The sequence below is a fragment of the Apteryx mantelli genome, chromosome 22 (genome assembly GCF_036417845.1).
Source record: "Apteryx mantelli isolate bAptMan1 chromosome 22, bAptMan1.hap1, whole genome shotgun sequence".
Classification (NCBI taxonomy): domain Eukaryota; kingdom Metazoa; phylum Chordata; class Aves; order Apterygiformes; family Apterygidae; genus Apteryx; species Apteryx mantelli.
The window spans coordinates 6192676-6473407 of record NC_089999.1 but is presented as its reverse complement, the minus strand read 5'-3'; the positions used below and the strand labels follow the sequence as shown (position 1 = coordinate 6473407).

At 50.5% G+C, this 280732-nt stretch overlaps 10 protein-coding genes across 18 annotated transcripts in view; 3 read left to right on the top strand and 7 right to left on the bottom strand.

The window, feature by feature from the left end:
* RABEP1 (rabaptin, RAB GTPase binding effector protein 1) overlaps window positions 1-36044 on the top strand; it is a 48760-nt gene extending 12716 nt beyond the window's left edge. For 2 of the 4 annotated variants that reach the window (XM_067309433.1, XM_067309430.1), the window contains 17 exons: window positions 4801-4929; window positions 7161-7364; window positions 8644-8804; window positions 15356-15475; window positions 18446-18581; window positions 19348-19526; window positions 20452-20577; window positions 23635-24102; window positions 25999-26103; window positions 26876-26992; window positions 28647-28745; window positions 30480-30620; window positions 31357-31546; window positions 31843-31898; window positions 32226-32324; window positions 33156-33272; window positions 35403-36044. In XM_067309433.1, coding sequence (XP_067165534.1) covers window positions 7232-7364; window positions 8644-8804; window positions 15356-15475; window positions 18446-18581; window positions 19348-19526; window positions 20452-20577; window positions 23635-24102; window positions 25999-26103; window positions 26876-26992; window positions 28647-28745; window positions 30480-30620; window positions 31357-31546; window positions 31843-31898; window positions 32226-32324; window positions 33156-33272; window positions 35403-35504 — 2349 coding nt within the window. In that variant the 5' untranslated portion in view covers window positions 4801-4929; window positions 7161-7231 and the 3' untranslated portion in view covers window positions 35505-36044. The remainder of the gene's footprint in view (window positions 1-4800; window positions 4930-7160; window positions 7365-8643; window positions 8805-15355; window positions 15476-18445; window positions 18582-19347; window positions 19527-20451; window positions 20578-23634; window positions 24103-25998; window positions 26104-26875; window positions 26993-28646; window positions 28746-30479; window positions 30621-31356; window positions 31547-31842; window positions 31899-32225; window positions 32325-33155; window positions 33273-35402) is intronic. The other 2 variants (XM_067309431.1, XM_067309432.1) reach the window with 2 other exon arrangements.
* A 3774-nt stretch (window positions 36045-39818) lies between these two features.
* Window positions 39819-52285, bottom strand: NUP88 (nucleoporin 88). Its single transcript, XM_067309585.1, has 17 exons — window positions 52037-52285; window positions 50898-51067; window positions 50293-50418; window positions 49992-50078; window positions 49201-49377; window positions 47937-48120; window positions 47334-47484; window positions 46180-46278; window positions 45925-46015; window positions 44821-44922; window positions 43550-43708; window positions 42970-43095; window positions 42513-42578; window positions 42197-42277; window positions 41722-41848; window positions 41083-41201; window positions 39819-40035 (listed from the first exon to the last, which is right to left on the bottom strand). Exons 1-17 carry the CDS (start codon window positions 52283-52285, stop codon window positions 39972-39974), a joined length of 2178 nt encoding a protein of 725 aa, XP_067165686.1. The 3' UTR covers window positions 39819-39971.
* A 150-nt stretch (window positions 52286-52435) lies between these two features.
* RPAIN (RPA interacting protein) lies at window positions 52436-55954 on the top strand. Its single transcript, XM_067309718.1, has 7 exons — window positions 52436-52558; window positions 52794-52976; window positions 53554-53617; window positions 54150-54264; window positions 54844-54907; window positions 55045-55179; window positions 55745-55954. Exons 1-7 carry the CDS (start codon window positions 52478-52480, stop codon window positions 55772-55774), a joined length of 672 nt encoding a protein of 223 aa, XP_067165819.1. The 5' UTR covers window positions 52436-52477; the 3' UTR covers window positions 55775-55954.
* Window positions 55955-57622: 1668 nt separating this feature from the next.
* On the bottom strand, window positions 57623-63248 carry C1QBP (complement C1q binding protein). The gene is made up of 6 exons (XM_067309873.1): window positions 62986-63248; window positions 62342-62492; window positions 61715-61808; window positions 60586-60681; window positions 59589-59711; window positions 57623-58053 (listed from the first exon to the last, which is right to left on the bottom strand). Exons 1-6 carry the CDS (start codon window positions 63227-63229, stop codon window positions 57904-57906), a joined length of 858 nt encoding a protein of 285 aa, XP_067165974.1. The 5' UTR covers window positions 63230-63248; the 3' UTR covers window positions 57623-57903.
* Window positions 63249-64773: 1525 nt separating this feature from the next.
* On the bottom strand, window positions 64774-78330 carry DHX33 (DEAH-box helicase 33). The gene is made up of 12 exons (XM_067309872.1): window positions 78129-78330; window positions 76123-76283; window positions 75276-75503; window positions 74293-74463; window positions 72685-72870; window positions 71823-71934; window positions 71275-71434; window positions 70824-70912; window positions 70142-70269; window positions 69388-69591; window positions 68516-68602; window positions 64774-67144 (listed from the first exon to the last, which is right to left on the bottom strand). Exons 1-12 carry the CDS (start codon window positions 78328-78330, stop codon window positions 66836-66838), a joined length of 2037 nt encoding a protein of 678 aa, XP_067165973.1. The 3' UTR covers window positions 64774-66835.
* A 1920-nt stretch (window positions 78331-80250) lies between these two features.
* Window positions 80251-86811, bottom strand: DERL2 (derlin 2). 2 transcript variants are annotated; one of them, XM_067309544.1, is made up of 7 exons: window positions 86702-86811; window positions 86161-86226; window positions 85814-85887; window positions 85297-85390; window positions 84582-84777; window positions 83930-84020; window positions 80251-81827 (listed from the first exon to the last, which is right to left on the bottom strand). In XM_067309544.1, the coding sequence occupies exons 1-7, from the start codon at window positions 86792-86794 to the stop codon at window positions 81722-81724; spliced, it is 720 nt and encodes a 239-aa protein (XP_067165645.1). In that variant the 5' UTR covers window positions 86795-86811; the 3' UTR covers window positions 80251-81721. The 2 variants fall into 2 exon arrangements, with proteins under 2 accessions (XP_067165645.1, XP_067165646.1); XM_067309545.1 differs by lacking the exon at window positions 80251-81827 and having other exon boundaries at window positions 83936-84200.
* A 251-nt stretch (window positions 86812-87062) lies between these two features.
* Window positions 87063-89125, top strand: MIS12 (MIS12 kinetochore complex component). Its single transcript, XM_013958231.2, has one exon. The coding sequence runs from the start codon at window positions 87403-87405 to the stop codon at window positions 88033-88035; it is 633 nt and encodes a 210-aa protein (XP_013813685.1). The 5' UTR covers window positions 87063-87402; the 3' UTR covers window positions 88036-89125.
* A 13254-nt stretch (window positions 89126-102379) lies between these two features.
* On the bottom strand, window positions 102380-191340 carry CAMKK1 (calcium/calmodulin dependent protein kinase kinase 1). The gene is made up of 16 exons (XM_067309427.1): window positions 191270-191340; window positions 152837-153387; window positions 144150-144197; window positions 143402-143455; window positions 138602-138653; window positions 137688-137821; window positions 136836-136872; window positions 134766-134787; window positions 133006-133094; window positions 120000-120199; window positions 119484-119537; window positions 117858-117931; window positions 113124-113211; window positions 110422-110550; window positions 109264-109367; window positions 102380-102548 (listed from the first exon to the last, which is right to left on the bottom strand). Exons 2-16 carry the CDS (start codon window positions 153284-153286, stop codon window positions 102476-102478), a joined length of 1608 nt encoding a protein of 535 aa, XP_067165528.1. The 5' UTR covers window positions 153287-153387; window positions 191270-191340; the 3' UTR covers window positions 102380-102475.
* A 6834-nt stretch (window positions 191341-198174) lies between these two features.
* Window positions 198175-207698, bottom strand: P2RX1 (purinergic receptor P2X 1). Of its 2 annotated transcripts, XM_067309511.1 has the most exons (13): window positions 207562-207698; window positions 206026-206173; window positions 205612-205683; window positions 205047-205116; window positions 204418-204514; window positions 203443-203523; window positions 202033-202174; window positions 200975-201105; window positions 200617-200707; window positions 200053-200118; window positions 199277-199369; window positions 198705-198752; window positions 198175-198582 (listed from the first exon to the last, which is right to left on the bottom strand). In XM_067309511.1, the coding sequence occupies exons 1-12, from the start codon at window positions 207696-207698 to the stop codon at window positions 198708-198710; spliced, it is 1173 nt and encodes a 390-aa protein (XP_067165612.1). In that variant the 3' UTR covers window positions 198175-198582; window positions 198705-198707. The 2 variants fall into 2 exon arrangements, with proteins under 2 accessions (XP_067165612.1, XP_067165613.1); XM_067309512.1 differs by lacking the exon at window positions 200053-200118 and having other exon boundaries at window positions 199277-199327; window positions 207562-207683.
* A 4878-nt stretch (window positions 207699-212576) lies between these two features.
* Window positions 212577-279641, bottom strand: ATP2A3 (ATPase sarcoplasmic/endoplasmic reticulum Ca2+ transporting 3). Of its 4 annotated transcripts, XM_067309977.1 has the most exons (22): window positions 279524-279641; window positions 265666-265683; window positions 265039-265121; window positions 257725-257829; window positions 256238-256376; window positions 250828-250908; window positions 249463-249548; window positions 247335-247799; window positions 240263-240351; window positions 236377-236479; window positions 235928-236059; window positions 233449-233574; window positions 231692-231910; window positions 230484-230819; window positions 230112-230332; window positions 229073-229275; window positions 228776-228861; window positions 227798-227931; window positions 227206-227323; window positions 226456-226573; window positions 224110-224185; window positions 212577-218472 (listed from the first exon to the last, which is right to left on the bottom strand). In XM_067309977.1, exons 1-22 carry the CDS (start codon window positions 279639-279641, stop codon window positions 218397-218399), a joined length of 3132 nt encoding a protein of 1043 aa, XP_067166078.1. In that variant the 3' UTR covers window positions 212577-218396. The 4 variants fall into 4 exon arrangements, with proteins under 4 accessions (XP_067166078.1, XP_067166076.1, XP_067166077.1 ...); XM_067309975.1 differs by lacking the exons at window positions 224110-224185; window positions 265039-265121; window positions 265666-265683; window positions 279524-279641 and adding an exon at window positions 219233-219306 and having other exon boundaries at window positions 218407-218472; window positions 257725-257823; XM_067309976.1 differs by lacking the exons at window positions 224110-224185; window positions 265039-265121; window positions 265666-265683; window positions 279524-279641 and having other exon boundaries at window positions 218407-218472; window positions 257725-257823.
* Between the last annotated feature and the right edge of the window lie 1091 nt (window positions 279642-280732).

Sequence of the window (280732 nt, the reverse complement as noted above, 5' to 3'; positions counted from 1 at the left end):
TGGCTGATTATTTTAGACTATTTTTTTCAGCAAAAGCAGTTATGTTTTTTGTTGAACTTTTTAAACAAAATTTGTATGGTAACATCAGTGTCTCTCCAATATGATGGCATGGCAGATGAAAATTGCTACTGTTAGGGAATAAGCATAAAGAACAGTGGCCAGCCATACGTTTTTATTCTTTTCATACCTGTGTCTCTAGCAATCATAACAGGAAAAGGAAGAGCTGGAAGATGACAGAAGCAATTCTTTTTTGTCTCTAAAATATTTCTCATACATATTTATAGTTTGTTTCTGATCTGTTTTTCAGCTTTTGGTTGTGTAGGACTGAACTCTTGATTTAAAGTGTGAAACATGACATATCAAGTGGAAAGCTTTGTGGCATTAATTTTATAAATAGACCTAGTATTCAAAAATAATCTTATTGATAATCGGCTTTGTCGGTCTTAGTTCTGGAATGGCCACTGTATGTTTGTGTAACTGGTAACTTTGGCATAGATAATATTTAGTCCTTTGGGGAGCTGATCTGTGAAACAGCTTTAAAGTAAGCAGTCAGTAAGGCATGTTTGTTGTTCTTGTGTTTTGCTTAAATTCAAATTTTGCTATGTTAGGGTTAAGGGAAAGTTTTATCTTTTTCACCAGAGTATTTATTTGTGTACTCAGTATTGTCTCTCAGTTTTCTTGAAAATTGATGACTACTCTTGAATGAATTTTGCTGCCCTTCTGTTGAGTCCCCTAATAGAGTTTGGTGTTCTTTGCTATAATGTTAAATAAGGAGACAGCACAGGCAACCCTGCTTCTGGTGTGGAAAGTGTCTATGCAAAATCATGTTGTTCATTAGAAACAAAGGTAGTAATTCAATTGGCATGTCTGTGTCGTCAGTAATCTGTTTGTCTCGGATACTCTGGAGCCTATATACAGCTAATAAATAGTTGGGCAAAGTTAGGTTCTTTGGTTTTGGTTTGTTTTTCAATTTGGCGTATCAAATTTAATTTAAATTCGTCGCAGTGCTATTTCAGGAGTTAAGAAATTGGGTCTTTTGGATTTTTGACTGTTTCTTTATGAATTAGGGCTCAAACTAGGGAACTGGGTCTTCCATACTACTGCTCATAAGAAATACAGCGTGTCCTGTGCCTGTGTCTGATCTCCTGTTTGGAATAGAAGATCCTCTTTCAGTCGGGCATAGTTCCCCAGGAGCTGACCGTCTCTCTGGCTTTGTTTACTATATACTTCATCTGTGTCGTTAAATATTGATGGCTGCATTTCCGTGCATGGAAGTGGGAACACAGCGTCAGCGACTGGCAAATGCACGAATATGATCCAAATGTATATATGTGTCTGCGTGGAGGGAGGGTGGGCGTATTTTTGGTTTGTTTTAAACTGATAGTCTTTGGCAAATACAGAGTTTTCATTTTCAGCTGTGCTATAGGGAGATGATTTAGACCTAAATTCAGACCTAGAATTCAGCTAAAAATGACAAAGGCCTAACTAAAAATCTACTGCTGCTCAGTTTCTTGCCATTGCCATTAGTGCATCTTCAGGCAGACTTAATCTGTATAATTCAGCCTGCAGTCAGTTACCTACATATGATGATTTCAGTTTGGGCTCACACTTTTATTTTGGAAAGTGGAGTGTATGTATCCATTTTTATCATACAAATCTTACCCATGTGTAAGAAAATCACTTTTGAGAAGATTTAGTATTTTATACTTCGTAGAAAAAATGTAGCTGTAATGATGTCTTAGAAAGTAAACCTTTTTTTATTTACTTTCTACGCACACACGTTTCGGGGGGGGGGGTTGACATCTTGCACAACTGTTACTGTTCTCAAGAGAACATCCTATATTACTGAAATGTGTGTACTGTTAGTGAAAAATTCTTCTTCCATTTTCAGAAAACTAAGATCTGTTAGGTCCCAAACAGTATACATAATGCATATGCTAAAAACACTTTAAACTTAATATTTGAGTAAAAAGAATAATGTTAATGCATAGTTGCCTGTGTTGGTGAGCTTTCGCTGTTCTTTGAATGCCGGTTGTTCATCGTGATAGCAGCCAGAGCTCTGTTTTATTTTGTTTTGTTTTTATTTTTACACTTAATTGTCAGGTTGTAGAGAAGGGGAATACTGTAAAAAGGTAAATATTTGAAGTTTTAGTTTCGTGCTTTGCTTTGTGGGGACTCCTGTGGTCCCTCTTTCCATTTGGGTGGGAGGATTTAAAAAGGCTGAATCTGTTGTTCTCCCAGCTTAAAGCACTTGCAGGGTCCTTTCTTCCTTCCATCCTCAGCAGCAGCAACTCTAATCTTCAAAAGAAATATAATTGTGCTGCTTTGCCCAACTCCTTCACACGAGAGGAGCAGGCACAGCTGCTGCTGCCTCTCTGCGGAGGAAAGGTGGGAAGGAGCATCAGTACACAAGCACCTGAGGCTTCTCTGAGGGAGGTTTGCTGCTGTCTGCGGCTCAAAACATCTTCATTTATAACTTTCAGAATTAGCAGTTGTGGAATTGATCAGTTGTTTGCGTGGTCTTCAAAATACCGTCTGTAAGGTGAGCAGCCTTCTGGTTTTGTTCCGAGCTCGTGCGCGTGTCTGCAGGCCCGAGCTGGGGGACGGAGGCCAAGCCGGGGACGGAGGCCAGCTCCTCCTTGGCTGAACGCCTCGCGTTTAGCTGCCTGCTCCGAACCACGGCGTAAAGCTCGAGCGAGTTGCAGTGCCTGTGGCAGTTTCCCCGCGAGAGCTGAAGCGGTGTCATCAACACCACCTCTCTGAAGCAGCGCGTCGCTTTTCCCTCCTGGAGGTAGGAGCTGCGGGTGGCAGAGGCTACGCGGGGCCACAGCCCCCTGCGCGTTCCTTCCGCGCCCGGGAGCACCCCGGAGCCGTTCTGCCTCGTGGCCGAGGGCGCCGACGTCCCCGCAGCACCCGCGGCTCGCAGGGGTCAGCGGGCAGCGGAAACACGGGCCAGCCCTTCCCCGCTGGAAGGCTTCAGCAAGAGGTCAAAGGCAACTCTTTCGCTTTTTTGCTGCCTGGGCCTGGCTCCACGGAAACTATTCCATTACCGTTTGTGGTCCAGCTGCTTTCCTAGCTCGTTTGAAGCCTTGCTCTCAGTGTCTGGTCTTTACTGCAGGTTTCTTTTTCTGGAGCGTACCCCTCTGCAGTTTGCTTCGCACAGTCCAGACAGGAGATGCTGGCCAGAAAAACAGATGTGTTGATTCTTAACATAATCAAAAAGCAAGATTATAATTTCTTCACTTCTGTATCCAGGTATACCTTTATATCTGATACTGAGTTGGAGAGATTAAGTACTGTATCTTCTATCACTGTAAGCCTTCATAATTGGCAATCAGTAAAATATAGCTGTGCTTTTAAAAATCCTTTTGTTCATGTCTGCTCTTACTCTGGTACTGCTCTTACATCTGGAACTAAAAGCAAATATAAGTCACAAAATCTGAACAGCACTGACTGACCAGAGTTTTGCTACTATAAGATCTAACTCTGATTCCACCTGTTTGCTAGTCTAAATGTTTGATGCTGCTGAAGTTGAGTAGCCTTTCTACTATGTTTTCAGCACTTGCTTTTGGTGGGAAGTGTGTTGGTTATGTGATATGTAAACACTTCTGATGGATCAATATTTTATGTATCTAGCTTGTGCTATATAGAGGCTATAACTGAAAAGAAGTGATTCAGCTTTTCTGCATGATGAAGTTGGAACATGTCCATAAAATGCTTTTGCAGAGCAGACCGTGAGTTGCTTAAAGGAACATTATCTTCTCAAGGCATTGTAGTATGGAAGGGGATTTTGTTCTAGCTCCTCTTTTATTTCTGTTTTGCATTTGAATTCTGAAGTGTGCAATATGAAACCTTCTGGCACCCAAACCAAACCTATACTACTTGAGACACAAAAAAGTCTATATTGCACATGAAGATCAATATTACAGGGTCAGTTGTGCGTCTTACTTGGTGATACTTGTGCTTACTTTATAGCTTCATTGGGTGTTATTACACCTTTTTCAGTAACGGGCACATTGTAGCAATCTTTCTGGGTCTTAACAACGTCCTACCATTCCCCCTGCTTGTCATACCAGCGGAGCAATTGCTTATGTGGTAAATAAATACTGGGAAATACTGATGTACGTGTTCCCTTCAGGATCTTCACCTGCTGGAAATGAGGAGGATTTGGTCTCATGGACTGTTAATGCTCCATAGATTGCGATCTCTGGCACGCTTGTCTGCATGTAGTCTGAGAGACTTTCTTTTAGTGAAAGCGCAGAACTGAAGACAGGAGAGAATATGGCATCTGGTTTTAGCTCGTAGTTTTTCGATACTTTCTTCTCCCATAGTTATTAGGTCAGTAGCTGTCAGTTTGTTTCTTTGCCCTCAGCCTTCGAGAACGTAGCGCTTTGGTGCTCGGCCTTCAGACGCAGGAGGGGAAGGTCCTGTGCCTGAAAACTGAATTCCCAGGGTTTTGGAAAGAAGCACCTAATAGAAATACTTTTGGCACTGCTCCTGGAATTTCTCCATTTTATGTACAAAATTATGTTTCTCTGTGGCAGTTTGATTGTTTTCCACAAAATCTCCCCCCCCCCCTTATTGCTGTGAAGATACCTATCAGATTTGGTGCTGCAGTCCAAGAAAGCCAATCAGTCTTTGTCGCTTAAAGGGCTCTCACTAGTTGCCCTGACTTATCTTGGGGCAACAGCTGAGCTAACGAATAAAGATATTTTAAAAGTATAATTCCCAAACCTTAAAGTTGCAGAATGGGATGCCTTAACTGCTAGTGATGTACCTTATCTTCTGTTTTGTTTTTAGTTGCTCTTCTACAACGGGTAGCAGAATTGGAAAAGGTCAATGCTGAATTCCTGCGCACAAAGCAGCAACTTGAGCAAGAATTTAATCAAAAGAGAGCAAAATTTAAGGAGTTATACTTAGCTAAGGAAGGTAAGTTCTAAATTCTCTGAATTATTCTAAAGTTTAATTAAACTTCAAATAATCCCTGTATAAATAATAACCTTTAATGCTAGCTACTACTCACCACTTGCCCATGCACACAACGTGCCTTCTTTTCCTATCTGATTGAGGATAATGAGGGTATAAAGGAATTTGCTTCTAGTGCTGGGATAGTCGACTGCATATCCAGTGTGATTTGTGAGACATAGCATTGTTGCTATTTCTCATTTGCTAAAAATGAAAAGGTGATAGTAGTCTCTTAAACAGAGATGTGGTAAGAACGTGAGGAACAGGCAAAAAGTAAAGGCCAATAGCTGGCTATTTAACTTCTTCGAATGAATTTTTAGAATGACTTTAAATATTTGCCTGTACAGATAGGAGTCAGCAGAGCAACTTGATATACACACAAAAACACCACCGCTGAGTTTTAATATTACTTCCTGCAGTAGATCTGTGCTCATTCTTTTTGAGCAGCAGCTGAAAGAGTAAGTGGAAAAAGACAGTCTTAATGATGTGCTGTTTGTACGTTGTGGCTAGCTATTTATGTAGTATTGATTTGTCTTAAATTTCAGTCTGAGCAAGAATGTAAGAAGACAAACATTGTAAAAGTTTTAATACCAGCCAAGGGCATTTATTTCTAAAACAATCTTTGTAGAAAAATTTGGACCATATGAGCTCAAATGTCCAATGAAGAATTGGAGAGAAGAGATGGCTTCTGTTCCGAGACCCAAATTGGTTTACTTCTAATCCTGATGATTTCCCCGTCCTTAACATATGAAAGCAAAGCCAAAAAATAATGTGTTAAGACTGCAGCTGGTTGTATAAGCTTATGAGAGCAGAAATACAACAGGCGTAATGAAGATCAGATCATACAGAAGGCTTATTTCTTTGTGTTTCTAGCAGCTGGATGAAAGGAACTTTAAGATACAAGGCACTGCTGATGAGATCAGCAATAATTCTCTTTTCAGACAAGAACTGTCAAAAGATAGAAAGTAAAAATAAATTGTGAAGAGAAAAAATTATCCAACTTGCACATGTACCAAAGTGAAAAGATACCAGAGAAGAATATACAAGCAATTACTTTTCTTTCCAGCCCTCTTTTTTTCTTCCTCTTTGAGAACCTCTCAAGAAACCCTTTCCTATATGTACATGGGAATTGTGGTGGCTCACCCTTAATGAGATAATTTGAGAACTAAGTAATATAAATGATAAAGGATCTTCAAGTTTTTTTCACAAGGATTGATATCCTTTTGAGTACTCAGCTCAGAGTTCCTTTTATAAAGCCGTAGATTTCTGTACAATCAGCTCAGTGACTGATCGATATCCTCTATCAAGTAGTGTAGGGTATTGTTTTGGGCAACTAGATTGATCAAGCCTTTTGGTTCAGAGGGAAATACATAGAGATAGCTTGGTGTATGTAGATAGCTTGGTATGCTGGCCAGATATTTCTGCTAAAAGTGTTTGCCATTGAAATAGGTCATGTGGACATAAAACTGTATTCTGCGTTAGTGCTTTTGAAATTAATTGTATAATATAAATCATTCGGAGCTTTTGCTTCAGGTTGCCTCAGTACTCAGGAGGATAATGTGAAATTAGTTTAATCTCTGTTTATAGTTGCAACAAATAGAGAAGTAGTGGAAATGTAGTGGGATATGTCCCTTTTTTTTGGTGGAAGCTTAGTTTCAGCACAGGTATGGTAAAGAGCAAATTAGGATGCATAGTTTTCTTAGGTGGACTCCAGGTAGTGTTCAGAGTGTTTCTGTTTCAGAAGCATAAACTGAAGCATAAATGTGAAGTGTTTTATCAAGTTCAGTACTAACCTAGTGCCAAAACTTGGTGAAGAACAGTCTTCCTGCCTGTTGGTCTGGTCTTTGAATTTCCAGATTCATTACCAGCATGAGTTAAATTATACTGAAATAATTAGAAGCGCATTTCACCTTCATTAGGCATATTGACACATAGCTTATATCTACAGTGTCTGTCTTGTGGCTGCATGAGTGAGAAGGTACTTTTTTAAATAAAAGGGAAGGGCAAAGGAATTCAAGAAATAATGTTCTCTAAAGACCTCTACTAATGTCTGTTCAGTTGTTATGGGTAGGCGTTTTAATACCAGTGCTTTCTTTGCCCGCTTGTTAGAGCACTGCTCTTTGTCATAGCAGCTATGGGTACTCTTCAGATTGAATTTGTTAATCAGGCTAAATGGAAATAATACTTCTTTTCAGAGGACCTGAAAAGACAAAATGCAGTGCTGCAAGCAGCCCAAGATGATCTGGGACAACTGCGGACACAGCTGATGGAAGCTCATGCTGAAATGGAGAACATCAAAGCTATAGCTACCGTATCTGAGAATACAAAGCAGGAAGCTATTGATGAGGTGAAGAGACAGTGGCAAGAAGAAGTAGCTTCGCTGCAAGCTGTTATGAAAGGTAACAACCAGACAAGCTGCTACCGCTAAGATCAGACACGTTTTTAGTGTGCATTAAGTGATTTGTGCCTGCTGTTGCACAGAATATGGATAGATACTTTTCATGCCTTGGCAAAACTGGGTTACAGAACTGATGTATCAAGCATAATTCCTAAGCTTGTCAAAAGGAGCTTGATTCTTTTTTTTTTTCTATTAATGTGGGGATGGAAGTAATAAGGAATCATGGCAATGGGAACTCCCACATACATGCAGAGCATTTTTGAGGGACCCAAGAATGTCATTCTTCATCCTTCACAAAGATAAGTATAATACATGTGACTTGACAAGTCTGAAAACAGCTTTAGGCTGACAATATGATTCTTTTCTCTCCTTCTGTGTAAACATAATTCTTCTGTCAGACAGTTAAACGTGCCTCCAGCACTAGCGCATAGACTTTTCCTCAGGCTTCTGACTGAATGTGCTGCTCTGTATCAGTCATACTGTTTTCTTCCCCCCCCCCTTTTTTTTTCTTGCCAGTTCCAAGCTATTCTGTGTTACATTTGCATGTTGCACAGCTGTTGGCATTTCTGAGCCAAGCTATGAACAAGGAACAAAATACAGGATGTAAACTGGGGGTAGACTGTTGTCGTAACTGGCTGTTTTCTTAAAGGTGCACAAACGGGTCACAGTATCCTGGGTCTACAGCCTGTTGGCTGTAGGCAGTTTTCCACATCACCTGATTATGCTTTTCCCCCAGGGAACACAGCTCTTCGTGTACATTGGTACACAAGTTTCATTTGGCTTGCTATAAATACAGTTTGTTCTGTTTATGATGTACGTAGATATGTGAGCCAACAACAAGGCTCTGTTGTGCCAGCTGCTGTACATATGCAAACAAAGATGGCTCCTTATCTTAAGGGGTAATGTTAAAAATACGGAAATGAAAGAGATGTGAGAAGGTTTAGTTGTTTCTTTGCATTTTGGAGGAAAGAAGGAGGGTTTGGGTAGTTTGTTTGGATGATGTGTTTTGAAATTAGGGGTTATACAGATAAATACACATATATAGTTGTTTTTTTTTTTTTTTAACATTGGTACAAATTGAAATGCAGTTCTTTTGGATCAGTTGCTTACATATCTGCTTTTTGGGGTGAGAGTCCAACGGAAGAGAGAGGAAAGGAGAGTTTGCTATAGTTCTAGTTTTGATCAACTATAATAAATCATTGACTGGTTGGAGATAGAGTTCCTAAACCTCCCTTGTGTAACTTATATTGAAATTAAGTTTTGGAAATGCTATTTTATAGAGACTGTTCGTGACTATGAGCTCCAGTATCATCACAGGTTGGAGCAAGAGCGAGCTCAATGGAATCAATATCGAGAAAACGTGGAACGGGAAATAGCAGAGTTAAGAAGGCGACTGTCTGAAGGTCAAGAGGAAGAAAATCTAGAAAACGAAATGAAAAAGGTACATTGAAATCTAGCTGTTTAATTTCTGTTTCAAGATCTACTTGTTTGTTATGCGTGAGTCTGTTTCTATACCCTGCTGATAATTCCTCAGAAATATGCATAGCCTAGTTCTGCAAACTTTTAGCTCTTTGTTCACAGAAGTCATCACGACTTGATCCTGCATTTGAATCCATAAAGGGGTTGTCTCTGATCATGTGGATTTGGTTAGAAGATTGGACCTGAAAAGTTGCTAAGGCTTGGCCTTAAGCTCTTAAAAGCAGGAGGCTTTGTAAAGTCTTCTGTCATGGTGTCTGATGATCTTAAGTAAAACTCCCATGAGGTTTTTCTGGAGTGGCTGCAGATTTATAAAACTTCCTTTATGCTTCTGTGCCTTTGTTCTTTGTCTCAGATCTTATAACTACTTTTGAGACTGTTAATGGGCTCTATTTCTAAAATATTTTTGGTCTTTGTTGTGAGGGGTCTTTGTTATTGTGCAACATAGTACTGTTGGCTTCCAGGAAATACAGAACCTTGTTGTCTTAAGACAACAGGCTTTAGATTATGGAAGATATTTGTCTTGAAGTTTGGAAGGGTTGTTGTTGTTTGGAGATATGTGACTTGGAACAGTTCATAGGAGTAAATTGAGGTGTCTTGTGTTGAGTTTGTATTTTTTTTTTGTTGAGTTTGAAGATTTGGGGGTATTTCTGCTTCTTCAAGCAGGAAGTAGATTGAACCTGTCATGACAGATCAGCAGTTTGGAGTCTTCGTATATGTATTGTAAGAACTCACGTTTGCGTGAATTTGTCAAATCCATAGGCATTAGTCTTCAAGGTACTCTAAGACTTTCTTAATGTCATAAATGACTCTCTATTAGATAAAGAAGAGACCAGACTAACATGAAATAATATGCCAGCTTACTGTATTTTCTTGTTTCTGCTTGCTCTCAGCAGGAGAAACAGAATATCAAATATCATAAGCATTCCACGTCATAAGTATTTTCCCTATTGTTACTATGTTGTGGCAAGCAATGTTACTATGTATGTGTGCAACTGGTACTGCAAAAACGGATTTTTTTTTTTTCCTGAGACATATAAAGAGACTTTTCTGAATATTGGTAGTTTTAGCTGCATGATTAGTGTTTGGTATTCAGTGAGACTGCTTTTCATGCAGTCCTGATTTATAAAGGTGGGAGTCTGAAAAAAGCCTATTTGCTGATGTTCTAACTACAGAAGTCCTGCTACTGTAATTTAAAAACATCAACCTTTTTTTTAGAGAAACTTCTAGCTCTACTAAGAGAACAAAGATTTTGTTTGAAGCTGGAAGGAAGGGTCAGGATTGGATCAGTGTGGTGAGTCCTGAATAAACAACGCAGAAGATGCAGAATTCATGGTATAAAAGTCCCACAATGTGTTACCAACCATCAATAAGTATTTTCAGAAAATAATCTCCCTCTACTGGAAAAGTCTTTGAAATACAGACTATCCAATATCTAAAATTTCAACACCATTTTCTTCATCTGAATGTACTGCTTATGTAACAGAGCTGGAGTAGTAAGTTGCTCAGATGCCAAAGCAGCTCACCTAAACTTAGTAGCTTTAACATGAGCCCATTAGCATCAGAAAGTTCAGGATAGCAGATAAATGGCACTATCACCTTCACTCCTTTAAATGGGAAATAAATATTTCTTGTGTTCCTAAAGGAAAAGGTAACTGATTTTAATTAATACTGTGATTAATTAACGTATGATTAATACCGTGATTAACATGAGCTTGGAAAGCTATCTAAAGAGCCGCTGAAGCAGAGCAACATGCACTTTATGTAATACGGGGGAAGGGGAAATCTGGTCTCGGGAGTGCTGCTTGAAATTACTGCTTTAACTGTCGGATTCGACACTCCTAGCACATTTGCATGTTTGGTTTTTTTAATCTTCCATGGTAAACCTTTGAGTTTTTTCCTTAAGAAGACCAAGAATTAAAGCAAAATTAGGAAAAGGACAGTCAATTTCACCAAAAAAAAACCCCAACATCCCAAACCCTCAAAAAACTGTGGTTGGCAAGCAAAAAAACGATCATTCATGCACCACCTGACAGTGTAAAAGGAAGAATTTGGTTTATTATTTGGACTCTGCTGTTTGAAGACTTGTGACCAATTCCTCATGAAAAATGATATTTCCAACAGAGGTGAATTCATCCTTCATCTTTATTTGTTCCATTATGAGGAAGGATTTATTTTATTTTAATGCATAAACTTAGGAAGAGTTTTAAAAAATACCTCTTGTTCTTGCCAGTTCTGTGGAAACTCCAAACATCTCAAAAGATTAAAAAAAAAAAGTAACTTTTTTCTCGGGGTTGTAAGTAGGTCCTGTACCAGCATATAAGATACAACATGCATTTAGTTATTAAAACTAGCATAAAACCATACCCTTGTCTAGCTTTTACTGTGCAGTTAGAAAAATGGATAGAGCAGAAACAAGATGACAAATAACTTGCTTCTGTCCAGGACACTGGCCTTCTTGGCTCTCTTGATTGAGTAATATCTCAGTTCAGTTGTGTTCTGTTTGGCTATAAAATAAATTTTAACAAAGAAAATCCATGAAATCCATGACTACTGGATCCACGTAATTGCTAAAGATTACGCTAGTCATCTACATTTTTTTTCCCCCGAAGACATGAAGGCTAATTAACAAATGCTGATCCAAATTCTGTAACCATCTCTCAAATGTAAACCTTACTTGTTTGGTTGAATGTTCAGTTTTGGTACGTTCAGGCTTGTAGTTGTGTGTTATTTTTCCTGGTTGGGGAGCAGTTGGAAGGGGTGGGTAATGTTTTGATAAGCATACTGTTTTGAGCTGTATTTCCTAGATTTTGACTACGTTGCAGGAGGTGCGCAAGCCTAGCCTGCAAATCCATAGGGTGGCGTTCTTGAATGGATTCTCGGCAGAAAGAGCACGTCGAGTGGAACACGCACAGTTGTCGGGAAACAGGTGTTTTGCTTTTCCCTGTAAATGTGTTTCAAGTTGCAGACTGCCAGATCCCTTTAGAAAACTTGTGGATTTTGTGATTTTTTTTTTTTTACTGTAAAGCAAGCATTTCTAGGAAATCCGTGTTGAAAACCTTGCACGCACTATTTAAATCTTTCTCCCAACTCAAAAATGGGAAATACCTTTTTCTAATGATGAGTGTGCTTGTCTAGTGATTGACCTTTCTGAAAATGTAATTTTTTTTTTAAGTCCATCTTCCTGCTGTTTTTTAATACCAGATAGGGGTTTTTTTTAGACTTATCGTAGATGCTGAAAGCAGTCCAGCCGTTGCAACATGTACCCCATATCAGTTCTCCACCCAGTAATGACTGGGCTCCTTCTGGAAGATGCCTTGGTGGGGGATGCACCTTGCACACTGGCAAAATTTGGCTAATCCAGTTTATCCGGACCTCATTTTCCATTCAGGAAGGTGGCTGACTGGCTGCTGGAGCTGTACTGAACCTAAAGGCTGCTCTTAGCATGGATGTGTCAAACTCTTGGCTAGCAGAAGTCTGCCGAACAGGTATTTTGGATATAGAGAGAGTAAAAAAGAGCAAACCTCTACTTACAAAGCATGTTTGATAGTTAGAATAAGGGGAGTTGGAAGGGGAGAGTAATCTGATTTCTGACAGTGCTGACTTTAAAATCTGAAGTCCAATAAGCGACTTTCATTGCTAATGATAAAGAACATTAAAAATTGATTAAAACCTATTCCAGTGTTTTACTTCTGCTCTAAAGAGAGAGTCTCAAATTTTAAGCGTGTGTGTGTGTGTGTACGTGCGTGTGTAGAAGTTGCTTGTTGTTTTGTTTGTTTGTTAGGAACAAATTCAGATTCGGTGTTTGTCTGAGAGTCCCCCGGCCAGGTTTTTGGCAGTTTTAATACCTTTGCGGACATCTTCTCTGGCAAATCCCTCCTTTCTTATAAGCAGCTTAGCCATTGATCCTACCTCAGGCGCTTCTGGCCTTGGCAGGGGCTTTTATTTATTTATTCTTGTTCGGTGGTGAATAAATAAAGGTGGTAATTGTGTAAAAGCTTGGTCTACTGCAGGCAAGGAAATTTGGCAAAAAGTTAGAAGGACACACACGTTTTCCTGCTCATACCTATGAGTAACTCCTTTTTATAGAGGAAATGTGATACTGTGACACTTCTTGCCACATGATGGCATGTGTTATGGGACTGGGATATTCAAAAAATATATATATATCTACCTGCTCCAAGTGGATTATATTTGGTAAGTGATGTAGAAGGAGGTGATAAGGACGTTTGTGTTATACGGAGAAAAAAGGGCATGCTGTATTTCTTTAAAACACACGGTGACGTTTTAATGCAGTTTTTCTATAGGATAGGCATTCTCATTTTATTAAAAGTTTGAGTAGGAACAGCCTCTGTTTGGGAGCCTCAGTACTCTGCCTCAGTTCGCGGGAGGCTGGAAGTAGACCCAGTGACCACGCTTCTTTTTTTAGCAGATGCAAGCTGTTCACAGTATTCAGCTCAACCTCATACTGACCTTTTATACGTATCCTATTCGCAAACCCTTGCAACAAAAGGGTCAAACTTCAGTTCCCTTCACAAAGAAGTGAAAGCTAGAGGGATTTTTCTATCAGGTGGAATTTGATACGTGCAGTTTTGTCTTGCCGGCTGGTCGCTGCTGAACAGTCTGGTTTCATCTTTGCAAACTTTCTGACAGTGTCTCTGAACTGGTTGGTTCCAGCCCGAAAGAATTTGTCGCTTTATCTTCAGCACTGAGCAATGTGCAGTCAGACGGCACTGAAATGTTCTTGCAGATGTCACGAATAATTAGGAAAAAGCTTATTCAACAGCCCCGAAAATGTTGGGCTCTCTAGTGCACGTGAGCCTGCTCCAGGTAGGCTGGAATGAGCAGCGCTGGTGCAAGGAGGGAGATGCTGAGCAACCCCTGAAGCTGAGCTCCTGCTCCCATCGGCTCGAAGGCTGGGGCTGCCGAGCGGCTGGCCGCCAGCGATGGCGTGTGTGCGTACGTGTGACACCGTCATGTGCCCCTGGCACCGAATTCACCGTGTCATGTGAGGCCCTTTACGTTTCCTCACAGATTTTATTTGTCCTCGTTGGACAAGCAAGCTAGCAGTGACAGAACGCACTCGAAGTGAACGAAACGTGAAGAAATTTAATTTTGCTTTGTCTGTAGATTGTTTGTTTGTTTGTTTGTTTGTTTTGTTTTTTAAGCTTTTTGGAGCCCAAGGGCCTGGTAGCACTCATATGCTTGCCAGGTATTGCAATATTATTTTCTTTTGTCTATTTATTTTAACTGATTTTTAAGCCGTTGAAGTTTTCCATTATCTCTTTTTCTTGCTGAAAGTCCTGTTCAGAATACAGCTGTCAGCAAGCTGACCGGAAAATGGAAATCTAGTGAGTAACCCCTGAAACCTCTATTCTAATGTAGATTTAAAACAAGGCATGAGTGTCACCTAGTGTAACAGTTGTCTTCGCTGGTAAGAATAGGAGAAGCGTCATCTCTGGAAACTTCAGTTTGGGGACACAGTTCTCATTTTTTCTTGCTGAATTCTGCCAGTAGAGGGTGGAGAGTAATTGAGCAGCCTCAACCTCCATATATAAACACAACAAAATTAGGTAGCTTAAGTTCTTTGTGGCTTAAGCAATTTTATTGTGGTGAATATTTGAGTCTGAATTTTCTTCTGAGTGTTGTGCTTGCTGTTGCGGAGTCGCTGGGAGCTGTTGCTTTCACTCGGGCAGGTTTTAGGACATATGTGAAGGAATGTCAGAGCCTATAGGGAATGGGGGTGTCGGGGCCGCCCTGTGCAATGCTGAATTTGAATATTGAATGTTATTTCTTGTTTTAATTCTTGCTATTTTTACCCCGTTCTTTCTCTGCTCTCTCGTATCAGTCTTCTCATTCTCTTATCCTGCTTTGATCTTTCCAGAACTGCTGTTTTGGAAATGTCATGGCTTTTGTGATAGCTTGACTATATATAATTTTGAAATATTTAGTACAGTAACACCAAAAACTGATGCTACATCAGTCGTAATTGAAAGTTTGAAAATGGATTCCAAAACAGAAGCAAGGTAGGCTGTGTGTTGCTGTGCAGATCCCTTTGCTCTTTAACTTCATGAGCAGGTAAATGAACAGTCAGTAACTCACCATGCCGTTCGTGTCATATACACTTTTTTGTGGTATGTGGCAGCAAGTTGCAGGACAGTTAGGCCTTTAATAACAGAAACGTGTGCACATTCTGAAATGCATGATTCATAAATTTTCTCCAAAGTGTTGAGAGTGATAGATTTACTGACAGTCTCTTTAAAAGCAGATATTCATGGCCCAATCCATGCATGGTTTTAAAATTCAGCTACCTTCAATGAATGCAATAAATTTGGCATGTTGTCATAGAGATGACTGCCGAACTAAATAAATAGTAATAAGACGAGCGTTCGAAGTGGAAGTTTAGTCAGCTGTTTTTATTGGCATAGGATTTTTTTCTGCAGATGTCTCCCATGATGGAAAATGTTGTAGTGAAAACTGTGATAATGTATTAGTGATTTATTGCATTAATTTCAGGCGCAAGAAGATGCGGAGAAGCTTCGTTCAGTTGTGATGCCTATGGAGAAGGAGATTGCAGCTCTAAAGGAAAAACTGACAGGAGCTGAAGAAAAAATAAAAGAGCTGGAAGCATCCAAGGTGAGGTGGAGTTTAATTGTGTCCCAATTTGTATCTTGCATCATGGTAGCTTGATGCAGGTAAGCGATGACAAACTTTCTAAAGAGAAAAAGTGGTAATACGAAGCTTCTCACGCACGATATATCTCTTCTCCTGTAGTGCAAAGAACGTATTTGGCCTACTTATGCTGTGTTTCTGTTTTTAGAGTTGGGTAACGTGTATATCATCTGTACTTAGCTTTAATTGCGTAAGTTCAGCTCTACTGGAAATAAAAGGGAAAGAGAAAAGCTCTAGAAAAATAGCTTTGTTTCACCTCTCCAACAGATTAATGTCAATTAATGTTTCATCTCTCCTTAGATTAATGTCATGCTTAAAGCCACAGAAAGATTTGCATTTGGCACAACTTTTTAATCTACTTCCCTCCAGCATCTGCTATATTTCATTTTCTAATCCTGGGCATAAAACTGAGGCAATATGACCAGAATTTTGTGCGTCTTTTATTGATTTCTTGGCAGCAACTTCCAGTATCCCTTTCTATGAATCTGAGCTTTCCTTAAAGTATAAGAGATTTACCCAGCATTTCTGTATCCTTCAGGTGTCTCAGAAACCCTGTTTAGCTTTCTTATCAGCTGTGGAAGGTAACTAATATCTGCGATTAGTGTAAGGTAGTTGCGTTTAATGTGCTGTTTTATACAGAAAGAAGGATAGCTTTTATAATGAATATTTTATCTTGAAAATCAAGTATGCTGAAATTACAAAATAACCTAGTATTTGGGTGTTTTTCCTTGTGGTCTTCTGGCTCACATTCTTTTAAAAGATAATCCTAATAGATGCTCATCACTTGCTCAAATTCTTTCTCTTGTTTTCCCTATTAGTTCCACTTGGAGGTCTGTCTGGGGTTTGAGGGAGGAGCGTAACAGTCTTGACAATTTTACTATATTGATTGACAGGCCGTGCTGGAGCTTTTTCCCTTCTTCTCGGTAGATTTGTTATGCTAATCCATTTTCATTGCAAGGCTGAATTTGGGCCAGGGGAGAAGATACGAATCCTTTCTTTTCTTGTGCTCAACTCTCTCCTCTTTTTTTCTTTTCTTTTTTTCTTCACAGCAGTCTGGAACTTTCCCATTAACTCTAGTTTTAACATCTTAAGTTGCTCTTATCTCCCTCTTCCATTATAGGCAAGAACTATCTGAGTAGAACTGACTGTTTCAGGGCCAGGAGTTTTGTTGGTGTCTGTCAGCCCTCTAAAATCTGAGCATGTCACTCAATGGGATGAGTAAAAGAAAAGCACAAGTCTCTTGAAAAAGAACAGATGTTTTATCCATTTTTTTGAGATTTTGTGTGTTTTCTTTCTGGGTTTGTTGTTGTTTGTTTGTTTGTTTGTTTTTTAAAAGGTCCACTTTGGACAGTGATTCTTACCAAAGAAAATAACTTCACACCCTTAATTGTTACTTGCAGTCAGTTCTATTTCATTATTGCTCTTGTCTAGAGTTCCCAGTAGTTCTATTTCTGTCGCCTTTTTAGCTGAATTGGAAAGAATTGCTATTTTTTATCTAGCAAGGAGATGCTGGTCCAGCTTTTCTGTGTATCCCTGCCCTCTTTTCTCTTTTTAAACACACAGGTAGTTGGGAAGTTGTTAAAGTGCTTTGATCAATGGCACTATAAAAATGCAAGGTATTATTTTGATTTGTATTATTAGACTGGTATGAGGACTGACAGGTTGTGCGGAATGAGAGATACCTTTGACTTTTCTGTTGATCGTGATGAAATCCCTCAGATCTGCTTTGAGTCGTGCTGTGTTGTTTTTCAGTGTCAGGTATTTAGCTGGATCTGTGAAACAATGCATTTCTTTTGTTTCCTGCAAGGCTGTTCCAGCCTTCCCAAGGGTGATTCTTTGAGTCTGATTTCTCCTTTCAAAGGCTACCAGGCTTGCAGGCAGAAGACTTAGGCTAACAGACTTGCAGACAGATACTATCCTAGGGCAGGGGAAGCTGTCCCCACCATTAATGCCAAATTAACACGGAAGGATTATCCTAGAATTCTGAATTAGCATCTGTGGCTTCAGGCGGTGTTGAGAAAGATGAAGAACAACTCTGTGGAGCCAGTCAGGAATTGCCTGAAGGCTTTCACTTCTTTTAAAATAAAAACTCATGTGATTCCTGACTCAGAAAATCATAAAACTCTGTAGGACCATAAAGAAATCCCTTGGCCAGTTCCATGCTCCAAGATGGGATCCATCTGTACATCCATCATGTTTGACAGACATTTATGTAGCCTTATCTTAAAAGATTTCCAGTGGAGATTCTCTAATCTCTGCAGGCCTGTTGTTCCAGTTCTTTGTTGGCTTTGCTGTTTAAAAAAACAAAGCAAAACCCAAAAGCTTCCTAATGTGTTTCCTCACTCTTCCTTACTGCAACTGCTTTTTATCCTGTCCTCCATGGACAGATTTTCCTTTCCTTTTGCAGCAATCTTCCATGGGTTTGAATGTTTTTTTTTTCTTGCCTGTCCTCCAGTTTTCTCTTGTCTTAGGCTACATCCCTGGTTTAGTTCTATCTTGCCTCATAGTCATGTTTTCTAACTATTGTCACACTGTTCTGAACTGTCTCCACATCCTCTTTGGAGGTGTAAAACCCCAAACCAGATACAGTAATTCAGCTGTTGCCTTATCGGTGCTGCTTAAAGGACTACTTCGTTGTCTGTTGTTCTTGGATAGTAGCCTCCTTACCACCTCTGTGCGTGGTGCTGTTGTTGTTGTGATCTAACTGCTGAAGCTCTCAACATACTTACATGTTTGATTTAGCAGAATTTTAATGAGTAGATAATTTAATACAAGTAGTACTTGCTCACTGGTCGTTGAATATTCGTGATTCCTAGAAATAAACTTGTGCGTGGCATCTGTATGTTACCCAAACAGGAGGCACTATAATTTGTAATAAAAAGGAAATGACTGAGAGTGCCCTCCACTGAGATGGTTTTTCCTCTCTTTATTCAGGTTAAAGAATTGAACCATTATTTGGAAGCTGAAAAGTCATGTAGGACAGACTTAGAGATGTATGTGGCCGTTCTCAATACTCAAAAATCAGTCCTGCAAGAAGATGCAGAGAAGTTACGGAAAGAACTGCATGAAGGTACCTATCTCATGATAATCCTTTTGACATTCCTACACTGAGGATGCAAGAAACAAGATAGCTGTTTATTCTCTTCTGATTTCTTCTCTGAGTTGGATTGAAAAATGTAGTGTGGAAAAAAAAAAAGAGTAATTTAAATGTAAAAGCTCTTGAAATGTTAATAGAATAATTGACTTTGGTGTCCTCTTATGAGAGAGAAAAATAAACAAATCCATTCCCTCCAAGGGTGATGTTGAGAATCAGAAATTCATGGTATTGCAAGCTTCATTCTTATTAAAGTGATTTTGCTGGTCTCCTTATTTATGTAGAATTATTAGCATTATTTCCATAAGACAGTCTAGCAAGGATTTGCTTCCAACTCTGGAATATGTCAATTGTGAATGCCTGGTGAGGGAATGGATGTGTCAATGTATTTGCATGCCAGTACAGCACAGAATCACTGTAGAGGAACGAAAAGCGGAACGTTCTGCTGAAATAAATAGGAACTTACAAGGCATCATTTTAAGAAGGACAATAAAAAACAGACTATTAGAATTTATGAACAAAGTTACAATGTTAGTCTGCTAATTGAAAAATCATAAGTTATAATATATCCCTATTCCCAAGCCAGGTTTGGGAATTACAGAAATGTCATATTTCATCCTAAATAGGCGTTGAACAAAGCCTGACTGTTTCTGATTAGAACAATAACTACTTTTATTCATGAGGATGCTTCTCTTTGGAAAAGAGGTTTAAAAAATGTTTGACTCTTTCTCTTCTTGAATAGTCTGCCATCTCTTAGAGCAAGAACGACAACAGCACAACCAGTTGAAACACACATGGCAAAAAGCCAACGACCAGTTCTTGGAGTCTCAGCGTTTGCTGATGAGGGACATGCAACGTATGGAAATAGTTCTGACCTCTGAGCAGCTCCGACAAGTTGAGGAACTGAAAAAAAAGGATCAGGTTACTTGCTGCTTTCCTCTCTCTTGTAGAAAAAGACTGTAGAGTTGTAATGGTCTGCCAGGTTCTGAAAGCACATGCTAGAGACGAGAGAACAGATCATAGTTTTAATTTTATTCTTAACTAGGTTAAGTGTTAATAGTTCCAAAAAATGACAGCTAATGATTTTAATAGAAACTGTCTATTTGTACAAATATTTCAATATTCATATATATAGTAACTAAAAAAGTAATGTTGCTAATATTGTTAAATGAAAGGTTAATAATATCCAGAATTTAAGCTTGGAAGAAGAAACGTTTTTCTGTGATGCAAAAGAACTGGGTTAAGGATATTAGGATGGCAAGTTTCACTTCTAGGTTTTTTTTCTATATGTACCTTGCTCAGGAATAAACTAAAAGAGTTTCATAGTAATTTCTCTTACACAAGTGATTGTGTACATGCTTTATGACTTACTATTCTTTGATGTCTTTCTTCTTGAGTCATTTTGTGTATCTTCTATTGCATTGCTTAGTGTGATCAAGGTACTTTTTCTTTTCACATTTGGTTTTAATGTTCATGCTGGTATAAGTGAGGTCATTAGTGGTGCAAGCATGTTAGGTGATATACAATAGCTAGTGTAACCAACTATTTTTATTGTTACCTATTTGGTAATTCCTTTAATGAGAATTTTGAACTAAATAAGTAGTATCTTTTTTTGAATAAAATTATTCTACAGCATGAATCAGCAACTAAAAGTGAAAAATAAGTTCTCCTTTAGATCAGCGTAGAGGCATACATGCCTTGTGAGATGAATACTAGCTTTTCAACCAAGTGAATCCTTCCCAGTGTCGTCTTTGAAGCTTAGCTTATCTTGAAAGCTAATGTCGTGGCTGCTAAGACAAAAATGAATCCTGCTTATATGCTTTGTCCATTGACCACTGACTTCTAGGAAGAAGATGATCAGCAGAGACTTAGCAAAAGAAAGGAGCAGAAGCAAAAGGATTCAGATGATGAAACGAAAGCTTCATGTTCTCTAACCCATGAGGAATCCCTTACTCAGTTTTCTAATGAAGAGGTAAAACAATTGAATAGTTCAAAGCAACTTTGAATAATTTTGCATTCTTCAGGGTGTTCATTATAAAGACAAATGGAAACTTAATGTCCTTTATTCTCTACAGTTTTTAATTCTTAATAAGCAATTAAATACTTTTTTTACACTTGAATACGTAAATTCTAATAAAGATTGGAAGACAATACTTTAATACCTTCTGAGAGGTCCAGTTAAAAATTATAACTTACCTTCTGCCTTGTGGATATTAATTGTTGTTAATGTCTGTTGGGATTTATAACCACTTCATAACACACCTGAACCTTCAGAATTAAATCTGTTAAATCTGAATGTTCAGCAAGTGTATTGCAGCTAATTGCTAATCTGCCTGTAGATATCTGTTTTGAATTTAGGCTGATTAGACTAGTCTGTGGTCACTGACTGCTAAGTTAGGTAGTTGCTTAGCATGTGTAAATTAGCACTATTTTGTGTGTGTGTGTGTGCACACACGTGTGCTAAGCTACAGCCAGCTGTGCAAGTTGAGGTTTTTGGCCATGTAAGTTCAGCAGCCAGAAATAAGCTGTTTTAGCCAAGCCAGAAGCCGGGGCTCAGCACCAAGTTTTTGCTGAAGCTGCTTGTGCTGTATTAGTAAACTCATTATAACAGCCAGGAAAATTGATACTGCTGGATGTCATTAGCAAGCCGTTTTTGTGTTGTAGAAAGTCATACACTTGGTCAAGATGAAACTGTATGTGAGAATTTGCCTTAGCTTTTCATTTGTGAAGAAACAAGTCCAGTGAGCCTGCAGCTTGGACCGTGGGAACAATGTCAAAACTGGCAGTTATTTCTCCTTTTCCAATGTGTTTTGCCTGTTTATCTGATCATCTGACAGGTTCCATTTTGGTTTTGTAGCTCCAAGTGGGGACAAATAAATAAAAACAAACTCAGTTTTGTGCTGTAGAGGTTCGTGTAAGCCTCAGGAGATCTGAGAAGCTGCAGTGTGAACTGAATGTTTGCCTATTTTGTTTATCCTTTTTAAAGGAAAATAATGTATATATTCCAGAATCTGGCCTCTATTGCTTATCAGTGATTTGTAGCAGGTTATGATGCTCTTTCAGAACTAGTGCAGAATGCAGAAAGAAGTTCAAAATTGTAACTTCTAAACATAGCTGAGATTTGTTTCTACCCTTTATCTTATAGCAAGGGGATACTACTTTCTTTCTCTGTTTCAAATACTGTGTTGAATACTAACAACACTTCTGCATCCAGATATGCGAACGAGAGCCTTTAATAGGGAACCAAAGGCTTGTCTTCCCACATTTGCTTTAATCTCAGTTCCTGGGACACGCTTTACTCTCTTAAGCACTACATTTATTTAATTCTAGGAAGTATACACAATGGAATATTTTACAGTTAGAGTTAGGGTATAATTTCCAGAGTGGCTTTGTCTTTGTCTGTGAATTTGTTTTTGGTTGCTATTTATGACCATTTTTAGCTGTACAGAATGTGTTTTACAGGAGGTAATAAATCGTATTATCAGTCATGTCTTACAGTTTGTCATACTTTGGCTTGTAAGCTGCTTTGAACATATAATTGGCTTTCCAGTTTGCAACTACAAACATGATTTAACTGTATCGTCAACCGTTGTTGTCCAAAGATGCAGTTGTCTGCAAGTTCCTATTGTTTTCACTTGTTTTTATGAACTACTTCAACATGTATATTTACATTTTAAAATACTTGTAATAATTCCATGCCTGAAAAAAGATGCTTAAAGTAAGGCATTTCCACAACAGTCATAATAATTGCATACTATATAATTATGAATTATAAATATATAAATATAAATATATAGAATAATACATCATTATAATGTTTAATCTGTCTGTTACATTCAAAGTTGGTGTTTAGTTTTTCAGTAATTCCTGTGAAAACTTGAGACAGAGTTAAAGCTCAGATCTGTAAGTGTGGGCATGCTATTAAATACAATTTGAAATCTGTGATTGAAGACAGAGTAACAAAGAATGGATTTTTTTTGTGTCTTATTCAGTAAAATAACTGCTGTTCTTTTGTATATCTGCACTGAACTTAAAAATTTGACTCAGATATTTTTCTTGCTATATTTCAAAATGCCCCCAAAACCAGACTCTTGTAGTTATAGGACAGAAAAAGATTCCTTATTTTAAACACCTGCATGGATGTGCTAGCCACCTGCTAGTCTGTGCTGGACCTACTTCTGAATGTAATATTTTTATATATTTAGACTTTGCATGTCTGATGGCAAAACAATCACACAAGAGGTTGGAAGGTGTTTTGAAAAGTGTCTTATACTTTTTAAATAAAGCATTACTATTCTGTTTTTCAGTGCAACAAGTAAATAAAAAAAATAGATTGAGACTTGTGTTCCTTACACAAGTCACGAGACAGTTAGTATAGCTTTTGGTATTCCCGCTGCCTAGTGTGCTTTTCTGTTTAAGCCCAACCTTTCCTCTTCCGTTTTCTTTTATGTAACAATGATCTTTTAAATGTCATAAGAAAATATTTCTTTCTCTTAGGATATTTTGTCAGATAATCATAACAGAAGAAAGAAATAGAAGAAGAATATTCACCTGTCAGTATAGAGCAAATACTAAATGCATCATTTTTCATTTATGATGGGTGTTATGGTCATCTTCTAAACACCCTTCTGGAAGTGGAATATTTGCCTTCTGCTGTGTAGATCATAGTTCTAAGAGTCATTTTGCAAATCTCTCCCTTCTTTAATGGAAGAAGTGCCTTGCTTTGAATATTGAAAGAGATGTAAGGTAACTGCTTCCTTGCCAAGTGAGCTGGCAGCAAAGCACGTTCTTACCAAAGCACTCTTAAAAGAAGACTTTTTTGTTTGTTTTTTTGGAAGTTGCAGCTGGTAGATTTCAGTTCTGTATCGTTTTCTCTGCCGTCTTAAGTTTAGTGATCAGATGTTCTTACCAAAGCCAATTTAGACTTGCAGTTATCATGTCTGATCCTTAGTGTCCAGCTATGTGTCCATTTATACTGCGCTTCTAGAACAGAGTATGTAAAGTTTTCTTCTGTGTTTTTCAATTCCAGGTGCATTTAAATAGCACCCATGGCTCAGTCCATTCATTGGATGCAGACTTGCTTCTGTCTTCTGGTGAGTCTTTCAATAAAACGGATAATGATATGTTTAAGGATGGACTACGGAGAGCACAGTCAACAGACAGTCTGGGGACATCTGGATCTTTACAGTCCAAAGCTTTAGGATACAACAACAAAGCAAAATCTGCTGGGAACCTGGATGAGTCAGATTTTGGACCACTCGTTGGAGCAGATTCAGTGTCTGAGAACTTTGATACGGCTTCGCTTGGGTCTCTGCAAATGCCAAGTGGGTTCATGTTAACCAAAGATCAGGAAAAAGCAATCAAAGCAATGACACCAGAGCAAGAAGAGACTGCTTCCCTTCTTTCCAGTGTTACGCAAGGGGTAGAAAGCGCTTACGTATCCCCTAGCGGTTACCGCTTGGTTAGCGAGACGGAGTGGAATCTACTGCAGAAAGAGGTGAGTGGGCAGCGCGTGTCCGCTGTGGTCACTGGCGGTGTTAGGCGAGGGCCTGGCAGGCGCAGCCTTCGGTCTTGCAAATCTGAGGTGAGGGGGGAAGAAGATGGGAGAAAACAAGGAGAAAAATGGGAATCTAGGAAAAAGAAATTGTAGTGCAACTGGGCTGGCTAGGAAAAGGTGCAGAGCTAGCAGTGCTGTTCTGTGCACCCCGTGTATTTACGGAGGATTATGCATGGAGTGCACTTGAGAAGTGAGCAACCAAGATATGCGTAACGTCAGGCTGCTACCGAGCAAGCTTCAGAAAATTGCCAGGGACTTGCTTCGTAAGAAACCAATTTTTGAGAGCAGCAGGCAGCAGGCTAGACTTAACGCTGTGCCAGCGTCAGTCCCTCTCTGTACGAGTGACCACGGAAACTTGCTTCTGAGTGTTCTGCCTGTCAGTTCTTCAGTAGCTTTATGTGATGCCAGTTCAAAACCTGCTTTTGGTCTTTTGCTGAAGAGAGAAGCATTATGTGGCTCCTGCACTTACTGTTTCAGAAGAAGAGAGGCCAAGGAGTAATAAAAAAAAGGTGGGGGGTGGCAGGGAGGAAGGTAACATTATCAGAAATGGGTGAAAGGGAAGAAAAGGTGAAAAAGAGGAATGTAGGGATGCAGGTGGGAAAGGAGGAGGGGTGGCAAGGGATGGATGGAGTGGAGAACTGAATATTGATGATATTTAACTTCTCAACTTCCCGGAATTCACCCTGTCTGCAAAGATCTCTCCAAACCTGTTGTAAAGTTGCTATTTTTTTGTGTTGCTACTAGTCTATAATGTCAAGAGAGGTAAGGGAGGTAAACTACAGTGTAGCGATCTCCGAGCGGAGTTAAATGCTCGACTCTTGAGTGCTTCCTTGCCCTGTTGACATTTGGATGCCGTTTCACTCCAGCCCTTTCTCAGAATCCGTGGAAGAAACACACTGCTTCCCACGTATTTCTGGAGGCAGGAGTACGGGCAGGGCATGCGAATGCCGCTCTGTGTGGGAGGAACATGGAGTGGCAAAAAGGGATTCCAGCTCGGACCCGACTCAGAGCTGTAGCTTCGGAAAAACTTCCGTTTGTTCCCTTAGCCAAAACTATTACGTTTGCAAAACGGCGGCTGGTTTCCTCTGCATTCTCTGTCGTCGTTGTCCCCCCAGCCGTTTTTGCTGCCTGTCTGTTGGGGTGGTTTTATTTTCTTTTGCCCGTCTCTATTCTTTCCCTTTTTCTCTTTTTCAGTGCAGATCAGACTGAGTCAGACCAACCGTTTTTCTAGCTGATTATTCAGTGTCTGATACTGAGCAATACTGGAAGAGGGTATTAAAAAAGTAAATAAAGCTTGATGGCGGCTGTAGCACAAAATTAGTAAATGTCATTGCAAAAATGTTCAAAGCTCAGTTATAGGGAGAAAAAGATTCTGAAGAAAGTCCTGACCTGGTGAACTGACTTTCTTTTTAATTGATTTGTGCTGATTAAAAAGCTCTGTGATACTGTATATAATTTGACTTGTAGTAGAATATAATTGCATGAAAAAATGCTACAGCTTGTTGAGATCTCTTCTCCAAGATGTCTATTTCTATACAGACAATTAAGTACTATATTTCAAAAGGACACACTGAATGGCTTGATAAACTCTTGCGTGTCATGGCTTATTGCTCTTGTGCTAGTAGTGGGATTTATGCCAGGAAAAGCTGATTTACAGCATCTGATTTACATTGCCCTTTAGTTTTAGAGTGACTTAATCTTACTGTTACGTGATTCTGCCACTGCCTTTTATCCATAATACTTTGTGCTCATACAACACACCTGAGAGTATATAGCACTCCTGCATTCCTTAGAAAGTTTGTGACCCTTATGGCAGGTGATGACTCTGTTCTCCAGGTGCAGAACGCGGGGAACAAGCTGGGCAGGCGCTGTGATATGTGCTCAAATTATGAGAAGCAGTTGCAAGGGATCCAGCTTCAGGAGGCCGAGACGAGAGACCAGGTGGGATTTCTCTTCCAGCTCTAGCAAGATTTTTACAGCTGTAGGAATTATTAAGGATGCAGCAATGAACCATCTGTTGTTTTATTCGTTGGTTCTAATTGAAGGATGTCAACATACATAAAATCTGGATAACTTATGTCATTTTACTGATGTAATCCGATTTGTCAGTGCTTGTTTATGATCATGGACTCTGCATATACATATTTCTTAAATATTTACCTCAGGGAGCGACTTTACATGATGCTATAAATTTTTGCGGTAGAGGCACTGTTTTGTAAAAAGTGTGCTCACGCAGAAGTCAGTATTCTTCATAATTTCTATTCTAAAATGCTTTTCATGCATTAAATTCTACTTTCTTTGATACTGCGAGAGTTATTAACAGCGAAGGAAAAACTAGAGGATCTCATCCTAGCAGCATAAAATGACCCTAAAGTATCGGAGGGTCTGTTCCCTACCATGTATTGAACCATCTTCAGAAGGGTAGGAAAGGCATGGGTCACATTCTGCTGCAAAGTCAGTGACTGGAGTCTTTACATGGTGATGGTCCGGTACAATTTGAGGTCCTGTGTTTCCTTACAGGTACAATCTGTGACGCAAGGTGTTTCTTTCAAAAGAAAAATAAAGGAGCTTTTGGGTTGCAAAGGGTTTGGAGGGATTTGTTTTGTTGTTTGGAGATGGGATATGGGGTGGGTTATATTTATGTTCAGGGAGTAAATATCCTCCCTCCCACCCCAAGAATGGAAAGTTAAATTGTTTTGTTGTAACACCACAGGTGAAAAAGCTGCAGGTGATGCTGCGGCAAGCTAATGAGCAGCTGGAAAAAACAATGAAAGACAAACAGGAATTGGAGGATTACATGAAACAAAGTGCTGAGGACTCCTCTAATCAGGTAAAAGCATTCTGTAATAACGTCACTTTTGAATAATGTTTCCTGATTCCTTGTATGTGACATGAACTGTCTGCCGTAGAGGCAACAAAAATGAGAATTAGTTGAGGGTTAGTTGTGCTCCATCTAAGTGGCAGTCTGCCACAGTTTCCAGATAAGTCTGGCATGTTTCTATTATCGTGTTACCCAGTTTTGGTCCTAAAGTTGCATCTCCTGACTCAGTTCTTTTGACTCGGTTGTGACTGTTTTTTCTGGATTGTTTCTTTCATTTTGAACCCTGTCAGTTTGATGTCCAAGCCATGTTTCTCAAATATAATGTCCGGAAGTCAGGTGTCACAATGGCAGAATAAATTTCTTTAGTAATTTACTAAATTTGTGATCCAAGCTGAAGGGTTGTATGGTGTTTTCTGTTTGTTTTATGCTCTTAGACAACCTCCTAGTTCTTCAGCAAGATACCTTTCTCTTAGCTTATTTTATAGCATGCTTAGGATATGGTCTGAGGCCCTTTCAGCTAGGGGTGCTGCTATGTCTCTAGCTTAAGGTTTTGGCAACTTAAAAGACCTGTTTTGCAGACACCTGGAATTGTGTTTGATCTAGAATGTGGTATGCTCTGTTAGATCTGAGACTCCTTTTCTGCTAAACTTGAAATCCATTATGGAGGTGATCATTGGAATTTGAGCAATGCGTGGAAGTAGCCCTGTGCTCTGGATCACTGCGTTGCTGTTCACGCCGCTTAATCACGTCAATATTTGCCGCACAGTTAATGGACTAATGGTGAAGACACTCAGTTAATGAGTATCTGAGTAGGCAGATGATCCAAAATATGCACTAGACTTATGATTGTTTAAAGTGATAGCCAGCTGCAAAGATTTTTTTCAGTCTGGGATGCATCCATAGTTCTCCTAGCACAGTGGAGCCAAACAGTATGTGTGGTAGTCGTAGCTGTAAAGAGGGAGAAAAAAAAAAAAAAAAAAAGTCAGCTTAAGCCTATTAAAGATCACAATATTGGGGAAATACTTTACACAAGACTTTCGATTTGCTTCTCTTGAGCTGGAAGACTTTCCTTTTTCTCTCTCATGCAGTATTTTGTCTTACCATTGAAGTAGCAGTCATTAGAGGAAGTCGGTCTCCAATGACATGGATGGGGTTTTCCCCTTGGCTGTAGTAGCATGCTCTTGTTAAGTAATGCTCAATCATGCTGTTAAGCATGCCTTGCTGTGGTATTAACTTAACTGTAAAGTTTCTGGATATCTGTGTTTTCAGTGAAAGGAGTAAAAAGTTACTTTTCTTAAAGAAAATGCTGAAAATTTAGGTAGCAGCTTTACTGTTTCCCTTCAGTGCCTCTGAACTGTCTTACATTTGAGTTTGATTAGAATTAACTGCTTCTTATTTAGGGTTTTCTAAATAGAAGGTTAATATATTATTGGTATAGAATTGTAGTATCTCTTTACTTCTTACTGACTGAGCTGCTTTACTGCTTTACCAAGTAAGCCATTAATGAAAGAAATTTTAGTGGATGAATTTGAAGTTTCAAAGTGTATGTTAGTGATGATAAGGGGGAACAGAACTTCAGTGTTTATCTGTTCTTCAAAATCTGTTTCATGGGCTGTATCTTTATCTGTGTGGATTTTTTTTTGTTTTGTTTTGGTTTTTTTAGATCTCTTCACTCATGGCTAAATGTCAAAAGTCGGAGAATTTCCTCAACGAACTGCAGCAGGCGTTTTCTCAAGCCAAGAGAAGTGTCCAGGAGCAAATGGTAAGACAGCTTAATCCCGAAGATCGCTTGCCAGTGCTGTTTGTCTAACCTTGGGAGCTCGCTGTGTTTGTTAAGGACCGTTTGCCTTGCAAAGCAGCCATGCCTGACCAGAGAGAGCTGTGCATTTTGACAGGTGAAGATACTAAACAAGTGAGCTCTGAGAGCAAGTGCAGAACCCAAAACAGCTCGTAGGCTCTATCTCTAACACTCTTTGCTCTACAGGCTTTGCACACACAGTTTCTTAAAATCTGTTGGTGCTCCTTTCTGCCATATTCCCAAGGAGCTGTTATGGTTCGGGCTCTGCGGGAGAAGTTCTGCCTTTGGAGTTTAGTCTGACATTCTGCCCAAGTCTTTAAACTTAGGGTGGCAAGTATCGCCTCCCGGGAATCACGAGCACCGTACTCTCCCTCGATGCATCCTTCCCATTAAAGCATGGGGCTTGGTCTCTGTAGCCCTCAGCCCGTGGGAGAGCAGCTTCATGACTGGGCAACATCCCTGGAGTAGTGAAGCTTATGTCTTCAGCGACAGCTGTGATCTACCGTGGAATATTTTGAATATATACTTAATGGGTATCGCTTTCGTATTGTGACTACTGGGTTAAAAAAAAAAATTTTGCAGAATCAAGCACTCAAAATGAAGGAATGCTAGAAACAAGCTTTTCTATTTAACCTTATTTTTCTGCATTATTATGCATGCAAGTCTGTTGTCTGGTGATTACAAGATTTGGTAGGGTGGCTTTTGTTTGTTTTATGCCGGGCTCCTTATGTCTGTATGCGTGTAGATTAGTTTGGAGCTCACTAGTCAACTAGTTTTTTCCTCATTTATTATGTACATGTTATGCCCCTTTAGTGTCTTATTTTACCCCAAATCTGAAGACAGAATAAGTTCTCTCAGGGCAGTTTTTTGTAGCATTCATCATTGCAGTATGAAAGAGCTTACAAATGCTAGTTAATATTTTCATCAGTTTGAGATTAATTCAAAGTGTTTTTACAAATCAGATTTCAGAATATCAGCCCTAACACCCAGCTAGAGATACATATGGGAAATTACTTGTTTTAAACTATTTAGAGTATCTTTTAGGAATTATGTCCAAGGACAGGAATAGAACCTCATTTTCTAGGGCAGAACCAAGTCTAACTTCCTGAGAGCAACTCATTCCCCTCTCTATTGGGATCAAGTTTCTTCTTTTTTCCCTCTCTTATGCCTTATGCAGCAGGGTGGGGAGTAAGAGCATTCATCAAGGGATCAACTGTTTTGACCGATGTTTTCCTCAAAATACAGTGAGAGGCAGATACCTGACACTGAGAATTTGAGATTGAATGTTTAAGGTTTTTCAATAAACTGATCTTACAGCTGAGTTGCTGGGTGATCTTAATAAATAGTACTGCCCGCTCCAGAAACCACATTTAATTTTTTTCCCTGCCTTCATGAGCGCAGCTAGCTAATGGATAGATATGGAAGAAAACTGGGAGATACAACAATGCCGTATTTATAGTTTTCTTTCTCTTGTCTGCCTGTACAGTTAAAATTCATCTTGATTTTTATTTCTGGTGCATAGACCAGGCTAAGGAGAGGCCAGATTGTGTTGATCCACAAAGCCATTTTGTTTCCCTTCTTTATAAAAAGTATTAATTCACCAGACTTCTGAAAGCTATGGCAGCAAATGTGATAAATGGGGCATGAAAAGATCTGACCTGAAGTGAGAATTTATGCATTTTTTTTTTTCCATTGAAGGCTGTCCTGACACAGTCAAGGGAGCAGGTTTCAGAAGAGCTGGTGAGACTACAAAAAGATAATGAAAGTCTTCAAGGAAAACACAGCTTGCATGTGTCTTTACAGCAAGCTGAAGATTTCATTCTGCCAGAAGCCACAGAGGTAAAACCTTTAAAAATCATTAACTATTAACACAATAAAGCATGTGACCAGGACTCACTGGAAGAAGCTTCTTTAACAAAAAGCTGACTCACAGTGAACAATAATCCAGATTTAACCCTGTAAGTCCGTGAGGTACAAAAGCAGCTGTCCGATCCCACCAGTGATTGCGAGCAGTGCCGTGAGCATGCTCCAGGGTATGGACAGATAATAAAACAAATGAGATATCATGGCCTGACAGCTGATCTCTTGTCAGCTAACTGCCGGCGTATCCCGGTTCAGCTAGTTTAAGCTGTATTTTGCAACTGGGCGCACAATTGTTCTCTCACTGCAGCTTCACTCTAAGTGTTGATTCAGTAAATTAAGTCCATGACCTTAATTTCTGTCCTGACCTTACAGTTAAGAACCATTAATAATCCTGAGTCCTGAATAATGGTAAGCCTTGTCATCCTTTCCATGCCCGCTCCCTTGCACTCAAGCACGTCAGGTGTAAAAGCGTGGAAGCAAGGGCAGGTCCTAAGCCTGTGGAGATACGGATCTTTACAAGCTCTTTGCTTACGATAGCCAAGCAAAACATTAGCAATTCTGTTTTAAAACCTTTCTGGATGCAAGATCTGGTATGCTAGGACAAACCTTGGGGTAATATAACTTTGTCTTTGTCTTGCACGTTGGAAAATACAGTATTGTATTTATCTGAAGATCCTGCAGTAACACAAACTCTTATTAATCATTGATTCAGGAGCTCCGTGAGCTGATTTTAAAATATCGAGAAGACATAATTAGCGTGCGGACAGCAGCAGATCACCTTGAGGAGAAACTTAAGGCGGAGATTTTATTCTTAAAAGAACAGATTCAAGCTGAACAATATTTGAAAGAAAATATAGAGGAAACTCTACAGCTGGAAATAGAGAACTGCAAAGAGGAAATAGGTGAGCAGGGGATAAAACAGTCTCAAAATAGGAATATTAGAAAGTAGTAAGATAATTGAAGATTTTAGTGATAGAATAAATAGCTTTATCTGCATTTATCAAAAATGTCCTTTTTTGTTAAAAGGTGCAGCCAGACTGTGCAGCTGAAAACAAAAGTACAATTATTTATTTCCCTTTGATGTACCTTTGATGTAGCATACATTTAATTCTCCTTTAAATATTAACAGAAATAAATAGGAGCTGTCCTGTTTATTATCCTTTTCTTGCATTCAAGCTTTAATATTTTTGTTTTTCAGCTTCCATTTCTAGTTTAAAAGCTGAATTAGAAAGAATAAAAGTGGAAAAGGAGCAGGTAAGGAGTCCTTTCACTGTGTTTTTGTGTGTGTGTTTAAACAAAGACAATAGGATTCTTTTTTTCTGTAATCTAATGTCCTTCTATAACCTAAATATTAGGTTACCTAATAATATACCTAATAATCTGTAACCTAAATATCACCTTTGGCCATTTCTCTCCAGCTTCAGAAAGAAAAAGCTGGAGAGAGAGACAGAGATTATTTGAATGTCTTTCTAAGTATTTTTAAGCCCTGGGAAAGATATTCAGGCTGGATGCTTCCTGTACAGGGGGACTGTGTGAAATTAAAGTGTCAGTTTTTTGTTTTTTTTTTTTTTAATTATGCAGTTGGAAAGTTCTTCACAGGAAAACCTACAGCAGCTGGAGAGTCTGCAGGAAACAAAAAACACTCTGGAAGAGCAGCTGAAGAAGGAGACAGCAGCAAAGGTAGCTGTGGTGTCTGGCTATTAAGTAGATATGCATCTTTGATGATCAAACTAGTGGTCAAAGAGTATTACTACATAGGAATGGAAAAGGAAGCTTTTGAATGTTAGCTAATATTCTGACAGTGCAATGGTCACCTGCAGTAGTCACCATGGGGTGCTGCCGAAATCTCTATCCCAGTCCCTGTGTATTTGGATTTGTAAAGCAGCAGATCTGAACTGTTGCTGCTTTGATTATCTGTTCTGGTTTGGAGACGTCTTCCAAAGTTAGGCTTCAGTAACATTTCTGCATATAAAAAGCTTCCTGATTAACCAAACTCTGCTTTGAATCCCTTGAGACTTTTGAATAAATGGTATTTTGCTTTTGCTGTAGGAAAGAGCCCTACTCAGGCAGTTGGATGAATTAATTGTGGTCTGATTTTCTCTCTCTCTCTCTCTCTCTCTCTCTGCTTCCCCCCCCCCCCAAGGCATTTTTTGACTAAAACTCAGACAGCAAGATAATTACATTTTCACCAGTAGATTACTTCCCTCCATCTACTGTCAGGCTCTGTTAAAACTCAGAAATCTGCTGGGGAGGGGGTTGAGGTCCTTAGAAGACAATGTACTTTTTCACGTTTTAACCAATTTAATCCTGACTTGTCTGCTGGGCAGTAGCCCCTATTTTGCAGTTAGGAAAACTGAGGCAGAGAGTGATTGCTTTAACTTCTTGCCAGGAGTCTTGAGTATAACCAGGCATCCTCATTTCTAATATCATGCTTTAATCAGTTTATACAAGCTTCTCTTCTCTTTTTTGTGTTCAGTATAAGTATAGCCTAAAGAATCTGTTTGTCTTCAGGCAAACCTTGAACAGCTGGTGTTTGAAGAGAAGAATAAAGCTCAGCGGTTGCAGACTGAATTGGATGTCAGTGAGCAAGTGCAGAGAGATTTTGTAAAGCTTTCTCAGACGCTTCAGGTAAGGGAAGCGCAATCAGTTTGTAAGGTGCTGCTTCTGTTCCTTTACTTCCTCCAGGGCTGTGTAAACAAGAAATAGGGTTGTAAATTGTTTTATGTCAGTATTTATGAACAATCTTTAGAGTTATTAGCATAATTAACTGATCAGGTATTCCTAGTATAAAATAGTATTAAAGCCTATTGGGCATTTTATTCTGTCTGATTACTTCATTCCAACTCATTCTCATCAGCAAAAATACACACTTACTGTACTAAACAGAATTGTAGAGAGCCATAAGTAACGGTGCCGTGAGACCCCAGCATTTCGCTGTCCATCTCATGATGTTCTTCCAGTATGTCACTTCTCGTAGCAATGCGTCATGGTGCAAATATTTGAGTACAAAGTTAGGAACTTGCCCTGTTTGCTCTGAATATATGAAGCTGCTTCTTCATTTTCTATTTACTGCTTTCTATTTAGAGTATCTAAAAGTCTTATCCTTGCCATTGTTGCTGTTGCTCTCCTTGTATTTCTTCTAAAAAGTAGGAACCTGTAGTTGGCATTGAGACACCATGAGGCAGAAGGAAGGAATTTGGGCAGGGGTAGTCATTGAGGCTAATTTCAGTTTGTCAGGTTAATCCCTCTTTCTGCTGACTATCGAGAGAGCCAAGGGAGAGGCAATCTTGGAAAGAGTGCGGGGTGACTCTCCTCAGGGAGCCAGGTTAGATTCAGCTCATGTTCAGTGTCTCTGTTTTTAAAATTTTCTGTCCCTATCCCCCCTATTTTGCATTAAAAATGCAAATTTTTATAGTCAAGTGTTTCAGATTTATCTGGAAAACAAAACCAGGAACACTGGAGATTGTTTACTAGACAAGAGTTTAGCTGGATGGACGAGAGAGAACTGTCCGCTTTTGTTCTGGCTGTTTCTGGAGAAGTAGGTAGTACAAAGGAGACTATTGAATAGTCCTGGCTAGTGAAATTGCTTCTTGTTTGTCCTTATCCTCTGTCCTTAAAGCACTGCATGGACGGTTAACCATGCAGCTCTTGGAGCAAAAACATGCACGCCGCTTTGAAGATGTGAGGTGCTCTCTTTCAAAATCTGCAAGTACGTTAGTAGACCTACAAGTAAGGGTGGTGTACCCCCGCGTTTTGTCTTTCCTGCTGCTGGGCGGTCACTACAGGTTAGTTTCTTAGGGGCTGGTGGTTTTGGTGCCCTGTGCTAAGACACGCTGAAAGACTAGCTGTTCTAACAAGCCATGGTTTAGGTGCTGTCTCCACTGAGGGTAGTACAAGACCTGCTGCATAATGCACGAGAGGAGAGATTACCATATATCAAATGAGGATTTTGGTTTCTTGATAGCCAGGAAGGGTGATTTCCTTTCCTGACCTTGTCAGTGGAGAGTCTGGGCCCATATCACTTGTGCATGAGGTGTCGACTGGCCAAGGTAGATATCAGCGATGGAGAGGAAGGGCTGAGTGTGGGTAGTGCAGCAGATGAAAATCAATTAACCACCAGTCTGAAATTGTCAACAGAAAGCCTGGATCCTAATGCAAAGAATGTGAAAGTTCAAATCCCCCCCCAGGTTGTGATCTCTTCACGTTCACGTGGTTCTGCTGGGCACTTTTTCAGTGTCTTGAACATAGACATTTATCAGAAAAGCAAGTAACAGGAGTGCGCCTGAAGATGGGACATTTAAAGCTTCCTCCAAAAGCATTTTAACTTTGGTCTCAAGACACCTGAAGGCCTGTGTCAGTTAGGTCTGTACTTGCCTTACGTCCATTCCCTGAAAGTTCACGATGGTTTACCCATCTCCTCCCCGTGCCCTGGGCAGTGTGCTGACAGTGGCTGGTTATTAAATGAAACATGAAACATTAAATAAAACAAATGAAACATTAAATAAGACAGCACCCAGAAATTTATTTTTTATTTTAAACACGCAACTGTCTTCTGTCCTCCTTTCCCCCCATTCTTGGTCTTAAATTTGTACCTCTTGAAGCCCTGCATTTCTCAGCTAATGATAATTTGATACTGCTTCTCCTTGCACAGGTACCAGGGGTTGGCTAACTTTGCCTGCCAGCTCAGGTCAGGTTACAGGTCTATGGTATTGCATCGGTACATTTTACTAGCTCATTGTGTCTTCTGGTTTTCTGTAGGTGCAGCTGGAGCGGATCCGGCAGGCAGATTCCCTGGAGAGAATCCGTGCAATCCTGAATGACACAAAACTGACGGACATTAATCAGCTTCCTGAAACATGACACCCTGATGAGCGAGCTCCAAGGCTGCATTTGGGGTTTTTAACTCATCTTTATAGCAACATTAATTATTATTTAACTCTAACCGAAAGAGCAGAAGACAACAGAGGGGAGCAATGACTAAGTTTTGTTTCTAGAGGGGAGAAGATTTCGTACTGGGCAGGAAGAGAGCACAAGGGTGACTTGCAGTATAGGAAGGAGAACTTTCTAATGGAAACACTAATGAGTGTGGTGTTTCGTGTTCCACTGAGTGGGATCAGTCCTTACGTTCTGAAAAACTTTCCCCTCTTTCAGCCAACTTCGTAACCTAATATAGATTTTTGGAACATTTACCCCTTGTCTTTCCCTCCTTCCTTTTCCCCCCCAGTACTGTGATCAAAGTAGCTGCTGGAAACCATATTGTCCCTCCAAAACATTGAAGAGCAAAGTGGTTGAAGTTTTTCTGTTTGAATAGTCAGTAACAGTATTCAGCTAGCAGAGAGAATGAGGTGTAGAGTATGCTGTATGAATATTTTATATTAAAATATGACTTTATTAGCAGGACACTGGATATTGATCTTATTTCAGTGCTTTTTTTACCATTGACTTTGTGTTGAAGAATCTGAGTGCTGCTGAGATGTGGTGGACATGAGTGAGCTGTGTGTCTCCTGAACAGATAAATGCTAATCCAAGAAAACATAAAAATGTACTGAGAACTTAGCTCCTGGAACTTCTTCCTTTTGAATTCTCATATTTAAAGAAAAGCACAAGAAATGCACTGTTTTTTAATCTCTTTTCACAAATTTAATTTAAAACATGGAATTACAACCGGTGCTTTCCCATCTCTAAAGCTGAGCAGTACCTGTAATCCCATCTTTGTGCAAAAACCCTACGTGTTGTCTGCGCGTTGGCCTGGGGTTTATGCAGGTCTGCTTTCCTGCGGTGGATGGCACCGGACCAGAACTGTCAAGGTAAGATTGTGAATGAAGGAAAGTCAGCTTGACCCACCTCCTTTGGGTCAGTTTAGTAGTACACAAACCAGTGATTGCATTCTCAATCATAGAGCACAAAATGCACTGGAGCTGCATTAATCTGCTGGTTCTAGTTTGAAAAGTACAGTGCATCTCTTACTTTAAAGTATGGTATCATGGTATTGCTCAGAGGTGACTCCTACACTGTCTCTTGTTTCTATAAATATACATTTAAGTTACACTATGTGACACAACAGCAGAGGGAAGAAATGCTTGTGATTGATCAGGTGCTAGGTTTGGGCTTCTTGTTATATAAATATACGGTGTTAACATGACCATTCCTCCTCCTTTTTTTCTGTTTCCTGGAGTTTGATGCACACAGTTGGATGGCAGTGGTTTCTGTCGGGTGGTGGTAATAGTGGTGGTGCAAAGCGAGTTCTTAAACTGGCCTCTCGTTATGACTCAGAAGAAAGGAAACTGAGGCAGCTGCTCAATACTGTCCAGGATTAATAACTTAGACTTGCCTCCGTTGTTTATTTTTCTTTACATACTTGGCTACAGATTTGAAGGTGGCAAAGAAAACCAGAAGCAACAGAAAATGCTCCAAACGGTAATGCATATGACTATTTTTTAGGTGCTTAAATCCTATTTTTAGCAGTGTCAATCCTGCTAATAACATAAAATTAGAACCAGTAGGTCTTGAAGAGGAATGCCTTAAACTGCCAAAAAAAAAAAAAAAAAAAAAGCGCATACGAGCTCAATTGCTTGTCATTTAATGCTAGAATTAAAGCATTTTATTCACCCTAGGAATTAATTCCTTTCATAGTTCTGACACCCGGAAGCCCTGTAATCCCATGTTACTAATGACCAGACTAATAGACGGCAGAGTTGTCATCTTTCAGATGGCACTTAATGTCACTTCAAAGTGAAATTCAGTTAAATGTGGCTTAGGTTCTTTATCAATCAGCTGTTACGGGAATTTTTTTTTAAAATCTTTCTCAATATTTGCTAAACTGTGAGGTGACAGCAGCTGCCTCCTGATGCAGAAAATGAAATACCAGATGTTTTGCATTTAGTTTGTGAATGGATAGGGTCCTATTTTTGTGGATATGCATGGGAAAAATTTAGCCCTTTATTAGGAGCTGTAGACTGAAAAAGCTTTTGCCTATATTCCCTTCCTTCCTGAAAACTAACTCTTAGCTGGTTACTGATACTTAACTTGCGCAGCAGTGTCTTAAAGCAGCCTGTTGTTTTACGGCGAAGCTACAACAAACATATAAATCTCTTCAGCAAGCTGAACACTTGAGGAAATGCACCTGAAGACCTGTGCGGAAAAAGAACTTTTAGCAGGGGCACAGGCTGTCCTGCCAGGGCAAGGGAGCAAGGAAAGCAGCCGTAGGGCATTTCTGCATCCTTTTTGGGTCTAGGTGTCAGTGCCCTTTCTCAGCAGCCCAAGCTTGCCACACGCAGACTTGAACAACCATGGCCTTAGCTGACCATTTCAGATTGTTTTGACCAGCATGGGGTTGGTGTGGTGTTTCCGTAGTGTATCTCTACAAACTGTGTACGTGGCTTTATATTGGTGTGGTACCGTCAGACTGCAAATGGTGGCTGCAAGGTCTCGTTCTGTAGTCCGTAGGGAAAACGGGCGAGTGGGCGATCAGGTTGGGATCATCATAAACGCCATAGCAGCTACAGCAATTGCAGGTTGGTGTTTTGCGTGTGTGTGTGTGTGTGTGTGTGCGTGCGTGCGTGCATGCTTGTGTATTTTCTCAGTGGAAGGAGATGGCCTGTTGGTCTAGTCTGAGGAGACTGGAGGCGTATGTGGTAGGGCATGAAGGGACTCGAGATCTGAACCTAGCTGGAAGGGGCTGTGCTGGCTGCTGTTTTCCTTGCTTTTAAACCAGGCACTGCATGGGGCAGTGGAGTAACTTCTTTTTTGATCTGGAGAGGAAGGGTATACAATTATGGTATGGTTGTTTTCCTTTTTACCACCTTAGTCCATCATACACCCTAACGTCTTTAGTTCTCTTTAAGTACTAGCTATGGCAGTTTTAGCATGGAACTGTAAGAGTGACCTTTTTCAACAACTCATGCACGTTAGGGTTGAGGGTTTGTTTTTGTTTGTGCTTAATTAATAACTAGAAACCTGACTGTTCACAGAAGTGGTGGGAGATGTGCTCACTACAAGCAGCTGTCCTGCTTACCCTGAGGGGCTCTCCCTCCTGGGGAAGGAGAGCACAGCTTCAAAAGCAGTAGCTCAAGCTTCTGCTGAACTCAGACATAAGACATTTGAAGTGGCCTTTAAAGAAGTGTGTGCCAAATTTGTAGAGCAAATTCAAAACAGTGTAAATTAAGTGAAGTGAAAGCTCTTGAAGTAGATCTTCACTGGATGGATTATGGTGGTATTGCTCACAAAATATCCGGGAAAAGCAATGATATCTCTCCAGCTTGTGTCATTCTGGGGCTTGATTTGAGTAGGGTGGTCGGTTCTCCTCACTTCTTAGAGAGTCTTAACAAGCACTACGTCTAACCTGTCATGTCGGCTACAATACACAGGGCAAGTGGATTAGAAAACTGGATTCTGTTCATGTAGACTGTAAAAGGGACAAGATCAAGTTCTGTATGCATTCCTATACTTGTATAGTCTTAATCTGTACAAAGGTGTTCTTGCAGCATGTCTGGTAACCTTGTTACCTAACCGGTAATAACAGCCTTCCTTTCCTTACAGCTTTATTTTGGCACCTCTTACTGTGCCACTTTTGTAGCAGTGCAGTACTACTTTTCAAAACTGAGCTTGACCATATCACCTTTTTTTTTTTTAAGGGGGGGGGGGAAGCAACAATAATTATTTATTGCCCACTAAAGTTTGTCTACAGCAGGGAAATAATTGGCCTTTTAATTTCAAGAGATATTCCAGAGCCATCTTTTGATAAAGGCAAACTGAGTGTTTGGAAGTTAATACTGCATTCCAGTGAACCAAGCCATTGGTGTCCTGTGCAATTGTGGATGTAGAATTCTGCTGTCTACAGAATTCAAGTGTAACCATTTGTTAACTGTATTGAAGGTGTGTCCTTAATGAAGAAAGTGTTCCAAATTAAAAAAAAAAAAAGCTGCTGAAGTGTGTGTGCTTCTCTGGTTTTTTGTACTCTGCCTTCTGCCACAGGCCTCCCCAGCAGTAACCATGCCATGGACCAGTGGTAGGTAACGCCTCCCAAAAGAACCCTAGGGAGCTTTCTGGAGGAAGTAATACCCTTCCACACTAACGGGCCAGCTGTAAGTATTGACTTATAACATACTTGTGTTTTAAAATACCTACTGCACAATCTCCTTCCAGGAAAAAAAAAAAACAAACAAAAAAACCACAGCATGTAAGGAGTCTTTATCAAAAGTATTTTATGTCATAGTCCATCTTTACAAAATAATATGAATAAGTAAAATGCCTATTATTCAACTTACAAATGTTAAATATGCAAGAGGAATACCAAGGAAAATTAAAGCTTATGCAGTCACGGACGTGTTAGAAGTTCACATGGCTTCTGATGTCATTGATCTGTTTTACCATTTCCCTTATGTGTTCTCCCCTGCAAGAAAATGTATTCAAGTCAAAGGCTGAAAGTCATTTTTGTTTGAGACCAATCAATCAGGAAGGAAAATACTTCTGTATCTTAGAAGCAGAGAATGGGAATGTTGTTGCAAGCCATTTCCTTAATGATGGGCTGGATACAGGCTGCTGAAGGATTCTCAGAGAAAAAGCAGACTTGAAGCAGATTTACTTTAATAGCAGCATTAAGGTGGCCACTGCTGCTGTCACAAGCTGGCTAATTTTATGCATCAAGACAAGCCCTACAAGCTCCAGCTGGCACATCAGTCAGCCCCCTCATGCAGCATAAGGGTTAAATTACACTGTAGAAATTTGAATAGGATTGCACAGCTGTAGCTAAATAAAACAAAGAAAGGGTACATACTGTCCTAGGTGGATTAAGTGGCATAAAACTGAACCGAAGTAGTTGTCTGAGGTCTCCCTTAAATTCTATGTCAGCATCAATGAGATTCACTCCTGAAAACTGGTGATATTTAAATCCCACAGCAGTGTTTCAGCAAAAGTACAGCTTGATAAAAATCTCTTGCCCTAACTTAGGAAAAACAAGCACTTTAATGAATTTGGTGTGTGGTTGTAGCACTTCATCTCTATTCCTTCCTACTATTGATGTCTGCGAGTTGTCCATTCTGAGAATAGTATAAGATTGATATTCTTCAGCATTTGATATTCGTTAATGTTTGACTTGAAACCACCTACGCCTGTACTGACAGACTGACTATACCAATTATGAATAGCATTGACTCAGTTTTGTGACTGTTTCCAAGCTGCAAAAAATTCATCGGGCAGAAAGGTTAGCTGTATTAACTGGACATGCATCCTTTCCCTAAGAACTGAGGGTACTTGTTTCAGTTTTGTATTTCAGATGTTGCAGATTTCTGAAGTCTGTGTAGCTATTTACCTGCATCCTTTTTTGGGGGGAAAAAAAGCCTCTTAGAAAAATACTAATGGACACCTATAGCCTGCTTGGAATTGGCTTACATCAGTGTCAGCACCTGAAGTCTATAGGAAGATCCAAGCTTTGACTTACTCTTCTTTCAGAACGGTTTGGATGCATTTGCTCTGGTAGGCACTGAGGGTGATGCTGGGTTTTCGTGGACTGGTCCCCTTTTCCATCTTTTTCTGCTGGTAATCCTTTTTCATTTTAACCTAGAAGTCATGCACAAAATGGAGACCCTGGTCAGTGTTGCTGCTTGCCTGAGTGAAAGCATTTTATAGCTACGAACTGGCGTGTCCTATTGCAATAAATATGGATAGGTAGCAAGTGATTACTATCCCATTGCTTAAAGTACCAGGATACTGTTGAGGGGCAAACCAACAAGACTTTACAAATTGATTTAGAGCTTGCATCCCTCTCTCCTAGGATTAAAAAATTAAAGTAGAAAATGCACTTAAAATCTGCTTCCTTTTTCATTCTGCCTCCCACAAAGAGATGAGAAAGCCAGTGCTGGGACTAAGTGACTTACTTTGTTAGGGTTTACACTGGGTTGCAGTAGCTTATATCTTATAATACTAAAAAGGTTCAGCAGTTACTTTAACATGCTGTTAATTTAGCAAAAGCACAAAATTGCTTTATCTGGAAGGACCATATTCTGCTAACTCAGTGTGATCATTAAATGCGAGCGAAGTGGTGTCAATAATCTACCACCCAGGTCTTTTGTTACCTCACCTGCCTGATAGCATTGCCCAAGTGCTGCAGCTGGTCATGTATTGTCTGCAATTCTTTCTTCATATCTTTTTCACTGTCTGATAAAACTGGAAGCTGAGAGTGGAAGCTGCGAAGCACTTTCTTCATCCTTCAGGTACAAAACAAGAAATGTTGCTGAATTAACACTAGTGGACCAGTTATGCCAAGACATCTACAGTCTTGCACATGCTCGTGAAGCATCTGACACTCTTTCCTCGCCTTCGGACTTTTCTCTTTCAGCTAGCCTCACCTAGCATTTCTGAGTAGCAAGCTGACTCAGTCTGGACCTGCAGTAGTACTGAAAAATAACTACGAAGCTCTACCAAAGAGAAGTTCAGAGGTTAGCCTTCTAACAAGCCAGTGTGGCACCTTCTGCTTACTCTGTTCTTCTACCACATCTGCAAATTTTAATATTACAGCAAGTGATCTGTGATGAAACAGGGCAGTTTGCACTCACCGGTTCATAATATCTTCTTGCTTCTCTTTGGCTTCTTCGTACTTGTCAGCCAAGCGCTCGGCCATTTCCCGCAAACTTTTCCTTTATGCAAGTAAAAAATGTTTATTCACTAAAGATTTACATGCAAGGCAGGCTGTACATGGAAACAGGATAAGGAGCCTGAAAAGGCTGGAGCAGGGAATGAACCTACATGCTTAATTCTAGCTGGTAAGACATTCACTTCATGGACAGCTCTTTCAGACAAGACTCTATTTCTGCACAAAGTTGCATGGTTTCTGGTATTTGACTTCATAAAACAGCCAGAGATTATACACACCTTTCCTCTCGACAGTAATTGAGATCTTCCAGTTGCTTCTTTTTCTGTCCCCATAGCAGCTTCACTCTTAAAAAATATATGAATAAAACAAAACCATACATAACAATCCAATTGAATCAGGATTTAGACTACACAGAAAGGATCACAGAAAGTGATTAATGCTCATGACTCCATTCACCCACATCAGAAGAGAAGTATTTTAGGTGCTTGTTTTCACTTTTTTCTTTCCCCCATCAGCTACAACAAGATATCACACTAGTCCCCCCTCCCCGCCCCCTGCTTTCTCTTGTAATTCTGTTTTCAACTTTAGTACTCCATTAGTCTTACAGGAGTAGGAGTCACAGAATAGATTTTGCTTATTTGTAACAGTTATTCCAGCAGAGGAGGTTTAATGCTGAGTACTTAGTGACATTGTTCCACAGAGACAGTGCACAGTACTTATGATTTTTTGTCTTACCTTTGCTGAATTTCCTCTTTTGCCAGATCTTGTTTCAGTATATATTCCTCTCGGAACACTTGTGTGGCTCTGCTGAGAAGCTGGAGGCATTCTTCAGGGGGAGGAGCAGCATCTTTATCCGCAGACCTTCATATATGAGACAGTTTTTTGCAATCCTACTTGTGCATGTTCCTTTGAAAGGATAAGCCATGTACACTATGTATGATAAGGACTTCAGCTCAGAGGTGGAAACGAGGAGCTATAAAGCAGTCTTCCTACTGAGGAAATCCCAAGATATTTTAAGATGCTCAAAACCCAATGGGATGAGGCCCTGAACAACTGAATCCAGCACTGAGGTTAGCCCTGCTTGGAGCAGGAGGCTGAACAAAGATACTTCCTGAGGTCCCTTCCCGTCAAAATTGCTACATGATGTTATGGCCCGCCTGTACAGACAGAGAGGCACGAGTTGGCTGCAGGAGCTTTGCCCCCTGGTACTAGCTATGCCCAAGCTAATATGCTGTTTGATCCGAAACCGATGAACACACAGTACTCCTAGGCATCTCCCCCTCTTCAGCTTCCCTAGGAAAAGGTTTTTACTTACTTCAGAACCAAGGGATTGGCAGAACTGCGCTGGAGGATGCTTCGGATATGCTTCTCAAATGAATGCTGTGATTCGGCCAGGATCCGGAGAGGGGAAACTGCAACATCGTTGTCCTCTCTAGTACACAGCAGAGGTGGGGATGCAGGATGGACTGTACTTCTGCCAAAGCACATCAACGGTAGAAAACTTTCATAGTGTTTAAACTAATGTTTAAACTGTGCTGTAGCTAAGGAACTCATCCATGTATTATAGCAGTAAGTCGGAAGTGTTCCAACAATTATTTCAATGATGCACTAAAGCCAGCTCTCAACAAGCTTGGTACAGCTTGCAGACCCACCTTCCTCTGCTTGGACAGAATGGAAAAGGGCAGGAATTGCAAGTATCTGTTTATTCACAGGGAAGTAAGTTCGGTAACAAGGCAAGCAGGATCTCACATGGCAGCATGATCAGCTTTTCCAAGCAGCCTGCCAGGTCCCTTTCCTGCCTATATAATTTGAGATAAGTGGGGTTTTAAGTAGCTGTAAGAAAAGCTATTTGAGCATACTGCAGAAAGAGGGTTTTTTTTGAAAAAAAAAAAAAAAAAAAAAATTTGCAAGAGAACCTGACTGTACATTAATGTAAGCCTTAGTTAGCGCTGCTGAAGGTACCTGCAGTGTTCTTAGTAACAAACACATGAAAATAGCTCCAAAGATGTAGTGTTTGTTCACTTACCTGTGCAAAAGCAAATTCACTGAACTCATCTATGTCCTTCCCCCACAACCCCAAACATAAAGGAAAGAAAGGTTGCTTTAGAAATGCACAATAAAATGCCATGACTTTAAAGCAACTGAAGACCCCCATTTTTTTTTTTCCTTCATGCAAACATAATCCTGCACTACTCTGTCTGTAAAGGAGTTCCAGATTTCCAGATAGATTGATTATAAAAATTAAAAGAAAAAAACAACCACCCAATAATAATGTCAAGAATGTCAAGAATCTTTTGATGCAACTCCTATGCTAATATGCATTAAGAGTGATACAAATTAATTACATTCCTCCCCACCCTACCCCCAACCACCTTATCAATATTAAATAACTAGTATAAGACCACTTCAGAGCTCAGCCAGGGAGTGTTCAGTAGAAAAACATCTGTGCATTATGAGAGGTACAGAAGTCTAAGAGGAAAAGGACAAAAAAAAATAAAAAAAATCCTGAGATCCATTTTGTAAGACAGTCACCTCTGCACAGCTCAGTTAAAACCATGGATTTCAATCCAATTAAGACCCACGTACAAGAGCGGCCTTGTAATACACTCATAGGTGTTTGTGATGCAGATCATTGTAGGCCCCAAGATGTCAGAGACGATCCAAAATCCTCTAATAGGAGCAGGCTGCCTGAGGGAAGAAAACACATGAATTACTGACTCAAACAGGTTCTTTGTGGCTGCAGTTATTGTGCACATTCACCATTTTGGAAATGTGCTTATCTACAGCAGTCACCTTAAAACAGACATGTTTCATTAAGGTAATTGCAAAATCATTGCAAAATAATTATTCTTATCTCATACGGTCTGACTGGAAGGGGAAGGAAAACACAAGGAAACCTCATCCATCCATCTATCCAGGGAGAGGGAGCACCCACACCACTTAACTGGGAAACAGAAGGGAATTTGCCTTGATCTATGCCTAGAGAAAAACCTTACTCCACTCTTCTATTGCAGAGCACATATACTTTCTCAGGCAAGACCACTTCTGCCTATACACTGATAATCTGCATACAGTTAGTGATCCTCAAATTTTGGCTCAAATGCCCTGTCCTCAGGTAACTACTAACACCATCAGAATCTGCCATCTGCACTGACTTAGGGAGCCCTTTAGAGGGTTAGCATCTATTAATAAACATACATTATATTTAATATGTAGCATTATATAGTAATGATTAGGCCTTATTAAAGCCAAAAAATACAGCAGATGATAGATAGATGGATAAACATTACAGAGTGCAGCAGATAATTGATCTTGAACCAGACTGGGGTACCTCAGGAGTTCAAAATCAGATGTTCTTTTAGGGCACTGTTTCATCTTTAACATCATACAAACAAAAGGAACATGTCAACGTTAAGACTCTTAAGAAAGCCAAATCAGGTCCCAGAGTTGCACTGGGGCGTTGAAAACAATTTCTGCTATTTCAACATGTTTTCAGACAGTAACTTAGGAATTTACCTAATGACCCTGACTGTGCATTACAAATCCTGATGCACATATTGATTATTTGAATTCTGTTAAGCTTACTTAGTTATTATTTTCAATAGAGAGAATGCAGCAGAAGGGGGCATATCAAATATTTTGCATAGGAACTCACTGATGTGGAATTAATAGAAAGGGTTTGTTTTTTACCTGCACGGCAACGGTTTTGTACAAAGAATATGTTCAACAAAGCACTTCTGTTCTGCTCCCAACTCTTGTAAACTGTCTTTGTCTTCTTCATCTACAAAGACGACAGATTTGTCAGAATGCATTAGATTCCCTTTGCAAGGTAAAATATACATATTCTAGGAATTAACCACATATTCACCAATTTGTTAATAGAAAAATGCAGAAGTCTAGATGGTAACCACTTCCCTCCACATGCAATGAAGTCTTGCCACTCACCTGACCCAAGGAATTTGTGAAGTTTATTGATCCACGTCAACCCAACACTGTGGACACCAGCTTCGTGTGTGCAGTGGTATCTAGAGGGGCATTTAGGATCTGAAATTTAAACAGTGAATGTATTAAGAAAAGACACCAAATTGAGAAAATCTCATCCCGCAAACCCAAATTGCTGAACGTGTGTATCTGCCCACCGTCCAGTCAGCATTAGCATCTTGTTCCAAGTATTAACTAATCCCTGTCCAAAAACCCAGCTAGATGAATTATACACATTATTACAGTTCTACGCATAGATAAATTAACTTAAAGTGCCTAAACTCTTTCATGAATTGTTTAGAACTACTTGTATCACACAATGCTGTCTGTAACAATCCGCTGGATTTTAAAGGGAAGATCAGTTAAAGCCAGCAGACCAGCATTCAGACAAGCTTCTTGTTCAGAAAGACCCAAACCATTTGTCCTGCCTCACAATTACATCAGTTACTCTAATAAAAAAATACTAACTCTTCCTACAGGATCACCATCCCACAGATATATCACTTACTTGCTTACATATGTAGATCATCACACATGCAACAACTTCTACTTTATAATCTGCAGCTGAAAGAGTTTGGTATTATGTGATCCTATATAATCTGCCCTTGAGTAAACATTACAGCATGTCCCAGGCTTGCTCTTTCTTTTAATGACCTGCAACCCTTGCCCCACTCCTCCAGACCCCATTTATGAAACAAGTCTTCCAACCGTCTCTTCATACATCTGTGGAAGTATGAACACCACCTTGTAGTTACATTTTACATCAGGAGATTTAAGCCAATTTCTGTTTTGAAGGAGGATAAAACACTACTCTGCTATTCCTTTTAATGGAGCAATTGGTTAAAAAAAAAAAAAAAAAAGACGGGGGAACAACAGATGGAGTGGAGATAACAGGCACTGCACGCTCACACCTACTTTGGGAGCAAGTTTCAGCACTCTCTAGATTGTCTTATGACAATTCCCCTTTTACTCAGCAGATTTCCCCCAGCTTTAATGAAGACATCAGCCAAATGCTTATTCTAATACCACTGCCTGAGGCCAGTGATAATCTGATCCTAAATTCATGAAATAATAAAGCATGTAAAAGCCAACAAGCACGTGCCTGAATCACAACCTACCTCGATGCAGTTTGATTGGGCAAGAGAAGTCAGACTCCAAAGGCTCTTCCTCATCTCCTGATGCCAGTTTCAGTGCAAGTTCCAGCTCAACACATTCAAACACGTACAGTGAAGGAATAAGATCAGATCTTGGGTCCCAAGATTTTTCTGACTGTAAAGGGCATTTGAATTCTTTAGTGAGACATCCTTTAAATAGAAATGCCAGCAAAAATAACATCAAGGAAAAGAGTTACATAACATAGGCAAGGATTGCCCAAGTATATATTGTTAAAGTACTTAAAGTCCCTTTATTCTTTTACTTTAAAAGAAGTTACATTTCTCTATGAACCATAATAAGTTTTTGTCTTAGACAACTGTCTCTAAAATAGCTCTTAATAAGTTTGATCAAAAACTGATATCCCTGCAGGTATACAGAATTGGCATTTAAAAGAAAAGCCCCAGTGATCACAGGGCATGGCCGGAATAGGAGGAAGGCTCACTACTTCCTTATAAAAGAATGCAGCTTTGACACTTGGCTTTCACTACCAGGCATCCTGCTATCTTGCAACCAGGAACTTTGACTGAAGAAACAAAGATATGTATAGAAAGAACAAGACAAGATACCTGTTCGTCATCCTCTTCTCCATCCAGTACCACGCAGTGATAAAGCATTCCCGATTCAGTGGCAATCACCAAGATGTTTGGAATACAAGGTAGGCAAAGGACAGCACAAGCATCATAGCCGTAATTATCTTCTGCAGCAGGATGCATGGGCAAAGGGCCTAGCAGCTTGCCGAGATTTCCAGCGCTGAAACAAAGAAGATGAATTCAGAGTTCTCCAGAGTTGCCTACAAGAGTTTGCTGGATAATAACTACAAAATAAGGATCATTAAAAAAAACAAAAAACAGGTTAGAGTTCGGTTTAATTTCCGTTAGGCAGTAGCAATCCAGCCTTCTGTAGCTTAAGAGCCTAAACTATCTGCTTCATGGAGATCTCAGAGAAAAAAATGGAACTCAGTAATAACATTTTATCCTTCAAAAGCAACCAAGCTACATTGCAACAAATTTGAGAGGAAATATTTTCATACAAGAATACATAAAGTACTTACAGAAACCTCAAAATAACTATCTTTATCAATCAGTTATTTTCTTGCTTAAGAAAGCACTTACAAGCAGTGTTCTTTGGCCTAGCATTTCTCTAGGCAGAACTTTTTGCAGGATTAAGCTCATTTCATTGCTTATGAGCAGGATCTCCTCAATTCTACACCAGTTCCCAAGCAGAGGCAAACAGTGCTGTTTCTAACTTAAATACCATCCACATTTTAATTCTGTTACACTACATCTAACTTGTAAGTTTTTCACTATCTTTTCAATTTTCTGAGGTATGAAATATATTCTTGTATTGTGCTCATATTCTTGATTCAAATTCTTGACCTTTCATTAAGGGATACACATGAGAACCTTCTATGCTCTTAAAATATTTCTGTTCCTAAAATGACACTGGCACTCATTCAGCTTCCTTTGAAGCTAAAAATGAACTGCTGTGAACCGAAGGCACCAAAACACATGTAACAGTGTGTCAGAGCTACCAACCTTTTAACAATCTTTTATTTCCATTACAGATTTCTGACAATAGCTAATTGACTGCTGGTTGTCAGCACTAGAAACTGCACCCTTCACCTCTGGATCAAAAAAGGAAGCCATGCTATTCCTGGATTTAAGTCTATTAGCACTGCCACAAGAGAAGATAAAACAGTTTGCAATACAATAAAAGTCAGCCCAGCATCCATTCCAGAATTCGAGCCAGGCTACGAGATGGCTCTGAAATCCAAGCACTGTACAAACATACGACCGCCACATGCAACGCGAGGATGAGTGTGAGGCCTACCTCTGTATCAGGCTGATATACGTGAGGAATGTCTCCCCATTTTCATACAAGATGTACAGAGGATAGGCCAACACTTCTTCACTCCCTCGCTGTCCAACTATGTTCTTTGGCACCGGCACCAGCGGGCCAAAGTCAAACGCCACTGCAGTTTCTCCGAGCGATGCTGTGTAGGCTCTCCTGGACATGTCAGGACAAAACCTGAGGTCAGCAATGACTGTGAGAACACAAGTATTTACCCAGGTCCATCAGCATGTGCTGTCAGACAAATTACTGCTAAAGAGCTGTCAGTCAGTTCTTTGATGTCCTATTTTCAGTAGCAAAAGCCTGCAGGTAACATCGTTCTTCCTGTGCCCCATTTCTGAAATACACTCACCAGCCAGTCCAGCTTCACAGGATACAAGGGGACATACTGGTATTTCCCGTGTAATATATCAGCCTATGGCTTGACCAGCAGAGTCCCTTATATTTCTCCTTTTCGATTAGGCCAAGGAGAAAAGAAAAGGATGATTATTTTCTGCATTCCTCTCTCAAAAAGCCCTTTTTATCCACATCTTAAGGATGATGTGTATTTTTCAAATGCCAGCAAACACTGGACTGTACAGTTTGTTCCTCCCTTTTTTTTTTTTTTTAGAAAGGTGGGGCAAAAAAAGTTGCAGCTAGTGTGCTAGGAAGGAGAAAAAAAAACAGTAAGTCATGAGAAGATTTTCTAGTGGATTTACTACTCATTCATCAAAAACACATTTGATAGTATTCTGTCAAAAGCATTTCAAAATACAAGAAGCCACACAAACCCTTTATTTATTATTAAAGTCTCCTCTTCAGCATCTGAAAGAGCAATCACTTTGATGGGTGTCTGAGGCACCTTCAGACTGTAAATCCTAGAGGAAAGAAACAGGAACAATGTTCATTCAGTTGTCAGTGTTGCACGTGTCCCTGCTGATGCAGAAACATCAGTAGTTACCAGCCTAAAATTTCTTCCACGCAAATTTTTTTTTGTAAACCTGGTAAGAATGGTAATGAGCAAATATCTAGTGAAAAATCAGACTGTCTACTACAAAAAAATATTGATGATCCACTATAAACAGGTTTTACCTTATAGTGTTATCTGAAGTCAACAGCACAACATGGGGCTCTAATGTCTCACAGGGATACCAGGCAGCATGTTTTAAAGTCAGAGATGTCGAACTTGTGAAGAACCTTTCCGCAATAGGAATAGTACTGTAATACAGAGCAGAAGCATGCAATGTTACCAAAAAATAACAACAACAAAAACCACTCCCCCATCCCCAAAACAAAAACAGAACGGGTTACTACTTCCAGAGGGAAGTAGGGGCAAGAAGAAGGGGAAACCCAGTTAAAATGCTTCAAAGGCATTGGCTGTATAATTCTTAAGGTTGAAGGGACAGCTTTAACTTGCAGCCTTTTGTCCTTTCCACCCCAAAATGTGCTTTTACCTGTCGGTGCTAAAATGCTTAGTGAAAAAAATACAGAAAAACACCTTGTTCCTCACCAATTGCAACAAGCTTAGATAGTCATTTACCAAAAGGCAAGCCCCTGAGCCAAAATAACCGCGTCTGTGATTGTCTCTACAACCCTGATACAACCAATGCCTTTCATATCCAGCCAGAATAGCACAGAGGCTGTCACAGAACAACCGGCAGGACAGGATATCATTAACCACCTCAGCTCTTACCCACCTACAGTTCACTGTTGATTTCCCACCTTCAAATTCAGAGTTCTTCCCCCAGCGTTTAGGCAGTTCCAGTACCATGAGCCCTTTAGTACCAATGAGAGCCACATGATGCTGCGTGGGGCTTAACAGTGTTTGATAGACCTCAAAGAGGGGGGGATTTATGCAGAGAAGAGTCTGAAAATAAAAGTGTTACAGTTAAACGCAAACCATCGTGCTCATGGAAGTACCGCATTCGGTATTTAGTAGCATATCCAGCTGGCACAGTGATGTACACACGGGCTATGCGGTGCTGAGCAATAAATAACGCTTGTTTCAAGCCACACCACCATCTGCCAAATCTATCGGTTTCGCTGAGCGAAGGCCCCACGTCGAAAAGCGTCCGGCAGCTGCGCGGCCACGGCGAAGCCGCCGCACCGGCACGGGCATGCTCCTCGCTGGTGGCTTTATCGCAAGCCCTGCACCAGGGAGCTGTGGCGGCTCGGTGACACGGGGCACCCGGGAGTAGGGGCGCGAAGCGGGGGCAGGGGAGACACCCAGGAGGCAGCAGGACCCTCTGCAGCCCCTCGCCGCTGAGCCCGGCCCCGGCTCCCCCCCGCCCGGCCCCCGCCGGTAACGATCCCCCTCCCCATCCCCGGCCTCTCCGGTAACGATCTCCACCTGTGTCCTCTGTCCCCCAACCCCCCGCTCCGGTCCCGGTCCAGCCCCTGCCGGTAACGACCCCCCATGTCCCGGTAACGATCTCCCTCCCCATCCTCTCCCTCGGTAACGATCCCCGTCCCCATCCCCGGCCTCTCCGGTAACGATCTCCACCTCCCCTCCTCTCCCCGCGTGCGGTCCCGGTCCGGCCCCTGTTACCGTTCCGGTAATGATCCCCGTGTCCCATTAACGATCTCCATCCCTATCCCCTCCCCCGGTCTCTCCCGGTAACGATCTCCATCTCTCCCCGCCCCGGTGCCGGTCCAGCCCCTGCCGGTAACGATCCCCTCCCGCCCCGGCCCCGGTTCTAGCCCCGCAGCGACCCCACATTCCCCCCCCCCCCCGATCTCGTCCCCACCCGGTAACGGCCCCTCCCGGTCACGACCCCACCCCATAACGGTCCCCCCTCCCCCCCCGCTAACGGCTCTCCTCCCCGCCCGCCCCCACCTGGTAGCGGCCCAGCCCCGCGGGCTCGGGGCCGCCGAGGCGGCGGAGGCCGATGGTGTGGAGGGCGCTGCTCTCGCCGTCCCAGAGGAAGAGGTCGCCGTCGAGGCCGAAGAGCAGGTTGCGGATGAGCGGCGGCCGCGGGGCGGCGGCGGCGGCGGCGGCGGCGCTGCGCTCGCGGAGGCGGCAGAGCACCGCGTGCTGCGGCAGCACCGCGCGCCACTGCTCCGCCGGGCCCCACTCGGTCGCCATCGCGCCGCGCCGCGCCGCGCCGCCCCCGCCGCGCGCAGCCGCCGGCCTCGCCGCCGCGCAGCCAATCAGCGGCGCCCGTCGGCCGGCGCCGGGACTACACCTCCCAGCGTGCCCCGGGGCGGGGGGCGGCCGCTCCCAGCATGCCCGCGGGGACGGAGGAGCGGCGCGGCGCGGCGCGGTGGCGGCGCGGCCATGGAGGCGCCGCGGCGGCGGCGGCACCGCGCCCTGTACAAGGGGCCGGCGGCGCCGCCCTGGAAGGAGACCTACCGCCGGGTGAGCGGGGCCGCCGCGGCGGGGGCCGCGCCGCTGGGTGGCCTCTGGGCGCGCAGCGCGGCGCGGCGGGAGCGGGGGCTGGGCCCGGGCGCCGTTACCGGGCGGGCGCCAACTGCCGTTACAACCGTTATTCGCCTCCCGCAGTGCTGTTACTGCTCTGCTCAGTCCCGTAACAGCCCTCCCCCCCCCCCCCTCACGCGTGTCGCTGACGGGCCCCTGTGCTGTCACCCCCCAGCGCTGCGTGGAGAGGCTGCGCAACAGCCGGGCGAAGCTGCTGGACCGGTACCGGCAGGCCGGGGAGCGCGTCGGCGCCGCGGCCGTGGGCGCGCTGCTGGTGCGGGAGGTGATGGAGCAGGAGTGGCAGGCGCTGCGCCCCGAGAGCCTGCCGTCCCTGCGGGGGGAGCAGCCCTTGGCACAGGTCAGTACTGCCGCGCCGCCGGCTCCTGCGGCCTTCAGAGCCCTTGCAGCAGGGTGTTACACGGGTCTCTGCACCTGTAAATGTTTCCTTTCCCGGGGAGCGCCGGCCTCTCGCTGCTTGGAGTTGGCACAACTCAGACCGTCTGGGTTTCGTGCTTCAGCAGCTAGTGCAGGATGTTGTGAAACAGCTGTGAAAGTGGTGGCCTTGGGCCTGGGAGTGGGGAACTTCCTGATTTCCTTCACAAGCTGCACCAGAGTTGCAGCAGAGGGGGATTTCCACAGCTGTGGTTTTCGGAGCGGTTGTGTCACTGACTGCTCTCACTCCCAAGAATGGGAATAAAACTCTAACTTTTTAAAAGGTAAGTTCTTGACCAGGCTGTGATCCCATCATTATTATTTTTGCACACATTACTATTGTATATGTTGCTTTCTACAGTGCATGTTTTGTCAAATACAGAGATTTGACAGACAGAAGCATAAGCAGTGAATTTATGTTACATTGACAGCTCAGTCAGGTGCTGGAAAATAAGTGAGAATGTAGCCAGAATGGGAGAATTACTGACTAATGCACCTTTCAGATGCTAGAGGATCCTGATGAACTAGCAGTACTGGAAGAAATCCAACAGGAACTGGTCTTGCAAGGTAACTTCTCAAAACACTTTTTCAGACTCCAATTTAAACCATAATATTTCTGACTTTCTAGTAATCCAGACTAGGTGAGACTGAACACCTTAGTTCCTGTAGACCATGGGAGTTTGAAGAAGAGCCTCCTTGAAAGTATCTGTAGCCTCTGTAATGCACTGAGAGCCTTTGTGACAGTTGTAAGTTTGAGTGGCATTTCAGGGTCTGTGAGAAATTAATAGAGGAGAACCAGGAGACAGCACTGTGATGTTTGGGACTGTAGGACCCTGTATAAATCAGTTCATAGTTTTTCTAGATTGTTGGTTGAAAAGTGTTACAGTCGTGAAGCTGAGACCAGCTAAAGATTGAGCCAAAGGAAAAAACTAGATTAACAGGAACCATTTCCTCAAGTGTAGAAATCTGACCTAAAGAAAGACAAGCTCAGAACTAGTGGCTGCCCCAGACTCTGTCCACTGAGCAACTTCATGCATGCTTCTGCAGTACCATGAGTTCATAACAGAGGCCCGAGGGTATTTTGTTCTTTTTATCGCAGAACAGTTGGTTATAGAAGAGTATGAGCGAAGTCTTCAGTTTGATGAAGAATGTCTCAATGCGATGCTTGATGGCTTGGATGCCAGTGACAAGATCATCTGCCCCGTGTGTAGAAAGTAAGAAAGCTCTTGGTGCTGGAACAAGATGCTTGACAAAAGCCTCACAGGGCTTCTCTGCTTCAGTCTTGCTGGTTTGAGCAGCACTCGGAGCCTGTGCTGCTCTAGATACTGTTCTCTTAATGAATGTTGGCTTCTTTCCTGTCATTCTGTGCGAGATATTTGGGTCTTCTCCCTGCTAGACAAGTGCAGCCACCTGTTTAGAGTGCTCTGAAGAGAGTTACAGCAAGATTACCGTGCAAGTTAAGGCTGGATCTCAGCTGCAAGGCAACAGCACAGAATTTCTCTTCTGAGCCATTCATGAAACAAAGTATTCTGTGAGGAACCTTGATGCTACAATCAACCTAGCTGTAATTAGCACAAAGAGGGATTGATTCTCCACTCTCCTACTACACATGAAAGTTTCGGCTTAGAAACAGGCACTAACAAAAGCAGTAGCCAAACACAGGCTCCTGTTTGTGTGTATTTCAATGAAATAGAAAAATGAGCAATGAGCTCCAAAATCTAAGAACTTTTGCTAAGATCTGCCTTTGTTGTTCTTGTTGTTGTGAAGATGCTCACTGTCTGCTGTCTTCCTAGGAATAACCTGACCGTGAGGAATCACTTGGTTTTTTGCCAGTGTGGATTATACATCACTACACAGGTAGGATGTCAGTTATACTTCACCCGCAACATAGCTTAAGTCTGCTGCAAGGTCAGCATCATTCTGAACAAGAAGAGGCAGCTTTAAGCTATGGAGCAACTTATGTCTAAGACTTCTTTTAACCCAATTTATCTCAGGATATGACAGAAGAGAAGCTCCGGTCACTTCTAGAAAACACTATAACAGAGCACAGTTACAGGTGCTTTCACAATCCAGAGTTTACTGTTACCAGTGGAATGGAGGAAGAAGCCAGTCTTCTCATGAGCTGTTCGGTGAGTCTGAATGTCAAGTTTCTGGAAAGGATCTCAGATTAGACCAACTTCTCAATTACCTGTGCAGCTACACACAGAAACCAGCAGTCCATGACCTCAGTGGTTTGGGTTGCTCTTTCTCTCAACCCTTTTTTGACTACCTGTAGCAATGAAAGGAGGAACAGTTTAATTACACCATTTACCTTAACTGCTAGATTAGGGAGTCTTTTAAGGACCTGTCAAATTTACCAACTTACCTTTCTCACACTTTAGCAAACAACTTTAAGTCTTGTGTAGAGCATCTATTTGGAGAAGTGTTTCTTGAAGAAAAGCTGTAAAAAATTTCAGTTTAGGCCTCCTCAAAAGGCTCAGCCCTCTTGGAGAAACCACATACTCTACCTTTGACTCAAACTAGAGCTAGCAGGGAGTTCTTAGCCTTGCTGCTTAAGTGAAACTGCTGGGCACTGATACGTGCACTTATCTGGTGGCTACAGTTCTAGGAACAGAGCATTTCAGTTTTGAATATTAATGTAGCCTTATATATGAATATAGTTTGTCTGTTTAACTTACCTTACTTCTTGTGAAGGTCTGTGACTCCTGGACGATTCTCCTGTAACTTGATTTGGCTGCTGTTTTTCACTGGAAGAACTTCTTGAGGTTAAAAATCTGCCCAGAGCTGCTAGTATTATGTATATACTTGTAACTGCTGTGTCAAAAGCATATTTGACAAGGCAGTAGTATTGCCTTAATTGCACTTTTGATGACACAGTGTTTTGAAATAAATATACCTAGTTTATTTCAGCCTCCGAGTCTTTTTTTTTTTTTTAATAACCAGTCCATCAGTGATTTCACAGCTCGCATTGGCTTTCATGCTTGTTTTCTGTTCACTGACAGCATCTTTGCTTTGCTGTATCCTTCTCCTCTGTTGTAAAGAATGGGTGACTCCTTGTAGGCTTAACCACAGTTGTGCACTTTACCTAGGACAAAAGCAAATTCCCTGGAAGAGCTTATGAAAAAAATGCAGTTTATGTGATATTTAATATGTTAGAAGTTAATCCTTCCCCTTAGGCGCACCTGGCTTTAGTACACGTGTCATTCCTCACCCATCAAGCTTCCCATTTGCGTTGTCCTTCACAAAGCATCAAAACCTAGTTCCTTTTTAGTACAGGTTCCTCCTAAAGGAATGGGACTGCAGTGGTACAAAAGCTTTGCTTTAGTATGAGACATCCCCTACTTGAGCAAGGTTTAATTAACTAGCAAACAGAAATACTGTTCTGATACACCTGTGTTAACAATGCATAGATGGGCAGAAGGACAGTGAAGAGGAACATAACTTGGGTGCATTGTGAGACAAAGCTGACTCTCAAAACACTATAGTGTAGGCTGGCTCGTGGGTGGAGATAGCAGGTGCTTGGATTTGGATTCCTGGCATCCAAGGCTTCAGAAGGATGGACAGAATCCTGTTCCTCCTATGTTCAACCCTGCCTCCGCAAACAGTCACGAGAAACATTTCTCATTCAGTCACAGAAACTGAAACCAGAGTAAAGCAGCTTAATTCCTAACCTCAGTACATGTATTTCCCTGAGCACCCTTGACAACAGCAAAGCTGATCATGGCTAACTGAATTGCAGAATTCCAGAATAAAAAGGTAGTCCTGGACAAAATTAACAAGATAAAAGAAATAATCCTTGCAGAAGTGCAAGACACAAGTGCTATTTAAATATGCTGTCTCATCTCAGCATTCTTCATGGATGCACTCAAACCAAATGAAGAAGCAGAGCTTTAATGTACTGCCAGCTGGCACACAGTTCCCAAACACAGCAGGAGCACATTCTGGATTTCTGCTCTGCCAGCAGGGCTTCTTATGACCTTGAGACAACAACTGGAGACACCAGATCACAGAGAAATCCACAGCTGCTGCCCTGCAGCAATGCCTTGGACGTGCACATCCACAACATTTGAATTACTCTGCTGAAACTGAAGTGCTCCAGTCTCCCTGGGGTATTTTCTAAAGCAGCTGCATTAATACTACTATAATATGTTATGGCAGCATGTTCCTATTTAAAACAGCTCCTCAAAGCCTATTTTTAAGAGTCTGTTTTCTACTCCATATCACACAGAAAGGCAGCCAAGACTTCAGTCATACCCTGATTACACTACAGCCTGCCACAATACTGACCTAGGACACCTAGAATGAATGAATCACATACATAATTAGCGCTGCTTGGCCAGCCAAATTCCTCCTCCAGACACAACTATACTGGCAGAAGGGCAGTTCTGTGTGTTTAAAGGTGCTGGAATAGTTCTGCCTGGAAAAAAAACCCTGCCAAAACAAGCTATTTCTGCACCAACAGTTCTTCAGGCAGTAACACTGGTTCAGGCACAGAAAAACCCTAAAATCATTTTATGGCAACGCTCGGTCAGCAATGGTACAGCAAGAAGAAAACACATCAGTTTGCAGTGATATGTTGAACAGATTTTTATTCTTCACGTTCATTCGTAATTGTACAAAAACGCCAAGTGGGGTGAGGCAATTCCAGACAATAATGTTATAGAACTTGATCTGGGCTGCGACATAAATACAAATCCCAGAATACATGCGAGAATCCTCATTTTCCCACAATTCTCATATCCTAATTCAAAGTTGCTTACTCTCAGTATCTGTTGTGAAGATATGTTTGGGTATTGCTGGCTGGAGCACTGCTGTGGAATACCCACATTTGAAAATTAGTTTCCTGTCTTAATCTACTGACATTTGACAAAGCTTTTAAGGTCTTCAAGGAATTTAATATACTCCTGGTGCTCCAGTGCGGTGCTGAGCTCAATTAACTCATCAGCGAATGTGTTGTCTACTCCTCGATCAGCCAGGAAATCCATTAAGTGATCATACAGAGCCTGGAAGGAATGAAGAGAAGATTTACTGAGCAGAACACACCTGGGTACAGGCTGATTTTAAAATGCCCCATGGCAGTGGGCTTTTCTTTCTCCGAGGCAGATCAGACCTTCCTCCTGCAGGAGACCAGACACCTCCCCGTGCCCTTCTTCAGCAGGCCTGGCCTTGGGTGTGACACTCGGAGGGAAGGGGACATGGAACAGGTCATTTAAACTTGCCGTTGTCAGTAAACTCAATAGCACGAATGAGCTGCACTCTGGAGGTCATCAACTGACTGTAGGACCCAACAGGAAAAGTCTGTCAAAGACTACACATACCAAGAAGCTTTGCCTGTCCCCTCTTTATAATGCTACGGCCTTGGGTGTAAACTGTTTTAGTAGCATCTAGAAAAGGTGGAAGCAGTTGGTATCTTATGTAAACACTTGTTTGAGAGACTAAATCTTTCACAGTTAGCAACACCTTTCTTCATGTTTTTAATCCTACATAACTACTGCAACTCCAACACACGTTACTGCTTGTGGGTTCCCTCTCTCTCCTGATTAGAACAAATTCATTGCTACTGCTTAGTGCAATAATGCTAATGCAAAAAGACTTCCCCGCATCCAGGCAATCGTTTCAGACTTTCTGCCTCACAATCTGTACTCCATGCAGTACTCAATAGCATCTGGGCTATTCCAATCTGCTAGTCATGTTTCTTGCCACAAGTCCTTTAGCAGGGCAGAAAGATTTGGAAATCCAATCTGAATTTTCAAGCTACTAACAGTGTTGAGACTATGGATATTGATGTGCATGGTTTTATTTTTTCTTACCAGTATTAGCGAGCAAATGATTCATTTTGGACTTCTGTAATCTGAGTAAGTCACAAATCATACACATTTTTTGTAATTAATTTTGTCTCAAGTCAGAACAGAAAAAAGCAGCATGAGATATTTTAGAGCATGCTACCAACACAATGGGAACACTTCCCAAAGAGAAATACTCTAAAGTTTTAATCACGTGATATACAGCTTCAAATTCAGAAGGCTCTAACCTTTTGAAAACCTGGCATTGACAACTTTTTTAAGTACATGCCAGATTCTTGAACAGAGTCCAGATTGGTTGGTTTGTTTCTTTCTTTTAATTTTATGTCACCACTAGGAAAACATACGTGGAAAACTTAAACAAAAATTAAACTACCTGTTACACTAAACATAGATTAAATGATACTTGAGCAAGTGTCAAAGCATCTCTAAAATGCAATACAGCTAGGAAAAAGCATCATAAACTTCTAAAGCCTGAAACAAAACTGGTTTTAACACGTAGGCTTCTCACTGCCACTAATGTCACCAGCACTGCACGACTGGTGGGACCACATAGCAATCCGCAGCCTGCAGTGGATCTGGGGCACAGAAGAGCACTGCCACATGGCAAGCCTGGGAATCCCTGGTCTCAGGCATCCAGAACAGGACTCATACAGAATTCAGGAGCAGAGAATGAGTCCAGAGGAGCTCAAGTGCCCTCTGCAGTCTAAGGCCTTGTTAGTTTTAGCAGCACTTACCCAGTCAAGGGAGTCTGTATTGAGGGTGTAGTTGGTTTCCTTCCAATCTGATTCTCCGGTGGGCTGAAAGCTGACCTCTCGAATTGTGAAAATATCGCTTTCGTCCTCTCCCTCCTGTCCAACCTGAAACAGGAAATGGATGCAAGACAAAGATTAGCCCTAACTACAGGGCGCCTTTAGCCGTTTCGTCCTGAAGCGAGGAACACGACACTGCAGGCAAAATCCCAAGCCCGCTAGTAAAGCCATTCCTCTCTCTCAGCGTGGGCCTCTGAAGATAAGCACGCACAAGCACCAGAACACAGGAAAGCCCAGAAGAGGTCAGTCTCACAGTTCATGCTGACAGAAGTGAATTGATGTAAGTCAATGACCTTATTTTTAAAAAGATGTAAAAATCTCTTCTGCATGGTTCTTAAACAATCTATCCTCAGAAGTCTGTCTAACCTTTGTCAACAGTGTCTGCATAAATGATCTGTTAAGATTTGCAAAATAAACCACAAAAATCACCCTGAAGCAAAGGTCTCAATCTAATCCCCCCCACCTTTTTTTTTCTAATCCCTACTACTCTTTGACCTTTGTGAAACCTCAGCACCAATGAGATTTGCAAGTTACTTATAGGTTGTATTAAATGCATCTTGTTTGGGCCATTCTTGTTTACCTGTCTCAATTTGCCATGCAGTTAAAGAACCCATACCTCGTTTCTCTAATTCCATAAGATAGTCTATAAGTAGCTGATTAGAAAAGCAAGGTCAAGACAGAAGAAATGCAATGGAACATCTCCCCAGAGTTTATTCTTGCAAGCTCTTAAAGCTTTTTTTTTAATGTTAAAAAAAGAGAGATAACAGGAGACTGCATATTCTGCAGATAAAGAAAACCAGCAGACTGTAAAGAACAGTTAGGTTCAAAAGTGGCACAATTACACTATGGTGAAGCAGGAGATGTGCAGTGAGCCACAGGCCAGAGTTAGCTACAGCTGATGCCTGAGCAGTTCAATACTCACCTCATCTTCAGGGTAATGGCAGTCAAGGACAAGGGTCTGTTTTGTATCATCTTTTATTACTTCAACAACAAAGTTTGGAGTCGATGTAATATCAGGCTATGTAAAAGGTAAGAAAAAAAGTTGCATCAGCATTGGAGCCTGAACAGGAGCCAAAGTGCCCAAGGGACAGCCCAGCAACACAACCCATCCAGCACTCAGGTTGTTCCCAGTCACCCTCTTTCTCGAGAGCCTCTTGGGTTGTCCTGGCCAAGGCATCCTCCTCCAACCGCACCCGCACCTCTTCAGCCCCTTCTCTGCTCTGCATCCGGTCACACGGGTATAACAGTAGCCGGAAACATCTGCCACCACCTAAACAACCCAGAGAGCCTGCAGCTCACCCGGATGCCTCTCCCTCTACACAACAGGAATCACGACTGGGCTGTCGAATTGCTTTGAGAGCAGGAGTTGCTCTTGCCTGCCCTCCTTCATGTGGGAAATTTGGCAGTGCACAAGACTTCCTATGCACACGCAGGGACCAAGTGCAGTGTGTTCTCAGCAGACATGGGCATGCCCAGGGCAAGGGGAGCAATGTACAGTCTTCCCAGCTGAGCACACTAAGCAGTAATGCGCTGAAATAAGTACTAACATTCAAAAAATGCATATTAACTGCTACGAACCACAGACATACAGTGCAGTTTCATTCCCTACTTGTTCAACCAATGTCACCGTAGATCAGGCATCTGCCTCAAATTATATTGCTTGTTTACAGTTCTACCAGTATTTTTACTAACAGTCTTACTAAAAAGGAGTGCAAGAGGCAGTTCTAATCAACAAAACCATGCAAGTGTCATGCGAGTAGTTTTGCATTTTGTGGGTAATACCAGTACTGTTAGTTCCACCAGCTAAGCAAAGTGCAAAATGCAGTATTTATTGTAGCAGGTTCCAGAGGCAGCCATGAAGTCCAATACCTCAGCTCCTTTCATTTCTACTTATACAGAACCCTCTCACACACTCTGTCTTTCCGCTGCAGAGAGAAGAGGGTCACAGCCAAATGACAGACAAAAAATGAGAGAAAAAGCATAAGGGCAAACCGCTAACTTTCCTGGGTGCTGTCATCCATAATGAAAGCGTACATAAAGACCAAGTTTACCTCCTGCTCATCAGGTTTCTGTTCTCCTTGTGTTTCTTCTTCTTCCTCAAGAGATGGTGGAATACTGTTATTGATGTTGAACGTAACCGTTATCCTTCAAAAGAACCACAAGCAATTACTTTAAACACCATAAAGAAAATACTTACTGCATCTCTCTTATTTGAAACTTCTGTAGTATAAATTCACTGGCTGCAATGCTGTCCCCACATCATGAACAAGATTCAAAATACTTTGCGTGTTCTGTTTAATTTGTCCTTCCCTCATATGGTACATGTTCCAGCTGAGAGTTTAAGATGCACGCTCTAGTAAAACTGACTTCCTCCAATCGCTCTCACAAGCGAGCATTTTCAAGTTTTATTAGACCAAATTCTTATTTTTAATGTAGGAAAACCTCATGAATCTTTGCAACACACAAGACAAAGCAAACTTGTAAGAAAAATGCCTTGTGCCCAAGGTGGTAAAATACCGAGCCTATGCAACGTCCACAGTTTGTGCAGCCTGGACAGACAGTGGTACAAGCAATGCGAACGCAAGGAAGAATTACTGATTATATTATGATCAGTCTTTCAAGTACGCGTGCTTGCTCAGATGAATCCTTATAAACAGCAAATACCTGTTTGCACTTACTTCTCTCCAGCTATTTTCTGGACCAGCTTGGCCTCTGTGCCGTGGACTTCTAGCTCCCACCCTCCAGATATCTTGGGCAGAGCTTTATGTTTCTGGATCTTCTTCTCCTCTTTTATTTCATCTGTCAGAAACTCTGCAAACGCTTTGTCTCCTTACGAGGCAGGAATAAAAAAAAGGAAGAAGGAAAAAGCAAGAAACACGTTGAGAGCAGGCAGGACCTGGAGATCCCCCAGCGATCCCCCGGGGCTGAGCGAGGTACAAGCGGAGGGAGGGAGGGAGGGAGGGAGGTGGCAGCACGGGGCGGCGCCGGGGGCCAAGGCCGCTCTCGCTGCATCCCCGCCTCCCCTCGCCACGTGCCGGCCGGGACACGCGCGACCACGCGGCCGCCTCGCGCCCCTCCCCCCTCACGGGGGGCCCCTCCCCCGCGCCTCGGCGGGGGAAACCGCTCCCCTCCGCCTCCCCTCACGGGGGGCTCCCTCCCCTTCGCTTCCCCTCGCGGGGGAAGGGGGGTCGCCGTCCTCCGTCTCCCCTCGTGACGAGGGGGTGGGTCGCTCCCCTCCGTTTCCCCTCACGGGGGGCTCCCTCCCCTCCGCCTCCCCTCGCGCCGGGAGCGGGGTGTCTCGCCCCCTCCCCGCCCGGCTCACCCTCGGTGTGGAGGCCGCCGCAGCCGCAGGAGACGCCGCCGGCCGAGTCCCGCCGCGGGCGCAGCAGCGCCGTCCGCCAGCCGCCGCCGCCCAACTGCCACAGGGAGCGCGCCAGCGCGGGCGCGGCGGCGGCGGCGGGCGGCGGCAGGAGGGCGCGGGGGAAGGGGGCGGCGGCGGACAGGAGGCGGCGGGGCGGCGGCGGGCGCAGGGCGGCGGCGGCGCGCAGGGCCCGGGCGAGCAGCATGGTGCGGGCGGCGAGGCGGGCCGGGAGCAGAGGACACCGCCTGGCCCGGAAGTGCCGCGAGTGCTTCCGGCGCAGCGCGCCCCTGCTCCCGTCCTGCCCCGCGGCAGCGCAACACAGCGCAACGCAGCGCAGCGGCGAGCGCGCCCCGCCCCGAGCCCGGCGGCGCGGGTTCGAGTCCCGTCCCCGGCAGCGCCCTAGAAACGCACCGTTTACCCGGATTAAAAGCGGTAGAGCAGGGCTCTCTCAAGCTTTAGCGGAGTTTGGATTTACCTCCAGTTCACAAGGATACGAACAACACAGCCGAAGTTATTTGCTTACAGCGGTTGCAGAAGGAGGCATTTCAATAGCGCAGCTCGCTACTGTTATGAGCTGAAAACAGCAACAATACACAACAGCAGCAAACACCACTCATAAAACATCGACATTCACCAGCTCTCCAGCCCCTGCGCTCGCAAGGCGAGGCTGTGGTTACTGTTTAAAGGGTCCCAGAAAAGCTTCAGAGATGGGGAAAAAACGCTGAAGCTTCAATATTGACTGCAACAAGAAAAAGCATCATTAAGTAGTGAAAGCTGTATTCTTGTACACCCCCCCTACTCTTTATTAGAAAAATAGTCACCTTTCTGGCAAGTCCTCAGAAAGAGGAAAAAAAACCTGATTTTTTTTGGCCTTTAGCAATACATATTCTAGAAGGAGGCGCAACCAAGGCAAACCGCCTCCTGGCTTAAAGCATTCGCTTTGTCTGCAAGTTGGCGCTGCAACCCGCTGTCGACTGGAGACACAAAAGACCAAGTAGTGCTGACAGCAAGGCTCTGGCTGGAGAGATCTGATACCGCAGCGGCAAAGCACCAGGGTTTCCACTCCCAGCTCCACGCTGGTGTTCGAGTCCTGCGCATGCAGTAACTGGGTCCATTCTGCACACGCAGCGCAGACTCACTGACCCCTGCTAACATTTTATCTTTAAAATCTAAAGTGCTTCAGCGACATTGAAACCCCAGACTGCTTAAAGCAAAGACACTCGCCACCCGAATTCAAAGTGCTGCTACTAAAGACTTGTACCTAAATGTCCTGGGGACCATTTCTTTTAGCTCTACAGCATTCCTGCCTCATAAAACACCACCTGGGACTTGGATTTTAGCCATCACTCTTTATTATGGGAAAAAAATGTACAAATTAGTTGCTTCTAAATCAGTTCCCCATCCCCACCCTTAAACAGTCTGCTTAATTAGACTGCCCAAACAAAATGTGCTTTTACTCCATTTTCCCCTACAGATGCAGTCTGCATAACCAAGGAATAGTTACATACAGTGCTCTGATAATTCCCTGCAGTTTGTGTGAGTTACAATTGAAATAACAGCATAATCTTGAAATACCAATCCAAAACTATAGCTGGTCATACATACAAAAGTGGCAACTGCTGCCTGTGCCCCGCGCACCGGTGTGGTTTTTACCGCTGAGGAACAATATCGCAACGAGGCACAACGTAGGGATGTGAGTCCATTTCCACCGGACCCCACAAACATTCAGTATCACCCTTTCCAGGAACAGGCTGAGACGAGACTGTTCTTGGTAAACTGGATTCCTGTTTACTCTCTTCGGAGACAGCAAGTTGCAGATCAGTACAAGTGAAATTCCACTTAAAAAAAAAAAAAAGCAGTATTTGCCCCAGTTTTTGAAGAGAGAACCAATATTGGGCGCCCAAAGAGAAGGCATATTACAATGCGCTGTGTAACCATGATGTGTGTAACCAGAAAGGACATTTTATTAAATGGGAAGTGCAGCTTGTTCCCACAGATCACACGAGCAAAGCCACCAGCTTATTTACTCCCCAGGCAAACGGAGTGAATAAGGACTTGCCAATACGACTGCATCCCTGAGCAGTCCCATTCAAACATCATGAGGGTTTTTTTTTTTTTTTTTAAGTTGATGCTTGAAGAATACAAGAAAGAACCGAACACCACTTTAGCCAAAGGGCGAAAAACCCATCACAGCCCATGTTAGCTAACCTCAGGATATTATATAATGACACTGCATTTACAGAACAGCTTCCTCTCCCACCCACTCGTATAACAAATCTGCTTTAGTTCAACTCATCCAAAAAATCTATATAAATTAATACACTGTGTCAACAGACTCTGTTGAAACTGGAAGTTACCTCTCCCAGAGAGGTTATTTTAGAAGTACTTAGGATATCATTTAAAAACAACTTAAGATTTTCCTCCACCCACACACAGTCATAATGGAACAAATCCATTTTCCTTCACACTAAAGAACAAGTTTTACCTTTGGAGTGGTTCTAGTTCCTTAATTCTAGTATTTAAAAAGAGGATTAAGGTTCTTATTGCCACTTCTCTCCAACAGGAAAAAAAAAAAAAGACAGCTAGATGCCAAGGGGATATGGAAAAACACAAATAAAAATGACTAATGGCGGATCTATGGTTCTCGACAAACAATGCTAAACTCCAAACTTCTAATGGCGAGCCAAAGTATAATTGGGGGCTGGAAGGGGGGGGGGGGGGGGGGAAGCACCGGTGCCAGAGCAGAAGAAACGTTTGATGATTCCAGGGCCTTTAAAGGAAGTCTAGACTCTAAACCACATCTTCATACTTGGTTTGCTGAGTTTGCCTCACATTAGCCTGACTAGCTGTTGTGGACGGTGGTGCCAACTCCAAAGCCAGAAGTGCCCAGGCACAGAGTGGGGAAGGACATAAGTGTTTGCTGCTAAAATGTTGGATCCTTTCCAGGAGCGAGTCCTTCCCCCTCTTTTAAGAAGTTTGGCTCTCTAGAGGAAGAAAACCACTCTAGACAGCGCAGACTGGCCCTGTAGTTCCAAGTGGCAAGATGCAGATATTGAGAATCTACGGCTGCCTCCTCCACATGCATCAGACGCTGAGGAATTACATGCCCTAACAGCAAAAGGGAGAACAAAGATGACATCAAATGCACAGGCGGCTGGACAGCCCCTCCGAGAAAATAATACCAGCCCCTGAGACATAGACACAGGCAATAAAGACCTGTCCAAGTAGGTGACCCCATTACTAGCTTTCAGATGGTCCCAAATGACGTGGTGAACATGACATGCAGGCAGGCAGATGTTTGATGAGGTAAAAGACAGTAGCACCTCCCTTCTAGAAATAGTTAAAAAAGGCATTTTTTTCCCTGTCTGTAGAGATTTAAAATTTTTTTCTCCTTTTTTGCCAATAAAACCTGCTAAGGATACAAGCACAATCATCAAAAAATACCAAGTCTGCTCAGAAGAGCTCTTAGGATTTCATTTCTTCATATACAAGCTCGTTAAACCTCAGTAAGTTAAAAACTGGAATCGGATACCAGCTCCCCTTCCCCCCCAGCACAGATTTATCACACACACACACACACACGCACAGAGTACTTGTTATGTTCCCCTTTTACAGATTAACTCTAGAAAGGTTGATTGTTCTAAGCCACGGAGACTTGTGAGGTCTGGCTCTCACAGAGAAGCCAGCTTCCTCTAAGGTTTTTACCTGATTTACAAGGCAAAGCGCTACCATTCCCATACATTCATTACAAAACAAAAAATAGTCGTACTAAGTGAGCCTAAAAATCCTGGACCTGGTGGTGACCCGCAGATCAGTTCTTGGCGGTTCTGAGCTTCCTGCGGAAATAGTCAGGGGCTGCATCATACAGCCAGTCCGCATCCACCACGCAGAGATCCCGCATGTAGCACTTGTTGGTGTGCAGCAGCCCGTTGTAAACCACGCAGGCCGGCTTGCAGTGGAAGAGTACGGAGGAGGGGTGGATAGCCACCAACTGGTGAGAGTCCACGGTGGTGTAAGTGCCGTCTGGCTGCAGCTCCGCAGCGTTCATGAAGAGGCTGTGAGCCAGGCAGCGGCGGATGTTGCCGGTGTCCGAGCGGGAAGACTCCATTGGCATTGACAGCTGGTTAGCAGCGAGAGAGACAAGGTGATAGGTAGCACCTTTAGTGAGCAGCCTGCAGCCCAAGCTCAGACACCCCTAACATCACACCTAAAAGAGTTAAACAGCAAGCTGGGGGCTCCAGCACGGCCTAGAAGGGCACATCACTTTCTGGCACTCATTCTGACAGCTGGGACCCCAAAAGAGAGGGGATCTTGACCTTACAAAGCTAGTTCAGGTGCTGTTCTAACTTCGCTTGCAGGCTCTCAGAGAAACCGTTGTGCCAGGAGAGAAGGCCACATGAAGAGGACAGCCTGTGGCTTCTGCTCCACCTGGGCTTTCATGCATGCTTTGCAGGGAAACATCAGCTTTGCCAAGGCCTCAGTACTCCTAATTCTCCAGAGCTATTGTGCCCATTCCACCCAGCTCCGAAATCCTGCCCTCCCTTGGATCCTGGGCAGCCTGGAGGAGAGCTGGAAGCCACAGCAGCAAGTGTGCTGCAGGGCACTTTGCAGTCGCACACCCTAAAGTGCAAGGAGCTGCTCGCTGCCAAATGTCATTAGCTTTTACTTCTCACACAGGTCTGTGTTTGTCCAGAGGGACTCCATTTGGGAGTTATTCTCACTTCTCGTGCCAAAAAGGAAGCAGGCGTGTATGTGCACCCTCATGGGGAAACGCAGCCCCATTTCAGCGGGCTTCTGAGACCAGGCAATACCACGCCAGAAAACCAGCTAGCCTGTGAACTACAAAAGGACCTCTGGGAATTCAGCTCAGACAGGGCTTTGCATTGAGGCATTAGGCTAGTCCAGACTAACAGCAGAGAGGAGAAGAGTCACAAAATGGATCCAGACTCCCCTTCCGGGAGTCAGCATCAGGCCAGCCAGCACTCACAGTGCGACAGGGGTGCTGTGCGGCTCCCACGTCACGTACGGAGCGCAAGCAATTCAGCACTGGCTCCCATGCTCTGCCTCAAGCTGGGCCACGGGCAGGAGTGGTGCTGATGTGAAAGTCGCTCCTAAACTGAATGCCCAACTATGGGAAGAAGCCAGCGAGTATGGGCTGCAGAGGCTGACAGCACCCAGGGGCACACAGCACAGTCTCACCTCACTACAGCAGCGAGATCCCTTAGGAAAAACTGCCCTCTGCCTGAGAAGCCTCCCCAGAGCTCCAGTTCTCTCTTCACCTCTCCTAGACACACTGAGCCCTGCAGCTCTCAGATTTTGAGATGCAATCTGCACAGTCAGGAATTTTACACAGCTGTTCATTACAAACTGAAAACATAACCAGATTTTCTTGCTCCTGGGACTTGGTGCACAGGGAAATCATTTTGAGGGCAAACAGAAAAGAAAAATGTGAACAGACAAAGCAAAGAAATACAGTACGGCAACAAGTTACCTTTATGCAAATGTCCCTGAGCTGAGCTCTGACGTCTGACACAAGCATCATGTTCCTGCTGTTGACAAAGTTCTCTTTGCACCATTCCTGCAGCAGAGGCACCAAGAGTTAGAAGGGGCTGCTTCTTCACCCAAGAAGCATGACAATCTCTGGATACCACGAAAAGCAGAATCCTCCAAAACACAGCATCTCTTAGAGAAAAGCTGCTAACCCATTCCCCTGTCAGATTTCTACCTCTGATTGCTCCCCTATGTCTACTTTGCTTCCCACAGTGTGAAGGAATTGCAGCGTGTTGTTTTCTTCCTGCTCTCAGTTGCTCTCAAGGTCACCGAGTGCTGTGAAACAGCACTCAGTATCCCACAGGTGGTGAAAGCAAACTGCACGAGAACAACAAGGATAAGAAAGATGCTGCAGAGAATGGGGCGCACTACTCCACAGACCTACAAATCAGAGTGAGGAGTTTATAGGGTAGAATAAATCAAAATCTGTCTGTAGATATGTTCAGTGTCTTTGCATCCTGACATACCAAAGAGCACACCTCGGTGTTAATCAGCAAGTCACAACACTCTCTCGCTCCCTCTTGTTTCCAGCTGGAACCAGGCAAGGAAGAGACCTGGCTCTGCGATTACAAAACTGGCCTTAGGGAACTCTGACAACCGGTCTGCTACAGCCCTCTGGGGGGGACCTTTTGCAACTACACAGCACTCTGATTACCTAACTGTAAAGCACAAACAAGCCCTCCCTTCTCAGAGGTGCTTTGGAAGGATGCATATTCTAATCAGCTGGGAAGGCTGCAGCTGTTACTCTGCTGCACGTCAGAAGAACTCACCACCACGTCCCCAGGCAGCAACAGCATCCCCACAGAATCCTACCTTGTTGCCACTGACATTTTTGAAGGCCCTGTACACGTTGAGCAAGGTAAGATGATCCCCTTCACTGGAGATGAATTTCCTCCTGACGGATTGCACTTCATCCCGCCGGGCTGGGGGATTGTAGAGGACACTGTCCACCGATAACAGCGATACGATGGTCAGAATCTCTTCTGTACAGTGGAACTTAGGGGACAGGAGGATGGTCTGCAAATCACAGGACAAACTGACTTTTGGTTGACCAAATCCACTCAAGGTGGGCAGGCTTTTCTGCTCACCGACAGCCCAAGAACTTTACTAAGCTTGTTTGGGACAACTCCAAAAACACTTTGGCCTAGAGACAACTGTAAATCCTCTTCCAGGGCCACCAGTCACCTTTAACAGCAACTATTGTGCGATTTCTTGAGATCGGCCAGTCCAGATACAGCATAAACATGGTGACTAAAATCCACTACAGTATCAGACACATGGTGAACCTGCCAATAATGCCAGCGATCCTGGAAACTGCAAGGGAATTAGACTAGTTTCAGCTTCAGAGGTGCTAGCCAAAACAAATCATCTTTTAATATCTCCCTTAAATGAACAGTAAATGACAGGTAAACGAGCACAGCTGCTCTAAAAAAAGCTATGCTTCATTCATATACCACAAATATACTACTACAGCTGTAGCCTCCCCAGATTCCAGACCTTGTTTAAGGAGTTTGAAATAGAAAATATATGGCAGATAAAAATAAGCTAATTGTTCCATAGTTTTTACTTTAGAGAACTTTGGTTCCAGTGGAAAGGCTGCCATCTTCCTTCCCAGGGGGGTTAGGACAAGCTGGTCTTCCTTTCGTTCCACAGCCCCCAGCAGGTCCAGCTCCTCAATGGCCGCTTGAACAGCATCTGTCAAAACAAGAAGGTTCAGGCAGGGAGGCCTCCTGGCTGGCACTGGCAGGGATGCCAAGGATCAGCTGGCACCCTCACTGCCACCTTCCCCCAGCTAGAGAGAGACAAGTATTTTCTGTTTAGCAGTTCAGAGAAACGGATGCCCCAAACTGGGATGTATCCCCCTCCACCCAGTAAAACAGTCACTATTTCCAATTTGAGTAGCAAAAACAGAGGCAAAACTAAAGCCGCCATCTCTAGTTTTGAGCAGAGGCCATGTGAGATTCTCTACAGCTTTCCTTAGCAAAACTGCTCTTTGCTCTGTTTGGAAGCCGGACTCGCCAGCTCTCTGCCATAACCATGCCTGCTCTGATGAGGCAGAGCACAAGTGAACAAATCTGAGACTTCAGAACCACCAGGAGAAGATACAGCAGAGAAAGATGGCTCTGCATTCACAGCCCTGGGCTTTCCACACTCCATCTTTTCAGGCTGGCCTGAAGACTCCATTTTTAAGCAGTTAAGCAGTGACTCATTTGTCCATTTCTCCCAAGGCTGCCTTTGTAACCACTTACCAGGAGATGGTTTGGACATGAAGTCAAAGGTGAGTACGTCGGGAATTCTCAGGGCCAGGAGCTGAAGCATCACGCTGGCCAGGTTACACCTGCATAAGCAGAAAAACAACTGAGATGTTTTTCTTTCTTTTTTTGCTTTTATCAGCCTATGAGCTGAGATACAGTCCTCAGATTTGTGCTACAGTTTAACAGAAACTAGCCTAAAGCTGGCTGGTGAAGTCTGACTTCCTAAACCAGGAAGGTTAAGCTGCAAGTTCAACTGTCCAGCCTAAGTAAACTCTGCCTAGTTTTTCTGTTTAGTTTCCACAGTTCAACTTTCTTTAAGTCAACCAGTCAAACCTTGGATCCAGTTTTGCTGTTCAGTTCTTTGCACAGCCCTCTGTGTAACAGGGCATAAAAAAGGTGCGGCAAGTAGTACGACAGCTTCAGGGAAAGCAGGTTCTGTTCTCACCTCTGTATCTCAGGTATTGTCATTTTGTCAAACTTCTCAAACTCATCCTCTGTGTAGAGCCGGTAACAGATCCCACTGTCCTCTCGTCCTGCTCTCCCTGTCCGTTGCCAAGCCTGGGCCTTCGACACACGCTGGACTGCCAACACTTCCAGACCAATTTCTAAATATGGAAAAGCATCACTTCAGCCTTTGAAAAAACATAACCTTGTGGAACAATGAGAAAAAAATTCCAGCAGCCTCCCATCCAAACACTGCTCAGACTTTGCCTGGTTCAGTACTCACACCCTGAAGCAAAATAAATTACCATGCACAATCCCATGAAGAGAAGATTCATATTTGACAGATTTTTACCCCCAAATGGCTGGTACTTAGTCCAGGATGAGGTGAGCACAGGGGAAGACCAAAAAAATACACATCTAAAACCTGGGACATCAATTTAGATAGTGCAGAGGATTATTTTAAATCAGCTGCCAGTGGGGCTAATTGCCTCAGATAACTTACATTAACCTGAAAACTATCTCTGCATCGTTCCTTAAAGAAGTACTCACCAGGGTTGTACTTCTTTGCTTTGACCATGCCTGTGTCCACAACATATTTTATTCCTGCAATGGTGATGGAGGTTTCTGCAATGTTTGTGGAGAGGATCACTTTGCGATAACCCTAGAAGGAAGAGCAAACTAAAGCCAGTCAAAAGCCATCTTAGATTAGCTGCAATGGTGGAACTGCTGCTATTTTTGGTGAGCATGGGCAAGGCTTCCATAGCATTACAGCATGCTGTGACCAAATACCAGGTTTGCTATGCCAGCTCTTGTAAATTAAGATAATCTGTACCCTTAATCAGTTTCTAAAACATGCACTTACACTTCTTGCAACAAAATACACCATTCAGGAGAGCTGTTATCGCTACGTCTTTAAAGCATTTTGGTTTCATTTCTGGCACAAGCACAGAATCCCTGGAAGACCTGAATTCCTATTTATCTGCTGAACAGATGCAGTGGGCCTGAGACAGCATAATTTCCTCTTATGGCCCTGCCAAATACACCTAGGTGTTTAGCTTTGTTAGAATTTGGCTGGCCCATTAACTGCAGTGCCTTTTTTGCGATGTGGACATGAAATCCGCACAAAATCGTTGTGAATTTCAATTCCTCTGCCCTTTTCACTCTCCTTAATCCTAACTTCTTTTCATGATTCCAGACAATTTATTGTCTATATCTGTTAATACCATCACAGCTGCATCATCTTATGTCACACTGAAACCATTGAAATCAGTGGACATTATCGAAATCAGTGGACAGTAGAGAATAACTATTACTTATTATCAGTACAGACTGCTTTATTCCATGTGTTTTTTCCAAACACCCATGCAAGCAGAAAGACAACTCATCCTGTTCACCCATCACATTGCCTCACCTTGGGGGCAGCCTGAAAGACTCGGAGCTGTTGAGAGTAGGGCAGAGAAGCATAAAGAGGCATCACCATCATCTGTGGGCAGCCATCAGGGAGATGCTTGGCAATGTCTCGACAGGTTTTAGTCATTGCTTCGATCTCTTCCTGACCGGTCAGAAATACCAGGATGTCATGAGAAAAAGTTGCTTCCTGGAGCCAGAGAAAAAAACAAGATGGACTGGATAGGGAAAGAGAACAGAGATTGTAATGACAGCAAATCTTCTGAGATGTTGTCCTGACAGCAAGACAGTGAAGCAGGTAAGGAAGAAAGAAAAGACTTGTGTTCTGTGCAAGAGATGGAAAAGCCTGAAATTCCCACTGGATTCACCAGAAGTGAAGGATAAACAGCATTTTGCAAGACTGAGTCTTAACAGGATGGAGGAATCACTCAAATTCACACATCTGTTTTGTTAAACAACCATCCAGGACATGCAAATGAGAAGGGCAGCAAGCATCCAGGTACAAGCCAGTAATCACAGAAAAAAAATCAAGTGACAAGAACATTTAAGTATTTAAGTACAAGCTGACATCAGAGAGCTTTGCTTAGCAGTCTCCTTTCAACTCCAGCCTCAATGTGGAAGTCCCAAAATCCTAGCAACAACAAGTGTCTTCAAAGCATTAGATGAAAGATAATAAACAGTTTAATTAAATGATTTAACTATCTGGCAGTTTCTCATTCAAATATTTAGTGCCAGTCAAAAAATGTTTATGAACTGTTATTTTAATAATTTCTACTTGCTCTGCAGTTACACTTTGCAAGTAAATTAGAAAGATCAGTTTCATGCCACTCTCAGTCTAAACCTGGACTTTTTGGAGTTGCCCCCCCAGCTCTTTACTGTTGACACAAAAGTACAAATTACGCTTTTTCCTGCATTCACACACGCACTTGCCAGGTTTTCTACTACTGCGAGTGCTCCTCTCCATACCCCACACCAGCTGTCTGATCGGGCACGCTGTCAAAGACCCTCGAGGCAGACTTCAAAACAGCCTCAGCACCACTGGCTCCCAGGAGAGCATGACCAACGCACAGGCTTACAACATGACTGCAGAGGTCTGTGACATGTCCCCGTAGCCATGTCCATCCACATGACTGTGAGGCCACAGAAGAGCAGAACGGCAGGCTGATACCACTACTTATTTAGAATGAGTCTGGGAAACACCCTCTGACCGGCGTCTCAGCATCAGCTGAGCCAACCTAACAGCTCACTGCCACTGAACACAGGAGGTAGAGTGCACCTCTTCTCGCTCTCATTTTTTCCTCTCCTCTCACTCTCGCTTCTAGTGTTCCCCCCACCTTTGGGATAACACTGGCATTTGTCAACTCCTTCCTTGAACCAATCCAACTCATTAACCCAGCACACTCACCAACTATTCACTTTCCTTTTCTTGGAGGATGCAGTGAATACCTGAGGGACATCTCCGATTCAGCAGCAGTGAGCTTGACCCACCCTAAGGACCTACACCTCAGTGCTTCTGCCACAGCAAGAAAAGCGGTGCTCGGGCAGCAGAGCCCACCCTGACCAACAACCCATGGCCCCAGGGAGGCAAAGTCGCTTGACAAAGTCGCTATACCTGATGGATCTGGAAGACTGACACCAGCGCTGCTTGGAGATAATCGCTCTGAGGCTGTTTGGTGTAAAAGATCTGAATGGGATGTTGCCTGCCTTCTAAATAGAGAACAGGAGCTCCATTGAAGTACTGGGAGAACTGGTCAACATCCATCGTAGCTGACATGATGACCACCTTCAATACGAGCATAAGATAGGGGTTAGTACTGCGATTCAGACCCACTAGAACACTTGCCAGTCAGGACTAAATGAAAGTCATCTTCCCGGGCCTGCGATATATGCTCAGAACAGCAAAAAGTGCAAAGAGTTTGGGACAGAAGAGAATGAGCTTTCCTTGTTAAAGTCATCAGCTTTGGTATCACACAAGTGTAACGTGTGATAAAATGAGGACATGTTAAAAATTTTTCTGACATTTAATAAAGGGAGCTGAGTTGCCCACAAAGCTGGGCTGCGCAACAGCCTGTTGAAAGGGACTGTGCTAGGACCCTATGCATCCCCTACACGTCTTCCCCATCAAAACCGTGCAACCCACAGGCACTCAAACACTTCATCGTGCAATCTCACACATGCCCATTGCAAAGTGTGCACGTTCTGAATCATGACGTGACACACGTGCGCAATCTCCTTTCTCACCGTGAAAATGTCACAGAGCTGTCACATCAGATAAAGAGCTCCTATAACCAGGGCCCTCTCAGGAACAGTACCAGAAACTGCCTGCACAATGTGCCTGGTCTATAGCTCACACCTGTGGGGATCTTAGGAAAAAAGGCAAAATGGAGAACAGACAGTTTGTTCTGAAGGGCCATATCATGCCCACAGGACATTAGTTGGTCACCCTGAACAATTTAGGTTTAAAGGGGCTTTTTAGAAATAGGAAGAGATTCAAGGCTGAAATTTTGAACACATTGGGAAACCCCAGCAGCAACTCACAGTGCTTGAAGTCCGAACCCCCTCCCTGCCCTTCTCCACCACTCCAGCTACACGTACTTTTAGTGGCAGTTTGCCCAATTCCTTTCGCTTCTTCTGTGCTGCTTTCACCACCCCAAAGAGCACATCAGTATGAATCGTCCTCTCATGGGCTTCATCCAGGATGACAATGCTGTACTTCCGCAGCATGGGGTCCCCGATAGCTTCACGGAGGAGCATTCCATCCGTTAGAAACTTGATTCTCGTTTCATCAGACGTAAGATCATCGAAGCGTACGGTGTAGCCAACCTAAGGAAGCCATCATCACAGAAAGTACAGGCACAAAGTTATTTACATTTCTCACTGCCATCATGTAAAGGACCACAGAGCACTCTGGCCATCACATCAGCCAGAGCCAGTTAGGGCTGTGGGGAGAGCTTTGGAAAGCATATTGTGTTTTTGCAGTCTGTGAGCAGTTAGCCTTGGGAATCTAATATTCCGGCCCAAAGGAAGCTCCCCACATTGTATCACAATTAGCCTTTTCCCAAACTAGAAGCTTATCACAGATGCTCCTGGCTTTCCTTGCCAGGACTTTGGATATAAGCAGCACTGGAAGAGAAGGTCTAGGAAGAGAGAACAACTCTTCTTCTTTTATTCATTAACCAGCTTTTTCTTTTTCTTTTTTTCAAATATAGGAACACTGATGATAACCAAGGGGTAAAATACCACAGAGAGAGTCAAACATGGCTTGCTCTGAGCTGCAGAAGCAAGCAAAGAGGCATCTTTTCCATCCAGGCGTATTATTAAACGAAGACTACATTTAACTGTGGTCCTAACTTTCTCTGTCTTACCCATTCAAACCATGATACAGTCCAGTCGGCACTGCAGTACTAAACCAAATCTCTAAAGACTTTGTAAAGCAACCTACCAGTTTCCCCAGCTCTGTCCTCTTCTCATCCGAGACTCTGGTGGCTAAAGATATAGCTGCTACTCTGCGAGGCTGGGTCACAGCAATGATGCCTTGGCGGCCAATTCCCGCTTCATAGAGGTACTGAGGGATCTGAGTGGTCTTTCCTGAGCCTGTTTCTCCTGAGGAACGTCAAGGGAATAGAGTTTTTCCCGTCTTTAGCATCTTCAAACAAAAGGTTCCAAGCCATTTTTTATGTAATTTTTTTAATCCTGTTTCAGCTTGGGGAGACTGAAGGCAGGAAGCATCTGGACAACTTGCCCAAAGTCACACAATAAAGCAGGGGTAGGCCAGGGACAGAACCCAGATTTCTCGCTCTAGCCGCCAGACCACTGCTCAACAAAACTCATTCCACCCAGGTTCTCTCTAGCTGGACTGTGGTTCAGAAACATATTTTCGTCTGCTTGGATATGAAATGTTTGATGTGTAACACAGCCAACATAAGGAGATGATTGTGCAAAGCAAGGTATAGACACAGTTATTTTTATGTATATATTCACACTACAGACTAGGACATTTCAAAGCAAAGTTATAAGCAAATTAAAGCAAAGTTTTTGTCACATCAGCAATTGGCAAGCTGAGAGTTGAGGCTCCCTTAGAGGAGCACTCAGGGCACCAGCAAGCTAGCAAGTCTTCCTCAATGCCTTCCTGAGGCCAGAGACAGCTCCTTCAGCCTCAGGTGAAGGCCTTCTCCATACACACAGCAGTGGCACACAATGGGATGAGCACTACCCAAATTTCCCCATGGCTATTTCCAGTACAAACTCTGCCCAGAGCACTCTGCTACAGGCAGCAGAAGTGCTAAGAGTATACAGCCAGCTACCATCACTACTGCTCACAGCATGGACAACAAGAAGAGCAACTCACTGGCGGCAGCACACACCAGAGTGCTCAGAGGCACTGCAGGGGAAACTATCTGAAAGTGCAACGCGCATGGCAGAACAGAGAATGTCTTCAACATAACCTCCATTTTTCTGCGCACTTTGTTACAGCTTAAAACACATCTGTATTTCAGATCAGATGCCTACTCCACTTTCAGCTGGCCCATTACAAGCATTGCTATCTCCAAAAAGCGTGAGGCTGCAGCAGCCAGAGGTCTGTACTCTCAATCCTTGCAAGACAGCACCAGCACAGTACACACAGCGGGAGCGAGGCGAGAACTTAGAAGAAAAGGAGGAGGAAGAACGAGACATTCAGAAGGATAACTGCCAAGCAGAGGAGAACTGGAAAGCCAAGCGCAATCACTGTGGCTGCAGGCTGGAAAAAGCAAGAACAGCTATTTAGCTGACTCCTCAGCTGCAAATTTTGAAGTGGCATCTTGCAGTGTATATTTAGCAAGCAGGATTATACAGAGGGAAGGATATAAACACAGTCCCATCTATTGGCCTAAAATATTACCATGACTGATTTTTCTGAAGTGCTCACTTACTGCGGGGATGAGATACAAAGCGTTTTGCATTTAATTCTAATAATAATAAGTTCTAATAAGTGCTGAGTGCAGATTTCCAGCTGAACCCACTGGGACCTGTACGCCTTTAGCTCCTTAAAGTCAGACACAAAGTGTATCACTTTGGACTCAAAAAATACATATAATAAAATGAGGAAACACCCCTGCAAATGTGGGTGAGCAGACAGTTATTCTTTTAACAGAGCAGGACTTTCCCATTTAGCTTTAAGTGGACGGTTTCTTCGGTGAAACGGAAAGGCAAAAATACACACTTTTCTGCCTTCCCCATAAAAACGCAGGCAGGAGATATCTTAACGGATAATGGTCTATACCGAATAGAAACATTAATAATGTACAAATGCGCGTGCAGCCCTTGAGACTCGCATCCGAACCACTTGTGCGCCGCTTCTCGCTGGTTCCGCTACGCCCTCTCCCCCCGCCCGGGAGCGCTGCGCGCCCGGGGGGCAGAGCTGCCCCTGGAGGGCAGAGCCGCCCCGGGGGCGGCGGGCCCCGCACTCACCGATGAGGACGGCGCTGCCGAGGCCGCGCAGCTGGCTCAGCAGCGGCCCCCGCGCCTGGAAGATGGGCAGGCCGCGGCGCTGCGAGTCGGCGGGCGGCGGGGGCCGCCGGGGCGCGGGGGAGCCCGGCAGCATGGCCGCGCGGGGCGGGGGGAGCGCCGCCTTGAGCCGCTTGGCCGGGGGCACCTCGCTGCCCTGCGGCATCGCCCCCCGGCGCCGCGCCGCCCGCCCCGGCCCGGCCCGCTCAGGCCCCGCCGCGCCGCCCGCGTGTCGCCCGGGCGACGGCCGCCGCCTCTCCTCGACGCACCGCCATGGCGTCATCGCGCCACCGCCACGTGACCCTCTGCGCCGGAGCGGGGCATTGTGGGGAATGTAGTTCCCTGCGCCCAGGGCAGCCAGCGCACGCACCCACGCACGCGATCATGCACTCCTGGAAGCAAGGACTACCGCGAGTGTCCACTCCCCGGAGCGTCCCCTCACGAACGCAAAAAAAGCACACACTCGCGCACGCACTGACTCGCACACTTGCCCATGTTGGTCTCTGCTCCTGGAGAAGAGGGGCGGAAGTCTTTGACCCAGGCTCCTAGTTGTGGAGCAAGACTCAAACCTCCTATCTTAACATAGATCCCCAGGAGTAAACACTTTGCACTTAGAGTTTAGATTGTCTGGAAAGATTTTGATGCCAATCCGATAGGCCACCTAAAAATTAAAGCTTGCTTCAGCCACTAGAAATTCCTAAAAAATGGCAAAACTCCAATCAAAAGCTGTTTAAAGAAACAGATCTCCAAGAATATAGAGCTTCCTCATACAAATGTTCCTAAGGATTAGGAAAGACTCAGTAACAGGGTGTTTCATTCTTTTATGAAAAAAGCTAAGATATAATCATCAACAAATTGATGATTATATCACACTTCCCTGATTTAGGGTTATAAACAGCAACTTCTTAGGGCTAAGTAAGTGAATTTCAGGAGAAGCACCAAGAGAAGTGCAGGAAACTGAAATAGCACCACTGCAGACTGCAAAGCAGGGAGGTTTCACATGCAACTCCAGGCCTAGAACAGGCCCACAGATGTCTCCTTATCTGGGCAAAGCTGTAGCCATGTCCAAGACTTCATTTCAGTATCTGCAAAAAGCATCCACCTGGAAGAAGGAGCTTGTTGAAACAGGTGGCTGATACTTATCTAGCCAAGTCCACCTGCACTTTGAACTAGCACAATGCAAGAGGGTGCTAAGAGGCCAGAGACAAAATCCTGAAGTAAAATTGACAGTATTTAAAATGCATTCTTCACACAAAGGCACAAGAAGTGCTCCCCAACCAAAGCAGTGGTTTTGACAGCAAACAATCCAACCTTCTGGAAGTATTAATCCATGCGAAGATCAGACACAAAGACAGGGCAGCATCCAAGGCACCTGTGTTGCAAGACAGGTATGTCATTCTAATTTATTATTTTTTGGCACCTCTGACATCACACATCTGTTGATACACTTTCCAAAGATGACTTTGGAATTTAAATATACTTCTTTAAGGGACAGAATGCCCAAAGAAGGCTTTCAAGGACTATTAAAGAACAGGTTAGACAATCTGCCACTAATAACATATATGGTCTCAATTTTGCCCTGGGGTACAATTAAGTAACATTTCCAAGTCCCTCCCAGACTTGGATACTATGGTATTATTTGGTAAAGGGAAGCATACAAACTTAAGCATTCCACCAGTGCGGTAGGAAGTGTGCAAGGCAAATAATTTTGGAAGAACAAGGAGGGACAAGCTATCTTGTCAATATATCACTTGCTAAGAACAGCAGGTCTTCCTCAGGAAGGCACACATCACGTTGCCCACTTCACAGCGGGGCTTTGGATTTACAGAAGGCTTTATCCTAGCTACAAGGCTGTCCTTCAGCTCCAGCCCCACTCACCAACATTCCACCAAGAAACTACTGAGAGGCTTTTAAATGCAGAACTAAAAACTGCTTTTAATTTCCTGTCTCAAAAAGCAATCCTTAAGCAGTATTGCCTACAACATTTTTAGAACTCCTAGAAAGTAAGATTTAAAAGGTGTTTTAGGGGGAAAAAAAAAATTCTTCCTCTCAAGTTTTTCATAACCCTTAAGAGATAAGACACAGATACAAATGTTTGCACTGTATTTGTTTAACACTTCCAATATACTGCTTGTGAGCAATGCATTATTCTGTAAGATCCTGACACATTAAATCTGGATTACAAACCAGTTAAAAACCTGTAGCAAGTTTAAGAACAAGAACAGCAAAACCTGAGACTAAACAACAAGACAGAACTGAATACAGATGTATGTAAGCCCAGCCTTCCTATGCTGTTCAGCAATATCTTATTGCTTCTATCTGTTATGACACAGTCAGCAGAGAGCTACTTGGTACCATCTACAGAGTCCAAAGAGCGATTCAGCTTTACCAGCTGAACTACACTCTAAACTGTTTACATGGCTCCTCTTACAGAAATTTTTCTCCATCTAATTTTAAGCTAAATCCCACTCAGTGTCACTGATTCTTCTTGGACAGACGTCCCTACCACTCAGTCCTCCTGCAACAAACTTCCTATGTAGACCAAAAATTGAGCACGCTGAATGAACAGTCCTTTTTCCTAGCAGCTGTGGGAGAGACATTTGTGGGAGAAGCCAGCACTAAAGCTGCCTCTTCAGGGACTTATTTTTTTTCCAGCCTCTGGATTTTTTTCCACCACCTGCCCCAAGACTGTAAGATTACACAAAAAGGTAACCAAAAAGGATCCACAAGACATTTTATTCAACTCATTGTCTGAGGTATTTGAGCAGTTCAGACTCCAGACAAACTCTTCTCTAGTTTTCAAAATAATTTAATTACTGCTAGGATTGGGTGTGTTGGGGAGGGTGTGTGGGGGGGTGGATTTTGTAAGAGTATCTATTTTAACAGTCCAGTAGCTCAAACCTTGTCATCTGAACACACACTTGTCATGGAAAAACCTATCAAAACACAGTCTCAGCCTGAAAGTCTATTCACACCAAGGCACATTCCAAAACCATACACAACTGGCAAAATAAAAAGCCTGCATTATGCTGAACGTTGTATTTCTTACAATTCAAACGGGACCAGAGACATTAGCAGCTCAGACTACAGACTTCTGCCATTGAAAGAGGGACTTACACTTTCAACTGTGTTGTAAGCTTGTTTATCTAAGAATAAAAAAAAGGAGTTAAAACCAAAAAGTTTTATTCTGTCCCCTGTAAAGTTTCCCATATAGTTTCCTGTATCAAATAACTTGAAAAAAATGCTTTAGAAATCACTTTAAACAAGTACTTGTGGTCTTATTAACCAAAGCTGACAGGAAATGGTTTCCAGTTTTAGTTTTTTGGCTCCACTAGATTGATATTTTCATTACCAGTGCAATACAACCCCCAACCAGGGAAGGCACTGGTAGCCTGGAAGCTTCTTGGATTAGACTATCATTTCATAAAGTGCTTGTATTCAGAACCATAGAGCTTTCAAAAAGTGTTCTTTCTGTGATGGAGAAATAGGAGAATCCCCAGTATGGTACTTCAGTTAAGTCTCTCCCAGCTGTTGCTGGGTTTTGGCACGGCCACCTATTAGCCTCCAAGGCGCTGACCTTCTCCCCATGCAAATCCTCCTGGTCGTTCTTCTGGCAAGGGATTGTAATTAGGATCCTCTTCTGGTGTATCAAATATTGCTTTCCTGGAAAACAGAAAAGGCTGTTTTGGTTTTTTTAGTAGACATTTCACAGTAATAACAAGACTGCTCAAATTCTTCATGCATACAGGGTCCCCCTCAGAAACAACCCGCGAATGAATCTCTGATTTATACCCAAGTCACATGTGTGCTCCGGCTAGGAGACATCTGGAAGAAGGGCAAGACTTTTGTGGCTGAATCAACTGAGACTGATGAGATTTAACTGAACATTAGAATTCTGTCTTTCACGTAAGGCAGAATTTCATTCATACAGTTTTCATATAGAATTTCATACAGGACAGGATAAGGGACCAAAATGAGAATGGAACATTAAATAGCTCTTCACATCTTGAGAGGTGGACAAATGTTATCAGTAAGAGTCAATTACGGTCAATATTATCTCAATTTTACAGACAGGATACAGGCATTGACAGGCAGACTTGAAGTCTGCAGAAGAGTCTGCGGCTGCATCCAGATTAGAGACTTGGAGTTTCCAATTTACAAAAATTACGCTTAATCTTGTAGGTTGTTCTGTCACTCTTAAAACTAGTTTTAGAGGTTCTATCTCTTCATAGATTTCTTGATCTAGGAATAAAGTGTATCAAATTATTTGAAACAGAAAATCATAGGCTGGATACAAACAACTATTATATCCAACATGTCCAAGAAGTAGGGAATGTTTAACAAGACAGTTCTTAGAATAGCTAAAGGGATTAATTCCCTTCACAAGAGTGACAGGACATTTCAGAAAAGTTTGCAGAAAGTGAAAAATGGAAAGTGCTAGGAGTATTACAGCTTACACAAAGAAAGTGAAAGCATCTGCGAAAAGATTAACAAATCTAGACCCAGACAAGAATCATAAGCAGCCTTCTGAACACAGACATGTAGGAGGACTTAATTGTTCTTGAGTGGATACAATGATCAGAGAACTTCAACCCTAAACCCCCAGAGATAAAGTCTTGGGGTAAAACAAACACACACACACACACTATCTACAGGCACCAAGACAAAGGGGAATTTTTCACTGGTTGATGTAGCACTCCAAACAGCAGCCTGAAGTCAGCCTGACACCTCCACAGAGAAAGAGATTTACTGAAGCAGCATGCGTTGCTCTAGCAGCCTTATGATGCCTCCTGCACACAGCTCAGTGCATATATCCTCCGAGAAAATGGGAAAGCTCAGATATAAATGCAAAGAGACAAATGAGTGCCCAACTACATATGTGCAATAAGGATATGCAAAGGCAGCCTGCACTGGGAACAGTCTTCGGGTGTTAAGGCTGGATTATATTAGTGCAGGCACACAAGAGTGACCAGCATAGATGTTCTAGGACAGGTATTCCTGTACAGATCACCAGGTACAGTTACTTGCTGAAGGCAAAGTGTGGAGGGAAGAAAAATGAAACATCAACGGAAGTATCTGGACAATCAAACAGCCATGACAAGTTAGTTTAACTAAGCATATATCTGAATATGACATTTAACTACCCAGGTGTCTGGAAACCAGTTCAAGCCAAAAAGAGAATCAGTTCAGCTCTACACAATTCTCAGAGACCTCAGCTTTCCATGTCTCAAACTGCCCTGTCATTTAGGCAAGCTGGTCTCATCCAAGCTGTTGTATGGCATTCCAGATGATTACAGCCCACTACATAAGAGGAAGCAAGGAGGAACAGCACCACTGAATACTATAAACACTGCAGTCCCCTGTCAAAATTTTGACATGAGTGAGGATCATTCCATTTCCCCCACCCTCCCCAAAAGCTAAATTAAATACCTCAGTCACTGTGTTCTTAAGCAGCAGGACTCTTGAGCCTCATCTCAGTAAGAGATTTATGCATCTTTTGCACCACCAACAAGCAAAACTCAGTTAAGCAAGGACTATCAAGGATCACAAAAACCCTTTAAAGAAGCTAGTTCCCACTTGCATATCTGTAAAACACCCCCCTCCCTTGTTTGGTAACAAATGAATTAATAAAATAGCAAGCACAGATTTACTGCAATCCTGTCTCAGGCTGCCTAACTTACCAGAGGTTGATTTAAATGAATTATAAACAGTTTTCCACACAAGCACATTTCAAAATCTATTCCAAATCAGAAACCAACACTTACAGGACAGATGGTGTTCTCAGAAGCCTCCCACCACCAGGCTGATTGGGAAAGACGTCTTCTAAGAAAAAATATATATGCCCAACTGCAATGCCTAGTACACAAAGAAACGTCAAATGGTAATTTTCAGTACTTCTCCTTTACAACTTACAAGGGCTCCACTAGAGTTTTCAGAAAACACACAAGTTGCTTCCCTTCACAGAAAATATGATGGGGAAGAAAAATATGAAAAACAATGAAGCAAGTTGGTATCGGATGAAATGTATAACATATGCTGCAAGACATTAACACAAAAGAAAACAACCTGTCATTATTAAACATGACAATATGGCTTTATAAGAACTAATAAAAATAGTAGTATATATAAACTATTTTATATCAGTAGCCTGATACCCATTATCAGATTATGTATCTGAGCTGTCTTCAAGCAAAAAAGAGCCAAAGCACCAGAAATTCTTTTCATCCCTGTTACAGCACTAAATACACTATAATGTTTAGAAACCAGGAAAGCCTCGTATAAATACACTATCATTATACCAGATAAACTAATACTAAGCCACAAGTAGGAGGCATTTGTCCGTTGGGTTTTTCCACATTTTCTCCCCATGTAGAACACTAGCATGAACAGATTCTTATGATTCTTGCAATTTCTTACCCAGGAGATCCACAATGATGGAGTTCCCCAAAAGCAGTGAAAAACCCATCAGTACCCAAGGTAGAAATGGGGCTTGAAAGATGAGAAGACCAAAAAAGTTCATACGGACATAGGGATTCCTGCGGCTCCATACATACACAAGCATTATTGTGAATGCCTGACCCAAGAAAACCAAGTTTACAAACAAGCCAAAAAGCTGGGATGGCTAGTTAAAGAAAACAGTTCACAGTTACGAGTCACTTAAAATAGCTGTTTTGAGATCAAACATGACAGGAATTTGACAACCTGACCTATTATCTTATGTTTTCCATACAGTTCCTCCCTCCACTTCCCCCAGATTCAAGTCAATCAAATCTATTGTCAATCAAATTCAACACTTATAGCAGGATTTAGGATACCCGCAGCATGAATATTCTCTTCACAGTATAATTTAGCATGAAATCACTTAAGTAATAGCATCTTGTCTGAGAATCTCATTTCCATAATCCTAAACCTAGCATTAAAAAGACTAAAAGATCAGCCCAATATCTGACAGAAATGACAGTCACAAAACATTCAAAACTACCTTAACATCACTATCCCTCATACTACAAGCAAAGTATCTCATCATCTAAGAACGAAGAGAAGCATAACAGCACAGTTTGAGTTCTCATTCACATATCTTTAGCTTTACTAATGCAGTTAGAAAGAAAAAAAAAGAAAAAAAAAAGGATACAGTCATTAAAAGTCCACCAAAAAGGAACATAAATACAAAATCTGCCGTCCGACCTCGAAAAGAGCCTTCTTCAAGCATTCGGCAGTAACGATATCTGAAGTCACAGGTCAGGAAAGTTTGATAGCAAATGAAATTAACAGAAAAATTCAAGCAGAAAAGGTTTCAATTATACACAAACTTGCATGTAAACTTTATACCAATTTACTTCATCAACTGGGTGCCTCAGCAGAGAAGCCAGACCCTGGACAACAGAATTACTCTTGGAACTTTCTCCCACATGCCAGGACCAGTCTGCTTGAAAATCCCGGAAGGATCAGGCTTGTAGACTCAAGTTCTAACACCATAGAAACAACTGGTAAAATTCTTGACAGCTTGAAGGAGTTCCCATCAGTGAAATCAGCATCACTAAGCTCCCAGTAACTTCACAGTGCAGCAGAACTGAACCTTTTCATAGCAACGTGCCTCTACACTGGAGCTTTGCTTTCCAAGTAGAGGAAACAAACTTGATGAAGGATACAAAAAGATCATGTTAAATAAAAAATTAAAGCCAACTGGTCCAAAAAATAAGTAGTTTGTGATTAACCTCCATACCTGGAAATAAAACAAACACAAGGAATTTAAACATGAAAAAAATTTTTTTAATTGTCTAAATAGAAAAGTTTGCAAGTAAATGAAATCAGTCTCCTTTACAGTCACAGAATCTAAGATTTGAGCTACGATACACAGATCTTCATTTCATCTTTATTACTAAATTGTAAAACTAATACAAAAAGTAATAGTCATTTATAAGTCAGTTCTGAAAACACAAGCGCTTAAAAGCTTAACAGCTTTTTTAAGAACTCCCACACTTTAGAAAACACTTACTTGAAAGTGTTTAAATATTAATTCAGGGTTGAAATATAGTTGAAAGGGCGTGATTAGTTCTAATTGCTGAAAAAGAAAAGAACATTTGATGACATTAATATACCAAGAAAGAGTTAGGCGGTACAAACCCGAACAGGTCACCCACTTTCTCTGTGCAAGACAGGCCCACGACGCCGGTCCGTGAGCACACGCAGCTTCTAGCTGAGCTCTCCCGGTTACCGCTCCGGCCCCGCAGGCGCTGTTTAGCACTTGTTGGCACTTTGCCCCTTTCCCGGCTCGGAGGCGGGCAGCGGGGCCGTGCCACCGCTCCTCCCGGGGTGGGGGCCCGCCGCTCCGGGGCCGCCGCCGCGGGGAAGAGCCCCGGCCCCGAGGAGAGCGGCCTGGCCGAGGCAGCCCCTTCCGCGCCCCCCGGCCGCGGGACGGCGTCAGGTCGCCTCGCCCAACCCCGCCCCGGAGGCTGCTCTCCTCTCCTCCTCCGCGCCCCAGCGGCTTCCCGGGGCTCCCCCGCGCCAGCCCCGCCCCCCGCGGCGGCCGCACTCACCACAGCGGCGGTGGTGAGGACGCAGGCCGTGGTGTAGGCCCGCGTCACGGGCGGCACCTGGAGGTACTCCTGCCGGAAGGTCTGGTACGCCATCTTAGCGCCCCCCGCGCAGCTTCCGCTTCCGCCGTGCGCCTGCGCGCGCCGTTCCTCCCCCTCCCCGCCAGTGCCCCGCGGAGCCAATGGGCGCCGGCCGCGCCCGAGCCGTCGCGCCGCGCTCTCATTGGCCGAGCCCGCGGGCGCCGCGGCTCCCCCCTCTTTCCCCGCCTCTCAAGCCGGAGCGCTCGGTGATTGGCCGGCGCGTAGTTTCTCGCGGCTCGCTTCTGCTCGCTGATTGGCTGGCGGTGAGGCCGGCCCGCCGGAGCGGGTTCGAGCGAGGCGGGAAGCGGTGGAAGCGCGGAGGCGGCCTGAGGGTGAGCGGAGGCCGGTCCGGTCCGGTCCGGTCCGGTCCGGTCCGGTCCCGCGAGGTTCCCTCCCCCGCGACGCGGCTCCGGGGGCCGTGAGGAGCCGCGGGCTCAGCCTGCGGTGCCGGTGCGAGCGAGGCCGCGGCTGAGAGAGGGGACAGGGCCCGGTGCCCCGGGAGGCGGCGGCTGGCCTGGGCCTCCCGTGGAAAGCGGCGCCGTCCTCGCGCTGCCCCTCCGCCTTCCCGGCGGCGCCACCCTCGCTGCCGTCTCCGCGCGGGCTTTCGAGGCTCCTTCGCCAAGATGTCGGTCAACCCCATGGCCTATGAGGCCCAGTTTTTCGGCTTCACGCCGCAGACATGCATGCTGCGCGTCTACATCGCGTTCCAGGACTACCTCTTCGAGATGATGCTGGTTGTTGAGAGTGTCATCCTGAAGAAACTGGATGGGTTTCCCAACGCTAAAATCAGCCCGTTCCAGATCCGGAAGAGCACGGAGAAATTTCTTCTCTTCATGAAGGAGCACTTTGATCAACTCTTCAGTAAAATGGAAGAAGTGCTTTTGCAGCTGGTGTTGAACATCCCCAAGAACGTGCTCCTTCCTGAGGACAAGGTCCACGAGCAGTACCCGTACACTAAAGAACAGTTCCAGGCACTCCAGGATGAGATCGATCAGCTACAGCAGCAGTACAGGGCCGAGGCATCTGCGAGCCAGGCACTTCTAGCAGAAATTGAAGAACAGAAGACTGTTCAGGCTGAACTTGAAAAGATTTTGCAGTGGTTTGATGGGCTTGAGAACATCTGTAGAGCACACGGGACCAGCAACTTCAAAGAAAGCTTTGCATTCCTGACACAAAACTCTAAGAAACTCCAAGACGTACTAAAAGATGTTGAAAAGAAAAGCAAAAAACTGCAGAGCAGTGATCAGTTAGCATAATGGAAATTCTGAAAAGGCAACAAAAAAGCCATTAAGACAGCTCACTTAAAATGATAAAGAGGCCTGCCTTTCCAGAAGCATCTCCTCTAACCCCTACTCCTCTAACCCTGCAAGGACTAGACTGAAAGCTGGTCAAGCTGTTGTACTGAATTTTGTTGAAGTGTCTTAGTTTGCCTCAACTTAACTAGGAAACAGGGAGAGGAAAAAACCTTCTTTTTCTAGGAAATGTATAAGGAAAATGGTGATCAGGAATAAAATTTGTGTTGATTAACCTGACTAAAGGTAGTTTCCTGACTTTATGAAAGTTGCCTTTTAACACAGAATATCATTTGTGTATCTTAAGGTTAAAAAAAAACCAAAAAAAACTGAAGAATGTCTAAATGAGATCGCAGACTGATGCCAGTTCAGGTAATGAAGTCTGTGCTTTTGTCAGTGATGACATCAACACTTTGTACTGATTTTCTGAAGCAGCTGTGTTAAAAAGGCTGTTTCTCAGAAAAGAATAAGATAGCAACACTTGTAAATCCTCTGATGAGAAATAGATCTGTTTGCATCAATATTAAATATCAGCTCTTTGAGCAGTTTCTGAGATTTAAAGGTTTATTACCACTTAACATATGTGTTTTGCAAAGAAGTAGATTGTGTTTTCATTGAGCAGGGATAGTGTGCTGCTCAAAAGATTTAAAATCGGAAAGCCACTGGAGAAAGTGAACAATTTGATCACTTCTCTTACTTTATCTTATATTGCTTTATTTTTGTTGACTAGTGTCCTTTTTCTACTAAATAACAAAGCTAATTTTGTTCATGTATAATCAGATTTTCCTGTATGAACGTTGTGAAGACTGACTGATGAGTTCTTTGAAGTCATTTAATTAAGTTTATTCTATCTGTACGTGAGTCAAGTTTTACACAGTCAGTGTAAATCTTTTCAGCGGCCTCGGGAGGCTTTGAATCTCCTGTACAGATTGTACTACTTTTTCATAAAGTGTTAATACTCGTTTGTACTTCAGTAAGCATAGATGTTTGAAATACATTAAACTTATGTGTAATTTAGGAGTTTTTGCAATAAAACTGTATTAAAAGCATAAAATACATCTTCAATTAATTCTTCCCAAATATCTGAAGAGTTCATATAGAATCAGTTTAGTAAAGCCAAGATTTTTAAACATATGTTGAATTTTTGATGTGCAATTGGAGAAAGATAAGACTCCATGGCCACTCTGAAAGCCTCACAGAGGAAAATAATTTCTAATGTTGAACTCTAGACCTGTTCAGTGAATGTTAGCCTATATGGAGGCTACAGTTCAACTTTAGAAGCTGAGAAAAAGAGAGGAGGAAGTAACAATTAGATTGCTTGCTTGCTTAAAAAACAGTTTAGTATGCGACTTAAACGTTATCTAATATTGTCCAAGCTGAAGTTTGAAGAGCAGACAGATTATAATCTCTGCTGTAGATAATCTTTTACTGAAAAAGTGCTCCTTCATTTTGTACTCTTGACATGAATTTTGTTGCAAAAATCAAGTAATCACTATTCTTTAAATTAAATGCAAATATGTAGAAACTGTTTCATTTCATGCTAAATTGTAGAGAATAGTATTTACAAAATCTACCACTGATTAACAAACTGAGATGATAACTTGAATCCAAAAACCCCGTGAACATTTAGCTAAGAGTAGAACTACAGGCAAGTAGTTGGCAAAGTGGGATGAAACAATCTCTTGCCACCCATTCTTCAGGACAAAGTAATGGCTGTATAAATCTCATAACCTCACGACATATTCATTGAAATCCTCCAAACTATTGGTAACTTGTACTAGAAATAAGGAATAGGAAAAAGTAGTGTGAAAAGATGGCACTAATATATTTTCACCTTTCACTTCCTATCTGCAGTCTTGCATAAAGGCATTAGTGTACACAGAGCCCCGGGGATTGGACCTGTGGTCAGAAATGCTAAGAATACAAAGGCCTTCATATACATTTATTAAACACTTTAGCATCTACAAGGCTCGAATATGCATCACTTTGTATGCATGCTATACTTCAGGATTTATGTACTGCTGCATTAAAGATTGATTTGTTGAATTTAATCTTCTGAGGTCTTTAATCCTGAAAAAGCTTTTTTTTTTTTTTTTTTTTTTGGTGTACAAATGATTCATTAAAATGAACAGGGAAAATAACCATTTACTAGCTAATGGGGGTTCTCAGGAGGAGATTCATTACAGTGAAAACTTTCTTTTCTTCTTTGTTTAGGCTTCTCTAGGTGAGAATAAATTATGGTTGACTGATGACAAAACCATTTAGCCAAAATGAATGGCATACAGGGAAAATTGTATCTGTGAAGCAAAAAAGGAGACTTGCCATAAGCCCTCTGGAGATACCAGCTACTTAAATTCACCTGCTATTAAGATTTCATAACCCGATTTCTCCCCTTCCTTTTTGTTCATAAAATCGATTCTAAGAGTATGAGTCTTTAACTGCAGGGGGGCAAATACTGTGTGAAAGCTGTTGCCAGATATAATCCCTTTCTGAAGGGTAATAAAAGGCCTCACCAGGAGATCCAGCATATTTTAGTAATATATGTGGTAACAATATAATGAAGAACAATCATTTTATGAGAGGGAACAATGCTTTTTTTTAAGTGGTTACCTATGAAATTCAAATGAGTTTTAAAAAAACTTTTTAATAACATTTTAAATAAAATATTTAATGAAATATATATCCATAGAGGTTTTAGTGGCGGGAGAGGAACATTCATTGTAGGTCAAGTTGCCTTATGCAAACGTTATGTTATGAATCTAAGAATACTTCCACAGGGTGAAATTAAATGCAAAAGCTTTAAAGAGAATCTGGCAATACTAATTATTTGCAGGATGTCATGCAAAGCCTCCATAAACTTATTTAAGAAGCATCTGAATGTTTTGCCATTCTAAAATATAATTACCAGTTCTCTGAAGATCAGACAAGCTTATATAATTCATATAACATTTCTAAATAATCACAATAGTGTTTTTCAGATTTTTTTTTTTTTTTAGCATATGCAGAATCAATTTACAGGGAGGCAAATAATGTCCTGTGCTTTGAGGTTTTTCTTGAAGAGCACACGTGGAAAATAACTGCTGCAGAGTGCATCCAGTTAGGCAGGGTGCACTCTCTATATTTATGAGCTAGGCACACTACAGAATGAGTGCCTGTAGCTGTCTTTATAATATTGAAGAAAGAGTATTTGCCCGGGGAAGACATTCTTTCACTCGTCAAAAGTGCCACAGGGACTTGGCGCCCACTACAAAAGCGGCTGCGAAAGGTGAGACTTTCTGACCTCATTTGGCAGTTGCCGCTTGCAGCGCCGCGATGCCCCAACGCCAGCTCCGCACCGCAGCGCCTCTCGTCAGTGACCCACGCCACGCGCGAACGCCGAGCTGCGTCCAGAGCGCAGCAGTAACAAGCAGCTGTTTTTGCTGTTCCGCCTTCTTGCAAAGCAGTTTTCCTCGCCTTCGCTTCGTCCCCTGCACCCTGGTGCCTCTGCTCGAGTGCCGCTTAGACTTAGCCCCGCTAATGGGTTCCCAGCGCAACGTGATGCCGCTCCTGCAGGCAGAACATAAATGAGCATTAGACATCATTGACTAGGTGAGGAGGGTTTAGGCGGCTTCGCTGTCTAAATCGCTCTGAGCGATCGCTCCAGTCAAAGGAAACACATGTAAACACATAAAATGAATGAAAAGGGAAGTTTTAGTTGTATGTTTCTACAATATCAATTACAGATCAGCGAAGAGCGTTTGGAGATGGGAGAAAATACCTGTCGCAAACTTTGAGGACACGGGTAGAATAAGATGAAAGTAACAAGTTAAAATTTTCAGTAGCTGTATCGTAGAGGAATTAATTTTCCTTTTCAGCTCAAACATCCACTTCTACATGTTTTTAGGCTACAATTTTTACCCATCATTTCAAAGGCAAATACAATAAGTGTTTTCAGAAATCACCTGTATTTTCCCCACGTGCTACAGGTTCTCTGGTTTGGTTTAAGAGCCAAAGATAACTGTCTTCGGCAAGCTGCTGTTTTAGCTAAAATAACAGCAATGAAGCAAAATCATTTAACGTTATCACCAAAAATCAGGTCAGGCTGCCAACCTATTAACTCCTAAAACCAATAAGCATGTCAAAATATCAAAATTGTGCTTTCTTGAGTGAAAAATTTGGACAGCAGAGGGCACCAGGAGATCGTCCCAAGGTTTCGGCTTGCGGAAAAGTCTGTTTCTTTTTGCTCCATACCTTTTGTATACACCAAGAATTGTTGAATGTCTCCTAAGGTAAATCAGTTGTTTTACCCTTAATGAGTAGGAGACAATATTCCTTTTATGTGGGAATTACGTGTCATGAGAGAACATACCTGTGTTTGCGGAAAGCTAGGTCAAAAAGTACAGTATTTATACATCCTAATGATGTATTTTCTCTTTTCATGATTAGTTATTCCAGTTTTCACTCATTTGTGCTCAAACATCTACACCTTTTTCCTCTTGCTTTTTTCCTCTCGACCAGATAGCTTGCACACTGCTGAGATATTATCCGGTACGTTTTTCGTGATCACTGCCGTGGGTGCCAGTTTTTGAAGGGGAGCCGTCACCCCGAAGGAAAGCGTAGACACAGGCACCTCAGAGCCTCCTCGCCTGCATGCAGTCGGGCAGAAACGGCTTGGTGCCTTCCTCCAACACGCCTCTGTCTCTTAATTCTTTTCAAAGGAGACTTCCTTCACGACACACACATCTCTTTTACCTTCTGAGAAAGTACGTTTCTGCACGAAATAAATGTCAAGAATTCACATTTACAAAACATCTTATAAAACATCTTACATCTCGCTCTGCGATCAAGTGTAATTCTCATGCTATGCATCACGTAACAAAACATCTGGATGATCTTACAGCTGTTGCTCTTCTCTCTTCTCCATCTGCAGCTCTCAGCTCCATCGGGGACCGAAATCTCACGTCCGTGAAGCATTTTCACTGCTATGAAGGGCTCTTTTCAGGGAGGGAGTCATTGGAAAGGCCTTGCCAGCCACCGCAGGTGCAGCGTTGACCCTCTCGGGTCGGAGGACCTGCCCTTTGGGATCTGCCAGCAACCCGCATCTGCTTCTGCTCGTTTCAGTTATTGCCAGATGTGCCCATAGTCCGCACGGTCTTTGCAGCTACTTGATTTAAATACTCTAAATCCTCCTGCAGATCCCCGATTCCCTGATTCCAGAGCTGGTGCCAGCGCCAGCTCCTCTCCGCTCCCATCCACGGGCTCCGCTATGGCTCGTCGGCCTCGAAGCCGGACCCGAAACTGCCTCGTCCAGGCAGAGCCAGCTCTGAGCAGAGAAGCCCCCGGGTTTCTGGAGGAGGATAACGCGCGTTCGGGGGAATGTCCCCAGCTCGGGGCCTTCGCGAGCTTCCCCTCCCAACCTCCTGCACTGCCGGCCCTCCTCAGCGCACTAAAATAAATCGGGCACGGAAAAGGCGCGTTCGGATTGCATTAGCACCAAAACGTCTGATTCTCTGGAGCAAAGAAACGCGGTCAGGGCTCTGTTGCTGGTCGGGTTCGCTGCTCGGCTTTGGGACCTCCCTAGAAATTGCTTTATGAAAGGAAATGATAAATGGCTTTTTCTCTTCTCCGTGTTACTCAAGTGCATTGAGGAAAAGAAAAGACAAATCCTTGAAACGTCTGGCAACGAAGGAAACATTTTCACACCTAAGAACGATTTTTTCCCCCTTAATTAAACAACAGGAAAAACAGCTTGGTGTTAGATAGCATTTGCTTGGGGCAAGCCTCGGAGGCAGCTGCCTTTTCCCGGGAGAGTCCGCCCAGGGCTCAAGGAAGGCAGCGCGCTGAGACACGCTTTTCTCACCCAGTGACTCTCCGTCCCCCCGCCCCGGCCTCCCCCAAGAAGCCCAGAGCACCTGGGCTTCCCTGCGGTGCCCGGGGCACAAACATTCCTGCTGAAGCCCCGGGAGGGCACGGTTTTGATCCCAAAAAATGCCGTGCTGCGCATCCGTAGCATCATCTCCTTGCTAAGTCCCCAGCAGCGGTTCCCAAGGCCAGATTTGCAATAGCAAAACGTGGCTCAAAATTCGGTTTAGGCCCAACTTTGGCCGTGACTAAGGATTCAGGGTTTGCCTTAAGATCACCGCGCGTTTGCAGGCAGCCCCTTCGTTGCGCCGCCGCCGCCGCCGCAGCCCTGTGCCTGGGCAGCCTTGGCTCACGCGCGGCTGGTTACGGGCGTTTTGCCGCCTCCCGTCCCTGCGCAGCGGAAATCCTCCTGCTCCGTCACCCAGCTTATCCCTTTCCGGCTCTTATTCCTCCTACTTAAACAATTCAGCGTATTATTCCCTTGTGTCACCTTGATCTCTAATAATTAGCATTCGGGATAGCGCTAGAGCAGAAGCCGGTTCTTAATGAATATTGTAATAAGCACTAAAGAACAATTTATTGCTGGCGAAACTCCTTTGGAAAGGCAGCCCGTTTCGGAGGAAACCGGGGGGGGGGGGGGCGGCTTTCAGGCCATTGAACTGCTCCGATCAAAACCAAGCTCGAGTGAAACATTAACAGGCACCTTCACGCCCTGCTGACGCGCGCGGGAGCAGGCTGGGATATTCCTCGCCCGGGGTGGGAACGGGCAACGTCACCAGCCCAGCGCGACCGCTTGGGTATTAATTAGGCGTCTCGATTTCTCTGGTTTTTATAACGCGCTGGCGTTCGGCGCTGTGCTGGGGCACCGCGGCCCGTCCGGGGCGTCGTTTCGGCTCTTATCTACCAACCACCCACCTGATAACGCAGCCAAACACCAGCGTAGGTTCGCGGCTCGCTGGGGCTCGACCTGGGCCGGCCCCAGGGCGACGGGCTCCCCACGCGGCGGATCGCGGCCCGAGCGATACGTCCCCAAAGCGGCGTTTGAGCTTTCCGGCCGCTAGCTTTGGAGCGTCAGAGCCAAGCTGGGAAATCGAACTGGAAAAAAAATCAGGATGAAAGTTTAAAGTCACGTTCAGCGGCTGCCTTGAACCTGCAGGAGGCAGCGATAAAGCAAATACCCCCCCTTGCCGATACCAGCATGTATGTCCCCCTTTTCCAACACAAACTAAATACGTCCCCCTTTTCCAAAGCTAAGTAAACGTGTCCCCCCCCCTTCCAACGCCAAGCGAAAATCCCCCTTCCGACACCACGCGCGCACGTCCCCCTTCGCAACGCCGAGCCACCTCGTGCCCTCGCAGCCCCCGAGCCATCGCCGCCGCGGCGCGGGCGCTTTCACCGACCTGCAAACCCGGGCTGAGCTGCCGCGAGGGGCTAAGGAGCCGCGGGCAGGGCTGCGAGGGGCGGCCGAGCACGGCTCAGCTCACTGCGCCGGTGTCCGAGCCCCCGAGAAGTGCTGGTCCGGCAGGGGAGGGTGTCCGGAGCCCCGGGGATCGGGGCAACGGTGGCGACCCGAGTAAAGCAAAATGCTTTGCGAAACGCAAGGAAGGCGAGAAAAAGACATTAGCGGGTTCTTCGGCTACGTGCACACCCGGAGACTTTGCCAAGCCGTCGAAACGGCAGAGCTCACCTAGAGACCTGGGTCTTGGGGCAGAGCCGAGCGTTCACAGCCTCCCTGGCCGCGTCTCCCAGCAGGACACCCCCGCGACCGGAAAAACCCACCTACGGATACCGAGCCTTCGCCTTTCTTCTTCCTCCTCCACGCAGCGATGTTGTCCGGCTGCTGCCGAGGACGCCGTCACTGCCCGGAGCCTGCAAACGCGGGCGGCAGCAGGGATCGGCACCGGCGCCCACGTTCCCGGGAACCTGCCGGCCTCAGCCGGCGCCTCCTCCGCGGGTGTTTTCCCCGGGAAGAGACCGTCCCTGGCCCAAACGGTTTGGGTCTCCCCGTTTCTGTCCCCTGGCTGTGAAGCCAGAGGAGAATCAGCTTGTGGAAAGGGGAAGCCAAGTCTTGTTTAACTGACGGGAATTTGTATGGACTGATGGGAATTTATACTGGGAAATATGAGTACCGAGGTATTCCAGGTAATGCATAACACCTCGTTTTTCTTGCGTTCAGATACGGGTTGCAAAAAGACTCGGTTACTCCCAGGCGGCAACAGAATAATTATTCTGCAAGAGGCTGCAAAGGTGTTAAGAAAATGGGCAAACCCTGGTGCGACGGACAGGCAGAGCCGCCAAAGGCTGCGGGAGCCAAGCCGCCGACACGGCTTTGTACCGCGGCGCCTCTTAAATCCGTGCTTGGAGGTGCTGAGACGTTACGTACCGGCGTGACGGGCTCCTGGGCAAGGTGACGTGCGTGTTCGGAACCGGAGCCGTAGGGCCATGCCCGACCGCCCGAGCCGGACCCGGATTGCCGGGCTGTGATTAAGAGACCGCTATAAGAAACCAAGTGCGCGCCTGGACTATTTAAAAACCCTAATCAATAAAGAGAAAAAAAACCCTGCAAAGCTTCCAGAAGAACAAATGTATTTTTCCTGCTTTCCGTGATTTGCCTCCCCAGCTTCGAATCCAGCCGGCAAGCAAGGGGAAAAGGTTTCAGGCAAAATAGCAGAGGCTTCGCCCCATTTTCCTATCGCCGGCTCAGCTTCTCCGTAGACGCCTCGTGCTCGTCTCTGTTCTCACACGACGTGTCTCTCCATAGCGACCCAGTCTAAAAACAGCGACGTTCCCCCCCCCCCGCCCCGGGAACCCGCTACAGCGGCTGGTGCAGGAGCAGCTGCTTCGGTGGCTGGGGACCGTCTGCTCCGTTCCAGCTCGGAGAAAAAGCCCCGTGGCCTTTCCGAGGACGGAAACGCACCCGCTCCAAACCCAGACGTGTCCCATCCTCCCACGGGAGATAAAACCCCCGGAAATGCCGAAGGGAGCCTGAACGTCAGCTGAGGGCTCAGGGAAAAGCCAAGGGAACCGTGTCCTGGCACACGCACCATTGCCGGTATGAACGACTGTGTCCTCTTCCCCTCCTCGAGTCCTCGCGGGGCGGCAGACGAGCCCTCCGCTGCCCGAAGCCTGGCTGGGCGTTAAAGCAAGCCGCTGCGGCCATCGGCGATGCGATATCCGAGCACGACAGGTCCTCGGCACCCCCGGGACGGGGAAAAGCCCAGCAAGGAAGGGCGAAATTGGGAAGGGAGCAGGGGAAATGCCGAGCACCTCTTGGAGGCAGGTAGCGGTGCGGAGGGGTCTCTAACAGCGGGGAGCGCGCGAGAGGCAGCAGCAGCAGCAGCGCGCGAACTGCCGCGGTAGGAACTCCGCTCACGCCAGGCCTCATTGCTGTGGACTTTATTGTCATTTGCTTTTCAGTTCTAGAGTACAAAAGCATGCAAAAAAATAGCCTCTCTATTAATGGTACATATTTACAGGGTAACAGCCGCATGCCTTTTACGATGCTGAGCGCATCCACATCATGCTCGAACCCTAGCAGAGTGCAGACAGGTTGATAGATTTAACAGCAAGTAGAACAGGACACTTAAATACCAACAGAACAGGCCTAGAAATCAGATACACAGCAGCAAAATTACGGCACGGCGCATCAGAATTATAACCTGCAAAGCTGCAGTTTGTTCTTCTTGAATTTACACCCTTTTTTTGGGGGGGGGGGGGGGGGGGGACATACTTTGAGTGCTGCCGAAGTCTTGCGGTTGTCATGCGAGGGACTGTGCCTCTGCTTGCAGCAGCTCGAAGCATAAATGACTTGTATTCGGGGAAGGGAAGGTTGACGCCTGCGGGAAAGGCAATGACCAACTCCCCGGCTCCTTCCTTTCCCTCACCCTGCAGAAAGCTGCGTTTAGCGTAACAGGGAACTATGAAGGTCACAGGATAATTCCGGTCGGAAGGGCTCTCCTGAGCTAGTGCAACGTCCTGCTCAAAGCACCGTCTGCTGGAGGACGCTCCGGGCAGAAAAGCAGTCCTTTCCCCTGCTTTGCTCAGCAAGCAATACCGCGGCAAGGCGACAACGTGCGCTGCATTTGGCCTGAAGCGCTCGCGGTGGCTGTACCCTCGAAGGATAACTTGCAATCACGCGACAAGCGGTTTCCGCACACGCACGATTTGCTGCAGATTTTGGCGGAGGATGGGGCTCGCCGCAGCCGCGGGGGAGCAGGGCGCCTGCGCCCCGCACGGAGACGGCGCCTGCGGCCGCTCTCGATGCCCTTGGACCAGGCGGGAGCGGGAAAGCACAGATTCCTGCGGCCGTGCACATGGGAAAGGCCCCGCCGGGAGCTGCCTCCACACACAAGGATTTGGCCCGTGCTCCTGGTGCCGCCTGGCTGCCGAGGCACAGCTACCCCAGCGGCGAGCCACCCTGCAGTCGCGCCTGCCTTTGCTGGTCTGCCACCTACCCTCTAGATGCGTTTTTGCAATTGTTTTTAATCTGAGAATCTCCTGATCTTAAAGAACACCAAAAAAAAAGCCATAATGAACCACCTGGTGAATACCCCCCACACACCTGTCCAGCCCCTCCTTGAAAGCTTGTGTGCTCCCTTTCCCCCCCGATTTGTTTGGAAGAGAACGAATACCTCTTTACGGTAACGTCAAACGCTTTTCACCGAGGTTTTGCAGACCAGCCCCTCATGCCTTTGCGATCACCAGCGGTTCACAGACCGCGCGACCCAAACACTGTGCTGCGGCTGAGGTCTAGATGCTCTTACGGGACCTGTTCCTGCTCCTTGAACTTTTGCAGTTGCAAAACATTGCAGTGAGCATTGCAACCGGCCAACAAAAACGGCAAATGTATTTGCAGCTCAGCCAGGCACAGCTGCGGCGCCTCCTTTCGCGACATGCGTTGCAACCAACGCGGCGCAGGCGTTTCACGCGTGCAAAGTGGGAGAAATCCCCCCGCTGTCTCCTTGCCCTCGTTTCTGCAGCTGTAGGCGCCTCCAGGACCCTGCGGCAGCGGCAACGGTGCCTCCGCGGAGAAGCGCTGAGCTGAGCTCGACCCTCGCGACGGCAACGCGGTGGGGACAGGACCGGGCCCCGGACACGGCTCTCCCTGCGGCTGCTCAGAGCCGCGAGCGAGCCAAATTTCTACGTGACCTTCATTTTTGAGACCCCCAAATTTCTCTAACCTGCAGCCTGCAAGATGCAATAAGTAAAACACCAGCTGGACCAGAGATGCTGATCGCAGACGTGCTCTAACGCCGGCTGGTTTGCGCGCAGTCTCTGCGGACGCGTTCCTGCTCGAAGGCCAAGCCATGCAAACGCGGCAGGGTCACCCGCGCTGCCGTCTCGCCCAGACACGTCGCTAGAGAGCCACCGCGCCACCGCAGATGGTATAAAAGCCATGAATTCCTACCCGTGCCTCCGCTCACGCACTTTAATGTATCACCAAATGCCTGGCAAACTCCTCTGTTTGCAAAGGCGACATCCACACTGAAGCATTCCTGCCCCAGATGTTAGACTCACACTACAGTATTACTTGGTACCAGACAGGAGATTTTAACACTGGGTAAAAATCCTGCTTAATTCCCAAACTGAAGACCTAGGTCTATTTATGTTAACTGAGAAAGAGAGAAATCTACCTCCTGGAGATTGAAAGACCCATGCTTTCTCCAAAAAAGAGGTTTCTTTCAAGTTTTCTCGAGCTGGGCACCCTCAGATCGGGGAGGACGGTGGGAGCCACCGGTGCTGTCGGGAGCCGGTGGCTGGGGCCGGAGAGCTCTTCCCACGCCACCGAGCCGAGCCGCGGCGCTGCAGAGCGCGTGGGTGTCTGCTGTCACGGCCGGCCCTGCCCGGAAACGGCACGGCCACACGAGGATTTGGGGGGGGGGAAATACAGGGGATGCACGAAGGCAGCAGGCACCGTCTCCGCCAGCACCCGGCGCTGCTCCGGGGAGCCCTGCAACCCGGATCCCATCGCCCGGCTAACGACGAGCGCCGAGGGCGACACGCGGGCATCCCGGCGAAGGGACCGGCTTTCCGGCTGCCTGGCCGGAGGTGAAAACCGACTTTGCATTTCTAAAGAAACGCTCCCGCTGTAGTCCCTTCCCGTCTTTGGCAGGAACGCAGCGCTGCTCCCAGCGCGCGTGAAAGCGAGCAGGAGTTTCCTTCCAGCAGAGCAGCTTTGGCAGCAGTCGCACCGAGCCTGGGCGCGAGGCTGAGCGTTTCTCTCGATGCCAGCGTGACTTCCACCTTTTCCAGCTGTGGACACGTTCGGATTGCTTTCTGCGACGCAGCTGGGATGGCTTCCCCACGCATAAAGGAACGAGGAGAAAGAAAAACCCAGCGCCAAGGCCGGCAGATTTGCTGGAGAAACGCGGTACGGCAAAATCTCTGCTGTACGATCCTTTTTGTTTTCTGGATCTGTGGAAACAGATCTGAAAGCTTTTCTTCTGGCATGGGGTGCAGTTTTTTTTCTAGGTAGATTTTGGAATAATGATACAAATAGCCCTTCTCCCTCCTCCACCCCCATGCAAAACTAAGGAATGCTCTAGCTGTCATTAGAAGCACATGACATAAAGCTAATTCTCCCTTGCAAATTAGCATTTGACTGGTTGCATTAATTGAAGTCACGATTTGCAAAGGCTCCCTAAAAGGAGGAGAGACTGAAACCCTGTTGAAAAGAAAAGTCCTTCGAGCAGGTTCATCCATAATTTCAGCTACCACCCAAGACACCTCCCTCCGCCGGCGCTGGGGTGACACGAGGCGGCTCCCGCCCGGCTCCGTGAACCCCGCGAAACACAACTACAGTAACCCCGATGCCGGGCTGGATTTGCAAAGTCTACTGCTCCCTCCCCAAGCCGTTCCAGCGCCGGCTCGCGAGCCGTGAGCCTCAGCGCCTATTTACTTGGGGGCGAGACGCAGGGCAGAGCCAGGCTGGAGACCTCGTCCAAGCCTCCGGCGCCGCCGCGGAGACGAAACGTCGGGAACCGAACTAGATTATAGCAGGGAAAACGGGGAAACAAGGATGCCCGTTGCCACCAACGCTCCTCTTGCACGTTCGCCCTTGCAACAGGGGCACGCAAAGGCGCCAGGCCTCCGGGTCAACCTCAAAGACGACAGCAAGATGGTTACCAAGTTTAATCACGTCCTTTATTTAAGTGCTATAAAATAAGGATTCAACCCCATTCCCTTTGGCTTCTTGGGGACATGCTCAGGCCCCATAAAGCTTAAGGGAAAATATAGACACATATTTTGACTGACTGATATCACTGATTTTTACTGAGTGCAAGAGTCGAATTCCCGATTACACATACAGTCATCAGCCATTGCAATGCTTGTATTTGCCCTTTAAGTGCAATCTCTCACCTGATGTGAAGATGTAGAGATGAAGCTTCTAATCCCAAGTTTAGAAGCAATTTACACATAAAATAGCAGCATCAGCAAACGCCAAAAAAAATTAGCATCTTAAAATTAAAAATCAAAAAGTATTAAAAAACAAAAGGTCAAGTTTTGATTCAACCTCATTCGTGTTCTGTAGTTTTCTGAAGTCTAAAAACCCTCCACCGACTCCCTCCGTACTAGGGCGCTCTCCCAGTTTGAGCCATTTTATCAGTAAATCGGGATTTCAAAGCATCAGGTACCTCCTTTTCAAGGGGCTAAGAGATGAGCGAGGGAAAGGAAATTATTTTCTAAATGCAACAACCCCCCGAACCTGCCACTTCTTTTCAGTGCAGAGTACAACAGCCATGTGCACGGGACCGTGCGCAGCTGATGGGGTCAAACCCCGGCTTTTTGGGAACACCACCTCTTGTGAGCAAACGTCCTCAGTGTGCTAAGCCCTTACGGGCAAGAGCAGAGCACACGGGTTCAGAGCTCGGGGACATCCAAAGGCTTGTTGCACGTTATGGCAATATCCCGTATCACTCAGATTTTTTGACACTGCCCTGAAAAAAGGCATCAGTTCCGGCAGGGTTCCCACTGAGCAAAACCGGTGATAAAAAGAGAAGGGGAAAAAAAAAAGAGGGAGAAAAGCATAGAGAGCGACAAAGTTAACTCCAAATGGGAGATCTCACCCTCGTTTAACTGGTGTCAGTGGAAAATCTGCCATCGACTCCGACAGGGACAGGACGGCATCCCGGCACACCGAAGCGCTTTACCTGGGCACTAACCACAACCGCTACGAGACCCGGCTCCGACGTAATTGTTTTCCTGATGCTTGAAACAGAGAATGCAAAAAGCAGGAAAAAAAACGTAAAAACAAAAAACCACCCCATCCGCGGGGCAAACGACCCCCGAGGCGGCGTCTTGCCGCGTTACAAATGCGAACGCGTCCGTGGGGGCGGACGGCCCGGTGCGAAGCAGCCAGGCGAGGCGCAGAGCGAGGGCAGCCGCGCCGCTTCCCCGCTTCCCCGCGGCTCGTCCTGTCCCTCCGCGCCGCTCCGCTCCGCTCCGCGCCGCTCCGGCCTGCCCGCTCGCTCCGGTCGCGTGGGCTTCGGCGGCGAGGGCGGCCGCGCGCCAGGCGCCACTGCGACCGTGCCGGGAGCGGCCGGCCGGGCAGGGCCCCGCGGCCTCAGGGGGCGGCTTCGTCCTCGCACACGTCCGGCAGCTCCGGGTCCCTGGCGCCGTCTCTGCTCCCTTGCTTTCTGCAGCAACGAACGGATGGAAACAAAGAGATTACGGGTGTGCACGGAGGCCGGAGGGGTCTCCGGGAAAGCCTTGCAGCGCAGCGGCAACGTTTCCCGATGATCTAGTTTGGGTTTGGGCAGTTCTGCTTTGCTTTTCTTTGTTTTTTTTTGTTTTTAAACACGCTTTAATGGCTCAATACCACGGCTGCTTCTCCAAAACCCAACTGCAAAAAGCAGTCGTCTGCTCTCGGCTGGATTTCCTTCGTGACCGCGTGTGTGTCTGCGCAGGACACGTGCCCCCGCCTCCGTGCTGACGGACAACTCCCGCTTTTATTTAAGCCCTCCCGAATATTTAGATTTTTGACCGAATCGCTCCATGGACTTTACTAGACCACTAGAAAGCAGCAGGAGCGAGGGGAGAAAAACGCCGCTTCCCTTTTGCAGGAAAACGTTTCCCCCATCTCGTCCCTGGTTTTAAAAACGTTCTCGATTACGCGCCGTTTTCGAACGTAAAGCTTATTCAACTGTATTGAGGCAAAACCGCCTGGGGTTCGCGCTGTCCCCAAATTAACAACATTTACGTTAACTTAAAACAAGAACTGAGCACTCTGCCAGAAGCCCCCATATTCCCCAAGGAGAAGCTCCGCGCGCGAGATGAGCCAGGACCTTCGGGCTTTCCTGCGCTCCCCGCCGAGCCGGCCGCTCCGGGAAGCCGGAGGCCGGCAGAGCGCGGGGCCGTGTGCCGCGACGGCCGCGTGCTTCCAGCCCAGCAGCAGGGTTTCGAGCCCCAGGGGTGAGCCGCTGCCTCGCGGCCACGCTAAAAGACCCAGCAGGTCTCTGCCGTTTTTCCGAGAGAACGGAAAGGATCCGAATCACGTCCTTTTCTGCCGTGATGAACCTCACCCGGAGCCCGCGCGGAGCCGAAGCACCGCGTTCCCACGCACACACGCTCTCCCGGGACCTGGTTCAGCCCCGAATTGCTCGCTGAATACCAAATAATACCCCAAACCTGCCCTTGCTCGGGCTCCTGCCGTCCCCTTCGCCGTGCCGGGAAGGCAGGGCGGAGGGATCGGCACGACCGGCAGCCCTGCGCCGAGCTGGGGGCCACGGCCGCTCCGCACTGCCTCCTCCGCGGCCGCACCAGCGGTTTCCCGGGCTCTTTCCTGCCCGGCCGTTTTAATCCCGTGTCATCAGAGCATGATTCTTCAGGCCGCCTTAGATGCAAAGGTCCCGCTGCCCGCAGCAGGGCTGTGTGTTCGCTCCCGAAATAGGCACTGGAAGAAGAAGGATGGAAATCCTCTCCGGAAAACTGAGGCGCAGCTGTACCACTGCCAGCAGCAGCGCCGCGGCCGCCGTCCTCCTCCTGCCTCTTTTGGAGGAGCCCTGCGAATCCCTCCTCCCCGCGAGCCGGGGCACCGGGCTCCTCCGTGCGCCCCGCGGGGCTAAAGCGGCTCCCGGCAAAGCCCGGCCTCCGGGGGAGCGGAGGGAGGGATCGAAAGATGCACGGCGAATTCCCAAGCTGTCACCCGCGACCAGATCTCCCCAAAGCCGGGCAGAAGACGGTCTCCGGATGAAGCAGTGGATGCAGGAACTTTACACCGAGATTTGTGAAGCAGTTTATAACGGTTCGTTATACGTTATTTTAGCATTTAGCGGAATTAATTGGACAGATTGCTCCCGAGGAAGATCTGTGCCACTTGCAACTGAACTGACACATGACCGTGGTTTGGAGAAGTCCTGGGTGAGGTGAGGTGGCCCTCAGAGGTCAGAAGAGCCGAGGAGCGGAGATGGCCCTAGCTCCAGCTGTTTCTTCTCCTTAACCGCTAAATACTAAAACAGCCCAAACTACCACGTTCAGGCTCGGACTTCCTCCAATCCTGCAGCTATTCCTCCGCGAACGTGGGGCTGAACAGCTTTCCCTGCCAAAACCCACCGGGCCCCCGTCACCCCTCCCTCCCGAAAGCAGGCTGGCCCAAAAGAGCGTTAAATAATACTAAAGTACACAAGCATCAGTGCCACACGCACACAGTTACTGCAGTAAAATCGCTCCTAGAGGAAGGAAGGAAGGAAGGGAGGATGGATGGATGGATGGATGGATGGACCTACTGCTCTCAGCAGCACACACATCCCGGAGGCCGAGGAGAGGACACACACTGCTGCAGCGCCCAGGGCGAACACAAACACTGAATTACCTTAAAGACGGATGCAAACATACGGATGCGTTTAAGAGGAACCTGTCCCTGAGAGCAAAACAACGAGACAAAGGAAGAAAGCGATGGTGAAGGTGATGGCGGCAGGCAAACGAGTCGTATTTCTGCTCCTAACGAGCCTCGCGAGCAGAAGGAAGGGCGGAGGGAGCGTCGGCCAAGGTCGCTCGCAGCCTGCGGGAGAGACGAGGCCGGGCACGGCCGCGCCGGCACAAACCCGCTCCCACGCCCACCGCTGCCGAAAGCTGCTGCTCGCTTCCAGCCCGCTGCCGACGGCCGTCAGGGCTTACCTGGGCCGGGCACCTCGGCACCTTGGTCGCCAGGTGGACGACGAGGGTGCTCACCCGCACCGTGGGCTCGTCCCACCGGACACCCACGCCTCCCTTTGCGACGGAAACGCGCGTGGCATTTGGTTGGGGGTGTCTCTCCGTCCCGGCAATATCTAAGTGCTACGTACCCGAAATCCTCCCGGGAGCGGAGATGGACACTGAGTGCTAGCAGCATCCAAGGGAGCATCTGGAGCGCAAACATCTGGCAAAGTTCAACCCTACCTGCAGCCGTTGCACGGATTTAAAGCCTTTGACCAAGTTGCCCTGACCAAGCAAACGACGTCCCCCTCCCTCCCCTCCCGGCTTGCTTGTGCCTCCCCTACGTGGAGAGGAAAGCCCTCAGGGCAGTGCCGGCTGCTCCGCTCTCTTTTGGGCAAGGGTGGGAGCAGGGGGAGGCTTTCGAAATACAGAGCGATCCCCCGAACAGGAGCTGACAACCACATTTCATCAACAGCAACAGCAGCCGTAATGGGAAAGTAAATTGGGCCTGTCAAAACACAGCAATTAATCTGATAGGTAGCACTCGCAATAGATGAGAGTAATAAAACGTGGTGAAGCCAGTGCTGACTCAATTAGGAGAAATCTGGAGCAGGAGAGGAAGCGTAGAAATGCTACGAGTAGAAAGCCAGGACTTAGCTGCAAACACTAAACAGCTGGGTTTAAAGAATAAGCTGCTTTCTGCAACTGGGAAAATTAAAAGTGACTAATTGCAATGTAAATAACAGGGTTGAACCCGGCCCCGGTCTGCGGGATCTGCAAGGCTCAACGAATCCCTGCACCTTCAGAGGGATCCTGCCCAAAAGGCAGCAGCTGGAAGGAGGCTGGGGGAGACCCTGCCCCAGCCCGGTCCCCCCAGCCCCGGCCAGCACGGCTCAGCGGGCAAAGCGACGGCGTGCAGGGGCTCCGGGACGCTCTTGCAGGAGAGGCAGACGCTGCACCAACAGGAGCTGCAGAGAGGGAGCGTCTTAACCATGTCCTCTAAGGGAGCAAAGGCTGCCATAAACCTGAAAGGTCTCCTGCTATTGCAAAGACTGCTGCACAACGTATTTCCAAGAGCAGAGCCTGGCAGGTTGTGGACAGGCAATGCAAGCAGCAGGCAGAAACTGAGAAAAATTCAGCCAAGTGATTTCCAGCCTCCTCCTAAAATCCCAGAGAGGGAGCTGGCTCCTTTCTCTTCCTATTTTTTTAAAGGACAGATCCATTTTAAGAAACGTCAATTAGGCATGAAACACCAAAAAGCAGACTCAGCTGTCAGAGGATTTCCTGCAAAATACATTCTCAGTATGGGCGCAGATGCCAGATGCTGGAAAAAGGAGCGAGTGGGGCTCCGGCAATGTCACGTGCAGCCTAATTAAATTGAATGTGAAACTGGAGAAGTTTTCTAATTGCTTTTCTTTTTCCTTCTATAGGAACACAAAAAGTCATTTTCTATCTATAAGTGGAAGGAGAAGCAATGTTACAAGAGCTGATTTACCACTCTCTGAAGACGTTGCCACCAGGGAGGAGAAGCTCTATGGGGGAGAGCTTGTGTTTTCAGGCTGATGCCCTTGGTGTAACATCCCGTTGCACGACGGGCGGCATTGGCTCAATTTTGCTTCCCAGATGCTGGCACCATTCCTGGGTGCTGCCAAAAGCACTCCAGCCCCCTGGATGTAAATGGGCCCAATCCTGATATCCTTCAGGTTGACCTTGTGGCTGTTTGGTTTAAACACCCCAGAAATGAGCACCTGGAAAGCAGGAGCTCAAAGCAGCTCGTTTTTCCCCTTTGCTCCTGGTGGGTGACCACCGGCAGCTTAATATCTAGTTCAGTTTGCCCTTGTGGAGGTAGACATTATAATCAAAAAATAACTCCCAGAACAATGAACAATCCCATTTCGACCTGGGAGAGAAAATCATTCGAAGAGCTCTGCCTTCCAGTATTGTCTTAAGTGCACTGAAGCAACACGCACGGGGAGTTTCACAAGTTTAAATCGCTTTCATTAGATTCAACCAGCCTAGCATTTGTCAAAGTTTGAAATAATAATCTGCAGTCTTTAAAAAAATATCCCTGCTGTAGTGCTTAATATATGACACTTTGTGGAAGAGACCTAGTTTACGTGTTTCTTTTGAACAGAAGGGTTTTGATACAGGTTCTTGGGAGAGGAAGCTGAAAAGAATTGGGCTACTAACTTTAGAAATGAGACAAATAAAAGATGAGATGGAGGCATACAGCTTGTCTCCAAGGCTTAAAAAGACTAAAAAGGGGATTGAGATGTTGATAATGTGGCTAATCAGAAACTTCACAGCTACGTTAGATCAAATGAACTTTAGTCGTTCCGCACGGATAATGAAGTGTCCTGTTCCAGGCAGGAACCAGCCACAACAACGTCAGGGTCAAGGAGAAATTTTCTTGCTGGCTGGTCTGTAGTGACTGATCAGCCAGAGCTTTCCTTGCACCTTCATCTGAGATACCTGAAGCAGGTCCCTTTGGGAAACGGGCTCAAAGCACTAGAACAAGAGAGCACCTGGAAATATCAGCTCAGGCAGGGTTTGAAAAGGAGAAACCCTGGTGTGTTCGGAGTTAGCTTTCCTCGACAGTGCAATGCATACTCTACCTTTTTCTTCAGACTTGATAAAATGTTCCCCATCTTAGAGCAATGCAATGCACTGGCCAGGAATGACAGTGAATTCATGAGCCCAGACATGTGTCCAATTAGTGATGGCTAATTAGGAAGGCAATGGGCCAAGAGAAACTCAATGGAGACAAACTCCTTGTGCTAAGCTGGCAAAGGAGCTGTGACTGTAGTGCTCCTCAGATCTGTCCCTACAGCAGCACACAACGCACAGGGTGTTTGGTGGAGCACACGTTGGCTGACATCTTACTTGCCTGCCTGGACTGAAAGCTGTCACTTTTAGTTGCTGAAAAGCCAAACTTGTGCAACTGGCAGGAGGAATCGGAGCTGACACCCTTGCCTCTGCGTGCATGCAAGGCTGCATCCTTGGGGTGCTCGGCACACACAGTAAAGCATGCTCAAAACCCCTGGGAAAAGTATCTGGCACTGGAACCAGGAAAAATCACAGAGCTGAAAACGCTTCTGCTAGCCAGCATCTCTCCATGGGTGCCTTCCTCCCTGGAGCAGAAGGCTGAAGTGGTACAAGCTGAAGGCAAAGAAGCCGTATCAGGGAGCAGGTCTTTGAACTCTCCCGCTATAGCAGAGAGGCAGCTCAGGAGGAGAGAAGCCATTAACATTTTTTATGGTAAGGACATGGGCAAACAGTCATGGCTTGGCCCATTGCAGGAAGGGTGTGCATCACTGGGTATCCACAGACCGCTAAAAGGATAGGTACCGAACTGTCCCCAAATCTTGCATGAGGAATGAACTCAAGCGTTGACCAAATTCTCCTCATTAAGTGACTTCTGCTTTAGGCTAGGAAAGCTCCTCCTAGCTTTCTGAGTTCTGCTGTCTTTTCTACATCCTCCCATTCTCATTTCTGGCAGGGTTCAAGATCTCATCAAGCTGCTGAGGATCTGCACATTGACTGGACTCAAAGGCAAAGCCTTTACTGTAGTCTCTGGTACACAGTTGAGCCCTAAACCGTTGTTAATTGAGCTGAGCCCCTAAATGCCCACACACCAGTGAGAAGAGAAGACTCCACTACTTGCACTGTCAAAGGTGTAGTGAGACTGTTAATACACCCTCCTGGGACCTGCTAGGCATGGTACTGCAATTTTGGGTGAAAGAGGATGATTCTGGGGCAACGTTATCTCATTTCTAGCCTATAAAACATGCAGACTGCTCATCTGATGCCTTTTCCATCATCCGTGAAAAGGAGAGAAGAGTTAAACAATCCAATACATACCCAGACTACACTGTAATTAATCTTAATTTAGTTAATGAATCTCTAACGAATCTTTGATCACAGTTTATGATAAACTTAACAGGTTAAAAGCCAGACCCAAGCTGAGGACCTTACATGTATTTAGGCCATATCCAGCTTACAGAGAGAACTACATCTATAAAATCTGTTTTACTGCATTCTGTTTTAACCCTAGAGGATTTGAGGTAGAATTCAGCATCAGCATTTAAATTAGAAGTAAGTTTTGTCCTTAAATGCTGAAGAAAATATTTGCAAACACTTTCCCTTATTCTCCCCATACAGCTTTATTCCTTTATTCTGCACATTTGGGCAGAGCCAGGCAGGGCTGTATATACCTACATCAGCAAGTTTCCCGGAGCAGACATGGACCTCTCCTCCCGTCTGGTCTGAATCTCAAATGGATTTCCAAAGGAGCGTTTTCTTAGCATGGCCTTCACTAGGATCTTTGGGGAAGAAAAACAGACCAGTGAGGACAGCGGGACTGACACATCACCTCCTTGAAGCTAGTTCAAAGGAGTCTAACAACAGCTCTTTAATAATTCAACAAGACATTTAACAGCATTGCAGCTAAAGCATGAACTAGAGAAACCCCTGGAACAGCTATTTGACTTGCAGGCAGGGCCAGTGTCGCTCCTGAGGGCAGTGCACTCGGCCCCTAGGTGCAGGGCAGTGCTGGCAGGACTTGGAGCGGGCACTGCCGACAGCTGCCTGCTGCTTGCGGTGGTCCAAGCCCCCGAGAAGGAGGCATCAGCACTCTCCTGGGCCGTCCTCCACGGAGGCATTGCGGGAAGAGTCCTGACAGCTCCCACATGTTGGAAGTCAAGGGGCCTGCTATCGAGGGGACAGGAGGGGTTTTACTCTCGGACTAGCTGCTGCGGCAAGTGTCTATGTTAAAATCACACCATAAGAGCTGCAAAAATGGGTGCTCCACACCCAGGATGAGGCGCTCCAGCCCTTGGCACAAAAGGCACCTGCATCGTAGTAATTCCCTCTAGCAGCCCTCTGCAGCTGGCTACACACAAGCTGCTGAGACAGCCTTGAACACCCACTGGTGGTCCCCAAGGCTGGCAGGCAAGGGCCAGCTACATATTCCACCAGCAGGTGCCCTCTCCCTGCCTCTCAGGCCAGGTCTCCTTCAGGTTTGGAGGCTACGTTTTGAGGGTCCACATGAGCTGTCTTGCTCCTTTTGGTTAACACGGCTGTCTTGTAACCTCTAGATTAATGAGACAAAACACATCTGGGATGCTTCTGATGTGTGCTGGGGTGTCTGATGCTGGACACTTTGGGTGTGCCACCCTACAGCTTTAGAAAGGACTGCTCGCATGGTCAGGCTGCTGCAGTACTCAAAGACAAAACATTCACACTGGGTTAAAAGGCCACGTTTCTCATGCCATAAGCACACATGTACCCTCCAAACCTCCTTCGCCAGTCAAGGGCTTCAGGGAAGTACCGTGCCTCGTGGTAAGGGTAGAGGAAGCGGCTGAGTTCTATACGTACCACAGTTGGCAAACTTGGGATCGTCTTGACCGAGTTCTTCACCTCCTCCTCCGTCACCTCCACCACGGTGCAGTGCTCTTCCTCCAGCGGCAGGGGCTCCTTGCCACTCCTGGTTAGCCACGGATGCAGCTACATGGAGAAGGAGCAGAAAGCAAGCTATAGGTCTTCCTTCTAGAGCAGACAGCAGCGATGTTGGTAAAGAGAGGCTCCATATTTCACTTAAGTGGCATGCCTCAACCAGCTCCCTGGGGAACTGCTGCAACCCGGCACCTGGCCAGACGGCACCCTGCAAAGCAAGGTGCTGCCGGCACCCGCGGTCACTGGCCGGCTTCTTGGAGGGATCCAGCGCCCTCTGAATCAAGTTTGAAATGCTGTGAAAGTCTGAGTTATCCACAGCCTTTTGCATGTGCTCTCCACGTTTTTCCTCTCATATACACATATATTCCAACTGGGTTTATGCACACTCACTGCCTGGGAGAATCACCATAATTTAAGCATCTGCATAAACAAGGATCTAAACACACTGCGGGGCAGCGACAGGAGAAACAGCGAGGGCGGGAGGCCGTGTCTCAAGAGAGCAGGAAGCACCTTGTTAAGGAATGAGGTTTCTAGCCCAAATTCTGCCAGCTCGTGCTCTGCACCTCAGCGCGACCTTTGGAGCCTCCACTGACAGCTGCTTCCTCCAGCCCGCGATACGAGCAGCACTCGGAGAGGCAATTAATGCTGCTCCTTCCTTCCGCCAGTGCAGGAAGCAGGCGGCTTATTAGGTGAGAGCGCGTGGTTAATCAATGCTGCGGCACAGCGACATGCAAACGAGCGCTAGGAGGCTCTCGGTGGTATAATCAACTGCAGAGGGGAGCTGATGCCAGGATGGGGCTAGGCTCTCCGCTACGCACATCCCGGGCCAGGCCTGCGGGGTGGCAAGGAGAACGTCCTCCAGCATTGCTGCCGAAAAGGCCTGCCTCACCTCCTGAGGATCGGGAGTTTAATTCGGATGGATGCGCAGTGCCTACTGCCATTCAAATGAGTTTATGCAGGTGTCCAGAGCAGCCTCCAAGGACTTAGCCATGAGCTTCTTTACGGCACTTAATTAAGCCGCATTTTCCAAAGATCATTAAATGTGCTCAAAATAACGCTCTTCAAAGGCAAAACATCACATTCAACCTTAAGTGAGACCATGACACTAAATCTACAGTATACCTGGGGTCTGCAAGCATTTCAGTTAAGGAGAAAAGAGTACTTCACCATTAGTATGACCGAAGTAGGAGGAGAAGGAGAAGATGCATCAGGCTCTCCTGTACATCCCCTGGGCTGGATCCCCCCACCAGGGCGTTCGATGGCTGTGGCAGTCCTGTGGCTGTGCCACCAGTGGGTGGCCTGCCTGCATGCTGCCGCACAGCTGTGTCACCTGGCCCAGCTCCCCAGTCACAGGAATCATCTCTAGCTGGGGTCTGCTATGCAAACGGGAAAGGAAGGGGTAAACGTTCCCCTATAAAAGTCTAGACCAGGCACACAAACAGCATGATTTGTTTTGTTTTGTTTTGTTTTTAAGAACAAAGTCCCTTCCCAAGTCATCGCAGAAACCACTTCTTTTTATCTTCGCCTAGCTCTACTGCAAGCTTTCCCCCTGCTCCACAGCCTCCTTTGCCAAGGAGCTGCTTAGCCATCATCTGACATGGGGCAATGACACAGGAAGCTGTCCCTTTTCTCTGGCCTCTCATGGGATGGTTTCCTTGGCTGCAAACATGGGAAACGCAGTGATCAAGGCTCTGGGCTTAGTGCAGAGCCAAGCCTGGCACTAGGGACACACGCTTTCAGCATCAAACATGAGTCCTCAAGCACGCAGAGCATCTTCGACGTGGCTGGGGATGAGATCCTGCACCCTGCTTTGCTCTTCTCTCTAGGGGTTCCTATGGGGCCCGTGTTTTCCATGAAGAGGGAAGCAAGAGCTGCAATCATACAGCTCTGAAGTACTTCCCATCACTGGTTGTGGCCTCCTGGGCATGGAGGGAAGGGACCTCACGCTTCTGCTCAAAGCCCAACACTCCTACCAGCAGCTTCAGTGGAAAAAGGGCTGGTGGCCTGGGATTGAGATGAAAAAAGTTTTCTGCCCAGCAGGGGATGCTAATGGACCTCTGTGGACACATCAGCATCCAGCAGGGAGGAAGCCACAGTGAAGGGTGAGAGGAGAAGAGAAAGCCCATGAGAAAGCCGAACGAAGTGGAGCCCTGCAAAGGTTTCTTCTCCATCGGGTCTGTTTGCTTCTCTGAGTTAATGAGCATCGCCCAAGCAACGCTGATAGAAACAAACGCGATGCCTCGAGGCCGTCACTACCCACCACCGGAGCAGCAACGCACTTCCAGCCCTCGTACCACAGCTCTCACGCACAAACGGGCCGGGCCTCGCAGCCAGCGGTCCCCACACCAGTGCCAGTCCTCCAGGCGATTCACTGAGGGACCAGCCTGATCTGGAGTAATTTTAATTGAAATAAATGAACAAAAAAAGCCGTTGTCAATATTCCCCAAGCAGGCAGCAGCGACAGAAGCGTTCACGTTGCAAAACGAGCATTCCCCCTCCCGGAGTCAGCTTGCTGCAGAAAGCTCCCAAAACAAGTACCGGGAACAGCTCTGCCTCGCTACGAGGTACCAAAGAAATGACGAAATCAGCCAAGACCACGACTGCAGCATCAGTGTCCAATTTACCTTAACTTCAGGGACTGTTATCCTCGTTTCTGGATTTTTATCAAGCATGCGTAGGATCAGTTCCTTGAGCTCTTCACTCCGCTGGGGTCTGAGTAAAGAAAAGAGCGGTATACAGTTAACCAGGGAACTGTAAGTGATGAAGGCATGCATAACCCTTGCCACTCTGCTCAGGTCAGAAGATACTTTCTCTGCAAACCCAGCTCGAGAAAGGAAGGGCTGGTTGGCTTGGTGCCTTCTGAAGCATCACGGTTGCTATTAAGGGGTTTCCTCCTCCTGAGCTGCCCATTCTCCAAAGGCAGGGGATCAGGCAGACGGGCCTAAGGACATATTTGAAGACAGTACATTATATGGGAATCTCAGGGGACAGACTCTGTGATGACAAGGTGTTATTGAGGGCAGAACTCACTCTGGGGTGTATATGTGATAAAAGAAGGGCATAACTTGATTTGCAGAATCTGAATCATGAACAAGCACGTGCTGGAGGAAACATCCCCATTCAGCATTCAGGTTCCCACTTCGGCTTGCAGGTTGCGTTAATCAAATCGTCTCCCTGAACGCGGACGGCAGTCAGTTTTGTTAACCCAGCGTTTGCTACCTGAACAGCTCAGCCTCGGGACAACGAAAGGAGGAAACAAGCAGACTTACTAAGAAAAAGAGAAATGCTTCTCATTTTTTAAATGCTATTTCCAAGATGAAATAATAGAGTGCCTGAGCACAGAAGCCACCGCATTCACAGAGCCCTTGGTCCCGCTGCCTCTCCTGCAGCCTGTCCTCCAAGCCCAAAGGCTTCAATGATTTCTGTCGCTAATGATGCAGGCAAGATCTTTTCAAATGCGCTCAATTCGTGCGTTCAAAGTGCTACCGAAATCAAATGCCAACGTATGACAGAATTGTGTTAGTCAGCTGAAAGTCTGTGTCACAAATGACTCTCAAGGAGGTGCATATCCGCATGGAGATGGGATTTGGCAGCAGAAAATGTCATTCCCCAGCAGGACAGGATTTCAGTGCTAACAACAGATTCAAAACACTGATGAGAACCAGGTGCTGTGCCCACCTCCGCTGGTTTCTCCCCCAAGAAGAGGGAGGAAGAAACCATCATGCAGCTAAATGAAGCTCAAATCGCAGTAAGGGATGCTTCTGTCTGATGAAATCAGAGTCGCTGTTTAATAATTTCCAAATACTTTATGTGGACTGGGTTATGGGATGTTTAACACAAGCAATCGCAGGGAAACGTTGCTCGCTCAGTGGGAAGGGGCAGAGAGGGGGCACAGCTTAAAGCCTCTGAACACTGAGCTGTGTCAAGGGTGCACAGTACATCGAATTTGGCCTGGGCAAAGGGAATGGCAGGATGAGTCCTCAGAGACCTCCCCTTTTCTCGGCTGCACTTCATGGGACATCATAGGCAGGAAGGGGGAGAACCGTGCTCTCTTGAGATGAGCTCTAGGCACAGAGGAGCAGCGATGGGGGGCTGCAGTGTCTTTGGAAGGTCCAAATAAGCAGTCTCCTAAAGGAGGACCTCACTGAGATAAGGGCGAGATGGTGTTTCCTAAAATACCTAATGTCAGAGCTGTGCAAAAGTGGCAACAGTGGAATTTAAAATAAAATAGAATATAGCATCACGTAATATTTCTGGGAACCAGACTGCTCTCCCGGCAACACAGAATTAACCTCTCAGGGTAAAAAAAACAAAACCAAACTGTAACAGGTTCACAAAGTTTTGGTGAGTTATGGCTAGGTAACAAATTGAATCACCGCGTCTCTGTTTCTCCTTCTCTCCCTTTTGCCTGGGTGCATGCTGTACCTGACAACATTTTTCATCTGAAAAGTCTGCGCTATCTGGAATTTCTCAGCGCTGTGGCTCTGCAGCAGCTTCCAGGGAAACACAAAGCATCGCCCAGCTCAGCATCGATCTGGGAGGGCTGCCAACACCGTAGATCATCTTACCAGGCGTCCACATGCAAAGTCAGAAAACAGCATCCTGAGCTTCAGCCCTTCTCTAGGAGGGACCACGCAGAGCTTCTGGCTCTCCCGATACCTGCCCGGGCAGGAAGCTTTCCCAGCGTGCTTTCTAGTCATGCCACAGGATCATCAGGGTGTGAGCTGCAGTTTTGGCTAACCTCATTTATCTCGTGTCATGCCCAGGCCTCACCGGCATGAATGAGAACTTCAGAGGGATAGTAAATATTTATCGCAGGGCCTCTAAGGGAAAGGAAGGCAAGGCGACGTGAGTGCAGGCGGCTCCATCTCTGTTCTAGAGGTTGTCAGGAAACAGGCAGTGAGTTTCCATGGACTGCCTGCAAATAGGAGTTTGTGCTTTTTGTAGCCATGGTAAAGTAAATTGAAACCAAAATATTCCTGACTATAACGAGATGCTAATTCTGTGGGAGGTCGGGGTGGATCCAGTCCAGTGAGCTCCAGCTTCATGTATGTCTTTGTTACTGCCTTTTTCTAATTAATAAATAGATGTAGTTTAGACAGCAGTCAGCAGCCAGTAACTCAACAACCTAATTAGGGTGCCGCTTTTTTTAGACTGGGAGGGCAGGTCAGCAGGAAATCCAAATAAATCATGCAGCCCGAACTATCGCTGAAGGAAACGTCTGAATGAAGAAAAGATCCTTAGCACAACCCAGTTATCCCATTACACGTTAATAACTTCGTGCAGAGACAGATGGGAACAGTCGCCTGTGCGCTGACTGCTAACCCAAATATACGATGGCTGCGAGATGGCGGGCGTTTTGCCAGGACCCAAGCAAGCAGAGAGACGACTGCCAGGGAAACATAAACAGGTTTTTTTTGCTGCAGTTCTGTTAAGAGAAAGCCCTGCCCCGACCGCCCAGCAACCGGTGGGAATACAGCAGCGTGGCACAACCAGCCTCCGTGCTCCGAAGTCTGGTTACCTGGAAAACCTCCCCAACAGCACAGCACCGCCTTGCCAGAACTGCTCCACACCCACGACCGGGGCCCACGTTTGCCACCAGACAAGCAGCCGGATGCTCGCGGCCCCGTGTCCCGCGGAGCAGACGTGCCCCATCTCCTGGGCATGGTCCTCAGCTCCATCAGCCCGAGCGGAGGCAGCTCCACTGGAGCCATCTGCAGCGGCTGGGCTTTCAGTCGATGGAGACGTAATTAATGCAGCCAGCAGAGCCTGGGCCATGAGTCATCCCATCCAAAGCAGATGTCTAAAATAGGACAGCCTAAGTACCCACTTCTTGCCGCAGACTCCAGAGGAAGCCTGGGACTGCTGCGGCAGAGGCCCAGCCCTTCACTGGAGGTGAAAAATTCAATGAGCATCGCACAAATAATTCATGCAATAGTGATACACACACTTATCTGGGGCTGTCTGACATGCCTGCCTCCCTCTCTCTCTATTACCAGATGTGCCTTTCATTAGAGTTTTAATTTTTTCATGCTTGTTTTAAATCAAGTCATTTTACCTCTAGATTTTCATTAGAATGAAGGATTAGGTCAAGCAGGTCAAAAATTCTTTGCTCGGCTACTGTGCTGATTTGGGAAGGGAAAAAAGCCCAGCTCTGGCTACCTCATCCAAAAGCAAACAGGAGAAAAAGTAATCGCCAGCCGAAAGCCACCAAAGGCCTGAAGGTGAAGAAATGCCGAGGAGTGGTCAATATGTTAAGAGAAAGGCACGGTCTCGCGGCAATATAGATGGAGCAGAGATGGGGCATGACCGTCCCCTGCCAGGCTCAGCTGCCAGGACCACAAACATTGATCACAGCACCTTGGTGCTGAATGACGTGCTCCACCGGCGTGCTGTGACGATGCAGCCCGCCACCCTGCCTGCCACCACCCAGCGGCTCTCGGCACGCAGCTCTTGCTGGGAATGAGGTCTGTCCTTGGGGCACCAGGGGCTGCTCGGGAACGACAAGCAACTGCTTCATCCAACCCCATGGGCGCCATGGGGTTTCTCAGTTGGTGCCAGGCTCGACAGCACAGGCTTTCAGCATGTTGAAGACCAAACCGATTGGCAACGTGGGCTTCCTTCGCTGACCAATGTGGGGGGAAAGCAGCCTCTCAGTATGAAATGGGAAACTAAGCAGCTGGGTCAAAAGCTCAAAGACAAATAGCTCATGTTTTTGGGGAACTTGGAAGCAGAGGAGGGGGCCATGAAGAGTGGTAACAGCAGCCCAAGTTTTCTGGCATGTAGGACAAACCCATGTTTTCCCCAAGAGTGCTGGAGCAGGCAGAGGAGTGCAGATGCAGCAGTCTTTGGACTGTGGTTATATCTCTCAGGGCAATATCCTTCTATCAGACATTTCACCCAGCTCCAAGGGAAGCCCATGGAAGAGGCATGTGTTTACTTAGACCCTGAGGTCCATAAATCACATTGCTTTTAGAAACTAACACAGTGAGCCATTTGGGGTGGCAGGCACCAAAACTTCAACTAAACCAGCATTCCAGCATCTCCAGAGTCAAGGAGGTGAGGCAGAACTTACTAGACTCATATTCACATCCCTCCACTTCCACCAAAGACATCAAGGGCAATTTGCTCCCATCCCCATCTGCACAATGCAGATGGACATAGGAACACCAGAAGCAGTTGGAAAGCTCCGATAACAACTTCAGCAGAAAACCCATGTGAAGGACACAGAAAAAAGGCAAAACATCTCACCCGTGTTCATCTGTCCCTCTGCGGTGACCTATCGGCATTTATGCTGCTCAGTGAACTACACTGAGGACTGAACTTTATTCTGTAGTAGCTCACTAGAGTTTACTTACTCTTCTGGGAACTCCACGGGCTTGTTCTTGATCCTGTTATGAAGACCCAGAATGTATTCATCTATAAAAGGGCACTGTAAAACAAACCAAAGATTTTCCAGCTGCCGGAGATCTCAACACTGGTTAGGCATTTGTCATTCACGTAACAGAGGTAGTGTATTCCCTGTGCACTGTCTCGATTTGATGTGGAGACATTAAAAATCTCCTCACGCACAATAAATGGATTTGTTCCTTATTAATAAATAAATGCAGAAGAAGAGCAGAGGGACCTAGCAGACTGGGACACAGCCCTCCATCCAGCCTACCGGGTGACAGAGAGTTGCTCATTTTCCTTTTTCCTGCTCTACTTTTTCTGCCTGTAAAATGGAGATGCTGATACTGGCTGTCTTGTCTCAGTGCTTTGAGGTCTCTGGGTGGCAAGCATCATTTGGAGCTAGGTATTAGTATTAAAACACATATTTTTCCATGATAAACTTAGCTATAATGATTGAGAGCACATTTCTCTCCAGCATGACTTTTCATAACAGATTCATTTAGACCCAAATTCTGGCTCTTCTTACCTGGCAGGCAGGCAGGACTGACAGACATTTAACTGAGCCACGTGAATACTGTAGGGAACACGGGAACAGTATATGACAGGCCCTATAAACACCCTGGAGCAGCTCCTCCTGTGCTGGTGGGATGCGGGCTGCTGCCTGGCCCTGTCTCAGCCTGCCTGGCCCAGGTAAAGTACGAAATGTAAAAAAAGGTACAAAATGTACAATGTTTACTGTAGAGGGGCATGGGGAACAGAAGGACATACCCTTGGGCTTGGTTTTATATTTCCTCTTTCTTTCCTCCAAGGTTTAGCCCCACAGAGAAGCAACACAAGGTTATACCAAAAATTGGGATTTGCCCAAACAAGACAGCTCAGAGCACATTTTCTGTCCTGGCTTAGCTCAGTGATATCACGGCGATGATGGAGATGGTTTTCTGCCTCTGCGTCTCCCCCAGGCACTTCTCACTCCTCAACTAAGCACCTTGTGCGTGTGTGGTGTCATCTGCAGTAGTCCTTGCTGGGACAGGAGGTTCAGGTAAGGTACCGGCATACGGAGGCTGCATGTGCCTGCCGAACTGCTCGTTGTGGGACAACAGGGCTTCTCACCCCAGCTCGTATAAATCTGCCCCAGGAGGGGCAAAAGCAACAACAGGACAGGGAGCTGGCTGGAGGCAGCCCTGAACAGCCGGCTCTGCTCAAACAGACAGGGCTTCCCAAAATCTGGTTTGCTAAAGTGCTCTGCAGGGCTTGGGATCCAACCTATGCTTCTCTCCACACGCTCCATCTGGCTTCTTTCTAAACATAGGCAAGAGAGACAGCCCCCAACAAGCTGTTGTTGGCGCTGCCGATGCCCCTCTGGGCTGGTAGCACTAAAAGCTGGTCGGAGTGCAGGGGCCAACACTAGAAATCATCCCTCGCACCAATCGCACTGTTGAGCCCTTCCCACCCGCAGGGTGATTTGGGAAAAGAGGAGCTTGCAGGAGGTGGTTCTTTGTTTCTAATATTTTCCATTCTTTGGAAAGAAATGAGTCAAAAGACAGGCAAGGAGACGCTCCTGAGCAAGGCACCAGCGTCTGGAAGCAGCTTACCTTCCCGTAAACAAAGCAGTACAGGGTAATCCCCATGGCCCATACATCAAGTGCCTGAAAGAAAGGGAGTGCAGGTAGTAAATCAGATGCAACTCTGAGATGGTCTAAATTAGTGAGATTTTCCTACTGTCTCACAGAACGTTATTTGCATGCATTTAACATTTTCCATGTTTAATTTGATTGTGCAGGGTCTCTCTGAAGCTGGGCCCCTCAAAGCATCTGTAGCACTCCTGGGGAATGCAGACGGCGCTCGACCAGGTGCTGCCACCCCCACCTTTGCTGCTGAGGTGGGTAACAGCAAGCAGCCCCTTCTCAAGGGAGGTGACACCCTCCAAGGTTGCACTGATGGAGGAGCTGGCCCTCGAGTGCAGAGTTAGCACTTCGGTTTTAACTAACAACCCTCATGTGCACAGCGGTCCCAGGGTGGGCAACCAGCCAAGGATGCAGGGGTGGTGCTGCCCCTCACGCCTGGCCTGCGGGTCCCTGGAGACCGATCAGCTGTGAGCAAAGATCTACCTTTCCACTGAAACTTTTGCCAGTGTCTGAAATGGCCTCTGGTGCCATGAAGGCCGGTGTCCCCGCTGTGCTGGAAAGCTGGGCATCGTTCCCTTCAAACTGATTGCTGACTCCAAAATCAGCTATTTTGACGTGCCCGTCATCTCCTAAGAGCAAGTTGGAAGGCTTGATGTCCCGGTGAATGATCTTCTGGTAGTGCACTAAAAAACAAAACGGACAGGAGCATGGTCCGCAACGGCAGCCGACCCACCTGGAGGATGCAAGCAACGGTGCCAGCTCACACATCCCACTGATAGATCGGCAAATACAACATGGAAAAAAGCCATTCCCTACGGTTCATCCACTGAGGTGCCTCACTGGGGAGTACACCAGAGCACAGCACTTCACTCGGAGAAGAATACAACCGTCACCAGTAATTATGCAAAAACCAGGCATGAACCCAGAAACAGCCCAACCCGTGGGACAGAGCAGAGCTGTTAGAGAGGGAAATCGTTCAAGTCCTGCAGATTGGCTCGGCCCCATCGGACCAGCTGAGTCACTGGGCAGCTGGTGGTATTAAAGGTTTGTGGGATCCAAATAAAGAAGTTAATTTCACATTGGCTTATTTTAAAACTGCCGTGCCATAAAGCTAATCAAAATGGGTAGAAGCACATGCAGAATGAAACAGGCCCCAGGAGACATTCAGGCGAAATAAGAGAAGTAGCAGATGAGCGCCAAGGCCAGCCAACAGCTCAGAAATCGGCAGATATTTCCAGTCCGAAAGATGCCTCTCTGGCCATTGAGCAATCGCTAGCTAGCTGATGCCACAGCTCCAGAAAAGGCAATCTCTCTCCAGCCTTGCCTCACAACGGGGCCCACAAATAGAGAAACGACCTTGCCTGTCATGAGTTACCCCAAATTCCCCCATCACAAAGCTACACCAGCCACTCGGACCGCTTTCACATGCGGAGCCGTGGCCAAACCTCTGCCACGGAGCCCTTTCAGAGCAAAGTCTGCTCCAACCTGGGCCCTTCACTCTGCAAGGCTGCAGCAAGGCCTCCGGCTCCATCCTGGCTTCACAGGGTCATCTCTGGGAACCAGCTGAATCGTTTGTACAGCAAAAAATTAAGAAACCCTTGGGAAGAGCTTGAACGCCCAGAGACACAGTGAAAGCACCAAAAACCCCTTTCTTCTACAAGCTATCTGGGAAGCAATATTGCATCTGCAAGAGAGCCATTTCTGGGCCACTGGGGGAAGCAGGAGCAGAAGTTATAGGAAAGTGGCTGTCTTTTTGGTAACTTTGAGAACAAATGTAAGTTAAAAAACATTAACTTTCAGAACATGAAATGGCAGCAAAAGCAGAATTGTAGCAATCCCAAGAGACTTCACTGAACGGGAGAGGAAATCCTCTAGCCTTCCCTGCCCGTCCCAGGAGAACATGACCACCCAGCCCCAGTTACATCCTCCCACGGCCTACAAACGGAGCACGTTCCTTGTCACGCCTCCCCACAAGCACTTTGCATATCTCCTAGGAAGTGCATGGCGGGGTGGGGGAAATGCTGGCTTAACCCCTTCTTGCTTTACAAACCTGGTCAACACAGTCACCACCAGGTCACCACAAAAGCAGCGTGCCCCAAGGAGCACGCCAGCCTGCGCTTTAGCACCCAGAAAGAGCAAACTTCATGTAACTGCTCTTTTAAAGCCAACTTTCCAGCATGCCGTGCTTGGGGCAGAGAAGTCGCGCTCACGGATGGTTTCTGGGCAAGGACCTCTCCTTAGTTTAAGGCACTGTTGGTGGATGCACATTAAAGAGCACCCCAACCACACGCAGAGCTCTAGGGTCACCTTCACATAACCCATCTGGGCAGCACGCAACGGCCGCATGGCAAAGAGCCGTCGTAAGTGGTCTGACACGGCTAGCTGACTCACCACCATCACGCACGTCCGCAGGCTAAGCGAGCTGATCCGTTCCCGCGAGAGCTGATCTGGAGACACGGCAGACAAAAGTGCACCGGAGAGCAGCAGCTAAAAGCCCTGGCGCTCACGGCCCCTTCCAGATGTGCCCAGCCGCGCGGCCACGCTGTGATGTGAACCAGCTAACGCTCTAACAGCCTGGCTAGACAGTCAGGGTAAACACCGGAGGCCCGGCGGCGACGGTAATTATGCAGAGACATCTGCTCCACGGCAAGGCTGGTGGCAAGCTGACATTTCATTATGGTAATAGAGGAAGAGCAAAAAAAAAAAAAAAAACAAAAAAAAAAGGTGGTGGGGGGGAACGTTCCTCTTCGGGAAGCGATCGGCTGCCTTTCCTGCAGGGATCTGCGTGAAAGCTGCTAAAGAACAGGCCTGACACCACCGGGCTGAGTTTCCCAACGTCTCCCTGCAAAAATGCAGGTCACGCAAACAGGCGGACCACACAAATCCATCCCCGGAGCTAGGGCTGCAGAAACCGGGGAGTTACACGAGGGAAGCAGGTACCCCGGGCTCTTTATTATTTCCTCCGTACAGGAAAGAAAAACACCATTCCCATATCGAATGGCTATTTGTCTTTTAAAACACATTCCCTGCCTTTGCGCAATCCAACGGCAGCAGAGAAGCAGCCAGGCTGCTCGCCAGCGCCCCGGGCTTGCTCAGCGCCCGCCTGCGCCCGGTGCCCGGCGGGTCTGGCCACCGCCGGCCGCCAGGCACAAGAGCAATGTGAACGTCGGACAAGGAGAAACTGGAAACGCAGCCGCTGCAAAACCAAAAGTAATCAGACACTGGGGTGAATATTTGTGTCTGCCAGGGCACAAAATCCACCTGCTCGGTCTGAGCGGTACACTTTCGAAAAGGCTCAAAAGGCTGACGCTGCTCGTGAATCCTCTCCCCTCTCCAGGTCCCCACGCGCAAGGGGGACGTCAACAGCCCAAAACACACCCATTCCACATAAACATATCTGCCTTCATCCTTCCCAGCGTTAAAACCAACGGCTAAAGCCGAGTGGTTGACTCAGGTTGCTTTGACTTCCAAGAAACGTTTCCCCTTGCTTTTGCCTGGAAACGATTTGGCTCTTTCAAGCAGGGGTCAGCAGCTCGGCTGTAACAACTTCTGCAGTTTCTGTGCCGAGAGACCCGATTCGAAAAATAAATCAGTACTGCTTTATAACGAAAATGAAACATGGTACGATATTACAGAGCTCTTTGGAGAAACCTTGATTCTGGAGCGCTCGATTAAATTCACTTTTATTAGACGCACCCTTCACCCCGTGGAAATTTCAAGCCTATTTGCATCTAAATAACAATCCCTGGGATTTCTAGAGCATCTCCTGGGCAAAGGTCCCAAAGTGCCTTAGAAATACCTGTTTGCCAAGCCACAGCCACCCCCTGAAAGGCGCAGGCATGAGACGAGGGTGCAGGCGCAGCATTTCCAGCGCAGCTTGCTACGTTGCAAAGCCTGGACTGACACATCCAAAGCTCAACTCGATATTAGCGGCACAGATACGATTTGGGCATTCCCGTACAAGAGGGAGTTTCTCAGAGCAGTGAGGACACGGGGCCTGCCACGCTGGGTCGGCCTCCTCCTCCTGCTTTTGTGCCTGTCCAGCAGGAGAAGGAAAAGCACCCGCTGCCTCCTCAAAAGGTGCCCGTGACCTTGCAGCTGGTTGTCACAGGAGAACTCGTCCCCGGGACAGATTCCTGGAGAACCTCACCAACCGGACACACTTGGGTTATTCGCCTGCGGCTGGAATTTTATAGCTTTTCAATAGTCTCAGCCAGTCTGCATCCGCTTCTCTCTTAATTGCATGAGCGCTGCCGACGTGGCATCTCACTACCCGACAGGACAGCGCGCCAGCAACGCAGGGAGACGGTCATAGCTGCTGCCCGCACCCCTCCGAATCTGCAACGCTCTTGGTGCTGCCCTTCCAGGAGATGTGCAGCTAGTCTGCACTTCCAAGGTCTCAGTGAAGCAAAACTTGCTCATTTAGGACACCATTTTAGCACACGTTGAACAGCATCTCCGTGAAAAGCCAGTGGGTGACGTGGGAATGGTATTAAAGGAAAGCAGACGCTTATGTGCTGCCGCACAGCAGGATCAAGCTCACACTAATCAGAGCCCAAACTTCAATAACCTCAAAATTAAAAAATCGCCAAAATCCAGCACTACAAATACCACTGCCGACGAGCACGTTGCCCCAAGGGGCTCTCGGCATCCGGCAGGTCCCCAGCCGCTCAGGGAGATGCGGGTCAGGGGCGAGGTCCTGGAGCGCCCTCACTCTGCGCTGCACCGTGCCGGGTGGATCGGAGACGCCGCGGCATTCGCCTGCAAAGCGGCGCTCGGGCAGGGCTGGGTCTCGGTGGCTGCGCTGCAGTAGACTAGGCTGGAGAAAGGGGCAGATCTGGGGGAGGATTTTGGCTGGGGGGTTCCCAGCGGTTCTGCACAGCACACAACCCTGCCTGGGGTCCCTGCGTGTCCCTCCCATCGCTCCGCTTCCCTGCTCCTTGAGGGCTTGGTAGCGAATCCCTGCCAAGAGCATCATTCAGTCCTGTTCAGCCCCTGTGCTGAGGGACAGGCGGCGGGATGAGCCAGCTTCTTCCACAGCACGCAACTCATCTCACAACTGCTCCTGGTTTCCAGATACCTCCGGCTACTCAGAGACTAAGTGGGCTTTCCCTGTCATTCAGGAGCAAACGTCTGGGAAGCGTCTGCCTAGATTAACAGCCGGTGAAGACCACGAGGGAGCAGAGAGCAGTGCTGGGAGAAGAGAAATGAGATCATTCCCCGGCCCTTTTGGAAAGGGCTCCTTTCACTGCATTCCCTTCCGGAAACCCTGGAGCTCCAGCAGGTTACCACCAGCGTGCTCAAACTCCATTTAAAAATTACACGCACAGCACTTTGCAATGCGCTGCCACGCCATGCTGTTTGCTGAGGCTGGCGCTGAATTATATCTGATTAAAAACAGAATCCCGTTTCCATTCAAGGGCAAAAGCAATCCATACGGCGCTACTGCGGAGTCTGCTTAGTATTACTCTCACATCACCTCTGTAGCAGAGAGACGATTTAACATCCTCCCAAGGAAACCGCTGCACCACCAGCCAGCAGGCTGCTCTCTGGAGCGAGCTCCTGCTCCTGCTCGCACTGCTCCACCAAGAGCGAGCCAGAGGAGATGGCTGTCGCAGGCTGGGCAAGATCGACACCTTCCTCCTTGTGCTCCCCTGCAGCCTGGGGTTAGGTTAGGGGCTGGGGAAGGACCCCAAGACGCCTGGGAGAAGAACAGGGAGCCCAAAGAGCAGCCAGCCTCCTGCCCGGGGCCTTTGGCGCAAGACGGGTGCAGGCTCTTGGCGTTATGGGGGAGCACTGGGTGCCTCAAGGTGCACCAGAGAAAACCAGCCCAGAGCTCGGGGCAAAGGGACATCATCTGAAAACTGACTTGAGCACCAGAGCTTTCGAAAGAACCCGGTGAAGCCCTAGTGAGCCTGGCAGAGTCCAGCTTGCTCATCGGTTTAAGGTAGAGATGTCCAACTTCCCTAGCAGGGACACCACGTTACGGCGTCACTTATGGGCCAACAGCTCCTGTTGTGCACCTTCCCTCAGACTGACCACTGCCGTGCAGTCCAGCCCACGTGAGTGCACCCCGTCGTGTCACCCGTCACAGCCGGGGCACGCGCCCCACCACTGGCAGGCACGCACAGCTCCCGCCACGGCTCTGTGCATGCCAACGTTCAAGGGACCCCTGGGAAAGGGGGAAATAGGGTACGCACCGCAAGCGCTGCTAAAATAGCCTCTGCTGCTCCCAGCACCAAGCACAGCGGCTTCCATTAAAAAAGTTAAAAAAAAAACACAAAACAAATCAAACCATCCGGTCTTTCTTAAAAGGCTCAACCACTCTGTCTGATCTGCTCCACCAGCTAATTACGCTCACCCTTAATGGATGGCATCTTATGCATGGTCCTCATCGATCACGTACAAGCAACACTCGCTGCTATGTGAAAGCTTTTTGTTTGTTTTTTAAATACCTAAACAGCCAACTCAAATGCCAGGTGAGGAAACCCAAGCCAGCCCCCCTTCTCCTGGTGGTGCCACTTCTGTCACCCAGCCTTGAGACACTCCAGCCTTGGATAACAGCACGGTCGATAGTCTTCAGAAGAGACAAGTCTGTGTTGACTCGGCTGTTGATTTGTTTGCTTAACTCTCCTTTTAAGATAATGGAAATTATACTTGCATATCGATGGTTGAGTAGATTAAGTCTTATCTCAGGAAAGCCAGCTTTGATCAGCACACCAGGCAGTTAGTCACTGCTGCCGGCTCAGCGCGCGGGAGCACGGCAGGCGTCTACGGGGACGGGCTGCCGAGAGCCGCGGCTGCAAAGGGAGCTCCCAAGGGCTGCAGCGGCTGCACGGCGCGACCCTCCCTCCAACCCAGCCGCCCAGGCAGACGGGATGAGCGTTGCTCTGGAGAGGAGACCAGAACTGCCACCTTTGGTTTCCCTAAACACAGTCACAGGAGGAAAATTGTGCATTTTCCATGGAGAATGCGGAAAAAAATTGTCTTCCTTTCAGCGACGCTGACAGCAATTATGCCTTACTTGGGCTTTACTAAATGAAGGCACTTGCGTCCCAATCCTCAAAGTGGGACATCCAGCTGGCATATCCCCACTGTGTTTTGATGGAATAAGCTTCTCCCTCACACCTCTCCCGCAGCTCCCGCATACATCCCCCAACACTGGGGGAGAGTCTAAGGTTTCTGCTCCTTTTGTCGAACCAAACGTCTGCTCTCAACAGGGAAAAAATTTCTCTTGCCAGCAGACAGCAGCCTAACGCTGTAGAAGAAAGTCCTCCCGTAACATGCTTCATTTGCTACTGGTTGCCACTGCTCATCTGCCAAGGCAAACTGGCACGACGCCAAGCTCATCCTCCCAGCAAACCAATTTACTGTTCAGTTATTAAATATAAGTCACCACTGAATCAATCCAGAAGGAAATTTTCCTATCTTCAAAAAGTCAAACCTGTATTCAGCATGTCACCACATCCAAGATATCAGAAGTTAAACAGTAAGCAAAACACACCGGCATATCTGCCTTAGTCCAGCAAACCTGTAGGCCTTTTAGAGGGGAGGGAATCATCAAATCCTGCAGTAAATATTTTCAGCCAAATTTCCTGTAGAAGAAAGCTTAAGTCTGAAATACTGTTGTGCCCTCATTGATAAGACTTGGGTGCTCCAGGACCGCTAGCTTTTTCTAATGGATGGTCACAGGGATGGAGGGAAACATGGCCTTGCAACGATGGTACCGACAAGGACTCTGCAGCCTGGAGAAGGCACCTTTGAAAGGAGATGCGATAGGGGGCTATCAAATCGGGGAGGCATGGCGAGGGGGAAGAGGGAACGATCGCTAAGAGTCACTCCTGGCATCAGTTGAAACCTGCAGGACCATTTTCCCACAATATGTAAATAGGATGTAGCAGATGCAAGAGATTTACATCAGTTTAAAAAGGGATTGGCCAAATTAATGGAAAAAATAGCAAAGGCTGTTAAATACAAAGACACAACCTCTGGTGTGGGAACTGCCTGAGCCACCTTCCACCTTCATATGCAACTTCCAGCTTTTAGGATTCACCCCGGCCACTGCCAATAAGACTTTTTGTGACACCGTATTCACTTCCTGACACAGTTCCAGTGAATACAATCGGGATAGCAAAGCTGGGCTTATCCGCAAGGGGATGTGAAGCTTAAATAGCCCCGGAGGAGCACCACGAGGGAAGTTACAAGTGGAAAGGGAGGTAATTGTGCATCTCCCCAGTTCAGAGAGACACGCACATGCTTTAATTAACAACGCAAATAACCCAGCAAAATGTTTCTCTCCAGAAAAGCACTTAAGTATATGCCTAAACTACCACTTTAGTGGTACTTACAGCCTACGTGCAAAAGCCCTCCTCCCTAGTTCACGAGGAGGTGTTCAGTGCCTGCAGTATTGGAGGATTCTTGCAAGGAGGGAGAAAAGGCGCTTTCCTGCTCAGGACCCATTTCACTAGGATGGGAGGTGAAGTTTGTATGCGCTTAAATGTCTTCTGAAGTTGTCCACACAACAGAGCCTACATTGCAGAGAGATATATGAAGACAGATAGACCAGTAATATCACCACACTTGGGCCAAAAATATTTTCCCAGCAGTTTAGGGACCCTTCCTGTCACCTTGTGTCCCTACACTAGTCAGCAGGTTTGGTTTGGAGCTGGACACAGAGAAGGGGCACTCCAACATGGGCACGTCTGCTCTCGGACCCTGCCTCTGCCTCCGTTTCTCTGTTATCCGTGAGCGTGCCTCAGATCTTGCAGGTATCAAAGTGCACTACCTGCTATTAAACTTACTAAAAATAGAAAGGCAGCCAAAAGCAGTCAATAAAACAAGGTGGTAGCATGTCCTGCTTCCTGGATGAGGTGGACTCTCCTCTCCAGGACATCTGTCCCGGTCTCCCCGTCGCCGTATCTCAGCTAGACTTTCCACCTGGTGTGGAAAGTTTCTGCTGCCACCACCTCAGCTGCGGTCTCCCTCCAAACGCCTCTCGCAGGAGGTGTCCCCCCCCCGGCAAGCGTCACGAGCGAGCGCCAAGCGTAGCCCAGTCACCATGGACACAAAGCGACCAGGGACCGGGTGCCACCACCGCTAAAAGGTCAGCCCACGTTCCCCATCTGCTCGGCTACGGCAGCCACTTCCCGTTTCACACGTACCTTCCGCACGGAGGGCAGCACGCTGCCCTGGATTAACGCCTTCCAGGCTCCACTTTCTAACTTCTAATTTAATAAAACCCAGCCAGCAGCGATGCATTTACGGCTGTGACCACTGTGAGCTTAAAGCAGCTGCACGGTTATAGAGTCTCCCAAATTACATAACAATTATGTATGCTTACATTAAAATTACCTTGCAATCTGCAGATTGCCTGGCAACATTTTTCCTTCAGCGTGCGCGAACGGTGCGCTTTTCCTCTGTAATTACATAATAATTGCCATGCATTTACCCAGCAGTTCTGAGAACACCATTTTTAACTTTCATTCGCTAATAAAATAAGTGGTTACTCAATAGCCCAAAATAAAGCATCCTATTGTTCCTGTTGTTGTGAGTGCTAGGGCAGCCTATCATTTATTGCCCGGTTTCATTCCCCCTGCCTGGGACTAGGCACACTTTTTTTTTTTTTTTCTTCTGACTATCTTCTAAACTAAAAGTTTCTTCTGAGCCAGAACTGTTATGCAGGTGCCAGCAGCATCCAGCACAACTGAGCTTGGATCCCTCAGCTAAGGCATTCGGGGTCTGCTATAATATGAATGCTAATGAGAATATAAAAAGCTGCAGTCTTTGCGTCCTTCAGCATCTACTGAACAGTCTTGAGCTTCCCATTCTTATTCATATATACATTCTCCCTGACTTTCCGGGGTGACCTGAAGGATTTTGGCAGTTTTCAGCACCTGGAAGCTTCTGCATTGTCACAGATTTGCAAATATTGATTTCATTCCCACCTGGAGGCTGGCACTTCCCCACTGATTCTAGACAAATCAAGAGCTAACGTTGCATTTCAATGTGGAGATGGACTAGAGCACTGCAAACCACCTCCCCTGTCTCAGCAAGGTCCCTTGGGCCCAGCAGAGACTTGTTCTCCACGAGCGTTCAAAAGCGGGTGAATATTTTCAGCGAAAGCGAGGGCTCGCTCTGGCTACGAGGAGCTGTGGAGCTGACAGGGGCTGTCGGAGCTTCAGCAAAGTGAAGGCAGAAACAGTTCAAGGCCCTACGGCAGCATGACACGTTCCTTTGAGCGGGACACAGCTGCACGCTGGCTTTTTGAAAGCACATTTGAAAATTTCTTCTGGTTTGGGAGAGAAATAGATATTTCCTACAGTTGAAACAGCTGAAAGCCTCCCATCCCGGACTAAACAGGGATGGTGACCTGGCTCGCTGTCTCCCAAAGGTCCCCTTTCTGCTCATTGACCAGGGACGATGGCTCTACATCAAGGGTCCCTGTCTCTCCCCGCTCACTGCCCTGCCTTTAGATTTACCACCATAACTGTGTCTGGATATGTCAAAAGAAGCCAGTTATAATTGATGTTGATAAAAGGTTATGGTGCCCAAGAGATGTTAAGCTGACCGAGGTCAGCGTTGCTGAGCCAAGCAACCTGCGGTCTCCTCTGCCGTCAGAGCTGCGCAGCCACGGCCTCGAGGGCAGCATGGACAAGGAGCAGGAACAGCACCCTGTACGTAAGAGGAGCCAAACGCTTGGACATTTGGCTCCTCTCATCCATCTAGTCATCTGGCAGCCCACCTCTTGCAGGAGTCAATAGCTTTGGGAAAAGCATCAAGCTGAGCAGATGCAACGCCCATAGTACGCCCATTCCCTGCTTTAGACAGCCTGATGGGAAACTCCGCCTGTACACTCGTATTTAATAATCCTTGATGGTCGTTTCTTCCACAGATTTGTCTAATCACTTCTGAGCTCATTTAGCTCTAGCATTTGCTATCTCCTCCGGTAATAAATGTCACTGTTTAATTACATGCTACACAAAAGAGTAATTCCTTCTGTTTTAAACATGCTACCTGATTATTTTGCTTGCTATCCCTCAGCTCTCGTGTTGTCGGAGAAGATCCATTCCCTGTTCACCTCTACCATGAGGCTCAGGATTTTAAAAGCCTCTGTCATATTGCCCCTTCTCGTAACAATTTTCCAAGCTGAAGAGTTTTGGTCTAATCTTTCTGTATAGAAGATACTCCAGCACCATCCTCATCATCTTTCTCTGGACATTTTTTAGTTCTAAAGTTTAGTTCCTGGGACAGGACGAGCAGCTGCACACAGGATTCAAGATATTCCCTTCTTGCATGTAGAAGTGCACCACAGATTCAAACAAGAGTGCAAGGACATTTTCTGTTTTAGTCTCTATTCTGTTCCCAGCAATTCCCCAAATCCTGTTAGCCTTGTTGACTGTCACTAAGCAATCAGCTGGCATTTTCAGGAGAACTATCCAGAACAAAGCCTGAGTGAGAACAGCTAATTTAGGGCCCATCACGATGCATGTATTTTTAGTGTTGTTTCTCCCCCTCATGCATTACCCTGCGTTCAGCAACATGGAATTTTACCTGCCATTTTATCAAGCTGTCACTCACCACCATGGGATCTTTCTGCCAATCTTTGCAGTCAGTTCTAACGATGACTATCCTGACTAACTAAATGTCATCACCAACCTCTCTCATTTCACTCTATCCTTTTTCTGGACAGTTAGGAAAATACTGAACAACCCAGGCCCCATTATGCATTCCTGTTTAACCTGTGACATTTCTCCATTGCGAAACCATATTCCTACTTTTCTGATAGTCCATCTAGCTGGACACTACCAAAAAGACTTTGTTTCTTTAAGAGCTCCTGTTAACGGATCTAATCAAAAGCTGTTTGCAATCCAAGCACACCCAAGTAGGAAGCGGGTCACCTTATCTACATGTTTGTTGACTCCTCTGGAAAACTAGACGTACGAAGCATGAATTCCCTCTGCAAAAGCTGGATTGACTCTTCCTCCTCATATTCAGCCATCCCACCACAGTCAATTCTTCAGCTCACCAGTGTCTAGAGAGACCAGTCAATGGTGGGAGCAGACATCACTAACCATCGTGAGCAGCTGTCTACAGTGAGGACAGCCGAACCAAGGAGGTAGAGGCATAAATGCAGCTCACAAGCAGCTTGTCTGCTACAACGCGTGCAGCTGGTACACAAGCTGCTAATGCACACCAGCCGACTCACAGCTGCCTCTCGTACATGAGACCATGCAATGGGGGCCCCGAAAGCACCCTGTGCATGAACAGATCCAGCACAAGGAGCAGTGCTGAGGGTAAAGGCAGGGGCCTTCTGCTGGAAACGGGAAAGAGCCTCAGGCTAGCACAGGTAAGCAATAGAGAACATGAGTCGTGCCTTCTGACCAGATGAAGATGCTGGTATGAGGCTCAGGAGCACCGGGGAGGCGCAACATGGGATTAACACCAGCTAACAGTGTCACAGCTCGTCGCGGCGCCAGGCCCTCTGCCCACCAGTGCCCAGCTCCATTGCCCTTGCTATTTTCAGAGATCTTTCATATCAAAAAGCAAGTGACTGGCAAATTCAAGGGCATCCTCCCGCTGCAGGCATAGGTCACAACAGAAGCCCAGCCATAAAGACAAGGTTGCAGATCTGCAGCGAGTAAAGGGCACTGCCCGACAGCCTCAGATGCCCTGCCGTGGAGAGCAAGAGCTCACCGGACGTCAGCACGCAGACCACCCTGCCTTGTACCGTCAACCTGGGGACTCCTCTTCTCCCTCCTGCTGCTCCCCTTGGCCAAGGTGAGGCTGGGGCAAGCCAGGTTCATGCCAGCAGGGACATGTCAACTGCACCGGGGCCAAAAAATTCCCTGCTGCCATTTACAGACCTACTGTGGCCTCTCTGTACTGTTCAGGACAGGCGCTCAGCAAAGATTTTGGTCTCAGCCAGATGGGAGCCAGGCATGGGAAAAGATATGTTAGAAATGGTGGTGCTGACCAAGCAGGCCACATAGGAGAGATCTGTTGCTGGATTCGCAGGACAGAGCCCAGGAAAGCGCTCGTGGTGCCACCTCCCCCGGAGGGCACAGCAGCGCCGGGCTCTCGTCGTGCCACAGCCGAGCGACGATGACGACAAGTGGTGCTGCAGAGGGAGCAGACGGGGGCAGACGCCCTCCCAGCGCTGCTCCCCAGCTCTCCCATGCCCAGCTGGGGCCAGCGGTTCGTTCCCACTGAAGCTACCTGACTCAGTCTGTGTCTGCAGATACCCATTTCCCTGCCATTGCCTTCTCAGATACTCTCCAGAAAGAGTCAAAAAGACAAGAAAAAAAGCCGGCTGCTGTTTTCCTAACATCCTTCCCAAGGAAATGCCTGCCACTGGCATCTGTGATATGGCCTGGGTATATCCAAGCTAAGAGAGGCCACCAGCAGCAGCAAATGCTGTCACACGCGGTTAGTGGGGACCCTCTCGCTCAGCTGACAGCCCTCCGGCGTCGGGAGGCTTCCCGGTACTCACAGTACTCGATGCCCAAGACGATGTCTCGGAAGTAGAGCCGGGCCTGCTCCTCGCCGAAGGGCTGCTCGCAGGGCACCTCCATGACGGGCCTGCGAGGAAAGGAGAAGGCAGAGTAAGCGAGGGCTCTGCAAGGCGGCAGCAACGCTCGTCCCCGGGGGGGTTTTGAGCTCCTCGAGCCATCCTGCACCATCGTGGCCCCGTCTCCCAAAAGGACTTGGATCAAGCAAGGCTTGATCAGATCCCTGAGCCAGGACCTGCCTGTCGGAGAGCTCGCTCCCTTCCAGACCCTGCCGCAGCACCAGGGCTGCTCCGGGGACGTGGGGACGTCACTGAGCTTTTCCCCCCGCTGCGCTATGGAGGGACCCACCACCAACAGCGCCGAGCGCTCGGGCCTCGGTCCCTCGCGGCTGCAGCTCGTAGCAAGCCCCAGTTCCCACTGACGGCACCGGGAACGGCGCGGCTACGGCCGCCCCGAGAGCAGGGCTGCCACCCGGACCGGAGCGTGGGCAGCCTTTCCAGCCACGGCAGCCCCTGGGCTAGCGCCTGGGCTAGCGGTGAGCCGGGCTAGCAGCCAGGCTAGCCCCCAACTGCCCCCTTCCGCCCGCGCCTGCCGACAGCCGAGGGCAGAGAGGCCGCCGGGGCTAGTCAGCACCTCCTGCCCGCCGGCGGCTGACAAGCAGGAGCCCAGGACTTCACCGGACCGGGGGTTAATCCTGCCTTCGGTTCGGCAGCTCAGCCCTGACCTTGCATTTGGATAGAGCTCAGCGGCTCAGGCTGGATTTAAGCGAGATGCCGTCGTTGCGAGCCGAGCCCTGGCCGAGAACGGCCCATCGCCAAAACCGGGCGCTGGGGCCCCCAGGGGCAAACCCTCCCCGGAGTACTTCTCTCTTGCTGCCATTTGAGAGACCACCTTCGCTTCCCATTTGCATTTTTCTGCCACTGCCTTCCCTCCCTTTTTACACAGGTTTTTCGGCTGCTGAAGCCGGGGAGGAGCGACGCGAGCAGCAGGACTGGCAGAGCCGCTAAAGGAGGTTAATTGCCTTCGGCTGGAGCGGGCAGGCTGCGCTCGGCCGAGCAGCACATTCCCCAGCCTGGCTGATTACAGGGGCTTTTTCCTCCCCTCTCCAAGGGGGCAGTCATCAACCCGGGCCCCAGGGAGATCGGGGAGCCCCTCGCCAGCAGCCCGCTGCAGCTGCAGCCCGCGAGAGGCTTGCTCACGGGGCCGGAGAGAGAAACGAGCCCTCTGGGAACCTGCCCCGAGCGCAGCTCTCCCGACCTCGCTCTGGCCCTGCAGAGCCGCGGACGCAAAAGGCAGCGAGAAGACTCCCGCCGCCGTACTGCCGCTCCTGCCCCGGAAACGCGCGCCGCCAAGACGGCCTCCCCCAGCACAGGAGGGCTGGGGGTGAAACGAGGCAGCGGGGGGCAAGCAAACACTGCCGTAACCTCGCACCCTCCGGGCCACGGAGGTGGCCGCCACCCCAGCAGAGTTCTCCCGAAACACTCTTCTTCCAGGCACCCGATAGGGAAAATGGCACCACATCTGTCTTCTGGATCGAAGCCTGACACCAGGCTACGTCCTCCCAGCCTGGAGCCGCTGAGATCCGCCGCATCGCCCCAGGCTGCCACAGCGCAACGCAACCTCCGCTGCAGGCCGTCTCCTCGAACCGCCCTGCCGTATGCGGCGCACCTCCTTCTCCCACAGAGAGCTAACGAAGAACACCGAAAATTCCAACACAAGAGATCCCGGCAGGGCTACTCACCCTTTCCTCAGGAGGTCAAACACTGCAAGAAAAGGAAATCGAAGCGTGAATGAATTGGAGAAGAGAGAACTGGCCTTACGCATTTTCAGTGCCTACAAAAAAAATCCCTTCCCATACCTGCAAAATCGACCCCTCTCCTCCACTTGCCTCTTTCCCTCCCCTGTGATGAGGACACCAGGGGATGCAAAATGAAAATATTCCTCTCTTTAGCAAAGACAAACATCCCTGCTTCCCACCAGCTCCAGGCAAAGAGACAGGGGGTGCTAATCCGCCAGCTACTCTGCTGCTGCTCCCAGCGGCAGCCCTCGCCCATGTGAGCGCTGTCCAATTCGGTACGTTCACACAGGGGGCTTGGTACAATATTCCTGCTAAATTGCTGACACCGAAAGAAACGCTGCAAGAACACGTTGCTCTATTTCTGCTGCTCCAATCAGCGGCAGAGCGGCATGGCTATCGAAGCAGTAAACACTCCCCGGCAGGTGCTATCGGAGGGGAATTATTGGCACGAGTTCAGATTTGTGAAGCAGGTAGAGCTCCTGTGTGTGATTAGGGGTTAAATGGGTTTGCCCTGGGCCTGGGTCAGCAGCAGTGTGTTGCTCTGCTCCTTCACGGAAGTCCACAGTCTCCCGTGGTGGGGTTTTAGGATACAGCGTTTGGCAGTAACGCGGGCTCCGCACAGCGGTGTGCGCTGATGAGAACCACGCTTGAGGAGTCTGCTGAGGACCTGCCTCTGACTCGCCCTGCAAAAGCAAGCGGCCACTTAATGTCGCTCAGCCTCTGCTCAAGGGAAGCCTAGAACACCCAGCAAGAGCACCCGGGGCCAGGCCCTGGGTCGGGGTCCAGACTCTGGAGGGGGTGTCCATTGCCATGTCCCTGAGAAGTACAACATGATCCCGCTAAAGATCCTGGCATCAGATGTGTAGGTGCAACCAGCACTGCTTTTAAGAGAAGGATCTGCCATTATCCAGGAAAAGACCTCTTTTCTTACGAATTAAGTGATTCCTTGTGCCTTCCAAGAAATCCTAGTGGAAACCCCTGAGCAGTGCTGAGCGCATACAGCTCCTCTCGCTGCAGAGGCAACTGCAGGCAGGAGCTTAATTTTCCTGCGTCCCGCTGCCTGAACGGGACCCCAGGCAGAGCGCAGAGGCGGCAGAGGGGGACGGGGCACGGATGACGTGGCCGCAGCCGGCTGCTCGGTACCAGGCACCGGTGCCACTGCCCCAGGACTCCCAACGGGAATGAGAGAGTCCCCACTTGTCCTACCGCTATTGCTGCCATTTCTGGGATTGTTACCTTGCTCCACAGGGACAGCTCGTGCTTCTCTTTTCCACAGCTTTCTGAACTGCCTCGTGCATTTAGTGGCGTTCAGCAAAAGCGCGCATTTCCTCATCTCTCCTCCTGTCCATCCCCAGCACTTCAGGCTTCACATAACGGCCTCAGCTGCCCTCCCCACCGCGCGTGTGCTCCAGCCTCGGCTGCCGCACTGCCAATGCCACCAGCACGCTGCCAGGGCTTTGGCCAAAAGGGATAAGTGGCCTTTCAAAGGCAAACGAACTCATTCGCAGGCAGCTTCAAAAGCATCCTGTAATTATTGCAGGAGAAACAGCGTTTGAGCCCGTCTCAACAAGAAACATTAGAGGGAGCAGAGCTACAACGGGGTTGGATGTCCCCCTCCTCCGGCCCATCTCAGTGCCTCTCGGGCCTGAACCTCCAGGCTTTGCCCAAATCTGGAGTTGGACCGTGGCTGGCACTTCAAGGTTTGTGCAGGAGGAAGATGAGGTGGATGGAAATTCCCCACCCTTTGTATGAATGTGTAGGTCAGCTGCAACCTCCAGATTGGACACCCAGCAGTAGGTCTGGGCCAAGAGGCCAAATGCAGCAGCGCAGCTGTCTTAAGAGGTCCAAGGCTTAGCAGGAAGGTGAGCGTGTCCAGAGATGTCACTAGGGGCACCTCTAGACTTTGAGTCACCACCTCTATCCATAGGCTACAGGAAGAGTCCAGAGAGACCAGCTTCACACCAGGAGGAGAAGAAACCCTCTGGTTCTGTTAGTACATAATGACTCACTTACCCATGTACAAGTTGTCCTCTGCAGGATCATCAAGGACCTGTAGGTGATAACAGAGATAAGTGGAGAGGGAAGAGAGAGAGAGAGAGAGAATAGGAGGGAAAAAGAGACATTTTTCTTCAAAAAACATTTTACAGCTCCCTGTACACTGTGTTGAGCAGCAGAGCATGAAGAACGACTTAGGCTAATATCCAGAGACTCCTGCAGAGAGGGAGGTTTTTGAAAGACACAGATTTTCTTGTCTCCAGAAAAACCTGGGCTTCTGCCTATATTTAGAGAAACTGCTCACAAATAACAGCACTTCTTGTCCTAGTCTGACCCCAGCCAATACTGAAAACAGCTCTGAAGCCCAGCATCTGTGCACCTTCCCAGGCCTTGTGTAGACAAAGGTTTCACTGATCAAAGCTAGCCGCTACCACCAGCGCACCCAGCTGCTGCCTTCTCGCGGGTCCACCACCCCACGGACCAGGGCAAGAACATCAGTTTGCCACATGTGATTTGTGTCCCTGCTTGGGGTTACCAGCCTCAATTCTGAACCACTGTTTTAAACCAATTTTGGCTGAAGTGGGGGCAGTGGAGGAACGATCCTCTTGTAATATAAACAAGATTTACTTCAGTGTAGCTTGGGGTGGAGACGCTCATGGACACACGTGGATCAACCCTGCTTCCCACCTGCACACCCTCCCGCACGGAGCACGGGAAGAGTGACGCCCTCAAAGCAAACATGTAGGCTGGGATTTTTAAAGATCTCTAGGATCTGGGTCTCCCAACTCCTATCACCTTTTGCTCACCGGAACAGCACCCGACTGCTTCCCCTCCCCTTGTTCGCGCCCTTAGACACAGCCCTTGCCTCACCTCTATCAGTTTAACGACGTTGACATGGTCCAGCTTCTTTAAGATGGCTATTTCCTGATAGACTCGGTCTAGCGGTGCCATCGGCTTTGGCTGCTCTCCGGAGGCTGCTTTTGACCCTCTAGGAGGAGGCCGACCTGCAACCGCAACAACGCGGGATGGGGAAAGAGCTCGCTTCTCAGCGGCACCCGGCACGCAGGAACAGACGGCCACCAGCCGGGCGCTGAGCGAGCCCAGGGCCTCTGGTGCCTGACCCCCAGGCGCAGTGCGGGGCAGGGACGGAGGCACCCTGACCTTCTCCGTCCCCATGGCGCTTTTTAATGTCTGACTTCTCAGGGATTGCAGTAACTCCTGAACTGACAACACTGGTGATCAGTAACTCCAAGAAACGGGCAGCAGAGCCAGACCCCCCTGAGAGATGCCTCCAGCCGTTCTGGAAGATCTCATCACCTCCTCACCATGCCAAAGTGTTCAAGTCTCCACCCTGAGCAGAGCTTTCCAAGCCCCCACCCAGGTCAGCTCCTGCTGGCTTCCAGCCTGGCCGTCTGCCATGTCCCTTGGCCCTGCCACCAGAGCCAGGTGCCGTTGGAGGGGGTAGGAATGCCCCCAGGAGGAGGGGGTCTACCCTGCCTAGCTTCCAGCATTTAATTAGGCTTCCTGGATGGTGGGCAGGAAGGAGCCAGCACTTCAAAGAGACTCAGAAGATCAAAGCTGGGAAACCTAATTACCAAGTGCTTTGAATTTCCCTGTGTTCATGCCTGTTCTTTCAATACCCACGGTGCTTCAACTCGCCCCCCAGCTACGCGGGCGGCTTTCCAGTGAGGCCGCGTGCTGCAGCCCTTACGTGGGCAACGCTTCTATGGGGAGATCTGCCTGGCTGAGGACAGCAGGCGGACCTCTAAGTGCGAGATACCCACGTGGAAATCCATACTGCTTCAACAGCTTCTTTTTGGAGAGGACTTTCATAGCCTGAAGGAAGAAGAAAAAGCAGTGTTAAAACTGAACGAGAGCTGAAGAACGCATTGCGGTGACCTTGGAGTATGCTGGGCAACAGGGACCGGCTCAGGTCTGCCCTCAACCTAGGGAAGAAGTCCTCTTGTTCACGACGGGTGCCGCAGACATAACAGAGACATACAAACAACAACACAGACTTTCTTAAAGGCAGTGTTAACCTCTCCTTTCATTCATCTTCTTACCAAAAAAATAAACCTTTTTGATTTATTTTTGACTGGACAAAGAAAAAGGAGCCCAATTTCTGCATTCGGGACAGGAGGTTCAGGAAGGAGACGGGTTCCTCTAGCTGACCTCTGTGGACCTGGTGCTTGGCCCATGCTCAGCCTGTGCTGCAAGTCGGAGCAGCTTCAGGGCTGCTTCACCTCATGTTTTGCTTTGCCAGAGAAAGCCCGGCGTGGAGCGCGGCTACGGCACGAAGGGAAGCAGATTCCTGCCCCCGGCTCCCTCCCTCGCAGCACCGTGAGCCCCGGCAGCTGACGTGCAGGCAGGGGGCCGGGGAGATCTCTTCTGCCATCCCCGCGGCATTAACGTAATGGCGAAAGGCAATCTGAATTTCATAAACGATCTCCGTGCCTCCATCTGCTCTGCGTGCTAGCAGCCTTTCTGAGGGCCACTCCAACGTCCCCGAGCAGCCCGGCAGGCAAATATTTCATGAGCAACCAGCTCCTGGCACGATTTGCTTCGGAAAACAGCCTGCGCTCCCGGGGTGGGGATGGTCGCGCTCTCCTTCCCTGGAACGGGTCGTTACTCCTGTTAATTAAACATCCCTATTTGCCATTCACGCTGGAGTGACCCCTGTGAAACACAATTACTCAAGGACTCCCGCAAGACGCAGGCAAATGCCAAGGCATTTTGCCGTGACACCGCGGAGGCAGGCTCTGCTACCGGTTACTGACACTTAGAGCAGGGACAGGTCACCGAAACCATCTCATCAGGCTCCTTCTCCGGCTGTTTGTCCTGGCAGCAGGACCGCTGCGCACTCCCAGGATCCTGCCTGCCCCACGCTCCCGCTCCAGCCAGGTTCACAGCTCGCCAGAACGACTGTTAGTTTTGGTACCGATCCAGTGAAATCCTCTGGATTTGCACGGGTGTAATTGAGAGGAGAACCTGGCTCGCCATGACACAACTGTCCATCCTGCTTGACAGCTCCGGAGCCAGCTGCTGGGAATGACGGTGTTGAGAGACGGGCTCGGGAGCACTTAGCTATCGCTTAGCACCACGCTGTGCCCCATACAGGCAGCTAAATGATTCGGGGTCTGCGGAAAGGGGATCCAAGACGTGCACAACCACCTCCAAGGACAGCCAGGCCCAAGCCTGGAGGACTTCCTACACTGCCCACTTTTACCCCTCCACACTGAAGATTTGAGGGTGGTGGTGGGGGGAAATCAAAAGAAATTCATAAACCTATTTCTCTCTCAACCAGCTCCAGCCAGGGAGAAGGTTCCCCTTTCTCCACTCCCACCCTGAAGTCCTCTCCCCTCTCCGGCATACAGAAAGCGCTCGAGCTGCAGCAGTGCTCGGGCAACCCAGGCTGAGGAGCCAGAGCATCACCCCCAGCGGTGCCTCGTCCCCCCAAGGGACAGCTCGGAGAGGTTTTGGGATGCAGCAAGGTACGGGAGGAGGCCACCGGGGTGATGGGGAGGCGCAGGCGAGCTGAGCTCCCGGCGCTTCCTCCGCGGCCGCAGCGCTGGCACACGCTTGCTTCCAAGCGCCGGTAGCTGCTATTACACAAGCAGGGCCGGATCAGCCAGGCCGGGGGAGTTTCCCACCGCGCCGGCTGCACGGCTGCAGCTTCCTCAGGAAAAGAGGGAGCCCGAGGATTTCCGCTACGCTCGCCCTCGCGCACGTGGACGCGGCATGACGTCCCCTCGAGAGGCCGCGGGGGACGGCGCGCCTTCCCTCGATGCACGTGCGTTATCCGCGCTTGCTGCTCCCTCCCTGGCAGCCCGGAGCCAAGGGAAGCGGCTTTGCGAGGACGTCCAAGGGAAGGGCAGCCCGGCTCACGGGAGAGGAGGGGTGCTCGGGGCACGGCAGCGAGTCCTTGAGTTGGCGTCCTGCTTCCGGTGACAACAACGGCAAAGCGTCCCTTGTTCCAAGACATCCGTACACTTAGGATGTCGCCTTACTTGCTAACGGAGGGACTTTGACCGCGAGGGACCCAGAAAACCCGCGCACGGTCCCACTCCCCGGGAACTCGGGAGCGGGCTATTGCTCAGCTAGGCGTGCGAGTAGCCAGGACAACAAGAACGGGGTGGGAGGCATCTTGTGCTTGGATGTGCTGGGGTCTAAAAGCGTTCAAGGGCCACCTGAAGCTCCTTCTGCCCCAGGGCATTCGCCACAGCCCTTTGCTGTGTGGATTCTCCAGGGGCTAGTAAGGTTTAGGCTGGCTGTTGCCACATTTTCTTCAGCAGCAGCACTTGATTCAGCTGTCTCTTGTCATGAACTCGGAGGAACTTCTCCCCGTCACTGAGACTTGGCAGCCCTCAGTGCAAAGGGTGTTAGGTACGAACACATGGGCAGCAGAGAGCACAATCACACAAACCTTGTTTCTCAGGAAACCAGACTAAAAAAGAGAAACCCACCGACAACCTGCAATGCCATTGCTTTTTTCCAGAAGCAGCATAACAAACGTCCATCATAACCACTTTTCTTTGCAAGCTGATTTAGAGACTGAGAATTGGATGGGGCCTGACCCGAGGCATCGCAGAATCAAATCCCATCGGCGCAATGACTCTGGACAAGATCCCTGGCCGGACACGTTTACCTTCGCTTTTCATTTGCTGCTCCACCGCAGTGCTTGGCTTTTTTTTCCCCCTACTCACTGCTAACAAATCTCCTGCAAACTGGGACACTGAAGCCCTTCCAGGTGCGCAGGGCTCCTCGGCAGAGCGTCCCGAGCGTGGCTGTGCCGACCTCGCCTGCGCCAGCCGCCGGGGCCGCCGCGTTCGCAGCCGCGGGGCTTCCTCCTTGCAAGGCATCTGGGGCCGCACGCTCGGTGCTGCGAGCTCCGTGTCCCCGGGATGCTCCCTGCAGCCGCGATTCCCAGCCCGGCACCGCACTGCGGCCGGGCACAGCCGCGGCGGATAAGGCTCTTGCAAGCACTTTCTCTTCTTTCACGGAAGATAAAAACCAGAAAACAAACACAACCCCTTTATGTTTTTCCCAGATGTGGTAACCAGCTTTCCCCCCCCCTTGTTTCAAGAGTTTTTCCTAATCCTTCACCAGCTCCAAAACTCATTAAAGCAAAGGAAATCTTTCCATTCACTGCGCTCTCCCTGCGGTGGCTCTTAAGGGTTTGTCTAGATTAGGAAGAGAAGGGAGGATTAAGCAGGGGTTAGCAAACACGCAGCAGGCTAACCCGGACGCAGGCTTTCACTGCTGGCTTTGGCTTCCCTGTTGGCTGTCCCCGGCATTAACCCGCGCCCGGCGCTAGCCCGAGCCTGGCTGCTCTGCCGCCCAGGCACAGAGCCCGTGCTCCCCCCGTGCAGCCACCGCCGAAAGCTTTCGATTTGCAAAGAAAAAATAGACCTCCAGCCAGAGACAACTGCGATGGGTCCCCGCTTTGTGCCGCCGCTCTGGGCGCTCCCTCGCCGGCCGCGGGATGGATGCAGGGGGGCCCCGGCTGGCACCTGCCCCTCGGCCCCGCTCTCAGTGCGGCCGAATCGCCAGCTCGGGGGCACCGGAGGGAGCGCTTGGAGGCAGCAGAGCCGTCAGAAACAGCAAACGCTCCAGCGCGGCATGCAAGTCAGCCTGGAAAGCACAAGCAATGGAAAGACTCGTGGTTCCCTGTGTTTGGACAGTTTCAGGGCACCTTTGCATGGATTTTTGCTTCCATCCATCATTTCTAGAATATTTCTCCCGCAGTTTCATGCCAGCTGGAAGCGCGGAAGGGCTACCGATACTGCAGGCATGCAACCCTCCCGCCCCAGGTCCCTCCAGCCTGTTACAACCATCATAGACTTGAAATTTGAGGAGGAAAAACTAGCTGGGAGGCAGCGCGGCTCTTGTAACTGCTCTTAGCAGCCCGGGAAGGAGCACGCTGCCTCCAAGGGCGCTCCTGCTCCCCGGGGCGCCGGGACCGGCAGCTCTGCGCAGGGGGAGCCTGCCCGGGCGCTCTGCCGGTCCCGTTTTCCTCCGCCCAAGGCCAGTCCTGCAGAGTGGCAAAATGGGACTGCCAGGCGGCGCGTGCCGGTGCCGGACACAGCGGGGAGACGTGGAGGGGCCCTTTCCTGGCTTCAGCTCAGCAAAGCGTTAAAAGCCAAGGTTTCGCCCCGGTGCCGTGCAGGGCAGAGCTCAGAGCACGGGGAGACGTCCTGCAAGGGGAGACGTCCCGCAAGGGGAGACGTCCCGCAAGGGGCCACGATGCGGCGTGCCCTCCGGCTGGGCTGGTTTTTCGGCATCTTGCTGATAAACCCCTCCTCGGTTCCTTGCAAAACCTGCCTGCACGTCACCAGCTCCTCTCTAGAGTCACAGCGGGAGCCGAACGCCACCACCCAGGCGCCTCTAATTCCAGGTGACCCGTCTCGTAGCTAGCAAACATCAGGACGAACGGGCGCTCGGCGCCCGCAGCCGCCTCCGAGGCTCCTGTGCGACCCAGCCGCCGGCTTTCCCGCCCGCGCCGCCCCGTGCCTGGAGGCAGGTTGCGTTCCTCGCCTGGCGCGAACCGGAGATGCCACGAGGCGAGCAGGGAGCGAGGCACTTACGTAGTACTTGTCGTCGTTCTCATTGTAGGCCAGCTTCACGACGCCGTAGGAGCCCTGCAAACAAGCACAAGCCGCGATGAGTCCAGCGGCGCCGCCGGCCCGCTCGCTGCTCCGGGCAGAGCTCCGGCGACGGGGGGAGAAAAAACCCACCACAGTCCATGCGAGAGCACCTTCGGCTGGGAACCCCTCCATCCTTGTCCCGAAAGTGCCGTGGCCCCATCCACAGCGGTGGTGGGCGTCCAGCCGCTGCCCGGCTCAGCCCTCTGCAGAGCTGTGAGGGATTCGCCTCCGAACCCCTCCGTGACTTTTAAACACGGACCAGGACTGACCTAGCAGCTGCTTCATGGATGTAAAGCCTTAACTCATCCTGATGGGGGACCAAGCACCCTGCCCTGTTTTTTTGTTTTGTTTTGGGGGTTTTTTTGTTGGTTTTTTTTTGCTTTCCTGGCTTGTATTAACGCAGCAAAGGCATCAGCGTTACATTTGGCGAGAAGCACCTTGAAAGGAAGCCAACTCATTCACCTTCGGAGGGAAGGAAAATAAATTTAGACTTCAGAGGAAGCAGTTCCAGTTTGACCTTGAGCAAAGCTTAGTCATGCTAATAGGGCAAAAAAAACCCAAAAAACCCAAATCAAAACAAACACCCGTTTCCCAGTGAGATCCCTCGGGCCGGCACAGCATTTTCCTCTGTATTCGCGTGCACGCACGCAGCTTATTTTCTCGAAACCCCCGAACTCCAGCCACGTACCTTGCCTATCTCGCTCTGCAGCTTGTACTGGTTTAACTGCACACAGTCCTGCGGGGCAAAAGGAGAACAAAGTTAGAGCATTGGTAGGAGGAAATGATCGAGCTCGAGTCGGTATCAAGTTGAGGCGAAGTGCCGACTGAAGAAATACTAAACCTTATTTAAACTATTAGCCATTAAGCTGTAAGCACTGCATTTTTCCAACAGCTCTGGACAAAGCAGTTGTAGGCTGAAGTCCGAGGCTGTCGGGCTGAGGTAACCCTAGAGGCGCCCAATGCACCAGCCTTACGCCAGGTTCAGCCCCGCGAGCCTGGCGGCAGCATCTGGCCTCTTTGCAGGGCCAGACCCGGGATTTAAGAGGAAAAACGCCCACCCTGGCTCAGCTCGGCTCAGCGGGGAGGGACGGGGCTGCGGCGGGCTGGCCAGCGCGGCCAGCGACAGCCCCGCGAAGACGTGGAGCTACCGCGAGGGGCCGAGCAGCAAGGTGTAACCAGTTCATAAATCCCCATCTTCCTTCCTCGGCAGGCAACCGGGCTGGGCAAGGAGCCGGCGCTCGCTCGTCGGCACGCTTGGAGCGGCTCAGGCTGAGCGACGCTCTGCTCGGGCCCTGCTCCTCGCGGGGGACGAGCTGCGCGCAGGCAGCGGGGGCAGAAAAGCGCCTGCACGCTCCCGTCCCGCGGCGCGGGCGCCAGGCGGTCATCGGATGCCGGATCCGCCGTTCGCTTTAGCGTTAGGCTGCATAAAGAAAACTCGCTGTAGCAAAAGCACTGCTGCTTCATTTCGCTTGGAACTGGCCCCTCCGCCTTCGTTAATTAAGGAAAAAAGAAAACGCCGGGTGCCCCAGAAGCCGGGCGGGAGGACGGCACCGCGAGAAAAGCACAACAGGTTAAAAACAGCAGCAGCAAAAAGATTCTACGTAGAACAGTGTTTGCACCGACCACAAAGGTGCAAACCAACTTCTGGCTTAGGAAATGGTGAAGCCCAGCCTGTCAGGTGCCAGGAGATATACTAGACCGAGAGGTCATTTTATTTTTGCCCCATTTCTTATATCCTTTCTCCAGGCACCCCCTATTGCTATGTGCTTGTTGTCAGCGGGGTTGGGCTCCGGCACCGTTCGCCGAGTCCGCGGGGCTGTATTCCGCGAATGGAAGAACAGAGCCGTGACACACCGACGGGCAATAAATACAGAGGCAGTTTCCAGGGCCAGCGGGCTGCCTTCGCCCGCTCTCGCCTCCCCGGGAACCGCGGGTCTGGAGGTCAGGCCTCCCTTTCACCAGCTTCCACCAAACGGATGATAAAAAGATGAAGAGAACCATTCACAGCACTAAAACATTTTTGTGGGTCTGTTGGTCTTACTGAAAGGAAAACAGACCCTGTGGAGCGCGTCTTACCCTGGCGGCATGCCTCAAAAAACTGAGATGCGCTCCCATTTTGCTGGAGCCGAAGCGTCTGCATTTTCCCGCGCCTGCCCTGCGCGCACCCCGCTACCGCGTAGGGAAAGAAGGGTGCACCACGGGTTCGGCAGCCGGCGAGCCCCCGGCTTGCACGACCTGCACGGTCGCTGGCTCACAAGCCACAGTTCGAGGTACCGGAGCGATTCCCAAAAGCTCTTCTGGATCCCAGTTCCAGCCCCCTGGCTCCCTGCTGGAGACTCCCGGGCTCCTCGCCAAGCAATCCCAGCGCCTCTTCCAGGCCAAAACCCCCCGCGGTCTCGGACCGGCTAAAGCGGTTTGCTCCTGGTTTAGCAAACGGCGTTTCACTGCGCTGCAGGCGAGGGGGAGCCCCAAACGCGGCGGGATGAGGGAGGGGGGCAGCTCGCGAGCGGAGCCGGGGACGCAGCCTCAGCCTCGCGCCGGGCACCCGGCCCCAGACGAGGCTTTTTAAACCCAATAGTTCCCCCCGAGCCCTAGACCGGGCACTTCTTTAGGAACAGAGCCGATAGGAAACACTTGCACAGGTGGATTAGACTTTCCGCAAACCCCAAAATGCCGCTGCAACCAATGGAAACAGGGACAGGGCAGCGAAGAGGTGCCATGTGCATTCAGCCCGTTATCAAGAGCGTTTTTCAGAGGGGGTGCTAGAGCCCCAGCCTCGCAGCATCCCCCTTACAAGCGACGCTGCTGCGCTGCAGGGCGTATTAGAGCACCGACACGGGAGATGACTTTGGCGCTTCCCCCGCCACGGACCTGAAAATGCCTCCAACGTGAGCCATCACCGTGCAGGAGAATAAAGGAACCGGGAATTTATGACTTCAGCTTGCAAGCACTGGCTTGTCAGGAATACAAGGAATGATTTAAATCTTGATCTTGTTCCCAGCGAAGGAAGTTTTTTTCCACTGCCCTGACAGGGAGAAAGAGCCAGCGGTGAGTAATGTAGCCACAGCAGCATATTAACTCTGCTGCGAGCACAGCGTATAATATCCTTCCAAAGGCACAAACCCATCCATCAGCACTGGGAGCAACAGAAGGAAAGACTGTGACCCAGCAAAAGAAACTGTAAAGCATAAGACCATCACAATGGTTGGAGAAGAAAAACCTCACTGAATTTTATAAAACAGGACTAGATTTTAATGCCTTATTTTTTCATTATCAAGAAAGCAAGTAAAAAATACAGAGAAATTCTAGTGCAATACCATGCATGTATATAAGCAACTATTCTCTTTACTTCATCTTCGAACTGTGCAAATTTCACCAGGGGCACGGGGAACTGGAGAGGTGCAGAGACCCTTTGGTTTCAAGCCTGCAAAGCACATACACAAGTTTAACTTTATGGTTAAGTGCATCTTTAAACCTGCTGCCCAGCCTTTCCCCGGCCGGACCCCGGGCAGCCTCGCACAGCGCGTATCCCTGCCGGCTCTGCAAAACAGCAGCGAGGAAACAAGGAAAGGAAAAAACCTGCGATCCTCCCCCGAAGGAGCAGGGAGCATGCAAGCATAGGAAAACCCAGGTTATGGACACAGGGAGGACAAATTCCCCGTGAAAACGCCACGGCAGCAGATCCGCCTCCCCACCGCAGGCTGCGCTTTGCATCGCAGTAAATTTTGCAAATGAGGCAGGAACGGTTTCTGGCGCTGGCTCCTGTCCCGCATCCACGCGCCCCTCGCCGGGCCCTGTGCGAGCACAGCATCGCCCGCAGAGACGGGGAAGCTCTCGGGAGAGCGGCAGGAGCCAAGACAGCCGCTATGGCAGGGCAGCCGGCTTCGTGGTCTGTGCGTCCGGCAGGCGTCCCGAGAGCGTGTCGTTAGCTGCTGCTCCTCGCGCGCACTGTCCACGGGGGCACGACGGCATTCTTGCCCCCCTCCTGCGGGAGCAGAGTCCTCCTCGGGGGACATAACGCACCCAGCTGGGCAAATCCTCCTACAGAGCGTTTCTATTTAGCGCAACCAAGGAGAGCCTGGGGCTGCTCTGCGTGTCTGGCGCAGCGACACCTCCGGCTCTGCTACCCTCCCACGGTGCCTCTCATCGCTGGCTAGAAGATGCCACCTTTTCCCAACGATTTTTTCCCAGGCTTTTCTTAGTTAACCCATCAGGAGGCCCACGCAGGCCCTTCCATCCTCGCAGGTGAGGGAGATGCTGCCCAGCGACGCTCGCCCTCGCTGAGGTGTGCGCTTATCCCTCATCACACCGCTCACCCGAGAGCGGCCCCGCGAGCCCTTTCCCCTCAGCTGAATAAATCGCACGGGATGCCAGGACACTGTCTTTGGGGACGTTTTTTCCATGCAACACCATCGTACCGTATGGCCAGGGGAGGGCAGGTTGTGGCAATACGAAGGAAACGGATAAAAATGGGGATGGGAACACCAAGGACAGGCCCGAGGGAGGGCGATGCCGGGGCAAGGCGGCCCCACGGGCTCCAGGTCTGCGGCACCGCCTCGGTCAGTCCAATTTTCTTTTTTGTAGCTTGGCTTCCCCCGCCTGATTCACACCCACGTTGCTCTCCGTTCAAACAGCTACGGGTGAAAAGCATGACGAGCCGAGATTTCGTGATGCTTCAAGCACTCGAGGTCAACACAACCAAAATCAAACTAGATTATATGTGCTTTTTATCCTTTCTTTTTTTTCCCTCCCCTTCCTTGCAGAGAGACTGTATTTCACAGCCCCAGCAGCACCTGCCAGACTTGTTACATTATTATTTGCTTCTCCTGCAAGAAGTGGGATAATTATACTATTGCTTTATCGGAGAGAAACACCTATCTCTGGGCCAAGTGTTTCTCAAAGATAACATTGTCAAACCCTCTCGCTTTCATCGCAATGTATTTGCCGCTGCTGATAAACGCGGAGCTGAGAACCTTAATGAGATCCTTTAATGAAAAGCTGTCAGCGGACGAGGCTGCTGGGTCCGCTGCAGCGTACGGCAACTGCTCCAGCCTGGAAACAAGGTGCCCCGTCTGCTGGGGTGCATGAGGTGCTACTCAGAAGGGGGAGAAATCCGTGCCACCAAAACCACAAAAATTGATCAGAAATCGCAAAGCCATGGCGCAACAAAGCCCAGAGCCAGCTCCATAAACCCACTGCTGATACCACTCTGCAACAGAAACCTTGAGAAATTGTGCCACCCGCCTGTGCCACCCGCGGGGGCTCAGGGACTGGAAATGGGCTCTGGCTCCCTCCCTAAGTAAGGCATTTCCAAAGGGGGGGGGACGAGGGGGAAAGAAGAAAGAAATCGGGCTGGCCATGTATATATTTACTGGAAAAATTCTGGCCCTTAAAAGGAGCCAGATTCACCAATCTGAAAATAATTATGAGTCTCATCAATTTGGAGATACACTTTGAAGGACAACATGTGAAAGAAAGCTAGGAACTAAAAGCCATTAATGAAGAAAGAGGTGGTTGAAAGTCAGCTCTAAAATAAATATATGAAAGTAAAAGGCAGGGAAGGGGCATTAGGGGCAGCAGGGAATATAAATTTGGAGCTGTGGGCAGGAGAAAGTCACAGCAGAGAGGAGGACACAAAGTAAGCAGCTCACAGAGGTAAGAAAAAAAAAAACAGGTTTTTAAAAAACACCCCCAAACAAGTGCAAAATTAAAAGCCTAGTGGTGTAGGTGGCTGCCGGCAGGAGCACCGGCGCTCGCCGTGCCCAATGATGAGCGAAGCGCCCAGGGTCGGCCCGACAGCATGGGGCCCCCCACCCCGAGCGCCGGCTCAGACAGGGACAGTTCTTCCAGGCAACGATCGCACAAGTCTCAAATTAGGGGGCTCTGCTGCAAATGCAGCCCCTCTCCAGCCCTGCTGCAGCTTTGGGCTTTCTCCTTCTCTCAACCCTGACCCCAGGCTGAGTCTTAGACGAGCTGGAAATGCAACTTTTAAATAAAAGTTAATTAATCCTAGGAAAACAAATCAGCAATGTCTGTGGAGGGTTCTTCTTTGAAGAGATGTTTTCCCAAGACAGTATCTTTGATCTTTTCAGGAGAGCTCCGGTTTGAGCACCGCTGAAGATCTCTGGAAGATACGAGTGCAGGGGGCTCCTGGGGCTGGAAAGGGAAGGGCTCCCACCAGTGCCAGGCAGGAGACCTGTCCGCATGGCTGCCCTCGTCCCACATGGTTTTCCCCTTCTACACGGCCAGGAAATCATGACCTCGTGAAGAAAACCAGGCGGTTCTGAGAGACCTGAGGAGCATGAGACCTCTATCAGTCCAGTCCCAAAGCATCACCTCTCCTAGCTGCTGACACTAGTCGCTTCACATCAGCTGGACAAACAAGAAGGGCCCAATGATAAAGATGTGGGAAGCCGGGGAGCTGGAACAACTTCACCAGTGATTCCAGAGGGCGGAGAGACCATGCCGACAGCAGGGATGGAGGGACTGGGCTGCCAGGGAGTGGGTGGATGCAGGGGAGAGAAGGGGAACGTGTGAAAGACAGAAAGGACAACTCAGGCAGCCAGGAGAATGAAGAGAAAGTATAAAGCAATTTAGCGTGCTGGCAGGTCTGGGGAGAAAGTCTGGAAAGACATCTTTTATTCTTCTACCCACTCTCCAAATGACATTTTTCTTGGCTGCCTAAAAAGACTGGAGATGGCAAAGTAAGAGACCAGCACTGTGTTTTCAAAAGCAGCATTTAGCAAGCAGAACCTGCATACTTTCATGGATAAAAGCCCAAACTTTTCAGGTGAGACAAGCTCCAAACACAATGACAAGATCCCCATCAGCATCAGAACACGCTCTCAGATGCTGCCTCTCCCTTCTCCCTGATGCACATGGGCACCAGTGCACTGCCCATGCAGCAAAGCAGAAGCTGGTTTCACCAGCACCATGGAAAAACCTCTCTTCTCACCATGCCGTCAATCTTCCTCAAATATGGAAGAAAGAAAATCTCATGCAGAAGGCAGGTGTCGGCCTGAAGGGTGGAGGCAAGGTGCTTAACATGGCAACAGGGTGTCACCATCCACCACCCACTCTGGGCACCAGGTAAATCCTGCCGGGGTATTAAAAAGCTCAGCAGCATCTCTCTGAGAACCAGAACATCCATAATTCAGTGGAGAACCGCGGAAGTCAGACCTGTCACATCCCCTCATCCAGTCGCCCCACAGCACATTCCTCCATTACTGCTCCAGATCAAAGCTCCAGGACTCACTGACAGCAAAGCAGTGAACTGCAATTCCTGATATCACCAGAGAGGGAAAGCAGATTCAACTCTAGATCGCTACGGATGAAATGCAGGAAACTTGGATATGCAGCTGTTCCATCCGTCTTGGTTTCCGAGTGATGCCACCGGCACATGTACCACTGATAAAGCATGAGTGCTCATGAACTTTGCTTTTGCAAGACTAACTTACTCTGGTAGCAACTGCCAGCTGGAGCGACGGATGTGCTGCCACCGGAGAGGGACTGACTGATGGTGCCAGATGCTCAATGCAAGGAGAAAGGAGCAGTTTTAGAAGGGCTTTAAACAGATGAGGACTCAGACTCGAGTACAAATGGGTCGCTTGCCTAGAAAAGGTGCTTCAAAAAGTCATTTGCAGAGAGACCTGGAGCAATCCCATGACTGATGGGGTAGATTTTGTCAGAGTGACTTACCAGCCTCCAGAAAACACAACAGCAGCTGCTGCTAGGTACACCACGACCATATTCATCATCACAGGATTATTTTATCCCCTGCGGGACCAAAACTCACCATGGAGCCACCGTAACTCTTACAAGGCTTACTTTATCTTATAAATAAGTGTGCATTTTCACAGTCCTTTTGCTGTTTCTTACAGGATACCAATATTGGCCCTAAGAGCCGTAAAGGAAAAGCACCATTCTCAATCTCTCTCCCGCTGGGCCGGCACCACCTCCCACCTCCAGCCAAGCACCAGTCTTGCCTGGCCTCTCCTCCCACTTTCTACTGCGGCAATTCCCCATTAATATGAATGGCGGCTTCCCACGAACGCAGCTTTGGTAAGCGTCTCTGCAGTGGAGCAGGGCTCTAAAGAGTTATAGCAACATGCACTGCCGCATTTTTTAATGGTCACAAGAGCCTGCAGCAGGAGCAGGGCAGCGGAGGTCTCTGCGTCTGCGTTTCAGAGTGAGCCTTTGCAGAGGACTGAGTTTTGCATTTCCTTGCAATCCGGAGCATGCTATAATCAACCTGCTGCCGCAGCTACTGCAAAACAGATCCCGGACAAGCCCTGCACCCAGCACAGTCAGAGCACTGCAGGGCCGGACAGCATACAAGTCATGTACTTTTCCAAGAACTGGCTCCTCTCCCTTTCCATCTCCCTCATTAAAGCACATGGCTGCGGTCAAGGCAGCTGCGATCTCTGTAGGTCGTTTTCTGCAGATCTTCTCTATCAGGCAGGACTGCCACAACCTCGTCTCACAGATAAAGAGACTTGCAAGAATTCCTGGAGCATCATTTGCACAGCATCCTTCCTCTCACATTGAGAAGGGGGAAAAACATGTGCTTCTCAGGAGGGAAGCACTAAGCCACACAGATGTTTGGGTCCAGGTCACACTTGGTAACTAACAGCACATGACACCACCGGGGCAGGTCTGAACCCAGGTCTGGTACTGGGGCAGCAGCCCCAAGACAGGACCTCCTTCAGCCATCCCAGAGAAACTCCTCTGAAGGAGGGAAGGGGGGGCAAGGAAGTCAAGGTCCTCAGTTCCCACTGCTTTTACAAACCCATACAAATGCTTTAAAGGAAAAAAAAAAAAGAAAAAGAAAAAAGGCACTGACAAGAGTAGGAAGCACCAGTGCATTTAAGCTCTTTACAAAATTAAATCATGCTTTAATAATGGCAAAACACAATAGGAGATGCATTATCTCCAGAAGCTTAAATCCATAAAACGCCAGCAGCAAAGCCGCCATGGCTGCTAAACCCCTGAAGAGCACACAGAAAGCAAATCCACTTGTCCACAGCCCTTTCTCCAAACAGCCTTACAGGCTACACGCGCGCCATGGTTGTACAATCTGTCTAAGGAAACAGGGAGTCTTACTGAGCCGATGCCAGGCAGGCGAGGGCTGAAGGATCCACGCATCAGGACCTGGGCTACACCCAGCAGAGGTTTCAGGGTTGGATGTAAAGGTGTCCAGCCACTCCTAGCTCATATAAGCTTATAAGTGTCTACTGTTTTCAGGAATTTCCCCACCCCTACCCTTAGAAAAACCAGTGCTTTCAGATTTACTAGCTTCAAAAGGCTAAAGACTCCCATTACCAACCAAGACTCGCCTTACCTCAACACCACAATTACAGTGGAGAACAAGCCTACCTCTGCATCCGAGATGGAGACCCGATTCGACTCTATCGTTGGCCGCCTCATTATACGTGGCGATGGCCCTGTGGCATATGGACCATAACCTGGAGTGTTGCTAGAAGCCAAATAACTTCCTGTTGGTCTTTCCTGAAGAGACAACTTCCTACTTGATAGGACAGGTCTAGTGGGAGGTCTCTTGGGAACATGCCTCCAGTGAGCATCTTCTGGCCCTTGGGAAGGTAGGCGTTCACTCATTCCCACGTCACTGCTGACTCCGTTTCTTTGGATGTCTTTTACATCATCAGAAAAAACTGTGTCATTTTCCTCAGTGGTGTCTTCACCATTTTGGTCACTTCTGTCCGGGCCAGTCACTTCGATGGCTGCCACCCGCTCTGCCAGTTCAGTCTGCGTGTCTTTGCACATGTCTGTGCCTCCATCCACGGCATCGGTGGGAGAGTCCCCCATCGCTGCGGCCGGCTCCCGCGGTTTCAGATGACACTGCAGCGAGCTGCGATACTAGCGCTCACAGACGACACGGGGCACGAAGGAAGCTCTCCATGGACTGTCTAAGAGGAAACACAAACAGGTCACTGAATGATGGTGTCAGCTCTGCACAAACGTAACCAAGGCACCGGTCTAACTCCTTCTACGACATGGAAGAAAATGAAAGCAGGACACTGGCAGGCTGCGAACAAGTTGCAAACGCCCAGAAGGAAAGGCAAAACCAACCACCGAGCTAGATAAGAAACTTCTACAAGCGATAAGGACGAGGTTTTGTCTGACAAGCAAGAAGTCACACGGATAAGAACTTCTGCTTTCTGTAGCTGGACTGACAGCGAACCAGAGTTCACGGTAAAAGGGAGAAGTACTGCTTCTTAAAAAGAGGGAGGGTAAAAGGTCAAACTTTAGGCCTCTCAGTCTCGTTTAAAGGGTACAACAGCTTCTGCTACGTATCCAAACCCAACACGCATAACAAATCCACAGCCGTTTAGGGCTCTACAGTAGTCTCTGGTGCCCTGCGCAGCCCTGGAGAATATCATCGCAATGGCCATGAAGCCACGCCACGGCTCACGACTTGCACACTCTCACTTAATCGCAACATCGCCAACAGCAAAGGCCGAATTTAAAAACAAGTCTGTGGTTCCACGGTCTCCCATGACTGCAGCCTGGGTGCAAACATGCATTAACCTCGGTGTCCACCCCATTTTGAAAAGGCCGCAAAACTCAGAGTCCAACTGAGCAGAAGGACTTTGAGTTAACACAGATCTAAAGTGCCATACAATAGTTTCAGCTACTTAAAACTAGCAGTGAATGCTTAGAAGTCTAAAATGCCAAAGAGAGGCCTAAAATGGGTTGAATAAAATAGACCATGTAAAGCATGGATTTTTAAATTAAGTACATTTACTAAAGATTTAAAGCTAATTTTGGAACCATGGCAATGTAAGATAAATTTATGAGAAGAGTTATAAGGGTAAAACAAATATTTGAAAAGCATTTTTTTGCTGAAAGAGTGTTAGAGACAGGGAAGCTGCTCAATAGGTGGAGGCATCAACCAGTCACATCTGGTTGCACTGCGCCTGTTGGACAGTCCCTTAATTTGGAGGGGCCAAGAATAGGAACTTTCTATTTTAGTTTATTCCAGTAGTTTCATTCAATGCCCAGTTCATTCCAAGCTAAGAAACCAGTTGGCTGCTGTAAAACTCATTTTTGTCTTTCAATCTTTTGCAACGAACCAGGTGTAAGCACACAAGTGACCTACTAACTCTACAGCCTTGAAGGACTTGGTGACCCAAGTGATTCAGTTCAACTCATAACAGCAGCAAATGCTTCCTTGGTGGACTTTGCCCTTTTAAATGCTAAACTCAATTTGAGAAAATTACTTTTTCCTTTAGGTATCCAGCATATTTAAGGAGTTGTACTCTGCTAGTGCAAGATAAAAATAAAAGCCAATGCATTCTTTTTGTATTTTACCTCCTACACAATTTGACACATCACAAATAAAAATTCAATAACCATCCATTAAAAAGAGCATCATTGGTTATTTTCACTCATAAAAAATTAAAACCTTGTCTTTTTCAGAAGTCACGTAAATATTGAAATACACTTCCATGGATAGTGTAAAAGTTGTACTCAGTGGCAAATCAACACAGCTTAATGATTACCAGCATGTGCGAATCAGCTTTCAATTTGCAAAAGACCTACAAAACACAAAAACACAACACGGAGGTGAAACTGCTGATTTAAATCACTGTTTCCCGCATGCTAGTTTCAATCTAGATCAAAAACGGCGATTTAAGTCGTCCCAATGCGGTGCAGAACAGGAAAGGGTCACAGGCAACACGTGGCTGCCATCCCCTAATCGCCACCGAAGCCCCGGTGCTGCGGGACGCGGCGTCTAATCTCTCCGCCCGGCTCCTTGGGATGCGGGGGAACCTCAGCAGCGTCAGCAAGAGCATCCTGCGCTACCTCCACCCAAGTGCTCACCTCCTTCCTTCTCCACCCCGGCATCATCCTCCCCCGTTCTCCTGCCTTTTCCGCAGGCATGTTTTAACCCAAGTGACAGAAATGTCAGTCACTCAAAACAGTAATGAGGTGCTTTAAAAGCATTTATTAAAACTATATTTAAACCCTTCAATCCCAACACGTAAATCCCTGGCGGAGCAAGGATGCAGGCAGTGGGAGGATGCTCCCAGCACGAAGGGACGGGGCATGGGGCTGCGCTTGTCCTGCAAACCCCCACGCTGCCTGGCGAGAGCCTCCCCTCCGCCCTCCCAAACTCCCAATCATCTACAAGTCACCTGCAAGCCCCGTTACTCAAGCGCCCAAGCGCTTTCTGGAGCTGCCTTCGGCAACATCCCCGGCATCTTCATCCCGCACATCTCCCTCAGCCTCACTAGTCCTGGTCCCGAAAACAAGGCGTCATCCATGAAAAGCTACCGCAGCCCTGAGCTGGCTCAGCAACGGTCCCGTCCTTCCACATGTGTTTGCCCAACGTCTGCCCAGGCCTTGCTGCCTGCAAAACACTCAGGGGAGGTTTGCATGGGGGTTGCTCCCGACTCGGGCGGTTCCGAGCCCACAGAGCCGATTCCCCAGCCCAAGACCTGCGAGGAATCCCTGCGGGAAGCTTGTGCGCTGGGCTATGGACCAAGGTCGGCGCCTCAGCTCCCTGGAAGCACTCGCCTTCAGCAGCCCCGGGGCCGGCTGCAGTCCCCTGCGAGCGCTCCAGCCCGCGCTTTAATTGAAGGGAGGGAGGGAATAAAACTGCTTTAACCATTTAACTTGCACGAGAGAGAGGAGACAGCTGAGCGCATCCTCCGGTAAAGGCGAGCTTAGAGACAAAAGCCTGGCTTTGCTTGTCCTCCTGCAGAGGAACAAACCCAAGGCTGCTCTTCGCAAGGGCTTCTGCTTCTGGCCAGTCCAGTTCACCTCGCTCTCGGGGAGCATCGGGGGAAAAATAACCCTCGACCAACCCAGGGCCGCAGTAAAGCTGCTGACCCCCCCGCCTGCTCCCCCCTCCGGCTACAAGGATATTCCCGCAGGCGGGAGCGAGGGGAGGGACGCGTTTGCCTGTGTTGCTATGCGGCTGCCAGCCAAAGCCCACAGATCCCGCACCTGCGGCGAGCAGTTGGGTGCTGCAGCGGCCAGCCCTTCCCCTGCCAACGGAGAGGGGAATGAAAGGAGGAAGGAAAAGAGGGAAGCGTTAGGAAGAGCAGCCGGGAGCACTGCAGCTGGCCACGCTCGTGTTAGGTGCACGGCTCCTCGCCGCCCAGGGCCGGCTCGGGATGCTCCCCGCGCTGGCGCAGGTATAACCACAGCTCCGGCAGCCTGCGTTTCCTTCCGGGTGCAATGCTGGAAATTCAGTCTGGAGATAACTGCTAAGCTTCAGATAAATCCCATAAATCAGGGACCGAGAGGGGGTGTGGAGAAGAGGCAGCTCTGAGCAACTGCGGGGGGCAGGAAGGTCTTTCCCACCAGGAGGGATTCTGGGATAAGCTTCCGACCCCATCACTTAAGACGCACATAACCCACACTACGGCTGAATCATAAGGGTTTTCATCTCTTTTTTTTTTTATGGCTTCCCCCCCCCCCGCCAACCTTTCTTTCTTACTGTGTAGGGGAAGGGGGAAAAAAAAAAATCTGAACACCAAAGTCTCTCCTTTCCACAGGTACCGTCACAGACTAGCTACATAAGCAATTCCCCAGATCACGACAAATACATTCTAAAGCATCACAGCAAATACAGTGCAGCTAAAAGTATTCTAAAAAAAATCCTGCAAGATTTAAAGAAATAATTGTTCATCTGTACATCAGGGCTCATTGCGAGTTCTGCTGTTTTGAAGAGTTCCTGTTCAATTAAACTCTCCAAAAGCATGTTGGAAAGCAATGTTTGAGCAAGCAAATCGGTTATGCACAGGCTCAGCTTACGGCGTGTAAAACTCGGTACAAGAAGCAATTATTTATTTCTGCAAGGCAAGAATCTATGGTAGATTTGCAGTTTGCCAGGCTGTAACATAACTGCACCTTGTTATGATGGGAAATCACAGAGCAACAAAGACGCCACAGCCACTTTCGACACGCTCCTGCCGCATCTTTGGGCCTGACGCTCTTCCCCACGATCACTGGTCTGATCCCAAACAGCACCAAACATCTGCTTTAGATGAGAGGATTAGGCTACAGGCATGAACTAAAGCTGGAGACAAGCTTATATGAACAAAATTTACTTACACGCATCTTATTTGCCATTTTTCACATGAGCTGTTCCTCTGCTGCAGGCAGACTGCCACTTCAAGAGCGTTTTCCGCAATACATTTATCAAACGGCTGCACATGTTTCCCGGATAGGCGCCGAACAGAGCACGGCACAAAATACGCTTTTGAAAGGAATACGACTCTGGAGAAAATCTCCGTATTGTATGTGGGAGCAGGAGGCGAGCGAACGTAATTAATTCTGCTGCTCGATAAAGTACTTCGATGCACTGTTCAAAAAATGAAAAATTGTAAATCTAGTTTACTGCCTTGCCCTTCCATTTGGCCAACTAGAAACATTCTTAAGGAGGAGGACAGGGAGGTTAAGAGACACCGAGTCTCGGCACATTCCTGATTTTGCTGCAGGCTACCCAAACAAATGACTTTATAGCTTCGCCTGTTCCCAGGGTAAGAGGAATAATACTGTCCTCAGGCCACCTCGTTCTGCTTCTGCTCTGCCTCCGAGAACATATTTGCTCTCTTCCTAGGCCCTACGGGTCTTCACAGTAAAATAAGTCACAATGAATAATAATTACAACAAGTATTTGCATGGCAAATGTCCAAGCAGTCATCTTGTTCCTGCTCACCGTTAGGAACTTACTTTACCGAGGTTTCATCGCCTAAATCTAGCTATTTTAAGGCATCTCCAAGCTGAGCTCCCTCAGGCCAGCGGTCGCTTTGGGAAGCTCTCAGCACGCTGAGCTGGCGGACGGCCGCCTCCTCTCACCGCCCAAAGCGCCCGGCGACGCCGCCAGCGCTGCTCTCCCAACGCCCGCGGATGGCGCCCGCCGCTCGAGTCGGGGCCGGCAGCGACGTCGGTCCCACGCATCACGCCAAACCTCAGCGTAGGGCCACATCCGTTAGGTGCCACCCAGAGCCTATGGGCGCATTCACGGAAAGAGGCTCCGAAGACGACTGTTTGGGTCAGGAGTTGCACCAGGTTGTCTGAACGGTACGGACACAGCCTGCCTGCCGGGGGGTGGCATCTCCATCACGAGCAGCCATTCGGATCAGCTCAGACACCCCCGCCGGCAATGTCGCTGTCCTGCCTGGGGACACCAGCAGGGCTGGGCAGACCCTTGTGGCTCCATGCAGCCCCATCTCCTACCACCCCGCGCTTGGCTGCTTCTTCCTTCAGACGCTCCCCCAAAGCAGCTTAGCAAGGAGGAAGAATCTGGTCTGACTGCTGTCAACCAGAGCCAGAATTCCCCTTTGTGGAGAGAAGCAGCAAGTCCAAGGTTGGGCTGCCGAGTCCTGAACAGCTCCTTGAGTGACATTTTTGAGATATGAGGTCAGCAAGTCCCTTCCAGAGCCAGCGCTGCATCCCTGTACCAAACACCACAGAACACAGCTCCGTTGCCATCCCAGAGGATCTTCCCCACAGCCCAATTCCCCCGAGCACTCAGCGGTAGCGCAGCTCTGCTCCCCCGACCCGAGGGGACATTTGCTATCAAGCCTCCACAGACACCACCCTGACGCCACCAGCTTTTTACACATGGGTAAGGACCTTGCCCAGAGCCCGGCCAGCCTGCCCAGACACCTTCAGGCTCGAGAAGCTGAAGGGGAAGTTTCACCTCACACCTGGGCACCGGAGCAACGCCTGAGCTGCCACAATGAGCCCGACGTGGTGTCAGATCTGAACGGCCAGCCAGTGACTTATGGTCCTCATGGCCATAGTGGGCTACGAGGACAATGGTTTTTTCCTGCAGCGATGCAGCTTCAGAGCACGTTATCCCTCACCGTGGCTCTGCCCACAGGGTGCCAACCACCCATTTCTGTCTCCAATGCCACCGCAAGGACTCAGAAAAGATAATATGCTTCTGGACATCCATGAAAACCACCTCCTGATGTCCACCGGCTGAAAGGCAGCCAAAAGCAAGCAGCGAAGAACTAGGAGGAGCTGCGGCTCCGTGCAGCCAGAAGGAAAGCAAACCCCGGCCGCGCTTGCGGAGCTCGTCAAGACAGACGGACACCAGACAGGCCATTGGGACCGTGAGCTCACCAGGCAAAGGGTAATCGCTTTTGCTGGATGACCGGGACTGCAAGACATTAATGCAACCCAAATAATAAGCAATAATTACTGTTAGTGCTTTTTACATACGCCCCACACATTTGCTTTTACTGTTGTTTTATAAGGCTCTTGTTTCAGAGCGGGGACAATCATGTCTTGCTGAGAAATCACCTGATTCTGCTATAATAATTCTTTTTATTTTTCCCTCTTTCCACAGCTCTTGGCTGTGAGCCTTGTCTGTTGTACCACAGCTGAAAATTAGATCATAAAAGCAAGCTCTTTGATTACTTCTGCGAAGCTCCTAGCGCAGCTTTTAAGGTAACCGGTAAATGACTAAGAGCAGTATTTTTGCAATTCAAGCACTGCATGAGATATTTGAAGAGGGGTTCAGATACCTGTCCCTGCCAGCTTTCTTGAATGACAAATATATCTCCATGCCACAATTCATCTGAAAAATGCACTATTTCTGCTTCCTTCTTAGTCTTTATGTGCCATAACAAGACAGGGTGTTTCCATAAGGGAAATCCAGGGCCAGTTGAGTCCCTGAGCCAAGACCTGTTGCAGGCTTGAGGAGCATCCTGAGGACACATCCCTATGGGTTTACCCTCTTCTTCCTCTCTTCCCCAAGTACCTGTTGGCAACCTTTGCTGAAGACCTGGGATTTAGATTGATGCAGGACAACTACTCTCTTGTTCCCATGTATAAGGTATATATGCGGATGTGAGACAGTGATGCTGAGCTCAGCAGTGGGCTCCTGATGTTATTGTAGAAAAAAATAAAAATATGCACATAACAGACTGTTCAGGTCATATAACCACTGATAAGGGTAATTAACGGCACATTTTAAATATGCTTTGAAACACTAGCCAGGTTGCTGAACTTGACTCCACTCTAACAGCCCACAGCACGAGAGCTAACAACTACCTTGTGCATAAAGCATCGAGTTCGGGAAGTTTTACAAAAGATTTCACGACTGCATTATAGTTCATCGCGCCATGTTCTAATTATATGGTTAAATCCACTTGCATAATCAGATGCAATTACACTAATTGCATATATAAGCAATAATCAACCAAAAATTACTCTGAAGAAAAAGTTTCTACTTAAGGAAATTCCTGTAACAAGAAAACATTGAGGAGTGCCAAATCCAAGCGCGAGCGATATTACCATTAAGCACTCCAGCTAACGTTGCTGAAACGGGAGCACTGCCAGAACGTTATTTGCCTGGGTGCAGCGACCTCTTCAGATTTTAACCCCGGCTTCAGCAGGGACAGCACTAACGAACCAAGGAGGAGTCCTGCCCGTTTGTCCTCAAGTCCTGGTTACAAACTACCTTTGCACAGCAGGTTTGGCCCACGTTTTATAGCAGATACAGGTCCAGCTAGACTTCAGGACCTCAGGTGCTGATGCTGGATTACAGTCACTTCTGCTCAAGTCTTTTAAAGCTGTTTTTCAGTGTATGAACATTTGAGCTGTTTTTTTCTTGCAGGCAAGCCTGGGGAACGCTTGATGAGAGGCATCAGCCCACACGCCCCAGGGTGTCACCTGCAGCGACGCCAAGCGCTTGCACTCGCAGGAGACGACCTGCGCTGTCACACCTAACCCATCACCGCCACCACGACACCCCGGCAGGGCCCAACGCAGCACGTCCCCGAGACCCCAGCTCCACACGTCCGCATCGTCCCCGGCGGCAACCTGAGCTCCGACTATAACAAATCCCATTCACCCTAGTGACAAGGGACATCCGAGCCTCGCGGGGGAAGGACCCCGGCCTCCTGCGGATGGCGGGACATCAGCTACGCGCGCGGTCGGTGCAGAACCGGGTGAGCGGAGGGGGCAGAGGCTCTTCGGGCTGAACCCGAGCAGGGAAGAGGAGGAAGCAGCAGCGTCGCCGCTGCCACCGCTTGCTGCCCTGCGAGGCGGCGCGGAGAGGGGGCCGCCGCGGCGGGGAGCACAGCTTGCCGGGGGCGGCGCTTCAGCAGCCGGCGAGGGGGTGCTTCGCAAAACCACCGAGAACACACGAAGTCCGAAAGGCTCGGATTATTTTTAAAGTATTAATGAGCAAGGCAGTAGCCAGACCCCATTGATTCACAAGCAAAATAACTCGCTGAGAGTTAGGGAGTCTTTAATATTTAGGGTCTTCGTTCCAGTCATGACTTTCCAAACGTCTGCATCGCAGGAAGGTAAAAGCAGGTGAAGAAAAGAAGCTTTTGAACTGTTCCAAGGGAAAGGGATTCATCTCGGATGAGCCATCGCCTGCCACAGTCCATAACGATGCCGCAAAATTGCCCCGGGGGGGACGCAGCAGTGCACGAGGTAAAACGGGGAATCGAGAGGAGCTAAAGGGCAGCTCCGTTTCCGAAGGTGAGGCCGAGCCCTCCACCGGGGAAAAGCCCCCTCCGACCCCGCGAGGGGGGAATCGAGCCCCGAGGGCACCCAAATCAAACACGTCGCAAACACCGCGACTGCCTTGAGGCCTTTGGGCAACCGCACGGCGAAGCGGGATACGCACGCACCAGGCCAGCGCAGGGCACCAGCGAGCGGAGCACGGAAAGGGAGAAAGGAAGAGAAGAGAGAGAAGCCGAGCGCACACCGCACCGCGGGAACGGGGCAGCACGTGCCCAGGTTTGCACGACCAGAAGCAGCACACACACCATCTGCCCCGTTTTTAGCACGGGGTTCGTTTTCCAGCCTGCAGCAAAGGCTTCGGGAAAGCTGCGCGCCAGGCGCCCAACACTCACCGCACTACGCCGTGACCCCAAGGAAGGGAAAACAAGCGCGAGATACCTGGGGTTGATTCCTGCTGGCAATGCACACTCTCTCCTGCAGCGCGGCCGGGAGCCGGCACCACTTTCCGTGAGGTGCTAGCACGTGTTAAAGCACCGACGGGCAGCTGAAGGACCACACACCACGTCCCAGCTACACCCTTCCACCACGCACCACCGGCGAGCGCCTCCCTGCTCCTTTGCAAGGCAAATCAGCGCTGGGCACAGCCGCCTCCATCAGCTGCCTGTCGCAGAGCACGTTGCGCTGCCGGCTGCCCCTCTCCACAGCCCGAGGAGGGGACCCTGCTCTCCTGCTGGGTCTCAGGCGCCCTTTACACCAGCAGACCCAAAGAGCATAATTCGGGTTTCCCAACGGTGCTTGTCCCTCCGTGAAGCAAACTGCGAGGCTCAGATCTTCTCAAAATAATGTGTGGCCATAGCAGTGTTTTCTCCCTGGACTACAAATTTGGCACTTTGCTACCAGTGATTGCAATATCCGACCTCTTCTCCAGCACTCTCCCAGAAGGGTTAGGTTGGAGGGCACCTCTGGAGATTGTCCAGTCCAACCCCCTGCTCAGAGCAGGGTCAGCTACAGCAGGGCCATGGCCATTGGGTTTTAAATACCTCCAAGGATGGAGACTCCACAGCCTCTCTGGGCAACCTGTTCTGGTGTCCAACCACCCTCACAGTGAGGGTCCCCCCCAAAGACACCTTCTGCCCATGCCACCACAGTGGAGAGGAACAACTTGGGCAGAGCAGGGAGACTCAGGTTTTCTTCTTACCAGGCTGAGCTTGCTCTGTCTGATGAGCTGTCAAATTTGGCCAGATTTCTTTTCAAGAGAAAAAGACATGAAAACAAGGTGTTGTGCAAGCACAGTAACCACCGAGGCTGTTTGCCCACAGGCTTTTGCCTCACCTTGGCAGGCACCAGCACCAGGTGGCGGAAGCAGCTGCAACCCCGGGGCGGCTGGGGCAGCGCGCGCCCACTCCCAGCGGGGACGGGGCTCCGCTGCAGCCTCCCTTCAGCCTTCCCCAAATCTGCGCGAGCCTCAAATCTCTGAGCTCTCCTCCTCTAGCCACTTGGATCCCAAAGCTGCCGGGAGGAGGAGGAGGAAGCAAACCATCATTCTCGTCCTGCCGGGATGAGTTTGCAGGAGTCTTGCTGCAAAAACCAGGTTGCGCGGCATTGCTTGCAGCACGCCGTACCCAACCCGCGCAGCCTACGAGCGAACCAAGGGGCTTCCCAATTGCCAACGCTGCCGGCTCAACCCCAGGTCTGCAACTGTTGCTTTTACCTTGGATTCCTGTTCTGCGGCAAGGCCCCGCGAGCCTGAACAGCACCCGTGGCTGTGACAGACACTGCTGAAATAAATAAGCTGGGAGGAGGGAAGGGGCAGCCCGAAAGCGTGCAGCGCGCACCGGCTGCGTCTTCGGCAGCAGCGTCGCAGCCCGCAGATCGCAGAGCGGCACCAGGCACCTTGCCCAGCCGCACATCTCGCAGCCCAGACGAGCGCTGAAGTCAGCGTTATTTAAAAAGCATCCACGATAAACCAAACAAGCCAGACGCAACAAGTTCACATTTATAAATGTTAATCTTAAGGGTTTATCTACCTCCCAGATAAGAGAAGAAAGCTTTCAGTTGCCTTTGAGCGATCTGGAGGTATTTCAGGGACGGTATCGAGTTGCTGAGTTGCGTGAGCCAGCTGCAGTGAAAAGTCTTACCAGCATTTTAAAAACATAGTTTTCCAGCTGTTCTAAGATTGCCGGGCTACGGTGAAAACGTACGGCACAGGACACAGCAGGCTTTCTTCGTCCTAGCGGCTCAAATATCGCCGGAGATTTCTATTTGAGCTGATCTCTGCAGAGTTTTAACGAGGGAAAAGCATCCCCACACCCCTCTACGTGTCTGTGGGCTGAAGGTCCTCAGCCCTGCAAACCTGCAGAATTTCTCCGATACCTCATGAAGCAAAGTGCAGCACAAGACACAAGCACTGAAAGCCACAAGGAAAGACGGACGGACTCGCGCTTCAGAGCTTCAAAGCACACGCTGTATTTTCACACGGGTAACGCCCGGCTTCTGACGAGCCTCACATCTTGAAAAGCCCCAGGACTTCAAACTAAGGCCTCGCTTAACCCGCACAGAGATCAGAGGTGGCGGCGCAAAGGCTATCGGCACAGCGGGAGCAGGCCGGCGGGATCAGAGGAGCAGAGCTCCGGCTGGAGCTGCAGCAGGCAGCCTGCCCCCGCGCTTACCCCCCACGCGCACGCGACCCGCGCGGCTCGGACGCCTAAGGGCTACCAGGCGTCTCAGGTCCTTGGAAGCCGTAAGCTCTCAAAGCCAAAAAGCACTTTCAAATCCCCAAGGTCAGCGCCCGGAGATTATCCGACCAGACACCAGGCCGGGGCTGCGCCGGGGAGAAAGTTGCTCTTCCGAGCGGCCGCGATGCTGTTGCGGCAACGGGGGCCGGAGATGGTCTCGCTGTCGGGACACCGTTTGTCAGCACACGGGGGAAAAAAAAAAAACAAACTTTGGAGCAAAGTAACACAAGTTCCCCGGTGCAGCTTTGCTTGGAAAAACGGGTGTGAAAACACTCCCCTGGGCACCTTATTTGCCCCCCGTGATTGAGCCTCTAAGCTTTCAAGGGGCTGCTAGGAGGAGAGGGAGCAGGAGGGAAGAAACACAACTCGTGCAGTTTAACAGCAAGCGGGGACGTCTGGGAATGGGGATGCAGTTTCCAAACGTCCCCTGCGCGTTGCTCACGCAGCCTGGGCTGCCCCGTGCCCGGCAGCAGAACACGGGAGAGAGGAAGAGAAAGCCTAAAAGCCAACAGAGTCGGGCGCCGGTAGCAACACCTGCCCCACCAGCCGGCGCTGGGCCGGCAGGACGTTCCCACCAGCGCGGGGCATCGGCAGGAGATGGGTTACACAGCTCCAGCTGCTCAGATATCCTCCTCTGGTGGCCCACAAAAGAGAAACCAAAGAACAAAACTGGTAACACAAAGTGGAGGAAAAAAAAAAAAAAAAGCCTCAAAGCATGTGTCTAAAAGCTTTCCTGGCTCCCAGCCAGGGTGCCCAGCACCTCCCAGGATGTAGCTCAAAGCAATTAGTCTACGTGCTGTCCCAGGGTTCACCGTCTGCAACGCAGGTGGTGGCTCCACTCCAGCAAAACGCTTAAGCCCATACTTGAACTTTACCTGTGGTCCCACGACTTCGGCAGGGACGTGCTGGAGCATGAACAGCCCTGAAAGCTCGGCCTCAAAAATGTGCGGAGAGATTCACGCAAGTCCCTGGGTGCATGCTTGTGTCCAAATGAGAAGTGCCCGGTGACGCTGCTGGCCCAGGGCTTGTTCTCCAGGAGGAGAGGAGAACGATGGTGCTTTCTTCCATGTTTGCAGCCATTTCTGAGGACAGCAGGACTCACATCATGGAAGAGTTGGAAGTGATCCTCATTGCATCTATCCCTTCGTATGGGGTCTGCCTCTATCCAGTTTTCTTCCTTCCACCTGCACAAGCCAGTCGTGCAAGATGTGACACAATGAACGGCCACCACAAGCTGCATGCCAAGGGAGGAAAGGGCTCTGCAATGCCATCGCCAGGCTGCCAGCCCTCCCCAGCAGCACCCCAGGGTGCCACGCGCACACACGTGGGATGGTGGAGGGCTACAGGAAGGCTTGCACGTGGACCAGTGAGTGCTCGGTCTAAGCTGTGCAGAGCCCTTGCTCCCACCGCGTGTTGAAGATGCTCCAGCTCCAGCATCACACTTGGACACTGCTGCTGCGCTGTTCTTCTCCCACCATCTCTTCCCTGCCCACAGCTGCAGCAGCGAGGGGGACACAGGGGTGCAGTGAGCATGGCAATCTCCCACGCACATCTCAAGCTTCCCTAATTCCTGGATGTCAAGGAATTACACACATTCATTTGGAAAGGGATGGCAGAAACACCCAGTATCATCAACCCAGCACTGAATGGGATGAACCAACCCCAACGAGGTAACACTTGAGGCAGTTTCTGCCTTCTCTGCAGATATAACCTCAACTAGATTTTTTTTCTGTGCAGTAACAGAAAATTCTAACATTTGCTTTTATTATTATTATATATTACTATTATAGTTCATTTGCCTTTGAGGTTTAGCAACAAGTTTCCAAATTTATTAAATTTTAAAATAGAGGTGAATACAAAGATACTACTTTTGCAATTAAAAGAGGCAATACCAACTGGACACCTAACTGAGGCAGGTGATAAACTCCCCTTTCCTTGAATCCTGCAAGAGGGACTGCCAGTAATATCCTCCGCTCTCGTGACCCAGAACGCCTAGCTTAGACAATTACAGAGTCCTTAAAAACCTACAAGCCTGTGAACTATTTTCTAGTACCTGGCAAAGGACATTCATAAGAAAACTATTTGGGGCTTCCCTTTCCCCAGTCCTGTTTAACAATAACACCCTGCTCCTCAGCTTCCTGTTTTTGAAGTCGTAGCCCAATGCCTTTCAAAGGGAAATTCCCATCGACCTGGTATCTGCTACCTGCAGCGACCTCCCCGTGTTTTACGGAAGTTGCCTCTCGCCCGAGGGCTGAGCAAACATTTACAGAGGGGGGAGCCAGGAGGAGCCGGCCAGGTCTGCAGCAGTCAGTAACAGACCCCCAAATTCCCAATTCCCTGATCTTGGGCTATTTGATTTGTCTTTATGCTCTTCCTATAACCGAAGGCACTATTGCCAGAATAGATCTAATTCTGGCATCAGCTTGTGTAACAACAACGTGCCATTATTCCCAAGGGAATCCAGGACTTCTGCACCGGAGTCATGATTACAGACATTATCAATAGTGCATGCTCATTTTTCACATTTAAAGCACTGATAAGAATTTAACCACATGCATCTTAACAAAGCTGAAGCAGGCAGCAATACCCCACGTTATTCCCTGCACAGCTCTCCTGCTTCGGCACCATCCCGACACACAGGTCAAGTGAAAAAACAGGGACTGCAAAGAGCCACTCTGAGCTCACCCGATTAATCAAGGAAATAAACCTGGCTAGATCCGGAATAACCCATGCTACTTGTTTATTTACACATGCCTGGGAATGGTTGATAAAAGATATCTCTGGGAATTCCTGTCCAGCTGTGGCTTATGATGCCTTAAAAGAAAGTTTGTTATTCAGCTAAGCTCCTTCTCTGATAAGGAGCAAAAAAATCCTCTCTTCACTGAAAACCCTGAGAGTCAGGATCCCTCGTTTTGCCTCCCAGCCCGCTTCCCCTGCCCGCATCCCTCCCTGGTGCCTTGCCTTTGGCAAGGGAATGAGTACCCATGGGCCTGATTCCCCCCACAGCCCCTTTCTCCTTCCCTTGTCAGAAGGAGTTTGAGCCCCTCAAGTTCTTAAGTGACACAGAAAAACAACAAAAAAGTAGCAATCTCACTTTTGGCTGAAAATGTATTTGTTGCAGGATGACTGCAGAAATTAGAAAGAAAAAGGAAAAAACCCAACTCATTTGCTATATAGACCAACCCCAAACCTGGAATAGTTTGTATAAAGTAATTTGTTTCCCCTAGTTCTCCGATACTCTATTCACTTGCTTAAACATGTGCACATTTCTGAACCATCAGGCTTCAAGTCAGCCTCCTCAATACTTTGGTAATGGGAAAATACACTTACAAATCAATTAAAGTTGAGAACAGCAGGGTTTTATTTGCACAGCAATCTTGAGAGCGTTTCGGGGGCCAGCTTCCATCTAAGGATGCTTTTATGCACTGTTGGTGGCAGAGAAATCCTCTTGTAAGAATCTGCTCAGACTGGCGCCTAACCACAGGCTCACTTGAGTAACCCGAGAGCAAAACTCGGGCAGTCTGATTTGAAGCATGAGATCACCCAGCCTGACCAGGAAGCAAAGAGCAAAATTAATTAACATCAGTGCTGCAAAACTCCAGCTGAGCTCCCGGGATGCACCTGAGTTGCCAGATGGAGCTAGTTCATCTTCTATCCCACAAACCATCCCATCACGTTCTTCCCAACAGCCTTGATTTCACTGCATTATCTTCCTTCCCACATTCATTCCTTTTTTTAGATACTTTCTAGAAAACTAGCAAGGGGAGGGGAGGTGGAAATTTTAAGCTCATCACTACCCATGCCGCTCTGGAAGCGCCCAGAAAGAGATGGGCTTATTCCACAAGTGACTAAGACGTGAGTCATGATGAATAGCACAGCGGCTCCAAGAGGCTCATTCAACCCATGACCAAATCCAAATCCCTTCGTTACCTAAGTCACTTGTCCATTCTACACGGCCAGGAAGGGGCTCGGGGTTGGGACGCCGGTGAGATTGCTGCCAATCCCATTACATGTTGGGGGGCAGCGCACGGCTCGGAAAGCTTTGCAGAAGTGATTTAAGTTGTTCTGTGCTGCCGGAGGCCACTGCCACAAACTAACACCAGGACAAGCATCTTGGTATCCCATTTCCAGAGTTTTGCTACCATGCAGATGCACAAAATTTAGGTTATCAAAAGCTTTCAACAGATTTCCAGCACGCAGCCACAGTGTTCACATCACTGGCCAGTCTTGGGAGCATCTGCCTTTAAATAAATAGATATAAAGGAAAGGAGATTTCTCACCAGGGAGCGACTCTGCCGTTTGCCAGTGTCAGACTGAGGTTATGGTCAGCAACAGCTGCCTGCTTTCACCCAAAGAGCTGAGGCCACTTTACCTTAACTGTTATTCCTTAATAGTTATCCCGTGTGGCAAGGTCGCATCCCCCAGCGCTAGAGCTGGTGACCACTCACACCAGCTGAGGTCAGGGAATGGGACTCGGTCCTGGAGGCAGGTGGCCTCCACAGCTGCTATCCCAGATTACAGCAGGGATTTTCCTTGGCTGCAATGTTGAACCATCTCTGCCTATCTTTCTACATCTCCTTTCCCCCCAAAGCTACAGTTTCACCACTAAAGTAACCAACGGACATGAGAAATGACCCATCTCAGAGCCTGGGATGAAGAAGGGCTCCTGCCCAAAGAAATGGTCCAGGAGAAACCTGGGAGTTATAACTCAGCCAAAATTACCAGGAAGCAAAAGCAGCAGCTGCCAGCGCCGACGAGGAGGGAGAGAAAGGCTGCAAGTCTCTACAAAGACACAATTGCTGCCTGCAGGTGCAGCTGCGAGATGAGCAAAGGATAAGCTGGCTTCAGCAGCGTTGCAGGGGACACCGAATGCTGCAGGTGGGCTCGGAGGGCTTTGGGACCAGCAGCTCCAACCCCGCCACATAAGCTGAGCCCGGCAGCTGGCATTACAGACTAGCCACTTTTGGGATGGTGCGTACATACTTATCCATACCGTCACAAACTCAGGCACACGCAGAGTTTAAGCACAGGGCTCGGATGCCATCGGCACATCATCTCCACCGTGTTTTGAACTTATGCCTCGGGCAGTGGTGAAACATGGACCCAAAGACAGACAGATGCTCTCAGCAGACGTGCAGCTGCAGCTTGGGGAGAGAGCAAGGGGGGCAGAAAGGACCTTACTTTTATCAGGGCCTGTTAATGCCTTTGTCTGGGAGACTGCTGCAGAGATAAGAAGGATCTTGCCCCTGGAAATACTTCCTCAGGTGTCTGGGTCCGACCCGTGGGCAAGGCAACCGGTACCGCACCAGTGCCGCTCCTTCCTAGCTGCTGGATGCAGAAGGGACCGCAGGGAGGAGAGAAACAGTAGGAAAACACCCGGAATAAAACCCTTCAGCAAGGCCCAGCTAGTAGGAGCCCATGGTTGCAGACCAAGGGCTTCATCCTGCTCCACCTGGAAGTCACCGGTGGGGTTTCATGGACCCTCTGCACTGCAATGGTGCAAATCCCAGAGAGGAAGAGCTCGGCACACATACAGCTTGAGCCACACAAAATCCCACCATCTCCCCGCCGTCAGCGTATCAGCAAAGTCGGTAAGAACAAAACCCCCAAAGGGCCAAGCTGTCCCTAACAGTCACCGAGATGACCTGCTGCTGACACCAGACCTGCTCCACGGAGCATTGCTGGCCACAGCCAAGGCGCCTTCATCGCCGCTCGGTTTTTAAACAACTAGAGCCCTCGGAAGTCATTAACTCATATAAACATTTCATGGCTGTTGAGGGAGCCTTTTTTATACAAGCATTCACACATGAAAAGCAATCACCGAGCACGTTCAAGAAGAGGTGAAATCAAGAAGGGAGGAAGAAGCTTTTGCTATAAATAGTGGATCATTCCTCCAAGTGCACGCAGAGGTTGTTTAGCCTGGTTCATCCAGCTCTACGCTGCACTGCGTTTTGTGCCACCTTTAAATCCCGTTACCTTCATCATCTGCACCTTCACTTTAATTACCTGGCCTTCCCATACTGGTGCTCATTGCATTTTCCAGAAAGCCCTAGGCAGCCAGAGCACTTATGGCCTGCCCAGGAGATGCACTAGTCTAGCTAAAAATTTGTACTCTTTCCCCTGCTTCCAGCTGCTCACTTCTCTCTTCCCCTTGCTGTACCTTGCCATTTAGACAACAAGTTTTTGAGTCAGGGTCCGTCGCTGACTGTATCTCTGTACAGCACTAGCACAACAGGACCCTGCCTTGGTGATCCCACAGTAGGAGCTATAAACAACAGAAATGCAGAATCCCTCCTGTGCAGGGTCTGGTCCAAAGCTCAGCAGAAAGATGTCTCTCTTCAGTGGCACGTGAACAAAAGCCATAATAGCGGCATAAGCAGAAAAGAGCTATTTGCAAAGCTAACTGTTTGGGGAACACGGTCATGCAAAAATGTGATCTTCCAGCAGAATGTCTTAGCACATGCCACCAGACCAAAAAGTGTATGTGCATGCCTGTGTATATGTATGCGTATATGTATTTATTGAGTGCTTTTGGCATAAGAAGCACTCCGATGCCATGGTGACGGATGCTCTTGCAAAACCTTAACATAATAGATGCAGATAAACCTGAAGACAATACTGCTTGTGCTTGCACAACCCACAGCTACTAAGAAAGGTGCAAAAAAAATTAACTCTCATGGAAAAAGATCAAAACAAAACCCCAGATCCATTGTTAAACAGATTAATCAGACTCTTGGAAAGCTCATCAGGGACTGGCCTCAATCTCTGCTGTTATTAACATAAACCCTGTATATCAGTAACAAAAGAACAGCCTAAGTCCCAAGCTCTTGGTTTACTTTGCAGCGAGACGCTGCTCAGACTCAAGGCATTTAATGTATACACTCTTAATTAAGGGGATGGGATCCAGAAGAAGAATTTGGCTGAGATTTATAGCGCAGCAAAACAAAACTCTTAATGGTCCCTTTTTACAACGATAGACTGCCAAGTCCCTCCACCTCGGCAGAGCAAGGCTGGTACGAGGGAGGAAGGACACCAGTGCCAGCGTCGCCTCCCCCGACCTGGCAGGGTCCCGGCACGGTGCTGAGCGGGGGCACCCGCGCTGCCGTCCGCGCCCGGCCCCGGAGCGGCACGCAGAGAAAGCAGAGCTCGGGGTATGGGGACACTGTAGGCTGCAATCACACACCCAACTGCCCGGGGCAGCCCAAAACCGGCCAAACTGCAGCTGAGGTGCAACCTCGACATGGTTCTCCGCAGCCGCGGGGCCGGGCCGGGCCCCCTGCAAGCCGCAGCCGCCCAGGGAGGCCGCGGGGAGGTCTTGCAGGCAAGGAGGTAGCAGCGTGCAGGGAGGCAAGTCTTCACGGGAACGTTGACAGGTAAGTGGGGAGCGGGAGTGACAACCTGATGGGAAACAACGCCTTGCACTCCTCATCAAGCGTCAATCACACGTTCCCAAAAAATCCCCAGATTTGAATCAAATATGATGCTGCCGCCTCTGCATCAGAAATTATTCATTCCATAAAAAGCATTTTCCTACATCCCTTATGACTCCACCCTTCCTTTCCAGGCCTCCTCACTCCTCTCCCCCTGGAAGAGGAGTCATTTGATTAAGGACTTTTCCCCTAATTGCAACACGCTGCAGAGACAAAGTGGGTAACTTCAGTTTTTAAGGACCATCTCTCTATGTCACAGCTCAGATAACCTTTTGGCTGGCTGACATGGGAGCGAGTGGCCCACCTCAGGTGCAGATGACCACCAGCACCAATAAGGAGAAGCTGATTCTTCCCACTGCAACTGAACAAAACATCAATCCAGCTACATCATATAACCGTAGTCACCCGATCATTGGGGTCCCCGAGCCCCCAAGCTGGCAGTCTCACCAAATACCAGCTTTCCCAGTGTGTCTAGTACACCAGTTTGCTTCTGCTGAAGGCAGAGGGAGTCCTACCGCCCACCCCAATGGGATTTTATCATAGGCGTCTTCCAGATGTGCAGATTAGGACTTTAAACAATTGCCTCAACACATGTCCCATCTGCTTAGGTCCTGTCACAGCTAAACACATGCTTATGAGCACATACTGCTTATGGCAGGACTGCTGCATGGGAGCTGAGCTTTGCTCACCCCCATGCTTTGGGTGGGCTTCACAGTAATTAAGGTGGCTTTGCAGTCACACTCCAGGCACCCGAGCAGGGAGGGAGAAGGTGCTGCATGATCTCATTTGCATGGCTCAGACACGTAGGAGTTACCTCTTTTTCCCAAGAAATTACTCCACGTTTCTGCTCTGCTCTGGAGGAAGAGCCACCATTACAGAGAGAGGGCGTGCGGGTCCCACCGGCATCCCAATGCTGGAGAGGCAAGCTTCACTCCTGACTGCCATCATTTCATTGCACCGAGTCAGACGTGTCAACCACCCCTCGCTGCCTCTCCCCAAAACAGGGCCAGCAGCTTCTCACCCTGGTGCCAGGAGGACTGAGCCTTCGCCAGGCGTCTGCTGCCTGCTTGCAGATCCCACCAGCTTCCAGGGAAGCGCAGCGCTGTCATTATCCCTTGCTCATACTCCCAACTTCCATAAATCACCGGCAGCCCTTTCATCTCCTGCACTGTTTAACTGGGCCAAACGCCTGCCTATTGCTCGGTGGAGAGCATGCACAGCCACGGCACCAGTCTAAAGGTTTCAAACTGTAATTAATCAGCTACAGCGATAAATAATGTATATGATCAAGTGTTTACTCGTTTCCTGAATGTCTCACATAAATATCTAACCTGCAAAGTATGCTTTGAACCGCAACGCTTGTATCTTTTCTTCCCAAGATGACTCTGTGCTATTTACTTAAAATAGAAAATTCAGTAGGAGAAACACAGGTTGAGAAGTAACAGGATTCTGAAAGTATTTTGAATGCTCAAAACTGTTCTGAACACCAAGGGCTTAATCCAAGTGTTTGTGTGTCTACTTTGCATTTTTATTTTATGGACAAACTTTATACACCTGTTTTATCCCCCCAGCCAGCAAGGCTGCTGGGGAACAGCCTTCAAAGTCATCGAGGAGGTTCGCTGGTGCTGCCGCACTCCTCCCAGGGCAGAGCCTCGTGGGAAAACAGCACTGAGATGAAAGCCCAGCTCCAAAAATACACCCCAAAGTGGGCTTCGCTGGAGCACAAGAGTTTTCTTTTTAAGGTAGATGGAATTTCTAACTCAGGCTGTGGAAACCAAGAGTTGTGTTAAAAAAAAAAAAAGAAAAGAAATAAGGGCAGATCTCCCCCGCAAAAAAGCGAGTCAAAGCAGCTGTAGAGCACCATGCTTTCCACGGCCTCTGGCATTTGCTCAAGAAGGGGCTGGAAAAGGTCAGCATAACTTGGCTCTTAGTGAGGTTTCAGTGAGTGTCAGTCCTTCAGCAGCAGCTGGCTAGTGCGACAGCGGTTAATTCACACGCCGAGCGTTGGCCAGAGCAAAACACCCCAGCGTAGACGCCGGCGCCAAGACACACGCCTTGCTGACACCCTTGCAGGGAAGCTCCCGGAGACACGGCACCAGCACCCCCTCCATCCTGGCATGAGCACACTCAGCGACCATCACCTGGCCCATCCGGACGGGGCTTTTGCAGCTACATATTTAGAAGGAAGGTGCAAAAAAACCCTACCTTAGTATTCCAGCTGGCACCTAATCCCTTAAACTCTCCCGGAGAAGTACTTTTCATTTCCAAAGGAAAGTGAGTTAATTTTCTTGCCAGGGCTGTTACTCAGAGCAGCAAAGCCTCTTTCCATCTCGCGGGGCCCAGGTGACCGTTTCCAAGGGATTAGCTGTTACCGCATTTAGTTCCGTAAAGGGTTTAGCTCTGCCGCGCTCACAGGGGCCCACACTATGAAGACATTCGCTTGCCAAAAACCCGCAGGCTCACACATCTGAGCACCTGCAGAAGGCATGAAGCGATCATAGCTCTGGCCAGGGAGGTTTTCCCGCACCCCAGAAGCGGGCGCTGGTACCCACAGCCACATTTCAAAGGAGACGACCAGTTGCATATCCAGGCTAGCCTCCAACCAGTGCCAGCTGCTTCCAGCCAACTAAAACCAATCATGCTTTAAATCTAGATTTTGTGCACCGCATCGAGCAAGCATTTCGAGTCCTAAATTTCCCTCACTGCCTGCTCCAGCCTCTGGAGCAACGGCTCAGGTTCTCATCAGTGCCAGGGAGAAACACTCAACTTTTGGGCCTGCTTCCTGAACTTGTCAGCAGCAGAGGGAAACTCATATTTTCCCCTCTTGTTCATCGAGAAAGAGGGCTGGGGTGTGGCTGGAAAGACTTATGAAGCCCTGAACCCCCAAGGGTAGGAAACTCCATGCTGCTGTTGCCTTCCCTGCTCCCTGCTGTTGGGTCAACTCTGTTGGCATCTCCCACCATGTTGGCTAAGGTTGTGCAGAAGCGCTCGGCGGCTGCACCATGCCAAATCAGCTGCCTGCGGCCCTGGAGACTGCTCTTATAACTGCAATGTCAAGGGGCTGAATGAAGATGCATCAAAAGAGGCCTGCGAGGAGACTGCCTGAAGATCCACCAGGGAGCAGGACCTCACCAGGCACTCAGAAGAAGGACAAAGGCAGCTTTTACAGAGGGAAGCAGGGGGAAAATAAAGGAGAAATGAGACTGAAGGCTGAAAAAACAAATTTCCAAGCGGTTGGCATGCTCTAAAATTAGTGCTGTAATGGATCTCATCAGCCAGCATTTATTTGCCATCCTAAAGACAAGAATTCAAATAAGCACGCTGCGGCATGAGAAGCGCTTGCTGGGCTAATGGCTAACTCCAACACGAGGAGGCAGGCAGCAACGCAAAGGCAGAAACCAGCTACTCCACTCTTCCTCGGGGTCTTCCTCAAGGACCACCTGGTTCGGAGACCCGTGTTGCTTGCCCACATCACAACCCCGTCCTTAGACGGGCGCTGCGGATGCACCAGGCCAGCTCTCACCGCTGGGCTCAAATGCACCCCGACCCCGCACGGGGCCGGTGCGGATGGGCGCCGACACTGGGAGGAGAGCAGGGATGTCCCCAGCGTATACCAGCAACACCCCGCTTGCTGCTCGTACCTGTGCCGATCTACACCCCCGGAGGATCGGGCCCATGAAGTTCAGGCAGAAACGCAGGTTACGTATTGTTTAATTGAAAAAGCGAGCAGCAAATCTCTGCGAGCTTTGTCCTGCTTCTCGTAACGGTTACACCCCTCTTCCAAACACACACACGTGCTCCAGGAGGCTTGGGAGCACCTGGGATAATGCACATCACCTTGCCTTCAAAAAGGCCCCCAAGCCGGCCGGGATCGAAGACGGGAGCGCTGATCTGACACACGCACCACGCTCTCGAAGTTTAGTACAAATCCCGATGGCGGAGGAGAGCCGGCAGCTCTGCTTGGCTCCAGGGCGGCAGAGATATTTCAGGCAGCCCGATATTCCCATGCAGAAAGCCAGAAAAGTCACCTCCTCACTCCCCCAGCTGCCTCTCTTTAGGCTCTTGCTAGCATGGATGTGACTCACTAGAGCTGGGTTTATATTAAACTCCTGAAACAGATTGTTTGGCTGTTATGTAAATCCAGTAAATGTTAAAATACTAGAATAAACCAGTCAAGCAGCTACCGTAACCAGCTCTCCAGAGACATCTGAGCAAAATTTAAAAAATTAAGGAAAAAAAAAAGGAGAGTTGGTAAGGGACCAGGAAAAGGAGGGAAAAAAAGGAAAAAACAACACAGCAGCCTTTCAGTGCAGGTGACTGCGGTACCTCTGGAGAAGGTGATCACTGGTTCTGCTACCACCGTCCTGCCCCGCTGCGTACGGGCAAATGACCCAAAAACCAATCCACAAGAGCCAAGTCACACTGTTTCACCCGCACAAAATGCACACCCTGCGACAACAGGACGGCCTCCTTCCCGTGCCACGCAGAACAGCAACGCGACCACAGGGAGGCCAGCGTGACCGTGCCGACGCCGAGGTCAGGACTGCAGCCGCGATGTGCTTTACAATCTAACAGCGCAAAAGCCAGACACGAAGGTGCTGGGTCCCGTCTCGCTGCCGGGCAGGAGGTCCTGCCCTGGAAGCCTGCCCGCTCCCGCAGAGCGGAGGGTATCTGCTGAAGCCAGAGAAGTCTTCTGCTAACACCAACATCAGCAAACCAGCACAGGAACAGATTTTAAAATTTGCAAACACAAGTATTTCTACTCGAAACCTGACTGCAGGATTTTAAGTAGTCTACAGGCCAAAGGATTAGTCAGAAAAATTATCTGGCAGATAATCTGCAACAATAAGCAAAACCAGAGCACATCACCATCTGCTCACAGATACCTCCTAAGACAGAAGGAGCCCTCAAATTAAAGTCTTTGTATCTAACTGCTGATAAACCGGCTCTCATATTCCAAGTGCTCCCATGGTAAATTAATCACAATAAAGGAAACAGGTAGATTTTAGGACCACAAATCTTAGCACTGTCATTAAAAGCACATTAGTTGAGCCGTCACTTGACCAGGCCACGTGGTTCAAGCCAACCACGTGCTCAGTCTGGGAGGCTGCCCCATGTCCCGCACTCCCGGTCGGTGCCGAAGGGCAGTGAAAGCCAAGGGCTGCTGGAGCCTGCTGGTCCCTGCACACGAGCCCCTGCAAGAACAGTGTGCTGCTGGGCACATCTGGGCAGGCACATCTGGGCAGGCGTCCTGCCCGGCCTGCACACAGACAACACGCTCCGGTCCCAACCGCCCTGGAGACACCTCTGCAGAGCAACAGTCACCGCGCTCCAACAGAGCGGAGGTGATCTGAGCTCTGTTTAATTAAATATAGTTTGGGAAATTCTCTGCTTTTGTTAAACACTGCCTCAGAAGAGCAGAGCTGAGTAATCCACCAGTGGGGAAAGCACACTCTTTAGCTACAAGGTATTATTATTATAGCCTTAATATCAAAATGGTTTGCTCAGCCTGTAACATCAGACTGGAGTAAATGCTCCCAGCCTTGGCAAGACGCAGAGACAGTCCAGGTCTACATCACCACTCGAGGCTTGCATGCAGAGGAGTCTCCTGCCTGGAGAGGTAGATCACTGATTTGCAGCCCGTTCCTGCAGCACAGGACAACAGATCAGACAGACCAGCAGGAGAACGTGTGTAGGGGTATGTGTGTGCGCATGAGTACACGCGTGCACGCACTTGGGCAACAGAATAATGAACCCTCTCCAGGACCAAGAGGCAACCAGGACCTTCTACAAAAGAGAGCTGGCAGATTTGTCCTACGTTGTAACGGGCATCAACGGGGACAGGAGACAGCACTGCGGCAAGGCCAGTGAAGTCAGTGGCACGCCTGCACAGGCTCTCGTCTCAAACATCCAAACCATCACAATAATTATTAACAGTCTGAGACTTCTGAGAAACCACGAAATTTAAGTCTCTTTTAGAGCATTCAAAGAAGAATCTCTCCCTTCTCAAGTTGAAAAACAAACCCTTTCTCTGCCTTTTATTTGCTAATTAAAGGCATTCATTGTATTCAGATCTCATTTTTTGTACATAATGTTTTACGCATCTGTTTGATTAAAAAAGAACCCAACAACCCAGCTTCATTAAGCTAATTAAACACATTCAGTCATTGGTTAATATTCTGAAGCACTTCCCAATTATTCTTCCCAGTTATTAAATCTCCTCCAAGGATTATATTTTCTCGCTCGCTACACTCTTTATTAGCCAGTGCCCAAGGCCAGTTGAAATTACCCGATCTGTAACTCTGAAGACCCCAGAGTCTTCTTAGCACTGAGATTTCTGTATGAAGCTGTGGTCAGGCTGCCTACCTGCACCCTGGACCACCAACATGCGGGTCTCTGAGAACAGGAGGACTAACAAACCCATGGGTAGCCTCTCACCTCCCCCTCCCCGTAGCATCCTTCTCTTCTACCACTGCATCCTACCTCTCATCCATTTCCATGAAAACTTGTAAGAACACATCGAAGCTTTAACCATGGTGAGATGCTTGAGTCCAGCAGGACAAAGGCTCCAGAAGCCAATGGGTGGCAGAGTGAGAGACAGGGCTGACAGAAAGGGACAGCAGATGTATGGCTTGTCTTTCACCCAGGGTCTGGTTTCAGGAGGAAACTAGGCTAAAAAACCATGAATATTCTCCCTGTCTTGCTCTGTCTTTAAGAAAGCTCCAATTTACAGGGTTCTAGTCCCATCTCCCAGCCCCAAACACCACCAGGATCTCCCGTCTCAGGAAGGAGCAGCAAGGGATGCTAATGAAGCTTTGCATTCATATGCATTCCCAGCACTGCAGAGAAATGAGATCTGCAATTTGATGCATGTGGCACAAAAGCAATCTTCTGTTTGCTCTGTCATCAGCAATCATTTCAGCAGGGTGCCCCGCTGCCAATTAATCTTTCTTTGTCTTTTCTTAGCTTCCAGGATTCCACAGATCCCTAGGTGCTCTCAGCCTGCTGTTTTCCAGACCAGAGACCGACAGTTCAACCTTTCCTTGTACTGGGCACCCATAAGGATTCCTCAGTGCCTGATACATGGGCTGGGCTCCTGCTGCAGACTTCTCCCTCTATAAGGGAAAAAAGTGTCTCACCCCACCAGAAAGCCATTTCTCCTCCAGGCACCTGCAGAAATGTAACCTCTCTCTTCTCTTCGGAGGTGGCTGAACTTGCCCTAGAAGTTTCAGCTTTGCAGGTGAGAACAGATAGAGCAGGACTGCATAAGCCTCACTTCTCTTGGAAACAGGGCTGAAAACACACCCCCACTGGTCTCAAACTTGCATGAATTACCTAAACTCCTGAATACGGGGCACTGTGGGATCTGCCCTGCTTTATCCCGGGAGCCTGAACAGAGCAACAAGGAAGAGCAAGGGGAGAAACTCTCCTTCTGTTTGCTCCTCCAGCCCCAGTGCAACCTCTATTATTTCAATTTAGAGAAAACGGCCAGAATTTGTTCTCCTGGTATAACTGGCGGTTACACTAGCAGGAAATCACTTGGTGGTAATTTAAATTGAACTAGCAAGAAATTAAGAGGTTGATGCAGCTGCAATTTGACATGGGCTGACCTGGGGCCTGAGCAGAACCTCACTAACACATTTCCTTTAGGCCCATCTGTTCTCCTCGGTTCACACTGTAATTAGTTTTCCCTTTTTGATAGCCAGGCAAAGAGCCTAGACCAACACTTGAAAATTTGGCCAGGTTACTACAACTGTTCAACAGCACAGCAACAGCACTGACTAATAGAGAGCTCACCACCCCACCGTGCTTAGTGCTGTAAAACACATTAAGAGGCAAACTCTGGCTCCAAAAAGCTTACAATCAAAGCAGGCATTAGAAAGAGAGCTTAAAAAAAAAGATCCCCAGAGGGCCACTGCTTTTAAGCAGGTGCTGAACCCCCTTGAAAGCCTCCCCCAGCTCCCTACATCACCAGACCTCAGCAGTCAGTGTTTGTAAGAGGCTTAGGGAGAAGCAGCAAGGAAAGTCCTGTGGGATGACAGAGGACTTCAGTACTTTTGAGGTGCAAGTTTTCAGAAGCTTGATACAATGCCAAGCATCTAGACACTCAACAGGTGGATTATACTACCAGCTTCAAAAAAAAATCAAAGCAGGAAAGAGATGTCTTGCTCTTTCCCTAATTCCTCCTTTCATTTGTCTTCCAGGTTTGGAGCCTTTCAAGTTCAAGGTTTCCAATGCCTCCCTGTGATCAAGGCATTTCTTGCATGCCCTTTTCAAATGGTGAAGCGAGAGTCTCACCAAGTTACAGGCCTCCAGGTCTTAAAGACACCCAAACACTGTGCACTTCACAACAGTCTTGGAAGAGCTGGAGGCACCTAGCCACACATCAAGCCCTTCACTTGGCTCTGTGAAACCTGCCCGTGGAGCACGACACAGTGGGAGAGCTCTGAAAAGCTGCAGACAAGTTGGGATGCTAAGCTACCCCCTTCCCTTTGTAGATGCACAGCTTTTGTGAAATCTTTTTCTGGCTAGAGTAAAAAGCTGACAGTCTTGCAACCCTCCGGAGAGGGCTGGGATGCAGGATGAGGCCTCAGTGCTGACAGGCTCTGCTTCCCTGAACACCCTGCCCGCCCCCAGGGAGATGAGCAAGATCAAAGGGAGAGCACCAGGGCTGGGGCTGAGGTCCTGGGAAACGCAATGCGCAAGCCGCTCTTCTGCATTTCCCCCCATCACCAGCAGTATTTCTTTATCTTAGCCTGAAGGAGAAATTAAAATTGTCAAGGACTAACGGACTAATGTTCTTCAAGTGCAGCCAAGGAGCAGGAGAGCTCTGCTGCACACCCTGCCAGCCCCGCAGGGAACGAGGGGCAAGCGGGGCTGGAAGCACAGCATCTGCCCTAGGCGAACCCAACGCGCTCGAGAGCGGCGCTGGCTCCGGGTCAGTGATTACTCAGGACATGCTCCGTGCCTGATCCCTTGGGCCCCGGCTGCTCTACGCAGGTCCTGGGCTCCCTCCGCTCCACGGAGAGGGCAACGCTCTTGTCCCTCTGCTGGGAGCAACACAACTCCCCGCAGACCTTCCCCATATACCAGTTCAGGGGAACTGGTCAGTGCCCATGAGGGGAGAAGCCCCATCCCACTTACCCGTTTAGGAAGAGAGAAGCAGCCTCATCACAACAACTGTTCCCTCTTAACCCCAAAACTGCAAGCAAGGTTCCCTTTGGTCACATCTTCCTACAACCCTGATGAACAGCGTGACTTGGGCCATGACCTGTGCCAAAGCCAACAGCAGCAACAACAGCCTTCACAGCCTTACATCCACTATGGATTCACATGCTCCAGGGGAAAAAACAAAGCAAAAAAACCCCCAGAAGTCCTTTAGTAGTTTCTTCTTTGCATCAGCCAGTTTGCCAGCCAACACGGAAGACAGGAGAAGGATGCTACTGCCATAGAGACCCGCAGTTCACAAATGTGCAGCAGAAGGAACATCTCCCCTTCAGCTTGCTCTCCTCACTTCCAAGCTTTTTGTGCCCCTTAAGATGATGTCTGCAGCTCAACAAACACATTACGACAGAATATTTGCTCTTAATTTGCCCCTTGGGTGTTTTGCTGACCCTACTGAGAACTACATTTAAATATGCAATTTCCTGGCTAGGCTCATTTGCAGTCCTTCCCCCCTTCGATGACTATGCAAGTCTGGCCCAGAATCCAATTAGCTACTACCACCCTTTAAATCAAAGGAATTAAAAAAAACCCGCTCATCAAACAAGATAAAGGATTTTAATTACATCATTCTTATTATATGTCTAAATACTTAGAACTCCCAGGCTCTCTCTGGGAGGTGGGCTTGAAAGGCTAGAAAAATTACAAGTTTCCAGCAGAGAAAATTGTAGCCAGAACAAGCAGTCTGACAGCAGAGTCAGTCTGCCTCCCCTAATTACCAGCCGCTTGTCTGGTTTAAGGCACTGCAGAGGCAGACACGGGCACAAGCTGCCCAGCACCGGGGCGCAGGCAGCTGCTCCCCAGCATCCACGAGGGGTGCTGGCAAGCCCCACCACTTCCCACGCGAAGGAGCGATTGCGGTTCATCTGGTTTTAATGCAGAATGGAGAAACCTCCTTTCGCCAACGTCACCTCCACATGGCCATGAATGTTATGGTTGCAGATTTCAGAGGAGCCTAAAGTGAAAGGATCCGGAGATCAGGAACCCTTTGGACATCCTAGCCTTGTGCACCTCAACCGAAAGGGTTTCTCTGGCTGTTCAGACTCAAGAGTGGCCTCAGGGCACCTGCAGGGACCCTTCTGGGAAGGCTTCTCCTGCTCAGCAGCTCTGGTCTTGGCTTCTTGCCTGCCTCCAGGAGCCACTCAGCAGAGTGCCATGAAACCTTTGCCTCTGGTGGGTCCCTGCATGGTTGTCCAGCCTGAGCATGAAGCCAGGCAGGACAGGAAGAGCCAAGCAGTGTGAGGCTGGAGGGTGGGATGTGCCTTTGCCTTGGAGCCAGCCAGCTGAGCACCTCAGCCCAAACACCGGGGTTTCCCATTGCCAGTATTTCTCAGTTTGGGAGACACAAGGGCTGCAGATGGGTTCGAAGGAGGTCAAGGACTTTGAAAAAACAGCATTTCCAGCAGCAACACAGTTTCTCCAATGCAGGCAAGTAAGCAGTGGCTGGGATCGTGCTGCCAGGTAAACTGCCCAGGTACGAGCAAGCTGCCTCCAGCTACCAGCAGGAGCCAGTTCCTCCTGGTCAGCACGCCCAACCGTGCCTGCTCCCGACAAACGCAGGGGCTTCTCGCACCAGGCCTCCTGCTCCTCAGGAGCCAGATCTGCCACCAGCTGAGGGAATTGCAGAAAATCCACTGATGAACCAAAAAACTGTTTGAGAAAGCACGCTAGACAGCCCAGCCTCCTGGGGAGAGCTGGAGGGGGCTTTAGTCTCAGTCACAGGCTTCTTGCCAAGAGAGTCAAGCAAGAGCTGCAGAGGCTCCATGCAACCCTCAGCTCCTGACAGCCTAACAGACACCTTCAAAGAAGCTCAAACAAGGACGGTTTCACAGTGGGATAGGGATTCTCCCCAGGCAGCCAGCATTGCCAAAAAGTTTATTAAAAACAACGATGAGATTTCTCTTCTCCACTGACTTCCCCCACTGCACACCCTTCCAGCTACACCTGGGCAGAGCTGCTGTCAGATCCTTTTGCAGAAAGCCATCTCCTGGGGTACTTGCTCCTCCTTGCTGATGAGGAACTCTGAGCCATCCTCTCCTCTCGCACACAGCTACACTGACAGCTCTGCAGAGCTCCCCAAAGCGCTAGGAGACAGCCTGATGGCTAAGTGTCACTGCACTTCTAGGTTAATAAAAGCTGGGACACAGGAGGAGGGAGAGGACAGTCACTGTCTTAGAGGCTGCATTGCACAGCAGGGGAATGTTTCAGGGCAAGGAAGTATTTATTTCTATATGATGAACATGGAATATTAGAGACTTCAGGTTTCTTTTCTTTCACAAGTTCTCACTGAAATAAGACTCTTGGCAATTTGCAGAAGCCACAACAGACCTTCAGTGAATCCAGGTGTTACCCAGCTCACAGCGGAAAGGCAAAGGAGCCTTTCAGCCTTTTGTCCCCAGAGTCTTTGCAGTTCACTGATGCAGATCTGGTGGCTTACGGTTTCTATTGCTGTGGCATTTCAGACCTCAGTTATCACCCGAGAGCCAGACCGTGGTGCTGCACAGAGAGAAGGAAGTTCCCGCAGTAAAGGTTTTGCTCTTAGCACAAGAAACATTGGGACAAGCAGAGAGATGCCTGGAAAAGCATGGGGCAGACAGTATTGGCTTTGCTCATTTAGTCATTTGGGATCCAGGAGGTTGTGCCACAGAAGAACCAAGAGTGGGACATGCTCTTGTGCTGTCCCTTATGCATCTGGGGTTGATATTCTGGGCAGCAGGCTTCTAAACGCAATGGCATTTGGGTGGAGGATTGCCACCCTTTGGCTCCATAGGAACAGCAAACTGAAAACCCAGAGCCTAATGAAAAGGGGCAAGTTTCATTCTGCAGTCTGACTTATCAGTCTGCCTGGCATTAAGGAATGGACTCCCAGCAACTGCTATGAATAAGTCATGCCTTTTTACTATTGCTTCAAGCCAAATTACAAGCACCGCTCACATCAATACTGTATGAGAAAGGAAAAAGCAGAAGCCTGATTGGAGTATGGAAACATGCTGGAAGAGATGCCTGATCTCTCTAACATGCAGGTGCACAGTAGTAACTTGGCCTGATTTTTGTCAGCTGAAAGCACTCAACCTCATGAATGTTACTACAGGATAAAGGCAGGCAAAGCCTCAAAAGCAGTGGTTTAAGTGGTTTGGGCTGACCTGAGAGTACAAGGGACCTAAAGTCTGCAGGAAAAGCAGCAGCCCAAATGCTCTTGCTTCCTCAATGCAGTGAGCACCAGAACAAGGCAGATGTGCTGGAAACATTCCTCAAAACGGGATTCCACATTCAAGCAATGCCAGGAGAATTGCCTTCTCCCCAGGCCCAGCAGAGCCACGCTCATCCCTATCCACCTGGCGAGGGTTCATGTGCCAAGCTATAGTTGGGCACCTCCCACTTCTCCAGCCTTGTCTGTGCCTGCAGATGAGGTGGACAAATCCTCATCTCAGGTCGGTTTATACTCTACCCTGCAGTGCAGGGAGTCTTGGGAAGTGTTAACCTTTGCCAGCAAAGTTACCCGACAGCTGTGGGCAGTCGACAGCAGTTACCCGAGCAGCCACAGGTCAATAGTTAGAGGCTAGTGGATGAGTTATCTTCTCATACTGTTTTAATATGCCACTCAGGGCAAGCACACCATTAGCACAAGGGGGCCCAAACCCCCATTTCCAGCATAATTAAAACCATATAACAGCACTAACCAGGCAGCATTACTAGAATCAGGTGTTAGAAAGTGCTGAAGTCAAGACTTCACTCATCCAGTTGGTTGGCTTATGCATGGGTACCGCAACAATCTTCCATCACGGAAACTGCTCAGTTTGTCTCATCCAGGTCCTGCCCTCCCTCTTTCACCTTCAGCTCACATCCATCCCAGCCTCCCAATAAGGAGGCAGCTCACACAGCTTCCGGCTTCTTGTCCACAAACAGACAGGATCCACACGCTAGGGCTGCACATGGAGAAGGGAGGATCTGGTGCCAGACACAGCATGAAGCAACAGCTATAGATCCTCTTCCAGAGCCCACATCAAAGCAGCGCATCACAGATTAAGACCACCAGCTGCATCTCGCACATGAAGAGGTCCAGAGGCAGGAAAAGAGGCTCCAGTGATGCCTGCGTGTTGCCAGCACCATGGTGAGGAAGCACAAAGGCAGGTGCTGGTGGGGAGTAACTTGCCCAAGCCGGACACAGCAGCACAACAGCATGGGGGCGATAATGAGAGCCAGCTCCAACAGGTATGTGTGCACGCAGAGCTCTGCAAAGCTGTGCGGTCCTGATTCCTGAGCTTCAGCCACTGCAGGTGTGACAGCATGTACCCAGGCTTCGTTAGGCTTGCCCAAGCTACTGGTATGAAAGCAATCCTATCATCCCCAGTTCTCTTGTTTTTAGGACTGCTTTCTATTCCACAATATAGAAACTCGAACACTCCCTGGAGGTGGGAGGGGGAAGAAGACAGAGACAGATGGACAGCCACACTAAAGTCTTTTCTTACCATGTCAGTAAGGGATCAACAGCAAAAGGGCCTTTGAGTTAAAATGCTTTGGCCCTGCATTTGCATGCTGTATAACACAGACACATTAGGAGGCTGGTCCAGCCTTCGCTGCATCCACAAGACTGCAAAGCAGAAGTGGGTATAGGCTCTGCAATACAGGGATAGGCAGGAAACGAGCCAAAGGAGGACGACAGCATCTCACTGCAGAGAGCTGCTCCAATATCGTACCAAACTGCCAAATGTAGGTGCTAAAGTCCAGATCATGAGAGTATAATCTCACACTCCTGAGTAGGACAGATTTGCACCGCCATCAGTCACCAGCAGTTGCGAATCCAACAGTTAACATACCCTCGCAAGGTGTTATTCGGCCTGGGCTCCCACAGCACTTTATCCTTCCCTTTCCCACCCTAGCCGAGTCCCCCGTGGCCTGCTTCTAGTTTAACACCCTTGCTAAGCACTCAGTGTCTGGGTCAATCTGTGAATTGGAGGTAAAGCAGCTCAAGGTTACCAAGGAAATCTGTAGCAAAGGAAGCAGCTGAATTGCTCTTCTCTGAGCTAATAGCACAGCCCGCGCGCTGGGTCATCCTTCTCCCCTTCAGAGCCCTGTGGGGCTGCAGGAACCACTCCTGCTTAGCACGCTTAGGGCACAGCAGCCACAGCAGGAGCCAGTGCAAAGCAGGAACACCAGGGCCAAGAATTTCTTCCTCTGCAGTTAAGAAATGCTGTGCGCAGAGGTAGGAGTCTTGCCCTGCACGGCTGCCCCGTGCAGCAGCCTCCAGGGGAGGCAGGACACAACGGCCATCCCAACTGCGCCGTTCACGGTTCGTCCCTGCAAGGTCACGCCATGAGGAGTGAGCAAGTGGAGACAGGCAACTGCAGAAGGCCGCAAGAAATTAAGTGCGAGGCAATGAATTTGGCAGTTGCTGCTTAACGGTGGGATCAGCAAGAAGGAAAGCTGGGCTTCGATGGTTTTTTTTTTTCCTGCTTGTCCAACAGGATACATGGTTGCTCTGCAGAGTAGAGTGTGGGAACAGGAGACAGGGAAGGATGCCTCCATCTCAGAAAGATGCACATTCATGTGCCGCTCCGGCAGACAGCGGCACATCGCAGCCTTGCTGTTTACGCTCACACCAGTATAATTAGAGCAGTCACTGTTAACTAGCTAACAACTTCACTGTAAACTCTGAACAATACTGAAGAATTAATCACACGACAGTTCACAGCCTTCCCTGAAAGCAGCCACCAATTTGTAGAAAACACTGAAGCCGCCCCAGAGACTAGCTAAATTAGTCCCACAGGCTTTCTGGCAAAAAGAGCAACTCGGAGAGGTACTGATCCAAAAATAAGGCCTGCCCAGGGCAGCAACCCAACAGAAACAAGCCCTTGACAAACCGCACCTTTATCACGAGGCATGAGTCAGCTCGTGTGCCGGTTGCCACCAACAAATAAAATAGAGCGATTCATTCCCAGCCAGGTCCACTCCCTAAGCCTGCAGGTTTCTGGGATGGAGAGAGAAGCTCCCCGGTGCCTCTTATGACAAACATTTATACTTCTCCCTCTGTTTCTGTCCATATCACTTATGCCAAAAAATAAAACTGAAGACTGAATTGGAACAGAAGAGTTTCTAAAGACTTGTCCCAGGAAGAAACGTGACCAGGGGACTGAGCCTGCAAGTCTCTAAGCGAGCAAGACCTGCAGCCTCCGTGGCTGGTGCAGATGTCCCTAGCAGAGCACATTGCTCTGACCAAGGACACAAGCCTCAAAACTGTCACCTGTGGCTAACTGGGCCAACCGAAAATATCCAGCTTTCCAGAGACCGTGAAACTTGCACATATACTCCTACCTCACCCACCACCACGAATCAACAGCCAGCCTTCCACACATCCATGAAATCACAGCGGTTTCTTCCCACCTTTATCTTCAGGATAGTATCCTATCCCAATTTATCACTTAGCAGGAGTATTCCTTCTCTTTTTAGAGCATTTCAGACTGTTCTTTCCAAGCATACTAAGCTTAACCGCTGCCTTAATTAAAGCACACGCTTGATTACATGGCATTATTTGATATCATTCATTTATCTGCTGTCCCCGATGCTTTCATGCTTTATCTATCATAAACATCACTAAGTACTAAGCTTCAGATGTGCCAGATGACTGAGTTAAGTCAACAGTTGCTTCTGTACACTTCAATCACCCTCACTGCCTTTACAGCCAGATACCCCCATGCGCTTCTTTAACCACGTATTTGCTGGTGACTGGGTCATTTCCCTGCCTGCTGGGCACCTGCTTCTCAAAGCAAGCAACAGCCGGGACTGAAGAATAAAGGAGTGAAGATCAGAGGAGCAGAAGAGGAATCTGAAGCCATGAAGAGAAAGACATAAGAGGAGGAATTTTGATGAGGACAACCGCCTGCCTAGTTTCCCCCGAGATGCGTCTGCTTTCCTGCCTGCCAAAGCACAATCCAGCAACGTCTTACCTTATAATGACTTTATACTCCATTTTCACCCTGGCAGCTCAGGTGGGGGCTTTGGCCAGGAGCCGAAGAGCTACTTGCCAGCTCACCCGAGCAGCATCCTCAGCAAAGGGCCACGCTCAGCTGCCTGCCCTTTCCAATTGCCAAACACTGGCAGCAGCAGCAGGCATCTGCTGGAAGGTGTGTAGGAAGAAGTCACCCCCCCCCCCCCAGCAATTTAGTGGGGGGGGGTGAAAGAAGCAGGAGAGCTCCAAGAACAGTGTGCTGCTGCACAGAGCTGGAGCCCAGCAGCGCAGCCGGCCTCTACCAAACCGCTTTCCCTCCCACCCTTCGCCCCTCTGCGCTGCCCGACACCGCACACACAGCGCCAGCACGGAGCCCCGAATCCGCGGGGGAGCTCACACGAGCAGAGCCTGCCCCCCCTCCTGCCCCCCAGGTTTCAGGGCTTTGGGCTGTTGGATCCCATCGTTCACCTGCGCTTTGGGGCTGTAACGGGCACGTTCTCTCCAGGCACCTTCCCAAGGCAGAGTAATTGCCTGTATTGATTCAGCCGATATCAGACAAGCTGCCTTCCACAGCTCCGGCACAGATGTTGTCCTCACGCTGAGCTCCCCACCAGCACACATCCCTTCCCCTCCACTAGGTTATTACACCATGGTCTGCACCAGATTTATCCTCTCTGCACCTCAGCAAGGTGGAGAAGTGCTCTGGAGCCCCGAACCACCCTAACACCCCAAGCCTTTAGAGCAGCTTTCCCTAAAGCCTCTTAGAGAAAATCCTCCTTCCCCTGCTCCACCAGAGAGATGAGTTTGCAAAGGCTCTTCTGCAGTCAGCACTGAAACTTCAGAGAAGACTTGGCCTTCAGACAAAACTCCCCCTTCCATAATCCAGCAGCGGTTGGCACAAGTGGCTAGCTTAATACACCCTTCAGTAACTTCAAGCAACACACACCAGCAAGTGGAAGAGATGCTGTGCTCTGGCAGCCAGACCCTTGGCTGAAATGCAGAGTGACATGCTCGGCACGGTGCCACCTCTTTAAACCCAGCCAAGCTCTGAGCCATATAAGCTCTTGCAGTGATTGCTACCTAAACAGAGCTTCTTCCTCCATCAGAGCACCGCCACACTGCCCTTTCGAACATCTCCTCTGCTGCAGCAGGACCAGAAGCATGCAAGGACTGGAGGCTGTTCTCCAGCTGCAAGTGGGCACAGGCCACACAGGTGCTAAAAGGCTCTTTAAGAGCATCCACTGTAGGGCTGCGACACTGCAGCACCAAGGGAAGACAATTAAGCAAGCTGAAGTGGGCTCTTTCAACACCTGGGCCAGCACTGCAGCCAGAAGCCTCCACAACCTGGGGCTCCCAGGGTCTGCAGGCTCCCCACTGCTTCCTCTCCAGCTACATCAGCTGACGCCATAGCAAAAAAGTAAAGACCACATGCACACACAGACTCAGGCCTTGCTGCACTGAATTCAACCGCTCCCCACCCAGAAGCTCCCATCCCTTCTGCAGAGAGGCTCTGGGCTGTTTGTCCATCAGTAGTCACACTCACTGCACTGCTACGACCAGCACTCGTTTCATCCTTGGCATATAATTCAGCTATTACTGAAGACAGATCACCCACAACTTCCTCAAGAGAAGTCAAGCACAGCTCTTCACTGTCTACTTTGTCCTTCAAATCCTGCTCCGTGCATCCTGCCCCTCGGGCAGCCCTGCACCTCCCAGCACGTCACAGCGCCTACCACGCTCTGCATCTCGGAGAGCCGGAGCTCGGCTGAGCGCTGTGCACACGCACACGCGGAGGATCTCGCCCCCAGGCGCGCACAGGGCCGGCAGCGGCTGCAGGGAGCGCTCACCGCGGGGCGGCCCCAGCCGGCAGGGACCCCTCCGCCTTCGTCCCACCTGCGCCTAGAGCGGGAGAAGGAGCTTGAGATTGGTCCTGAGACCGCCGCAGAGCGCTTAACGGGCACACGACAATGTTTTATTAGTCCACAGGAAAAAAGTTACATTAAAAAAGCCACTGCTGGGGGCAGGGGAAGCCGCCAGCCGAGCCCCGCGCTGCAGGCTGATGAGACAGACCCCGTGCCGCAAGCCGGGCAGGGGGCGGCTGCAGCCCGAAGGCGCTCCAGTGCCTGCAAACGCAGCTTGCCTCCGGAGAGAGGCCACCGGGACGCGCGGGCCCAGCAGCACCGCGGGTCGAAGCCCAGCCTTCGCCGTATCAAGCAGCGACATGCCCGAGCTCCTCGCCGGGGCGATAAGAGCTGGCGCTGACGCTCTGAGCTGCTCGGATTTGGCCTTCGCCAGGCAAGAGCCAAGGGAGCCACCCGGGCAGCAGCACTTCTCGCTGCGCCTGCAGATGGGTGCAAGTCCCACCAGGCACGCAGGCACCCCTGCCGCGACCCGGGGCGCGTGGCGGCTGCACCCCTCGCGCGGGGACGTGCCGAGCCCGGCGCCAGCCCGCTGCCCTTGCTTTCCCCTGCAAGCAGGCGAGATAACGGCTCTCCGCTTGCCTTATCCCCTTCCAAAGGCAACACCTCAGAGCCACCCCGGGTCAAACGCCAGGACAAACTGAAGCTGCCAGAGATGCCTCGCAGGGAGGAGGCTGCTAACGCGCTGGGGGAAGCGGCACTGCAAGACCAGCTGGGACTATGGCAAACAGAAAAGCAACAGTTCCCTACCGCACAGAGCCCTCCCCACTGAGTTACAACTCCCGGACGGTAAATCCAGCTGCGGCAGAGCGGCTGCAGAAAGCGGCGTCGCTGCAGGGCCGGCAGTTTTCCTCGCCCGCAGCACAGCGGCCTCGGAGAGCCGCGGTCCATTCCCCCCTCGGCCAAAACCGAGGGGAGCAGGGCAGGAAAACGCCCCGCGAGGCGCGACCCGGGCACGGGCAGCCGCCCGCGGGGAAGCGCAGCCCCCCGGGACCCGGCCCGGGGGCACCAGGCGGCCGCGCCGCGCTCCCGCCGCCGCCTCCCCGCCGCGAGCGGGACGCGCCCGGGCCCCGCCGCAGCCCCGCGCTCACCTGCGCTCGGCGCCGCCCGGCCCCGCTCCGGCTCCGGCTCCAGCGCCGGCGCCACCGCGCCTGGGCTCGCGGCGCCCCGCGAAACTCCCCGGCTCTCGCCCTATCAGCGCGCCCCCGCCCCGCGCCGCGGCGGCCGCTCGCCCCCCATTGGCGGAGCGGGGAGCGGCTCCCCCCGCCCCCTCCCCCGCGTGTAAATAACCGCCCGCGCGCCCGCGCCCATTGGCTGGCGCCTGCCGGGCCTCCCCGCGGCACGCGCCGGCCCCGCCCCGCCCCGCCGCGGGGGCAGCGCCGCGCGCGGGGCCGGGCCGAGGCGCAGCCCGGCGGCTCCTGTGTAAATACCCGGGGATTTTTTTTTTAACAGATGCCCACAGTGCGGGATGTTGGCGGCGCAGGGCTGCCGGGCTGGGCCCGCGCCGGGGCAGGGGGGGCAGAGGGCCGCCCGGGCCTGGGGGGTGGGGACGGGGCGCGGGGACGGCGCGGGGCGCGGGGGCGGCCGCGTGGCCCCGGGGCGGTGGGGCGACCGTCGCGCTGCGCCCTGCGGTGTCCCGGGAGCCGAAGCGCCGCGGCCGCGCGCTCCCAGGGCGAAGGAGGCCGCGTGCCGGGGCGGGAGCGGACGCGCGGTGCCCGGCGTGGCGAGGCGGCGTGCGGGGCGGCAGGACGGACTGACCGCACGTACAAGCATTTTCTGAAGTCTTATGGCGTCGCGGGGGAAACGATGCGCGTTACAGATTCCCCTGCCGTCGCTCAAGGAATTCCTGCCGGCACAAGCTCTAAATCTATCGTGACTCATGTTTTTGTTTTTTTTTCCCCCCAGCTCTGTTTTACCTTCTTGGCCTGAAGCTGTCACCGCCCAAGGTCGAGGGTTTCCCACTGCAGCCCCGCAGCCAGCTGCGAAGCGCGTTTCCCGCGGGATTCATGCGGATGTTGCTGTTGTGACAAGTGACTTGCAGCCAGGCTCACTGGTCTCCACCGTAACCCTGTGCTGGGTCGGGGTCCCAGCCAGGGATCTCTGCATTCGTCGGGGAGCGAGAGTTGGATTAAAGCCACCTCCTGGCTCAGCCCGCTGCAGGCTGCTGCTGCTCCGTCCCTCTGTGACAACCCGCTGACAGAGAAGTCCCCTGCGCTCTTCCAGTGGGTGTCAAATAATCCTCGGTGTTGAAACAGAAAGATTTTTTTAACATTGCTTTCATATCTCAAAATGACTCAACATATTAATACTGCAGCTTGTGGTTTACCATAAACTTTGTTTCCCATCCAAAAAAACTTGCTCGGTTGTCTTCACTGTGTTTGCTGAAGTATCAAAATGTAATTAAGGGGACACCAATCATTAAAATAGCAAAGTTTGCAGTAAGTTTTGCTAAGAGCATGAACTTTTTTATTTACTCATTCTGCAGATATGTGTTTTTTAGTCAGATATATCCGACTGCAGTTTATTGTATGTATTCAAGTCTTATGTCTCCTGCAGAAATGTGCTTTGTCACCCTGGTAAGTCATGTACAGCTGAGCGGCTCCCTACAGATGAACAGGTTTATCCAGGGCAAATGCACTTTTAGTTTCACCATAAATATATTTGTCAAATCTCTTTGCCGATTTTCAGCCAGAAATATTTTGTTCTGAAAGGTTTTGAATTTCCACTTGAAACATTTGAGAGCTTATATGCCCACTGTTAATTTTCAGTTTGGCTAATAAATAAAAAATCATGGATCAAGTTATTTGACCACAACATTCTCCCTCCCCTCATTTATTTTGCAAAGAAAAAAAACAAAAAACCTGACAAGCTGGTACTTGTGTGGTTCTAAACTTGATTAAAGAATTGTTGTATTCAGTGAAATGATCCCTAGGTTAGAAACCTAGAAAGGATCGTTCTTTTAGCTCATCAGAGAGGAAATCAAGTGGAGAAGATCCTCCATGAATGGAAAACTCTGGAGCAGAGAGGGTCTCTTGGGTGAAGTGACTAGCAGTGTGGCACGAGCCAGTGGGAAGATGACAGAGCCGGTCACATTTTAGAGTGACCAACAGACACGTTTTCTCTTTTTCTAGTTATTACTATTGGCGGTTTGGAAAGTATTGCCTTTCAGTGCATTTTATTTGTAGTCCTGCCAGTGTTTCCGTGGTTTCATGCCTTTAAATATTATTGGCTCCAATTTTCCCTTAGATACAGGTACACAATTCCTTCTTGCTGCAGTCAGAGCAAAGAAACCAAAGCGAAAATATAAATGATGCATTGAGGGGTCCGTGGTTTCTGCAGGAGGAAGGTTAGGGCAGAGTTTCTCCACCCCTTGGATAAATCACCAGCAGCTGGAAATATATCCTCCTCTCTTTTTCCGCACAGAAAGCCTTCCTGACCGAAATGAGGAGGCAGGAAATACTCTAGGGCTTGTTTTGGAACAGCAAAACCTGGCACAAAAGGTTTCCAGCATCTCGACCTGCCCAGGTTTTCTGTGGCCTCACCCTTCCAGGCCACGTTTGGTCCCTGCTCAAGACAGTGGAGCTTCACCTGAGTAAGAAACGGAGGCTCTGGCTGTCTCCACGATGGTCTTGAGCAGAAGGCAGCGAGGACGTGTCTCAGGGCAGCCACGCAGGGCGGCGCAGACCTGCTGCAAGCCGGGCGGTGCAGCAGCCTGCAGCGCCTTGCCAAGATGCCGGTTGGCTCCCAGGGTCAGGATGGGCATGAGGACAGTCTTGCAGCAAATCTGGGCCCAGCGGTGGCCTGAGTATCTACCTGTTCATGGGGCTGTTTCACACATTTCCCATTGCCCGTGGAGCAGGCAGCCTGGTCAGTGAGGACAAGGTCTCACGGGCTTCACATCAGCTCAGACACAACAGCAAGGAGAAATCACTACAGACCCAGCTGTGTAACTGGGCGTGCTGGGACCTGTGCTATGGGCCATGAAGGAGACGGATGCCACTGCTGTGTTTGCTTTTTAATGCTGAGAGCAGAGGCATCCATCTCTTTTTTTTCAAATTCCCCGGCACCCTGCTCTGATGATCACCAAGTAGACATCATCTCAAAACCGCTCTCCTGCCTCACCTCCTGCCCCGATGGTGTTCGCCCAGAGGTACCCCTTGGAGCTGAGATGGGGTCAGACCGGAGGAGAAGAGGAGGCCAGCAGGCTGTCTGTCGGCCGCGATGGGCTCTCAGGGAAAGTAGAACAAGCAGTGAGGAAAAGTAAAGCCTCCTCAATTTGGGCTTTGCAGGTCCTCTTTGAGATGCCTAGAAGATACTTGCTGTTTGTCCTTGAAGACCTGTGTCCTTTAATGCCAGCTAGTTTAAATAACTAGTCACGTTTGAAACGCTAGATTAGCACCATGATCAGGGTCTGAAACCATCACCTCCAGCAAAGACTGCTAGCACTTGACCCAAAGTAAGAACCTGGCCAGCTAGTCTCAATCATAAGCTGCTATTTCTTCCAGGAAAAAAAAAAAAAAGAAGAAGTGCCCCAGGTCTCTTTCTGTAATACACGAGTAATTTTCCTGCAAAGCACCCGTGACCACTGCAAGAAGAGTCCCAAATAATGTTTCTCTTGGATGCTTAGACCATAATGGCTGTAAGAACGCTAATATAAGACTTTGGTATTTCTATATTTAGGCGTAGTTGGTTGCTAACATTTCCTGTGTGCTTTCTGGGTGAAAAGCAAACGGTGAGGGGGTCTTTAATTTGTCCTTGAGTTACAGCCACGAGAGGGAGACTTTACATTTCCCCAGGCATTTCACAAGTGCTCTTCAGGTGAAAAAAAGAAAAGAAAAGAAAAAAGAGTTGAAGTTATCATTTCTTTTAAGAGCAGCTGGTCCAAATGTCTTCATGGCCCATTAAAACTGAGCAGGGTCCTTGTTTCCTGCTGGTAGGCAGAGCTCCGTTAAGCAGAACGAGCCTGCATTACCCCTGCTAAAGACCTGATGGGTTGACTCCACTGTTGCTATATTGGGAATCCATTTGGGCACTTTTGACTTTTCCGCTTTCTAAAATAAGGCAATAAAGCAATTAGAAATAGATAACAGAAGGAGAGAGCACTTCACGAAAGAAAGCAAAAGAAAATAGCGTGGCGTAATTAATGCAGAGCTGGCAACAACAAAAACGAGCCGCCCCAACCGCGCCGTCGCGGGAGCGCGGCTGCCGCCTGGGCTGCAGACGTCTCGCGCCGTCGCGGCGCCGAGGGGCCTTTCCCCACGCGGCACGGCCTGGCCTGCGAGTGCACGTATGGAAATAAAGCGTCACTTAGAGCTGGGAGGACATAAATGTTCCTGCCAGTCCTTCTCTGTGTGTCAGTCAGAGGATTTATCCAACCGAAAGCATGCTCCCACGTCAAAAGTGAGAGGGAATTGGTGTAACCTTGCAAGGCAGATGCTTTGTTAGGGGAAAAAGCCAAGATTGCCCTAACTGAAGGACTGGGTTAAAAATAAAAGGGAGCCCAGTGCAAAAGAGAAAGAACGAGTGGTGTGAGAGGTTGCACAGGAAAGACACCAGCTCTTTCTTTAAACTAATTCATTTTTAATTTGCACTGTTATAGTGTCTGGAAGTGCCAGGTGGAAATCAGGTCTCGTTGTGCTGGGCACTGTGCACAAACACAATGATTTAGTGTTGCCAGCTTTGCAGAGGTTGAAATAGGATTCCTCATCTCTGCAGAGTCACTAGCCAGCAAATTACTGCAGAATAAGTTTTTCTGCAATTGCTCTTCTGAAATATCTGTGCCACTTGATTTCTTTCAGAGCAACCAAGCCTGAGGGGAGGAAAAGATGTATTTATTTAAGGTCCTACCTAGTAAACCTCACAGATAATCATAAATCTGGAGCTGCCAAAATGAGCAATAGCTCAGGCTGGATCTGCGCTGTTCAGAGGCAGGCTCTGCTCACTACATTTGGATTCGAGTTTAGCAATTATTTGCTGGTGCCTCAGTTTCCCTTTCTGTAAAATACGAGTAGTAACAGGGGCTGCATTGCTCGCTCCCTTCCCCCAGGATCAGTGCAAGAGCCGCTGTTAGCACCATAGCTACAACTCACCAGTGCAAGGGCCTGTTATTGCTGTTGGTAATGACTAGGGATTAGCGGGATAATACGTATTCTTCCTGGGTGTTTTCTGGCTGAACGGACCGGAGAGAGTATTTAACTTGCCAAGGGTTGCCCAGTATTTTTCTATTAGTTAAATAACCGTGTGCAAGCCCGAAGTCAATTAAACAAGAAAAGGGGTTATTAAAAATCCCTCAACTGTCACAGCATAAAGAGGAAGCAACGCAGCAACTGGTGTTGACGGGGTCTTTGCGCAATGACCGAATCCCTCTGGGTTTCCACAACATTTTGGCTTGCTGTGCTGAAGTAGGAGAGCAGCAGGAGAGACCAGGCACATTTTTACAACTTGCAATGCAGCCGCTTGCCGTCCGCGACACGCGAGTGCCAAGGAGCAGCAGGTCTTCCCCGACCCTACGGGCAAGAGCAGGCAATGCCGAAACAGGGCGCAGGCTCTGCGTCGGCTCCCCGTGCCGGGACCGAACAAGCCGGCCCTTCTCCTTGCTCTCCCACCTGCGAGCACCGGCTACGGCAGCCCCGTCACAAGGAGAAGCCGTGGGAATTGCCGCAGGGTTTTCCCTGCCTTTTCAGACTGCAGAGGGGACCGGTGCATGTATTAAAGTCAGACAGCTGCTGAGTTTCCTCCGAACAGCTCCCGCTCTGCGTGGTGCCCACCCGAACGCCACCAGCCCTGGGACAGGGGTTAGGTGAGGAGCTCACTCTCGCTGGGTAAAGAATAAAATTACCATCTCTCTCTCTGCTGGTTGCAGAAATGGTCGGTGCATGAAAAGCAAAGAAAAGGATCCCAAAAGATGATGGACTTTGAAAAGCAAGCAAAGAAATGAAAATAAACCCTCCTGTGATTTTTTTTAAAGCATGGGATTTAAAAATCCTGGGATTTTTAGGGATCCCAGCTCAGAGGTTTTGAATAACAACTACAAGGGCTCATTTTCAAATAGCATCTTTCCTAAATTCCTATTCTGCCTTTTAATATCTGCCGGGAGGGAATGGGGGCTTTGCACCACAAGCGGCTTGAAAGATCAAGCAGGCAGGAGCAACGCTCTGCTCTGCCTGCAGCCTCGTCCTGCTTCTTTGCAGTTGTGACCAGAGCGGTTGAAGCGGGTGCCAAAGGTTACCTGAACGCTCTGGCTTTGCTGCCTCTAATCTTGGCAGCTCCGGTTTCCCCAGGCGCACGCGGATGTGTGCCGCGGTCTTCCAGTCCCCTCTGCTGGCTGCAGCCTGCCGATGGGGCCGGTGCGCCCGGCAGCGGCCGTGCGGCCGCCCGCGGTGGCCCGGACAGGTCCAGAGGGCAGGCAGCCGGATGATTATTCGTAAAAGAAGAGCGCCTGCAAAAGCTGAGGAGTCCTGCTGAGAGCAGATCACCTGCCCCCGGGGACGCGTGGCCTCAAGTGAGTTTTCTGGCCACGTATCCGAATCTCACCTGCGCTGGTGCACGGTGCATGCCTGGTTCCCTCCCGCGCCTGCATGCGGACACCTCTCGCAGGCTCTTCATTCCTGCTCCCCACCGGTCACTGCATTTCAACAGCAGGCAACGCAACCCCTATAGCTTCTTTACTGACCTTTCCAGGGCAGATGCAATCCAATTTCAAAGTGGCAGCAGCCAAATTTCCTCCAGAGGGTGCAAAACAAGAAGGGGAGGAAGGGAGGTCACTCCTGGAAGAGGCAGCGTGCAGAACAGTCAGAGGCGCGGGCAAGCCGGTGCCGAGCTGGAGCACTGTGTCCCGGAGCAGCGCACACAGCCGCCGGCACCGGCAGCAGCTACGCGCACCTCGCGCTTCGCTCGTGACATCCGACCGCGCGGTGCCTTTGCACGCGTGACCCCTCCATGCCGAAGTGCCCGGCACGGCCTGCACCCGGGGCAAGCACCGCGCCGCAAAGGGATGTAGTAGAAAAACTAAAAGTTTATTTTTTTTTTAATAAAATACACTCTTCCAAAATAACCATTTTTCTGCCGCGCTGGGGGACTGGGTGACACGGCCGCCCCGGGAGAAGAAGGTGCCGCGCGGCCCTGCACGGTGGCTGCGGGCAGGAGACGGGACGTCCGGACGGCGAGCGGCCGCAGGTGCTGTCCGCAGGTGCCTCCCTCGGCCGGGGCCGGCAGTCGGGCCGCTTCGGCCGGCGCTCTTTCCGCCTTTCCTCGATTTGGAGCCGCCTCCGGTGCCGCTGGAGGCCGCGATGCTCTCCCCGCTGGGGCTCCAGGCCGGCAGCCCCGGCGCTGCTGAAGGGGAACGACGGCCGCGGTTTGGGAGAGGAGGAGGACGAGGGTGCGGGTCCATCGGCTGGCGCGGACGCTGCCGAGAGAGAAAGGCTCAGCGTCGCCCGCGGCGTCCTGCCCGCCACCGCGACGTCCCCATTCCCGTCCCCGTCCCCGTCCCCGCGGCGGGCTACTCGGGGCGAGGGCAGCTCCGCTCACCTCTCACTGCGGGTTGTCCAGCTTCTTTTCCTTCTTTTGTGACTTCGACTAGGGGTTAAACGAGAGAAAAAAAAGGTCGGTTTTTTTTTTTTACAGGCTTCCCCTTACTAACGCCAGTGAAAAATGGCTGTGGAGGAGCCATTTGTCACCCACAGGGTATAAGCACATTTTTGGATGAATCTGAGGGTCGCATCCATGCTCTGTAGGCAGCAAGGTCATGGGGATGGGCTCAAGAGAGGGACATTTTCCAGACTGCTAAAGCACTGGTCTACCTCTGCTTCCCGTAAAGCAGGGGAAGTTTTACCAGGTATTGGACCACCAAGGGACTATAGGAGCTATTACGATTAATAACGGCTCATGCAGAAGGTCTGTATAATTTTGGAGAGGAGATTCATGGGTTCCAGCCTCTGACAATCCCAAGGGAGAGCTAGCTCGGAGAAGGTGCCTGGTCGCTCCTCAACCTAAGCGTTATATTTGTTATGGCATCTTCACCCCTGCGCGCATCCGTGCTCACACAGAGGCAGGAGCCTCCAGCCCGCACGCAGGCAGGGGAGGGCTGAACTGCTACTTACAGGCTCCTGCTCCGCGTATTTGAATTTCTTCTGCTTGTAATAGTCCCGTCCCTGGAGGAAATGCAGCAGCAGCAGGTCGCAGAGGACAGAGGCCTTAAATCAAAGCGAGACAGAAACCAAAGCGTGGGTTGGGGCTGGTCTCCAGACCGCCTGGGCTGTCTCGTGCCTTCCAGCCTCATCCAAAGGTCCCCATTTGCCCCCCAGCTGGGGCCACATCTCCTTCAGACCCACGGCGCAGCCGCTGCTTGAGAGCGTACAGCCCAAGCGTGCACGTAGGACCGAAGGGAAGCGTGCCAGATTCAATACCGGGTGATTTAGGTCAACGGAGATTAATCGCTGCCACTTTAGGTACATCCAGAGCGCAGCACACTTCAGGTTCATGGCCTTCAATGGCCATAACCAAACTGGATCTTGGCTTTCTGTCTGGCATGAAACACTGCCGCTCACCTCCAAAAACCATCCAAAGCACCCCAATACTGGCTCTACCTCGGAAACTATCGGGGATGCCAAGACACGGCTCTCCCATGAAAGCCTTCTCATCGCTCAAGCGAGACGGCAGCTCACGCTAGCAGACTTCACATCAGCCTGCGGTCGGCGGACACCTGTTTCCCTGAGCTACGCAAGGCAAGAGAGCAGCTCCCTTCTTCCTTTGCAAGTCCCTCACAGCCTGAGCGGGAACCAGTATTTCACCGTACTCAGGGACACGTCCCACTGAGGTCACCTGCCAGGAGAATAATTTGAGCGTCCTTATAGGGGCTGGAAATATCTGAACTTACCACTCCAAAAATACCAATTCCGGAGCCGATTGTGGTCATGGTCGGGATAATGTCAAATTTTCCTGCCTGAAAAAAAATCAGAGGAAAAGAGGTGCTATGTCAGAATCAGCCAAGGAAAAGAAAAGGCTGCAGTAGGTGCAGGTGGGAGCTCAGCTAAAGAGCAGCTCACACCACAGAATTCACCACTGCACAGAGATAAACTGGAGCGGGGTGAGAGCTGGTTTTGAGCTCGTTGCTCAAACAGGAGAAATAAGATAGGCTGGGTTTCGGGCTCACCCCAGCAGTTCCTCCCCACCCACCTTGAGCTGTTCTGGGGCAGAACCAGAGACCAAACCGCAGCTGTCAGTTGTGGCCCATAAGATGGAGCTTCCCTCTCCATCCTCCCCGGCGGCTGCTGAGGGCCACGAGGGCGCAGGCACCCGCGCAAGGTGCTCACCGGCACCGGTGCCCCCGGCCCTGCAAGAGGTGGGCGCCGCATTCCCGCGGTGGCGTCGCGGCTTACAGCCTGGCACCGGCGACCCGCGGGAAAGCCCGGAGGAGTGGCGGGCGCCCGGCCGCCCTCACCTTGCCGTTCACCAGGATGTCGAACCGGATCCCGAACACCTTGTACAGTGTCCTCTTGTCCGTCCCGTTCTCTTTGTAGTACTTGGCGTATCTGTCCAATTGGACGAGCAGCGTTACCGGCCGGCCGGGGCGTTCGATGGCCCCGCGGCATCGGGTGCTCGGCGAGCGGCGGAGCAGGACGGGACCCCGGCACCCACAGTCCCGGCCCCCTCCATGCCCTCCGAGGACCCTTGGCTGCAGGCACGTCACCTTCCCGCGCCTCCGTTTCCCTGCCGGCACGCCGGAGCCCTGCTTCCCACGGTGAGCGCTGCGGCATCCCGAAAGACGTCCCCTCCTGCCCAGAAAGATAATGCCTGACCTGAAGTTGAAGCCCGGCGAAACGTTGCTGTCGTCGTTGTAGAGGCCGTGGAACTGGTAGACGGGTTTGCAGTGCCGGACGGGCCAGTCGAGGTCGCAGTTCCAGTCTATGGTGATGCCCACGACGCCGCCCTGCAGCGGAGAGAGGCCGTTTCGCCGGGGCGCCGCGATGCTCGCGCCGCTCGCCTGGACCGGGGCAGCGCGCGGCGAGAAGCTCGTCCGTCCACGTCCGCGGCCCTCGATGTACGGCTACATTCCCGCCCTCTTGCTCCTGGCTCAGCATCCCGCGTCCAGGCACGGCCCCGGGGAGCGGTGACCGCTGCAGCCCCGCCACGGTCCTCGCGGGACGGCCTTTCCCTCTTGCCCAAGAGATTCGCTCGCCCTGCCGCTCCACCCTGCCAGCTTTTTGCTGCGGGCAAAAGCGTGCCAAGAAAACGATGAGAAACGACCACCAAACCATTAGCCTCAAAGGGAAAGAAAGAAAGAGAAGGAGCGAGGCCCTTCCCCGCACGCAGCAGCCCCTCATGAGCTGCTCCGGGTACCAGCTACGCCCCGGAGGCTCCTCCTTTTGCATCTTTAACATACGCAACTCTCCGATTTAGCTTAATGCTTGACAAAGGCTGCGAGGCGCAGATATTCCTTGCATACAGCACTCAGAAGTGCTGGGCAGCTTCGGTTTTTGAGCCTGGAGGGACGCTGGGGAGGTTGCGCTGCGTGATGACCGATATTTGACTTTTCAGCTGAGGTTTCAGAGCTCAGACAAACAGGATTTGGCCGTGCAGCTCTACTCATTAGTTATACAAATCAAAACAAACCGAATCCTGGATTTACTACCAGCAAGTCAAATCCTGTCAATCTTACAGGGGAATTTCCCAGAGAGGCTTAAATATTAGGCCGCGTCCAAGGAGCTTCATAATCTTTAAGAGCTAATTCAGACATTGCCACACAAATCCTTGAGAAAACAGCTCCCTCGCGTCTCAGCAGCTCGGGGGCGATTCCTCCGCTGGCCCTGCTGCCCCCTTCCATGTCAGCAAGAAACGTCAGTTGAAATTTAAATACCTTAACAGCCAGGAGGGTAAAATTTTGCCCCGATTCCTTCACTATGTACCCCAGGTCAAACACGGGGCATAAGGCGTCTGTGACTTTGTGGTACGTGCATTTCTTCAGGTACTGCTTGGTGACGCTCTCAACCAAGTTGCGCCTGTAAAGGAAAACAGAGTGAGAGAGAGTCTGAATCACAGACCAGCTAAATAATTTGGGTCAGAAGGGACCTCTGTAGGTCTCCAGTCCAGCCCGTGGCTCAAAGCAGGGTAACTTCACAGTTGGGCGAGATTGCTCAGGCCTTGTCCTCCTCTGACCCACACTTGGGACATCCCTCGGGTGGACAGCAGAGCCCCGCTCCGTGCTAGCCTGCATCCTTGGGGTGCGACAGCCTGCTCTTCCCTGGTTTCTCCTGCCCCACCAGCAGCTTGAAACCTCCCTGAACCTCCTCCTGCGGAGGAGACCTCGCTGCTGACTTTTCCCTCCCCCAAGTGCTCTCTACTTCTGCTTTCGGCTTGCTATTTTGGCTGCTGCCCATGTCTGTGCATCCTGACTTCTTGCAGCTCCCTCTTTCCTCCCCCGAGTCTGCAAGCCCTCCTGCGGCCTCTGTCACCCTTCCCAGCTGCCTCACTAGTTCGCCTGTCAGCTCCTCCGTGGGATCTGCCAGGCACTGCTTCATACACAAATAGTTTTCTTTTGGAACAGCTCATGGATAATGCATCTTAGAGCGTCAACACTTAGCAATTTTTTTGCTATCTCGTCCAGAAAGGATGAAAAGGATAGTTTCCTGCCTGCCACTTCCCTCTGCCCTTTCGCCTAAAAATAGGCTTTCTGTGAAGCCTCCCTGACCCTGATGCAAGCCTTGTGCCTCGGTCAACCCCGTCCCGTCATTCACGCTCAGCAGTTAATTAGCAGCGGTGATCAAAGACAGGACGTTTCCCCGTGACCCTGGCGGGGGGGCACTCAGCCAGGCCCCCAGTGCAGCCCGGCCACCGAGCGCGGGAATTCGCAGCACGCCTCCCCTGCCAGCCCTCGCACACCAGGCCTGCTCTCTCCCACTGTCGCGTTGGGTTTTCTACTGTTATCTTGGGTGTGGGGGGGAGGGAGAAGAAAAATGGGAAACAAGCTATATTATCATGTACATCGTATGAGGTGACTCAAGGGAAGGTAATCCCCCAAATCCTCTTTCTTGTAACTGCAGCCACCAGCTAAGGTAGGATGGATTCGGGAGGGAGGGCACTGAGGGAGATGTCTCAGTTCCTATCATCAGCTGATTTGGCAACCAGTGCGGCAGTTAAACTGGTCCTGGGTTTGCTGATGAGGGACTGCATCTTCCACATGAAGTGTCCAATTACATCTGCCATTTTCCTCCTAGAGCTACGGCTGGGGGAACTGAGCAGAAGCCATCCCTCCCAAATCTCCCCTTACCTGGACACCTTGAACCTGGGGAAGGTGATGCTGTTCTTGATGAACAAGGTGAACTTTTCTGCTTCCAACAGCAAGGCAGGGCTGAAAAACACAAGTGTTGACACATGTCCATCACTCGGCTCTCCAGCCTCTAGGGAAGGGCCCGTTCGGTGGAGATGCATCCAAACTGGGGAAGGCAGAACCCAGCAAAACTGGTGATCTCATTCCTGCCCTTTCTAAGTAAAAGATCCCCAAGAGGCTTGGAAAAGGACAGAAGTGCCTGCTGGAGGACAGAGAGGGCGTTTGGTGGGGTTAAGAAACCCCAAATGCACAGTGAGGAGGCTTGAAGACTGCCAAAGGGCCCTGGGTGCTTTCCTGTGTGTCGGCAGGACCTTTCCTGGGCTCCCTTGCAGACCCAACGCTGTCCCTGCAGCCTCATGGCAAGAAGTCAGGCAGAAATAGGATGTTTCTTCTACCAGGAGCTTCTTCACAATGGGCCAAGGAGGTCAGATTTAGAGAACAACTCACGGGCAGAGGAAGATGCACAGGCAAATTAATGAACAGAGCCCAGAACTGGTACTGGACTGCATGGATCATCCCAAATGGAAATACCCAGAGAGCTTCCTCTGCTCTGACAGAGACCTGAAGGCCTCTCTGAACTGTATCCACAGACCTGGGAAGGGAAGAACCGCCGGTGCCCAAGCTCAGCTGGGCCTGGGAGATGTGAGCAGGTTGCTGCTTTGGGCAGCGTGACCATAAGAGACCAGCAAACTCCAGTGCAGGAGGAGCAGGGACACCTGCGTTACGTCCGCCCAGAGCTTTTGTAACAGGCAATGTCAGGATGCTTGAACATTTTGTCTGCCCAGCCTTGGTGGGATGACTTTGCTGCAAGGGCAGAGAGCCTGGCTTTGCTCTGCCCTACGCTATGTGCTGCTGGTGCCATCTCGTGAGCATGGGACTGGGCTGGAAAACAGGGGGCACAACATAATTTCTTACTCAGGAACGTGATAGTCTACTTCAACAGGGCACCAGCCAAAGATCTCGCAGGTCTTCACGGAGCTGTTGAAATGCACACACTTGCCAGTCATGAGGCCTGCAGAGAAGAGAGACAGCTGCTCATGCCCCCTGGATACTGGAAAATCCCAGTGCAATACTGTTTGCCTTCTAATAGACCAAGTCTGGGATTTATGGGATCTGGCTGGAGTATTAGCCCTACCACAGACTCCCAAGGTACAAAGTACCTGGTGGTTTGGCACCCTTTTATAAAAAGGGTAGTTAATTCTGGCCTCTCAGTTTGGGGCAGGAGCTTCTCTTGCACCATCATGGCACAGGGGAGCAACTGGGCATTTTTCTTGCTAAAATACATCTCAGAAAATGTCTCACCGTTAGAAAGATACCGGTTTTGTGGAAATGTTTTAGTCTGGATTAAACTTTTGTTGGGAAGGCGTTTTTCAGCTCAGGTATCTTTGGGAAGGGAAAAGCAAGGCCAGCCCAGGTGGGACCCACAGCCAGGATGCCGGGTGGACCCCATCAGCTACCAACCCAAGGCCTCCAAGAGCAGCGGGCGGCCGGCACCCGAGCCGTGGGGACCCTGTGCCCTGCCAAGACACCGGCTGGCCACCTACCTTGTCCCTGGCGGCTGTACTTCCCCCGGCTGCAGTCGCTGTCCTGCTCGCAGAGCCCGGCGTCCGGCAGCTGTCGGGGCGAGCAAGCAGGCACGGCTCAGCATCGGCCCAGGGTTCGGGTGGGCTCTCCCTCCCGCCCCACGACGCGGGCGAAAGCTCGCCATGGGCATCCTGGGGAAAACGCTGCTCGGCTGCAGCCAGAGCCTTGTCCGTACGTGGCTTCCCGGGCAAAGGAGGCCACATGAACTAAGGAAGAGGTGGGAATTTTTTTTTAAGCCCCAGGCAGGTGCTTTTTTTCAGACTGAACGTGGCCTTGAGCCTGCTCTGCTCGATCGCCTCCAGAAGGGAGGAAAACGAAAGTGGATTTTGGCCATTTTCAGCAGAACAGACGCCGCCACGTTGCGCCTGCAAGCCAATAACAGCAGCAAGGGGCCCAGCTCAGACCCTCCCTGAGCTTCTCGATGCGAGGAAAAGCAGTAAAGCCAACTTTTTCCTCAACGCCACCGCCACAACTCGACCCTAAGCATAAGAAGCTGAGGCCTTGGATGGACGTAACAGCATTTACCTCAGGGCACGTTCCTTGCTTCTGTCCGGGGGTGATAATGAAGTTGGTCATCACCACAAAAGAGCTGTCGCCCTGTAGAGACAAACCCACCAAGCTGAGACCTGGCACTGGGTTCTCCTCTCTCGCCCTCCTCCGGATGCGACTCTGTAACCTGCTGCCATGTGGCCCCGGGGAGCTGCTGTGCCACCAAGCAGCAGGAGATGCGTTGCCACTAGTCCAGAAGGCGACGAGGGTCTCCTCTCAAGGTGCCCATCACCGTGGTGTTTCATGGCACCGAGAGTGGGCAGAAGTTGACCGTGGATGCGACCCACTTGCAGTTGCGGGGACGCCTCACTGGCACAACCGCTGGCCACGGGCGCGGGGGAACACGGCAGCCGGGGGACAGCCCGGCCACCGCCTGTCCTGCCTCCCTACCTGCGGCGGGAAGACGTAGTCGACCACGTCCCAGATGTGGGGGCCCAGGCGGCTCTCGTTGGTCAGCGTCAGCCCCTTGAGCTTCACCGACACCGAGCTGACGATGCTGTCCTGCGACTGGTAGCCCTTCTCGTAGAGGAACACCCACCTAAGGCAAACGGGGGCGGCGGGTGAGCGCGGGGCGCCGGATGGGCGCAGCGGGGGACCACGGGGATGGTGCCGCCGGCCGCGCGGGATGTCCGGCCCGTGCGTGCGGTCGTTAGCTTCTGGCACCAATTAAGCTCGAGCATAAACAGCCCACGGGGAATTAACTCCGCCGCAGGGAGGCTGTAAACACGGGCGAGCGACTGGCGGCGGCGGCGGCGGCGAGCGGTGCTGGGCGGTCCCCGCGCTAAAAAAGGAGCCGTCTGGGTTTCGTCCCCGCGGGGCACAAGGGCGCCGGGGAGGAAGGGGACGGGAACCCCGGGAACCCCAGACACGGTGGCAGAGGAGCAGGCGGGGACCTCAGGGACGTCGTCGCCTGCCCGGCCGCCTGCCCCGGGGGCCCCTCGATGGAGATCTCCGCGCCGCCTCCTCCTCCTCCAGCACCCAGGAGCAGAAATTCGGGCACGGCCACGGAATTTGGGCTCAGCAACCCCCCAGCCCCTCCGCCAAGGCAAGGCTATGCTGGGCCGTACTGGTTGTACTGGGTGCCTTTCCCGCAGCCCTCGGAGCCAAAGAGCGACTCCGCGGGCGAGAGTTTGCCTAAATTTGCCTTGGCACACCCTGCTCGTGTGCGAAAGCGCCGAGGCCGACGGCCAGCCCGCAGAGCGTGCGGAGCGCTGCCCGGCCAGCGGCGACGCGGCCCTTATCTCAGGATACACGCGAGCGGGCACGGGAAGGAGGCGATCCTGATAGGAGAGGCTGCGTCTCGCCGGAGCACGGCAGCCCCCGCGTCCCCCCTCCCCCCGGACGGCCGCGCTGCCCAGCGCCCCCGGAGCACCACGTAATTGCAAATTACATAATTGCAAATAGCGTAATTGCAAATAAATAAATATCTGCCGGCCAAACACGCTGCCAAAGGCGAGAGAGGAATCTGGAGCATCCCGGCTTGCTGCAGATGGGAAGACGCGAGGGGGTCGCCGGGGGCCGACTCGAGCAGCCTGGCAGGGCGGTGGCACGGCGGCAGTGGCTTGGTGCCGACGTCCTCCCCCGACGCCCCCCCAACCGCTTGCCCTTGGCCGTGGCTGCCGGGCAGCCCCGCGGGGGCTCGCAAATCACCGCGCTGCCCCCGGCCGCCTCTTCCTTCGGAGAGATGGAAACAAAAACAGCAGCGGATTCTCAGGCTGCCGTCCAGCGGCTCGGGTACGGCTTGGACGGGGCCCAGCACGGGCCGGGCAGGGTGGTCTTGTCCCCCCCCCAGAGCAGGACACAGCCACCGCGGTGCCCACCTGCTGCCAGGACCCCCGTCAGCTCCGGCGCTTTTTAACCCGAAAGGTAGCAAAGCATTAAATCAGGGAAAGCTGCCCGGTGCCAGCGGCGGACGGCGAGCCTCACCCGATGATGTACGCCAGGACGACGAGCTGGATGAGCCGGAAGGTCAGCCCCACCTTCTTGTTCCTCACCAGCACCATGCGGGGGGTGTCGTACTCGAAGAGGAAGGAGGACACTTTCTCCATGCACTTCTGCCCCATGGCTGCAGTGGGGCGCGGGAGCCTCCCGCCGCTCCGCGCCTGCCCGGCCGGCGGGGAGGGCTGCGCCCGCCGTCGCTCGCCCGACCCCGCCGCTCGCAGAGAGGAGGGGGGGAAAAGCAAAAAACAAAAAAAAGGCCAAAAAAAAAAAAAAGCAAAGAAAAAAGGCAAAGAAAAAAAAAGCAAAGAAAAAAAGCAAAGAAAAAAAAGCAAAGAAAAAAGCAAAGAAAAAAGAAGCAAAAAAAAAAAAAGAAGCCGCCGCCGCTAGCAGCGCTCCTCGGCGCACATCTGGGCAGCCGGGTTTCCTCCTCTGCGCGGCGCCGGGGCTTCCTCTTCCTATAAGCGCGGGGCTGGGCGCAGCCGGTGCCCTACATGGCCCGGGGCTGGGCTGGGCTGGGCCGGGCCGCCGCCGCCGCCGGCCCCCCCGGAGGGCACCGAGATGCTGGGGCTGCCTGCGGGGCCGCCGGGGAATTGGGGGGGGGGGGTTTAAAACCCGGGCTCGACCTCGAGGTCGGACGCCTTTGGGGAGGTTCGGGCTGGGGGGGTTCGGCCGGCGCGGAGGCGGTGGGAAGGGGACCCCGAGTGTCAGTGACTGTCCCGGGGAGCGCCGGTCCCGCTCACCGCCAGGGCTGCCGGCTCGCCCAGCCAGTCCCGAAAATTCACAAATTTTCCTGGATTCCTGGCTCCGCGGTTGGTGCCAGTGCTCCTGGGTGGCGCGGGAAGAGGAGGAGCGCCGAGCTCCCCTCACCCGGCCCCCGGCACCCCCATGCGCTCGGCAGAAACCCCCAAAATCTCTGACCCTGGGACCCGAGCATCCAGCTTCAACGGCCCGTTGGGGAATTTCCTTTGCGGGAGGAGAGGGGAGCATCAGGGTCGGGGATTTCTGGCAGAAATGGAGGCTGCTTTCCCTGGAAAAGCTGCCCCCAGCAGCTCCGGCGCTCCCGCAGCCGCTGCCCGGACCGGCACGCCGCACCACGTGCTCGAAGCCGGCAACAACAGCTCCGCTCCGTCCCACCCGAGGGGGGACATTTGCAGAAATAGGGAAAAATTTAAGTGGCCAGGAAAAATGTTTCCTATCCGGAACATTTCTTTAACACCGGCACCTTTCGTTCAGCCCAACCCTTCGGGCGCACCACGAAGCTCGGGACCCAAAGCCAGGTGAGCCCACGTTATGAGCGGCGCGGTATCACCCAAACTTCCCGGTCTTAAGCAACAAGGAAAACTGTCCGACGGGGAGCCAAGAGCAAACACGAACTGCCAGTGCTAATCACACAAGATTGAAGCCTGATACCGCTATTGAGTAGAGCAGACAAACCTTATAAGCTTAGATATCTGTCAGGAGAGAAGCAAATAACTTACTGTATGAAACGAGGCCTTTTAGGGAAGGCTGTACACCCTTGCCAAAGCCATGGGGATAATGAAAATAGGACAGCTAAATTTAACAGCGAAATGACTTGTAAAGAAGCCACTTCTAACCTCCTCGCTGCTACTCGGAGTCAATAAAACGGTTATAGCATGGATTTAGCAAAAAATAGTTTCCATTGGGCGATAACACGCGTCTCCCGATTTAGGCTCTCGCAGAGCCACGTCGCGGCCCGCGGGCGCCAGGAGCGGGCGGCCTCGCGCGGGGCCCGGACGCCTCTCCCATGCCCGCCCCTCCCCGGCATTGCCGCCTGCTAAATTACTTTATAGCAGGTAACTCAGCAGCTCCGCGATCCCATTGCTAAGCGACCGGCCCCCCAACAGCAGCTGCTCACCGCGGGCCGGGCCGCCGGGCTCTCGCGTGCCGTCCTCCGCGGCCGCCTGGCCCCGCGGCTCGGCACGGTGACGCCCCCGGGCCGCTTGCGGGCTGCCAGATGGTGCCGGCACACACGGTTCGGGCTGTTACATGAAGCCGTGTTTGCAGGACGTTGCCCTGCCCGAGCGGCACGGTCGCCTCGGGCGGTGGCCATCGGCGCCGAGGCCGAGCCTTCCTCTCCGTTTGCAATGAGCCGCTAGGGATAATAAATATTTTACTGCAAAGGGTAAACAAGAATTAAAAAAAAAAAAACAGGTGTAAACGGGGTTTTACGAACACCCCTGTGTAAGGCGCTTACGCAGAGCGCTGCCCCGGGCCGGCGTCGCCCGTGCTTGTGCAAACACAAGCGGAGCGGAGCGAAGGCTGCGGCTCCGCGGCCCTTTCCCACGGCCCTTTCCTGCGGCCTTGCACCGACTCGCCTTCAGCAGCACACCCGGGCGCTGGTGTGCCAAGTATCCTCCCGTTTTGGGGCTGCAGGGCCGGAGCCTGCGGCTGGTCTCAGCCCCATGGAAAGTCGCTTCGGCTCCAGTGGGGTCAAACGCTCCCTCGGAGCGCCGGGAGGGTGGTAACGGCCCCCAGGACGTCCTGCTCTGGCTGCGGCAGGAATTTAGCCGGCTGCTGAAGCCGCTTCTTCCACTTCTTTGATATGCAAACTCAACCTCTTCTTGGGTTTGCTGAGCAAAAAATCCAAAAAATACTACTTTTAAGGGAGGTGCTTTGAAGCGTGAGTTCACCCTTGCTTTGAGCTGCAACTTGCAGCTGATGCTCCCTGCCCGCGGCCCCGGCGAGGAAGGAGCCGCTCCCGGGAGCTGCTGGGGCAGGAAAAGAGGGAGCCTAACCCCCCCAACGCTGGACGCGAGCCCACCTGCACCCGCCGAGGCAGAGCCACCCGAGGAGGAAAGGCTGCAACGTCCTTGCAGAGAGCCAAAAGCAGCCAGAGACTCTCAGACGTTGCTTTCTCAAAAACGTCAACTCTGTCTTTGAAAAAAAAGATCATAAATGAAGCCAGTTACACACTCCAGACTCATGCCTGGCAGCGTCCGTAACGGCGTGCCGAATCCCAGCCCCAAAATCCGCAGCACGATGGGAATGTGAGGGCAGGGGCAAGACCACGCTCGGGAGCGGCGCCCGAGCCAGGTGGTGGCTGCGGGGCTTCGGGCTCCTTCCACCGCGCGGCGCGACCACCGCGGCCCCGGCGGTGCCACCACCACCGGCCTGTTCCCGGCCAATGCGGAGACCTTGGCCACAGCGGTCGCCCTTGCAGCCTGCCCTCGCCGGCCACCACGAGCCTTCGGGGCGCAGCGCACCGCCAGCGGCACGACGGGAAAAAAAATCTGGCAGAGGACAACGAGCGAGGTCCTACGAAACAGCATGTTCAGTTTTATTTCCAATTTTAACTTGTTCTTGACCTCTCCTCACTCCTTCCCAGCAATGCTGGCCTCGCTCTGCCTCCGCTCTCCGCTGCGGCGCCCTAGCGCAGACAGATGTTTCTGGTGGCATTAATTCCGCAGAAGTGGCATTTCAGTCCTGGGTTGCCACAGCAACACTTCTGACTAGAAATATCTTGGCAATGATTTAGCCAACTCCAAAGCAAACAAATTAAACGGAGATGCTGAGGAGACCTAAGGGAGCCAGAAGTCCTGCTCCCATCCCAACCGATGGGAATGCAATGCCCGCGCCCTTCGGGGCGGCCTGGGAAGTCGTGCAAGAGAGGTCACGGTGCACGGCGACCCTTTTTGGTGCAATGCCTGTTCTGTGGCTGGTGCCCGAGGAGGCACGCACGGCAGCGCAGGGGCGGCCCGGAGATGGGCGCCGCGGCGGGAGGGGGATTCGGTGCGGACCGCCGCGTGCTGAGGCGGAGGCACATCTCGAGGGTGCTCCACGAAGGGTGTTCCCGGGGAGCCAGGGCGGCTCGAGGCCACCCAGGCACAGCGCAGCTGCCCGCCCGCTCCCACACCGGACGTTGAGGGTAGGATGCATGAGACACCCTGAGGAGCCGGGTACGGACCCAGCACGCAGACCTGGCGTCCCTCTTTCTAAATGCAGACAAGTTATTCTCCCCTTTCAAGCCCAGGATTCGCCTGGTCACCTCACATCAACCCCTGCCCAACACCCCCCGGTTTTGCAGCTAACCCTCAGCAGCACCGGCTCTCTGCAAGCCGGCTGGCAGCAGCCCACCCATGGGGTTTAGCCTCCATCCCCTCCGTGGCAAAACAGCATAAAAACAGGATAAAATAGGGCCTGCTCTCCTTGGGGTAGCGACCTAATAGTTAGAAACAGACTGTTTGTAAAAAAAACCTGTTTGGGTCCCATCACCCTTGGTCAGCACCTTTCTCAACCACAGCATCTAGCAAGGGAGCTCCAGGTTCTCACCTTGGGGCAGATGTGCCTTGAACGGATGTCATCACAAGTTCAAGCTCGTCCCGAAACACAACCTCCAGCTGTGGCAGGGTTTTCCACTCAAAACATTACAATCACCAGAGCTCCGGGTGACCTGGAGACAGAAACGTAGAGCCCCAAGTTTCTCTCGCAGCTTGCAGGTCTTGGGCCGTCCTCCAGGCCCAAACGACCTGGACCAGACCCTTTGCTGGGATTTTGGGGCAGCTTTGATTCGTACGTGCTGACATCTCAGCCTGCACAGAAAAGCCTCCCACCACTGAAGGACTAAAAGGGAAGGATGCATTTGAGATCGCGGTGCATGCAGGACTTACTTCAAGCTACTCTCTCAGCTGAAGGAGATTAGGTGGGGACTGTTCTGGATACAGTCAAAATTAGCACTGTTGTTTGTATTCTTGTGCCCTAAGAGTGAATTAGCTGGTTCTTTAAAAATTCTCAACAGTCATATCATGCCACTCCTTTCCTTTCGCCCGTGTCGTCTGATGCCAAAGGCAGGCTCAGCTCCACTTCTAGTTTGGCTGCTACGAAAACCCACAAGAAATCCTGATCTGGTGAGTACAACTCCTTTTACGGCTGAAGAATGCCCTCAGGCACTCCATACAGCTCTTATGGGCTTCTGAATTTCCCCCAAACATGCGACAAACAGGCAAGAGAAGGGCAAGAAAAGCAAAAAAAACCCAGAGCCATCCAGTAAAATTGCTTTTATTTCTGTAATTTCATAAGTATAAAACAAATCAACCCAATATTGTGTGAACAGAGTGGATCATAGTTATGTGACCACAATGAGCCTTCTTACGTCTTCACAACACACCTGGCTATTTACAGTCAGACAAAGGACACAATTTAGGAAGCAGTAATTGAGTGGAAAAATATCTCTCATATAATAAAATAGGAAACCTTGTTTCTTTCAGTTCTACCCCTCAAATAATACCCTCCCCCCAAAATACAATGATTTACCTTTCACTACGAAGCACAAACTCAGAGATTTCTAGATTTGGCTGTTCAGGCATCATATATAAAAAATAAAAAATCAGCACGTTCCCCAATTCAAGCCATGACACTAATAGCACCTGCTAACAGCTCAATGGTTTCCCTCTGCCTCGTCCTTAGTGCTCAGATCAAGCCCAGCAGCCTCCGCACAGCTTGGACATGAGCCTGCTCTACAGATGCCTCCATCCCTCCAGGTTCACATAGGGACATCCAGGCTCATTTAACACCCTGTCCTTACCGAAAGCTGAACGGCACCAAAAGGAAAGGGCCCAAGGAGCACAATCTACCCTGTACACCTCCTCACTCACTCCAGTCCTGCAAACCCTTGGCCCAAAGTGCGCCTTACAGACACCACTGCTGGACCTCCCATGGAGCGAAGCTTTTTTCCTCTGGTCCCACAAAATCAGCTCTACTGATCTGCAAGGCCCCCCCTGCTCGCCTCTTGCCCAGCAAAGGCTGGATACGCACTACCGAGAAAGGGGGATGCTGAGGGGTGTGGGGCAGAGCTTGCTCCTCCTGCCGGGCCACGCACAGCCAGGGAAGTGCCACTGGAGGGGGAAAAAAAGCCCAGGTGGGAGTGAGCAGGGACACGCGCTCGGAGGAGAGGCAACCAAAGGAATGGCCCGGGGCGTGGGTGGCGAGCCGTGGGCCGTGGGCGCCCGGGCGGCACGTGGCCTTGCCGGCAGGACCACGGACAGCACCCAGCGCCACCAGTTGGGCAACTGGGGCACCCGGGAGCCCCCCACCCGCGGGGCAGAGCTCCCTAACAGGGTGAGGGGGTGAAGGGGAAGAGGCATCCCTTCAGTTTTTTCAACTGGGATCTCCAGCTTCTTTTATTCGAGGTGGTGGCCACTCCAGATACAAACAAAAGAAAAAAAAAATCACAACAAAAGTTAGGAGCCAATTTGGGGAACTCCTGTGTGTTAGGGTTTCAGGAGAACCACAAAGCAACATGATCCCCAGGTCACTGAAACTCATGGAACAACTCCCACCGATGGGAACAGCCTGCAGGCTGAACCACAGGCACAACATTTATTTGAGGAGTGCTTGCAGAATGAGACCCTGACTTGTAAGCAGCACCATTGATCTGAAGTACAAAAGAGGGACCAAAATCTGCTGCTGAGTGGTCCTATTGCTTCTCCTGCTACTTCTGCCACACACCATGCACACAGTTAGCAGAGACTCTGGTTTAAAACCCCATCCTTCATTTCTCACTGGTGTTCCAGATTCATTTCTGTTACAAGAATGAAGTTCCCCAAGCCCTCTAACAAAGTCTATGCTTCCAACTTCCGACTTCTCTAAAACCTAATGGTACCATCCAGTCTTGGCTGAGCAGAACACTGGAAACACATGTAAGACATCATAGCAGTGCCAAAGTCTCAAAGACACAAATGAAAAAACTCATGGATTCAACATCAAGACCCTGAATCACATTTGGACCAGCAAAGAAATCACCTGATAGAAATAAAATGTAAGATGCAGTACTTCTCAGTATCATTTTTACCTCTCCTTCCTCTCAGTTGCTTCAAGTAACAGCTGCCTTTTTACATTTCTAACGTACCTCCCGATGGGATTATGTGCCACAGATGGAAGAGCTCATCCAACAATTGGCCACAATGATATGACATCCTGAAACAGCACAAGAGTTTTCAAAGCTGTTGCCCAACGCTCACATAGCTGGTGCTTGCTCAAGGGATGAGGGACCCTCGCCTCCCACCTTGAATTTACTGGTGCAACCCAACATGTTGACTGGCCCCTGAGAAAGGAATTTAAAGTGCTCACGGACAACCCCGCACTGCCATCCTGGCGCTTCCTCTGCAATGCATTATGCATGGTTGCTTCCCTTTGCCTAGGAAGATCTGCCAGAAGAGCCCACATATGGTAAAAGTGTTGCTGGAAAGACATTGAATTTTATTAAAGAATTCTGACTATGCCAGGCAGCAAAAAAATAATAATAATAAAAATAAAGTGATTCTTAAGCTCTGTTATCACAAAGGCAAAGATCCTAGCAGCTTTTCCCCTAGGTTGCCTTTTGTAACAAGCTCTTGGGCAAAACAGCTACACCAGTGTCCATCTCCAGTCTATTGCACACAACCAAACGCTTTGGTAAGACGCAAGACCCAGTCCAAAACCAATGGTCTCAGGTCTTTAATCTCCAAGTCTACAGAAGAACATACTCTAGCATGTAAAAGCACCCAGCATGCTGCTGGTGACATACACATAATAAATAACTACTCTATGATTTATCCTGACCCTTCACCAAAGCATAAAAGAAAAATAATTAGGTCTAAGGATATTTTTCTACTTTATTAAAATATTTGAACTATAAGCCTCTGTAATCAAAAAGCAGAGTAAAACCTGTCTTTCCCAACCAATGAAGGGACAAGCAACTAAAGAACAGAGGGGAAAAAAAAAAGAGAGATGTGTCCCTACCATTAAGAAATGCAGATGTGTAAAAATTGGTCCCTCTTAACAAAGGGGATGCCTGTTCCAGGTACCCTTAGTGCAGATTTCATGGACTCATTATCAATTTTTTAAAGTGACCCAGAGATTTGCACTAAAAAGGCAAATGCAAATTTGCTGCTGCTGGAAAGAACAAGCCTTTGGCTGAGACATGGCTCTGATCTCTTGCACTCGGTGGCCTGGTATTTGGTAACTCACAATTGTAATCAGATGATTGCAGGAACAGAGCAGCGTTGCCAGGGCTTTCAGTGGTGTGGCATCTGCTAACAATAAAATAACAGAAACTTCATCTCTCTTAAAATAGCCTTTCTGTTACAGGGTTCATAAGGATGTTTGGCACAACCACCTTCATCTCTCTGGTGTCAAATAAGACCAAGCAAAATTACCAGCAGGAATTTAATACCAACTTAAAATTTCATGATTTTATCTCTCTATGCATGTGCCTGAAACACAGCTATTCTTTTTTTTTTTAATCTCCTTACATCACAGAACTGTAATCATTATTCATTACTCATTACTGAGATCTTTACACAAGAAACTCTTGCACACACATATGTATTTGGGTAAAATTAATAACCACACACCAGACCTTCAGCTCAGGGGAAGTAGTGCCATTCTGGTGGTGCCACTCAGCACAGATGGACCAAAGGAGTCGCTGCCGGTGGGACTGGCCAAGGCAGCGGCGTCCCGGGGAGAGGCCACGAGGCAGCCGAAGTGCCCAGCTGGACCCCATACCACAGAGCAACATTGAACGGGGCTGGGATGCTCCGAATCAGGTCCAGCCTCCACCTTTTTCCTGGATTTTCAGCCTCCAGGAAACACAGAAGCAATTTCTTCTGAAGTCACCGGGCTGGTACTGAGTACACGAGAGGCTGGATTCAGGCCTGGATTAAATTCCCACTGGTTGTTTTCTCGCACAGAGAGATGGAGATGATCTGTACTAAAACAAGGTGAAATCTACCCTTTGGGGGAAAGGCAATCACACACAGATGGCACTAGTCTTACTGAAGCCTTATTTTGAAGGCTTAAGCAGTACCTGGGTCATGCCCTGGTCTTCTGCTCCAGGGCGAGCTTCATCCACGGTGAAAATAGCCTTTAAAGAGGAATTGGCTGTTCTATCGGATCACCAATTAATTCAATCAGACATAAACTCTTTGAAAAATAAAACTTCTTCAAGACAAAGTATAATAATATTTAAAAAAATCAGCAACAACCTTCCTGTAACCACAGAATATCTATAAAGATTTTTTTAAAGAGCTCCATATTAAAATTCCTTGAATACATTATATATTAAATACAGTTACAACATTTCATGCAAGGTTTTCTGTACATTAAATCAGCTCAGTAGTATAACAGTTCTGTACATTCCCATTGGTCTGGGGGCTCTACTCATCTTTTTCAATGCTGGTGATGGAGAAAAGAAAGGAAGGATGATTTTTGGCACATACTATACAGAAGAAGATTAGCTTGTTAGCTCTTGCCCATACAAAAGAGAAACAGAAAAGCACTGGAAGCTTTTAAGAGGCAAAAGTAAAATAAAAATCCCGACAGAAAAGGAGCAAAATGCTATCCAAACAACCTGGCTTGGTGCCATTGGGTATTCCAGGCTGGAATTTAAAAGAAAAGAAAGGCATGGTGTCCAGCTAACCGAGTATTATCAGCATGGGATCATGGGGAAAAGGGAGGAAAAGAGGAGGGAGCATTTGGAGAGCTGGGAAAGAAATCACCTAGAAACATATTCTCAGCTGATGCTACTCAATGGAGAAAGGTCAATATACTGGATCCCAAAATTCATTCCTGATTCACACACACTCACCTGCAGACTGTAATTCCTGCTGCAGAAACATCCCAAGAGGTTAAAATACAGCTGGTGCCTTATAAAAAGGGATTCCATGAAAAACACTACTCCCAGAGAAGGATTATATTATGTACAAGCATACATTCATTCCCATCTTGAAGGCAAATCATTGATGTCAAGGACGTCTTGTGCAAGACAGCATTGTCCTCCCAGAGAACACAAAGGGGGACAGCTGCTTCTAAAGGCTTAAGCTCTGTACACTACTCCTGCTAGGGAAATATTGAAAAAATTAACCTAGTAAAGGGAGTGTGACCAGGAACGAGCGGTAGACGTAAGGAATCCAAAGTTGTTCGTTCCCAGGTTTTGTTTAAATGGTTGGTTCTACAAGGAAGATGGCTACAGCTTAAATAGTGCAGGAGATCTAACAAGATGGTCTGTGGAGGAGAAAAGACAAGACTAAGTCGTGCTTTGACGTCTGATGAGCCTGAGAAGGTGCAGGGCTTTCCACAACAAGGAGAAAAACCAAAGAACAACATGATAAATAGGGAGATCTTCAGCGTCCGTCACACACACGCATGCACACACACGCAATCTCTACATATAAATACATGTCCACATCATCTACGACACTGGTAGTTATCCAGGATATAGGGCACCTAGCCTTGAAACCACCTTCAGACCTGCTGCCAAAGCATCTAGGCAACGCAGCTACCCTAGCACTGAGCCTAGCCCCTGCATGCGATGCGCTGGCGGACACCACCCAAGGGTCAGTGGCCGTAATCTGCTGCTGCCACGTGTCCCTCCTCATTTCCTCCCCTGCCCTTGCACAGATCCTAGTCCTTCTCAGTACTGAGAGCTGTCCTGGTGTTATCTCACCCAGCTCAGGAGAGCATCCTCCCATCCGCTTTCCACACACATTCAAGTCTTGTTTTAAAACCAGACTCTCCCTCGTTGATCTCCTGTGAAGGAAGCCTTCACTAAGCTCACCTGTTAGGGTGAAAATTTAAAAAAGGGTCTAAAATTTTGCAGGAATAAATCCCCAAGGAACTGGGTTACGACGACTCAGTTACATATAGGTCCATCCCCAAACCATACTTCAGCTGTCCAGTAATTGCACTGTTATGTACAGGAAAAAGAAAGCTACGAAACAAAACAAAATCACTATTTCTCTTTTCAACGATTCACCCGCATTTGTCGGATAGTCGGACACATGCATGTCCTGCTGGCTTCTAGTGATGGTCAAACATGCAAGACTTCAGTCCGAGTTACAAGTTAGGGTTCCTTTATTTAGGAAAGTTTCCTTTGTGTCATTCACTTCTTGTCCTCTTCTCCTGAAAGAAAGAAAAAGAGAAGTATTGGCTAGTGCTCAAAAGCAAACCAGCTCTCAATTTTTGTTGTCACATACGGCCCTTCCTGCTTCACAAGCCAGGAAAGGACCTTGTACAGCATCCAGAAAGAGCCAGTCCTGTGGACGGTGCTCTGGCTGGAGCATTCGCTCTCCAGCTGCCAACAGCTCAGACCAGACAAGGAGGGGGTTCCCACGCAAGGAGGACAAGGCAGACCCCGTCTGCAGGTTTCGGGAGAAGAGACAAGTCAGAGTGAGGGGTACGACAGAGCTATGCAACCACAAGCAAGGGAAGGTGAATAGGAAGGGATCTTTCACCGCTTCTGACAGAAGGATTCACGGGCACCCAACGAACAAGGAGGTGGACACCTCGAAGCAAGGAGAACAAAGTTCTGCTTTGGCTCTTGATACGGCACGTACTTTGCTGGTGGAGCTCTTTGCTCCTGCTTCCCACCATCCTCCCCAAAACGCATGTCCTGGCCACAGCTGGCAGCAGGACGGGGTCTAGATGGACCCGGAGCCTGTGGCCGCTTCCAGGTCCAGCTTTGCTCCACACACTGGCTTAACTTCTGACAGAGCACTTTTATGACACTTTACATACAGAAAACATAGTTATATCCACGTATATACCACCCGTGCAACTAGCAAGGAACAAGCTACATGCTATTTCTACAGCGCTTCTTAGCCAAGTGCTCTGCAGGTACCAACAAATTTAGCTTCCTGATGCTCCCTAGGGATTGCACTACCTTCATTTTGCTGCTCAGGAGACTGCGGCGTAGACGTTAAGTGACGTGGCTCCAGTCTCTAAGGTAATTGCAACCTGTACGAGAGCAAACCAAGATTTTGTAGCTGCCGGTCCTCTGTTACAATCCCAAGGCTGCCCTTTTCCTTCCACTCCACCCTGTTGGTGAATGAACTAGAATATGTAATGTAACAGGCAAAATGTGGCCGATTCCATTTTCTGTTACGTTTTCTCCCTATATAGCAGGAGAAAACCCGCTAACTTGTTTGTCTGCCCATGGCATCTATCTATCTATCTTTCTTCTCTCTCTCTTTTTTTTTTTTTTTAATAAGGTGGCACTTTCCAAGATGACTTAGAAAATTACTTATGAATATTTTGACCATATTCCTTTATCTTTCATCTCTGCACACATCACCAAACATCTCGCAGAGCTGACTGCTGTTATTATGCTCTTGACAAATAAAGGTCTTATCTGAGGTTACAAATTAGCCTCAACATTAGTGCTGGCAATCAGGTGCCTACATGCTTCCAGGGAAATAAATAAAAGGAGAGAGAGAACTTTTTTTTTCACAACTTCTTCCAAAATTTCTTTTCAGCTCCTTTGTGTCCTGATTTAAAGCTGATTGTTAAAATGGCAGCTTCGCTCTGGATGAGTTAATCCTACTACATTTGACCATTAAAAACCAACCGAAGCAAACCAGCTCCCTCTGCTCCTCAGGGAGTCAGATGGAGGTCTGAATTTTTGAGAAACTGAGGGCGATACGAGCCGAGTAACGCAAAGGTGCCGCTGCTGCAGGCTCCGAAGCTCGAGGCGATGATGGAGCAGGAGGCACCTCCCCAGGACGGCCCTGAGCTCCTCAAGCCTGATGGAGCCTTTGGAGTTGCCGATCTTCATTCATTATGGAGTTGTGCCCACAACTGGTCTGTGCAAACAGCTGTCCCAATGACATATGATGAGAGCCCCTGGCCAGGGACCGCCGGTGGGAACCTGGTCCTGCTGACCCCATGCATCTACAGACCTCCATGGCGCGCAGCTTGGGCTGGGAAATGCACGTGTGCTTCTGCCGCACGTGGCTGGTGAAACGCAGAGCATCTGTGGCTCCCAGCTCCCGGCACGGGGATCAGGGGCGTCCCACTTTCCGCACCGTGAGCTGGGAGGCATGCCCTTGCTCCATCACCACAACCCCTACTGGTGACTTTTGAGCAAAGAAGTCCAAAAGTAGTCTACTCTAAAGTATCACCATGAGGGAAGAAGCGCAGAAGAGTTTTCACCCCAAAAAAGCCAGCTGAAATGTCGCAATTCAAAAATAATTCAGGCATATGTCTTTTAAGAAACAAGAAGAACTTGTAAGAAACCAAGAAGTTGCTTGGATGTCTCGGGCAGCTACACAGTCCCGCCAGAGCAACCAAGCAACAAAAAGGCAGTTATTTGGCTGGCCACAGCAGTTCCCCAATCTACCATACCTTGTGGTTGTGCAAACAGCTACACGGCCATGACGCACCGGGTGACGCAGGGACAGGAAGGGGGCACTTCTGCAGCACCGACACTGAACGTTTAACCACAGCCTCGGGCTCCCCAACCTCTCCAGATACTTTTGAAAATTCGCAGGCCTCTGAGCAAAAACACCCAAGCACACAGGCCTGCAGGCCTTGTAGCGAGTCTGAGATTTCCAAAAAAACTGACATCAGCCAAGTGCCCAGTGCCCACTTAATTTTAATAGGATCTAGCTCCCTAAATGCCTCTGTGCGGCTGTCCTCTCTGCACACCAGTGAGAGACTACAAGGTGGGTCCAAGGAACTATCTGCAGAAATAGCTGTTGGGGGCCGTCTCAATTCCCCCGATCCCATTTTGATCCTGCCTCACAACAACAAATTTATCAAGGCTGTCTCAGCCCTTAAACTCATGTAGACTTGCATCCAAACAACGGGAGCCCTTTTCCTGCGAGATCTGCTCTCCACCAGAAAAGCCAAGGCTTTGCAGGACATTTTCATTATTGCTTTTGACTTTTCTCTTACCGTGTTCCTGCAAAAGCAGACGCTGGGGGAGCGCGGCTGCTCACCCGTGGCACCGATCGCTCCCTCGGTCGAGCTCTGGCAGCAGAGTGAGCCGCTGCAGCGCACGTGGCTCCGAAAACAAGCACCGCTGCCGCAGGGCCCCCGGCAGCTTCAGCCGAGACGCCGGCTCCCAGGAAGAGACGGAAAGGGAAACAGGCTCGCATCCCTCGGGATCGGCGCAGCGGCGGCACCGAGCACTGCACCCCGGCTGACAGCAGCTTTGCTGCTCCCGCGGCCCAGCCCTGCAGCGCGAGGATGTTTTCCTCCTGTGTTTCCCTCTGCTCTCCTGTTTCTAAAGCATGGCAGGCACCAAAAAAAAAAAAGAAAAAGAAAAAAAAAAAAGAAAAAGCCAGCAGCACTGTGAAGTCCCATCTAGAGAGATGAGATTCGCACACTCAAAGGTGCAGCAACGCTCTCCTCGAGAGCATCCCACAACTCAAGCGAACGACTTGGCATCGCGGGAAGCATTCCTTCCCCTTTCGCGCACGGCTTGGCTAAGGTAGCCACGCGCAGAGATTACCCTACAAGGGCACACCACGGCCTCGCAAGCGCAGTACCAGCTCTTCTGCTGCTCTCCATCTCCTGGAAAGAGGACGACTATTTTGTCCACACCGAAATTGCATTGCTACAACTGCTCGCTTGCTTCGGAGGGCCTTTTATGGACTGCTGTCATCTCCAGGTGTGGCCGCACCGGGGAGATAAGAGAGAGGAGGGCCCTTTTGCAAAGCATTGCAGCTTTTTTACGGTCAGAAATGGAGATCATGACCCCTGTATCTGAGGCTGTCTCTGACTGAGGTTGGGCTGAGGGATCTGGAGCCCTGGGTCTGCTCCCACTGAGCTGAAGTCACTGCCCCAAGCTGCACCGTCGGGCCACACACCGCAGAGACAGGCCCCCGCATGCTTGTCACTGCGCTACCACACCAGCAAACTGCTCTTCACGTGGAGGATTTCAAAGCATAAAGAAGAAATAAGATAAGAGGCCAAATTTCCCTCGGTGGTCAGGATGCTCGCACAAATGCACAATCTCTTGTTCAAATCAGCTTCTGCAGCAGAAGAGAGCAGAAAGCAGTGCTGCACGGGCCAAGGATGGGTGAAAACACCACACGGTGGCAACACTGACAAATGGAACAAGTTTGCTTCAAGATAGTGAAAATGAGAAGGACGATGAGAAGGTGCAGGGTGGGGGGTGACCAGAGGGGCACCAAGACGGCAGGGAGAAGTGGCTGATGGTGTACGGAGGGGAACAAGCACTGACGATTAATCACAGGGACTTGTCTGGATTTTATACCTTCTGGAAACCACTCGGAAAAGTGGCTTCTGCTTGATTTTGGCACAGATCCCTGGAAACCTTCCTTCTGCATGCCACAGGGCTGAGAAAGAGCGATATACTTACTTAGATACATAGGGGATGGCAAATATTAAAAATATCAGGTCAAGAGGTCCTTGAGGGTGGTCAGCTGCAAGAGCAAAACCCTTGCGAGCCCGTCAGTATGTATCTCTCTGAGAAGGACTTTGTGGAGGCCTTGGAGAACACCTCCAAGTTCCCAAACCGAACTTCTATGGGTCAGATCATGAGGATACAGCTCAACCATGCGCTCTCGTTGGTTGTCTCACACTCGCTTTGCTTCCCAAAACTGAGACAGCAGAAATCTCAGGGGGGCCAGAGATGGGTGAAGTCAGTGATAAATATGCAACGGATGTCAGATGAGTGGGCAGAGACATGTAAAATATTGAGACTAGAGTAAACCCTGAAGAGTCTCCACTTTCTTCCACTTCAAGGACAAAGAAAAGAAAAAAAATCAGTGGAAATACAACTTATCTAGATGTGATCAAAGTAGAAGCTTTTTCATGCGAAAACTGAGTCAGCAGAACTCACAGCTATAAATCCCCTAAGGACTAAGATTTGACCTGGAGAAACAGCTAATGCTAAATGACAAAAACATGCCGAGTTTTCAGAAGTGCTGAAGCCCTGAGCCACCCATAGGGAGCAGAGCGGGCAGCTGGGCTGGGGGCTTTTGGCCTCTCCGCTTGCAATCGCGTAACGGTCCCACGTCAGAGACCATCGCCCAAGCGCTGTCTTGCAGAGGCTAAATTACAGCCTGGCCCCTTGTGCAGACTGCCACATAAATGGCAGCTTTGCAGGCTTTTTAGACCTTCTTGTGAAGCAAAACACGGGAAGCCACTGCTAGAAAGAGGACCCCTCGTACAAGAGCACTTTTGAGGTGAAAGAATCAAGATTTTAGTTCTGCGTCACCTCCCTAGTTGGCATCCAAATGATGAACGCTGAAGCACATCATTGATTTCTTTTCAGCTCTTCTGGAAAGCCTGGCCTGGAGGCCAGGTTTCATATTAATGACCTATAATGCTTTTTTATCTTCATGACCTTTGCAGTGCTATATTACACATCTGGAGAGGAGAGAGCGCACTGCCAGACACTTTCCTTATTTACAAAGCTGACAGACACAGAAACTGGGATCCTGCTTGGCAGTGCTGTCCTGCAGCCACCGAGAAATCACAGAAAAAACAGGCAGGATGGGACTTTGAGAGCCTCCTAGCCACCACCGTCATAACCAGCTCCAGCTGCATCGCTCCTCACCAGCCCTCCTCCACGACGTGACCTCCACCACCACCATCTCCCCATGCTTCACTACGAGGAAAAGCAAAACAGGGGCAAGAGATACCCCGATCACAGATACATCATCAGGTAGTTTTCAAAGACACGTTCACCCAGACACTGTCCAAGCAGGTCCCCACCACACATGACAAAGACTTTAGCAGCAGAACAGGAATACGGTATTCAAGGATGATGCACGTAAGAAAGCCAACCCTGTTTGCTCTGGAGTCCTGCAGGTTTTCAACTGGTGCTCCCCGCTCCATGTGTTTCTTACCGTCCTCAGAATTCCTGGCAAAAAAATCACAATACCACATTTAAAAGTGGTTTTTGTTTTAAGTAAATCTGACCAGAGGAATTAGGAAGATGCAAGGTTTTAATTATTTCTTTCAAACGGGATGATTTAAGCGTGATTCTGCCCTGTAGCTGTGACTGAATAGCTGCACTGGAAACTCTTGCTGGATGAGACACAGAGCGACCGGTTAGCATGACCAGCACCAGCACCATGACTGCGTGGATGGAGGTGGCTCAGGGGAACAGGCACGTCGGTAGCATGGCAGGAGGGACCCAAAAGCGGGAAATACTGTGAGCTGGTACGATCAGATTCAAAAGGATTGCACGTATTCCAGAAACAGCTGCCAGAAACCCCACTGGGCTTGGAGCTGTAGGTAGAGAGCAAAAGAAAAGCCCTTCTTCAAAGAACATTTAGTTTTTAGAGAGAAATGAGAAGTGTGGGAGAAAGAAAGACTCATCCCCACACCACAGATGGTGAAGGGAAGACCAGGGGCATGCAGGGACTGTGACAGCCAAGAATTAAACTTGCTCGACCAAGTCCTAGCCCAGTGCCGCACCGTGAAATTATTGCTACAGGCTTGTAATAATACAGTAAGCAGACCTGGGTGATGCAAAGCACCTGATCAGTCTGTTGAGGGATGCATCAATTAAATAAAAATAAGCAATTTCCATCCGCTCTGTAAAAACACAAGCCTGCCCATCTCCGTTTCTGGGCAGAGGGTTAGCTGAACAGTTGCTGTGGTTATGACTCAGCTCGCCACAGAAAGGAGAGCTGGTGCGAGCACCGCCAGCCCACCGGTCCCTGGAGAGACGGAGCGATGGGAAACGTGGCCGGGCAGGGCCATGCTGGCTTGCCCCAATTTCCCTTTCGCTATTCGCAGCTCTTTGCAATCGCACGGTTCTGCTCCAAGAGAAACCAAACCTCCGTGGGGTTCCCTGCTTGACATTTCCCCATGCAAGTGCGCTCGGCTTCTAAGCAAACAGGTGGCTGAGGGAGCCGGGGGCTCGTGAACGCCCCCAGCGCAGAGGCAGCTGCCCTCCCTTGGGGACCGCCCGGTCCCCGGTGCTGGTGCGATCCCCCACGACCCTCCTGCCAGGGCTAACCACACCTGCCTTCAGCCCTGAAACGCAGGAATGGATTCACACGATTTGCCTGCGCGGTTTGTAGCGGGGGAAGCGAAAGGGAGAGGGTTTGCTAGGACGCTGGTGGCCTACGGGGGGAGAAAGCAAGACCTGAGCAAGGCGACGGTGCGCAGCAGGGACTGGAGGTCACCCAGGGTGCTCATCGCCCACCCCAGGCCCCCTTCGTCACCTTCCCTGGGCAAGGACGGCCTTTCTCCTGCCTTTCTTCCTTCTGCTGTCACTGCCAGGGTGGGCAAGCACACCCTGGAAAATGAGTAAAATCTATTTTTCTGTCGCTGCCCATAGGCCAGGGCCCAGAGCGCTGGAGAGGGGCTAGCTGCCATGGTGGGCACGGGGCCCTCGGCCACCCCCGGTGCCCCAGCCAAGGCCTTCCACAAAGGCAGGGAAAACCTGAAGGCTTAACTCAGCACAGAGATATCACCCACAGCAACATCTTCTGCAAGAAATGAAAGAAAAGATGATATAATATTTTTCAGAGGGCTGTCTAAACACACGCCATGATTTACAGCGCAGAGCCCTGGAGCGCACAGGAGCCCAAGCCCTGGTATAAACAGGCTTGGCCTCGTCTGAGCTGCTTTCCTACCTCCGTCTGCCACCAGCCCGAGCCCTAAGTGGGGCTGGCCAATGGCAACCCCCACTAGAAACAGCTTTTAAGGTGTTTGAGTGGTTTGATCTGAAAATAGACGTGACAAACTTGACATAAGGATGGCCACAGAGAGGTGGAAAATCCAGGGAAGTGGGAGGGAAGGATTCCCGTTAGCAACCAGCGTTTGCTTCGTTTTTCTTTAAAGAGAGGGGATTTGATTCCCAGAGATTCAAGAGGAGCTGGATAAACAAACGTGGCAGATTTATCTATTGTTCCAACTTCTCGGGAATATTTCAAACAGATTTTAGCATCAACTGCTATGCCTGGCGTGGCAACCGGGAAGGAAGGGGGTGCTAGGAAAAGTCCATTTTTCACAGCATGCCACATTGGAGAAAGCAGACAACCATGCAGGGTGCAAACTCAACGCGAGTACAGAAGATGAATGAGGGGCCTCAAAGCCATCAAGCAACACCAAGCAAAGCGCCATGGAGCAAACACAGCATCAGTCAGCAGCTGTTTTCTTGCAGACCATGCTCACCGTCTAAGTGGTTGCGGGAAAGGTACTTGAGTCCTTCATCGAGCAGGATAACAGGCAGGGAAATTTTCAGTACAACCACCCACTGTGGCCAGCTCAGGGGGGTTACTTGGAAGATGAGCTGCAAGGCAGAAAGGATTTGACATGTTAATAGGGAAGGAGAAAGGATTTTTTGTTTTAAAGATCAGGTTAATTTCTGTTGTATCACCACAGACTGAGGCAAAGGTCAGCCCGGGTACAAGGACTGGGGGTCTAGGATTTCTCCGAGGTCTGTCAAGATCACAAGGTGGTTCCTGGCCAGGAGGAGTCAAAAGTGATGCCCCTCACCTCTCCTGAGCAGATGGGGAAAGTGAAGCACAGACTGGGGCTTTGCCTATGTTCACAGAGGAACTCGGGAGCAGAACGGGACACTCACACCCCTAGACACAGCGACCGCTTCACCTCACTCATCCTCAGGCATCAGCCGAGGAACCCCAGCGCTGGACTGCAAAGGGAGGCAATGCCTCCAGAAGGGGCTGAGCCACCTTCTGGAGGTATCTGCACCTCTTTGCATTGCCCATAAAGAGCTAGCTCAAGTAAGTGCCTCACTGGGACAGGGTGAATCATGGCCCCCATGTCTCAGGTCCTGGTCCTCAGGCGCTCGCCAGGAAGGATCATCCTGACAGCTTCCAGACACAAGGGTGCTGGGGGAGCTACTCGTCCAGGGAACGAGCCCACCATGAGCTGCACACGGAGGTATCACAGAGCACTTACAGGCATGGGCTTGACGTAGAGAATGAGGAAGTGCAGTGCCATGGACATGACAATCGCCCCCAGCAGCCAGATGTTGAGCCACGGGGGCATCCGTAGCAGCGACTGGTTCTCAGACACACTGCGAAAGCGAGGGGACAGACATTAGCCCAAATAACCTCTCGGCTCCACAAGCGTGTCCAAGCTGGAAGGTTTCCACCTCTCTCCAGGATGCAGGGCTATACAATATAGCCCCCCTCTTCCACGTTTCAAAGCTTCAGTCTTTGCCACAATTTGGATTTGAACACCCACTTCAATACAACCAGCTACGCATGGATTAGGACTGGATGTTAACATGGCAAAACTCTACTAAAGGATGCAGATCTAGTCATTCCTCCACCGCTGTTAACAGTGACACATCGACTTAGAGGAATTTATTTACGGTAAGCCAACGGTCCCCTGCAAGACCACTCAGAATGGCTCTGCCGAGTCAAACCAAAGACCCTCCTCAGCCTCTATCCGTGCTCTGACACTGCCCACTAACAGATGCTCAAAGAAACCCCCCGCAGAAGAGGTGAGGTGGAGAGCACACAGGACTATCCTGCGCCAACTGTACCTGTTCAGAGCGTTGCACATTTCGATTGTCACCAGCACAGACAGAGCCATAGTGGTTGGATATCGAGACTCGAAGATTTCACAGTCGATTCCTTCAAAGATTGGGTTGTCCTCTGTACACCTCATAAAGTTCCTCTGTCAGCACAGGAAACTGTTCGTAAATACTTCGCAGAACAACAGTACCATATAGAAAAGGCAAGAAAGAGGTGGAAGAGGTAGACTGCTTTGTGGGGGAACACGGTGAACCTTGCTTGTTAGAGTTGCCATCAACAGCCTATTGTTCAGAGCAACTGATGGAACAGTATAAAGCAATCCACTGTTTGTTTTGATTGTGGCTTTGCACAGTTATGTCTGGATAGTTGCTAGGAGATTTTTATGTGCAGTTAATTAGTTGTTCGAGTGAACATGCATCTCCATCAGAAACAGATCTTCCATTGCACAAGACATTAGTTACAGAGCTGTGGCAAACCACATTGGACAAGAAGGCAAGGCAGGATAAAATGAACTGAAGATGAATCCTTGGTGAAAGAGCTAACAAAGTTGGAGACAAGCCTAGACCTTATCTCCGTACAGAGACCTCAGGCTCTGGCCAGGGCTCTGCAGCCTGGAAGCTGCAAGCTCCTCCTGCCAACCCCTGGGGACTGCTTCTCACCAAGGGCATGACGGGACTCTGTTTCCCATCGACCCGTTCAGACCCTACGGTAGTACAATTATTGGTCCATTTTAACCTGACATCAGATACAGGAGTTACTTTCAGTTTCTTTGGATAAAGTCCCCCTGCCTGTGCTGGTTGCTGACAGAAGCAAGATAGGAATATGAATCTGAGGGAGAATATTTGCTATTTTTCTTTAATTAGTCTTTTTCATTAGAAATTTGGGAATGTTACAGTAAGCACAGAAGAAAGGAGATAGAGACAAAGGCCCCAGGACCTGAATCCAAGTCCTTACCTGCTCAACACATCACCACTTTCCCAACTTACCAGCTGATAAAAGGAGACTTGTGGTCCTTCAGCATCATACAAGAACCACCAGGTTGCTGCCCCCACTGTTGCCAGGCCAACGTACACTGCAGCCGAAGAGAGAGAAACTCTTACCACAAGCACCGTGGTTGCCACACTATGACGGGGTGAGGACCCGTAGCCTGTCCCCATGACTGGACAGATGCATCCACCCCACCGGACGTTACAGTGTGGGGCAGGAGTGCCAGCGGGCCCCAGGAGGAGCACGAAGGCCATAGCCAGTGGAAAACACGGCACGGCACGCACAGGGGCTCTTACCTCCGATGGCCAGATAGCGGAAGAAGAGCCAGCCGCTGATGAGGGGCTCCTTGGGGTTGCGGGGCAGCTTGTCCATGATGTCGAGGTCGGGAGGGTTGAAGCCCAGCGCGGTGGCCGGCAGCCCATCCGTCACCAAGTTCACCCACAGCAGCTGCACTGGGATGAGCGCCTCGGGCAAGCCCAGGATAGCTGTCAGGAAGATGCTGCAGACCAAAGACCCAGACAGTCCTAAATTAGATGCTGTCCAGGGAGGCAGGGAAAAGTATCTGTATTGTCCGAGGGGAGAGCGAGCAGGTACCCTGGATCCATACACACCATACTGAATATTCACCCAGATTCCTGCAGCCAAACCCACAACTCCAGAGTCAGGAGTCTGAAATCCAGACCTGAATTTTGCAGTTACAATTTGTTTCACCGTTAAAATTCATTTCACAGTCAAAAACAACCTTTGAACTAACCATCAACCCACGACAGCCATGTGGTTTCCCATTCCCCATGCAGATATCCCTGCTGAAACACTAGCACAAAGGATTCCCAGGTGATCCCTGCTATCCATAAGGTTGTGCCCACATTGCCAAGGAGGGCTGATTTATGGAGAGAATTGTTTCATGGGACTGACGGGTGGGCAGGAGCAGGCAGCACAACACCACCTCACTGCGTCTGTCCCAGAGTCCTCCCACGAGCTCAAGCACAGTGCACTGGCGTGACCCAGCAACAACAGCCTCTGCGCAAGTACCTGCATCCCTCAGCATTCCCTGGCTGTGCTTAAATAAGAAATATGTTGGCTTCTGGAGGAGCAGACTTGTTTATAAAACTATGAAAGAAAAATCTCTCTGCCCCGGGAAACGAGGTAGGGCATCCAGCACAGAGTCCTCTGGTTTGGTACTTGGGGTCACAATTTCGGCCAACGGGCATGCCAAGGGAGAGGAGGACACAGCTGGGCCCACAGGTCACTGCTCGGCACCCTAAAGGACACACCTCTCCTATTATTTTCCCACCTCCCTCAAGCCGGGGCTCACAGGAGACGGGAAGCTCTCACCAAACGACCTCGCCAACGTTTGAGGAGATGAGATAGCGGATGAACTGCTTCATGTTGTTGTAAATGGCTCTGCCCTCCTCAACAGCAGACACGATGGTGGAGAAGTTGTCATCGGAGAGCACCATCTCGGCAGCTGACTTTGCCACGGCTGTGCCAGACCCCATCGCAATGCCGATCTCGGCCTTCTTCAGGGCAGGCGCGTCGTTCACGCCATCGCCGGTCTGAACGAAGTGCAGGGCGGGTATTAGAAGGACAGAATGAAACAGGCTGGGCAGAAAGACAAGCTTCAGGCATGAAAAAGCAAGCTTGGCCCGCTGAAACACAGTCCCCGCGCCTGCCCTCTCGCTGGGCTGGGACCGGCGCGGGACTCACCATCGCCGTGATCTCGTTGAAGGACTGGAGGTACTCGACGATCTTGGACTTGTGAGCGGGCTCCACGCGGGCGAAGCAGCGGGCTGAGCGGCAGGCCTGCCGCTGCGCCTCCGGCGGGAGGTCGTCGAACTCCCGGCCTGTGTAGGCCTTGTCCGCCACGTCCTCGTTCTCCGAGAAGATCCCGATCCTCCGGCAGATGGCCACGGCTGTGCCCTTGTTGTCCCCTGTGATCATGATGACACGGATGCCGGCTTTGCGGCACATCTCGATGGATGAGGTCACCTCCTTGCGGGGGGGATCCAGCATCCCCACACAGCCCACGAAGGTCAGGTTGTCCTGATGGTAAAAGGGGAGGAGGCAAATTAATCTCCCCAGGCCTCCTTGGGGATGGAGCCATCTTCTCTTCCCACCTTTAAATCACCCCATGCACAGGGATCAAAGGACGCTGGAGAATTTCCCCTGCAATGAGCCAGGTCTTGCTCCCCAGTAAAATCACTGGGAAATTTCCTACTAGCTGCAACGAAGGAAGCCAAAGCTCTCCAGATGCACCCTGCTCCGTCTGACATGGTTCCCACTGTAACCCAGTTGCAGGGGGACACTCAAGTGCTTATCTGCCCCATCCATCGCACCTCAAATCTTTCCACTTCTCTCTCCTCATCCCTGTCCCTCATGGAGGTCCCTGAACACCTCCTGCAACAGCAGAAAGCCCCAGGTTCACCAGAGCTGCTCCCTAGGATAAAATCAAACTAGGGAGGCAAGTGCTTAGTGGAGGGGGACCATTCCCTTTGGGACCAGCCTGCCACATGCAGCTCTGCAACTGGGCTGGAAGAGAGGAGCTGAACTATTGGCCTGCTTGGATCCCCCGCAGAAACCAGAGAGCACATGAGAAACTCTGCTGGGGCAGTGGAAGTCAGTGGAAAATGCAGTTTTGGGAAGAAGGAAAGCTGCTGCAGCCTGTGAGCTGTGCTGCAGCAGGGGCAGCAATCACAGCAAGGGCATCACAGTTACACAGGGGAACAAGAGCAAAACCAAAGACGACCCTGTTGCTTGGGGTTCAGCTCCCTCCGGCAAACGAGACCAGGATTTTCCCCATGCTGCCTGCCCATCCCCTCTCAGATCTCCGCTCTCCATCCTTGCAAGGGAGCATGATAGCAAGATAGATCCTCCCAGTGCTACGGCACTGAGGCCCCCCGTTGGGTCTCCATTACCTCGTAGCGGACGAACTTGGAGGAGTCATCCAGCTGCATGGACTCCTTCCGGACAGGGGCGTCGTGGGTGGCCAGGGCCAGGCAGCGCAGTGTGTCGATGCCCATGCCCCAGTCCCGGACCCGGGACAGGATCTTCTCCCGGATGGAGGAGGTCAGCGGGACCCTGGCGGTGCCCACGCGGACATAGGTGCAGCGCTCGATCACGCTTTCCGGGGCACCCTGGGGAGGAGAGGAACTGGCCTCAGGGTGGGCCCAACCACCCCAGGCCCCGGGCAGCTTCTTGCCAACAAGCTGAATTCCCCGAGTTCCCCAGAAATCGCCTTGTGCATCAACCAGACCTCAGCCCTGGCCACGATCTTGCAGATAGGCTTGGAGGCAAAGTGCAACCAAGGGTAAAAAGCCCTTTCAAATAGCTACAAAAATTAGAAACCGGAGGTTGCCTGTCTTTTGCAAGCGCTGAAGAAAGTGACTGTGGGAAGGCAAAGCCCCAGAGCGCACGTGGTCTCCCTGCAAAGGCTGGTGAGACAGCAAGCTCCACGTCTTCAGTTTGCGCTAGGTGGCACCCTCAACCATGGCAATGCACCGCCCGCCCGCCCGGCTGGGAGAGATGAACTCTCTTCAGGTCAACAGACTGATGAGTCTGGCCTGAGGGGGAAGTCTGTCTCACTCCTCTAGACCTACAGGCCTCCTCGAGTTACTCTGACAGCACCTATCCCATCTCAGGTCTGAAGGAAGTAAGGACAGTAGGTCTCCTCCTCCTACCAGGGGAGGATGCTCACAATGCCTGCGTGATTTAGGAACACATGTCCCATTGCCCTTTAACATCTCAGCATCACACCCCGGCCCTTTCGACCCTACGAAGGACCCTCAGCATTCCTCTAACGTAGCACTTGCAGAACGATACGCAATCCCACAGTTGCTCCTCTTAAAAAAAGCCAGCTCGCACAGCCGACAGCCAAGTCTACAGCTCCGGCAGCATTCAGACAATCCTGACCTGACCGAGAAGATAGAGTTCATCCAGAAGATCTCCAAGTGGGAACAACAACATATAAATCTTCTCAGAGACAGGGGGGAAATTCCTGCCACTTCTCCTCTGTTTCTTTCTCTTGGGAAAATAATTCCTTTAAAATACTGTTTTATTTCTGGTTACAGCAGAAAGTCGAAAGCAGCCCTCTGGGCATTACCAGAGTCAGAGGGTACAACCCATAAATGCAAGCCCCAGCGTTTTCTGCAGGGGCAGCTCTCCCTTGCCCCAGCACCCTTCACCAGGAGATCCAATTCCTTTCTTCCCTCTAAATGATCTACCTCCTTCTTCTATCGATACTGCAAAGACTCACCACCTACCTGACCACACCAGTTTATCTGCTGGCTCTTGGACCCTCTGGTCAGCTCACGGAGGAGACAAATGAAGCGGCCACAGAGGCTGGATTATGCCTGAGACCACCACGTGCTCCCAGAGAGGGGCACAGCTTCTCCTGCCTCGCGGCAGCGCTTTCTAACTGCATCTTTTGCTCCTTGATCCAACTTAGCTTCACTCACAGGACCTCTACACACACCCATACACACACACGCAGAGTTTTTCCTGGCCGTGAGGAAACACCAGCCTCCAAGGGCTGAAAATCTCCACCTTCCCATGAGCAGACCGTCGCCACCTTCTCCAGCATGAGCTGGGTCTCACTGAGGCGTGTGCAAGGCCAGGGGCGAGGGAAGGAGGCTGTGAACCCCCTCAGGCTGGCGAGGAGGACCTTGGCCCCTACCTTGACAAACATCTTGCTGCCGGCGGAGTTGTGGCTGGTGCTGAAGGGGGTGCAGTACACAGACATGGACTTGCGGTCGCGGGAGAACTCCAGGGTGCACTCCTTCTTCATCAGCTGCTTGATCACCTGCAGGGAGAAGCAAAGGCACGGGGCTCAGCGGCCTCCAGCACGTGGCTGCTGCTGCCTGACGTTGGCCAACAGCCGTGACAAGCGCACGAGCTAGGAGAGACCAGAGGGGCGATGCAGAGACATCCACAGACACATCCATCCCTACGCTAACGCAGTCGCAGCCGCCGGCATGCAGAGGCGCACACCCACAGACTCACACCTCCCTACGCCCTGCCACACCAACCCAACCACAAACCAGGCTCGTCACGTTTGCTACTATTAATAACTTAAGGAGCCAAGTATCTTGCAAGAGAGTCGCTGGCCCTCATTAGACCTATCCCCATGGCCGTAAAAGATTTACGAACACCTCCTCTTGCACGTCCATGTTAGCATCACGATGGCCGAGCCCCCTGTCCCTGGGAGGACACATCTCGTCCCAGAAGAGTCATTAACCGAGCAGGGCACTCGGGGCTGATTTGAAGCATATTCTGCAGAGGGGAGCTGGGATGTTAAATGACTATCTTGATTATTTGCGTCGCTTTGTGGTTGAATTGTTTATACAATCATTATTTTTTGTTGCTAGGAGGTTGTCATTTGTGACAAAGATACAAACAGGATGGAGAAGGAGCTCTGCTCAGCTGGCAGCGGCCTCAGAGCGCTCCCCAGCAGCGGATGCGTCCTGGCAAAAGCGGCACTGCAAGCAGACTTGTCCTGGCAGGAGAGGACAGCGTTGTGGCTGCTGGAGGGAAGGGCATGGGCTGTGGACACGATGCAGTGTTCAAGAAAAGCGAGTTGAGGCTGCAGCAGACGCAAGGAGGGCTCCTGCAGGAGCTGGCAGCAGGTGGCTGATCTTATCAAGAGGTGCAAAAAGGGGTTGCCTTGTTTAACCATGCAAAACGCAAGCTGACAGCAGATCTGACTGCTGTCTATGGACACACGAGGGCAAACACCACGGGGCTCTCTAAGTAAACAGCGAAACCTAGCACAGGAGCAAACAGACACAAACTCCAGTGAACACGTGGGCAGGAAGTTTTGTAACCGCAAAAGCAATGAAGTTCTGAGTTTCTCAGTCACAGGAGGGCTGTGAGAGCCTCACTCGATGGGCTCAGGCATGGGCTCTCCAGCACTGTCACCCGGGATGTGGCTGCAGGGACCCATGAGGGTCCCAACTGTGATGGTCCTCACGGGGCCTTCCACGCTCAGAGGGATGGGAAGGACACGTGGATGCAGCCAGCTGCTCATTCGCAGCACAGAAAACACCCAAAAATCCTGCTGGAGAGACAGGGGAGTGTGGAAGGGTCCAGCAGAGGATGACATGAACCCTCCTGCAGCACAAAATCAAAGTGTGCAGAGCAAAGGTGGCTGTGGCACCGAGGCGCAGGGAGAGAAGGAACCCTCTAATTGCCTGTGCACCGCTGCTAACAGCCGGGTAATGGAGAAAAGGAGCTGGAATTGCTCCTTGTGAGCCCCGGATAAACGAAGCTGGTAGTGACGATGGCAACAGATTTGCATGGCTGGAAAGGCAAAGGCCAAGGGCCATCTGCTAATTAGGGAGGAACGAGCGGGCAGAAAAGGAAGGCAGGTCCCCGGCACAGTTCGTGCCCTGGCACAAGCAGTATAAGGTACGTTTCCTCCATGCCCAAATAGAAGAGTAAAGAAAGCAGGCAAAGGCGATCGAACCCAACTCGGCACAGAGCACTGCTGGGCATCTGAGCAGGAAGACGGCGAAGCAAGAGCCACGTGCAGCAAAGCAGCAGAGCCACAGGACTGATTAAAGGCTGGGAAATTCCATTTCGCTTGTCAGAAAGGATTCAGGGGATTTATTACAACTCGCTCGTACCTATCCAGGGAGCAATTTCCACAGCAGAGGGCTCTTCCATCTAACAGGCAAAAATATTAAAAAAAAATCTAATGGCATAACACCAAAGCTGAGTAAATCCAGACTTGAAATAAAGTACATTTTAACTAGAAGGATAAGGAGACATTGGAGAGCCATAGTAGCAGTGGAGTAGCCATCACTGGATATTTTCAGATCAAAAGTAGATATATGTTTCCAAAGAGCAAGTCTAGTTCAAGCAGGAATTGTTTTGGGGGAGTTCTCGGGCCCATGTTTCATAGGTTGTCTGCTCAGATGATCCCAGTGGTGTCTCCTGGCTTAGCAGTCCATGAATCTCTGCCAGTGCAAACCAGAGGCAGCTACTGCACCATCTGCTCCACAGAGCACGACCCTCCGAACCAGCAAACTGCCTCCTGGGGCAGATCAGTCCCTCATACCGCCAGCGGTTATTGCTCAAATAACAGCCGCCTTAGAGCCCTGCTCTCCTTCCCCGTGCCAGAGACCACGGGAGCGCCGGCCTCCCAGGCTACTCACCGCATTGCAAGCGTTGGCTCGCTCCACCTTGGAGAGTTTGCTGGTGTCGGTGTTGAAGACGTTCATCTTCTCCACCAGGCACGTCAGGGCTGTTTCCGTGGCTTCTCCTACCTTCTCGTAGACTTTCTTTGACTGGAGAGCAGAAAGAAAGGAACGGTGGCACAAGCTTTAGGGCACGTCTCCTATCTCCAGCTCCAGGGATGCTTTCCTTCACTGCAGCGTTCCCAGGATTCCCCGAGCATCGTCCGAGCATCGCGGGGATGGGTTGCAGACCTCACATTGGCCCCAAGGACGGATCCCCCAAATAACGAACAGAAATCCCATCCCTCCCCGGGGGCTTTGGCCGGTGCCGCGTGGCGAAACAGTGATGCTCCGCAGGGAGGACCCGGCGCTGATCCGAGAGAGCTGCAAAAGCTCGGCCACGCGCGTGGGCCGGCGGCTTCGCTCACCTCGTTGTAATCCAGCGAGGAGTCGTTGCAGAGCGCGCAGATGGTGGCCAGCTCCACCAGCCCGTCGTACTGCCCGCACTGAACGGGCTTCTCGTCCTTGAGGCTGGGGAGAGAAATCCATCGCTCAGAGCCTCAAACGTTACCAGACTGCAAGTTAAAATAGTATCTAGCATCTGCCTGTATATCCTTTGTACAATTCTCAGAAGGAAAGGAGGAACCTAGTTACAAGCCCAGGGCTTAGAATTAAAAGCTTGGGTTCTTGTTTTGTGCTTTAAGAAATGGGGGCAGAACTACTTGCAAAAAAGAAAAAAAAATATATATATATCACGTGTGGCAAATACATTCCTGGAGCGGCCCAGAGTAAAAGGGGGCTGCAGAGGAGTCCATCGTGACTCAAAACATCTCTTACAGGCTTCCCATTGACTTTGGCAGCTTTCGGATCTTGGTAGCGGAAAGGAGGAGGAAGTCAGGTTATTAAAAAGCTGACCACAAAGAGATGCACTAGAAAAGGAGCATAGAAAATCGATTTAACATTCACTCCCCCAAGGGCTTCGAATTGCTGCGGGTACCCAGAGGAGCCGCGGGAGCTCTGGGCAGCCAGTCCCTCTCCTCCCCCCGGATGCTCCTCAGCGCTCCGAAGAGCCGAGCGGCGCCCAAGGAAACGTTTCAGGACAGCAGACAAATTCGACGACTGCATCGCTGTGGCTACACCTAAGCAAGGGGCAAGCTGTCCCCCGTGATGGGCAGCTCATAAATAGCAGCTCTTTGCTACGGAAAGCTGCTGCAACCGGCTATTTCCTCTACCCACCCCGGGCTGAAGCCGGCCAGGCTGGATGCTAATTGCTGATGAGCCTGGCAAGGAAGAAACGCGGTTTTGTGGGCGCTCTGGGGTTACCCCGGCCCTCTTACGACGACGAGCGCCAGGATCTCCCGACTGGGGACGCGACGGATATCTTTAGGACTAGATTTTTTGGCGCTCCCGACCTTAAGCAGCCAGGCACTCTGCAAAGGAGTCAAACTCCACGTAGACGCGTGCCGGTCACGGCTGCGAACGCACCACTAAAGAACCAAACACCGTTCCTCATCCGAACCCGCCTGCTGCCCCGCGGCAGAAATGACAACAGGGGTTTTCAGGGGAAACAAAAAATTGTTCTAACTCGAGGAGAGGTAACTGCAGGTTAGAGCTGCACAAACCCAGCCGGCCATCGGCTTGCTGGAAAAATAATCTGTCAGGCATTTATTAGGATCGGTTTATTCCACTGCTGGTTCCCAATGGAAAGAACATTTTGGAGCCCTTGTTACAGCTCAGGAGCGGAAAGCAGGGAGCAGCCAAGAAAATCTGAAAAATCTGTTTGCACAGGGACAAAAAGCTGAGCTGTTTAGATACAGGACAGGAGAGCAAACGCCGCGCGGCCCCGAGAGGGCTGGGGCGGGACGAAGGGAGCCTGCAGGCGCTGGGGGGTGTTTTAATGTACCAAAAGGCTAGAAATCCTGCGGAAGGCTTTTGCAGCCAACCAGCTCTCCGAGCCCTCCGAGCCCTCCATCCCCTCCAGCTCCGGGCGGGAAGGAGCGGGATTTCTGCGTGCAAGGACTAAGCAAGCCCTCGCATCCCACTTCGATGCACCGGGCGAGAATGGTGCCGAAACAAAAATCAAAAGCCACGGGAACCGCTGCAGGGCAGCGCGCGGTTTCCCTGCAGACAGGCCCCGGACGGACAAAAGACAGATTTCAGCTTCAGCGCTTCGCAGACGCGAGTTCAGCTCCTCGATCCCTTCAGTTTAATTGAGACACACTGATTAATACCAGCTTATGACCTGGCTCACTTTTTCATGGAAATTCCTATCCAAGGATCAAATTGGCTTTATAAATATTCATGAATTAAGCCCGAGGCTGGGATTAATTATATTCACTCAACGGATGAGCAAAAGAAACCACCGTTAAGAACTTGCCTGTGACCGTGAAGCAAAACAAGCTGGAGCAGAGCACGCTTTACCCACCAAGTCCTCCTGCCTGCCCTCTTCATCCCTCTGTCTCCGAGACTCCCGATACGCCGTGCCGGAGAGCATTGGCCCGCAGCGACCGGCGCCGGGGCGCGCAAAGGGGCAGGGAAGCTTTTTGCCTCCGGAAAACCCTTCCTAGGGTTTCACGCGGGGCTCAGCGCGGAGCTTCCCGCGCAGCCGGCCCCGGCGCCGCGCGGATCCCCAGCTGTCCGCAGGAGGATGCACGCGTGCCCGACAGCGGAGGCAGGACCGAGGGTGCGCCAGCACGGCCGGCGCGGAGCAACGCGCCCCTCCGCCACGTTAACGCATCCGCCTTGGCTCCTCTTGCGGCGAGAGCTGCCCCGGGCGAGCGCTGATGCCAGCGCAACCCCGCTGTCCCGTTGGCGTCTCTAGCAGGCACTTATAAGGACATAAGCAAGGAGCGCGATCGACGGCACTTAATACCTCGCCAGCGAGTTGAGGAGCGTGCTGGCAAGGAGGGCCGGGCTATGAATAGCGCTCGCGGAGGCGGTCAGCCAAGCCGGGCTGCCTCGGCCGGGGACGCTGGGCACCCCTCTCCCTCCGGCAGCGCTGATGGGCGCCCCGGGACCCGCCGGGTTAGGGCACCCAGGTTGCTCCCGTTTCCGGGCGCCCCTCGGTGTGACTCCTCCGGAGGCCATCAGCGGGATTCGTGCCGGGCGAGCAGAGGGATGCCCAGCCTGACTCATGAGCACGCTCAAAATAGAAGGAGCAACAGAAGGAGCTCCTAACATCTGCAAGGCCAACGTGGCCCTACCAACAGCGCAGGGCAGCTATTTACAAATGCAAGGAGCTCTGCAGAAGATGACCCAGAACCTCTTTGAAAAGTGACAGCTAAAACCACTGTAGGCACAACCACATCCAATTCTGGCACTTCTCCTTTCAGGAGAGACGGAATAAACAAACACTGACGAAAAAAACCACGTTTTATCATGCATCAGGGAGAAGTCACTGGCTTTCACTTCCAGTCCTAGGCTGAGATTCAGCAAAGCCCATGTTTCCCCTGAAACACATCTAAAACTCATCAACGTTGACGGAATTACACACCAGGCTGCACTGGCCACCAAGCCCATCTTTGCTGAGGACCCTGGACTTGGTGAGCACATTCCATGCCAGGGTCTGCAAACCCAGGCCAAGGACCTCCACCTGGCCAGGCGATCTGGCTGCTGGCCAAGCTGACAGATCCAGCCATCTGGCTGATGGCCCCTGGGAGCTACACACAGGTGGGAGTAATGGTGACCTTCTCATATGTAAAGGTACGGACCTCGAAAATTTGGAAAAAAGATTTGGAAGGAGCACGTACTGTGGAAAACCTCATTCAGCGTTCAAGTATTTCCACACTTGATGTTTCCATCCACACTGACCTCTCCGGTTCAAAAGTGGACTTGTTTTATTGTGGTTGCTAGAGAAGGGAGAGCCCAGAGGCCCCACCAAGACCCCAGCCCTGTGCTCCGTGCCCGGGAGCCCTTGCCCTGAGCAGAAAACAGGGGTGAAAGTCAGACCCAGGGTAAGCAGGAGGAGGCATCTTCTATGCTTCATGCGGAACAAGAGCTGGCAATGAGGGCAGAAGAACTGATTTGCCCCAGGAAACTATGGGCAGCCCTAGGACATAACTAACATCTGCAAGGCCAACGTGGCCCTACCCACAGCACAGGGCAGGTATTTCCAAACGCAAGGTTCAGCGTGGCTGCAAACCGGGGCCACGCTCATCCCTCTCGTTGCTCTGCCTCCACGGCCCCACGCGTGCCGGGGCTGGCAAGCTCCCTGCACAGGTCCTCCCAGCACCGAGAAACCCCATTTTCCCGGGAAAGCAGAGGGCGGCGAGGGCATGGCCGAGGCAGAGGCCGCCCAGGGGCACCGGTACTCACATCTGTCCCTCGGGGGTGTAGGTGGAGCCCGTGACGCTGAACTCGTGCAGGCTGCACTGGGCGCCCTCGACCTTCTCCATAACGAACATCTGCAAGAAGGAGAGACGGAGACAGCGCGTTAGGCGTCTTTTCCCCCGTTAGGAGCCACAGCACCGGCCTGGGGACCCGCAAGGCGCCGTCGTCTCACTGGTGGAGCCGGTGCCCTGCGGCGCCCGGCTCACGGCAAGCGCCCGCGCCGTTCCCGGCACCCCCAACCCCCCTGCCCTTTTCGCGCTCGCCTCCCCACGCTCTTTTTTTCCGTCGGAGAGGAGCGCTCCCCAGGCAGTTTCTAAGAAGCCGTCTGTATTTTTCTTGGAGTCGGGAAGGAGGAGATTACGGTTGCTGGCGCGGCAGGGGTCCGAGCCGCCTGGAAAGCCACGGGGCGCCGGCAGCCCGGGAGGGAGCGGAGCCATCGCAGGAAACAGCTGGGGCGAGTTGCTCCCGCGCTGCCCTTCGCAGCCAGCGCGGCCGACCGCCGGGACGAGGTGACCTTACACGGCCCTTCTCGAGCCGCCCCGAATCCCGCGAGGAAGGCGGGACGGCTTGGCTCTGCCGCGGGCTGCAGTAAACGAGGGGCCGGGCAGGACCCCGCTGCTGGCAGCGCCCCGGCTGCCGCGGGCACCGAACCTCCGGGGCCGAGCTCGGCTCTCGGGGCGCAGCACCGTGACCGCCGGCGGCATCCCCAGCGCTTCGGGGTTTGGTGCCTCCCGAAAACGGGACCCGTCACAGGTGTTTTGCAGGAAGACTCCCTTGGAAGCCTTTTCTGTCCCACCCTGAGATTTGCTTTAAGGCTGGAATTTTTTATTTTTGGGTGTTATTTTGCAACAACGGCCTGGATGGATGGAGGCACCCGAGAGACCCTGGGTGGGCAGAGGTGCCCAGCGCCGGTTCAGTCCCTCCCCGGAGCACGGCCGGCCCAGCGCGACCGTACCTGAGCCCTCGCACCGCTGAGAACACACGTCCCGCTGTTAAATTCATGCAACGGAATGGAATAAATAGTTTTCTGATGGCCAAAACCGCGCAAAACGAGCACAAAGCCCCCAGGCTCCCGGGAGCGGAGCGGTGCTCCCCAGCATCACCTTCCAACTCAGCAGCGACCTGCCCTGCGGAGACACCGCCAGCTCCGTGCCGGTTCCTGCGGTGTCCCCGTCCCCGCGCTCGGCTCGAGCCCCCGGACACCTCTCCCCCTGCAGCTCCCTGGCTTGCGGGCGTCTTCCCCCGCTAGCAGCACGACAGTGCCCGGGGATCACTCACGTGTCTAAGTTTCGGGTGCTTCCCATCCTGTCTCAAAGGGGTTTTTTTTCCCCTAGGTCCCCCAACTTTTTCCTGTTTCTTTGAGAAGGCGCTAGCCGGGAGAACGAAGCAAAGGGCGCTGCAGAAGCCGGGAGCCGGGCTTGCACCGGGGTCCTCTCCCCTTCAGGCTTCCTAAGGCAGCTACGGAGGCTAGTTTTTTTCTTTTCTTCCTCCTTTTTTTTTTTTTTTCCCCCAATACGGCTCCAATTCCGAAACGGCATTTCAGTTCAGACAAAGGGCTGAGCCACAAAGCTTTGCCCTGCGTCTGACCTTCCCCGAAACGGGAAGCAGAGGTGCTGCGAATCGCAAGCCGCGAGCGAGCACCCCCGGGCGAGCGGGAGCAGGGCTGGGGGCGCGCGGCACACCGGGGAGCCCGGCAAAGGGCTCTCGGCTCTGCAGGGAAAAGGCTTTTCCCAGCCCGAGGGAGGGCAAAACCCTCCAAGGGGGCTGTAGCGGTCGGGGAAGCCACCCGGAGCAGAGCGAGAGCCAAACTAGGGATTTTTTTTTTTTAAATCCGCTCTCCCGCCTGTTTGACTTTCTCGCCGTGTTTCCGGGAAGCACCATCCCGGCGACGGCTCGGGCCAAGCGGAGCAAGGGGCTGCAAGCTCAGGGATGTAAATTCAGTCGCAGGCACCGGGCCACCTGCCCAGCGTGCGGGGAAGGGGTCGGGCGCACGCCGGCTCCACGGAGGAGCATCAGGTGAGCCTTGGGCTTAGGGATCTTTAAAGTCCACGGATCAGCTTGGAGTTGCATAGTGTAAAATTAAATCAGTGAACCGGGAACTCCCTCACCGGAGTGAAATTATTTGCCTGTACACACGAACTGACGGTGCCAACTTCCAAAACCCTCAGCTACACTCCCCTCCCATGAAAAATCAAGTAACCCGGAGCCTGCGAAGGGCACTTTGTGCTAAAAACATATGTCTGGATTTCCTATTTGAATACTTCCGAATTCAAAGCACCTCCCCTGCGGCCCCGCAGCTTAGCAGATATTTGCAGATAGCCTTTCTGCAGGGATATTGCGCTCAGCTCCCTTCTCCGAGCCCATCCTCTGGGCGCCTGGGCGTCCCTGAAGGATTTCAAAGCCAGTTGCTAGCAAAAGGCTTGTAGGAGAGAGGCGGGACGGGCACGGTCCTCCTTGGAGCCACCATGCAGCAGCGACCACGGTGCAAAACCCAGGGCAGCCAGAGAGCAAACTGCAGAAACCGGGGCAAAACACAGCCGAAAATGGAGCGCCGGGCCCCGAAATGCCGACCGGACTGCTGCTCCTGAAGCACCCGAAACCATCCCCCCCAGGCGGTGGCTTTTTCACCCGACACCGGCTCCTTGTTTTCAAAGGCTGCCGATATCCTGGAGACACCAAGCCTAGCCTCGGCAGCAGCTCCACCGGGCTTTTCAGGGAGGCTCCCGGTGTGGAGGCGGCCGGGGAAACCTGCTCCGGAGGGGCCGCGGTTCCCTTACAAGGCCCGAGGGCGAACACTAGCTCCAGTGTCAAACAACGGAAACCGTGCTGGCACCGCACCAGGTTTCGCTCTAGTAACATACCTCTGCCTTTAACCCTTTCAAACCATACCATAAAACATGTTTTTATTCTTATTTTTTTCTTAAATGCAACAGAGAGAGCGCTAAAGAAAAATGCTGCCCCGCACCTACTAGAAGCGGGCCCTGCTCCCAACGGGATTGAGCTGTTCTCCTCCCACGCCTCCGATCTCGCCTCTCCCCTGCCACGAGATCACGAAGGCAGACGACGCTGCCGGGTATTTTTAGAAAGCAAACAGCACGCAGAAATACCCGCGTCTCCTAAGCGGCACAGAGCATCTGGCTGCAGGCTGCCTGGGAATGGAGATGCGAAAGACAGGCCTCCAAATTTATGGCTTTTCTGTAATATTGTAGAAAGGGATAGGCAAGCTGCAGACTCCCGCGGATGAGGAAGCGCGCAGCTCCCGCACGGCTCTCCGGGGAGCGGGCACGAGGCATCTGCCGCAAGGACCCCAGCAGCATCTTCGCTGCCCCGGCCGCCGTGCCAGGAGAGCAGAGCCCGCGCCTCCTTCCAAGCCCACCTTGCAAACGGTGTCCTCCGTCTCCTGGAAAATTAAGGAACGGTGCATAACAGGGTGCTGCACGCCGAGTTTTACGAGAGTGCAATGTAGACCGCGTGTCAAGCTCAACACCGGTTGCGCAAAGGCGACGCGGTGAGCTTAATGCAGAGGTATTCACGTATTGCGCGGAGCCCGCAGGCTTCTTGTAAAAAGAGGAGGCAACCTGCAAGGACGGGGCTGAAACGCTTCTCCCCGGCTCGCTCCGCTTGCTAAACGACACTCCGGGTTGGCACAGTCAATGGTCTGGAGAAGGTTGCTGCTCGCACGGTGCCTGGCGCCACGGGGCCGCGCGGGTTTTTCGGCTGCTCTGCCGACGTGCCCTGCTGCCAACCCTGGAAAAACACGGTGGGGGGCCAGGCTGGCGTCAAGGGGAGCAACGCGAACCGCAGGCCCAGTCCGATTCACGACGGGGGCTCGCGGCTTTCGGGCGTCGCAGCAGAGCTGCGGCTTCCGACGGACTCGAGGACGGGGCCCGGGCGAGCTCAGCCGGACGAGGTCCCCGGCGCAGAGGAGCGGCGGCAGGAGCCAGGGCACGGGCGAGCGTGGCCCCGAGCAGCGACACAGGTCGCGCACAGCCGGGAGGCTTTAAAAAGCAACCCGTAGGCTGTCAAGAGTCACTTTTCGGCTATATAGACCCGGCCGAATCACGCACCGAGACGCAAAAGGAAAATACGGCGCTGCGGGGCTCCCTCCTACCACCGTGGACAGGAGCCCGTGCACCTGGCGGAGCAGATCCGTTAATCCCAAAGGTGCAAATTAGTTAAATCACACCAAACCCACGAGTGGACACACTCAATCTGAGTTAAAGCAGCCCTGATTTGGCTGAACCGAATTCCCTTCCAAGCTGAATAATTGAAACCACTTTAATTTTTAAGTACCCACCCCGGGGTCCAAAGGGATTTGAAAAAACACCCGCTGTAACCGGCATTGCTGCAGAGGGGCAGCTAAATAGAGCCGAGCAGGTGGGAAAAGCCCGGCCTCCTCCTCCTCCAGCAAAGACTGGGACGTGGCAGCAGAACGACAGCGCTGCCGCTCCGCCGGGGAGGAGGAGGAGGCCCCAGGTAACGGGGCGCGGGCGCGTTTTTCCAGGATATCGGCAGCCCTTTGCACGGCTCCCGCCCGCTGAGCTGGCCTGTTTGGTGAAGGCAGCGCACGCGGGAGAGGCAAGCGCCCGTGCCGCGCGGGCATTGCCGCCCAGCGCAAATATTTAACCGTTCGCCAGCGTGCAAATCCGTCAAGGGTATCTGCATCTCCCCATTACGCAGCCGGCTAACGCGGCCCGGGAACTCCCGAGGGTTAAACATTAACAGCAGCTCCTTTGTGTCCTCAAGCCAAGGAGGCTTTAAATAATGTGCTCCGAGAATCGGGATTCAGCCAACTGAATAAAATGGATATCGGGGAGGGGGGGCTGGAGGATAAATTGAATTAAGGCAGGGCTGGATTTCCAATCTTAACTCAGGCCAAGTTTGGGCTGAGTTCTAAGAAAATGAGGACCGATGCTACAACACGCTTGTTTGCTGCTGCCCCGCTCACTCTCCCCCTTATCCCCTCTCCTTTTTGTTGCTTATTTCGTTAATCCCACCTTTTCCGACATGCTCTGACCGCGGGAGTTGATGGGACTTTTGCATTACCTTCGGTCAAAGAGCAGACTCTTTAGTGGAAGCGGTTTGGGGAAGGCACTGTCACTTCTCACCTCCATTTCCGAAGCTCCCAGAGCTACAGGAACCCCAAACGATGGGGTGACCCGTTACTTGCTTCCCCAGCGCCAGTGGGACAGAAAACAAGCCGTGCTCCCACAGTTTGGATCGGGGGCACGAGGGGTCGCAGGCCCAGCCCCCAGCTCCGATCTCCTGGTTGGTACCAACCCACCAGAGCACACGTCACTCTGCCGGTCTCGAGAGCCCCAAAGTGAAAACCCAAAGGATTTGCAGGGGGAGGAAGGAAGGAATCGGTGGTTGGTCTGGCATGAAAACCAGCCCAGAAAACAAATCCGATATTAATACCAAAGTTCCTGGAAACGTCTTCTGCTGCCCTCATTAACCGTTTGATAAGCAGGAGGCCCTTCTCCATTGGGCCGCGGGCCCGGCCAGGCTGCGTCTAATGCCGTTAGCCTCCCACACGCTCATTACGCAGTTCAGCGCAGGCCGCTCGCTCCGCTGTATCACTAGGGAAACTGGAAGAACCGCGACAGCCGAGGAACCGCCTGCCAGACGCACCCCTGCAGCAGCGAGTCACGCAAACCCTACGCGAGCTGGCCGCGCTCGAACGGGTCCGGGGGGAGAAGAACAGCTGGCCTTCCGCCGCGCCTTGGAAGGGCTGGTAGGAGCCTGCTGTGCATCGCCTCTCTGCGCAAGACGTAGACGACTCGCCGAATGCTCCAGCAATGTCTCATTTTAAATCATCGCTAGGGCAGAAACAGCCGACGTTTCCAGTCGTTCGTAGCTTCTCCTTAGCAAACGAGGGGCCAAAGCCTGTGGTCTGCCTACAGTATGGTCGCTACTTTGCACGCTGCTACCCAAGTTTTAGAGGAAGAACGGTAGCCAGGTCTATTTTTCCCCTCGGTGACACATTTTCCAAGGTTCTTCTATAAAACCTAAGCGCCAAGACCATGAAAAAAAGCTTTCCTGAGACTCGAGGATTAATGGGGAAATTGAGAAGTACTTGGATTGTCTGGTCTTTCCTAACAAATCATCTTCCCACACAGCCAAGCAAATCCACGCTTCACAGGGGGGCTCAGCGCTCTTCTAGACCAGAAGCCTTTCAATCTCTTAGCCAAGTTACCCTGCTGCTCCCTCTATAATAAGCATTTTTCAACCCAAACTCAGCTGCACACACAGCGCCACAAGACTGCTGATTGCAAACTTTCCGACAACCGAGCACGGGTAAACAAATCACGGTTTAACCAGGTCACATTAATTTGCTTCCAACCCCTGAATTTCTCAGTGGGCGCTCTTTACATACAGCCAGACCAGAAAGTCACACTGAACCTTCAGTTTCAGAAGTTAAGGCTTTATAATTTTGCATAGTTCAGAACTTCTCCCTGACTGGGTCAAAAACAAGGAGAAAATAGGCAAGAGAGGAGACTAGGTGCTGATCATGTTGGCTTCTCCAGGAGCTCTACCTTAATACTGATTCCCAGCAGGAAGAAATGCTCCCCAGCCAGAAAGTCCTGAAATATGCCTGCAAAACCATACCTCCAAACTGGTGTGTTTGCAAAAGGTAGTGAAAAAGCAAATTTGTAATTACAGCCCATGCAAAGATAAGCAAACAAGCCATTCCTCAGCAGCAGTCAGGCAGAAAGGAAGATCAGGGTTTCTTACAGATTCAGCACCAAACAAAACATCTTTCATGCTCACCTTGAAATTCCTAATACCCAAAATACTGCATTTGCCAGGGGAACAAAACAAGTTTTAGCTTTGTGACACCCCGGTGGGAAGGCAAACTGTGTCACCTGGGACGCCGAGCTGGGGGACACAGCAGTGCAGGGCATACAGTGACTTACCAACAGCCACACAGCAAGACCACGGCCGAGCTGGGACGGAACCCAAATCGCCCCGTGCTCGTCGGCCTCCAGAAGCAGCCTTCCCCGCTCACCTAGAAATGCAAAACGCCCTGTGCTTTTACCCCAGCCGCAGCACTCACCCGGCAGACGGACATCTGGTTGGTGGTGAGGGTGCCGGTCTTATCGGAGCAGATGACGGAGGTGCAGCCCAGGGTTTCCACCGACGGCAGGCTCCTCACGATCGCGTTCTTCTTGGCCATGCGGCGCGTGCCCAGCGCCAGGCACGTGGTGATGACGGCTGGGAGGCCCTCCGGAATGGCAGCCACCGCCAGAGCCACCGAAATCTTGAAATAGTAGATGGCCCCCCGAAACCAGGAGCCGCCGTGGACGGGGTCGCTGAAGTGGCTGACGTTGATGACCCACACAGCTATGCAGACCAGGAAAATGACCTTGGAGAGCTGCTGGCTGAACTCATCCAGCTTCTGCTGCAAGGGGGTCTTCTCAGGCTCGGTTTCAACCATCTGGTTTCTGATCTTCCCAATCTCTGTGTATACCCCTGTCGCAATGACAACTCCAACAGCCTTCCCAGCTGCGATGTTGGTACCCTGAGAGAGAAGAAAGGGGTCATGGGGGCAGAATGAGTGTACAGGCATGAAACCTCTGAGCCAGAGGTGGGAAACAGGTCACTTGTGAAAGGAGACCATGGGATCTTGATTAATTGTGAAAAATCAGACATTGGGACTCCTGGGTTCGTCCCTGAGACCAGTCACAGACCAACAGGCCTGCTTCTCTCCAGGCTTGACCCTGCAGCCTCCAGCTGATAAGAGCTGGGATGACTCTCTTCCCCACTGGAGCTTTCCCTTCCTAAACTCACTCATAGTCCCCCAAACCCGACTCCGCCGTGATCTGCAAAACCCACTTGGCCTGTGCATTAGACACATCTTAACTTGCAATACATGAGACCACAGTCAAGTCTAAAAACATCTCAAGATAAATTGCTCAATGTGAGATCCCAGGCCCCTCATGCACACGCATATGATCCCAATGGCTTGTAAGGCTCAGCAACACTCCACAAACTCTAGTTTTGGTTAGAGAGGAATGAACTTAACTTCCAGATTCAAATTCCTACAGATGTAATGAGCACTCACAATCAGGATGATTTATTTTTAGTGACATGATCCTTCCTAACACGAAGCAAAAGGCAAGGCTCAAATACACTGACTATTCAGAAACTCAAACGCAAACTTGGCAGCCTGCCTCTGTCTCCTGCTCTGGTCTTGGAGGACAGTTTGTATTTCACACAGTTCAAGGCTCTGTTTGGGACTTTATATAAATCCACCTTCAAATGAAACAGGTGACTCTCCTGTTCGGTCTCTCACCCCTCATGGCCTTCAACTCTGTCCAAGAGGAGTATGAGCAAGAAGAAAACCTGAACTTGCAAGATCTCCAGGGTTAACCACAACCCTTTTCCCCATCTGTAGCCCACCCTATGAGATAAAAAAAACAGTTGAGATCACCAAAAGGCATTTAAGGGAGCAATGGGCCAAAGACCAAATGAAATGCAGTGCAAGCAGGCCCCCAAATTCCCTAGGATGATCTTCGCCACCAACCAGCGGTATTCAGCAAGTGAGCAGCCCTGGGGCAGCACCCTCGGCCAGGCGCGCAGCGGGGATGCTCTGCGAGAGGGCTTTTGCTAAGCTTCCCACATGCTACAAAGCAAAACTGAAAGTTTTTGAACCCCACTAAATACCAAACCCTAAATTACACCATTTTTAAATCCCACTGGGTCAAGAGCTGCTCAGAGATGGGAGGATGCCAGCACTTCTGCTGCCCTAGAGATTACCCACGGGCTCCAGCACGTCCACCCTCCCCACGCTCGCTGCGAGGAGGGACATGACCAGTGGGTGCAGCATTGCCGGCCGACGCTGCCGACCGTCCCACCACCCCAGCTTCACCCCGAGCAGACACAAGCCGATGCTCCCACTTCCATGAGCGCTGCAAGTCCTCACTTTTGGGGCCTTTTTTATGGGTTTGTCTCTTGTGCCTGACACTGGCTAACAGGTTCAAAAGCCAGTGGGGGAGAGTGGGTGCAGATCCACGATCACAGTCAGCTGCTCCATGAGAAGCCAGGCTCACCTAAACCGCTGTGCCCATCGCGGAGCAGTAATTCCCTTTTACCACCCGCCGCCCAGAGACATTCCCTCCCTCCTGGCCATCAGGCTCTTTGCAAAAACACACGGGAAGTGGTGACAGACGTAAGGGACTTACGGAGAAGAGCATGTTCTTCTTGTCCTGATTGACGGCCCGGGGGTCAGGGATGGGGTCAGTATGTTTAATCACCGACACGGACTCCCCTGCCAAGACAAGAGCAGGAAGACGAACCGTTCGCATTTCCTCTCGAGGCTCCGTGCCACCAAACGCTTTTATTAGACTGGATTAGAAACTCCACAGCTTTCAAAAACGGTGCTTTGCCACACAATCAGCGAAACATTCATCATGGAGATGTAATAGCTGGTCCGAGGCACTTTGAAAATAACGGTTGCAGAAAAATGACTAGCTTAATTCCGTGAAGATCAGCAGAGCTAACGGCCCTTGAGCTGACACTGTATCCAAATGGGATTGGGCCAGATTCCCAAGCCAGGAAGGCAGCTAGCTGTTAGCATGGGCTTGCGAGCTCAAGGCTCTCTCTCGGGAAGTTTATAACATCCCCTCTCATCTCTCACCGCTGGAGGAAAAACCCTCTCTTTGGTGCTAGAACTGAAACCACAAGACGCCTCTTCTGCATAAATATTCCTCCAAGCTGCACACGCACAAGAAGTTGCCATTCTATACAAAAATGGGACTTTTAGGGCACTATAGCAGAAGAGGCGGCTAAAGCCCTTCTCCTGAAGGTTTATATTTGGTCTTTGCAGATTTGCCCTTTTGCTCCATCTGCTCTTGCCCTTGGAGAAGGGAGCTAAGTTAATACAAAGCCACGTTTCAAGGAGACTGGGCTCCTTTCCCCATGTTTTTAACATTTTTTCTGATTGTTTTTCCTTCCCTGCTGCCATCTCCTAACTTAATGAATTTTAAAAATCACGCAAAAGAGCTGAAATCCTGGAAGCCCTTTTTGCTGTCTGGCCCTTCTGTCGACCTTCTCAGCAGAGGAAAAAGGATCACTGCTGTCCCTCCCTGACAGCAGGGAGATGCAGTCTTTGAAACAGGCTACCAGCTTCAAATGCTTTTCCAGTGCAAAACCAAAAAGCCTCAAGTGTTACCTCACTGCACTTATTGAATTTGCAAAGCCCCGCACCCCGGTGGTCGTGTTTTGATGGCCACACGGAGGGAGCGTGGGCAGGCGCCGAGCAGCCCCGTGCGAAACGGCACGTGTTGCACGAGGAGGTCCTGCGCTTTGCGGGAAGGAGGCAGAGCCACCCGCACTCATCTTGCCTAGGCTCTGAGCTTCAAATCAGGTGCCGGGACCTCCCAAATCCTGAACTTTGTTCTTCCACCAAGGCAAAGCGCTTAGTCCAGCGTCAGCTCTGACACTTTGCTCCCGGCAGGTGACATGGGTAAAACATCGCCTTCCAAATCAGTGCCACGCTCCCGGGCAGCCTCCGGCTCCCCTGGCACATCTCCCCGCGCCGCCCGTACCTGTGAGGATGGACTGGTCGACCCGTAGCGTTGTGGATCTGATTTCGATGATCCGGATGTCAGCCGGCACCTTGTCGCCAACTACAAGGCAAAGAGCACACAAACACCACCAGGTTAAATCCACGGTGCCCGCGCTCCCCGGCGCCAGCGAAGGGCAACAGGAACACCCCGTCCCCAAGCGCGGCAGCTCAGGAGGTGAGCCCAGCTCTGCCCCACGGCTCAGGGCAGCCGCGACAGTGGTTTGCATCTCAGTTCCTGGTCTCTTCCCTCCTTCTCCGTTTTGGCTGTCAGGTCTCAAGGGCAGGGACTGGTTTTTGCTAGGTTATGTGAAACGCCCGGTCCCTAAGCGGAGCAGATGCAGCCCCAACCTGGTTGCATCGTAGCACCCGGCCTGCTGCTACCGGGAGTCCAGTTCCTGGTAAATTCAGGACCCCGTCCACTACTCCTCCTTTCTGGGTTTACAGCTTATTTTGTATGTCTGTAACTTACACAGCAAAAAAAAGAAAGCTAGAAAGCGGTGCAATCAGTTGCAATCAGACAACGGACGGTGCAGCGATGGGACCTTGAGGCATTTTTAATTTTAATGGAATTTCCTTAGATAAAAGCCAGCTCGTGGCGTGGCAGACGCCTCCACCCGCTCCCACAGACCTACCGCGTGCTTGAAACATCGCCTCCATGTGCAAAAGCCAGCCGAGAGGGAGCAGGCTGGGGGGCGAGCAGGGAACTCCCCCGGGCCGAATAAATCCACCGCAATTTGAAGGTTATGGAAGGAAGAGCCCAACCGTCTCTCTCCTGAGCAAGAGCATCTTCCTCTCCTCCGCCAAAAAACACCCACCTCGGAACGTCGCCGTTTCGGAGCAGCCCGGCAGAGCACCGGCGACCCCAGGCCATCGTACCGCAAGCCCTGCCGAGCGGCTGCTCTCGACCCAGCGAGCGCTTTACGGCCTCGCGGGCCGACGGGAAGCCGTTAACACTCGATGCTGTTTCGGGGCCAACAGAAACAGAAGCCGGCAGGCTCCTTGGCACCGCTCCGCCGTCACGGACGAGGGCGGCCTGGCCAACTTACAGCCGTCGCTCACCGACCTCCGAGACGCAGGTACTTTCTTAAAACCTCTTCAAAGCTGCTTTTCCCGCTGGGTTTCTTCCTCCCGGCCCTTTGGCATGTAACTGCTCTTCCTCAAGTTCTCTTATCGCCTGGATACAGCCGCGCTCGGGCACTTCGGAAACACTGAGGCAAGCGGAGGCCTCGCTCGCCGGCCGGTTACGTCACGTCACGCAACGCTCCCAGCTCGGCCGCTAACGCTCGCCTTAAACCCGAGGCTGTAAAGCGCGCTTCCTCCGGGGACTCGTAAAACCCTCCCGCGCCGCGAGCGAGGCCGGATCGGCTCAACCCCGCTGCGCAGAGATTTATTCCAGCTGCAAACCCCATCGCTGTCGGACCCCGCGCCTAGCGTCGAGCGGCCGGCTAGCCCGACGGGCTGCCGCATCCGCTCCCGCGGGTCAGAGCTGGGGGACGCAAAATAAGGGGGGCGGCAGGCTCCCCAAATCCGCTCCTCCTGCGCAAATCCAGGCTTTGGCAGCTGCCGGAGAGCCACGGAGCGTCTTCCAAGGGGCAACGAGTTCTCCTTGCCTCGTGGGAAAGGGAGAGAGAATTTGCAAAGCACGAGCTGTTTCTGAGCCTGCAGATTAAATATCTGTTGACAGCATCTAAAAAGAGCGTATCTGAGCCGGGCGCTATGGTGGTAGCAAGGCACTCAAGGGTAGATAGCTCGATAGCGGTCGGAGAGACCCGCGCGGCACGGCGCCGGACGGCTGCCGCCCCCGGAGCGCGGCTCCCCCAGCCCCTGCGCAGGCCTTCTCCTCCCTGGGCCGCTCCGCAGCAGGGACGCAGCCGCCGTTAGACGGCTGGCGAACACGAGCTAATCGTTACCCGTCCAAAAGCTGCAAGTTTCCACGGTGCTGAAAGCCAAGGGAAAGCAAGCAAAACACGGGGAAACAACGCGCGGCCGCAGCTGCCGGGACCCAGGCGGCCCGGCCCGAGCAAAGGTGCAGGCGGGGTGGGAGCGCGCTGGCACGAGGCCACCGCGGGCGGCGAGGAAAGCTCCCGCGGGAACCGGCCCGCTCCCTTGTTTGCTTAGCAAAACAGCTAACGCCGAGCCGCGGCTTTTCCAACCGTCCATCCTGTAGACTGAAGCAGAAGAGCACCCCCTCTCTCCTGCACGCTCCGTCTTCCTCTCCCCCAATGTATATATACACACATATATGTAAGTATAAAACACGTATATGTAAGTATAAAACACATACATACGTATATGTGTGTACGAGAACACTGCCAAGGGCAGAGCGAGCTCCTGACCAAGAGGAGTCACCGCTGCAGGACAACATGCCATGAAACACAAACACTGTGACTGCGGGTGGGAGCAGGAGACGTAGCCTCCCTTGGCAAGTAGAAGTACTCGGGCATCGCCACTCACACACCGGCACCTCGGCACTGTCCCGCTGGCCGAGGAAGCGCTATTTTCCGCTTTCCTCTTGAGCATCAAACAGCCGCCAGCACTCTACCAGAACAGTGGGTTTTCAGATCTGGACTGGCAAATTTATTGCATTTGCACATGCAAACGGAAGTCAGTCCCTCATACCTGTGCTGTCACCGCGACGTGACGCGGCGAGCCGCCGAGCGTCACCAGCCGCTGCTCTTGCCGGGCTCCCCACCTTCTCCTTACGCAGCTGGGCAGCACCCTTGCCAGTTGCCTTAATTTGCTAAGCCCAGAATTTGCTATTTAATTTGCTAACAGTTTGCTAATTTACGAACTCACGCTGAGGACAGCTCAGCCCCTTTCCCTCCCAGTTCTGAAGTCGACTGTGCCACTAAAAAATAATCATCAGCTGCTGAGAGGTACGCAAGGAGCCCTTGCTGGGAAAAGGCGGCAGCGGTTCAGGAGCCTGGCGGGCAGCGCAGAGGGGCAGGCTGCCGGCCGGCGACTGCTGCTCCCGGTGATGGGTATTGCACCGGCACCCGCACGTGCTGGGCAGGGAGGTTTAAAAACTCTGTCCTCTTCCTCCGCACCCACCTAGGCAGGCAATAAACTCTGCCGCATCGATGCACCTTTTAGCCCTACAACCCGGCCGTGGCCTTATGGGCAGCTGCTTCGTAGGCGTCACAGGTCTGTTCCCGATCCCTAACAGCTTGTGCAAACCCCGGGGCCAGGTCACCAGCTGGAGTTCATCGCTGGAGCTCCCGCTGGAGCGGTGCCAGGCTACCCAGCTGAGGACCTGGCTGGCAGAGCCTCTCCTTCATCCTCTGCGCATTATTTTTATATGCATCTTCCAGATGAAGTGCAACTGGAAGACATAAATAACGGCAAGTTGGCGCCGTGCACGAGGAATTGCAGCATATTTCCACTAGCAGGGCCACGAGGAGGAAAAGAGCGGGTTAGCGTGAGGCATCTGGAGGCTTACTGCACAGTTTAACACACAAACAAAATCAGATCGTTGGCTCACTGAAATGCAGCATTTCCATAACTCTGCCAGGGCAGGTAGGAAACCCCGAGGCATCCTTAATACGAATGCGGTTCCCAGGCGGAAGCACATGCCATCGGCCAAGTCTGCTGACAGAGGCCTTCTCCAGCAAGAGAAAGGGCCCACAAACCAAGCAACACATCCCTGCAGTGAGCCCTGACACATGGAGAGCCAGATCCTGCCCGGCTCTGAACCCACAGCCTTGGGACACCTTGGTGCTGAGCCTGCTCCAGCTACCCTTCCTCCACCCTCGTCCTGATAGCAGAAAGAGGACCAAAGCGACGGCAGTCAAAGGGCTCGTGACAAAAGGCATGGGTTTCCCCAAGATTTACACGCAGTGACCAGGAAAGGAGGTGGTGGTGGTGGTGGGGAAATCAAAGCACGTGACTTGCCTTTCAGGCCAAGGCAGAGGAGATGCCTACAGCACCTGCATCCCAGCGCCATCCCTGCAGCTGGATGCGCAGGGGCGGGATGGGGGAACCAGCCGGATGGTGCAGCTAGCAGCTGCAGATGGGAACGGCCCAGTCCCAGATGCAAAAGCACACGTCTCCTTGGTGCTTGCAAACCAACGCCTTCCGCTCCGCCTCTCCCGCCCCAGCCCTACTCGCCGTCCATGAATAACAAACCCAAGTTACCAAGGATCCCAGCCCACACAGACGGAACAAGCTCCGTTTCCTAAGACGTTAAAAAAGCAGCTCGTGCAAGAGCTCTGCTTGCATTGTCTGCACAGTTGTGAGGCTGTACTGAGAGGCACCCAGGGATGGCCTTTCATCTCAGTTTTGTTTGGGTGATGTGTGTGGGAGAGTAATTTAAAAAGAGAAGAATCTTTGTGGAAAATTAAGAGTTCTTCCAGAAAATAAGTGCTATGGGAAATGCTGGAGGAAATCTCCCCGCCACTGGCAACCCTCCTGAGATAAATTAACCTGTGCCAGAAATACACTTTTTTCTGCTCTCTACTGAATACGTGCCCTAGACATGGGGTGAGGCTTCCACAGGTCATCGAGCCCCGACTTTGGTCAAAGCCACTTCAGCTCTATCTGTTCCCCAGCTGTTCTGCCTCTTCCCTTGAGCCGAGCTCTTGCGTTGCTCCAGATGTGAAGAACCATCCCATTCCTGCTCGCACCGCAGTGCCAACCTGTCTGTAAGCCAAAAATCCCACCACGGGACGCCCACGGTCCCCTAGAGATCTCTGCAGACATCGCTGCATGTCTTCGCCTTGTTGTGGCAGGTTTTGAATTAAGCCCACAGAAACGAGAGCAAAGGCAGCAGGTGTTTTCCCCCAGAGCACTCAGACTCCAAGTGCTGATGGTGTCCCACCGCTGCTGGGCAGACAGCCCTTCCCAGAAAGCCAAACGGAAAAGCGACACGCTCGACAAGACCCAAGACCCCACTGTCACCACTGCTCAGGTCAGCACGGCGCCGAGCGCTTGGGCTGTCCTGCACTGCACGGAGACAAACCTCCCCAAGAGGATGCTCAAACCAGGATTGAGTTGAGTTTTGCTACCCTGTCCGTTCACACCGAAGCCATCATGGGGCAGGATCACGGGGGCCCCCAGAACTAGGGTCCTCGTGCCAGCTGGAAATTGGGTACTGGGAGATGTTTGACACTGTCAGGTTCCCCAGCTCAACTTGGGACTAAGGTCTCAAGTTTGCAAAAGAGACACCAGTGGCTGCGCCCGAGCAGCGGCCCCGCTGCCTCCAGCGGGGAGGCACCCGCCGATGCCCTTGCCGAGCCGGGGTGCAAAGCAGCTCTCCTCCTCCCACGACAAGGACAGAGCGGGAGCCCAGCCTCGAACGCCTCGCGGCCACCGACAGCCCTTCTCCTCTCTCCCCAACCCCACGCCCACCAACAGGGGATTTTACCACGAGTCTTCGGACGACGATGCCATACCTGCCACCTCCACGATGTCCCCAGGAACAATATCGCGGGCACGGATCCTCTGCACGCCGCTCCTGTCGGCACGGATCACCTTTCCCATCTCCGGCTCATATTCCTTCAAGGCTTCGATAGCGCTCTCGGCATTTCTCTCCTAAAAGCACAGAGAGGAGCAGAGCTGCAGGCACCTGGACCAGTTGATGGAGAGCAGCGAGCTGCAAAGCTGGGTGCTGAGCAAAGGGCTGGGATCTCCCAAATCCTAACATCTCCTTGCACCATGGCTGGGGAAAGCGTTGCACCATCCTCAGCTGCACGGTACCCGCGTCCCCTCCGGTTTGTACCACTGCGGTGCCCAGGCGAATTTAGAAAACACCCGCCTGCTCCCTGGGGTCGCAGGCTGACAGACAGTGGCAACGCTGCACAGACGAAGGGCTAAATTTTATTTCCAGCTCCAGGCTGTGTGAAAGCAGAGGGGAGACCTTGTCTGATGGGGAGAGCGCAAGCGCAGGGGGAGAGCTCTCGCTTCAAGTCTCAACTCTCTGCTGGCTTCTGCTCTCCATCTCTGAAGCGGAGGCAATACGTGAGATGCGGTATTTAATTACCGCGTGCTGGGAAGCACTGTCCCACGAGAAGCGTTATGAACGCGTGAGGGAATGTTACTGTTTTGGAGCGACGTTCAAACAGGCCCTTGACACCACTCAGAATACGTGACCTTCGGGCCCGACGTTCTCCCCCTTTGCCTGGGAAGCAGGGTTTCCCACCCAGCCTTACTCTTCCGCAGCGAGCAACATCCTTTAGCGCCGCTTCCAGCGGTCCCACTTCAGCTAGGGCTGCGGATAAACAAGTGGCCTTACAGCAACCACATAGACGGGGAGGAGCGTCTCTTGCCTGACGGGGAGAGTTCAGGCTCCGAGAGGCTCCAGGGACCAACGCAGCGAGGTCAGAGAGAGCGGATGGCAGTGATGGCTGCGGTCTGGTGGGAACGGAGCGGGCAAAAAGCCTCCTTTGAAAACACATTTGGCCGCTGCCAAGAGATGGGCAGCGTTGAACTGGCTGGCAAACAAGGGCAAGATGCTAAACTCCAAGCTACAAAAGTTGCCAAAGAAAGATTGGAGGAATGAGAAAACAGAGACTACGTAAATGTCGTGAATGATTCACAGGGGCACTTTGGTTCCTCTCAAAGTCGTGATTATTTGCAATACGGTTTCCTCCATGAGAAATCCTGCGTGATCAGGCTATCCCCTCCCAACTCCGTCCCTGCTCGTTGAGTGGCGATGATGAGCCCCGCTCCCAGCACTCCCGCGGGCTTCCCGCGGGCCGGCTCCAAGCTGATGGCAGACCTTCTCCCCGCAATCTCCACGGCCACACAAAAACACAACCCTGTAAAAATGAGCTTCCAACGGCAAGCACTGACCAGGGCTTCAGAGGAGCCACTTCAGCAACGCGGAGCAGAGGACCTCCGCGCCGGACAGAGGGATGGAGGAAGGGGAGACGCCGCTTACCTGCCAGACGCCCACCACGGCGTTCGCTATCAGGATCATGATGATGACAACGGGCTCCACGAATGCCGTCGTGGTCTCCTCGCCTTCCTCGAACCACGCCAGGATCTGATGCAGACAAGAAGAGAAGGGCCACAGCGCGGCTGAAACTACAAACGCTGGTATTTAAGAATAAAGATTCAAACGAGAGCTAGCGAACAAGCGACGTTTGATGGAGAAACAAGCACCCAAGATCGCAGCCGGCTTGACGCCGGGTCACCAAGGGGGCCGCTGCCCTCAAGGAAGGCAGGTCAGCTTAGCGCCCGCCAAACCCAGAGGTGACTCGCATGGTCATAACCAGCAAATGAGTGTAACGAGCGCGGCTGGACGCCTGCTGCGCATCCAAGGGAGCGCCGGGACGGCGCCTGCCCGCTCCCCAAGCGGACGCTGCCAGCTCCGACCACCATCACGCCTCGGGAAGCCTGGCAAGCTGCTATCGCTCCTGGCTACAGCAAACCCGGCCTCTGACACGCGTTTCCCAGGCAGAAGCTCGGGGCTGCAATAACGCAGACCGCGGCGCCCCCGAAGCAGGGGCCCGCGCGGGTGCAATTTCCGTCCCCCGTGGAAACGGCGCGCATTCACAGCGACTCGGGGCTCAGCGCGGGGGGCAAACGCCGGGGCTGCCTTCGGCCCCCCGCGCGTACCTTGCAGAGCTGCCCACCGCCAGCCCCACGCTTACCTTGCTGAAGTACCCAGCAGCGTTTTGGGAGGGCTTTTACCATCCCGAGCCACCCCTCTCCACCCTGCAAAGACCCAGTGCCATGCTACAAGCGAAAAAAATATATACAAATATTTCCACTTCATTTAATGGCTCGTCAGCCTACATCCTGTGTCAATACGGCAACACCCTTCTTCCTCTGCATGAGGCGTGAAGCATTACGAGAGAAGACCTTTGACATTACTGTGTGTGCTATAGCTCCTAGTGACACCGCACTGTTGATCTTTAGGGAGGGAGGAGAGGCGCCTCCGTTACAGCCGGCCTCACCTGTACCTGCAGAACAACAGTCGGAGGGCTCTGGTTTTGTGCCGGCAGTTCTGAGACGCAAGGTCAGGACTAAAACCCAAGCGTCTAGAAGACGTTCATTCAACGCACGGCTAACGTGTCGCCTCCTTGCCCCAAACTGCCAGCTGGTACAAGACAGCTTTCTTCCAAATAACAGGAAGCAGCGAGCGGGACAGCGAGGGGAGAGCTGTCAGACGGCTCACATCTACGGCTGTTCGCTGCGCCGATTGCAACAGATCTGCGAGTTCACCAGCCAGCGGGTGTTACGCGTCGTTTCGGGGATATATTTAAGCTCGCAAGGAAGCAGCCGGCCTCCTTCCTTCTCCGCAAGCTGCAGCTCGCCTGTTTATTTTTCCCATGGATTCTTTATCATCCGACTCTTCTCATACTAGTGGGAAGTCAGATTCAGGCACCAAAAGCTTTATTCAGAATGTTGTGACTGCGCGAGACAGGAGCCAGAAATAAGTGTCACATAATTCTGCTTAATACGCGATGGCTCACGGCGCCTGCCAGCCCGCACCGCCGCGGTGGCGTGCCGCGCCGCTGCTCCCGAGCCCGGCGTCCCGCCGGCGCCCGCGAGCGCAGGCCTGCCGCGGCCGATAACGCCGCCTTCGCCCCCGTCTGCTTCCAGCGACATCGGCTTTTGCCTCGTTGCAGCACCTGGGATTTCACAGCAAAGCCGGCTGCTTCGGAGGCTGACAGCAACCAGGCGCGAGATGAAAGCCCAGCTAAAACTGCGTGGGATTAATAGCGATCCCCGATTCAAAGTCTCACGCTGTTAGGGAGGATTTGAGAAATCTCCACGCGGGGAAGAGTCCCTAACACCCCATTGGCCTCAGCAATGTTGCTGCACCCACAGCTACGAGAGCTGGAGCGCAAGGAGCTCCCCAGTGGCCCTGGCAGCTCCCCAAGGACCACCGGTTTGGCCGGCAAAGGGACAACGCGTCCTGCAGCAAGCTACCTCTGCAGAGCGCCCCGACTCCTCGCCGTGCGGGCGGGAGCTCAACAGGCAGGTCGCTATTTAACTTTGCAGCTGAACTGCTCAAGGCTTCTCCGTGGAAGCACCCAAACGGAGCAAAGGGAAACGAGCACGGCACGATCACCCGACCTTTCCCTACTGCTGGTCAGCATCAGCATCTGAGCTCACAGACGGAAGCACCCAGAGATGCTTTAATCACCAAAGAAACCACAAGGCAGAGCCACCCGCAATCTATATCGGGAGCAAAACCGAGCTAAAGGCAACTCTCAGAGGGAAGTCTTCATACACCGATTTCATGGAGAAGAAAACGATGCTGTAGGTATCTAGCCCCCCAAAGGGCCCCAGCTTCTGCCCCACCAGGCACCACCTGCACTCAGCGTCTCAGCCTGGCAAATGCAGGTGCAATTCTGGGGCACCACGTAAGGATCAAATCAGCGAGCGGGGAGCAAGGTGCCGCTGATAAAGAAGGGAAGGCCAGCATGGTTTCTAAGCGCCATCAAGAGAACGTGAACAAACGGGCCAATGTTCAAGTTACTCAGTGCCGCGCACAAAGGCGGCTTTGCTAAACACACGGACTTTGAGTCGGTTGATGCCGTATTAGCTCGCAGCGCTATTAAGCGCGGAAGAGGTCGCCGGCAGTAACGGTGCATGCTAATAAAGCTTCACGTTGCATATGCCGCCAGCGGATTTTGCCTACACACCTCAGCTAAGCGAATCTGCTTTACACTTGCAGGAGGTGTTGCAAATGAATCACCGCTCCTCCTCGGGAAAGGCGAGCGCGAGATGAAAGGCTCTGAAGCATCTCCCCCAAAGAAGGGGGGAAGAGTCCTGCCGAAGCTCTACCACTTGAGAAGGTGTACCTGGCCTATGATCTCCCCTCGTTCCCTCCCTTTTTTTTTTTTTTCCTGTGCCAAAGGAAGATGGCAAATCTCTCGGGAGAACCTCTTGAAACCGCTGGCTTCATCAGGAATGAACACTACCTGGTATTTACCCACTTCGAAAAGGCAAGCTCTGCTTCCTGCTCACAAACAGCAGAAACTCCTGGAAAACAACTCGTCCCAGCCTCCCGAGCAAGTCAGCAGCAGAGGCACCCGGGGCCCCAGACACCGAACGCAGGTGCCCACTCTGCTTTTTCTGCGAGTCTAACAAGCCCGAGTGCAGTCCCACACACTGAACACACCACGCTTTTTGAGGGACACCATCAGGTGCAGGAAACACTGGACCCTACCGTAGGAAGCCCCCTTCCAGTGACAGCCCAAGTTGTAATGCACCATCCTGGGAGCTCCAGGTGCCAGGGGCAGCCTGAGCAAGGCTTCGTGACAGGCTAAATACAAGGAAAACCCAGCCCCAAACAGATCTCTTTGACACTATCCAAACATAACATCACAATTTCTGCTGGGCAGCCCACCAAGAGGCGTATTTTGTAAGCAAGCATTCGCGTTGCATCGCATTGCCTGCATTGCACCCAGCCATACCCCGAAATCCCTGAGCATCCCCTGCGGTGAGACGCCGGGGTCTGCCTCAGGACCTCCAAGCGCTCCTTCAGCTCGCGTCTGCACCACCAGCGAGACTCGAACAGAGCAGGCTCGGCTCAGCGAACAGCAGGCAGGAGGCACCTCCCACACAGGAGGGCAAAACGCTGCAATTCCCGCTCAACCAGAGGAAGAAAATTAAACAACATATTGGATTTCCATTTCTAATTTGAAATCTGAATGCCTCTGTGCAGCAATGAAAGGACTTTGCAAAGCCCAGACTTTAACCCATCAAGAGAGAGACTTTATTTCCAAGCAGGGAAGCCACAAAGGTTTTGGAAACACTTCCAGCCTCCTCTTTTCCTCAATACGCAGAGATGCATGATTTAGCTCTGTGCCCATCCCTGCTGGTTAGATCCAAGCATAGATGAATATAGCACATGGAATTTTTGAGTTAGCTTTACGTATATAAGCCTCTCTCATGGCCCACCATGACTACCTGGAACAGATGGCTCCACTGCCACCCCATCCCTCTAACCACACTGGGTATGGCTCAAAAGCAAGTCTGCAGCTCCTTTTGGGGGTTTGTCTCCATTCTCAGCTGAACCCCTACAGCTAGACCATCCTTGTCAAAAAGATCAAATTCAGGGATCTTGTAATTTGCCCAACACACAATCAACCCTGCACTGTCCCTGGACGATGCTCCCTGCCTGCGGTGGGTGTGCTGGCTGTGGGATCCAGGCTGGCCTTGCAGGGGAGCAGCCACCTGTGGGTTTCACACCTGCAGCGATCCCGTCTCATAGCCCCAACAGCCACAGGGATCTGATCTGATCTGACTCAACAACTCATCCCACACAGCCGGCAGGAGCACGTCTCTGCACTGGTGCTGGCACTGCAAGGAGGATCAACCCGTCAGCATGAGAGCAATTTAATCATCATCCTCCCTGCAAAGCAAGCAGGCTACCAGGCCGGGGGAAAGCAGACCCTCGTCTTCGGTTTTAGCCCCATGAGGGGCCACCAACTTTAGGCAGAGACTGGGCTGCTCATGCCACGGATCGGTTGGAGCTCTAGGAGCCGGGAATGGAGAGCAAGGGCCCTATTCAAAGTGAGATCCCAGATTAACTCTATGCGCAAATGAAGTGACTTTCACCCAACTCTCTAGAGAAACTGCACTGAGATTCATACGTGATTTCAGAAGCAGAATATTGTCTACCGAGCTACACCAAGGCTCAGAGGAAGATACTAAACACAGATCTTTGGACTTTCTCATGCTGCAACTTATTTCTTTCCAAAACTTCCAAGGGCAAAATATGGAGGGGCTAATTTTCCCTTTCGGTTTTATCCATCCACACAAGTTGATGCGCAAGACACATTTTACAGGATGAAAGATGGCATTGAAAATAAATTAGTCAGAATTAAAATGAGAGAAAGGGCGACGTTTAGATTCTAAATCAGTGGCTGGTGACCCAAAGACACACATCCCCTGCAGCTCTCCCAGCGCTGCTGCCCCCATCTACCCCAGCATCCTTTCTCTTCACATGTGAGGTTTCTTCGGGGACAGCTCTGCCCACACTGTACGCACGCACCTTGCCCATCTTGTTCTTGCTCCACACCTGTTCCAGAACATGACTGCACATTCCTGCTCAAAAATAAACACTTTTACTGATTCGCCTGACTGCCAACTCATCATAACAACTCATGTTCCTGGAACTGGTGATATAAAGAGGTCAGACTTCCAGGTAGTGGAGTGGAGAATATACATAATTTTGAGGTGAGCAATGCTTGCTCTCTTCTATGCTTCCCCTTCCCAGTCTTATAACATTTCTATTGGTTACAGACTTTCACTGCTGCCCCACAGATTAGAATTTCTAGATTTTGTGCATTTAAGATGATAAATGCTTTGGAGCAGGGACTTCATTTTCTTTGTTTAGGAGTGCTCGCTTGGGTAAATCTCAGCTGGGACTAGTCCGAATAAGCAAGCACCCATGAGTGCCTGGAAGGCTGACACGGGGAGGTCCAGGACCTAGAATCAGGGTGACTCAATCCAAGAGGTTACACACCCCCTGCAAGGGATGAAAGGGAAGCATGACAAATTCAAACTAAAGACAAGACACAAGCTTAGCTGTGAAAACAGCTAAGTATGGCAACAACTTTCCAAAGACTGCAGCGGGTTCTGTATCTCTGTCTATTTTTACAGACTGGATGTTTTCTGAAGCATATGTTCTAAACTCACCCACAGCTATGGGGCTGCAAGAAAAAAATGATTCAGGGAAACCCTATCGCTGATATATGTAGGAAGCTGCACGAGATGGTCAAAATGGTTCCTTCTACCCTTAAAACATATGCATCTGCGCTGATGAAAAACCGTGCGCTGAGTCATAGGGCAGGCCATTGGCAGAGCACCATGCAGAGCGCACGTGCTAGACCAGCTGCCGTCCTTTTGCTCACGCAAACTCTCCATCTGTAAGAACTACCAGAAACAAAACCAAGACAAGACTGAGGGACACATGATAGCAGCCTTCAGGACATAAAAGTCTGCTGCAAAGTTGAAACAAATAATCTCATCTTCATACCTGTGTCCGATCAGACTAACAGATACAAGCTCAAACCTACAACAAGGAAGAGTCAGGTTAGAATTATGTAAATGCTGTGAACTGCGAGGTTAGTGAAGGACTGCATTCATCTGGAGACTCTGTCCCTGGAGACCTTTAACAACAGCTAAGAAAGATGTTAAGCCAGAAACGATGTGGGTAGAGTTGATCCTTCTTTGGGACTGGAAGACATCTCCAGATCCTTACCAGTCTATTTCTTCCGTGTCATTAGGGCTCAGAGTAGAGCAGGAACTTACAAGCTGAATGAGTGGATGGGCACAGATCATCTTCCAGCAGGACCGAGAACGCTGACAGAACTATCCAGCTGCGACTTTCTCAACAGCTTGACATGAATTTTTTAGCCAGGCTTATTTGAATCAAAGGATTCATGTCTGCCAAGTTGTCATTAAATTGCAGTGAAAGAATCCGGCAATGGCAAAGTTTCAAGGTATGTAGATGACTGTAGGTTTTCTAATTGAATTCATTTTATTGGGATTAGCTTTGAACATCTTTTCTGGGGCTCAGCTGACACTGCCCTTGAGCCCTTTTCTGCCCGTCTCCAGTACAGTCTTGGGAAAACGTAAAGAAGCCCAGAAGTGCTGGGATAACCCTCTCAAATAGATCAACATCACTGAAAAATCCTACAGCCTAATGTCAAAAGCACATACCACGATACTGTACGATGCCCTACACAACCATGGCACTGTTGGTACAATTCCTTCGTCCAACGCTTAAATTCCTCTGGCTCCTTTTCTATTTGGCAATAAATAAATAAGTAATAGAAATCAAGGTCTATTTCGTTGGTGCTGATAAAAATCCCATGCTTCATTTGGACACAGCACCTTTCAGGCCTCGACCTCATCCAGCGCCTGGCTGGGCTGGGCGCTGTAGGACCTGAGCCTGCTCCTCCCTCCTCGCCTCACCACAGCTCCCAGCCGGCATCCGGTTTTGCCGCTGGGAGAAAGAGGGGAAGAAGGAAGGAGCCCAGAGCCCTGTGAAGCCGGCAGCGCGCTCATTAACACCCACGCACGGCGCTCCCCGCACCGCCGGCCGCTCCTCCATCGGCCGGAGCGGGTGCCGTGAGCCTACTCGCTTGGCGCAGCATCGGCTCCCGTGCCACCCGGAGTGGAAAGCGCCCCAAAAGGTGCCTGTCCCACCGCACGAGCCCTCCTGCGCCAGCCAGCGCAGGCTGGTGCTGCTCCGACAGCCACGCAGGGAGTCTGCGGTACTCACAAAGGAGAGAAGAGCTGCCATCAGAAGGATGCGGACGAGGAGATCTTCAAACTGCTCCAGCACCAGCTCCCACAGAGACTTCCCTGGTGAGAAAACACACAAACCCCAGCCCTGTGAGCGCTCAAAACCTGGAAAGCGGGCAACTTAGACCACTTGGGCCACCAAGGCCAACGGAACACCGTCCTGCACTTGCAGTAGAGTTGCTACCGGCACCTTGTTGGCCACAGACATGAACGAGGAGATCCAGGACCATGGGACAGCATTGAAGCAAATGAACTCGAGTGCTCGCATCCTGCACTCATCGTCGCCAGCTCAGCTCAAAGCAATGAGGGATTTTTCTTTCAAATATTAAACATCTTCGTTTCTGGAGTTGGCCTGTTTTTACTAAATCTGTTTCTACTGAAGAGGCCAAGTCCTCCATGTTCCTACTCGCACCCGGTACCACCTGGCTGCCTCTTCTTCACAGGAACACGCTGCTCTCGGCCCAGCTATCTCCGCAGAGCTGAGCCCGCTGAGATTAAGACAAAAAACCCCAGGAAACGCTCCACCCCCCTCCGGCAGCTTCGTCCTCAGCACTCGCCACCCCGTGTCCTCCGAGGAGGGAGCTTGCCGACGGCATGGGCTTACCTTCTTCCGCAGGGAGCTCTGTGGGTTTTCATCGACGTCCAAAGAACAGGACAGAAAGGGAAAAAAAAGAAAAAGGAGACAAATTAGCGATTTGGAAGCAGGTTAGCAAAACCATTCAGCACGAGGCCTCCGCGGCTGCGCAGGGGTTTCACCCTCTCCGCCCTGCCTCAGCTCCTCTTCGGCGGACGGCCTCTCCGCACCTCCCCGCGGCACGGCGAGGGGAAGGACGGGCCTGGGTCACGGCGCCTCGAGAGAAAACGCAATTCCCTTCCAGGCTGGCAGCGCTGCCTCCCTATCAGACTCACGAAATTTGGTTCACGCCCGGCCACCCGAACCACTCGTGCCCCCTGCCAGCCTCCTGCTCCACGAGGCGCCGGGGAAGCCGAGGCCGGGCGGCCTCTTCGGCAGACGCGGGGGCGGCAGAGATTCGCTTCCGTCATCGCTCTGCTGCTCGCGCCTTCCCCGCCGGAGCAACCGCCCACCGCCGCCCGCTCCGAGGGGCGTTAAAGGCGTCGCGGTGGGGTTTTTCAAGCGCTGGGGGCCGGCCTGGGGCTGGCCCGGTGGAGTCTCCAAACTCCCCCGTCGGAGCTGCCAAGCGTCCTCTGTGAGCGGCTCCTGGCACGACGCCGCTGCCCAGCTCCATCCGTGTAACCCTCCGAACCGGCGCCGCGCCGCCCTCCTGCCTTTGCAAGGGGCGCGCAGGCCGTCAGGCGATGCCTGAAACTATCCTTACAGAAACAACGGCGAAAACGCTCGGAGCGACGGCGACGTCCGTCGGCGGGAGAGGCGCTGCGCCCTTGCCCGGCCCCGCTCCCGCAGCGGCGGCTCCCTCTCCCCGGCTCAGAGACCCCCCAGGAGCGACGGGATTTGGCCTCCGAGATATTGCCGCAAGACAAATGCAAAATAATAACAGTAATAATAACAAACCCAAGGGCATAACCGCGGCCGGGGTGCCCGCGGCCTGGGGCATCGTGCGGGGCGCCCGGCTGCCCGGGCAGACGCGGGGCTGGCTTTAGCTAGGGTCGCCGGGGCCCAGCGCCGAGCGTCACCGCCTGCCGAGGCGGAGGAGCCCCGGGCTGCCTCCCGCGGCGGCTACGGGCCCAGAGACGCGGTGGCGAGAAGCGGCTCCCACCCACGGGCGCCGCGCCGCGGGAGCGCGGGTCCACGCTCAGGCTGGGCGCACGACCGCCGCCGCCGCCGAACGGGTTCCCCAAGGCCGGGTAACGCCGGAACGCCGTTTTCCCCCGTCATTTTAGGAGCTCGCTCAGGAGAAAACGAGATTCCCCGCGCGGGAAATACGGCGAGAGACGGGCGACGTCGGGGCGGCCAGAGGAGGCGTCTGCAGCGCCGTGCCGCGGGCGGGCGACGCGGGGGCTCCCCCGGCGCAGCCGAGGACGCGCGCGCTCGGCTCGCCCGCGCCAAGCCGCCCCCCAGCACCGGCGGCCAAATCCGGGCGGTTACGGACGAGCAGCGTGAAGGCCCTCGGCGAGCCGCTCCCGGCGACTTCCTTCGAGCCGCGTTTCTGCGCCGTAAACAAACCTTCTTCTCCCTCGATTTCTTTTTCCGTAGGCAGGGAAGGGGAAATGGATGGGTGAAACAAAGAACACATCCGCCTCCCCGACCCTGCTAGCAGGAAGGGAAAAAGGCCCAAGAAAGCAGCGAGAAGAGCGAGAAAAAACCCAAAATACCTTCGACGGGGACAGCAGCCCCCCTCCCGTGACATAAAACAGGATCCCGGACAGAACTGCTCTGGGATCCTTCTCCTGTGCCGTCAGGACGCTGTACAAAATAAATTGTTATTTTAACTGGCTACGTTTCCCAATGACAGTTGTTAGGCTGGAAGAAACCCATCCTGGGGAAAAGCCTGCTGTGTTTCAAGCGCCGGCGACAGCCCGCACGGTTGCAGATCCCCGGGGCTTCGCAGCGGGCTCCTGCCGGATCGCAGGGCCGCGGAACGCCCGGCCGGGCTGCGGGAGAGCAAGCTCAGCCGATGCCCCGGCTGGTGTAAATCCCGTCTGCAGCCAGCGGGGTTAAGCTGCTCATCGCCTTTCACACTTGAGAAATGGAGAAAACGCACCATTTGAAGAATAATCCCGTGTATTTTAGCGCAATCGTGGATCGCAGATACTAAAACCCTAACGGCATCAGCGTTTCGCCACGTTCGTAGAGGGCAAAGCGCAGTTACCTAAATCCTTGGCTGCGTATTTATTAATGCAACCCATATGGATTTGCTTTTACACGTAACCCTGAATTTCCTGGATTTGTAAGGCCAGAGCGGGAACAGCCCGACATTCCCGGAAATTATTTTGCACCTTGCACTTCTATTTTGCACAACTATTTTGCACCCAGCCGGCCAGGCGAGGGCACCGGGGCATTGCAACGTGAGTTTGTCCCGCATTTCTACCACGGGGGGAAAACCCCCGTTTGAACCTCAGCAAGCGACAGAGCCCCAACAACAGTTTTAGCCGCTCCCTCTTTGGAGGCGGGCGTCCATATGGAGGTTCGCTGTGCTGGGACACGCTCCCGCAACGGCAGCCGAGCGCCGGCAAGCGCTTTCCTCGCGCTGCTTTTCCACCCGAGCGCGGCGGTGCCGCCGGCAAAAGCTGCCTGCTCCAGGCCAGCGAGAAAGGAGGCGCAAAGAGAAGAGCACGGAGACACAACCTCCCCCCAGCGCCGGCATCTCATTAGCCTCGCAGCTCCTCCGGACGTGCTCCCGGACCCAATTCCCACCCCGCGCTGATGCTGGGCTTAGCAAGAGTCCCGCGCCCTCGCTGGGGAGTCGACAGCCCAAGCGATGAGCGGTTTTGGGGCCAAGGGAAGCGCTAGAGGCGGCGGCAGGCGAGGCGGACGAGGACCGCCTGGGCAGCAGGTGAGGATGGTCAGCAGAGGTTCAGCTGGCATAAATAACCGCTTTCCAGGTGATGTTTCACAGTTAAATGTTCCACCTGTCTTTCTGGAGGACACCCAAAAGCGTGGACAGCTTGCAACCAAACAGCCCGAACACTTGCTGGTGTGGGTGGCAGGGCTTCCCGCAGAAACAGGGCTATATAGCTCACCTCTCCTTTGGCCCCCAAAGCTTGCCAAGAGGAGGAAAACCGTGGGAAGGAGACTGCAGATGGAGAAGGCCCCAAGAGCCGGTCGTTGGCACAAGCAATATGAGAACTTGAACCCAAGCGCCTGCCCTAATTCCATGCTGTTCCTCTAAAAACGCCAGTATTTAGCCCACGCCATCACCCCCCGGCGCTTTCCGCACACCCCCGCGTGCTCCCGCGGGGCGCAGCCAGCACCACCGCCACCGCGCGGGAACCGCTCGCGTCCGCGGCCCCCGCTGGCCCCGCCGGCGAGGTCGGGGAAAAGCAGCACGGCTCAGGCGTCCTTTTCTGCGCCAGATAAGCTTATCTCAGCCGGCTCAGGGAACTGGAAACGAAGTTTATCCCCGAACAGGCTGCCGGATGCCAGGGAAGCACCGCGCACCGTGCAAATCCAGGTCTGTCCTTATCGCTCACCCTCAGAAAAAAAAAGAAAAAAAAATCAAAGCTTCCTCGTGCCAAAGGATAAACTACCACTATCTCCGACCCGACGGCACGGGAGACTCCGTGTCTCAACACGGACGAGTGAAGACATCGCCTTTGGTTTTAACAGCAGGATGCGCAGCGGGGATGGCAGGGATGCCGCAGCCGGGCCGTGCCGCAGCCGGCGAGGCGCCGTGCAGAATGAGTGTGCAAACGCCTGCCTGCTGCTGCCCCCCCCCCAAATTTCCCTCCTTTTATTCTTAGGAACCTCGCATCCCCAAAACGCCGCACAGCACAAGCCGAAGCCTTGGCACAGGGCAGCTCCCCGCGCGGGGGCACAAGCCTGGTGGGAAAGGCCGGGCCAGCTCCAGCTGCAGGGCTCAGAAATTGAGGGGAAAAACGGGGGAAACGACCCTCCTCAGCCGGGAACGCTCCTCCGTGCCGGGATTGCACTGCCGGGAGAGGGCTCCAGCCGGCCGCGCGGCATCGCCCCGGCCCCCTCGCTCCGCTTGCCGGCCCAGCCCCGGCCTCCGTCTCCTCCCCGGGGTTTCCCTCCGTGCCAGACGCAGGGAATCCCCGGCAGCGTGGCCGCCCGCGCCCGGCGCCCTCCCCGCCGCTGGCCCCAGCTCCCGCTTTCCCTCTTTGGAAAGCCGCAGCCCGCACCAGCGCGATAGCGCATCCCCTCGCCAACAAATTTCCGTGGCTTATTTTGGGAGTGGGAGGGATAGTGGGCGGTTTAGGAAACCCATGGCACCCTCCTAGGATGTATTATTTGCAAAAACTAAAAGACGAGTTTTGTTCTCTCCCGGACCGACGCAGTGGAAAGAATTTCCCGCTAAATCTCCTGGGTGGAAAAGCTAAAAATCTGCATTTAAATAGTAACAGGTTTTGGAAAACAAGTAAAACCCACAGGAGGTTGAATAAAATAAGCTTAAGCTGTTTTTTTTTTTTTTTTTTTTTTTTAGGTCTGGGTTTTAAATAAACAGTCCCTCCCTAGCAGCGGCTGCCGGGAGACCCCGAGCTCCCGGGCAGGGAGCAGCCAGGGCACCTCTCGGTCTTGACATCAGCTCAAACCTCCCTTGCACCGTTGTGCCCTAGGGATTTCCAGGAAAAGCGGAGCAGCGAGGCCACGGTTTGTCGCTGGTGGAAACCCTCCGCGGAGGGACCCTCAGCTGGGTCCCGCACGGTGGCCGGCGCTGCCCAGCTCCAGCACGGGGGCCCCACGCTTGGCCGCGTGCACCAAATAACGCATCTCAACTAAGAGCCAAATACGACAAGGGAGCAAACCTTCCCGTGCTTTCACTGCAAAAAATTAGACGTTCTGCACATTGTACTCGAAAACAGTCTTCTCCTTCCACCTGCGGCTTTGATCCCCCCCAAAAGCTCCTTAGCTTTAGACTCCTCTCCCTGCCCGCACAGGGAGGGAGGCTCAGCTTTCCCCAGCCACCGCGCAGCACGAGCGGAGCCTCTTTCCACCGCCCGTCCTCAAGGGCTTCAACGCAAGGCGAGGAGGCAACTCTTCCCCGCTCTTGGAGAGCTGCTGCTTTCCTCCTGCTGCCCCAGCACTGCCACAAACCCACAGGGATGCTCCGAGTAAGTGATGCATCTCCTCTCCTCCCTGCACGCTACGGATTTTGCTGCATTTTCTCCTCCTTTGCCCTAAAAGCTCTCTCTTTAGGTCTGCTCGCTGCAAGGTGGGCTGCCTCCTGGGTTCAAGCGAGTCGCCCCCCCTCCGCCGCAAGCCACCGCCAGCAGCCGGGCTCCCGAGCTTGGGGAAGAGCCAGACAGTGTCCAGGCCACGGAAAAAGATCGTGGAGTTTGTAAACCACCTCGGCGTGACGGACGGCCACACGACGCCACAAGTAGGTCGCTCGCAGCGAGTCAAACGCTCAACTGCCTAAACCTTAATAACATTTTCCTGGCAGCACCGCGGAACAGTTTAGGAAACAAGGCGGAGAGGTGCCAGGCACAGGCGGAGAGGTGCCAGGAGCCCTTCCAAAGCACAGCGCCGCCGAGCCTGCTCGCCCTCCTGCCGGCCTTGCCGGGGTCACCTAAAAACACGTATATACGCATACCCGTCCCTGCCAGGCTGTAAATGCCATGGGAAAGGACATTTAGTGATGAAAAATCGAGCTGCACCTTCCAGCTGAATTTCAGGCAAGGCTTGGGGAATAGCAAGGTGGAAACGTGTTAAATGTTATTCCTTAGGAAAGAGAAAGGCCATTCGGGCCAAAAAAAGGCAGATTAAAAAAAAAAATTAAAAAAAAAAAAGAAGGAGGAAAATGAAGATAGCATGTCACTCCGAGAGGTCAAAAGCATTTTCGGTGCTCCCGAGCGGAGACGCCGATCAGCCCCGGCAGCGCCGCCGGCTGCCGAAGCCCGGCCAGGGGGAACCGCCGAGCACATCGTGCTCGCTCAGCACACGGAAAAAAACCCTGAACTAAAGCCTCGCATCGGCCAAGCCCGGCGGAGACCTACAAGAGAGTTTTAAATCCAAACCGCGCTTTTCCCCTTCCCTGCCAAGGTGAGGACACGGCCCGTCCTCCGACCCACAGCAGAGCCAGGGCTGACGAGCGAGTGACGAAGCTGCTGCGAGGGGAAACCGGCCCGGAGCCACCGGGACACTGATGGGATCGCATGGAAAACCTGAACTCTGAACCCCGAACGCTCCCATTCCCGCTGCGTCGGGGCTAGGAAATCCTCCCCCCCCCCAAGCGCTGCTGCCGGCAGATAACATCAGGCTGCAACGCGCAGCACCGTGCACCGCGCCGCCCCGGGCGGCTCCGCTGCTCCGACCCCCGATTCCTTACTTATCGAAGGATGCCTTCCCCGGCTGACCTCGCTCCCCGCGCACGCGGTTTCTGGCATCTGTCCTCAGCACACGGGCTGTTTCCAGCAAGCCGCCTGCATGGATTTGCACGGAAAACGCAACCTACACCGCGCTCATGATTGTATCGGAAGAAAAAAAAAATTCTCCGCGATAGAAAAGCTCTGGTCTTCTAGCCGGGGGGGGGGGGGGGAAGCGAGCGGGACGATTGATGCTTGTCACGTCTCACGCTCCGGGACCGCGCGTCTCGGCGCGGCTGCAACCGTTTCCTTCCTGCAGCGAGAGGCTTCAAGCTCGCTGGCGACACGAGCCGCGCGTGGCCTGCGCCTGCCGGTGGTGCGGGGCCCCTCCGGCTTCTCCTTCCCCCCCGGACACGGGAAAGGTGACGGCACTGTATGTGGACATATGCACACACATAACACCTGTGTATATATGTTAAAAAAAATAATTAAAAAAAAAAATATATATATATATATATATGTACACACCTCCGCGCACCTAGGTTAAAGTCGCCCGGCTCACCCCGGCGGTGAGGTTCATGGCCGGGTGCAGACAGAAAGGTCCCGGACCTCACGAGCGGCCAAGACCAGCACCAAGAAACCTTCCACCTGCGAGAAGCAGCCAGTGGATCTCCTTTAGGAGATCCCACCCCCCGGCCGGGCTGGCCGGTCCGGATGCTCTTCTGGAGAACAACCCCACGGACTTCTCGCCAGGTCGTTAAACAGCCCGGATTGGGTTGTTGGCAGCTAAATTCCCGTCAGGTGAAAGAGGCCATCACGAATTTTCCGTGTCCAAAGTTTGGGTGTTTTGTGGGTTTTGTTTTTTTCCCCTCCACTCGCTCACCGCATTTTCCTTATTTTAGACCCTCTGTTGACTCGGAGGTTGCAAAAGGGAACAAAATTCAAACCGGGCAGGCGCGTAAAGCCCAATTTGGGCGGACGCGTCCCGCCGGCGGGCGCCTCGGGGCTGGCAGCCCCCCGCGCCGGAGAGGGACGGGCGCCCGGCAGAGCCGACGCTCCCGCGGCTCCCGGGGATTTCGCTGCCCCCCGACAGCCAGAAGGGACGGAATAACCGTGCAGCAAAAGCAGCTCCTCCTCGCGTCTCTGCTTTCATCCCCTGGAGCTAAGGAAGTAGAAGAGAGAATCTCCCCCGCCTACGCACCCCTCCCAGAAAAACAACTGATTTTTATCAGCAACACACGCAAGAAAAACTGTTTCCACCCCAGAAAGAAAAAAAAAAAAAAGCAAGTGCTTGTGCAGAGCTGCTCAGGCGGGACGAGACGGGACGGGACAGGGAGGGGGGCAAACCGGGGGCTACCAAAGTGGCCAAGGGGCTTCCAAGGAGCCCCTGCCAAATTATTCTTTGAAATAAAATAAATAAATAAATAGAGAGAGAGAGAGATGAATAAAATAAAAAGGGGGGGGGGGGAGACCCCAGCACCACGGAGCTGGGCGATGCACAGGGCCGGCAGGGGCATTGCCATGCTGGGGCGGGAGGAGGAGGAGGAGGAGGAGGAGGAGGAAGAGGAGGAGGAGGAGGAGGAGGTGGTGGTGGTGGTGGTGGTCCAAGGGTTTCCGCATTTAACCGATCTACTACGGTTGCTGCAGCGTTTTGATAAACACCAGACAAAAACGCCTTTGCAGCCAGCTCTGTTCTGCATTAATCCGCGTCAATAGCCCTTCCCTCGCTCCCCCCTTTATGCTGGATTAAAATATATATATATAGCCACTAAATACCAGGAAACACCAGATGCAAAAATATCAGGGACAGGAACCCAGGGAGGCTGCGGAGCCGGAGGGGCGAGAGGAGGGTTTCCTCTCCGCCGCCCGGCCCCAGCAGCGGCGGCTCCCGCTCGGCTCCCGCACTGAGCCGGGATGCTCTGCCCCAGGCTCCCGCGCCCAAAACCCAGGGACCGGCGCAGAGCTGCCAGCTGCCGCTCGGCCACAAGCGTCTTCGCTTCCCTCTATTTTGCTCCCCTTCCATAGAGGGATCTTTTATTCTTTTATTACAAACGTTGGCACACGAGGGGAAAAAAAAAATACACATATCGAACGGGTTTAGGTGGTGCTGGCGCGCAGCTGAACCACGGGACCGGCTTCAGGATGCCCGGCGGCGGCAGCGAGAGCGCGGAAAACCAATCAACGTTCAATCCGTAGGAGGCTCTGGGCGAGCAGAAACGCCTCCGTTCAGGGCCACCCCAGGTCCAGGCTTCCCAGAGCAGGTAGAGGACTGGGGGGTTCGGGTGGCAGCAGCGACTCGGCACCCAAACTCGACCCCCTCCGCCCCCCCGGGCCGCAGGAGCGGACCGAGCGCCCCACCGCACGACGCCTTTAACCCCGGGGAGAGGGCTCAAACCGCCGGAAAACGCCCCACAAAGAGCCCGGCCGACAGCATCGGCCCCCGGAGGAGCCGGAGGCTCCCGCCGCTCCTCGCCGCCCCCCCCGGCTACGGCTCAGCCGCCGGCGGGACGTCGCCTGCAGGCCTCGAAACGGTTAAAGCGAGAGGGTTAAACGGCCCCGGAGGAGCCTCTCTCGCACGCGCTCACGTCATGGAAATACTCGAGTAACCGCAATTTTCTCTATTGCTTTTTGGCTCCAGCTATTCAACGCTGCTGCACTTCCAGCCCCAGCTCTCCGCTACCGGCTTCACCGCGCGATGGCTGGTACGGACAGCGATTAGCTGCAGCGCTCGCGATTTGATCCTGTTTTTTCCAATATAGGTTACTGTTATACGTTCTACCTCCAACACCAGCAACGCTAAGGTGTAAAAAAAAAGACCGTGAGTCACACCACTGACCAAAAAAAATTTAAAAAAAAATCACATGAGCAATAATAAATTCAGGTGCGGGGGGAGGTTGGTGGTTTCTGAGTTCTGCCGGGTATTTTTCAGTATTGCACCGGGTTCACCTCGGGCCCCATCGGCTCTGCGCCGGGGCGCCAGCTCCCAAAAAATAACCTTAAAAAAAGAAAAAAAAAAAACAGGGAATTTCAGAGGGGTGTGATGTTGGCGCAGCAATGGGAACGCGCTTCTCCGGGAAGTCTCAGGCCAGCGCCTCCCGCTCGCCATCCCTTTCGCGGGAGGGGATCAAGCACCGAGGGAAAAGGCAACAAGTGGGATATTCTTCCTGTTGCCAAAAACTGAAATTCATCTCGGTAGGAAGAAATCAGAAGGAGCATCATGCTTTGGGTTCTGGTTTTTACTCCAGGGGTTTAAAAAAAAAAAAAAGTAGGAATTAAAAACCTGGATTTTTTTCTATGGTCCAATTAAAGAAACCGTGTTTAGTCTCTCCACAAATTTGAAGGCACTCAAGATGTTTTAATGCATCAGCATTTCTCCTAAGGGAATGGATTCTGAGGAGGAGAGGAAAAAAAAGAAAGAAAGAAAGAAAACCGTAGCATGTTTGTGAATCAGACTGTTAAGCGTGTGTTTCGGGGGTGGAAAAGGTGGGCGATGCACAGAGGAACAGAGAGCAGAGTTAGATGAGTCAGAAAATGCTGCTTTTCCTCTTCTTACTGGCATCTCAAACATTTCAGCATGAAATAGAAATTTATTTTCTCCTTTTTTTTTTCCCCCCCCCCTCGCCATCAGGAGGGAGTTTGAACGTAACCTTGGCTCGTTAGCAACCGCCCGCGATTACCCGGGCGCTGAGCACCCCATCGCCAAGATAGTACACACACGGAGGTGCGCGTGCCCGCACACGCGCGGGCCCCCCCCCCCAGACGCACATCTGCACGCGCACATCTGCACGCGCACATCTGCACGCGCCACCCTGGCCGCGCGCTGCCAACGGAACCAAAACGGCGGCGTTTTTGCCGTTTAGCGAAAGGGGGGCCGGGGCGCGCGCTAAGGCTCCGCGTCCAGCGCCGTCCTCGTCGGGTCTCGCCGGGGGGGCGCGAGGCTCGCGGGGGCGCCGGGCACCGCTCGGCACGAGGCCGCCTGTGAGGAAGGACCTCGCCAGACCAGGAGTCGCACGAGGGCTCCTGCTTCGGGCCCCGACATCGCCTGCAAACCCAGAGGAACGGCCCCGCGCTGCAACCGCCCCCGCGCTTGACTCTGCCGGCGTTCACAGGCCACGGCGCAGGTTACCGACGGGGCAAATAAAAGTGCCCACACGCATTGGCGCTGGCGATCTCATGCCCGAATTGCATGCTCATTTACACATGGAAATCCATTTAGATTAGAGAAATTAGAGCTATATTTAAAGCAGAAAAATCATTTGACTGGCCGCTGGGTAATTCCCGTTTTTCATCCGACTCCTCTGCAAAACTGAAATAATTCAAAGGTCAGCTGGGCCCTTGCTTCTAAGCGAACAGGAACGTTTGCGCCCCTGTATTCCCCTGCTCGGTTTAGTACAAAATGTCAGCGCGATCGCAGATGTGCTCTTCTATTTTTCTTTTTTTTAAGCTGTGATTTAAAAGCAACCTGCGCACATCCGTGTTGGAGGACAGGAGGAGGGGGAGAAGGGGAGCGCCCGACCCGCACCCGGGGAACGTCACCGAGCGCTTGAGCAGTTAAATTCCACTTTGGAGACTCCCGAGCCTTTTGGGAATCGCCATGGTGAGCCCTAAACCGAGCTGCCGTTTTCTCGGGTTTCCTTGGCAAAAGGAACCGCCGTGCTGACAACGCCGATGACGGAGCCGAAACGGGAACACGATCTCCTCCTAACAGGGAAATATTTTCCTTTCGGCCAATAATCTATACGTTACAGTTCCGCTGCCAAGCCACTAATTGGAGATATTAAACAACCAGTATTGCTACTTCCTCCTGCAAACGTAAATGCGAGCGTTGGGACCGAAGAAGCAATTTCATGCTCCAGAAGAATATACCCCCCCCCCCCCGCAAAAACCTATACCTCTGGATATAAAACACGCCAATGCCACTGCTTTTCACTTAATGTTGGGGCTCAAAAATATGAGCTGCATCCACGTGATAGGAAAAAAAAAAAAGTAGAAAAAAAATCAAGCAAGCAGCTCTCCACGGTACGTCAGGAGGCAGTTTTTAAGAAAGATTATGTATTTCAGATCATGATGCATGACACGACCGGCAGCTTGATTTCGGGTTCAGAAGGAAATGAATGAACGTGAAACGGGAGGGTGAGAAACCAAAACTAGCCGAGGCTGAAGGAAGCCTGCTCCGGCCCGGCAGCGTCACCACGTTCGGCTCTCCTTCCCCCTTCTCCGCAGGCGTTGCCGAGCCCTGCCGCGCTTCCGCTTGCCGTGCCGCCCGGCACAGATGCGGCAGCACCAGGGCGCCGAGGCCCTCGCGTGGGAAAACGGCTTTGCGCCCTCCCCGCACCTGCGGGCTCCGTGCCCACGTGGAAAAAATTCCCTTTTTCCAAGTGTCCCGAGCCTCCCGGGTCCAGGCACCCTCTCACCGTGCCCGAAAAAGGGTTGCTTGATTAGCATCTAGGTTTTTAATTAAAAAAAAAAAAAAAAAACACCCCACCAAAAGTGTACAAGGTCCCATTTGGCACAATTTCAAACTACGCTAATCCGGTAGCATCTCGCCTGCTCTGCAGGAAAGCCACAAATACTGCACAAAATCTCCAAAAGCCCCAATTCTTTAAGAAGTTCTTCCACATTTTCCGCTGAGGACTGCGCCATCCTCCTCGCAGCCCCTCACCGCTACCGCGTATCACCACGATTTATATTTTACGGGAAACACGGAGCTCTGTTCAGAAGGCGAGAGCCACAGGACACCCCAAAGCGAGGAGCTCTTGCAAACCAACGATCGGCAAGAAATCAAACACCCGACGGCATCGGAAGCAAGAGGGGGCAACGCAGATCTTCCGTCCAAAGCCGAGCATACGGACACTGCTTAATAAGGGGGGGGGGGGAACCGCACACATCTAATCGCCACCGCTTATCCCCTTCCCTTCGCTTCGCACCTGCATCCTATTTTGGAGCCACCTTTTTAGAGGGGGAAAGGCCAGCGCTGCCGAGCAGCCACCGCGCCTGACTCGGAGGCGATGATTCACTCGGACAAACAGGAGGACAAAGCCACGGCAAGGGCCACCCGGCGATGCCCGCGCGCGGCGTGCTGCTTCAGGGCACGGCGGGCGACGGAGGGACGGGGTGGGCATTTCCAGAGCGGTGATCAGCCTGCCGGGCGCTCGGGGAGGCGCGGGGCCGGAGCCCCCGGGGCGAGGGGTGCATCGCCCCGAAGCCGGCGCTGGGCTCCCCCGCTAACGATGCAGGTGCCCAGCCGCCCACCTCCAGAGGTGCTTTAAATAAGGGAGAAACGCCCGAGCTCGGAGGCGTTTTGCAGGGCGCTCAGCGATACGGACTTCTGCGTGCGGCCCCAACCCAACCGACTCGCCGAGCGGAGAAAACACCGCCGGGCGACGCGAGTCCCGCGGCGAGCGAGACGCCAAGCGCCAGCACGGCCGGGAGAGCCCCAACTCGGGCACAGCAGGGCTTATCCCTCGCGGCTCCTTCTGGGAGAAGGCGCATCCCGCAGACCCGGTTTAACCCGCACCGCTCCCGACGGATAGAGGTGCAAGGAGCAGCCCCGTGAGAAACCTCTTCACGTTTCCCTGAGCCTAAAGAGCAAGTGAAAAGGAGACAGAACTGGAAGCTACAGGATCAAGCACCAGCCCGAGGGTTTATAAGCTTATCTCCTTGCAGGACTTGCATTAAGGTCTTACTACCCAAAAGCATTAGCTCAAACTCGCCCTAAAACCCTGGCGTTGCTTTATTCTGAGTAACGCCCTACCTAAAGTCACAACGTGGATCAAACTAGCCGTTTGCCACAGTCAATTAGGTCGCCCGGGCAAAACCCACCTGTGTTCACTAGCAGATTTGCTCAGCGCTTATAAAACAAAACTTAAAAGTTACCCTTATCAAAAAGGGGGAAAAAAACCCCAAAACCCGCAGATGTTCAGCAACGGCTGCCTGGGGCCAGGCTGCCTTGCAGTCAAACCCATGCACGTCCCCTTCGGTGTGTCGCCCGCTGCCACCCTTTTCCCCTTCCGCACAGCTCCGGCTGCAGCCCCGAAGCCCGGCCAGGCACCAGCCGACGTGGGGGACCCGCGGCGCCCCCAATTTCAAGGGATTTTGGAGGAACTCCCCCCTGCTCATGCTGGCCGTGGGGTCCCTCTCGTGTCCCTCTGCACTGCCAGGGGCGCTGGGGGGGGGCTGCCACCCCCACGAGCCGCCAGCGCTGCCAGGCCATCGTTACCCCCACAATAATTAACCCCCTCATTAAGGAAGGCGAGGTTACCTTAACCGACGGGGAGCAGGCAGCCCCCCGCGGCACCCCCGACCCCTCCTCAGCCCCGGCGCGGTGCAGGCTGCGCGCTCCCGGGGGGCCCGACGGGGGGCCCGGTGCCGGCGGGGGGCGCCGCGGTCCCGGCCCAGCTCAGCCCCGACGGCGGGGTCCCGGCGCGCCCCGGGAGCGCCCGGGCTCGGCCCCCGCGGCGGCACCGCGGCCCTTCCCGGCGCCGGCGGGGGGGTCGCGACTCCCCCCGGCCCCGGCGGCGGGGTCCCGGCGCGCCGCGTCCCGCCCCCGGCGCACTAACCGTTGGGGCCGTACTTCTCCCGGCTGCGGCGGACCTGCTCCGGGCTGAGCCCGCAGCTCTCGGCCACGCCGAAGCGGCGCAGCACGTCGAGCACCGGGACGCTGTGCGCCGCCTCCATGCCCGGGCGGCGCCGGCCCCGGCCCGGCCGGGGGAGCGCGGCGGGCGGCCCGGGGGGGCGCACGGAGGGGCACGCGGGGCGCCGCTCGCACGGCGCTGCCTCGGCACCTCTCCGCCCGCCGCGGGAAGGGGCGCCCCGCCGCCGGGCCCGCCTCCTCCCGGCGGCGCCGCCCTGCCCGCCGCTTCCCCCGCCTCCCCCGGGGCTGCGGCGGCCGCCCGCGGCACCCGCCGCCGCCGCCGCCCCGGGCCGGGCCGTGCCCCGCGCCCGGCGCCTCCCCGCGGCGCTGCCGGGCAGGGGGCGCCGGGGCTCCGCGACGGCCGCGGCAGCCGCTCCGGGCGCACCGCGACCCCCCGGCCGGGCCACACCGCGCCGGGCCCGCCGCCCCCATTCACAAGGTACCTGCCGCGCGCTGATTGGCTCCGCCGAGCCCGCACGCACCTTCTGCCCCGCGCTGATTGGCCGCGGCGGCCTTCGAACCTGCGCTCGGGACGGCGGGGGCGCCGCCCTGGGGCTTCCCCGCGCCCCCCGCCCGGCCCCGGCCCCGGCCCCGGCGCTGCCCCCCCGCGCTGCCCCCCGCCAACTTCCGCCCACTGCACGGCCTCTCCCCGCTCTCAAAGTGCCTCTTTGCCACTTTTTTTTTTTTTGCTTCTTTTTAATCATTTCGGCGCGGGGCAAACTTCGTGGAAGTGATGCCGGGGGCGCGGGAAGGCCACGGGCAGCGGGGACAGGTGCCCCGGGCTCCGGTGGGAGCCGCGGCGCTTTGGGGTGCTGGAAAACGCCCAAAGGCCTCGCTGGCTCCCGGCCCCGCTGGCTGCCGCGCCGGCCGAGAGGGCTTCCTCCATCGGCGCGCTCCTCCGGCCGTCGGGAACGTCTTTCCCTTCCCGAGGCAGAGCCCTGCGAGGTGCCGCGCGAGCGTCCACCTTGAGCGTTCGCTGACCTCGGGGGGAAGCGATGCCGCAGCGTTCGTGTCAGCCAATAAACTCTGCACTTGCAGGAGCAGCGGCAACGTTTGGTGGCGGTGGGAACCTTGGAAACGATCATCACCATGTAACGCTTGTTAAAACTGCCACCAGTGTAACATCCCCATCAAC

Excerpts from the sequence above, each read along its gene's own strand:
- NUP88 (XM_067309585.1), bottom strand. The coding sequence starts at position 52,285 with ATGGCGACCGAGTGGGGCCCGGCGGAGCAGTGGCGCGCGGTGCTGCCG. Across the intron at positions 43,096-43,549 it reads GCCAATCCCTTGGTTCTGAA|GTCTGCGGATAAAGATGCTG; the intron begins GTAAGTAAAAAC and ends TCATATATGAAG. Across the intron at positions 41,849-42,196 it reads CAAGAAGATATTATGAACCG|GATGAAGAAAGTGCTTCGCA; the intron begins GTGAGTGCAAAC and ends TTGTACCTGAAG.
- CAMKK1 (XM_067309427.1), bottom strand. The coding sequence starts at position 153,286 with ATGGGGGACTCTCCCACCGATGCCGTGGATGGAGGCACAGACATGTGC. Across the intron at positions 113,212-117,857 it reads CCCGTGGAGTTCCCAGAAGA|ACCCCAGCGGAGTGAAGAGC; the intron begins GTAAGTAAACTC and ends TTCTTTACTCAG. Across the intron at positions 102,549-109,263 it reads GCTCCGGGAAACTTGCTGAT|AAAGCAAGGGAGCAGAGACG; the intron begins GTAGGTATATAC and ends TCGTTGCTGCAG.
- P2RX1 (XM_067309511.1), bottom strand. The coding sequence starts at position 207,698 with ATGGGGCAGAAGTGCATGGAGAAAGTGTCCTCCTTCCTCTTCGAGTAC. Across the intron at positions 201,106-202,032 it reads TTACCCTCCTGGCTGTTAAG|GGCGGCGTCGTGGGCATCAC; the intron begins GTATTTAAATTT and ends TCTCCGCTGCAG. Across the intron at positions 200,119-200,616 it reads ACATCCTGGTGAACGGCAAG|GCAGGAAAATTTGACATTAT; the intron begins GTGAGGGCGGCC and ends ATTTTTTTTCAG.
- RPAIN (XM_067309718.1), top strand. The coding sequence starts at position 52,478 with ATGGAGGCGCCGCGGCGGCGGCGGCACCGCGCCCTGTACAAGGGGCCG. Across the intron at positions 52,977-53,553 it reads GGGAGCAGCCCTTGGCACAG|ATGCTAGAGGATCCTGATGA; the intron begins GTCAGTACTGCC and ends TGCACCTTTCAG. Across the intron at positions 54,908-55,044 it reads GATTATACATCACTACACAG|GATATGACAGAAGAGAAGCT; the intron begins GTAGGATGTCAG and ends AATTTATCTCAG.
- MIS12 (XM_013958231.2), top strand. The coding sequence starts at position 87,403 with ATGTCGGTCAACCCCATGGCCTATGAGGCCCAGTTTTTCGGCTTCACG.
- ATP2A3 (XM_067309977.1), bottom strand. The coding sequence starts at position 279,641 with ATGGAGGCGGCGCACAGCGTCCCGGTGCTCGACGTGCTGCGCCGCTTC. Across the intron at positions 247,800-249,462 it reads AGAAGAACATGCTCTTCTCC|GGTACCAACATCGCAGCTGG; the intron begins GTAAGTCCCTTA and ends CTTCTCTCTCAG. Across the intron at positions 230,820-231,691 it reads CCAAGTTCGTCCGCTACGAG|GACAACCTGACCTTCGTGGG; the intron begins GTAATGGAGACC and ends TTTTACCATCAG.
- C1QBP (XM_067309873.1), bottom strand. The coding sequence starts at position 63,229 with ATGCTGCTCGCCCGGGCCCTGCGCGCCGCCGCCGCCCTGCGCCCGCCG. Across the intron at positions 61,809-62,341 it reads CAGAAAATAGCTGGAGAGAA|GATAACGGTTACGTTCAACA; the intron begins GTAAGTGCAAAC and ends GTTCTTTTGAAG. Across the intron at positions 60,682-61,714 it reads AGAAACCTGATGAGCAGGAG|CCTGATATTACATCGACTCC; the intron begins GTAAACTTGGTC and ends CCTTTTACATAG.
- DHX33 (XM_067309872.1), bottom strand. The coding sequence starts at position 78,330 with ATGCCGCAGGGCAGCGAGGTGCCCCCGGCCAAGCGGCTCAAGGCGGCG. Across the intron at positions 76,284-78,128 it reads CGGCAGCGCCGTCCTCATCG|GAGAAACAGGCTCAGGAAAG; the intron begins GTGAGTGCGGGG and ends GACGTTCCTCAG. Across the intron at positions 68,603-69,387 it reads AAAATGTCAGTGGCAACAAG|GAATGGTGCAAAGAGAACTT; the intron begins GTAGGATTCTGT and ends CCTCTGCTGCAG.
- DERL2 (XM_067309544.1), bottom strand. The coding sequence starts at position 86,794 with ATGGCGTACCAGACCTTCCGGCAGGAGTACCTCCAGGTGCCGCCCGTG. Across the intron at positions 85,391-85,813 it reads TTATTTAACATGATCTTTTT|ATATCGTTACTGCCGAATGC; the intron begins GTATCCTTCATC and ends CTGTGACTTCAG. Across the intron at positions 84,778-85,296 it reads TTGGTGGACTTTTAATGACT|CTTTTTGGCTTGTTTGTAAA; the intron begins GTATCCTTTTTT and ends TAGCCATCCCAG.